The sequence below is a fragment of the Lutra lutra genome, chromosome 15 (assembly GCF_902655055.1).
Source record: "Lutra lutra chromosome 15, mLutLut1.2, whole genome shotgun sequence".
Classification (NCBI taxonomy): Eukaryota; Metazoa; Chordata; class Mammalia; order Carnivora; family Mustelidae; genus Lutra; species Lutra lutra.
Window position 1 is genome coordinate 13,063,799 of NC_062292.1, and position 288,358 is coordinate 13,352,156.

The 288,358-nt window shown below is 44.8% G+C and overlaps 3 protein-coding genes, 2 long non-coding RNA genes and 1 pseudogene across 9 annotated transcripts; 4 read left to right on the top strand and 2 right to left on the bottom strand.

Annotated features, from left to right (window-relative positions):
* The first annotated feature begins 21,726 nt into the window (after nucleotides 1-21,726).
* On the top strand, nucleotides 21,727-83,162 carry PPP2R5A (protein phosphatase 2 regulatory subunit B'alpha). The gene is made up of 13 exons (XM_047705123.1): nucleotides 21,727-22,665; nucleotides 51,387-51,583; nucleotides 54,690-54,791; nucleotides 68,423-68,515; nucleotides 72,242-72,372; nucleotides 73,410-73,469; nucleotides 74,342-74,450; nucleotides 74,975-75,028; nucleotides 78,801-78,851; nucleotides 79,358-79,477; nucleotides 79,559-79,686; nucleotides 80,354-80,455; nucleotides 81,956-83,162. The coding sequence occupies exons 1-13, from the start codon at nucleotides 22,485-22,487 to the stop codon at nucleotides 82,086-82,088; spliced, it is 1,461 nt and encodes a 486-aa protein (XP_047561079.1). The 5' UTR covers nucleotides 21,727-22,484; the 3' UTR covers nucleotides 82,089-83,162.
* Nucleotides 83,163-84,729: 1,567 nt separating this feature from the next.
* Nucleotides 84,730-153,269, bottom strand: PACC1 (proton activated chloride channel 1). 4 transcript variants are annotated; one of them, XM_047705125.1, is made up of 9 exons: nucleotides 152,937-153,269; nucleotides 130,715-130,869; nucleotides 118,233-118,329; nucleotides 97,205-97,414; nucleotides 95,612-95,763; nucleotides 90,727-90,869; nucleotides 89,687-89,831; nucleotides 87,314-87,421; nucleotides 84,730-85,686 (listed from the first exon to the last, which is right to left on the bottom strand). In XM_047705125.1, the coding sequence occupies exons 4-9, from the start codon at nucleotides 97,314-97,316 to the stop codon at nucleotides 85,525-85,527; spliced, it is 822 nt and encodes a 273-aa protein (XP_047561081.1). In that variant the 5' UTR covers nucleotides 97,317-97,414; nucleotides 118,233-118,329; nucleotides 130,715-130,869; nucleotides 152,937-153,269; the 3' UTR covers nucleotides 84,730-85,524. The 4 variants fall into 4 exon arrangements, with proteins under 4 accessions (XP_047561081.1, XP_047561082.1, XP_047561083.1 ...); XM_047705126.1 differs by lacking the exon at nucleotides 152,937-153,269 and adding an exon at nucleotides 135,722-137,521; XM_047705127.1 differs by lacking the exon at nucleotides 152,937-153,269 and having other exon boundaries at nucleotides 130,715-130,885.
* LOC125086069 (40S ribosomal protein S27-like) lies at nucleotides 108,219-108,801 on the top strand (annotated as a pseudogene).
* On the top strand, nucleotides 128,537-138,776 carry NENF (neudesin neurotrophic factor). The gene is made up of 4 exons (XM_047705128.1): nucleotides 128,537-128,786; nucleotides 136,707-136,767; nucleotides 137,518-137,621; nucleotides 138,492-138,776. Exons 1-4 carry the CDS (start codon nucleotides 128,610-128,612, stop codon nucleotides 138,666-138,668), a joined length of 519 nt encoding a protein of 172 aa, XP_047561084.1. The 5' UTR covers nucleotides 128,537-128,609; the 3' UTR covers nucleotides 138,669-138,776.
* A 9,838-nt stretch (nucleotides 153,270-163,107) lies between the features above and the next one.
* On the top strand, nucleotides 163,108-167,544 carry LOC125086070 (uncharacterized). Its single transcript, XR_007123087.1, has 3 exons — nucleotides 163,108-163,212; nucleotides 166,745-166,915; nucleotides 167,026-167,544. It is a non-coding gene; the product is annotated as an uncharacterized LOC125086070 (long non-coding RNA).
* A 36,816-nt stretch (nucleotides 167,545-204,360) lies between these two features.
* LOC125086071 (uncharacterized) lies at nucleotides 204,361-251,082 on the bottom strand. Of its 2 annotated transcripts, none has more exons than XR_007123088.1 (3): nucleotides 250,959-251,082; nucleotides 240,938-241,039; nucleotides 204,361-205,011 (listed from the first exon to the last, which is right to left on the bottom strand). It is a non-coding gene; the product is annotated as an uncharacterized LOC125086071 (long non-coding RNA). The 2 variants fall into 2 exon arrangements; XR_007123089.1 differs by lacking the exon at nucleotides 204,361-205,011 and adding an exon at nucleotides 229,082-229,136.
* Between the last annotated feature and the right edge of the window lie 37,276 nt (nucleotides 251,083-288,358).

Consider the following 288,358-nt stretch of genomic DNA (forward strand, 5'->3'; position numbering starts at 1 on the left):
ATGAAGAGCTAGAGGGAAAGGTGTACAAATTGGCCTCTTGCAGTGATGGCGACAGACCTCAGGGTTTGTGAATTGTCCCAGGTGTTGGACCAGTGAAGGAGGCAACTTGCACTCTGCACACAGCATTGCAGAGGGCTTGGTGGAGAGCCATGGTCATCTGTCAAACTTTGACCTGAGTGGATGAGGCAGGGAACATACGTATGCAAGCAGAAGCAGACTCAGAAACATGCACCCCAAATACAGCACACGTAATGATAAAGGGGGCAAAGAGATGAGGGGAAAGAACCAAGTGGGTTTAAGCAGGAAACAGATCTCCAAAAGAGGGAGAGCATGGCCCTCAGAGTTGATAAGTCCAAGTCTAGGTGGAGAAAAGAGTGTGAGTATGTGTGGACAGAGGGCCCAGGTCAGAGAGTGCCCAAGGAGCTTAAGGTTGTGCCAAGGAGAGAACTGGAGACAAAACCAACTGAATTCTATGGCACCATGCTTGTGCTGGTTGGTTGGGATAGTTCTGTCCCCAGTTGATACCTAATCAACTAGTTGAACATGTACTGATCTTCTGTAAATGAATGGAATTGGGCAAGACACCAGAAATACAATGATGGTTCATACATAGTCTTCCCTTCAAAGAGCTTATCATCCAATCTAGTCAGGGACATGGTAAAGTGAAGAAGTAATTACAGAACACTGTAATGAAGACCATGATGGAGATTTCCCTGGGTGCTCAGAGCTAACAGAGGAGGAGGACCAAGCTCAAGGGGGTATCCAGAATGGGGACACCTGACTTCTCTTTAAGAACAAGCATTAGATGGAAGGCAAAGGAGGTGGGAAAGAGCATCCTGAGAGGGAATTCAGCATGGCAGAAGCATTGAAAGGAGAGAACACACAAGGTGGGGCAGGGAGTGTTGAGAAATGAGCTTAAAGACGCAGGCAGGATGGACTTTGAACTGGCAAGTCAAGGATACAGCGGTGAATGACCTGGGGATGAAAGATTTTAAGTAGGGAAGTAATAGTGTTAGAGTTTAATCCTTCAGTGGTTGGTAGTCACGGATCTAGGGTGAGAAAACAGAAGAGCTTGTGGAGAATAACTACAACACCCTCGCAAATGTCCACCATTTTTCCCAACACCCTTACTCTTACAAACTTTCTCTCTCTTTTCCTTGTGTACTCTTCAGTGTGCACACCGAGAAGACTGGGAAGGGCAGCCTGATTCTACTTCCACCAAGGAACATGAGTGGGCCTGGTGTAGAGCTTGAAGGCCTCTACATGAATTTCTAGAATTCATCCCAAGGTGGTCTCCAAAGGTACTCAGGAGACTGAGAAGTGATTTGTTGGGAAATTGCCTTCAAAGTTCTTACAGTTATCTCTTATGTGCCACTCCAAAATCCCATGAAAAAAGCAGGCTCTGAGAGTCACCATATCCATGATCTTTTTGGCATTAACCTAGAACAATCCAAGAATAGGAAGGATAGACTAGAGAGTGAGAGAGACAGACAGACCAGTACTAGTTTTTTTTTTTCCATCACAATGCTATCCTGCTACCAGCATTTCTGTTTTTAACAGCTACTGTCTCTTTTGTGAGAACTTTAACCTATTTACATATGATTATTTTTACTCTAAACCGATGGTTAAAATGCCTATTTGGTTTCTAAGAAGCAGTGGGTATTGGGGGCACAGACTAGCTTTTTAAATGGGTTTGTGTCTTTCAAAACAGGAAGCAGAACTGGCCAACTTCATTAAAAATCAGCATTGGAGAACACTTACTGAGTGCTTAATTATGTAATCAGATTTCAGCTTGGGGGCTGGGAATAGTTAGAAAGAAAGAGAGGGAAAGAGACTGGTTGTATCTGGGTGGATGGAGAAAGCATGAAGAAGTGATGAAGACAGTTTGGTGCCTCCTCCTGTGAGCTGGCCTCTGTTAGTCATGAGTCCCTGAGCCTGGTAGCCAGGTCTGAGATGTTCTACTTCCCCAAGTCCAGTGACTACTGGCCCTTTTCCCCAGGAAGGGTCCATCCCCTTCTAGGTATGATTGTCATTAATGCATCATACCTAATGACAACAGTATAACCCTAGAATAACAGAATTTTGACATGGGACAGCACCTCTGTATTTTACAAACCCAAATGAGTTGGTACCCAAACTCACACTGAAGTTAGTGTTAAGGCCTGAATCATACCTTTTCTGACTCCCACCATGCTGCCTCCCTTTCTCCTTTCCAGTTCACCCTCACCTTGGAGCAACAAGAATGCAAAATAAACTTGAACCTTGTGTTGAGAGTTAAACCATGAGTCATGGTTGAACAACAGCTTTTTTCTCTCTGCATTAACGGTGTTTTTCCTCCACAGTGGCCCAAACAGGAATCAATCATGTGACATTAGTTCATCCCATGGTTATGGGCCACCTGCTAACAGACACTGTATTTGGACTCTACAATGACCCAGGCAGAAGGGTGTCTTCTCCTGACAGAGTGCCCCAGGGGAATTGTGAGTGCGGAGGATAGGAGAGGAGGGCACGTGAACTCATTCACTTTCAGGTGGTCAGCAAAACTCTTGCAGAGGGAAGGATTTCCAAACATCTTAAATACCCGGCTGTGGGGAACGGTCCCGGGGCAAGAGGAAGGAAGCTCTGGGAATAAACCATCTAAATCGGCAAGAGAACTGATTGGGATGAGACCTTGTATCACTTTCTAAATTTGGATGTGGTTAGAAATAGCTTTCCGAGGGACTGTGGGAAGAAGGAGCTGTGTCCTGAGTTCTAGGACTGTCCTTCAGGGTGGAGGTCCACTTTGCTCCCTGACCTTTGCTGTGTCCTACCCCCTCTGCCCTTCTCACTTCCCATATCAGCTCTGTCTGGCTCTTTCATGCTTATCTCAAAGTTTTGCTTTAAACTTCCTCTCTTCATTGTACTCTTTGTACAGGATACGGGGATCTCTCTCCCGTCAGAACTCTTTATTCCCCATAATTTTTCCAATAGTTCCCACTCACTGACCAAATATTTCTTGAAAAATTATCATGTGCTATTGGGGGAATTCACAAATTATAAAACGTACACTCTAACCTGATCAGAGACACATACCCATGATTACTTTAAACAACAATACAAGGTAGGATATGATTAAATGCCAAATGTACTCAATGGGTGGGAAATATTTCAGGAATTTAGAGGAGAGAGAGATCATAATGGGACTGGAGTCCACCTTAAGGGCCTCATGGAGGAACAGGCCTTTAATCTAGATGATAAAGGGCAGAATTAAGGAGGCCCCAAGAAAGGCTAATATAGGGAACAAATACTCACAAAAGGAGTTTCATGGTAAAGAATAATAAAAATAATGTTTTATTTTTTATTTTTTTAAAAGATTTTATTTATTTATTTGCTAGAGATCACAAGCAGGAGGAGCGGGAGAAGCAGGCTTCTCACTGAGCAGGGAGCCCAACGTGGGGCTTGATCCTAGGACTCTGGGAATCATGACCTGAGCTGAAGGCAGAGGCTTAACCAACTAAGCCACCCAGACACCCCAATAAAAATAATGTTTAACAACTCAAGGGCACCTGATGGTTTGCACCTGCTTTCACACCCACTATTGAATTTAAGAATGGTGAGCTGAGCCAGATTACAGAGCTTTCTGAATGCCAGCTAAGATCTAGAAGATTCCAGCAAGCACTCGGTGGTCACCTACCTCCTGTCAAGCAATTTTGCATATGTTATCTCATTAGTTCAGGAAGATATGTTGTGATGCAGATCCTGTGGTCACTATTTTAGATATAGCTAAGGAACTTTCAAGGTCACAGAGTTAATAGATAATCATAACGACAACAGCAGCTGCTATTCCACATGGGCCAGACACAGTTTAAGTATTCTTGTAACCACCCCCACGAGGTAAGAACTCTTATTATCCTCATTTTTGGTAAGATTTTATTTATTTGTTTGAGAGAGAGAGAGTACTCAAGGGCACAGGTGGAGGGAGCAGCAGAGGCAGAGGGAGAAGCAGGCTCCCCTGCTCAGCAGGGAGCCCGATGTGGGACTCAATCCCAGGACTCTGGGATCATACCTGAGCTGAAGGCAGAGGCTTAACTGACTGAGCCACCCAGGCAGCCCATTATCCTCATTTTAGATGGAAAAAACCGAAGTGTGGAGCTGTTAGACAACTTGCCCAAGGTACACAACCAGTATTGCCAGCGACTAGACTGAAATTCAGGCTGCCTGGTTTCAGAGCACAGGTTGTAAAGCCTCTACTCTAATGCAGAGATGCCCATAAAAATATAATGATCTAAGGGCTCCTGGGGGGCTCAGTGGGTTAAAGCCTCTGCCTTCGGCTCAGGTCATGATCTCAGGGTCCTGGATCGAGCCCCGCATCGGGCTCTCTGCTCAGTGGGAAGCCTGCTTCCCTTCCTCTCTCTCTCTGCCTGCCTCTCTGCCTACTTGTGATCTCTCTCTCTGTCAAATAAATAAATAAAAATCTTTAAATAAAAAATTTAAAAATATGACCCAAAGTTGTTCATGAACTTTATCTCAATAAAACTGGAAAGTAAAAAATTACATACAATGCACACCACAGATGTGAGCCATATGCATAAGTTTAAATGTTCTCGTAGTCACGCGAAAAGGTAAAAAGAAAGAGGTAAAATTAAGTTTAATAATGCATCTATTTAACCAAATACCTCTAAAATATTAGTGTTTCAACAGTGTGATCAATAGCAGTTAATTATATGTTTCACATTTTTATGTGAAATCCTTAAATCTAGCACGTATTTTTCAATTCAGAGCACATTTCAGTTCAAATGCTAAATTTGCATCAGAAATGTTTGATCTGTATTTGTATTTCACATAACTTATAGCTGAAAAAGTAGGCTGACATCACCAAGTTTTTCCAAACAAACTTAAAAGTTTTCTGATAACTGAGTCAAGTTCCAAAAATCATTCTTTAATATTTGTACCCATATTGTCAAAACTGGTTCCTGTATTTTAGAAGAAATGATCTGGCTTTGAAGCAAATTCTGTGTTTCAAAATTGTCCATGTTAAATAATTCACTAGCTCTGTGTCAACTCAGTTGTATTAACACTGAAATCAAAGGAGTAGTGCATAAATTAAGAGTAACTATAAATTCATCAATATCAATGAAAGGTTCACAATACTTTAGTTTTTACAACTAATTTACATAATCCTCTTGCTTACAATGAAAACCTTCTGTATATTCATTCACGTTAGAAAAATGGGTTAAATTGTTATTATTATTATGAAAAATTTCCATTTCATCATAAATTCTTGTACATTCTAACAAATACATTTTCCTTCCTTGGAACTTCAAATTTAGCTCATTCAAATGCAACGTGATATTCAGAAATGAAATATAAATCACGCTACTATCTTTTTGTCTTTGACTATTGAATTTTTAGCAGGTATTCCTTTCATTTCAAGAAAATCTTCAATTTGAGTTAAGAGTATGATAAATCTTTGTAAAAGTCCTCCCCTACTCAACCAATGGGCTTTGGAAAAGAACAAGATCATTACATTCATTTTCTATTTCTACAATTCCACAAGTTGATAATTCATAGCATTTGTACATTAAGAATAATTTTAACTACTATATCCATGACACTGTCCAGAAAACTGGACACAAATGTCTCCAATATTTATCAGATGAAAAGAATGAAGCAATAGAAGAAAGATCAGTTTCTTATTTTAACATTTCAGTAAATCCAGACTTTTGACCTTACATAGTTAGAGGACCCTTTGCTGAGATAGAAAATATGTTTTCATATCTCGATGAAGTTTTTCTTTGACAGATGTTAATAACTCAACCACATCTACACCAACATGTTCAGTTTTTAAGATGTGAAATAAGACTTTTTTTCCCCAAGTAAATTGGAAAACCTTTTAAGATGAAACACATCCCAAGTATTAAGAGGACAGGATCTCTTGTTTTGCATGATTTCTCCAACACCGAAGAAAGCTCTTGCCATGCTTCACACTTTGAATCAATTAGAGTTTGATATAGTTAGAAAGATTTTATATCCAGTGGGCAGTGGTTTATAGGATTAATTGATGAGCTTTTATTTTTTTGAAAAGTGTCTTTTTAAGCTTTTTTCCTCATACTTTTCTAACTAAATTTTCTTAACTGAAATAACAATTTCTTTTATTATCTCCTCATGTAAAAAGGATTTTCTTTTGTGCACAAGAATCTAAGTCACCTGATAGCTACAAAGTTAGAAGTTCTAACTAACTAACTAAAAGTAGTTTTAAAAATATCTGTTGGACATTGAATTCTAATTTCAGGCAACTAATATTGATTCTCTTTTGACTATTAAAAGGAAACTTCTTGGGGCGCCTGGGTAGCTCAGTGGGTTAAAGCCTCTGCCTTCGGCTCAGGTCTCCCAGCGTCCAGGGATCGAGCCCGCATCAGCCCTGCATCGGCTCTCTGCTCAGCAGGGAACCTGCTTCCCTTCCTCTCTCTATGCCTGCCTTTCTGCCTACTTGTGATCTCTGTCTTTCAAATAAGTAAATAAAAATCTTAAAAAAAAAAAAAGGAAACTTCTTAGCAAATTCACTATGTGTTGGCTGAAACTATCTCCTAATATTGTCCACTTTATTATCTTTACAAACAAACAGCTTTTTCATTTTGCTTTGCTGCAGCAAATTGCAATTGCTGTTAATTTTGGAAATTTACGATATGCCTTCTTCCGGTTTCTTTTGTCTTTACTGATTTAGAGTACCCACTAACTCTTGCATCTCTATTCAATTCTGCATCAGTAGTATGCCTGTACTTTAAGTACTAAAATTTTTCCGTACTTATTTGTTTAAACTAGAAACATAATTTATTATAATTAAAATTAAGTATTTCAATTTTATTACCAATTATGATTTATACAGGGATCACTATAACTTGCATTGTCTCCATAAAATATTCAAAAAACATATTATAATAGTACACTGGTGTGTAAAAAAAATTCATTCAAACCATTTAATCCACTGATATCAGTTAGATCAGAGGTGTGTTTATATGTATGCACACACCTGACACAAACACAACAATATAACAATATTTTCCACAATGTGTTTAATGGCAAAATGATTTGGAGTGTTTCAGGTTTTGGATTAAAATTAAATTAAATTAAAATTTAAATTCAGTTCCTCAGTCACACTGAGTTCAAGAGCCACTTGTGGCTAGTGGCTACCATATTGGACAACATAGTCTTGACTCTCTCTTAGCACAACCGGAACTAAAATTCAAACCCTGATTCTAAGTCCAGTATGCTTTTTTCAACCCCTCCTTGCCAGGAGCTCTGGCTCCAGAGAGATATCCTGGTGTCCTCCCAGTGTCAAGGCCTACAAACTGGGATTAAGAGTGTCAACATACGTCTTGAACAACTCCAGGCATGGAAGAGGCTAAAAGGACAGGTATGGGTCCACTTAGAAGGAAAAGAAGAGAAATGAAGCATAAAGCACTTCTAATAGTTATAGTCTATAAACTCACAGAGACTTTGGCTCAATAAAAGCAAGACAAAGCAGAGAACAAAGTGAAGCCCTAAAGACAGGAACTTTGGAAAACTGAGGGCCAAATCGTATCTGTTTAATTGAAGGGGGACAATGATCTATCCCTGTGGCAGTCTTAGACAAGAACTACTGAAGGTACCACTTTCTCTAAAGATTTCTGGCAGAGGAATGATATAATTCCTTAGGTTAAGAAGGCCACCCTGGGGCGCCTGGGTGGCTCAGTGGGTTAAGCCGCTGCCTTCGGCTCAGGTCATGATCTCAGGGTCCTGGGATCGAGCCCCGCATCAGGCTCTCTGCTCAGCAGGGAGCCTGCTTCCTCCTCTCTCTCTGCCTGCCTCTCTGCCTGCTTGTGATCTCTCTCTCTCTGTCAAATAAATAAATAAAATCTTTAAAAAAAAAAAAAAAAAAAGAAGGCCACCCTGCAGTGAACTGCAGGATAGACTGGATAGGGAAAAGAATGGAGCTTCAAATCTAGTTCTAAGATAACTATGGTCCAGAAATAAAGGAGACCGAAAGGAAGGAAGGAAGGAAGGAAGAGAGGAAGGAAGGAAGGAAGGAAGGAAGGAAGGAAGGAAGGAAGGAAAAGAAAGAAAAGAAAAGAAAAAGGGAGGAAACCTAGAGATCCCATTCCACCCTCCTTAGTTCTCCTGAGTTTTTCTCCTGGCTCTGCAATGTGTTGGCGCCACCCATATTTGATTTCTCCAGATTGCCCACCTCTTTATTATCCTTCCGTGTTTGTATCTTCTAGTCTGGTTTCTACTTTCCCACATCATAAGTTGTACAGTTACCTCCAGTTTACAGATCTTTCCCTCACCTCCCTGAACCAGCACCTTTAATTTGGTCCATTCAGAAAATCACTCCATTGTTGAAAAATTCAGAGTAAAATTTCTACCTATATTGATTTTTATCCTAGTTGGGATTTGTTGGAGTTCTTAAATTGATGGGTTTATGGGTTTTACCAAATTTGGAAAATGTTCTGCTGCTATTTCTTCAAATATTACTTCTTGCTCTCCCCACCCTTCTTTGGGATTTCAATTACACTATTTTTTTTAAAGATTTTATTTATTTATTTGACAGAGATCACAAGTAGGCAGAGAGGCAGGCAGAGAGAGAGGAGGAAGCAGGCTTCCTGCTGAGCAGAGAGCCCGATGCGGGGCTCGATCCCAGGACCCCGGGATCATGACTTGAGCCGAAGGCAGAGGCTTTAACCCACTGAGCCACCCAGGCGCCCCTCAATTACACTATTTTTGATGATTTTCTAATATCTCATCAAGGGTCTATTCCTATTTCCCTCCTGGCCCTCTTCTTTTCTGTAGTGTGAATAGTTTCTGTTGCTATATTTTCAAGTCCACTGATACTTTCTTTGGCATGATTTAAGCTGCTGTTAAGCCCATTTAATGGATTTTTCATTTCAGATATTGTACTTTTCAACTCTAGAAGTTCCACTAGATTCCTTTTTATAGTTTCCATTTCACTCCTCATTATTTTCATGTTTTTCTTTAAATTCCTGAGCATATTTATAATAACTCTTTTATAGTTCTTGCCACCTAATTGCATAATTTCCATCACTTCTGGATCTGTTTCTATTGTTTTTTTTTTTTTCTTGTTTATGAACCACAGTTTCCTGCTTATTTGCATGTCTAGTAATTTTTTATTGGATATTGGGCATGGTATTGCTACAAGGTCGAGTGTCTGGACAGTTAAGTTACCTGCAGATAAGTTTAATCTTTTTGAGGAATTTTGTAAGCATTGTTAGGGAAAGTTTACTTCCTTTCTACCCAGGGATATAAAGAATTGCATTTCCTTTTCCTTTTCTTTTCTTTCTTTTTTAAGGGTTAGCAGTTTATTTGCTGGCTGGTTCAAATGCAAGTTGCAAAGGATTACCTCCTTATCTAGGTTTCTTCTTTTGTAAGTGTCCCTGTACCAGCTCAAACTCACCATTTCTAACATAGGGAGACCCTACTTCTTCACTCCAAAATTTTTAAAAATTCCAATTTTCATGTATATAAATATATTATTTATACACAAACTGTGTAGAGAATAATGTAATAAACACCCAATCTAATATCTAGTGTATATGTGTATGTTTGTGTGTATAGATATATATATTACAGATACACTTAAAGCCCTCAGTGTACTGCTCCCAATTGTATTCCTCTTCCTACCCTCCTCCTAGGAAGTAACAAGATCTCTGAATTTGGTGTTTTTAATTCCTATGAATTTTTCATATATAAAATATTACCTATTATTTAGGAATATATATATGTATATATATATATATATATATATATATATATATATATAAAGTTTTGGGTGCATGTGCGTGTACATATATAACTCTATATAAATATACTCTCAATTAAAAGCCTCCAGGACAAACAAAAACTAGAAGAATTTGCAAACACTAAACCAGCCCTACAGGAAATATTTCTCTTTCTATTTTCTTTTTTTTTTTAAAGATTTTATTTATTTATTTGACAGAGAGAGATCACAAGCAGGCAGAGAGGCAGGCAGAGAGACAGGAGGAAGCAGGCTCCCTGCTGAGCAGAGAGCCCGATGCGGGACTCAATCCCAGGACTCCGAGATCATGACCTGAGCCGAAGGCAGCGGCTTAACCCGCTGAGCCACCCAGGCGCCCCTCTCTTTCTATTTTCAATGACAGCCTAGCTGGATATAGTATTCTTGGCTGCAAATATACTCTCTAGATATCCTTAAATAATAAATACTGTTTTCCATGTTTTTAAGCTTCATTCATTCATTCATTCATCCATCCAGAATTCTAGTTTTTTCTGAGCTTCTCTCTCTAGATACAGCAGACAAAACAAAGAGACCCTCAATAGAAGGCTATTTACCAGGGGCTGAGAGGTCTCCTAGAATTACCTTAAGGGACCAAGGAGACAATACAACTGCTTGACCCAATATACAACCTTGGTCATCTTGGAAAAGGAGCAATTCTGGCTGAAGCAAGGGTTTGCTCTTTGGTTCTATTTCCTGAACACATAGCAGAATCTTGGGGAGAAAAGAAGCTTAAAAGGAAGAACTAACTGTACAACAACTACTGAGGTGACTTCCACCACAATTGCCATCATCAGATCTGCCCCACATGCCATTATCAGCTCTGTGGTGTTTTTTACCGCATTCTTTCTCAAAGTAAACATACTTGTTCCTGATTTTTAGATGAAGAAACCAAGGCTACAAAGACCTTAACCATGCCTTTCTCCTGAACACTGACCCACATTCCAAGTGTTAATGAGCATCTTCACTTGGAGAGTCCACAGTCATGTTAAACCCAACAAGTCTGATACTTCTCTTTGCTTACAGCCTCTCCTCCCTTCATTCCTCTGAGTTGACAAGTGGGCATTAAACATATTATATCCAGGTCTGGCCAATCACTCCCCTACTCCAAAATCTTTCCACAGCTTCTCACTACCTAAAGAATTAAATACAAATGCCTTACCCTTCCAGTCAAAGTCTCCTATAATGGGACCCCAAACTATGTTCCACTTTATTTCCTGTTACTTTGCTATACCCCAGCCAAATTAATCTGTTTTCTGTTCTTCAAATATGCCACACATATTCCCATCTTAGCAGCCTTGTTCATGCTGACCCCCACTGGAATGTTCTCCACTTTTCCTCTACATATCTACCCATTGAAATTCTATGCATTCTTCAAGGTTAATTTTAAATGGCCCATTTCTCCTTCTTACCTGTTCTTCATTCCCTATCAGAATATTATCTTTCCTCCTTTAGTTCTTTTTTTTTTTTTTAAGATTTATTTATTTATTTTAGAGAGAGTGTGAGAGCCAGTGTGGGGGGCAAAGGGAAAGAATCATCTTCTTGTAGACTCCTCACTGAGTGTGGAGTCCTCTGTGGGGCTCGATCCCTTGTCCATGAGATCATGATTTGAGCCAAAACCAAGAGTTGGACACTTAACCGACTGTGGAACCCATGGTTCCTTCCCTCTTTTAGTTCTAATTGAATTTTGTTGTACATTTCTTAACATATACTGTGACTCTCTGTGTGTGTAACTTTTCTTCTTCCTGAAACTGTAAATCCCAAGAGAACAAAAGCTTTGCCTTCCTCACCTTAATTTTTCTATCACATGGCATATACTTCTTAGCATCTAGAAGGAAACAGTACTATAAATAATTGAATTGATGTAGTACTTTCTCTCTTTTGAAGATTAATACTCAAATAATTCATGTTGAAATATGGAGTCCAACATGGGCAAGGACTAGAATTGTATCTTACATAGGTTATGGTTATTCTCCAGTCCTATTCCATATCCTTGGTCCAAAGTAAACTGGGAAATACAATCAGTATAATTCAGTGTGAGGGAGTTAGTCTTAGCTATGGAGGGCAAGAAAAGTCCTTAGCCAGTCAGGAAGTGGGGAAAGCTGGAAATCTTACATAGGCCTTGCTTGAAACTGGGAAGAAATCCTCAGTCAGTTGATAGATTTTTGCTTCCTCCATAAAGGCACTGTGAAGAGATTATGTCACAGTTTCTGTGAAAGATGGTTAGGATTAAGGACACAGGTGAGCAGGTGAGTGTGTGTAGGGGAGGGCATGTGTGTGCACATATGGTATGTTCAGAGGGGGTCATTGAGCCCAATTTGTGAATAGTGAGAGATGCCTTGTTCCTGATCTTGGGCCCACTGTCGCAGCAGTTACAAGAGGCTGCACTGGGCCCTGTTCGCTCCTGTTCAGTCCTACTGACCATTTGGCACTGGAATCTAGAGACAATTGATGGCGATACATCTTTTACCCATTCGTTTCTGTCATTAAATTTTTTTCTTACAGAGGAAAAAGAAGCTCATGTTGTTTGTGTAATTTCTTTCTTTGCTCTGGCCTACTCCAGGATGTCAGCCCAGGCTAATCTTCATCTTTTCCTAAATTAATATACAACATGTCATCACCTCTTTTAAAAAATAAAGATCCAGCTCTCTAGCCTCGATGACATGAAAAAACTCCATTAATTCAACATATGTAGCTGCAGATTCATCTTCATTTCCTCTTTCCTGACTTCCTCTGACACTCTTTTCTTCCCCTTCCCACAAAAGAAAACTGGCTCAGTCTTTGGACTTTTTGTTTAAGGTCCCCAGTTTCTCTGGCGACCCAATTCAAAACTTTGCCATCATTCATAATTCTTCCCTTTGACTTGTCAACTCCCTTTAATCAACTCTTTCTAATGTTTCTTTTGTAATGTCTCTCACATCTATTCCCAAGGCCATTTTTAGTCTAAGCCAGTGATCATCAGGGAATGGAAGATAGGTAAGAACATGGTTGGGGGAGGGTTGTATTGGGAATTTGGGGGGAATTTTTTTCAAAATTCAGTATAGTTTGAGTAAGCTTCCCAGGTGATGTTGACAGATTGCTTAGTACCAACCAGGCAAGTCTTTATCACCTGGACACCTGTTCTTACCTCCAACCGATCTCTTTGGCTTCCACTCCCCCCACCCAGTGTTCTGGGTGAAACACTATTTTCAACATGACATCTATTCTTCAACCATTCTTCATTTTCCCCACTGACCTCAGGATCAAGTCCAGACTTGTTGATATGCCATCATCAGATGCCACCTTCTTTCTCTGCAGCTTTCTCAAATATGGGTACCTTGGGGTGTTTTTCATCTTCTTTCCTTCTCATTCTACACACTCTGCCCAGAACAAGATTATTACTGATGACTCTCAGATCTCTATGTTCAGCTAGATCTCTTTCCTTCCAGACGGCACTAACTGCTCACTATAGGTCTCTCAAAATCAAAGTCCAACTTATTATGTCCATTATATTCCTCCCCTCTTTGTCTCACTAAATGGCATGAGTGTCTGTGAGTCACTCAATCTAGATACCCATGAGGCATTTTTTTTCTCTTCTGTCCCTTACCTTCCCACACCCCCCCAAATAGATCACCATGTCCTTTTCTTTATTTATAATATCTCCCAAGTCTGAGCTTTCCATTCTACCTCAGAAGCCTTCTTCAGGTTCTCATTATTCCTCTTCTGGCCCACTGGTCTACCTATCTCTGGCCTTGCCTTCTGTAATCAGTTCATCTCCACACTGCCAAAAATGTAATTTTACTAGAGTGCAAATGTGATCATTTCACTAACCTTTTAAATGCCCTTTAGTGTATCTCTACTGACTTGAGAACAGACCCCAATAACTGCATGCAAAGCCCTTCACGACCTGCCCTGCCCCCATCTTCTGCCTACTGTATAAGGCTCATACCAAATTCTCTTCAGCTTCCTGATGCATTCCCTTCTCTCAGGGCTTTGCACTTTATATATTCTATTCCCATTTTTTGTAACGGGTTCCCCTTTGTTTCTTTTCCTAACTAACTCCTTATAGTTCTTCAGTTCTCAAATCTAGAACTTCATACTCTAGAAAGCTTTCTTGCTCCCAATCCCATATATTCTGCACTTCTCTATGCTTACCTCTGTCACAATATTTATTATATTATCTATGCTAATTTGTGTTTTATTTTTATTTTTTTGTTTGTTTTTGGTTTTGGTTCTGGTTCGCTTTCCAGAATCTCTGAAGAAAAAAAGCCTGTATTGTGTTTTTTTCCCTTTCTATTCCCATAACCTAGACCAGAAAATAGTCCAAAATAAGTGCTGAGTGTGTGTCAAGTGTGTGAATCAGTGTAGCTTTTCCAGCATTCTCTCCCACCACACCTCCAGAAATCAGCTTCTCCAGCCAACACATCTAACCTCCCGTGTACCTGCCTGTGCTCCTCCCTGCCTGCCTTCATACCATTCCTCCCTTGGGCACTGGTGGACGGTGATACCGAGTAGTGACAGAGAGGGGAGGCGAGCTGGAAAATGTCCAATGGAGGTTGGACATTTTGAGTTGAGAGACATGTACTAAGCAGTTGAATAGTACTCTACTTTCCTACTTCCCTGTTTATTTAAGTAATTATGCCCAATCTTTCAGGTCCAGCTTAAATCCCAACTCCTCAACCTCAACACAAATACCACCTGGGAGCTCCTTTGAGTTTCTTCTCAGCTTTCATCAAATATTGTCCTCAATGAGAAGTCACTCTTCCTGGACAGATGCCTCATCTTGTCCTCCAAGAGCTCATGCTCCCTTAGGGGTGAGAGCACAATATTTAGCTATGGGCACTGTTCATAATAGGCCTGATAAATAGATGTCATTTCTTATTTGGTTTACAGGGTGACCAACTGTCCTGGTTTACCCAGAACCTAGGGGGTTCCTAGGGCAAGGGATTTTCAGCTATAGAACTTGGAAAGTCCCTAGTAAACCAGGACCAGTTGGTCACCCTGTTCGTTAGCTAAACAGCTGTGTACTTCTGTGTGTGCAATTCCATGGTGTTTCTTCTGCTGCATTTTCCCTGCTTTGTTTTCATCATTGAACATTAATTAGTATGAGTTTTCCCCACCGACAGTGAGCTTCATGCAGGCAGACTTTGTCTCATTCACGGCTATTCTCTAAGCACCTGGAACAGACACACATTATAGGAAGTTAATGGGTATTATTTGAATGAATGAATAGGAAATATTAAGCACCATTATATCTCTTAATAATCCCATTTTCGTTCTTGGTAATGGGATTTCGTAGTTCCATAGATACTAAATTGTTACAGTGCTTGGCAATCTTACGGTAGTGACAGTCCAATCCATTTGGTATAATTTGTGTGTGTGTGTGAATGGCTTTGTATAGAGTGAATAAAAAGAGCTTGAATTTCCAGTGATTTTTACAAAAGAATAGAGGCCCCCAGAGATGGTAGAATACAAAAAGTTGTTCCTGAACATGACAAGAGCCACTAGGACCAAATTCTCAGGGGATCAGAGAGGAGTGTCACACAGATAAGAGAGACTTTAAGAGAGGATCTTGTTTGATCTCTTTCTGCTGAGTTCTTCAAATGAATAGTGCCTACTACATAGTAGGTGTTAAATTTAAGGTGGTGATTACATTAATACACAGCTACAGACATTCATATGTTTTTTTAAAAGCAATATCCTTTGGTGTAGAACTCAAAGCTTAGGATCTGAAAACATTGGAGCATTTTCAGTTTGATAGTAACTGAAAATCCCATACTACTCATATTGCTTCTTCAAATCATAGATACCACCTGACATTGAAGAAATAATTGGTTGTTCAATTTTTTTCAGATTGGTTGTTTTTGCAAGTGGGAGCCCAAACAGCAAGCCAATAAGAGAAAACACATTGCTAACATGTAGGAGCTAGATAAGGACTTTTATTTTAAGATAGGGACCGCCTCAACACCTTGATGCTTCTTTCAGGTAGAAAGGGAAGACCACTTAGAGATTTATATGAGTGGAACATTAAGAAAACTTACAGTATTTTTATAAGCACTGCTTTGTGAAATACATCCAGAGGAAAGTCATATGTTGAATTTAATATCTGCTTTTTCTTTAACTATCCACCTCCAGGTCAAATTCTGACACAATGTGTGGGATAGTTGATTCTGTAGCAATGGAATGTTTTCTTGGTAACATATTGTTTTAAATAAGTAAATTCATTAACTGAGATATGAAAAACTTCTTAGTGATACATGTGGGGAAACTAATTTCTTGAATGGCAAGGATTCTTTTTTGTTTGTTTTTGGTCTTATCCATGAAAACTGTTTTGTTTCAAGACTCACTTTAAGCATGACTTTTTCTGTTCAATTTTCTCTGGTTTCCCCCTCCCAAACCAAACTCTGATCTTCATTCCACTGTTTTCATACAAAACCATGAAGAACATATATGATGTAGTCTTTGATCGTTTGTTTATGTTGCCCCTCCTCACTAAATTGTAAGGTCCATGCTTTATTTATCTTTCCATTCCTAGTGTCTGGCATATTGCCTGGTACCTAGCAGGCACTTGAAAAATGAATTCAGGGTTGAAATAGAGTGTGGAGAGCTTGCCAATGTCAGGCTTTCTAGTCCCACTCCGCAAGGACAAGAGGATATGGCATGAGCTGAGCCTCTTGAAATTATATCCTGGTTCCTTATCCAGGTAAAGGATTGGGTACACAGGGGGTTTTCAGACACTTATAATTATACCCTGCTTAAATAAAGCAAAAGACCTTGCAGCTATAGAAGAGAGAGTCCATGGTAATCATAACATGTAAGTATACCAGCAGGTTTTGTGGGATTTATAATACCTTCTGCAAATCCTATATACTCCTCTAAGATAAATCTCCAATCTAACCCATCTCTACTGACACTGACCTTGTCTAAGCTCCTGGTTGACCAACACAGTAGCTGGTACAATAGACTACAGTGAGCTGATTTAAAAATGATAAGATCAACCAGAAACAATTTATAATTAAAAAGCAAAAGTGGTGGCAATAGAAAACCGCAACAACTGATCTTGCCCTGTGAACAAAGGACCCTCCCTGACAACTGCAGGAATTCCAATCATCTTAATGAGCACTTGTGCCTGCACAAGGGCCACAAAGAGAACACAGAGTTATTAGAGTCCTTGAAAACATCTAGGAAAGGGGCGCCTGAGTGGCTCAGTGGGTTAAGCCTCTGCCTTCGGCTCAGGTCATGATCTCAGGGTCCTGGGATCGAGCCCCGCAACGGGCTCTCCGCTCAGCGGAGAGGCTGCTTCCCCTCTCTCTATGCCTGTCTCTCTGCCTACTTGTGATCTCTCTCGGCCAAATAAATGAATAAAATCTTAAAAAAAAAAAAAATCTAGGAAAGTGCTAAGTTTAGTTTATGAAAACCAAATTTCAATAAACTTTGACAACTTGCATAGTAAGTTAGAAGTCAGAAGTTCTCATTGTACATGGAAACAGAAATCTCCTGTAAAATGTATTTTAAAAAGGACTTTCCAGTTTGAACCAGTTTGAGGCACATGAGAAGGTCCTTCTTGGTCTACCTAGAGTCAGGTACCAACTTGACCAAACCTGTACTGGTCAGCTGTTGAGATTCCTTCAACTTTCTAGTTCTATTGCTGCAGAGTATGCAAATATAAGTATGTCACGTGAGTGAGTGAATTAATGAATAAAAGAATGAATGAATGAATGGATATGCACAAACCTCTAAGAACTCTAGAAGGTTCATTTAAGTCTGGAGCAATGTGAAATACCTAAAAATCATTAGCATCTGGTGGAGCTTCTTAAAATGTGAGTTTATGAAATCTTAAGGAAGTAAACATATTATCTCTCTGGAAGAAGCACATGTAAGGATCTGGTAGCATTGGTTGCCTCTGAGGAGGGGAACTGGGTATTGGGAGACAGGGATGGGAGTGAGACTTTTTCCTGACCCTTTTACTCCTTTTAAACTTTACATAATGAGTGCATTTTTATAAAAAGGGGAGAGGTCTTAAAAATAAACATTTTATGACAAATCAGATACTATCTTGATTTAGGTTCTAATAAAGAGGTAGTGAGAGTCAAATTTTTAAGAAAAATATATAGGACAAATTTTACTTTTGTAAATTTGGGAATATACCACCACTATTTGATTCTGCAGATAAAGCACATTTGTCTGGGGCTCTGTTAGATCACAGTCTGGGAATCATGGCTCCTAAGAAAAGAGAATGTTGACAGCCAAAACCTCGCTTGGATATGTTCTAGAGAATTTCACAGTGATTTGGAAAGAACACTCTCTTTGATGCACTCTTTAAAACTATTAAAGAACCATGATTTTGGTATTGTGGATGTTGTTGTTTCATGAATTGCTCATTTTCCTCAGCAAGCTAGGCATTATGAATAAAAGAATGAGATCAGTAAGTGTACTTCTGTTTATGAACTAAGGAAATCAAGTCATGTGAGGACAAACCAATCCAAAGAATTTGCCAATGATGAAGGCTTGGCCTCTGAGTCACTGTACAGCAAGGGTCTTCACAGATGGAAAGAGGCAGGAGATCTATGACATGGAATCATCAACAGTCTTCCTGCATCGGAGGCACAAATAGATTTGTACTGCAACTTGTCTTCTGATATAGATGATTCTTAGTGACCAAGTCTGTTTAGGACACAGATACCTTATTTACTTAAGACAGTGCATAAAAAATCATATATGTATAAAATTATCATGTGTATAGCTTCCGCTTTCCCAACCTTTTTCTTTCATGTTTCACATTTAAAACTCATGCTAACCCCGTAAGGAAGGATGTTCACTTTTTTCCCGATGTACACATGTAGAAACCAAGACTCTTGAGAGTGTGAGTGACTTGGCAGGATCACACTGCTGGTGAGTAATAAAGTCAGGCCTTTTATTCTTGGGCTATTGTTCTTCCCACCTCCCCCAAGATGTTTGGAAACTTGAATCTGGAATGTCATCCTTTTCTCTTTTCATCTCTTTTCTCTTTTCAGGTTTGACTTACGCTTTCTTTAAAATTATGCTCAAAATTCTTCCCCAAGGGGCCATTTCAGAAAGCCTAAGTAGCTTTCCTTTGCCACGTCTCTCAACAACTTGTTTCTGGTATCTATTTTCTAGTATCCATTATCATATTCTAGTACGAATTTTAGCTTTATTCCATTGGTTTGCTTTCTGCTATTTATTTCCCCTTCTTAGTCCATTAAATCCTCTTTATTATTAATTATAGTACCTCTGATTTCTAGTTATTTACAATCTTTTAAAGTAATATCCAGAGAATAGTAGTTTCAAATATTTGTGTTCATAAGAATGATCTGGGGAGCTTATTAAAGATGGATTTCTCACTGCTTTTCCCATAGGTTCTCATTCTGTATGTCTGGGATCAGATCCAGGAATCTGTATGTTATTTTATACGATTTTATTTGTGAGAGTGAGAGAGCACACATGTGCAGGGGGAGGGACAAAGATAGATCACAGAGAGGGAAAGAGGGAGAAGAGAAGCAGACTCCTTGCTGAGTGAAGAGCCCAACAAGGAGCCTAAGATCATGACCTGAGCCAAAAGCAAGAGTTGGTTGGGATGCTTGACAAACTGAGCCACCCAACCATCCCAGAATCTGCATTTTAAATAAGCACCTCAGAGGATTCTGATGCAGGTGACCACACTTTCAGACACCTTGCTCTGGAGAACTAAAAACTAGGTTATATACTCTATGTCTATCCTGTGCTCTGTAGGAGATACGGAGGTATAGAAAGACTAACATCTTAATCTCTTGGTGTTTATAAACTTTCGGGGGGAGGGGAAGAGCATCGTGTCATCTCCAGTGGTGTGTGATGACAGGCCATATGGGTGATGTAGACAATAAATGCTTTGGCAATGTAAAGAAGGGAGATATCGCTTCTAGCCAGATTATCATAAATGGCTTCATAAAAGATAGTGATTGAGTTGGGGCTTGAAGAAAAGATAGGTTTCAACTGGATGGAGAAAAAGGATTATTTCAAAATGTTGGAAGAGTAAAGACAGAGGGTTAAGGGAGTACAACTACTTCTAGGGGATCAGTATGTGGAATGATGTGTCTGACCTGAAAAAAGGTTACTTAGGGACATGGTGAGATTTATGCCTTGAAAGGTAGGTAGGAGTTAGCTTGAGGAAGAGTCTTGAATTTAGACTCTACTTGCAGGTACTGGGTAGTTATTCAAACATGTGAATAATATACAAATGGAGTTTTTAAAAGACTAATCTGGTAGTGAAGTTCAAAGCCCTGAAGTATGTCTAGGGTCAACTGTGCAAATTGTGAGAGGGTCTGGCCTGAACATTTTCGAAACTAGATTCCATATGGTCTAGAGTTTGACTGGATTGTCAAAGCTGCTGTTGAGATTTGAACCTTCCTGAGTGGGAGAACTGTATACAGCTTCACCACTTTTGAATTTGAGGAAGGAGATGTTTTGAGGTAATTGGTTTGGTTCTGGATCTAGAATCCAACTTCCTACCCAAAGTTGGAATCTTCTGTACATATGCACAGGTACTTTTGCATAAACATATGGCACCTATTTTTATCAAGTGGAAAGGAAAATGTCTGGAGTTCCTGGGAGAAGGGATGGAGATTTGGGCCCACCCACGCAAAACCCACTAAGCCAAAGGGAAACACCGTTGTGCTTATTCAATTTTTAAATTTTTCTAGGCTTAAATTTAGGCTTAAATTTTTTTTATGCTGCTACTCTGCAAAGGTTTATCAATTTTAATGAAAGTGACAAATCAATTTATGAATTTCGCTTAGCACTAATACTCTGGGTAGTGAGAGTCTTATAATACTTTGAAGAGAGAACATTTGGTTCCTTTTGCGTACTCCTCATACAACTCACTTATTTTTATTAAACATGATACGCAAAGCCTGCGCGCGCGCACCCACACCCACACGATAGCCAGTCCTTGTCCTTCATCAGCTTGTAATCTCCGAGGAAGAGATCACTGTGCGAGTAAACGGCAACCCCCGAATCCACAAGCCACTGATCAGCGAATCTGTACTCGTTCTGTTGGAGAAGCGAAGGCCTCTGGCTGAAGAAAGGGTGAAAATTAGTGGGATGCTAACTTGGGCTCGAGAAACCTCTTCCAGCATGGTGCGGCTACGGAGAACTCTTTGAAGCAGTACGTGCTCGACTGCCCACACTAGGCGCGAGAGGTTCTCGGAACCACGGTGCCTGAACCACTCAAGAACTACAAACTCATTCCGCAACTACTAATTACGCGGTTTAGCACCGGTGGAGGTGCCAAGGCCCGCCCAGGAATCCAGCGCCCAACTCCAAACCAACGGACTCCCTTCCTCGCCTTCCCCAGGGTCCCTTCGCCCGTCAATCTAACCGCTCTTTTCCCAACCCCGACTCCTGCTCCACCCATTTTAGTGATGTAACACCTGGCGCTCTTTCCCGCCCCAGACCTTCAGCCCCATCAGTCGCTGCAGTTCCTCATTGGCCAGGAGATGGGACAAGAACGGGAAAGGGTCCTCGCTTTGCTCTCTAACTGTCCCCTCTAGTCTTTAGCTCTTCTCATAGTAGTCAGGAGAGCAAACACAGCCTGCCCCACCGCGCAGGCGTGCAAGTGCGATTCCTGGAGGCGGGACACTTCCCTTCTCTACCAGAAGAATTCATCACGCTGTTGTGACGTAGCGGCGCACCGCTCGCCGTCCTCACTCACGATTGGCTGTGGCAGAAGTCCATCACACAACCTCGCCCCGTTTCTCAGCCTAACCTCTCCCCTTAACATACCGTGAAGGAGGCCACGCCTCACCCCGTTCCTGCCGCTTAGCCCTGCGATTGGCTGAGAGAATAGGCATGTTTTCCCACCTCTTACTCCCTCCCGAACGTCCGAGAGGCTGGCGGGACCCTGCGGAAGTTGTCAGTCAATCTCCTCTTTCCCCACCCCTCACGCGGCCCCTCCCCTGGGCCGCGCGCTCTAGCGCGCGCGCACACGCGCACACACACACACTATCCCCCCTCCCTGCGTGCACCCTCCACCTTCTCAAGTTGTAGCGGTCGCCCGCTGGGGGTTCTCCGTGGGCGGCGGAAGGGCGCGCGGGGGAGGGGGCTCGGACAGCTCCGCGGAGTGAGGAGCGAGGGTTTGCGCGCCCAGAGCCGGGGCGGCGGGTTACCGGGATATGAGGGTCCGGCGCTGACAGGGAAGAGCGGGCACCGCGGCGGCGGCTCGGAAGGGACCCGCGATGGCAGCGCCTCGGGAGGAGGCTCCAAGCAGGGCGGGTTGTGCTGGCAGCGGACAGTGAAGGGCCGGCCGGCCGGCTCGCGAACTGGGCTGAAGAGAAGAGAGGCGCGCTCGGCGTCCGCACCCCCGCGCCCTCGCCTCAGTTGTCCAAACTTCAGGCTCTCTTCCACCCGCCCTCCGCGCCCGAAGTCAACAACTTCTTCACCCCCCTCCGCCCCCGCCCTTGCCTCCGTCAGCCCCGGGAGGTGGCCGCGCGGCGGGGACCAGGAACCCCCGGCACTGAGATGTGGCCGTGAGGCGGCGGCGGGCGGCGAGGAGAAGCTGGGCGGCGAGGAGAAGCTCGGCGGCTCCCGGGAGCCGGAGGGCGGCGCGGCCGGGAGGACGGGGCGAAGGGGCGCGAGCTCTCCGCGCCTCTCCCCCCACCTCCTCCTCCTGCGGCTGCCCGTTCCGTGCACGCAGCAGCCGGAGCTGCCAAGCGCCAGGGCCGCGGCGATGTCGTCGTCGTCGCCGCCGGTGGGGGCTGCCAGCGCCGCCATCTCGGCCTCGGAGAAAGTGGACGGCTTCACCCGGAAATCGGTGCGCAAGGCGCAGAGGCAGAAGCGCTCCCAGGGCTCGTCGCAGTTCCGCAGCCAGGGCAGCCAGGCGGAGCTGCACCCCTTGCCCCAGCTCAAAGGTAACCTCCGAGGGTGCGGCCCCGGGAGGGAGCGCAGGGGCTCGCCCCCGCGCCTCCAGAGCCTTTTCCTCCAGGGGTTTCCTTCAGCCGCGCTGGGGCTTGCAGTGTGAGTCGTGTTTCCCACGTTGCTTCCCCCCGCCCCCGCCCGAATCAAACAGGTTTGCTCTTCGGAGTTTCGCTGCTTTTCTTTTCCCCGATTCACCTGAACTCTTCCCAGCCTAGAAGATGCCAGCACTCCTCTCCACCTGCGCGCTCGCTCACCTGCCCCTGGTGATGGCAGCTCTCCTCCTGCTCCCCGCCAGGTAGTTCTTCCGTCCTGCTCCGGGCTGGTCTTTCCCGGTTTGGCTTGAACAGCCTGCCCTGCCTTCCGACCTGTACTTGCCCGAGACCCTCTTCCACTTTGCACACACTTCGAACTCTTCCTTTACTTTCCCAGTTATCCAGCGTCTGCTCTCGCCCTCTCCTCGCCTCCCCTTCCCCCGGATTGTTCCCAGATGTCACACAGACCGGGATCTGTTTGCAAGCCTCACGCAAACAGTGCTTAGGAGTTAGCTTGTCTTCAGATTTATTTATAAAGGAACAAGCGTAGCTTACTTACTGGGTCGTTAGGCTTAAATGGCGTAGTTGACTTAAAGAATAGGAAGACTTAAAATACTTTATTGCCTGAGCAAATACACAGGGTAAATTTGGAGGAGCGTAAGAGAGTTAGTATTGCTTTGCAGTGGCCTGGGAACTTCGTTCGCGAAGCAGGGGTTCCGGGGGCTGTGTAGGTTGTACAGTAATTCATATTCGTCTCCGTGCCTAATGCTGTGCGGGAGAACTTGGCTCACTTACTTTTCCCACAAGGTTTCGAGGATTTTTAATAAAATGTTGCCCGGTGGTCTAGTTTATTCTTTGTGCATTACTCTTTTAATTTTACAATTTTCATGTCTTCGCTTTTGATGAGATAGAAATCGTCTTAGAGCAAGGTGATAATGCTTCCAGACATTTAAAACAATTCTTACACCAAAGAAACCTGATGGAAATCAGATCATCTGTTTTACAAGGCATGGAAATTAAAAGATCCCGTACTAAAATAGATAAATGTTGAGATTTTTTCAATCCATTTCATCTCCTTCAAGGATAATCTGGTTCCTGTTTGTCTTTGGACCTATGCATCCAGCCTTAGTTAGGCTAGGAGTCTAAAGAAAACCCCAGATCGAATTACAGTTGACCTACAATGGATCTGGAACCCCATTCAGACCCTATACAGTCCTGCCTCTTGGGGTGCTTCTAAATCAAGGACATCCCACAGCCCGAATCCAGCTCGCTTTTGAAAGGTTTTAAGATATGTGTAGCTTGTGTTGCTGCATTTATCATTTGTTGTTCAGCCTGCAGAAACGGTTAAAATTTACATATCAGGGTCAATGGTAAGCCACAGTGGTAGGCATTGCCAAGATTTGAATTCTTGAGTGATTCATAGCTATAAAAGAATATCATCTTACCTGTTAGGATGTTGGATTGCTATTCATGGATTTCAAAGTGTAAATTTAATTAAAAACGTTTTTATGTCATTGATTTTTTTCCATTAAATTGTGAAATTGTTTATAATTGAAGGTTTGCTGCTAGCATTTTTCATATTTGCTTTTTAGTAGGGTATCGTGGATCCTTAGTACTGTTTTCCTCATTAATATATTTACTTTTATTTAATAAAAATAATTGCATATTAAACATGGTTAGTAGATCAAGCTAGGAGATGCAGCTTTAACACAGTTTTTAAAAGCTTGACAAAAATATGCCGAGTCAGTAATCCTCTAAATTATATGGTGCATAGTTCAACAAGTTGAAGGTGCCATTGAATGTTTTATTTGTAATATTTGGTCACTAGTACAGAAAAAATAAAACTGGAACTTTAGATTCATTCTGTATATTTAACATTAAAATACAGTATTCTTTAAAAGGAAGATTAGGTATTCAAGATAATTTATGCAAATTGGTAAGACCCTTACTTGGATTGCCCACTAATAAGAGCTACTTTTACTGCAAATGCCAAAGTGCTTGAAAAGTGCTTTTTTAAAAAATTCAGTTGCTTCACGTGGTACTTTGGCAGTGTACTTGATACCACAGAGTTGTGTGCTTCTTCTGTCTGTAGTAGTTTTTTCCATTTGTAGTCTTAACAAAAACCAGTGGAAAGCCCTTTAGTGTGTGTATGAAAGAGAATTTTTCTTCCTGCTCTGAAATAGAATCCTCCTGTGGAGAGATTCAGATATTTGTGGGCAACCAAGATCTTTCAAGTGTTTATACTAACCTGCTTATGTTACACTTTGTCCACACGGATCTAAACTGGAAAGGTGCCAGCTATTTTCCTCAAAGCATAGTATGGGTAGGGATTAACAAAATAATCCAACTTTTTCATCTGTAAGAAGTTTATTTGTGCAAAATCGTTTAGTAAGTAGGTTGCAGGATTTTAATAGGGAAAATGTTCAGAGAAAACTATTTTGTTATAGAAAGTATTTAATTAAAAAAAAGACTTGTTAAAAGATTTTTTTAAAAACAAACATATCATGTGGGTCCTGAAAATTAAACTGCCTCATTGTATAGCTTAAAAATTTTTTTTCAAAGCACTTTTAAATTTTCTTGTTATGTTAATTTTATAAGCTCCCCCTGAGAGTGAGGTACTAGAAAATAAAAGTAGAAGCATTTGATCAACCATTTTTTTCTGTTTTTAAATTTAAGTTAGTATAGGACTTAATTTTTCTACCTTAAATTTTTCCTCTAGTATCCAACAGTTAGGAAATGTCCAACATTAAAAAAAAATCTGTTATTCACAGTAGAAGTTTTTCAGCCTGTTTTAACCTATTTTGTTTAAGTCTCTGGAAGGATTTATTTGGTAAAGTAGTAGATGCCTTACATTTATATAATTCTTAGCATTTACAAATTGGTTCATACTTTCTTTAATTATAAAACAGTATTGTGTATAATAAGTGAAATAGTCCAAAGAGGTGTAACTCCTAACCCCGATATCCCTTGCTTTTTCACACCCACTAAAGTAATGCTGCTGCATGACATGCCATAGCTTGGTGCGTTTTTACAGACATTATATTTCATTGGGGCATCCCAGCAACTTTGCAAAACCAGTATCATTCCTATTTTATTGATGAGAAAGTTGAGGCTTAAACAATTTTGTTTCAGGGGCGCCTGGGTGGCTCAGTGGGTTAAGCCTCTGCCTTCCGCTCAGGTCATGATCCCGGGGTCCTGGGATCGAGCCCCGCAGGGGGCTCTCTGCTCAGCAGGGAGCCTGCTTCCCTTCCTCTCTCTCCGCCTGCCTCTCTGCCTATTTGTGATCTCTCTCTGTCAAATAAATAAATAAAAATCTTTATTAAAAAAAAAAAACAAACAATTTAGTTTCAGACCTGTGGTTATTTATCTGGTGTTGCAACTGTTACGGGTACTCAGGTCAACTGATTTCAGTATTTTTGCTGTTAACCTATTTTATAAAAATTTGAATCAGTATGATAGAGTTGGGTCATTGGGGTCAGTCCTGGGTCAAAGGTAAATTTTTACTCTTTTCTGGCTTCTCCTTATCTGTAAAATGGGGATAATACCTTCTATCTCCCTAGGATTGTGGGGATTAAGTGAAATAATGTAATTAAAGTATCTAAAAATAGGCAAAGAATGTTAGCTTCCATTCTCTTTGATATTTGAGAGTCCGAATTAAAAATATTTTTTTAATGAAGGATTCACATAAATGGTAAACTTTCCTAGTGTACTTAAAGATTTTATTTATAACCAGTTTTAAGATTTGATTTATGTGAAATAAGGTGAAGCTATATCATTTTTCAGCCTAAGTGTGGAAGTGGAAATAGGGTAGAGTTAAGAATGTTTAAAATATTAAAAGCTGTAGTTAGACGATTTTTTACCAAGCAAAGTAATTGAGTTAACCAGTAGAAATGTATAGTTGTGCATTTTTCCTGAGAAACAGCTGGTAAATAGCAAAAAAACAGAATGAAATCCGCTTTGAGATGAAGTGAAGAAACTCCTGCTAAGTATCACTCAGATTCTTTGTTGGTATATTCTTAGAAACTGGGTCCCACTGGAGGAATCCAGGCCAGTAACAGAGATGCTGATTTGAAGTGCCTTGCTTACCTTTAGGAAAAAAATGTTTTTCCCTTGAGATACGTGGTCTTTTAGGGTAACTGGAACAGGAGCACTGACATGATCTGAAGTTTCTTAACTATCTTAACTTTCTTGTGGTGGGGGAAACACTGACTCAACTTTTAAGGTTTATGGGTCTTCTCAAAGTTAATACCATTTTCTCTAAATCCCAGATCCCTATTTGTAGTTGGATTGGCACTAAAGGAGAGTTGAAATTCCTCTGAATATATCAAGAAAAATGTTCGCAAAGGGATATAACACATTTTTGTCATTTTAGGACTACTTTCTGAAAGTAATGCCAAATTTCTTCTGGAAGATTATTTTTTAATAGAAAAATTTTTTAGGATATACTTTCTAGAGAAATTGATAACATAATATTCATTGCTGGCCTCTACATGAAGGAAAAATTTTCTAATTAAGTTTAACATCTTCAGAATTCCTATTTAGGGTCAGATTTCTTTTTCCCCCAATTTTATTACCTCCTCTGATCCTTAATTGAATTTTGGATTAGTTTATGAAGTGTCTAATTGAATAAAGTGATATTGCAGTAAAATGTATTTAGTTAAAATAGTGTGATCTTTGGAGTAGAGTGCTATCCTATAAGTAGTAAACTTGAATTGTTTTTCTACATCAGCTTAATCATTTTTATTTGTAAGAGTCACATTTTGTCTTGATAAAATCACAAAGATGAATTAGTTCTTAATGAGTTTTTGTCCCTCTTTGGATGATGAAGGCAAGTTTATCAACAAAAATAATATATTTGGGAAATAGATTTTTGTGCTTTGTTTTTGAAATTTAACTTTTTAAACTGTAAGAAGCTGGTAATGGAGACTAGCTTATTTTTATTTTTAACACTCAGGTTCTCAGTTGTGGCTGTACACTTGGAGAACTTTAAAAAATATCAGTGCCAAGGCCCACCCTCAAGAGAGTCTAAATTAATTGGCCTAAGATAGGATACAGGCATTTGTATTTTTAAAAGCTCCCAGGGTGATTCTAACGTGCAGCCAGGGTTGAGAATCACTAATTTAGCATTATCTGTCTATTGATTTAATTCATTAATTGAGACTTTGTCCTTTTCTCTCTGATACTCATGGCTCATTACCCAGCCTATTAACATTTCCTGCCCTCACTTCACCTCCTGCTATTTACTTTTCACTCTCTTAACTTTGCTGCCCCCTATGGCTAATCAGATGCTTTCCTAAAGGGAGTTTTAGGTATGATGAGATGATGATTCTATAGGATTTTTCTGTAGTTACCATAATTAAAACTCAACTGTTAATCATTTTCTACTAGGTCTGTTTTTCTTTTCTCTGATTTTAGAGCTGGGGCTGAGTAAAATGAAAGTGAGAACATATCATAGAGGGTTTTTAATTCCATCATTCAGGGTAACATGATTCCAGCCATTTTGGAGTACAGCACTGGTATTTGCTATACACTAAAGGCATTGTTATGCTTCTTTAAGATTTAGAACTAATATTACTAGTGTATACGTTGAATATTAGGTATTAAATAAATGAACTATTCTTGAATTTAACTGTTTTTTTGGTCATGCCTTGTCCTTGCTTGGCAACAAGAAATTTTTTTGCACAGTATTTTTACTTCTATCATCTTAATCTTGATTATAGCTTTTTGTTGAAGGTAAAGCATCAAGCACCTGGTACCACTTATATTTCATGTTCCTATTTTGTTTTTGGTCTTTCTGCTATCCAATTTGAATAAGACTGGTATTTATTGATGTATTGTTTTGAGTCTGTGTTCAGTTGTTATGGAGTAATGTTCTCTGTCCAGAATGAAAGACTTTGGAAGCAGAAGTCATCTGTGTTTTCATATCTCATTGTGGTACCAGATACAGTATTTTGTGCATAGTAAATGTAGTTATGTAGTTAAAATAACTGTTTTGTCGGAGAGAGATTACCTGTTAGCTGTCATTCGACTGTCTTCCCTTAACACCCCTTCCCCCACCCAGTTACTGATGGTGCTTCTTTCAGCAACGTTTGTTCAGTGATGTTTGATGCTGTCTCTCAGCAGATTGGTTCTCTTCTATTTTGTTTTTTTATTTTAATGTATTTGTGCCTAAGTCTAGTTCAGGTTTTTAAGTAAATAAATTCTGGGCTTTTGATACCACGACAGTAAGTAGTAAATGTAGGATTAAAATGAAGGATTGTTTGCTCTTGTATTTTACGGTTTGCAAATGACTGGTTTGTGATATGTAATGTTATTGATAGGTTTTTGCTAGGAAACGTGTTGTGTGAGGTTTGTGTGGAAAAGCAGTACTAGGTTGACTCACAACCTGGACATGTGTATACAAACATTAAATGAACTCAAATAATTAGTTTGCAGTAATTTCTAAAATTGAGTTGCAGTCTTTATAAGGATGTCCTTGAAGGAGATGAAGGGAACAGATTTTAAATATGTAATTACTTGTAATGCATTATTGTGTAACAAGGAACCTAAATGCTTTGCTGAAAGACTTTTACATGACAGAGTAGGTTTATGCAAAATAAACTCTACTTGTCTGAGCAGGATATTGACTAATAAGCAGTTTCAGACTTACTTTTTAATGTATATATTTGAAGTCTTCCCTGAAGGAGTTTGTTTATGTGGGCTTTTTGAATGAGTATTGGTGAATTTTAGAAATCCTGCAATCTTGATCAGAAATTCTAAAGAAATATATTGTGATTCTTGGAGGAGTAATTTGCTGAATATGATAGGCTCACATGAAAAAATTCAGAGAACCTGTTTCTAACTTGGACACTGAAGGCAAGGGATTTCTTGGGAACACACTCCTCCTACTGGAATGGTGATGCTAATTGCAGCTACTATAACCTTACCATGATGTTATATCTAGTCGAGCCTTCTAGTGGTGAATGGGACCACAGAAGTTATTGTAGTTTAAGCCTCCACTGGGAATCAGTTTCACTCTTGTTCAAAATAAATAGCTTGTCATTTCATCAGAGAAACTTTCTTTAATGTAGGGAGAAAATACAGGGTTTTTAAGCTCCTAGATGTTTTCTCAGGTTTTGCTTTGTTAATGAATAAACTGTATGGACATGTCGTACCTAAAAAAGGTTAAATGTCTGAAACAGGAATTTTTTAATGACTGGACTTAAAACTTATAGTTCAGAAGTGTCAAGTTTTAAATATGGCTTCAAAAATTATACATTTTTTCTTTTAAGTGGTTTTGCCTTTGTTTCACACTCATTGGTAAAAGTTAATCTAGAATAACAGCTGTTATCACAAGTTAGTGATTATTTGAACACATTGTTAATCCCATGCCTTTAAATTAATAAAGTGAAAAAGATGAAACAGTTTTTATTGTAAACTCTGAATTTTGATTTGGCAAAACAGAGTGCTTCAGACAGATTTTTCTAATGATAAACATCTGCTAGAGCCATAAGTAATGTATAATTTCTGTAGGAATATGTATCTGCCTTTTTGAAAATATTATTTACTTGAGAGAGAGAGAGACAGACAGAGGGAGAGAGAATTCCAAGCAGACTCCCTGCTGAGTGGGGAGCCTGACGCAGGGCTTGATCCCACCACCCAAGACCATGACCTGAGCCAAAACCAGGAGTCACGTTTAACCAACTGAGCTATCCAGGCACCCGTGTATCTGCTTTAAAAACAACAACAACAAAAAAGTTACACATTCATTCTTTTAATTGGCCAGAGGGAAAATTTTGTTTGCTGTTAAAACTAGATACATACTTTGCCTTCAAAATCTGGTGCAGAAATATTTTTCCTCTCTTTGGTGTTCATAGTGCTTAAAATTTAGAGATTAAAGCTTTACTTAATATAGTGAATAAAATGACTTTTTGAAATTAAATGTCTCTAGGAACTTGTAGTTTGGTGGGGAATATAGACATGTAGGGCAGTTTTAATTACTGCCATGTTTTGTGATAAGAGTTAGCAGTAGGCGGCTAGGGTAGAATATGGGGTACCTGATCCGGTTTTGGTATGTAAGGAGAGAGATCAGGGAAAGTTTCCTGGAGAAAGCAACAGGTACACTGGGACCTAAACAAGATGTTCAGCTAAGACAGATGGGGTCTGAGAGGTCCACCTAATGGGCAATATGAGTGTAGTATATTGGGGAAGTGCCAACAGTCTTCGTGGCTGTAATAAAGGATACTGTAATAGAGAACTGATAAGAGAAGAGACTGAAGCAACAATTAGGGTCTATACCATAGTCTTGATACCATGTGCTGTGTTTACTCCTGATGGGAGCATGAAGAGTGTACTGGGAGATGCAAGTAAGGAACACTAGTTAGGATGCTGGCACAGTAATTCAGACAAGAGATGAAGGTGGCCTTGTCTAAGGCAGGACTTGGTGAGAGGGAGAAACCAATGATGATACATTTCTAACTAGGGCAACTAGAGGCATGATGGCAATTTACTGAAAGGGAAAAAGAGAGGAAGATCAGATTTGGGGGAAAATGTTTTTTGTTTTTTTTTTAAGATTTTATTTATTTTATTTGACAGATAGAGATCACAAGTAGGCAGAGAGGCAGGCAGAGAGAGAGAGAGGAGGAAGCAGGCTCCCTGCCAAGCAGAGAGCCCGATGCAGTGCTCGATCCCAGGACCCTGGGATCGACCGAAGGCAGAGGCTTTAACCCACTGAGCCACCCAGGCGCCCTGAAAATTTTTTTTTTGTTGTTGGACAGGTTGAAGTGGGAAATCAAAGTGCAGCTGTCTAGTAGGAAGTTAGATATTTGAGTCTGGAACTAAATAGACCTATGCTAAGGAGAACAATTTAGGAGTCTTTAGATTAAAGAGGGCATTTGAAATGATTCAAGTAGAAGCAACCACTGAAAATGTGTGGAAAGGGAAGAGGCCAAGGAAGGCCATCATTTAGATGATGATCAAAGGAAAGGGGGTAATCTCAAGGCAAGAGACAGAGCTTGAGCGGAAGCCAAAGGAAGACAGGTAAGAGGAGAGACAAGGCAGTCATGGGAAGAGCACCTTTAAAAATGGGGGAGGGGCACTTGGGTGGCTCAGTTGGTTAAGTGTCTGCCTTCAGCTTAGGTCATGATCCCAGGGTCCTAGGTTTAAGTACCTCATCAGGCTCCCTGTTCAGCAGGGAATCTGCTTCTTTCTCTGCCCCCCGCCCCCACTCCTGCTTGTGTATGCACACGCACTCTCTCACAAAAAAATAAAATCTTTTTAAAAATTGGGGGAGGGGGACTAGTAACGTTGAAAAGAGCTGTTGACAGTCATACAAGAGCTTAAAAGTTCCATGGGATTGGTAGTCTAAGTAACATTGGTGACTTAAGAGGCATTCCAGAGGATTGATAGACCTGAAATTTTTGTAAAATAAGGAATGTATGGAAATTGTTAAAAAGTCAAGTCAGTAAGTATGGACATCTCTTTCAGGAAACTTGGCAATTAGAAAAAAAATTCATCATTAGCTGTGAGGTGCAGAATGGATTGTATTTGGGATCTATCCTAGATTGGACTTGTTAATTATTTGAGGAAAGGTAGGAATCAAGGGTGACTTCCAGGTGTTCTAGCTTGGACCACTGAGTGAGTAGGTCTACCACCACTGAGAAGGAACACATTAAAGAAGCAACCAGATTTAGAGGGAAAATCCAGAATTGAATTTTGGAAATTTGAAGTTTGAGGTATCTTTTGGAGACCCAAGTAAGAATATCAAATAGATTTTTGGAAGCATGAATCATGGAGTGTCCATTTGGTAATTTCTGTGACTTCTAAAAATTAATTAGAAGATTTTCAAGTTTGCCTGTTAGAAAATGATCATAGTTTGTGACATTGGCTACTTGGTCTTCTGGGCAGATTGGTATTATCTGTTCACTATTCAGTGGAATGTTTGTGTACACCACATGGTGTATGTGCGAGGTAGATCACAAAATATGTTGGGACAAGTGCAAGTGCAAGTAAGGTTAGAGTTACTTATTTCCTGTTTTCTGCCTTTAGAGTGTAAGTTAAGTGCTCCAAGACCTGAGATCTATATCTTCTTCCCCAGCATTTAAGTAGTCAGTTCTTGGTCTTACTATTTATTGGATGAAATAATGAAGCAAAACCTATTAAATTGACTTAAAGAAAAACACCATTTTGTGTCATGCAGTGATTCATGATTTTATACTGACTTATAACTGAGTCACATAATGTTTGCATACAACCCTAAATTTAGCATTTTGTTGATAAAGAAACCAAAAGAGGTAGGTTATGTGTTTGTGCAAGTTATATATAGCTCAGTATCTTTTCAGTTGGTTTTTGATTCTTCTTCTATAATATCAAACTGAAGATGTATATTGCCTGCACTAAAGCAATAATAATACCGAATTTCTAACAGTACAAAGGAGAATTAATAGTAATTGAACCTTGTCAAGATATGGGTTTCTTTTAGGTCCTGGGCAAGTAGACCACTATTGAACATTTTTCTAAGAATCTTCAGTGCAGAGGATTTTTATTTCTTAAATTGGGCTGATATAAAAATACTTCATTGATCTTCTTTGGTGTCTCCCTTTTAGCACAGTTCCTCCCTTTTTTAAGTAATGTAAAATTTTCATTGGAGAACATTTAACATTTGTTTTATGAATGAGTACTGAGACAGAAGATGAAGTAAACTTTTCATCACTCAGCACTTTTGTCAGAGCTAGATTTATATTTTGGAGTTAAAATTATAATCTATAATTAGCAGTTTTAATGAGTTATGGAATATCAAGAACTGATCAGACTGTCTACTTATTTCTGCCTCTCTTTTGGAAATGCTGTGTATATTTCAGTCTCTCTTTACATAAGCTCTGTACACACAGTTTCGGAAAACGTATTTGTGGCCACATTAGCGTAGTCTTTGTGATCATTATTTCCCAATTTGAGGGAGGAAATAAATTGAGGCAAAATAACTGAGACTTGGATATAAGAGTCAGTTGGACTGATTCATCAATCACTTTACTGATTTTTATTCTGCTGTAAAATCTCCAGAAAAACAAATTGGACGATGTCATCTCTTTAAGTAGTTTTCCACATACATTTGTCCTTCCAGTGAATGAACCAGCCTAAATTTGAATCCAAAATGAAAACAAAACAGTAAATCTAACAGTGCACCTTTTAAGGGGCATTTAGTTTTAATAGTCATATTTCCTTCATAGGAAATTTCTATCATACACTTAGGAAACTTAAAAATAACCCAGCTTTTATCTAGCTACCAAATACCCAGGCACTGATTTCGGTATTTCATATATTTTGAAATTGGACCAACATGGATGACCTTAGACATAACATTTTGATATTTTGAGAATTGCTTCTTCTTCTTCTTCTTCTTTTTTTTTTTAAAGATCTAGAAAAGTTAGCTTCTCCTGTGGAATAGGAATGACTATTTTAGGATACAATACTTGCTGTGAGTCATGAGTGAGTTTCAGTTTTCATGGTTTTCTAAAATAAACTCACTTAAAGACTATGCCATAAGAAATGTCATATTCTTAACTACCCTATTTCCTTTATAATGGCTTTATTATTTTTATAAAAACTTACAGACTTCACTGTTAAAATCAAGTCAAAAAAGAATCCTACAAGGATAGAAAATAAAAACTCCCAGAGGAAACTTTTCTTAAATTTTGAGAATCTTTCTATATTTTCCCATAAGTGGGATCATATAATGTATGCCATTCTGCATGTAACCCATTACTTTAACTGAATATTATAAATAGCATACTTCTGAGAGGAAAAAATTAAAATTGATTTAGATTTGTTTTTGAGTGAAGTTTTTATTTCTGGAAGTACTAAATCAGATTATTTTAAACCTTGATTAGAAAAATTCCTTATGTTAGGAGGGGGGTAGGGAAAGCGTGGTTGGGTTATGGACATTGGGGAAGGTATGTGCTATGGTGAGTGCTGTGAAGTGTGTACCCCTGTACACACACAGACCTGTACCTCTGGGGCTAATAATATGTTATATGTTAATAAAAAATAAAAAAAATTTTAAAAATTCCTTATAGTAAAAGGAGAGGAAATAATTTCTAAGAACACTGCTGTTTGATTTTAGGGAGGTTATACATGGATCATTTAGAAAACCTGATTAAAGAAATTGCATCATCTTCTCAGAAAATATTGTATACAATATTGTGTATATAATTTTAGAGTTATTGGATTCACCACCACCACCACCACCACCACCACCACCACCCTGAAGCCCATCTGTGGTCTGATGGTGGAAGGAAGTCAGAGTGTTTGTAGACCTTGAGGCCTGTTCTAGAGACTTTTGAACAACGTTGTTAAGTTGTTAATCCCTTCCCTTAACACAGTAGCAGGTGTTTCTACAGGGAAGAGTAGTTGCCAGATGGATCCTCATCACAGTCATCAAAACTGAAAATAGCTATAGAGGCATTGATCTGTAAAGATTTGCTTAATACTTCTTGTTCCCCAAAAATTCCAAATGAGAAACAAAATGCTTCTAAAAGCCTGTTTAATTTAATGAATAACAGGCTTTATATTCAAAGTGAATTAAGCAAAAAACAAAAAAGCAAAAAAACAGTCTTTCATAATTTATCACATAGGAATAAAAAACAGAAACCAAAAAAAACAAATTGAATTAATCAGATGACACAGATATTCCTTTTATAGGCATATCTGAAAGATATTGCCTGCTTGGTTCCAGATTCCTGCCACAATCAAGCAAATATCACAATAAAGTGAGTCAAAGGAATTTTTTTATTTCCCAGTGCATAAAAAAGTTATATTAACACTGTACTATAGTCTTTAAAGTGTGCAGTAGCATTATGTAAAAAAAAAAAAAGTACTTACCTTAATTTAAAAATACTTATTGCTTAAAAATGCTAGTCATCAGCCTTCAGAAAGTCGTAGTCACTGAGTGCAGGTCACCGTAACAAATAAAATAATGAAAAAGTTTGAAATATTCCAAGAATTACCGAAATATTGACATAGAGACACGAAGTGAGCAAATGCTGTCAGAAAAATGGTGCCAGTAGACTTATTCAGTGCAGCATTGCCACAAAGCTTCAATTAGTAAAAAAAAAAAAAAAAAAAAAATTCAGTATCTGCGAAGTGCAATGAAATGAGTTAATATGCCTGTACTCTCTCAAGAGCCTGTTTTTCTGTATTCTCCTTCCAAAAGTCCAAGTTTCTACATTCCAAGGAATTCATATAATAAGCCCCATTAGCTCATCTTCATTTCTTGTTCTTTTCTACTTTATCAGAAGTTGTTTTCAAAGACAAAAGATAACAAAGTTAATTTTTTTGAGATTAAAAAAAATTTTTTTTGAGATTAAAAAATTTTTTTGAGATAAAAAAAATTTATCCTTCTAAAATATAATAGTTGTGGATGTATTCACATTTGAATAGTGATGGAGTAAAGCATAGAAATATTCTTTAAAGTTTGGGTAGTATTTTAGCAGTTTTCTTGAAACAATATTTGTATATTAGGATTCACTATCAAATTGGTAGGGTGCATGTATTCAAATTTCCTAAAAGGTTATCCCTCCAGTTTTTTTCCAACCATTTTTCAATTTTAATGAAATCATAAATCCTTAACAAAGTTCTGTTTGCATTGCTGTGAATCATTTGATAATAAATGTTTCTATTGTTCCTTTATAATAGTTTGATCCTCTAAAGTTTCAAATAAAAGCTGATTTTAGAGTCTTAGTTATTAATGTTCTAGGAGTATTGCCAAAAAAAGCTACATGTCCTATATTCTGTGCCAGTTTCTTAAATTAGAATCTTGGATTGCATCCTCAGCGTGTCACTGTAGTGGTATTGCTGGGTTGCTATGATACAGTGCTTGTTCTATAATTTGTAGCATGAATCCTATATGAGATCCTACTTTAGATTTCAAAAATGTGAGTACCAGTAATTGGAAATATGACACGTTTTTCCTTTAAGGAAAATTATACCTATAAAATTTATTTCTGTTACAAATTATACTTGATACTTTATTCTTAGATCTAAAATAGAGGTTTAACAATGAACATTTTGAAATAATTTGGTTATCCTTTAGTTTATCACATTGACTTTTATGAAAATGGGCAAGAAAAGAAAGGTTTTATGATAATGAATGTATTAAAATTTCATTCTTTTTCTATATGATATTTGAGGTCTTAAGAGAAATGAATAGATTTTCTGGTACCATGAATTTGAGACTATACCAGCAAAACTACATTACAAAGGAAAACTTCAAATTATCTTACTTTATGGAATTTTTTCTTTTTTATTCAGTGAACTGTTCTTAAAACCAACCCTATGTAGCCCTATTGATAAAATATTATTCTTTCTCCTTTTATGTGGTGGTTTTTGTGTTTTCATTTATATGTTCCATAGAAATTAGTATAGATGGCATAAAGACAAAACGGGTATCCTAGGCATGTGTTGTGTATACATTTGTGGTAGAATGAAGTTTTTATAATTATTGGTTAGTGGCATTTGACCTTTAAATCATAACTGATCTTTAAACTTTTACTTGCTTTTAATGCTTTAAACTTTTAATGTTTTGCATATTTGATATGAAAGTGTTTTAGAGACCAGGATTGAACTACAGTTTGTTAAAAGCTTTATTGAGATATAATTCATATACCATATGATTCACCCATTTAAAGTGTACAATTCCGTGGCTTTTAGTGTATATACAGATATGTACAACCATCACTATAGTCAATTTTAGAACATTTTCATAATCTCAAAAAGAAATGCCATACCATTTAAGTATTACTCCTCATCTCATCCATCCCCTTCCCTAAGCAATCATTAATCTACTTTCTGTCTCTATAGAGTTCCCTGTTCTGGACATTTTATATGAATGGAATCATATATAGTCTTTTATAAGTCTTTTATACCACTGGCTTCTTTTCACCTAGCATAATATTTTCAGGGTTTGTTCATGTGGTAGATGTTTCAGTACTTCATTCCCGTTATGACTAAATGATCCATTGTATGGCTTTAGCACCACGTTTTATTTGTTCATTCATCAGTTGATGGACACTTGAGTTTCCAAACCTTTTGGTTATTATGAATAATGTTACTATAAACATTTGTGTACAAGTTTTTATGTGGGCATATGTTTTAATTTCTCTTGAGTACATACCTAGGATTAGAATTGCTGGGTCATATGTAATTCTTTGTTTGTTCGTTTGTTTGTTTAAGATTTGATTTACCTGACGGGGCGCCTGGGTGGCTCAGTGGGTTAAGCCGCTGCCTTCGGCTCAGGTCATGATCTCAGGGTCCTGGGATCGAGTCCCACATCGGGCTCTCTGCTCAGCAGGGAGCCTGCTTCCCTCTCTCTCTCTGCCTGCCTCTCTGTCTGCTTGTGATCTCTGTCTGTCAGATAAATAAATAAAATCTTTATAAAAAAAAAAAAGATTTGATTTACTTGAGAGAGAGAGAATGCCGTGAGCAAGGGGGAGGGATAGAGGAGAGGGAGAACTAGAGTCCTCACTGAACGAGGAGCAGAGTCCCCACTGAACGAGGATGCAGGACTTGTTGCCAGAACCCTAGGATCATGACCTGAGCTGAAGACAGATACTTAACCAACTGAGCCACCTCGGTACCCTGTAATTCTGTGTTTAATTGCTTGAGAACTGCCACACTGTTTTCCACCATAGCCGCAGCATTTACATTTCTAACACCAGTTTATGATCTCTGCATACCCCCGCAACACTTGTTATTCTGACTTTTTTATTACAGTTATCTTAATGAATATGAAGTATGATCTTTTTGTGGTTATGATTTGCATTTCTCTAATGACTAACGATGTCAAGCATCTTTTAGTGCTTTTTGGTCTTTGGTGTATCTTCCTTGTAGAAATGGCACTTCAGATCCTTTGCCCATTTTAAATCGAATTGTCTTTTTTCAAGTTGTAATAATTTTTAATATATTTTAATACAATATATTAAGTCCCTTTGTCTTTTCATTTTCTTAATGGTATTCTTTGAAGTGCATGTTTTTAGTTGTTTTTTTTTTTCCTCATGTGAACGTTTTTAGTTTTGATAAAAAGTCCAAATTATCTTTTTTTCTTATTCCTCATGCTTTTGTTTTCATATCTAAGAATCTTTTCCAAATCTGAGATCATTAAGGTTTACTTTTATGTTTTCTTCTAAGAATTACATAGGTTAGCCCTTGCATTTTTAGTTCATTTTGAGTTCACTTTGAGTTCATTTTTGTATGGGATATGATGTAACAGTTCAATTGTATTCTTTTGCATGTAGCTATTCAGATGTCCTAGCACATTTGTTTAAAAGCCTGTGCTTTCTCCATTAAATGGTCTTGATGCCCTTGTTGAAATCAGTTGGCACATGGTTTTATTTCTGGGCTCCCAATTCTGTCCCACTGATCTATATTCTCTTGTTTCATCGGTACCACACTGTTTTGAATACTATTGCTTTGTAGTACATTTTGAAATGGAGAAGTATGAGTCTTCTTACTTTGTTCTTCTTTTTCAAGATTGTTTTGGCTATTCTGGATCACTTGAAAATGCAGAAGTTAGGTTATTTATTTGATGTCTTTATTTGTTCTTCTGTAGGTATTTACAGCTACAAATTCCCTTCTAATCTGCTTTAGCTACATCCCATTTGTTTTGGTATGTTGTGTCTTCATTTTCATTTGTCCCAAAGTATTTCCTGATTTTCCTTTGATACCTTCTTTGATACATTATTTAGGAGTGTCTGTGGTTTAATTTCTACATATTTGTGAGTTTCCCAGTTTGTTTTCTGTTACTGATTTATAATTTCATTCTACCATGGTCAGAGGACATAATTTGTAGTATTTATGTTTTTAAATTTTTTGAGGTTGATTTTATGACCTGGCATATGGTCTGTCCTGGAGACTTCCATGTGCCCTTGAGAATATATATTCTGCTGATGTTGGGTGGGGTATTCTATAGTAAATATAAGTTCTATGGTGTTCTATAGAATTGTGTTAGGTCTAGTTGATTTATAGTGTTAAATCTTATATTTCCTTGATCTTCTGTCTAGTTGTTCTATCCACTATTAAAAATGAGATATTGGGACTCCAGGAGACCCTTCCCCGCCCGCTAGTAGCGAGGGACTGCGCGGCCCCGGGCGGGCGCCGCGGCGGAGGTATGGCCGCGGGGGCCGCGGTGCGCAAGGCGGCGCCGGTGCTGGAGGCGCCTCCGCAGCACGAGCAGATATCTCACACAAAGCTTTCTGCGGATGATGAGTGGAACCTGCAGCAGGAGAGGATACACAAGACGCACCGGGGCCATGAGTCCATGCACGTGGAGATGATCTTGATCTTCCTCTGCACCCTGGTCATCGCCCAGATAGTGCTGGTACAGTGGAGACAAAGGCATGGCCGGTCCTACAACGATGAGTTCCTTAAATATCTCTGAACCATGGTTTCCTAATCTGCAAAATGGAACTACTGAAGAAAGGAACTTGTCTCCAAAGTTATTGTGATTCAGAAACATTTTCCTGTGAGAACTTCTAGCTTGGTGACTGATATATAATGAATGTTCAGTACCATTAGTTGACTCTGAGTGCATTCAAGAGAAATTGATGTATATAAAACAGTTTCACAAATTTAGCCATACATTGTAAAAGCAGTTGACTAATAAAAGAATCCTTTTCCAAAAAAAAAAAAAAAGATATTGAAGTCTCCAACTGTTATTGTTGAAGTATGCATTTCTTTCTTCACTTTTGTTTTTGCTTCATATATTTTGGAACTCTTGGTGCACAAATTTTTTTAATTGTCACATCTTATTCATGAATTGACCCTTTTATCATAAAATGATTATCTCTAATAAATTTTTTGTTGTTGTTTTAAAATCTGTTTATCTGATAGAGGTATACCACTCTAGACTTGTGTTTGTTTGCATGATATATCACTTCCCATCATTTTACTTTCAGTCTATTTGTGTCTTTGAATCTATGGCTTATATTTTAGAGACAGCATGTAGTTAGGTCTCTTTAAATTCAGTCTGAAGTATCTGCCTTTTGATTGGATTGTTTAACCCATTTATATTTAATGTTATTTGTTGATATAGTGGGATGTATGCCTGCCATTTTACTTTCTTTTTTCTATGTCTCATGTCTTTGGGCTATATTTTTCCTTTTCTGCTTTCTTTAGTATTAGGTGAATATTTTTCAAAGCAGCATTTAAGTTTGTTTAATGATTTTTTTTTTAAACTACATCTTTTTGAGTTTATTTTTAATGGTTGTTTTTGGGCTTATCATATACATATTAATAGAATCGACTTCAGATTTATATTAGCTTAGTGCTGGTGAGATACAGAAACATTGCTTTTATATTCCTTTATTTCCTTTTCTCCCTTTTTAAGGCATTATTGTTATTTAGTTATATTTATTAATGTTCTAGACCCAACAGTACATTGTTGTAGTTAATACTTTACCATCAGTAGTTATTTCTTTAACCTAGTACAGTTTTGCTCCCACCCACCTCCTTTGTGCTGTTATTGGCAAATGTATTACGTTTCTATATGGTAATGACCTAACATCATTTTATATTTATATTTATGCATACCTATAATGTGTATATATATATAAGTCTGTGTATATATATATATCTGTAAGTATATGTGTAACATATCAATATCCATATCTATCTGTAAATATATTTAAAAATATATCTGTATATATATGTGTATCTGTACATGTATGTATATATTACTTTATATAGTAGGGTTTTTTAATTTTTTTATTATTTTTTAAAATTTTTTAATTTTTTAATTTTTTTAAGATTTTTTTTTTTTTTTTGACAGACAGAGATCACAAGTAGGCAGAGAGGCAGGCAGAGGGAGAGAGAGGAGAAAGCAGGCTCCCTGCTGAGCAGAGAGCCCGATGCGGGACTCGATCCCAGGACTCTGGGATCATGACCTGAGCCGAAGGCAGAGGCTTTAACCCACTGAGCCACCCAGGCGCCCCAGTAGGGTTTTTTTAAATCCCTTAAAAGAAAAAAGGAAATATATGCATTAATACTGCCTTTTATAATTACATAATTAACTTTAGTGGAGCTGTTTTTTGTGTATGGATTTGAATTACTTTCGGTGGTCACTTGCTTTCAACCTGATGGAATTCTTTTTTTTTTTTTTTTAAGATTTTATTTATTTATTTGACAGAGAGAGATCACAAGTAGGCAGAGAGGCAGGCAGAGAGAGAGGAAGGGAAGCAGGTTCCCTGCTGAGCAGAGAGCCCGATGTGGGATTCGATCCCAGGACCCTGAGATCATGACCTGAGCTGAAGGCAGCGGCTTAACCCACTGAGCCACCCAGGCTCCCAACCTGATGGAATTCTTTTAGTGTTTCTTATAAGGCAGACTGTGTAGCCTTTTAGTTTTTGTTTATTTGGGAATGTCTTTATTTCACCTTAATTTTTGAACGATAGTTTTGATGGATATAGGATTTTTTGGTGACATTTTTTTTGTTATATTGTGGGGTGTTTTTTTTTGTTTGTTTTGAGCAGTTTGAGTATGTTTTCTAGCTTCTGCTATTTCTGCTGAGAAGTCAGCTGTTAATCTTAGCTCTTGTAAGTAACTAGTTGTTTTTCTTTTCCTGCTTTCAAGATTTTCTCCTTGTCTTTTGACTTTCAGCACTTTTATTATGGTGTAGCTGGAAATCTCCTTGAATTTTTCTTTGTTAGAGTTTGTTGAGCTTTCTGGGCATGTAGATTAGTGTTACTCAGTAAATTTGGGAAGTTTTCAGTCATTATTTCTTCTCTTTTTTTTTTCCTTGTCCTTTGGTACTCCTCCTACATGCATGTGGTATGCTATATGGTGTTGCACAAATCTCAGAAGTTTTGTTCATTTTTATTCACCTTTTTTACTCTAATCAGATTTCATAATCTCTTTTAGTTTATCTTCAAACTTCCCTAATTTTTTCTTCTGACATTTCACATCTACTGTTGAATCCTAGAGAGTTTCTCATTTTGTTATTGTACTTTTTAATGCAGAATTTTCATGTTTCTCTCTGGTTTGTTGTTGTTGTAGTTAATTCAGTCTCTTTGTCTATATCCTCTATTTGATGTAACATTACCACATCTTCTTTACTTCATTAGTTATGGTTACCTTTAGTTCTTTGAATATATATAATGGCCATTTTGAAGTCGTTTTCTGTTAGTTGCTCTCACAGGCAGTTTCTGTTGCCTCCTTTTTTTTCCCCTTTGTATATGGGACATAGTTTCCTGTTTCTTTGTGTATCTTATAATATTTTTTGTTGTAAACTGAACATTTTAGATAATGTATTTTATTTTATTTTTTAAAAGATTTTATTTATTTATTTGACAGAGATCACAAGTAGGCAGAGAGGCAGACAGAGAGAGAAGGAAGCAGGCTCCCTGCCTAGCAGAGAGCCCGATGCGGGACTCCATCCTGGGACCCTGAGATCATGACCTGAGCGGAAGGCAGAGGCTTAACCCACTGAGCCACCCAGGCACCCTTAGATAATGTATTTTAATGTATTATAGCAACAGAGTACTGGGTACTGGTCCTACCTCTCAGAGGTGGTGTTATTTGTTTGTTTAGTGACTGGTTTAATGTTCTTCAGAGAGGTGCAGCTTTAGGCATGCTAGTAGGCACTCTGAAATGACAGATGCTTTGGACAGGGCTCTCTTTATGTTTTCCTAACTACACCCCCAACTTTAAACTCCAGTGACTTCCACCAGTGCTCTGGGACATAAATTGTTCTGATTTTTTTCTGACTAATCCAGTCAAATTCAGGCTCCTTTGAAGGAATAGTTCCTGAGGTCAGTGTCTGATACTTGTTCTGACACCAGGAGGGCTTCTCCAAGCTGTTTCTTTCCCTGGTAGTCTCCTGCAAACTAGCTGGCTAAAACCTGTTTCCTCATTGAATCTACATATTTTCCGATTGCCTTTCACCACAACTCCCACTTTTTTTTGAGAGCACCCTTAACTTTGAACTTCTCTATGCTCTGTTAAAAAAAAAAAGTCAGTTCCTTTGGGAAGAGACTTAATAGCTGTTTTATGGCTTGCTCCTCACCCCAGGCAAAATTTCTGAGTTAGGGCTCCAGAGTTGGGTGATGATAGGGATAATGGCATGTTTCTCCCTGGGTGACACCCTGCTTCAGGAGCTGAGCAGGAGATGGAAAGGCAGCGATAGCTTGAGATCTTTTTGGATCTTTTGGCTTACCTCTTCCATCATGGAACCACCACCTTTATAGATCAGGACTAAGGTAATGGCAGCCCCAGTATTCTCAGTGGTGCTGTACCAATTAGAGCCTCTGTCCCATGAGTTGGGCAAAAGAAGGGAGTCCCTCTTAACTCCACTGACCCAGAACTTAGTCTCAGTAATAGATAGCTGTGGGCAGGGTGAGAAATGCCAAAATCATGTTCCTTACTTGAAGAATGCTATCTGACAGGGAGCTAGTGGTAGAGGGATCTTTGTGTTCTTGGCTAGTGGAGTGGAGTTTCTGCTTAGCTAAGCTGGGAGGAGAGAGGCAGGTAGCTTTGTTCAAAAACACACATTCTTATTGCTCTTAACAAATTTTCATAAGTATTCTTAGATGTTTCCTCATTTGCTGTTTGTCTTAGGACCATTTCTAGAGGCTTTCAAAGTTTGTGTTAAAAATAATTTTCATCTGGGGTGCCTGGGTGGCTCAGTGGGTTAAAGCCTCTGCCTTCGGCTCAGGTCATGATCCCAGGGACCTGGGATTGAGCCCCGCATCGGGCTCTCTGCTCAGCAGGGAGTCTGCTTCCCTTCCTCTCTCTGCCTGCCTCTCTGCCTACTTGTGATCTCTCTCAAATAAATAAAATCTTTAAAAAATAATAATAATAATTTTCATCTGTTTCCCTGGGCAGCAGTTCTGGTGGAGCTTTTTACCTTGTCTTGCTAGAAGTTGTACTTCCTGTGGTTAAAATTTTAGCTTGTTTTGTAGTAATAATTAGTACCTACTCTTACCTAGGTATTTATAGCTTTCAAGTATATAATCATGCCAATAAATTTGAAAAAGGAATTAGGAAAATCCCTTGAAATAAATAGCTTTCTGAAACTGACACAGAAAGAAACAAAAATCTGGGCAATTCCTATACCTATTTAATTAAATTATTAAAAACCCTGTCAAGGACATTTTAAGAAAATGAAGTTAAAGACCAATATCCCTTATAAACTTAGATATAAAAATGTTATACAGAATAATAAATTGAATTTAGCCACATATAAATAGGCTAATACATCATGATTACAAAGGATTCATGCCAGAATCCAAGGTTGGTTTTATATTAAAAAAATGACTTTCTGGGTGCTGGGTGGCTCAGTCAGTTAAGCTTCTGACTCTTTATTTTGGTTCAGGTCATGATCTTGGGGTTCTGAGATTGAGCCTCAAATCAGACTCCACAGACAGCATGAAGTCTACTTGGAATTTTTCTGTCTCTGTCCCTCCCACCACCAATGCATGTGCGTGTGTCCTCACTCACTCTCGCTCACTCTTAAAAAATTTTTTTAAAAAGACTTGCTGTATAGCAGTTTTATCATCACTTAAATAGGAAAATAGAAATTCCTTCTCTATTAATTCCTTTCTCTCTAGTACTTTAATGTTTAAATTCCAGCCACCTGATTAACCCTGATCTCCACTTCTGGCTCAGTAAGGCTGCTTGCTATTATGAGGCTTCTCCTTATGGTACAGTCTGGAAAGTGCTAACAGAGAGCTGGTATGATTGCAGGCCTTCTCTGTTTTCCTCCTTTCAGGGATCACAGTCCCATATTGCCCATTTTCAAACATCTGAGAGTAGTTATTTCACATATTTTGTCCAGTTTTTAATAGTTTACAGGGGGAATACTTGTCTGGTGGAAGCATAAATGTTGCCCACACTTTCTGTCATTCTTCTGCAATAGGTATGATGTGATAGAATGGCATTTCATACATAAATTCGTATGTATGGTTTTTACATACTTTTCTGCTTTCCAGTGTGGTTGGATGTATTTTCATATTTATTGGTCATTTATGTTTCATGTCTCCTTTTCTATAGATTTGTCTTTTTCTTATTGACTTATAGATGTTCTTTTGTGCATTCTGGATGCCAGTCCAGAGTTGATTATAAAATGAAATATTTTATAGTTTTCCTATTCACATTTGGTCTTTTAGTTCTCTGGTTGGAATTAATTTTTATAAATGGTGTGAGGGAGGGATCTAATTTTTTTTCCCTATGAATTATCAGTGGTCCTAGCATAATTTTTTGAATGAAAATTCACTACTGACATTTTTAAAAACCCAACTCTATTATGTATTAACCTTCTGTATATGCACACTAGGATGTCGCAAGTTACCTTATTTTTTTCTTTTCCAATGGTCTTTTTGTTTTGTTTTGTTTTAATCTGAAAGCTTTTAGTCTATTCCCGGGCATCTGAAATTTCAAAGTGATATGCTAAATTAATCCTTTGGGGTCTTTTTTTTTTTTTTTTCCTGTTTATTTAGCTTTCTTTCATGTTTCGAGGTCTTCCTTTAATGCCTGTGATCCTTTACTTTCTATTAATATTAGTGAACATTCTCTTTGTTATTTTAGTGTTACACACACACACACCTATATTCTTTCTGTTTAGTCTTATTTAGAGTGAAGGGGAAGAGATAAATTTGTCATTTCTAATATGCATTGTGAATCTCTACGTGGGTAAGGATTTAGAATACAGCTATTAGAGGAACAGTTGATATTTCAAAGACTATAGTCTTATACTTGTTCTTGCATTCTAAGTGATTTGAATCCCATTTTCATTACAGATTTGTATTGTGATATTGGACATACATAGTGTGGGCTCTAATAGTACTTATTGTAAAGCAGTGGCTGTCAGGCTTTTTGACTGCAAACTATAATAAATGCATTTCATAAACACATTGTACTCATATAGATGCAACACATTAATTTTGTTAAAGATTTATTTGAGAAAGAGAGAGAAGAGTACACATGTGGGAGTGGAGGGAGGGGCAGTGAGAGAGAATCTTCAAGCATATTCCCCCTGCACAGGAGCCTGGAGGTGGGGATGAGGTGCTTGATCTCAGGGACCCATGAGATCCTGATCTGAGCCAAACCAAGAGTCAGATATTTAACTAACTGAGCCACCCAGGAGCCCCGCAACATGTTGATATTTTATATATATTTTAAAATTCTGGTCATGACACACTAAAATGACTTACTACCCACCAGTGGGTTGCAATTCCCACCTTGAGAAACAGTTCTATAGAGCAGTTCCTTAAAATGTGAGCCAGATACATATTCACACTGCGTAATGAAAAACAAATTAGTGGTAAGTAGGGAAACCTAACAGGACTTTTGTGAGGTTTCTGTGGGGTTTTGTTTGTTTGTTTGTTTTAAGATTTGTTTATTTTAGAGAGCAAGTGTGAGGGAGCATGTACAGGCTGGAGGGGCGGAGGAAGGGAAAGCATCTCAAGTAAACTCCCCACACAGGGTCTAACAACTCTGAGATCATGACCTGAGCCGAAACCAAGAGATGAAACCAAGACTTGGGTGCTCAACCAGCTGCACCACCCAGGCGCCCCACGGCTTTTGTGAGTTTAAAAGGTTGTGTTAATCTTCAAAGATGAAATGTCTCACTTTCCTGTCTTGATATTCCTTCTGCCTAAGAAAATGCAGGGATTCCTACAGTAGTGAGAATTTTTTAGTGGTATCAAATTTTAGTCTTGAAAAAATAGAAGACAGTTAAGATACATTTGAAAAACTCATCTTCAGGGGCGCCTGGGTGGCTCAGTGGGTTAAGCCGCTGCCTTCGGCTCAGGTCATGATCTCAGGGTCCTGGGATCGAGTCCCGCATCGGGCTCTCTGCTCAGCAGGGAGCCTGCTTCCCTTCCTCTCTCTCTGCCTGCCTCTCTGCCTCCTTGTGATCTCTGTCTGTCAAATAAATAAATAAAATCTTTAAAAAAAAAAAAAGAAAAACTCATCTTCAAGTTTAAATCAATTATGTATTTTGCAAAGCAATGCTGCACATCTGTTTTTTAGATAATTATTTGTGCAGTTTTTCTTGTATTTTCCATTGTTCCCATGTTGGGGATTTAGTAATGTTTTCTAGAAGAGCACTTTAATAAATTCTTAGCTCTGATGTCTTGAAGAGATAATGTAAATTCGTATTTCAGATCATAATATTTTTAAGTTGTAATCAAATTTCCTTGAGGAATTTTAAAGACTTAAGGCGTTTAAAATTGTTGAATATGATACACTGTGATAATAATTACTGGTAAAAATTGCTGGTCTAAATTGCTCTCAAGTAAATACTTAGGGAGGTCAAAATATACTTATAAGTTTATGACAGGACTGGGTTTTTCTCTTCATTTAAATGGCAGTCACTAGGATTTTAAATACTCATCCTTTATTTGTTCCTGATTTATTTATACATTTTAGAAGAAATTAACAATCCGTTTTATTTAGATACACATCATCATTTCAAGAAGACCTGATTTAAACTGCTCCAGCAAAAATTTGGGGTCTCTTCTGGTAATTAATTTTAAGGTGACTAAGCAAATACTGTGTTGTACTCAGGGGATGATGCAAAAACAGTTACACTGTGTGTATCCACCATTCCACTTGCTGTATGATAAGGTACTATAAGGTGTTCTTATTTTTTCTTGTGAACTTACATGTTTCCATGGGTGATTTTATTTTTAAACCACTAAGTGAACTTCTGGTAGAAAACACCAGTGGATATTTCAGATAGAGAATCCCTGGCAAAGAAGCTATCACCATAGGAACTGGAACGGACAGTATCCACATTGAAAATGGCAAATGGGGGACACCTGGGTGGCTCAGTGGGGTAAGCCTCTGCCTTTGGCTCAGGTCATGATCTTAGGGTCCTGGGATCAAGCCCCGCATCAGGCTCTCTGCTCAGCAGGGAGCCTGCTTCCCCCCCACCCCCGCCTGCCTCTCTGCCTGCTTGTGATCTCTCTCTGTCAAATAAATAAATAAAATCTTAAAAAAAAAATGGCAAACGGATAATTAATATTAGCCCACTAAAAATGACCAAGTCAGAACAATATGTGACATTACTGCGTAAATATTAGACATTGCCAAACTGAAATATCATTGAGAAAACAGACTTCATTTGCAAGTATTCTTATAATGGTGAAGTATGAAGTGGCCAATGTAGATTTTGTCAGTCCTTTCTGTATTTAACAAAGAGAATTATTATGCCTTCTTTTTCTCACAAGTTGTTATTCATATATATGAAATATAGCCAGAATATAGTCTGATCTTTTTTCAAATGTATTTTTTGTATTTTTGCAAAAAAAAAAAAAAAATGTATTTTTTGCTTTTCTTTTTTTCTTATGAGAAAATTCAGAATAAATTGTGTTTCAGATTTCAGTTTCAACAAATTGTGTGTCCCAACCCTAAGAGTTGGGACATAATAAACATCTACAAGTGCAAAATAGTTAATAACTTCTTGATGAAAACCGTAATTGTCTTTTAATTGTCTTTAAAACTACCATCAATAAAAATGGTTTTAAAAATGGTCATTGATAAAAATAGTCATTGTTCTACATTCTTAAGCATGGATATGATGTAATAATTTACTATCCCTGCCACTTTCGATATCCAACCCAATTTGAACTTATTCTATAGCCTGTTTTTTAGTGCATAATCTTTATTCCTCAAATTTAAAAGTTTTTTCAAACATCAAATGTATATTTCTTGACTCTTTATATACCCTACACTAGATGTAAAAGAAATAAGAAGGAACCTTGTTCAGTGAATGATCCTTGCCTTTGAGGAACCTGAAATCTTTTGGTGTGTAAAAAAAGAAATATTTGTTAAATACAAGCTTGAAGATAATGCATACTCAGCAGTATGTTTGAGACTGTGAGTCTCAAACATCTGTAGATGTTCAGAGAAGGGAGGGATCACTGTATCCTGACTTACTACTTAAGGGAAATTTTGTGGAGAATGTGAGATTTTTTTATTCTTAGAGGGTGAGTAGGATTTGGAAACATAGGGGAAGAAATCTGGTAAGGTATTTCACGTAGGGAAAAGAATTTGAGCAAACGCATGGCCTTTGGAGAACAAGAAAAGCAGTGATTTCATGTTGAGTGGGTAGCAGGAGGAAGAAGAGAATTAGGTCTAAAACGGACTCTTGTATGAGTTTGTATTGCTTTTAGCATAAGGAAAAAATAGCTTAAAAATGTTTTAAAACTGTTAGAACTGAGTTAGCTTGTAAAGGTATGGCACTTATTTCCCCTATATTCTCCATCACTATAATGGAATTTAATTATGTATGAAAATCTAATATATGTTATAATAAAGATATAAGATTATATAATGAGGATATAGATATCTTTATAAACAGAAAAAGGTATCACTAACTGAGAAAACTTGTGGGGATTTTCTGTACAGTATGAGTTGAGAAGGATTCTTATAACTCAAATAATCATCCCTTCTGTAGTTATAACACATACCCAATCTAATAAATTTAGCATAATTGGGAAGCTTACAAAAAGCAGAGGTATTCATCTTATGCTTCTTCAAACTAAGTATCAGTGTAGTAGACATCTACATGACTTTTTAAAATTTAATTTCAATTGTCAGTAAATTTAAATAATTGGGCTAATTGAAGGTCCTTGTTTATAGACGTGAAAGTTCAAAATTGAAGTTGTTTTTCAGGTGTTGGAAACAAAAGGATTTAATACATTTGTTAGAATCAAATCAATATAGTGTGCCCATATTTTTGTAATAAGTAGAGGGTAAAACAATAAACATTTACTGAATGTCTGTTATGTGCCAGGCACTGTGCTAGATGTGAGGTGGTGGGGAGGGAGAGAGAGACCCAGAGATAGTTATAAAGATCACACTTGTTTCTTGTCTGTAGAGGCCTCATAGTTTAGGAGTGTTGTACTTGTAAAACAATAATTGCCATATAATGTAGCACAATAAATGTTATCGTAGAGATACACACCTAAGGTACACTTAGATAAAAGTGGATTAACCAATTAGCCTTAGTGTCTTAGAGTTTCTGAGGGGAATATGTTTCTGCTGAAATGTAATAAATGGGTAGAGTTCCCAGGGTAGGAATGTGGGGGGAAAGGGCATTCTAGGCAGAAGAAACTGTAAAATATTCACAAGTTGCAGGGAATATTGTTTAACCAAAGTGAGGGTACGTGCTGGAAAGTGTTAAGAGATGATTGTTGACAGTAGACAGCTGAATTTTGTATACAATCCTGAGAGTTTGAGCTTCAATTTGTAATTTTTGGAGGATCATTATTGTGACCAGATTGATTTCTCCTTTTAGCAAGATTTAGCTTTTAAGATTGTTTAGAAGATAAATCAGGAGTTGTAGTAGTTATGGAAACAGGCAAGAGGAGCAGTTAGGGTATCACTTTTGTATTCTAGATGATGACGAAGGGCATTAAAAGGGCAGTGGGAATGACAAGAAAAGGATAGAGTCCAGATATGTTAAACAGAATCAGTAACATTTAATTGTTGATTATGGGTAGTGAGAAAGGAGTAAAAGTCCATTATGTTTTCTGGTTTCTGGCATGAATGATGAGATTAGATGGATGAATTTTTCAGTAGATTTTTATTTTCCCCACTAGATTTTTGAGAGAAGCTTTATGTGTATGAACAGCTTCTAATAAATTAATAAACATATTAAAGGTAGTTTCTGAGTAGGTTATTTCTAAGTTTTTCTTTGTTTTTATTTATAGATGCTACTTCCAATGAACAACAAGAGCTTTTCTGTCAGAAGTTGCAGCAGTGTTGTATACTGTTTGATTTCATGGACTCTGTTTCAGACTTGAAGAGCAAAGAAATTAAAAGAGCAACACTGAATGAGCTGGTTGAGTATGTTTCAACTAATCGTGGTGTAATTGTTGAATCAGCATATTCTGATATAGTAAAAATGGTAAGATTTATATAAATTCAAGTAAGATCTAAGGTGTAATTATGAATTACTGAGACTGATTTTTAATAAATGTGCAATAATCAATGTACTCAAAATGTTTTTAAAATAGTCCATTTGAAAGATTATCCATTCATTCCAAAGATGCTGTCATTGCTTATAATAGTTTGAAAATTCAGTAGCCACGGTGGCTGGTGGCTGCCATATTGTATAGTGCAGATCCAGGGCTTAGGAGAAAGATGTAGGCTTAAGATTATACAGACTGATAGATAATTAATGTATAGGGCTGAATTGTCACTAAGGGAGAATGTCTAAAGTGGAAAGAGAAGAACAATGAAAAGCTATGGAATTCTCTACATTCCAGCTGTTGGGTAAAGGAGTCAGATCTAAAAAATTATATTTAGAATATTTTAATATACTTATAATGTCTATAACACTTGAATTTCAATAAAAACTAAGGACCTTCAAAAAGTTAAATAACAGGGACGCCTGGGTGGCTCAGTTGGTTAAGCCGCTGCCTTCGGCTCAGGTCATGATCCCAGCGTCCTGGGATCGAGTCCCACATCAGGCTCCTTGTTCTGTGGGGAGCCTGCTTCTCCCTCTGCCTCTGCCTGCCACTCTGTCTGCCTGTGCTCGCTCTCTCTCTGTGCTCTCTCTCTCTGACAAATAAATAAATAAAATCTTAAAAAAAAAAAGTTGGGTGCCTGGGTGGCTCAGTGGGTTAAGCCGCTGCCTTCGGCTCAGGTCATGATCTCAGGGTCCTGGGATCGAGTCCCGCGTCGGGCTCTCTGCCCAGCAGGGAGCCTGCTTCCCTCTCTCTCTCTCTCTGCCTGCCTCTCTGTCTACTTGTGATCTCTCTCTCTGTCAAATAAATAAATAAATAAAATCTTTAAAAAAAAAAAGTTAAATAACATAAATAAGTATGAAATCTCTGAAAAATAAAATACTGCTAACTTTATTAAAGTAAGGTTGTTTAGGATATTGTTTATTAATAATTCAACCTTATTCTCCATCAAATGGCAGAAGTTTGTTTAGGATGTGATGTTTGTATTTTGGTGCATAGTAACAAAATACAAAAAATTTAGTTGGAGTAATTAGAGAGTCACTGAGTACATAATTAAAGCTTAAATGTTACCCGAGTATAGAAGGTTATAGCAAGTATAATTTGTACTTGTCTTCATTTCCTTCCCCTTGACTAATATATGTTCTGGGGGAAGAACAAAATGTAGTTAAATTTGGCCCTATTATACTCGTTAAGTTTTCTTTCATCTTCCTGAACTAGAAAATATTGTTTTTTTTTTTAAATTGAAAATAAAAGCCTTAAAGAAATTTTAAAAGATCAGCTGTACAGAGAACATTGATCAAAATAAAATCGGCTTCTGAAACTCTCATAGACCGTGAAAAGTGACAGTTTGAAAACGGAAATATTGAATACTGATAAACTTGGTTTTTGTTTTGTGTTTATCATTAAAATGTGTTCAGGGGGAAACAGTATTTCCATTTTACTGATTTCAAATGGTTTATGTTCATGAATTTTGAAAATACAGGAAAAAGGTACTTTTACTTTTATCTCTGTAGAAGTACTGACTTGAGGGGGCGCCTGGCTGGCTCAGTTGGTAGTGCATGCAACTCTTGATTCTGGAGTTGTGAGTTCAAGCCCCATGTTTGGTGTAGAGATTACTTAAAGTTATTGACTTGGATATTAAAATGACTTAAATATTTGCATATTGAAAATGCTCAAATATTTGACTCAAATTATTCTGTAATTTACTATGTAATAATAAATTTTGGGATTTAATTTCTATCCCCAAGAAAAAAGATGTGTATGTTTTGTCTTTTTTTTTTTTTTTTTTTTTTTTTTTTTTTTTAAACTTCTGGGTACTTAATTTCTAGGTAAGTGTGAAGTCAACTCACCCTGTTGGCCCTGTAAAGCTCTTAGCTATATTTGTTACATATAGTTACTTTTGTTGGTGGCTACAAGGTTATTTTTTTTTCTTTTACTACCAATAATAAGTATGCTCTCAAAGGCAAATTATGCCCTCTTATGGGATATATCTCCTTTTCAAGTTTTATCTATGACTTTCTGCCATCTTTGTGAAATTCCTATCCATCAAACTCTCGGTTCTGCCTTCATGTTGAGTTCTAGGAGATCAAATTCTAGGTCTTATGGTTGTACTAATTGACTATTAGCAGTTCTTTGGCTGACCGTAGGTGCACTTCATAAGAATAGTTGGAAATTTGCTTGCACCACCAAACAGCTCTTATCTTATCCTTTATTCCCTAAATCATTTATTTCAGGTGACCAACTCCTTAATAATATGGCCTTAAAGGTTTACTAAACCAAGTGGTCTCTCAGTCTGTTCATCATTCTTCAAAGACTTTTGAGTTGGCACCACAGTCTAACCTTTGCTGGTGAAAAAAGATGTGAAGTTTATGTTGGTGCTGAGACAGTGTGAATGATGAAATTGTAAATATTGTATTTCATTGAATCTGAAATGAAGAATCTCACATCCTGACTTCAAAAGGATAAGCCTTGGGGGAAAAAAAAAAAGAGTAGATGAACTATGTTAAATTAAATCCCCAGTGGGGTATTATAAACCTTGTCTGTAATAGCAGTGAAAGTATTCTGCCCTCCCATCCCTCTCCTTAGTGTGGTGTGTATTTATAGGAATATAGATCTTTTATCAAACTTTTAGATTGTAAGGTAAGTAAATGGCTGGATTAGAATATGGAGGGAGTTGCAGAAAGATGAAAAGGATCAAGTTAGAGAAAGGTAGAGTTAGGAATTTTATGCTTTTTCCTCCATAATCCCCTCCCTTCCTTTTTTTTTTTTTTTCCTGTTAAGCAAAACTTGGAAAGAACAACTTGTAATTTAAGGAAGGAGGAATCCAGAGGAAATCTTTAAATCTCTAGTAGGTTGACATCTGAAGAAGTCCTAGTTATGGGATAGAGAAAAAAGAAATGCCTACCTTCTTCATGTCTTGATGAGGTTTCTAGGTTTTGAACTAGGCTTATAGTCACAACTCTTAAAGTTATCTTTAAAATATTTCATTTACATTGTTTAATTATACAATGAAGAATATAAATCTAAATTTCTTTTTCTTCACAGATCAGTGCTAACATCTTTCGTACTCTTCCTCCAAGTGATAATCCAGATTTTGATCCAGAAGAGGATGAACCCACACTTGAGGCCTCTTGGCCTCACATACAAGTATGAAACATATTATATATTGACAATTTTTACATTTATGATATTCTGCTGAAATCATGGTGGTTCTCTTTTAGATATATTTAAAATACTTGACTTTTAGTATGTGTTCTTAACCATTTTTTTTCCAAAATGTTTTTACTTTTTTTATTGTGATAAAGTACACTTTTACCATTTAAACCATTTTAAAGTGTACTATTCAGTGGCATTGAGTACATTCACAATGCTATGCAACCATCACCACTTCTAGTTCTAGAATTTTTTCATCACCCCAAGTGGAAACCCCCTTCACATTAGCAGTCACTTTCCATTCCCCCAACCCCACAGTCCTTGACAACTACTAATCTACTTTCTTTCCCTATGGATGTGCCTGTTATGAATATTTAATGTAAGTAAAATCATATAGTATGTGGCCTTTTGTGTCTGGGTTCTTTTATTTAACATAATATTTTCAAGGTTCAACAATGTTGTTGCATGTGTCCATACCTCATTCCTTTTAATGGATGAATTATAGTTCATTTTCTGAATATACCACATTTTGTTTATCCATTAATCATTTGATGGATGTTTTGGGTTCTTGTAACAAGAGCTATTATAACATTCACGTACCAGTCATGCACCAATTTTTGTTTTAACGTGTTCCCCATAAATTTTGATATGTTGTGTTTTTATTTTCATTCACCTGAAATACTTTCTAATTTTCCCGTGATTTCTTCTTTATTTTTTAGGAATATGTTTAATTTCTACATATTTGTGTCTACCACATTCTTTCTGTTACTGATTTCTAATTATTTCAGTGTAGTCAGAGAATATACTTTGAATGTTTTCAATCCTTTAAGTTCATTGAGGATTGTATTAGGGCCTCACAAACAGTATATTTTAGAGAATGTTTCATGTGTGCTTGAGAAGAATGCGTGTTCCGTGGTTGTTTGGTGGAATGTTCTATAGAAAACTGTCAAGTCTAATTGGTTCATAATGTTGTTCAAGTCTTCCATTTCCTTGTTGATCTATTATTGAAAGTGAGATATTGAAATTTCCAGCTATTGTTGTTGAATTATATATTTCTTTCCAATTCTGTCAGGTTTTTCTTCATGTATTTTGGGACCCTGTTGTTAGCTGCTTATGTTTATAATTGTTATATTATCTATCTGGATGGTCCTTATCATTGTAACTCCATAAAGTTTCTCAGGTTTATTTGTCTGATATTAGTATAGGCAATTCACCTCTCTTTTGGTTACCGTTTGCATAATATATATTTTTCATCTTTTTACTTTTAATCTGTTTCTTCGAATCTAAATTGTGTCTTGTAAAAGTTGGATCATTTTTTTTAATCAGTTTCAACAATCTCTGCCTTTTGGAGTGTTTAATCCATTTACATTTAATGTAATTACAGATAAGGTAGGATTTACATCTGCCATTTTGTTATTTTCTGTATGTTTTATGCCTTTTTATTTCTCTATTCTCTGTTACTGCTTTTTGTATTAAACAGGTATTTTCTAAGGTACCATTTTAACCATTTTAATTTTTTTTTTTTTAAAGATCTCAGGATTCTGGGATCATGACCTGAGCAAAAGGCAGATGCTTAACCGACTGAGCCACCCAGGCATTCCTACCTTTGTTTTTTTTTTAACTTTATTTTTTATTTTTTTAGTAGTTAACCCAGGGATTACAGTTAGCATCTTAAAACAATCTTGTGTGGTTAATACTAACTTAATTTCAGTAATCTACATAATTTTGATCCTATATACCTCCATTGCCTCCCCTACTTCCTTTGTAGTATTATTTGTGGTTTTATTGTCATACAAATTAGATCTTCCTTTTTTAAGATTTATTTATTTGAGAGAGAGAGAGACCGAGTGGAGGGTGGGGGCAGATGGAAAGGGGAAGCAGATTCCCCACTGAGTAGGGGTCCAGATACAGGGCTCAGTTTCACAACTCCGAGATCATGACCTGAGCTGAAACCAAGAGTCAGATGCTTAACTGACTAAGCCATACAGGTGCCCCACAAAGTAGATCTTTATACGTGTCCACCATGTACCATTTTGTAATTATTGCTTTATGTGGTGTCTTGTAGAGCAGTAGAATAAATGAGTTATAAATAAAATACATTTATAGTGTCTATTCATGTATAGTTGACCCTTGCACAACACATAACACCAGTTTAAACTGTATGGGTCTACTTAAATGCAGATTTTATTTGATAAATACAGTACAGTACTATAAGTGTATTTTCTCTTTATGATTTTTTAAAAAATTTTAACTCCAGTATAGTTAATATACAGTGTTATATTAGTTTCAGGTATATAGTATAGTGATTCAACAATTCTATACATTCCTCAATGATCACTGTGATAAGTATACTCTTAGTCCCCTTCATCTGTTTTCACCCATTCCACCCACCCACCTGCCCTGTGGTAACTATGGGTTTGTTCTCTATAATTAAGAGTCTGTTTTTTGGTTTGTCTCGTTTCTGCTTTGTTCTATTTTCTTTTTTTAGATTCTACATATGAGTGAAGTTATATGGTATTTGTCTTCCTCTGACTTATTTCATTTAGTACTATACTCTCTAGATTCATTCATATTGTTGCAAATGGCAATAGTTCATTCTTCCTTATGGCTGAGTAATATTCCATTTTGTATGTGGGGGGTGGATATATAATATTCCATTGTGTGTTTATATATGCACATACCACATCTCTTTTATCCATATTCATTTATCAGTGGACACTTGGGTTATTCCATAATTTGGCTCTTGTAAATTATGCTGCAGTAAACATAGGGGTGCATATATCTTTTTGAATTAGTGTTTTTGTATTCTTTGGATAAATACCCAGTAGTGTAATTACTGGATTGTGGAGTGGTTCTGTTTTTAATTTTTTGAGGAATCTCCATACTGCGTTCCACAGTTTCTGCACTAGTTTGCATTCCCCCTTATGATGTATTTTTTTTTAAGATTTTATTTATTTATTTGACAGAGATCACAAGTAGGCAGAGAGGCAGGCAGAGAAAGAGGAGGAAGCAGGCTCCCCACTGAGCAGAGAACCTGATGTGGGGCTCCATCCCATGATGTATTTTTTTAATGAATTTTTTTTCAGATTTTTATTTATTTGAAAAAGAGAGCACAAGTGGCGGTCGGGACAGAGGAAGAGGGAGAAGCAGGGACCCCTCCCTCCACCCCCCACATGGGGCTCATTCCCAGGGTCCTGGGATCATGACCTGAGCCGAAAGCAGACTCTTGAGCAACTGAGTCCCACCCCCCCCGCCCCCAGGCGCTCCTGGATAATCTCTATTGATCTACCTTTACATTCACTTATTCTTTCTTATGCCAGCTTACATTGTTTTGGGTGGTTTTTGTGGGTCTGTAGGTCACTGAAGTCCTCACTGTGCCATTCATTAGTGTATATCTGGAGCACTTCTATTTAGTTGAGACTGAGGGAGGGATAGTCTTTCTGACTTAATGCCATTGTGTGACAGACAGTTCACACTTCAGATGTAATTGGAAAATTGGTAATAAAAACTTATTACAGGGACACCTGGGTGGCTCAGTGGGTTAAAGCCTCTGCCTTCGGCTCAGGTCATGATCCCAGGGTCCTGGGATCAAGCCCCTCGTTGGGCTCTCTGCTTGGCGGGGAGCCTGCTTCTTTTCCTCTCTTTCTGCCTGCCTCTCTGCCTACTTGTGATCTCTGTCAAATAAATAAACAAAATCTTAAAAAAAAACAACTTATTACATAGGTAGGACCAATTCTTCCATTAAGCCTCCCCCCTCCCCTATTTCTGTCTGGCTCTAATTGCGTCATTCAAACTTACCCTCAAATATGTGGCTTCAATATAATGTCATTTAGGGTTCACTCAGTAGAATCACACTGGCACTACTTTAGTTTATGCTTTAGTAACTAGAACTCTTCAGGCAGAATTCAGGGTAGATCATCTTATACTACTTAGAAACTGTTACAAAGATTCCATTATAGCCATAAACTATTATACTCACCTGTGTATAGTGTTTCTTTTGCACATGTTTTTATAAATCTAGTCTTTATGATCATTGATTTTTGTTCTCCAGTTGTCTAGTTAAAATATACTCTGAGAATATCCAAATGACACTTACTTTTAAGCAAGGCTCTGAGGGAGAAAGTAAAAGTTCAAAGGACTCTTGCTTTTAATGCTTCAAATAAATTTTATATTTTAAAAATAATGTTAATGACCTGAAATCTGCAGGCAAGCACAGTATGTTTTTCTAGAGAATTTAATGAAGGTTACACATAACCAATGGTACTCATTTGTAAGACTGCTGATCATGATTAGCTAATTATATTATAGCAATACCAATAACTATTGAGCACTTACATGTTTCAGAGATAGTGACAACTGCTTTATATACATTATCTCATTTAATCCTTTTGGTGACACCATAATACTCACCTTTTAGGGTAGGGTGGTTGGTGAAGGGCAGTAAGGAAGGCACTTGATGTAATGAGCACTGGATGTTATATGCAGATGATGAATCCTAAATTCTACCCCTGAAACTAATAAGACACTGTATGTTAACTAAATTGAATTTAAATAAAAATTTTTAAAAATATTTTTCATATTTTATAGAAAAGCTTATATGAAGCTAAAAGAGATTAAGAATCCTGCCCAAGATTATGTAAGTAATAAAGAGCCAAATTAGGTTTACAACTCAAGTATTACTCCAGAGTACTTGCTCTTGATTTTTTTTTTTAAATTTATTTATTTGAGAGAGAGAGAGAGAGAGAGATCATAAGTAGGCAGGGAGGCAGGCAGAGAGAGAGGGGGAAGCAGGCTCCCTGCTGAGCAGAGAGCCCAAATGCAGGGCTCGATCCCAGGACCCTGAGATCATGACCCGGGCCCGAAGGCAGAGGCTTAAGCCACTGAGCCACCCAGGCGCCCCCTTGCTCTTGATTTTTAAAAGCTTTAGTGCCTCTGTTATAGTCTGTGGCCCTAAAGTAATTACACACCAATTCTTAATGAGGCTTAGTTCATACCTTTTTAGCTTCATTGTAGCACCAGTAAATTAGATCTTCCAAATAATTCAGCTAGCCATACTTTTTCTTTTTTAGCCTTCATAAGTGAGTTTTTAATGGTATGCCTTAGTTAAGTGTAACAAAAATTTATATATATAAATTCTAACAAGTATTATTACAAAGAGAATTATTACAAAGCATGGTGAAATAGAAATTATTCTGGTGATAGACCTCTACTTAAATCCCAGTTTTTATACTTTTCTACCTGTGTGACCTGGTTAAGCTGCTTAACTTCTCTGCATCTTCCTTTATAAAACTGGAATAAAACAGGATTGTATAAGGATTGAATGGGAAAATGTATGCACAGAAACTAGCACAGTTTTTTAAACTATACTGTTTGTTTTCTGTTCTGTTTTCTTAAAAGATAAGTACTTTTGGTGTGTGGGAAGAAGTGTATTTTTTTTTGTTTTGAAGTGTGTTTTTATTGTTACCTTTATGCTGATACCTTTATATGATACCCTTGGTTCTTTCTCTTATTGTTAATTTATTGGTTCCCTAGCATGGACAATACTGAAATTATCAAGTAGTCTCTTCTTCCACTTCCTACTTACCTAATCTCTAATGTAAAGTAATAATCCATTTACTCTCACAGTAAATACTTTTATAGCAATTCAAAGCTTCTACTTTCCATTCACTCTTCTTCATCCCCTTCCTCAACTTTATATTTGTATTATTGTATAATACTTTACATGGTTAGAACATGTAATTCTTGTATACTACTATTCTGTTACCTTTATGCCCATTGCTTTTGATTAGTTCTAGAGGTAATATATTTAATTTTACCATCAATCCTTATGTCAGAATTCCTCTAATCATTTTTTGGTAATTTGGAGTTCATTATTTTTTTAAAAGTTTTTATTTATTTAAGTAATCTCTACACCCAGTGTGGGGGTCAAACTCACAAACCCTGAGATCAAGAGTAACATGCTCTTCCAGCTTAGCCATCCAGGCACCCCTGGAGCGCATTCTTTAGTAGAGGAACTCGTGAAAATACTATTCCCTGAGTTTGTGCGTGTACAACAGCAGTTTGTGTGTAGCTTTAATTTTTAAAGATCAACCTGATTTGATATAAAATTGTTGATTCATATTTCCTTAGGTACCTTAAATATCTTATTCCATTGTCTCCTGATTTCAGTCTGATTTTCTCTTATATAAAGACGGGGTTTTGTTTTTTTTTTTGCTTAGATGCCTAAAGAATATTTTTCCTTTAATGGCCAAGTGCTTTACTGGCCATACATAAGTGTCGATTTTTCTAGATAAATTTTCTCAGTTGAGTAGTACTCTTTTACTATAAAAACCCACTTTAAAAAAAATTTTTTTTAAGATTTTATTTATTTATTTGATAGGCAGCGATGCGGGGCTTGATCCCAGAGCCCTGGGATCATGACCTGAGATGAAGGCAGAGGCTTTAACCCACTGAGCCACCCAGGTACCCCTAAAAACCCACTTTTATTTTTATTTTTATTTCTGAAAAGTTTTCTTCAGTAATAGCTTTTAATATTTCTTTTGCTGCACTGCTTTGTTCTTCTTCTTTGGGGGCGGCAGCTGTTCACGTGTGGCTCTTCTTCGGCTCTCTGTGTCTTTTACTCTCTCTAAAAGTCTTATTTCTTTTTTAATTTTTTTTTTTCCCTTTTGGACTGTTGTTCATCTTATTTCCATTCCCTTTTTTCTTTTTCGGTTACTCTAGTTGTAAAGCACACTGAGAGACAGGTGAGAGGAAGGGAACGGGTATTATATTAGTCAACCAACAATGCCTGCCGCAGGCTAGAATCATTGGAGGGAAGAGTCTGTCTTGAGTAAAATGAGAAAATGATTTTACTGACATGATTTTAATGACAACAGGATGGATAACAACCAACATCAGCTCTTTTCTATATAGTTCCTGGGAGGTAGAGAGAAACCCTGCTTTATATGTGGGTGCTAGCTGTTGCTTCCAATTACATTGTTGATTTTTATTTTGCCAGGACTTGTATTTTTAGTGGTCATTGCATTTTATTTATTTATTTTTTAAAGATATTTATTTATTCACTTGACAGAGGTCACAAGTAGGCAGAGAAGCAGGCTCCCTGCTGAGCAGAGCGCCCAATGCGGGGCTTGATCCTAGGACCCTGAGATCATGACCTGAGCCGAAGTCAGAGGCTTTAACCCGCTGAGCCACCCGAGTGCCCCTCCATTTTATTTTAAAAGACAAAGAAATGTATATTCTACACTCTTTGGGACACTTTAAGCAATAGCCTACCTCTTTTATTTATTCTGTCTAGCATATATATGTCTAAATAAAGTGAAAGAGGAATCCTGGATTAGCAAAAGCTGATAAAATTTTTAAGATTTATCAGCACATTAGAGCTTATAGAACTAGAAAATCTGAATTGGAAACCTTTTTTAATAGCATCATACACTAGTTCATGTAAAATTTGAGACAATAGTTGGTATAAAATTAATGATACTATATTTAATAATGCAAAGGTTTTAAAAACATGAAATTCTCATGAGCTGATTATATCTTTTTTAATCACATGTAGTTGGATAATCTGAAAAAGTTTCCTCAGTCTTTGAATTTCTAAAATTAGTATCTCCATTAAGATATTTTTATATGCTCATGGAAATTAACAGTGAAAATTTAGCCAAATAAACAATATGCTTTCTATTTTTCACTGGTATGATTTGAACTTTCATTTGAATTCCCTGAAACTAGCAGTTTAACATTTTAGGAGGTAGGTGGTCAGTTGCTTTCAAAATACGATTTTTAAAAAAATGGTTTTCTCCCAAGACAGAATACACAGAGACACACAAATTTTCATATATCCATGACCCCAATGAAAAGACTCTGCCCTAGGTATATATGTTTACAGTTAATCTTTCTCATAACTAAAATTTGGTGTATAGTTTTAAAATTTGGCAATTAAATGGTCTAGGGGCATCAGAAACTATTGAATCCTGAGTGAGCTGATTTATAGAATCTGTCAGAATATAGTTGCTACATCATTATTTAATCATCTTTTTTTAGAGTGGAATATTAAAGCTTCTCTGATAAATGAGATTATAGACAGTTGTAGCACTGAGGAAATTTGCTCAATGAAAGTTTTTCTTTGGTTAATGTACTTTAAATCCCTTCACCCAAATTTTTTGTTCTATATTAAAAGTTTACTTTTTACATTTAGCTTGTCAGATACTTGATTTTAGAAATTGATTTGATGGGATGAAAAACAAACATTAAATTAATAAGGGGAATAATAAGCAATTTCAAAACATCTCAAAATTTTGTTTTCTCAGCACTGTTCATGAGTTTCCTAAAAATGTGCTAATTTATAGTTTTTCTTTTTACTTTTTTTCCACTCTGTAATGGAAATACTAATGAGCAATGGAAAAATGGAATAAATGAAATAAAGAAACAAAGAAAAAAGGAACAAAAGAAAAACTGTTCTAGTAGTAGGTGACTGGCCATCTTTTAATTTACAAAATGTATTAATATATGGTAATTACTAATTAAGAGTTATAAATTATTTTTTAATTTCTTTCCTAAGCATTATTGCTTTGTATTTATTGAGGACAAACAAGATTGTAATTCTCTGTATACTGACTTTTAGATAATTAGGGAGGCTTGGCCTCTGTATTAGTCTGGAATACAGGCAGATTATGTAGTATTTTAATTTTCTTTTATTAGTTATTTTCTTTAGTGGCACAGATACTTAAGATGTAATTATTTTATGTAGTGTACTGACTAAAACATAGACCTTTCTTTTTTTAGGAATAACCCGTATTATAGGGACTAGAAACTTCTTTGTGACCTCTGCAATTAGAAATTTATACTGGGAACATAAACATTTTACAGTGTACACCTCTTCACATTCACATAGCCCTCCAGATTCAGTGTTCAGGCACTTAATATGAAATATCTCATTTAGTTCAGTGTATGTTAAGTCTTACATGAATTGTTTCATATATTAAATCAGTTTTAAAGCCTATTTAAATTGGGATGCATGGGTGGCTCAGTGGATTAATAAGCCTCTGCTTTAGGCTCAGGTCATGCATGATCCCAGAGTCCTGGGATCGAGCCTGCATCAGGCTCCTTGCTCAGCAGGGAGCCTGCTTCTCCCTCTGCCTGCTGCTCCCTGGCTTGTGCTCTTTCTCTTTGACAAATAAATAAAATCTTTTAAAAAAATTTTAATTAGTTTTCTCTTAATAGAGTTTGTAAAATGTTGGGCCACCATTTTCCTTGAAGAGAGAGCCTTTTGTTTCTAACAGTTTATTAAAGTTTCTTCTTAGAAAACTTTTTGCCTCTCTGGGCCAAACATTTCCAGTTCCTTTAGCTTTTTTGTATAGATCTTATTTTCAAATACTTAAATCATCTATGTTGTTTTTGCTGTACCTTCTTCTAAAATCTTTTTTATTGGTGAAGATTAGAATTTTATATATTCTAACTACCTAGGAAGACATGGTCATTATGGAGTACAATGGTAAGATTACCCACCTTTAGTTATCTTTTTACATTTTGTACTTACCTTTTATCTTTTAGGGTATTTTTTTGGTTCACAGAAGTAGGAGGACCAGCCGTACATTGAACATATATGAAATTTGCCAGTTTACTAAAGAAATGAATCCATTGCTGAAAGTATCTATTGTTCTGTGAAGCACTGTTTCTTAGATTCTTAGAGCAAAGTATTTCTTCATATAGAAGAATATAGAGAAACTTTAGTAATTACACAGAAGCAGTCCTCCACAACTATGATTTATTCATACAATTGAATATTGTATTCAAGGCATTGTTCTAAATATTGGGAGTAAACTAATAAGCAAAATCTTTTATATCCTAGTGGAAAAAAATAAATAATAATACTATGTCAGGGTATGATAAATACAAGAAAAAAAGTAATGCAGGGTAGAGTATAGAGAGAGTGACACTGGGGACACAGGGTGCCATTTTATAGAAGCATAGTCTTAATTGTGCCATCTTGAAGATTTTCAGCTCCGTAGATCACTAGTGTTTACTTCTGTTTGACATTACTCAACCTGTGTTTATTAGATAACCTTTTGTTATCTCTTCATTGGTGCTAAGTTGGCTGCATAAAAGCGATTTGCTGCTAATCTTGACTGGTCACTTAATGTTCATTGTGTTAGGTAAATGATGAGATGAGAATTACATAAGAAATAATAATGTGGTATCTGTGATGGGCATATGTTTCAACTGAGTATGTGGTTTAGAGGATTCAGCTTGATGATGTGCAAGTCTCCCAAAAGGCATGTGATTGCTCTTAATAGTATTAAGCCTTAAGCCGTATATATCTGATGCAGATCTTCAGAGGTAGAGTATATAGGCTAATGCATGCCATACTTGACTCATGTTTAACCTGGTCCCACCTTACCACAAATCTTAACTTCCACTCAACTAGGCATCTGCATGAAGATTCTGAGCCTCTGATTCCATACCCACCAACCCATAACCTACACCATCTGCTTCTCAAGACTACCTTTCTTTAATAAGCCCTTTTTCTTCTTGGCTTATGCACAATCAAATCAAATATAGGGCTCAAGTTGCTGTCCTCCTTAAAACTTTTCTTACTGACTTTATTCCACAATGATAAAACCTTTTTCTAAAGGTCTCCTCCACTCAGTCTGTGCCATACATTTTTAAAGAATTAATTAACACAAACTGTGCAGAGGGACAGAGGGGGAGACAATCTCAGGCAGACTCCCTGTTGAGTGCAGAGCCCAACACGGGAATTGATCTCATGATCCTGAGATCATGACCTGAGCTGATATCAAGAGTGAGATGCCCAACTGCCTGAGTCACCCAGGTGCCCCTGTGCCATAACAATTTTTGTGTATATACCATTTTATATATTTCTAGTTTTGTCTTCTTTCCCTAACAAGTGAATGAGCTTTTTCAGAGCTGTACAGTGTCCAGTATCTCTTCACACAACGTAGCTATAGGGAAAACTTCTGACACCAAATGTGTCGATTTCCCACACCAAGAAATTTATCACTTCTCTGAACACCAACTGGGTGTTTTATAGTTTATTCATTTATGACACTGATGACCCAGAGTTACCACAGAGGCACAAGTTAAGGGCTCAGTCCCATGAGACCACGCTCTACTTCACATGGTAGTCACGAGTCTTGGTCTCTTGTACTTCTGCCGAGCTGGCTCTAAGTCTGGGGTTCCCAGAGCCCACTCCTCCGGTTTGATAATTTGCCATAGCCCACAGAACACAGGGAAACACTTCACTTATTGTTACTTGCGAGTTTATTATAAAGGATACAACTCAGGAACAGCCAAATGAAAGAGATGCAGAGATTAAGGTATGAAAAGGGGGCTCTATGTACCACCCTCCCATCACCTTGGTGTGTTCCCCAACCAGGAGTTCTCCAAAACCCTTTGTTGAGGAATTTGATGGTGGTTCCATTAGGTGAACATGATTCATTAAGTAACTGGCCAGTGGTGATTGCACTCAATTTCCAGCTTCTCTCCCCTCCCTGGAGGATGGGGAGTTGGGGCTGAAAGTTTGAACCCTCTCATCATCACATTGTTTCCTGTGCTAACCAGACTTTCATCCTCCTGGAATTATCACATTAACCTAAACTCCAGCATGTTTGAGAGGGGTTTCTTATTAAACAACAAAAAACTGTATCTCTTACTCCTACTCAGGAAATTTCAAGGTTTTAGGAGCTCTGTGGCAATAACCACAGATGAAGACCAAGTATATATTTTCTCCTATCACAATATCACAGTAGGCCAGGATTGGACATGAAAAAGAGGCCCTGAGTATGTTGTGCCAGTGAAACTCTGTAGCAGCCTGTGGCACTCTACTGACTCTTCAGAGGACTCTGATCATTTTCTGTATCTTTTTGCGTGTGTGCAACCCAAAGCAAAATTATTTGTGTAGTTGGTTGATTAGAAGATTATTTATAAATAAAAACTGGTATCAATTTCTGTTTTCATATTACAGTGTCATACCGAACAGCTAAAAGATAATAATTAGACCAGATAAGCATCACTCCTTTGGATAGTTGGTCAAAGATGCACTGGACAAAAACAACATTTATTCAACTCCCAAAACTGTTGTTAGGCTTAGAATATTATTGAATTCAATAGTAAAATTTGTTATTCTATGGTGAATGATAGGCCCCGATCTGGTAGTGCTTTTTTTGTGTGTTGTAATGTCTGTAAATTTATTTCTCCCTTCTGTATGTGGCCTGATGTTCATCATTTTGTGATCAAAATGTTTACTGAATGTTTCTACTTTAGGATGTAGTCTTCCTTTTTTATTTTTAGGGCACTAGATTAATGTGTTGTTTGATAGCTAATAAATTAAGGTACATTTTGGGGAGCTATACTCCTATTTTATAGCTGTTAGGTTACAATAAAAGAAAAACTTTAGTGTGTTTTCCTTTCTTCTTAAAAGACAGATGCAGCTGTGATGGAGGCAAGTTGAACTAAACCTTACTTCTTGTGGTTTTTAAGATTTTATTTACTTAAGAGAAGAGAGAGAGACATCACTAGAGGGCGGGGTCAGGAGGAGGGACAGAGGGAGAGAGAGATGCAGGCTCCCTGTTGAGCAGGGAGCCCAATGCAGGACTCAGTTCCAGGACCCAGAGATCATGACCTGAGCCAAAGGTAGAACCAACTGAGCCACCCATGTGCCCTAAATCTTACTTTTAATTCTCACTTGTGACCACAAATGAACATTACCTATTACTTTTAAATGCCTGACACTCATATATATATGTGTGTGTGTGTATTTATATATATTTACATATATTTAAATGTGTGTGTATATGTGTGTGTGTGTGTGTGTGTGTGTGTGTGTGTGTGTGTGTATATATATATTTTTTTAAGATAAGGGAGGTGGGGGAGGTTAACAGGCTCCACACCCAGCATAGAGCTCAGTGAGGGGCTCAGTCTCACAACCCTGTGTTCATAACCTGAGCTGAAACTAAGAGTCGGATGCTTAACTTTAGCCACCCTGGTACCCCAAGATGCTGGTGCTTAAGTAGACATCCTGCTGTGACTTCTAGTATATTCACTGTGATAAACAAACATTCCTTCCTGAACCTTGAACTTAAGTAATTTAGTTCATTACTTCCTAAATGTAATTATGGTGTGCTGGTTTTGATTTAATTTTTTCCTACTATAGTTTTATAGAAAGATCTGAAGTTTTTTGCTTTTTATTTTTATTGATACACTTCCCCTTACAATTCAGTTTATTCTTATCCTGTATTTAAAGAACTCTGGATATTAAATTGAGGTGGGTTGGGAGTCCAGTGGAGAAAGAACACATTCCCAGTGAGTATGGACTACAAAATAGTCTTTCCTAGTTAAATATTTTATAGGTGTCATTTTTATTTTCTAGCTCCTATAATTTCAGTTTCAACAAGTGATATAAAGCAGTAAATCCCCAAATGTACTAGCTTAGGAGGCCAAATTGTGAATATACATTTAGTTTTTAAAAATCTTACCAACTCATCACATTTTCCAATGAGGTTGAAAATCTCCCTCCTAGGGTGTAGGGGAGGTATGTTTGGTATGAAGGGATAAATTAGGGTAAATTTTTATAGTTATCATCTTAGCTTCTATTTGACTTTCTTTCATAGTTGGTGTATGAATTCTTCTTAAGATTTTTGGAGAGCCCTGATTTCCAGCCTAGCATTGCAAAGCGATACATTGATCAGAAATTTGTCCAACAGGTGAGGAATTCTTAATGTCTTAAATTTTCTTATGTTCATCTTAGCAATGATTTATTAATTTGTGATTAAAATAGTCTTTCAGAACTTAAATGGTTTATTTCACTTTAACAGCATTTAATACTCTTGCCAGACAATTAGGGTAAAGGTGAAGTAGCTTTGACAATATCAATGTATTTTAATCAAGAGTGAGCTTCTAATGAAGTCAGTTGAATGATCTTATCCAATACTGAATTCTCATAGTTACTTTTAAAGACCAGAAAGCGAGCCTTTCTGCACAATCTGAAAAAAATTGGTACGACCATTCAATCTAAAGGCAAGAAGCCTTCTTTTAAATTTTTAAGTCTTTGAACTTGAACTTTGACATATGTTTTAAGCATTGTGACTTTGAAATGACAGAGGAAAAGTGGAAATGGAATCATTGTTGGGAGTTTGGGGTTAGGCTCCTTTCCTGTTATTAATTACCAGTGACCTTTCCTTTTTCCTTTTCCCTTCCCACCTTAGGCATTCTAGCCACCTAGTTCCTAAGCCACAGATAAATGGGATCTTTAAGAAGAAAAGGAGATAGTGAAACATAGTGTGATACCTTCTTTTATTCTTTTTTTTTTTTTTTTAAAAGATTTATTTGAGAGAGAGAGCACGCACACACAAGTAGGGGAGAGGAGCAGGAGAGGGAGGCTCAGACAGACTCCCTGATGATCACTGAGCCTGACACAGGGCTCAATCCCCTGAGATCATGGATCAGGACCTGAGCTGAAGTCAAGAATTGGCTGCTCAAATGACTGAACCACCCAGGCTCCCCCTTCTTTTATTTTATAAATTGGTTACTAGCTATTATTTTTTGGAACCTACATACTGAAAATTAATTTCTCAGAATGTGTTCGTTTTTATTTTCAAAATCTTTTCAACAATGTAAAAGCCTCTTTTTAATTATGGGGAATTGGCTAGACCTAGACAAAGTTGTGAAGGAGACCAGATCTTTCTAGGTTCATTTTTTTCCTCTGGAAATTTATCTCAGTACGTAAGGTCTCATTAGGAATTTGATACTCTCTTCTTCGAGAGTTACTTGCATTTTCAAGAAAGAGAAGATAAGTGAGAAGGTGGTGATGAACCCAGTGCTAAGGCTTTTAATATTTTAATAATCGGTAGGACCTCTCCTACCCTCTTAACCACCAGTGTATGATAAAGATTCTACAAACATGAGTCCCACATATTTGGAATTCACTTTTGATCATTTATAACTACCTCGGACCTCACATAAAGTATTCTTACTAGTTGCTGTGAGTGTACTGATTAATGGAGAATATTGTCAAGATATGTCCTTCACCCATTCAAGCAGCTCCTCATAAATTACGAACAAATATTAGGTGTGTGCTAACAGTAAAATTTCCATTTCAATCACAAGTAAAGGTAAGATTAGATGGAGTTTTGTTATTTTGGTAATTGCATATGAATACGTATGTATTTCCTTTTCTAGCTCTTGTGTGCTACAGAAGGAATACAGTATATTGAGGAACTCTATGATATATCATATGAAATTGTGTTTAAGATAGAAGGTTGAGAGGAACAATTGCCTTCGTGCTTCTTCAGTCTGGAGCTTGAGGTGTTTCTGCTGCTGGATTATTCCACGGGTTTGAGGGGGAACAGGAAGAAAACTGGTAGAGTGGGACCCATTTTCTACCTTCTCTAAATATCTGAATTACCTGAGAAGCTAAAGCCCAATAATTTGTTCTTAGCAGTTTAGATGACTGTGCTTTCATACATCACTTCCTTAGTCATTCTTATTATGTTACTTTTGTATATATCTCAGGTTTTATATTTTGAAATTATTTGATTACATGGTAATTTTAAGACTTAGAAGTACAGGAAAAAAAAACCTTAAGTATAAATGTGGATACTAATCATTTCAAGAGAAAAAACACTTGTGTAATTCCAAGTTATATTCAAGTCACAGGATTTCAGAAGAAAAAAGGAAGCTAAGAATTATTGAGGGCATATTTTATGTGCCAGGCACTGCCCTTATATGCTTTTATATAAAGAACTAGACCATGTCTAATTCCACACAGCCAGTAGCTGGGAGAATTAGATTAGAACTAGACTATGATATTACCTTCATTTAAATAAAAACAAGACTAGTTTTTTTTTTTTTAGATTTATTGATTTATTTATTTGATAGAGAGCACAAGTAGGCAGAGAGGCAGGCGGGGGCGGGGGGAGCAGACTCCCTGCTGAGCTGAGAGCCCAGTGTGGGGCTCGATCACGGGATCCTGAGGCCATGACCCAAGCTAAAGACAGAGGCTTAACCCACTGAGCCACCCAGGCGCCCCAACAAGATTAGTTTTAACCTTCCTCATTTTATCAATGATGAAAAAGCTCAGAGGTTATTAATTACCCTTAAAAGCAGTTAGATATAACAGCCAGAATGAGAAACAATTTATTGAGGACTAGGTTTGTGTGTTAAGTTTTATTACATGAATTTATATTTATATCTATTTATATTTCTAAATAGATTATTTCATTTAAATTAATACTTCAGAATAGGTTTCTTTAAATAGATTTGAAACTCAGCCATCAGCTATTCTCTAGTTTTTTTTTCCTGAGGATCAACTTATACTAGATTAGATTTGTTCTTGAATTAAACATGTCAGCCTTGACAATGAAGGGCCCCTTTTATTAATTTGAAAGATTATCTTCTAAGTAAACCCAATATCAGAAACTTGGATCTGAGTGTCTCAAGTGAGTAGGTTAGCCATTTTTAATTAGAATAATTTGAACTGAAATTATTAGGTATATAAACATAAATTCTTACACTCTGGATAGTTTTGGCTGGAGCCTCATTCAGGATTTTAATAACCTAGTGAACAAAGAATACAAACTATAAACCAGACATTTGTTTAGGGGTATATAAATACGACTAAAGTTATCACCACCCTCAAAAAATACTCACTCTAGTAGAAGAGATGCATATGTAAACAATTACATATAATTCAAGACAGAATGGGAAAAAAACTTTGATGAGGTTCAGAGCTTGCCATCTTGACTATAATTATCAGTATCAGAGTACAGAACACAGAATTTCTTGATGACTTCATATATGAAATTACATTCTATAGTTAGGGAGTATTTTAAAATTTTTCCTAAGAAAATCCAGTGTTTTATTTAAAATATAGTGATACCACTTTTTGATCTGCAGGCTTGATTTTTAGTGTAAAAGCTTTGGTTTGTTCAAAAAGAGCTTTGGTTTGTTCTTTCTGGTAAACCATAAATACTCATGTGCACATATGTATTTTTTTAAACTTCATTTATTTATAATGACTTGTAGTTTGCAAGCTTAAGATCTTTGTATGTAGTTTTAAATTATTAGCATGAAAAATCTCAAATTTCAACACTCTAAAATTATGAGCCGTTAGTCGTCAAGAATAGGATAAATTTTAAGAATTTTATTTAAAATTAAGAATTTTAAGATGAGTGGCAAGGCAAAAAAAAAAATCCCACTTTCTTGAAGAGTTTAATATTATGTTGTTTTTTGAAATGAAGTGAAAAGAAATACTCCTTAGATTTCTTTGGCCTCAATATTTATCAAGAATAAAATCAACCTAAGGCAGAATCTTTAAGAATCTTTAAAAAATTTTTTTAAGATTTCATGGGTTATCTCTAAATCAAATTAGAATAAAGTGAAGTTTTAGCTCAATTATTTTTAAAAAGTAATTTCTCAGATTTTTTTTAAAGCTCCTGGAGCTTTTTGATAGTGAAGATCCCAGAGAACGTGACTTCCTGAAGACTGTTCTGCACCGAATTTATGGGAAATTTCTTGGATTAAGAGCATTCATCAGAAAACAAATTAACAACATTTTCCTCAGGTAAACTGGTCCTATATTCATATATAGCACTTTTTTCCCCCCTCCATGTGTTTTTATTCCAATTCCTTTAGATTAACTTTTAGTATCTGAACTCTCTTAACCTTATTAGTATTTGAGTCATTTTGTGGGTATCATTTGATTGCATGTAACAAACTTGCAATCTACTTCTCATGTAATGAAGACTGTTTTTAATACCTAATACCAATGTTCATATTTAAAATTTATTGAATTTGTCTAGTTACCTGTTTGAGCTTTTTGAGCTTTTTGTTTAAAAAATAAGTATAAATACTGTTAAAATCATTTGATCTTGAAAGTACTTTGATTTGTTTTTCTGACAAAGCTAAATTTATATGGAGCCTGTATTTTGACTCCTTTATAAATGATACTGTGTTAAGTAGTTGCTTCCGATGAGATTTAGCTTTAATATATCCACATTTCAGGTTTGGTTTGTTTGTGTTAATTGGAAATCTGGCAGAATTAGGCTGGCATTCCCGTGTTGTAACAATTAGAAACCAGTAACAGCTGTCTCCTCTGGAGAGAGCATCTTTCTGCAGGTCTCTGTCCTCCTCTCCTAGTCTACCTGACTCACTTAACACCTCCCCTGTCCTGTAGTCATTTGAGTCTTTTACTTCCTGCTTTAACAGCAAGCCTACTCTTGGAAAGCCGGGAAGCCTGCATAGTTTAGGTTTTGCAAAGCTATGAATAAAAATGTTTTTATGATACATGGGTCCTTTTCTTTTGGATTTTCCTATGGGTGGAAGTTTTCTATTTTGAAAAGTATTTCCTTGAGAAAACCCATCTTTCTTTTAAATTTTTAAGCAAAATAAAATATTCCAGGTGAACTAATATTCCATTATCATTATGGCTAGTTTTAGCAAAAGAAGTTACTAATTTGGGACAAAATAGTTTTACAAAGAATGCTTGTATGTTTCTTATAGTTGCCCTTACGACTGATTTCTTGACCTTCCTGCCTCTTCTCTTAGTTTAGTTTACTAATACTTGAGTTTTTATTATATCTATCTATATTTTAAATTCAGGTTTATATATGAAACAGAACATTTCAATGGTGTTGCTGAACTCCTTGAAATATTAGGAAGGTAAGTCAGGTTTTTTGTTTTTAAAGAGATAACTTTGAATGTTTTATGTATTAGAATCCTAGCTGGGGTTGGAGAAATTATTTCGTATTTTAGAGTTTAAATATAGAGCACAAGACAGTTTCTCAACTGAATTCTTTTTATAGCTTTTAAGCGGTCAGCATATTAAAGTACTTGCCATGCAAGACATCTGTTTTAGAATAGGCTGCCTGCTTTTGAAGCTGTGGCATGTTTTATGCCTGATCTTACCAGACTGCCTCAGAAATTTATAGGATCTGATTGGGAAGAAATGAAGTAAACTATAATGAATCTTTGATAAACTTATAAGAATTCTTGTTGAGACATTAATAAGCCATTCCTAATCTATCTGTTCTTTTCAGAGCCTTTTAGTTTACGTGAACATTTTGCCTTCCTTATTCATCACACAGCAGTATTAACTTGAGAAGATGAGGCCCTCTCTATTAATAGTTAGAGAATGATTATGAAGAAAATACTTAATTTCAGATTTTTCAGCAAAGTAGGGAAACTTCAGAGTTCAGAAAGTATTTTTTGCTTCAGAAAATATTGGAAGTTTTACCAGCATTGTGATACTGATCTCCCTGGGGCTTTATGTAGGAGAATAAAGGCAATAATGTATGAAGTGATGGGCTTTATAGGAAATAAAGACAAATTATTTAGTGGGACTTTAATTGGCAGTCCCAGTTCTCTTCTGGGATCATTGAATGACTTAGAGGAGCCAGACTAGTTTGAAGATGGGTAAGTCATTCAATACCAGGATTGAAGCAGAACATTGTTCCTTATATACTCATGGATATAATTTTTGGAAATAAAGTAGTAACTACTTAACCCTTCCCCCTGCCTTTTTTTCCCTCCAGTATTATCAATGGCTTTGCATTGCCCCTGAAAGCAGAACATAAACAATTTCTAATGAAGGTTCTTATTCCTATGCATACTGCAAAAGGATTAGCTTTGTTTCATGCTCAGGTAAGTTTCAGACATTTCAAATCAAATGAATATTGTTTCAGACGCTGATATAAAGGCAGAGAAATGGAGAAATATTGAGGAAGGAATTGCAGGTATAATTAAGCAATTTGCTTTATAAATTGCTCAGGGCAAATTTTCATTATAACTTAAAAGTATTATGATATTTAGCTTTATTAAATAAGCTCAGTACACTTTAAGTATAAATATAGGAGAGATAATACCAAGTTTTCCTCTTTTCTGGTCTGGGCCCTGACTTTGAGACTAAAATGTTAGCTTTAGTCCTATGTTTCACTTAACTTTACATTCAGAAGGTAACTACTGAAAAAAGAACATCTTTTTTTTTTACCTAAAAGTTTCTTTCAAGGTTAAACATCACACAGTTGTGAGCATATACATGTTTATGTATTGAGATACAGAGTGAACTTTATTAAAATGAGGTAGTCATTTTTGTTAACTAAATATAAAAATCCTGTATCACTGTTGTTTCATTCAGTAGTATTTATTAACTGTCCCTTACATTTTAGCTAGCCTACTGTGTTGTACAGTTCCTGGAGAAAGATACTACACTAACAGAACCAGTAAGTGGTCTATTTCTTTCTTTCTTTCTTTCTTTCTTTCTTTTTTTTTTTTTTTGAAGATTTTATTTATTTATTTGACAGAGATCACAAGTATGCAGAGAATCAGGCAGAGAGAGAGGAGGAAGCAGGTTCCCTGCTGAGCAGAGAGCCTGATGCGATGGGGGCGGGGGGCCTAGGACCCCCTAGGGTCCCAGGACCCTAGGACCATGACCCTAGCCGAAGGCAGAGGCTTTAACCCACTGAGCCACCCAGGCGCCCCTGGTCTATTTCTTTTTATATCTCTAATCTACATTGTAGTATTTTGTTACAGCTTTCTTTATGCCCTTGTAAAGTTGTCAAACAGTAGTAGTACTAACTTTAGAGTCATTTAGAAGGAATGTTAAGTTAATCTGCATTCAAAGAACAGTGTTGGGAGGGGGAATTTCACGAGTTAGAAGTGGTGTGTTGAATAACTTAAATATAGATTAATATTAAAATGTCATAGTTGAAATGTGTGATGACATGATCCAATGACTACAGTGAAATTTTATATGTATATTATCTTCACTGATAATCTTTTTATTCTTCATTCACTTTTTTAAGATTTATTTTTAGAGAGAAGAGTACACATATGAGCTGGGGGAGGGGCAGAGAGAGAGGGAGAGAATCCCAAGCAGATTCCCCACTGAGCACAGAGCCCTAAGTGGGGCTCAGTCCCGTGCAAGAGTTGGATGCCCAACCAACTGAGCCACCCAGGCACCCCTTCATTCACCTTTTAAAATTAAAACATACTGTGAGGGTCCTTGGAGTTTTGTTTTGTTTTTAGAAATAGGATTTTCCCTCTTAACAATGATAAACCATATGATAGGGGTTGAAAACATTTCCTTGCCTTTGGCGATCAAGATGTAATCTTGGGATAAAGGTTGTTTATGAATCAACATAGCAATTCAGTCTTTGAATTCTGCTATTTGCCTGCAATGAGAAGATTCAGGAGAGAATAAAAATGTTATTATGAACACTGAAGATCCAAGAAAAAAAAAGGTAGGGAGAAAATAGAAAAGTATGAAGCAGACAAAACAATCTTTTAACATTGATGAAGTATTTTGAGTGAATATTTTCAAGGCATCCTAAATCTAAATATTTAAACTAAGAGTTCTTGAAGAATAGCAAAGGATTTGAAGGATTTAAATAAGGTTTTCTTTATTATAAAGTTACTTAGGCTATCCCTAGGCATGCTTGAAAAGATTATGAACTTAGTATTCTTCCTCTGACTTGAACTCCATGTAAAGGAACATATTTCTTCACTCCCTAATACTTAGAGTTTTTGAACTTTTAGACTTGCAGATCTTTCTGGAAACAGCTAAAAAAAAACCGGTTTCTAAAGACAAATCAGGAGAATTAGAAGCCTAGTACTTACATGAAACCACATAAACCTCTAAAGTGAATTAAAACTTGAATTCACTAAATTAATTCAGCTGAATTAAAACTTGAATTCACTAAAGTGAATTAAGTCCATGGTGCCTCTCCTTAGAATTAAGACAAAACCCATAACATAATAAGTCATGGTTCAAAACTGAATTGTAGATAGATGTAATTTAAATATAAATTAATATGGGGTGGATAGGGGAGAAAATAGGTGATTTCTTTTTAAAGAGTAGATTGGGGAGAAGGGATAATGGCTAGATAATGGTCTCTCTTAGGTGAGCTGTGTTAACAACAGAAACAGAAACAGGATGAGAAGGTAGGAAGGTAAATGTCCAAGTTGACAAAGGAAAAGTTTTCAATTCATAAAACCTGTAGATATACAGATCTCTGCAGTTTCTACCATAGACCATTCAGCACCCAAATTATGGCCATATTTGTTTCAGCCTTCATACTCATTCTCTAGAAACCTGGTATTCATATCAAAGAGTCTTACAAATTATAAATAAGATATAGTTACCTATATCTTGTGTACCTATATCTTCAATTGAAATTATTTTCTAAAATGGAAAAGACTATTATTACTTCTGTTTATGAAAATAATTTGTGTTAATTTGGTTCACACAATATAAAATCATAAAGTGCAAGTTGGAGGAAATTCCTTAAAATCTTGTCCCCTAAAAGATAACCATCTTTGGTGAATATATTCCTAGAAATTTTTTGTATGCATGTATATGTATGTGTAGGTTAAACAGTGGGACAGTGCTAATGAGGTTTTTCCACAATGTGGCTACCTTTCCATATTAATCTGTTTCATTGTTTTCACTGGTAACATCAAATTCCATTATATGGATTACCATAACACTGAATATTTATTAATGAACACATGAGGGCGCCTGGGTGGCTCAGTGGGTTAAGCCTCTGCCTTTGGCTCAGGTCATGATCTCGGGGTCCTGGGATCGGGTCCCACGTCGGGCTCTCTGCTCAGCAGGGAGCCTGCTTCCCCCCACTCTCTCTGCCTGCCTCTCTGCCTACTTGTGATCTCTCTCTGTCAAATAAATAAATAAAATCTTAAATAAATAAAATTTTAAAAACCCCTTTATTAATGAACACATGAGTAGTTAAAACATATTGCTGGGTGAGGGGATGTTTAGGATGTTGGAATTTTTCTGTGTCCTATCTGTGGTGCTGGTAACCAAAAAAAAAAAAATCTATGTGTGTATAAAAGCCCTCAGGATAACACACCAAAAAAAAAAAAAAAAAAAAAAAATTACTGTATATGGATTTTTTTAAGTATTTAATTTTTAAAAACTTTTAGGTGATCTGAAACTCATGACCCCAAGGTTAAGAGTTGGATGCTGTACCAACTGAGCCAGCCAGGTGTCCCATGTATATAAATGTTTAAAAATCATTAAAATTAAAACCATGTTGCTGGGTCGAAAGTACATTGAAATTTTTACATATTCCAACCTGTCTTCCAAAAAGTTTGAACAATCTAATATTCCAGTCCAGATTCTGAAGATGTCTTTTCCCTCACCCAGGCCAATGCTCAATATTAAGCTTTAACATTTTTGCTAGTCAAGTAGGTGTGAAATTTTTAAAGATTTTAAAATTTTCCCTTTTAACTTAAAACTGTAATGAGTTGAACTGGAATTTCTGGAATAAGGTATAAGGGGACAAGTAGTAGTGTTCTGTTAATATATACTTAACACTTGGTTTAATATAAAGTTTTGCAACTGTGTTCACTTAAATTTATGATCCCTTCCTTGTATTTTGGTTATCAAGATGGTACTAGCTATGAAATAAATTGGGAAGCTCTCTGATGGTTCAGATGGTTTTAAGTAACAGGAATTCTTTGTTCCTTAGTTTCTCCCTAAAATAACTTATCTCCCCCACTCATTATCGTGTTTTTCTTTATTTTCTTACTAATATAAGTAGCACTTACTATTAAAATTACTTCTATGTTTAATGGATAATCTGAGTTTAATGGAAAATCAGGGATCTCATCTGTCTTGTTCATCATTGTATTTCTAGCATCTAGAACAGTATCTGGTACAAAGGTATTTAATAAATATGTTGGATTATTAAAAAGTATAAAGCTGAGCAGGAATTCTGGATATTAGATATTAGATATTAAATAATATTTAATATATAACATAAGTTATAAATATACTTATATATATAAATATATAACTATATATAAATATATAACTATATATAAATATAATAAGTATAATATTAAATACACTTAGATATTAAATAATATTGATCTACTTCAGACTGAATATTGATATAATCACAATTACTAAAAATTCCCTGGGGTTAACCAACTTCACTGCTTAATTTGTGCTGAACTTTTCCCTTTTTGCAGGTGATCAGAGGGTTGCTGAAATTTTGGCCAAAAACATGCAGTCAGAAAGAGGTAGGTTGTTCAAAAAAAAAAAAAAGGCACAATTTTATTAAAATTTTTAATCTTAGGGCTAAATTATAAATCATGCTTCTTGGGGTGCCTGGGTGGCTCAGTCGGTTAAGCATCTGTCTTGGGTTTAGGTCATGATCCCAGGTTCCGGGATTGAGCCCACATCAGGCTCCCTGTTCAGCAGGGAGCCTGCTTCTCTCTCACTCTGCTGCTCCTCCCTCTCCCTCCTCCCCACACTGGCTTCTCTCTGTCAAATACATAAAATCCTTAAAACAAACAAAAAACATGCTTCTATGGGCTGGCTATATTGTCATGCCACCAAGCAAGAGGTGGTGGTCTTTTGGGTATTAGACTTGGTGGGAAAGCTGAACATTATAGTAAATTGTATATATAATCAAGACCTTAATTTTGTCCACTGCGTAATTTGTAGGTTAACCTTCTTATTTGTAGTTTTCTATGTTAACATCATGTAATTTATGTTTCTTAAAAGAAAAATTTTTTTAACCTAGGTGATGTTTTTAGGAGAAATTGAAGAAATCTTAGATGTCATTGAACCCACACAGTTCAAAAAAATTGAAGAACCCCTTTTTAAGCAGATATCCAAGTGTGTATCCAGTTCTCATTTTCAGGTATGATATTTTCAGTGAAGCCATTTTTATACTATTATTACTTTTTTCTCTGAGTTTTGACATTTGTAAATGTCTTCTTAGGTTGCAGAAAGGGCATTGTACTTCTGGAATAATGAATATATTCTTAGTTTGATTGAGGAGAACATTGATAAAATTCTGCCAATTATGTTTGGCAGTTTGTACAAAATTTCCAAAGAACACTGGAATCCGTAAGTGTCTTTTGTGTTGATGGTATTATTCTTGTGTTTATGCTTTTTTTTCTTTCGATCTAACTCATACATGAAACCTATACAGACTTGGAACTTATTCCAAGGTTAACATCACAATGCTGTTCTATTGTGTACTTGATATACATACAGTTAATTATTAAGTTCTTGGTTTCAATTTAATCTCGCACTACTGTGTGGTCAAACCCAGGTGGGGAGACCAAGCCAGCTTCTGCAGAGGCGGCACAAACCTCTGGGGTTAGCACTCCCAGGGAGAGGCTGGAGCGCTTAAGGTCACATCAGCAATGTTCAGATTGTGCATGTATTCTAACCTCTGTAAAACCCTTATCCTACTTTCTATTTTTCTTACAAGTTAGCCTTTTTTTCTTACAAGTTATATTCTCATATTTTAATACTGTTAGCTTGAGACAGTAGACTAGAGAGCAGACATGAAAGTGACATTTTAAGAGTTTAAGCGTAATATATAAGGCAGACATGAATTTTGAAATCAGACCATCTCTGTCACCACTGGCTGTGTGACCTTGAGCAAATTATTAAACCTCTTGCACTTTAGTTTATCATCTCTAAAATGGATTAAGTGAACCAGCCACCATTTAGGGATAATAATGTTACATTTCCTGTGACCCAACACTGCTGATTTTCATTTTAGGACCATCGTAGCACTGGTATACAATGTGCTGAAAACCCTAATGGAAATGAATGGCAAGCTTTTTGATGACCTTACTAGTTCATACAAAGCTGAAAGACAAAGGTATTTGGTATTTTTAATTACCAGGTTATCTATACATTTTAGATTAGTTGAATGTGATTCAATCCAATAAGGTATCTTGCCCAAGTTAAAATTATAGTGTTTGAGTCAGTTATATCTAGACTTTCAAATTGTAATGCTCAAACTCTTTTAAGTCCTTTCCAAATAAAGAAGTTTCCCTGCTGGTTGGATTACAGTTTTAATGTGGATTATAAATCCTGTTTCTCATTCCGAGCCTTAGAGTTCATCAGTCTGGTAGCACCTGCATTGTGAAATACAATTCATGCCAAATTTAAACAATTTGACCTAGTATTTATGAAAATCGCTTCTCCAGATGGGCTTCCGCAGTGAGCTTGACTCTTCAGAGGCTCTTTGCACAATGTTTGATAGGGCTAAGTTGCCCATTTTAACAAAATGGTATCTTAAAAGTTCAGCATTACTTCTTTTTTGGTCAGAGGGAGCTCACATAGTCTGCTTCTGGCTCAACTGTGACTATTTTGTTCCTTGCAACAGTCAATATTTTAGAGATGGTAACACATAGCAGCATTGACAAACCTGCCTAAGTGATCACCTCTTTTGGAGAACCTCATATATGAAATAAATGAGAAGAAAGTGATTGTTTCAAACATGAGGCAGGCAATAACCACTCTGCCTCCACCCACCCATCATTGGAGGATAATAGCTACCGTTTACTTCTAAGAAGTTTATTACCTATTGTTTGGAAAAGCTGATCTCTTTTGACTATAAATTCCTAATCAGGGTTTTCCTGTGTGGCGGGTAGAACAAGGATAGCTCTTCTTCAGGGCCATCCTAGTGTCCCTCAGTAACTCTTTTTAAAAAAAAAAAAACACCTTTCAGGCAGGAAAAGAAATTAGGTATATAGTTTCAACTTCAGGAAGCAATGGGGAAAAAGAAAGATGATTAGAATCACATGAAACTTGTATATTTCACATAACTAAGAATCATCATCCTATCTACAAAACCATCTTTAGGATGTTCATATAGTCCTTCAGAATAATTTGGCCCAAGTTATTCAGAAGTGTTTCTTAGATTTGAAATTAAACAGTTGAAACAAAAAATATTTTGAATTTTGTTTTCTTGACTGATTAGTGGCTAGAGAGAGGATTCCACCCAGAAGTGGCTGCGGCCTGACCTCACAGCCACCCTTCAGTCTCCGGAAAAGGATGACCATCGCGGCTCCAAAGGTTGTAAGAGGGTTAGGTGAGAAAGTGAATGTAATAAGGCACAAATGACAGTAGCAGTCGTGGATGTGAGAACATGCAGGGAAAGCAAGGAGTAACTCTGAGCTGGTACGGGAGCTGCATAGAGGTGTTAGTCACACAGGACAGTGACAGAATAATTAGGTGCTCCAGGTAATTGGCCTCAAATGCTTCAGTAAAGGGATTTAAGTGAAATGTGGGTGAATAATATGTTCCCCAGCAAACTGCCAAACAGCAAGTTCCTTAAAGGCTTCTGACTATAAAAATTTTGGTTTATCTACAGAGAGAAAAAGAAGGAATTGGAACGTGAAGAATTATGGAAGAAATTAGAGGAGCTAAAGCTAAAGAAAGCTCTGGAAAAGCAGAACAGTGCTTACAACATGCACAGTATTCTCAGCAATACAAGTGACGAATAAAAAAAGCCCACCACCACTGTTGGAGAGGCAGTTTTTTACACTTTTTTGAAATATGTAAAAATTATGAAACAAACCTCTCAGTATAACATAATTAAAAGGCCAACTTTTTTTCTGGCAACTGTAAATGAAAAATATGGACTAAACATAGCCCTGTGCTGTTACCATGGCCGCAGTATATTGTAACCTCTGTCTAATCATGGATTTATTGTGTCACTTCTCAAGTTTCACAGAAATGAATGAACTTTATCATCTATGATATGAGTGAGATAATTATGGGAGTGGTAAGAATTATGACTTGAATTCTTTTTTTGATTGTGTTGCACATAGAGATAGTAGTCTGCTCTATATATTTTTCCCTTTTATAATGTGCTTTTCACATTGCTGCAGACCTTAGTTACGTCCTGGGAAAAAGACTATTTCCTAAAACAAAACTAAGGTGTAATCCTTACCCTTCTCTTTGTTGCTCCCAGAAATATGATGGGGGGAGTTACCTGCCCTAAGCCTTCCTTCATTAGAGCGATTACTGCACTCTGGAATTTGAGCAGAAACTTAAATCTCCAGACTTTTTAAAGCACAAAATATAAATAAAAGCTGGGAAAGTAAACCAAATTCTTCAGGTTCTTCCTCATGAATATCCCCCTTCATCTGCAACTCCCCAGGGTGATGAGCCCAGATTCACGGAGGCGCCGCAGGGGAGCACCGAGCCTGCCTCTCAGTTCATTCCTCCTCTTCCTCCCAAAGGCTGAAGGCAGGACCTTTCCAGTCCTCACACCCTGCCCTTCCTCCAGTCCCTCCTGCCCCCGGGAAGGAGGCTTTGAGTCCCACAATGTGGTGACGCAGAGCGCTCACTGTCACTGCCTGGCTTTATTTAAAGGAAATGCAGTAGGCTTCCCCTGTAGAGTTCTTGACTATAGAAAGGTCTTGTATGTTTTCACTTGGTCAACTATTTCTCACACCTTTTGTTATGAGTACCATTCCAATCTCTACTTGCAGTTGTGTGGAGAACTGTTTTGTAATGAAAGATCTTCACTGGGGGATTGAGCAGCATTTAATAAAGTCTATGTTTGTATTTTGCCTATGTTGTTTTTGCTTTTCCCAGCTCCGAGCTGAGGCATCCAGAAGCAGCCTGCTGCCCTTACGGTCATACGACACACACGACCGCGGCAGCAACCCACCAAACTACATCGGTTTTCCAGAATACCTGCATAAAATTCTAAGTTTTAGGACATCCTTTCATCTTTCATGTCTGTGTTCAGAGAATAGGTTCAAATTACCTTAAATGTCATTTCAATTAAAACAAGACCACAAGGATAAATCTCAAAATTTATCATGAACACTTCCCTGGGTGAGGTTCAGAGAAATCGTGGCCAGAGTCGGAAATGAGACATTAGTGTAAACTTTCCACTCTTTTGCATTCATGAAAAATTCTAGCCTGGGTCCTGCACACAATTCCAAGGTCACTGTGAAAGCAACTCCTTTCACTCGCTGAGGCGCCCAGAGAAACTCTTCCTTTCGGTACATGGCTGTGTGCGAGCGTCTCACGTAGCCGCCTTCTCCCGGCTGCCCGAGCAGCGCGCTCGCACCGAAACGGCCGCGCTAGCCCGAGCCAGCAGTGCTGCTGGCCGCCGGGGGCAGCCCAGGAAGGCAGGGGTGAGCCTCCCACATACAGAACACAGACGGAAAGGCTAGCCCCTGCCTCTCCAGAAACTGAAGGTTAGGTCTAAGTGTTAGCGGCAGGTTTCTATATTTCTTTCACTGGAGAGCAGCCACAGTGCGTTCGGGCAGGCTGGTTTTCTCTTTGACGAGCTAAAAATGCTCACTTCCTAACTATCTGCTTATTCTAAAGCACATGTAAGCGGTCTCTCAACTTTCCACAATACAGGAAATGCAGTTTCAAGTTTTAGTATGTTCGTTTGAGCAAATTTTATTAAATACTAAAGTGGTGCGTCATCTTTAGAGATACTGTAACACACACACACACGTTTTCCAGTATTAATGTAAGCTACGCCTGCCTCTGCACTTGTAAGAAAGACTTTACGGAGAGACAAGATCTAGGCTCACGTTTGAATGTGCACACTTGTGTGGCACAGAGTACTAGCGAATATTTCTTTGCACAAGTTTATCTTTAATAATTCAATCAAATAACAGTGTCTTCCTGAGTGAGACACGAGTGCCCCACTTCTACATTTGAGTTTTCCCTCTTTAAATTACTTAAAGCCGGGTTATAAAATACAGGAAGTGTTACCAAGTCCTCTTTAGAAGCAAAGGGCATGGAAATAATTTGAAACTCTGGAGGCAATTTCCATAACCTTAAATCACCCCATGGCTACCGTGTGAAAAATACGGAGTACTCACCTCTGTCAAAAGCTAGGCTGAAGGCTTTGAAGGTCACGCTGAGTGCCCCTTTCTCAGATGGGTGCTTTGGTAGGGCAGGAACAGAGCACAGCTTATTCACGGGAGTACATCTGTCACTCTTCCCCACTGGGCCACCTGCCTTTCCTTGGACACAGTCATGACGTAACTCGGGAGTCCAGATCGTCCATCTGGGGAGTCCGAGCTCACGAGGCCACTCACTTGGAGGTCACAGAATGAAAGCGTACTGGTGCCTACCGATCGAGCAGACTCATACTGGCACACTGACTCCTTTTGCATTAACCTAACTTTTATTTACCTGTTAATAAAATCATCAAAATACACTGAGTAGGCACCTCCTCTGTACACATGTCCCAGGGCTTCTGCATGTTAATCACTGCGCGCTCATACCCGCATCAACAGATACTGGAGCCAGACACGTAGGTGGCTAGTCAATCCTCGAGATATCTTAGCACTACTTTCTAGAAGCTTTACAAAAGTCCCATTTAAAATTTAACAAATGAGAGCGCATGTCAGAGGCTGGATGATGGAACTGGCGGGTGACGCCGGAGACAATGGATTCTGCCCTTGGGTACGCGGTGCAGAGGGCTCAACGCAGAACCTGCACATCTGCAGCCTCAGGATTTGGGGGAAAAAAAATCACTCTTCTGTCCACTTTATAAAAACCTCGGGGGTGGGGGGGACTAAGGTGAAATGTAGAGCCTGGATTATCCCGTTAGAGCTTAACTATACACCAAACCAAGTAAGAAAGGCAGCTTCACAAACCTTCAGAAAACCTGAGACATAGCTAATTCCAACTTCCACAATCCCTATTCATATGTCCAAAAATGTTCATTAATAATTTAAGTATTTAAATAGGTTGTAGGTTATCCACCGGATCTGTTCCATTAGGCTCTAAACATCCTCTTTCGGGGCCAGGTTAGAAGCTGCAGTCTGGCAGGCTGGTCCTCCCAGCGAGGCCGTGGCAGGTGAGCACAGGGCCGCTGGCCACTCCGTTTACCAAAACAGAAATGACGAGAACTTCCATCGCCGGGGGCAGTTCTACCAATACCACGAGGCCACCTCAGCTTATGTGGTTTGCTGCCTGACCTCTTTTTTTAAGGTATCTCTTCCTAATTTTGATCATCCACTTCACACTCAGTTTGGCAAACTCTGCTGCTTTAAACAACGCCAGGAAGGCCCCACAGAGAAGGGCGATTGTGTTCCAAGGATTGGCGGTGATTATCTGGAAAAGAGCGACACACACAAGCTTACCGGCGTGCTTCCCCTCTGCTTCCGAGGTCATACCAGCGTCATCGTCAGAGCCTCCCACCCCACACGGCGGGAGGGGCAGGAAAAACGCCTGCGTCCCAAAGCTGCCGTGGCTGTACTTCCTTCTGACTAAACCGTGCAGAGCTCAAGTTTGAGAAGAAAAACACTAATCCCTTCCTCCCCTAAATGGATCCTGAAAAAAAAAAATGTTTCTTAAAAAAGCTCTGCACAAATTAGATACTCAGTACTGAGGTTTAAATTTCTGGCCTCATCCACAGTAAGTGAACTTGCTCTGAGACCAGTTTCCCCCAGAACTGTACCCCCTCCCGTCAGGTCAGTTCCTCCTGTTTTCTTCCCATCTCAGTTACGCCAGCTTCCCTCCGTCTGGTCCAGGCGCAGTCCCCTGTCCTGGACTCCTACCTCCAGGCTGTGCCCTCTGACGCCCCCGGCCTGTGGGGCTTTCCTGCTCCCCAGCTGTGCGGACCGCTCCCAGCTCCCTGGAGCTCCGCGCTCTGACCACGAAGCCAAAACCGAGACCTTCATCCCACAAAAACCCTGGCGGCCACTTCCTGTCTGCGACGAGTCCCTCCAGAGCTACTCAATGCCGAAACCCTTCCAGGCTCACGTCTCCTCTTGCACTTCTGAGTCCCCAGCACGGGAACCACAGCCACCCCAGGTCAGCTGAGCAGGGTGACCTTGGACAAGGGGAGCCTCAGGGCTCCCGGGTACAAAACAGTTCCCCCAGTGCCACTGCTCAGGGCTGGCCCCTCTCAGGTGTGGCCTTTCCTCCTCCAATGGGCGCCTCCGACTGAGTAATGGCCTAAGTGGAAAACGGCTCACCACGCAACTGACGCGCAGAGCTGAAGGCGTTCGCTCCTCCACCCCGAACCCGCATTCCCGGAGCTGCATGCGCCCCTGCACACGTGGCTCTGGCAGCCCACGATGCCCGGCAGGGTGGGACACTAGGAGCAGCTATGGTCACAGAGACCCTCCACGCTCGGGTCTCAGCCACAGAAGGCACTTCCCTGAAGCCACGACCACATCAGGACATTTGGGGAATTATCTAGCATTAGACTGGGGACTGGCTCTGGTGATGGGGTCTCCCTGGACTGTTCCTTTAGCAAAACTGTCCCATCATTCCTCCCCTCCAAGATGGAGTCTGAGAATCTGGCATCAATTGACACACTGTTAATTTTTCTTTGTACCTTTCTCCTCTGACAACAAATAATAAGGATCATTACCCAATAGAGACCCATTAAAAAAAAAAAAAAGAAAAAAAGAAGGGATTCCAAAAGCTGTAATCTAGACATTATCTTAACACAATCCATGCTTTCTACTCAGTTCATTCACTTAACATTACTACCAAGCAAGGACTCTGCACTAAGCACCCCACCGGATGGTAACAGCGCCCATGAATGAAAGAAGAAGCCCCGCCCTCACAGGGTCAACTGGCTAGTGACGGCCACTGAAACACAACACAGAACATGAATGTCATAAATGATAAACGAATTTGTGCGACGAAAGGAGACGAGGACAGCCTGCAAGGAGTCAGAGTACCCTGGCGCAGGGAACCCGCTTTTGCGACCCGAAGTAATACTCACGTCTTGGACTTTCTGGATGAAAGGATCTTTCCATTCAAAGACCACAAAAAACAACTGAGCGCTCCTTTCGGCGGCTGGCCTCTGGTCAATGTAGTTGACCACGCTGGTCTGGGCACGGAGGAGAGAAAGCAGGATTACCTCCTCCGCGCCCCTCCCTAGCCCGCGTCGCAGGGAAGGAGAGGGCGGTGAGGGGATCTTGGACCGGGGCTCCCTTCACACCACCTTCCGGACGGACAAAGCCAGAAATCTCATAAACAACATCCCGAGACTGGTACCAGAGCCGAGACCACCCTGGCTTCCGGAAGCCCCCTGGGGAAATGAACAGGATCTGGGACGCATAGTGGGTGTTCTGGGTCATCACCAAACGGCCACTGGGCATCGGACTCAGAGCTAAACCATACTCGAAGGACCACGTTAGGCATAATTAGAAGCCACAGAGCCTCAAATTTCAAAACACTTGATCTTAAAAGTGGAGTATTTCGACCCTTCAGGTCTCTAGGGACAGAGTGTAACCTCCCAGACCTACGCGGCTGTGCGTAGTGGGCGGCTAAGATCTGGTGCATGATCACTAAACACTCCGCCTGCTGTCACGGGGAGCAAACAGGTCCCGGGGAAGCCGCCAGGTCCAGTTGTAGGGCTGTGTCCACCCTGACCTCGCCCCTCGCCCCACTGTGGGCAAAGTGCTGACATCACCGAGGTGTGGGAGGGACCAAAGGAGACAATACATAGGTTAAGTATTTTAAACTTTAAAACACTTCATAAAAAAAACTTTGTTTCTCTGATTCAACAGAGTTCAGGTCACCCACCAAAAGACTTCCAGTTTAGACAATAACGAAAAGCACAGACATTCTGAGATGTACAGGTTCGCTGGGACTTTGGTCCCCTTGGGCTCCTCCTCCTGCGGGGGAGCTGGGCAGACAGGCGGCACCACACTGCAAGGGAAGGTACTGGACACCCTTTTCTCAGCCGCTGTGGGGCCAGATGAGGAAGGTCCTAGGGGCTCTTGGAGAAAAGTGTGCACTAAAAATCTAGGATGTGGTGGTTAGCTGAAAACTAGGAATACTTTAAGGACCCATTGCCAGGCGAGTTGCCACATCCTGGGACAGGAAAAAAGCCTGTCCTTTTTTTTTTTTTTTTTAAGATTTTATTTATTTGACAGACAGAGATCACAAGCAGGCAGAGAGGCAGGCAGCGGGGGATGTGGCGGAGGGCGGCGGGGGGAAGCAGGCTCCCTGCTGAGTAGAGAGCCTGATGCGGGGGCTCGATCCCAGCACCCTGAGATCATAACCTGAGCCGAAGGCAGAGGCTTAACCCACTGAGCCACCCAGGCTCCCCAAACCTGTCCTCTTGAGGAAAATCGGCTTTAAGCCCTTCCCAAAGGTCTCATCCGGAGCAGCCTGAGGTCCCACGGACAGGGAAGGGGCGTTGGCTTCTGACAGCTGCGTCGGTGGAGTCGGTCCTTCTAGTCCAACCCAGGCCCTTCCCGATGCTGCCCCATGGAGTCCAACCCAGTGGAACATCTCCAAGGAGGAAGAGAGTTTTCTAGAACAGACCCATCTCCTCGCTGCCTCTGCAAGCACCCAGCCACTGATACACAGGATGGTGGGCTCTGGGTGTGGATGTGGGCAGGGGGCAGCCACAGCCAAGGCGGAGGTCCCAAAGGTAGGGGTGCGGGCTTGCTCTCAATGGTGACTGACAAACAGCCCTGCTGTGGCAACCAAAATGCTCTCTCCCTCCATCCCTACGGCCAGGCCTCTTCCCCGGGTCTTCTCCCATCTACCGCCGGGACTGCGGCCAGAAACTCCGGGGGCACCTCCAGACTCCAGGCCAGCGGGCGGAAAGCTTTCAGTCACACTTCCCACTAGGATCATGTTCTGAGCAAATACCTTCCACATATACGACTCTTCCAAAGTGATGTAACATTGCTATTGCTGTTCTAACGTGACACGCCTTTCAAAATATTCAGAAATAGCAAAAAGGATGATAAATTAATACAAGGAGAAAGCTAGGATTTCTCCCCATGCATCCCGACGGATCATCATGTGCACAACCTTCAGAGGCCTCCGCATCTCGTCTCCTCCCTGCAAGTCGCCCGTCTCCCATGCGGCCAGCAGCCTCCGAGGGCCGAGAACCCAGGCTGTGTGGGCCGAGTCACCGGCTCTGCGAAACGCAGGCATCTGTGCTTGGCCCACATGTTTGGCGGGGACCGACGGTGGCCTAGGGAAGGGCCCGGGGAGCACGTCTCCTCCCTGGCACGGGGTCCCTTCTACTCTGAAGACTGCCCAGAGGTCATCTCTTCTGCAAAGCTCCTCTGCAACCCCGAATCGAGGGAGGCGGCGGCCGGCAGGGGAAAGCAAAGCCAGGGCCACCTACCTCCTGCCGGAACTCCACCGCCTCCCGCCCGTCCTCTTCCTTCGTCTTCACCAGGGACATCTTGACCCACGTGCGGAAGCCCCCGGAAAACTTCCAGCTGGAATAGGCGCTCTCACAGGCCTGCATGAAGCCCACCCTGTCTGGGCTGGGAAGACACAGAAGAGAGGGTCCAGTTAGGCCCGACAGCCAGACTCGAACTCCAGCCCCTGCTTCCCGCGGGCTCCTTGGCTGGCACCACCGGGGGGCTGCCCAATTCCTGCTTCCTTTCCAAGCTCTGTGTCTGGGTTTGCACACGCAGGGAGAGCTGTCATCCGGCTCGAGGTGGCCTCTCATGGTGGGGGGGGGTCCCTCCTCCTTCCCACCTGCTCCCAGAGCACCGGCCCCAAGTCTGCAGCGGCACCCGCTGGCCTCCCCTCCCCAGACAGGACCCCATGGCATCTGCCCGGCAGCAGCTCCAGCAGGGAGACCCGAGGGAACAGCGGCAGCAGACGGGGTGAAGATGCCACAGCAGAGGCTCCAGAAGGATGGAGCAGGGGTGTGTGAGCAGGGAAGATGGCCCGCAGCCTCAGCCAGGGGAGCGGCCTCTCCTCCGCGGTGACTGCCACCCCACTTCCCTTCAGGGGCGCCCTGGGCTCTGCAGGGCCTGGAGGCCAGAGTCAGGCACGTGAAGAAAACACTTGCAATCCCAGTGCCCACTCTGGGCCCCAGAGAGGGCACGGCCAGGCGCCCCCAGCAGACAGGAACTCTCATGCCCGTATTAAACACACACCGAGGGCTAGACATGCTGCCCTGACAGCGCAGGGGACACCTGGCCCGGCACCAGGGACTCGGGAGCGCACAAGGTCCCAGCAGTGACAGGACCTTGCTCTCGGCCCGCGGGTCCGAACACGCGCCACACCAGACCTGCCGCACTCTGTAAGCACAGGTCTCCCGGGGCCTCCGGGCTCCAGGTCAGGCCCCTGGGCCGCGGGGTCATGGCCGCCCCGCATGCCCGCCCCCGCCCCCGGATGGGCCAGCCCGCTGCGGACTGGAAAGGCCACCTGCGCAGGAACTCCTGGAAGGACGAGAAGAGGAGGTAATCGATGGCGCTGAAGTCCTCGCTGCTCTCGTTCAGGCGGAACTGGAGGAAGACCAGCTCGCGCTTCTTCACCTCGCGGGGCCCCTGCACGATCAGGGCGGATTTCTGCAGAGACACAAAGGCCAGAATCAGCCCTGGGGGAGCCGCGGCTGCTCTGCTCTGGACACGTGTGACCGGAAAGCTCCTCGCCCGGTGGACCCCAGAGGACCCCAGGCCACCCGGGCCACCCGGACCGCTGTCAGTGCTCACTCTCCTTCAGCCCTGCGGGGCGGCTCTCTGGGCACCGCTGGACCAGAGCCAAGAGCAACTGTCCTCTGTCCACTTTTCTCAGCTGCTGCCTGAGCTAGGGGAGCCCTTCACTTAGGAAGGACGCTCGTGGGGCACCTGGGTGGTTCCGTCTGCTGAGCGTCTGACTCTTGACGTCGGCTCTGGTCATGGTCTCAGGGTTGTGAGATCGAGCCTGAGTCAGTCTCCCTGCTGAGCGGGGAGTCTGCTGGAGAGTCTCTCTCTCTGCCTCTGCCCCTCCCCCTGCTGATGCGTGGTCTAATTAATTAATTAATAAAAAGGATGCTAGCTTACATCCATTTCATGTACAAATGTTTTCTTCCAGTCTGTCACTTTTCCATCAACTTTGTTTCTAATGTCATTTTTTACATTAAGCTTTAAATCTGATACAGTGATATCTGTAAATCTTTCTCTTTATGGCTTCTGGGTTTTGCTGGTCAAGGAAAACCAAAATTACATCAATGGTCTATATTTTTCTTACTCTCTCTTAAAAAAAAAAAAAAGAAAAGAAAAGAAGTGTGAGAGAGAGAGAACATGGTAGCGGGGGTTGGGGGGGGGAGGGGAGAGGAGGGGCAGAGGGAGAGAATCCCAAGCAGACCCCCACTGAGCACAGAACCTGACGTGGGGCTCGAGCTCATGACCCTGAGATCCTGACCTGAGCTGAAATCAAGAGTCAGATGCTTAACCGACTGGGCCACCCAAGCACCCTCTCCTATATTTCTTTAGAACACTTTTTTTTTTTTAAAGATTTTGTTTATTTATTTGAGAGAGAGAGAAATCACAAACAGGCAAAGAGTCAGGCAGAGAGAGAGAGGGGGGAAGCAGGCCCCCTGCCGAGCAGAAAGCCCCATGCAGGGCTCGATCCCAGGACCCTGAGATCATGACCCGAGCCGAAGGCAGAGGCTTAACCCACTGAGCCACCCAGGTGCCCCTAGAACACTTTTTAAAGGTTCTACATTCAGATGCTTTATGTGCCCGGCTTTCAGTTTTGTATCTGGTATGAAACAGGGACCTGCGTCCCATTCCCCAGACAACGGGCAGATGTGGGCTTGCTCCCCGGGTTTACACGGTTCTGTCATCTGACCAGGCAGGTCCCCTCCACGGCGCTGCTACCTGTCCCCAAATCCAGTGGGGTGATTGCTGTACACGTGCTCTTCTAAGAGGACATTTTAAAACTAGATTGTTAAATTCCATGGAAACATCAACTGGGACTTTTAACGGACAACCTGGATTTGCAGGTTAACTTGGGGAAAACCATCTTAACGTCAGTCACTGTTATCAACGCTCTACAGACACCTGGAGAGTGAGCGATGTCAGGCACAAAGTGTCACGCACACACTCACTCTAAACTGATGAATTGCGCTGTTCAATTCTTATCTTCACTCCTTTTGTCTATTTGATCGGTGAACGTGAGAGAGAAAAGTACGGATTTAGTCACCCTTTAAGGCAATGGCTATTTCTTATTTCTAACAGGTTTTGCCTAAAATACACAAACGGAATGCTGTCCGGCACATACAGATTTCTGACGGTTGCATCCTAGCGGACAGTCCTTTATTTTTCCATCTGAATTAAACACCCCTCTTGGAGCCCTTTGCTCCTGGCGTTCCAGGTCGACCGACAGGAACGCCGCCCTCACTCTGCCGGCCTCTTGCTGCATCTTCCCAAGAGATCTTGGTCCTTTCCATTCCCAGCCCTTCCGCGACATGTCGGGGCAGGAGAGAACGCGAACTGTTCCATTAGCCCTTTCCCCAGTTCCCCGGTCTCAGCGGCCCGGCCGCGGCCGTTTGATCAAGTTCCTGGAACATGTACAGAAGAGACTCAGGGGACGCCGCACGTGCCCGTCACTGTGAGCCAGGACTGCCCACGAGGCCCGAGAGCCTGTCCTGTGGATGGCAGAGTGACGGACAGAAGCCATCGCTGGCCGCCCCTGGCGCCCCCCGCCCACATGCCCAACGGGTTCCCGAGAAGCAGACTCCTCTGTGGCCGCAGCCACGGTGTCCATTAGGGGTGCATGGTTTTGCCCAGGAGCTCGGGCTAGTGTCGGCCCAACACACAGGGAATGCTCTGGGAGCAAAGCGAAGGAGGCAAGGGCTTGCCATCTGGACCCGGGGACACGGCAGGTGGTGAGGAGAGGAACGGGTCCTACAGCCTGGAGCCCGGCGGCTCTAACCGAGGTAAACGTCACTGAACGGAAGGCACCAGGGAGACTAGGAAACACGGGGATCGTGAGCCTGACGAAGCGGGTCAGGGGAGGCCCCCAGTGGGCCACATGCACACAGACCGGCCAGGACGCAAATGGCCTGAAGCTGACCCACTTCTCAGACGCTGTGCTGCAAACAAAGGGGGCGGGGGTGGGAGAAGGATGCGAGCCAACCTCCAAGGCGGGGGTGGGGGGGAGGCGGGGGCACACTTTCTGATGTCTACGCCAGGCACAGCCACTGGGGACCTCCAGCAAGGCCCAATCTGCCGGGAAGCCACGGCCAGGGGCTGCGGTGGGGCACAGATGCCTCCAACCATGGAGCTCCCTGGGGGCCTGCAGAGACACCACAGCTGCCCTGGGCTCCCACGGCCCCTGCCCCACGGGCTCTCTCCTGTGCCCGCCTGGCCCTCCCTCCCCGCCTCACGGCCCAGAGAGGCCAGAAGCCCTCCCAGCTCTCGGCTGTGGACAGCAACGAGCCACATCCAGCCCCGCTGGAGACGAACCATCACCCGGAGCCAAACGCGCGCACGGCCTTCAGCGTCATCTCTGTGCCAACAACTCTCCTTGGGCGCCCTCACTTCGGGGGTGCTCATAGCGGGTCGTTAAATTGCGTAACGAGTGCGAATGGTGCCGCTGGCACCGCCAGGTCTGGGGACGAGCACGAGGGGCTCCTCGGCGGTGCTGCTCAGCCGGGGGACGGCCACAGGGGGGTGGGGGGGGGGACAGCCACCCCAAGACCCCCGCGCAGCCCAGCTGTCCAGCGGAGTTTCCCAGAGTGGGCAGTGGGGGTGGGGGTCCACACAGCGTTCCTGGGGTATATCCTGCTCCTCTTAACGTTCCTAAAAACTATGCTTCCCTTCATCTAAATTAGCATCCATTCCCCACCCTACGGAGTCCAATCCGTCGGTCCCTCCTGGTCCTCTTCCATGCCACTGGTTTCCCGAAAACGTCTAACAAGTCGAACCTCTCCACTCCCACCTGAAGGACGGGCCAGGGCGACGAGCACAGGTCCGGGGCACAGGTGTCCCCCCGGGGTTCGCTCATGCCCGCGCTGGCCTGCGGCTGGCGCTCCGGGGCCGCGGGCAGGCAAGGCCAGCAGGCCGAGTACGCGGCGGATTTCCCTCCTGGGAACAGAGTCCTCTCCGGTACCTGGTGCCCCGTCGGCCCTGGAGGCCCGTCTCGAGTTCGGCTCCAGTTCTCCCGGCTGCCCCGGCGCCCAGCGGAGAAGCTCCCCGAGCCTCCACAGAGAATGTTCTTACCCAGAAGCAAAAATCATGCCCCGCAGCTCCCCGTGCCCTGGGAGGGCAGGAGGCCCCACCAACAGGCGGTGCCACGATGACCGTCCCGCCCGCTGCCCCTGAGCCCTGCCCTCCGAGCGGGCGGGTGCGGAGCTGGGAGCCGGACGGAAGGCTTTCCCCTCGCCGACTTCAGGGTGGGGGCAGTTTGCTGGGTCCAGAGACCCAATCCGTATTTCACACCCCAAAATGTCTTGTCCACTGGTGATACCTGCTCTGGGTCTGTGGGACTGTCGTGGAAACGTTATTTTACTCCAGTTTCTGCCAGAGAGGGAATCATTTCAGCCGGATCTTAGGAGGAAGCCCAGGACGAACGTGAACAGACCGTCCCGGCCGGGCTCTCCACCTCAGACCACGGAGCCACAGGCGAGCCCTTGTCATCAGGCCTTTCCTCAGCTCAGCCTCCCGCCGCGGGGGGTGGGGGGCACCTGCCGCTCCAGACACCCACAGCTTCTGCCTCCACCTTAAAGCCCCTTTCCTTTCTTTGATCTGGAAAACCTTTACTCGGCCCCGTTCGGTCCTCTCTGAAACAAGGACATGGGATGCAATAGAGAAGATTTACATAAATACGAAATTCCTTCCCTGCCTTCCAAACCCTGTGTGATTGCCACCAGGGGCGGGGGTCCTCGTTCCCAGACCGGCGTCTTCCCGCTGGCCTGTTTACTTCAGAATACGGCTTCCCAGGCCCCATCCCCAGGAATGAATGATTCCGTTGGCCCCACGTGGCAATTGTGTTGGGCACTCAGGTACAGGACTCACTCCACAACACCACACTGGCCTCACCCCGCAGCCCTACATCCTCCCACCAAGGACAGGCTCTTACCACGCTGTCAGGAACCCCCGAGGAGCACCCGGAGAACGATGAAGCCCCCACAGCCCCTGCTGACTCAGGCCAGCCAGGCATGGCCATGACTCCACCTGGGACAGCCTCATGGTCCCCAGGGGCCAAGGGCCTGCACAAAGGGAGTAGGAGTGGCCTCGTGGCAGACAGAAGGCAGGGGGCCGCGGGGTGCCAGGCTGATGACCGAGCGGCCTGCCCAGGCCTGGCGTGGGGGGATAGGCGTTACCAGGGTCTGGTTGGAGAAAGGGTCCGTGTAGTTGATCCTCTGGGTGGTGCAGTCCATGTCACCCGGCTGGCCGGGGCTCCTCAGAGGCGGAATGACCTCGTAATAGTGCTTGCAGCTGAGCAGCTGGGCCTGACCCGGGTACAGAGCAATCCCTAGAGGGCACAAACAGGAAAAAGGGACTGTCAGAAGTCACAGCCCTTCCAACACCCCTAAAACTAAGTCACACACATTTTTTCATTCCTACCAACAACCCCAGTTCAAGACTCCTCAAGTGACAGCAGAGGAGGGAGAAGAAGAGGTTTTGGAAGGAGGGGAGCCACCTCTGCTGCCCTCAGAAAGCCCTACTCTAAAGGAAGACAATCCCCTTCCCAGAAAGCCCCTCTCCTGGCCTGGGGTGCAGGCTTCTTGGCGCCTACACCAAAACCCACCCTATTTCATGGCCCGTTCAACGCACCCCAAGGGGGCCTCCATGCCGGACCCTGGCCATGCAGCCCCCCACACCACCAGCCGCCTGCACATTGCCTGGGAGGCTCCCCGCTGTGGGACTCCCCACGGCTCACTTTGCCTCTCACCTCCTGCTCTGATGGCGGGGGGGGGGGTCCAGGTGTGATTCACACCTCAACGGTCCTCCCTCCCCACAGCCAGAGCACCCCATTCCAGGCTCTCCTGACAGCAGCCATCCGACCTCAGTGACAGAACACCCGAGAGCGGTGTGCGGCACCAGATGCAGGCCGAGCTCAGAAAGAAACACCCGCAGATCAAGGGACCAAGGCAGACCCACAGAGAAGAGGCACCGACACAAGACAGGCAAAGATGGGCGAAGACGCTGCGAGCCGCACACTTTCCAGAAGCGCAGGCAAAGGCCCCTGAGACTCTGGCTTTGCCCTGCGGCCAGGCCATCCAGAGGGTGAGTCAGGCATCCTGTGGGCAGAGCAGGTGCACACGGCCTGTGCGCACAGCCAGAGCCCTCTGAGCTCCTGCCTCCCGATTCCTGCCCACACTTCCAGAGCCCAGGGCCAGGCTCACGGCCCTGAGGCAGACACTACCCTCTATGGCAGAGATGGCTCCTCCTCAGGGACTGCCCCCCCGACTGGGACAGGAAAGACAGGGACCTCCCTCCCCAGGCAGGGCCCCAGCCACGTCTGGGTGGCTTTACCTCCCCTGCCACCCTTCACCCCCACTGCTCTTCATCACCAGCCTCGAGCTGGGGCCAGGCTAGACCCATCCTCTCCAGGGAAGCCCTCCGCCTCCCTATACTCACCCCTGCTCCTGCTCATCCCCCTCCCAGAAAAACTCTCTTCTCCTCTGTCAAGGCCGGGCTCAAATCCGGCTCCGTGCGAAGCCTTCCTTGCCCACCCCAGTTACGCAGTGACCGCACCCGGCCCCGTCCACCCCTCGGCTCCGCACAGGACACGCTCTGCTGGGTACTGACAGCAGCTCCCTGGGCGCGTCCTCTACACCCAGACCGTGCCCGGGTCCGGCTGCCCGCTGTCCCCTGGCTGTCCAGCACGGTGGGGGAGGGCATCGGGGGCTCCTCCATAAGCTGGCACCCCAGACCTGGGCCCCGCTGCCCGTCCAGGGCAGGCTGTCTACCTGGGGCGTCATAGCGATCCACCTCCTTGTAAGACACCGACATGACGGGGTGCTTGAGCTTCTCTCGGAAGTCTGTGATGGTCTGGTAGACCAGGAAGACGGCCACGGCCATGAGCAGCAGGTAGATGAGGATGAGCAGGACGGAGAAGACGTTCTTCAGGCAGGCCTTGCTGAAGCGGATGCTGCTGGAGGCGGACTCGCTGTCCAGGGCTGAACAGCAACACCACACGCGTGACCTGGAGCCCGGCGGCAGGTGCAGCCAGAGGCGGTCGGCGACCTCCCGGCCCTTTCCCTGCTTTACCAAGGAGGCAAGTCATCCGCACCCCCAACCCTCCAACCACCTCAGCCCCCTCCCCCAAACCATAACACGTGGCACCTGTCAACATTCACCGGGCACTTACTGTGGCAGAAAGGGGCCTCCGAGCAGGAGACTGCTACTCTAACACTTCCTTCCCAACTGGGGACAGAGTCACAATCCAACACGGAAGCCAGCCCCAGCCGATCTTTCTGGCCTTCTCCCTCACCGCTCTGCTCCTCCAGTGCCTCTGGCTCCCGCCATGCTAAATGACTTTCTGTTCCTCCGGGGTGCAGAGCCCCTCCTCGACCCTGGCCCCCCGCCCCGGGCCATCTGCCCATCCCTGTGCTTGGCCTGAAGCCCTTTTCCTCCATGACTGACTCCTAACTCACACTTCAGGTTCTGGTTTAGAAACGCATCTCCTGGAGGAAGCCTTCCCCAACCCATACACTGGATGGAGGACCCCTTTGTCAGTGCTCCCAAGGCACCAGATGTCTTCTCTCATCACTCTGTGACCTCACTGTCCATCTGCACGTCTTCCCACCTTCCTCGTCTGTGAACTCCATAAGGGCAGAGCCAGTCCTGCCCACGCTGAACCACAAGCCCCTCACAACGTGCCTGGGAGAGAGCAGCAGCAGACATGGCTATGATAAGTGACTCGACAGCTGAAGAGATGCGTCCCGACGCCATCCCCACAGCACGGCTCAGCCGCTCCTGCCTGCTCCCAGACCATCCCCAGCCTTGATCATGCTCTGCTACAGACTAAATTATGTGTCTGCCAACAACCTTATACACTGAGGCCCTAATCCTCAGTGTGCTTTCACTTGGAAATAGGGCCTTTAAGGAGATAATGAGGGCATAATGGTGGGGACTGGATCCAACAGGACTAGTGTCCTCATAAGAGAGATGAAGGGACACCAGGGACATAGACACACAGAGATAAAGCCCCACGAGAACATAGGGAAAAGATGACCATGTGTGAGCCAAGGAGAGGGGCCTCATGAGAAACCAAAACTTGGCCAGCACCTTGATCTTTGATTTCCAATCTCCAGAACTGAGAAAAAAAAAAATGTTGTGTAAGCCACCCAGCCTGGGGTTCTTCGGCACAGCACCCCAAGCTGACTGAGACATTCCCATGGTGTTCTCTCTGCATCATCTCTACTCCTCGGCTGAAACTGGAGCTCCCAGGGGAAAAAGCCCGAGTCCCTCCACAGCGGCTGAGCCCAAGGCTGAGGAAAAGTGTGAACATAAGTCCAAAAAGGTATGTGCGTGGCTTCTGGCTTCCACCAATGACAGAGCAGCTTGGTCACACCACTCTCCTACAGACAGCAGTTACAAAATTTGGACAAAATACTTAAAAATTATGTGAGGGCACTGGAGAATGATCAAAAGCAGGCAGAAATGAGAAAAGTCGACCCTGGAAGACAAGAAAATGAACCTGAGCACATTTATAAATTCACTTTTTCTGCCAGGTGGCAGTGGACAGAGTTCAGGGCGGGCAGAGCAGGCAGAAAGTTAAGGGGAACTTTGAAAAGGATGGGGAGGGTGAACCCCCAAATCTGCAATAAAATATGTTCAAATTCTTGGCTGGAGACCCCAAGAGGCCCAAGAGGAAAAGCAGCAGGTGGAAACATAAAAAAGTGAGTGGAGATTTCAGTGGCTGCTCGGAGAGGGGAGCCAGGAATCTGGAACTTGAGTCTCATGACATTAACTGCCTGCTAAGACAAAAGTTCCTCGAGGGCTGTAACAGAATCCAGAACCTCCATACTGCACCGTTATCATGTTTTCTGTTGAATCAGAAATCAATAGACATGCAAAGAAACAAGAAAATGTGACCGAAACTCAATGGAAAAAGTAGTCTATAGAAATCAAAGCCAACTTGGCAAGGGTTGCTGGAGGGGAGAGGGGTGGAAGGGATGGGGTGGCTGAGTGATGGACACTGGGGAGGGTATGTGCTATGGTGAGTGCTGTGAATTGTGTAAGACTGATGACTCACAGACCTGTACCCCTGGGACAAATAATATATGTTAATTTAAAAAAAAAGAAAAGAAAAAAAAAATCATGTAAAAAAAACAAGAAAAAAGAAAGAGAAATCAAGGCCATGATGACCCAGATGTTGCCATCAGCAGACAGGAACTTTACAGCACTTGAAGGAATTAAAGGAAAATATATAGATAAGGAATGGACGAAGAGGAAATAGAGAAACAGAAACTATAAAAAAGAATCAGGGGCACCTGGGTGGCTCAGTCACTTAAGCATCTGCCTTCAGCTCAGGTCATGATCTCAGGGTCCTGGGATCACAACCCACAGGGACTTCCTGCTCAACAGGGAGCCTGTTTCTCCATCTCCCTCTGTCCCTGCCCCTGCCTCATGCTCTCTCTCTCTCTCTCAAATAAATTAAAAAAAAAAAAGAACCAAATAGAAATTCTAAAGCTGGAAAGTAATGAAATGAAATGAAAAATTCCCTGCACTGTCTTAATAGCAAAGAAGGCAGAAAAAAAAGAGCGCAGTTGAAGTTAAATGAACAAAAGTTAACCAAGTTTAAAAAAAAAAGACTGAAGGAAACACTGTACAGAGACTATCTAGATAACTGTGGGACAATATTCCACAGTCTAACAACATCTACTGAAGAGAGAAAAATGGGTTACAAAGAGTATGTGAAAAAATAATGGCCTGAGAAAAAAACATCAATTTGCAGATCCTAGAAGCTCCATATATGTCAAACAGAATAAATATGTTATTCTGTGACTTCCTAGGCAAGTCACAGTCAAACTACAAATGCAAAGAGAAAAATCTTGAAAATAGCTAGAAAAAAAAAAAAGACAAATTACATACAGGATATTATATCTAATGACAAGTAACTTTTGATCACAAATAAGGGAGGCCAAAGACAACGGAACACCTTTAAAGGGCGGGAAGAAAAAAAAATTCTGTCAACCCTGAATTAAATTCTGGCAAAACTTTCAAAAAATGAAGGTAAAATAAAGATATTTTCAAACATAAAAGCTGAAAGAATTCATTGCCAACACATCTGCACCACGATGCATATTAAAGAAATTCTGAGAGCCAAAGGGAACTAACACTAAATAAATTTCAAACATACAGGAAGGAATAAAGATCACTGAAATGCTAAACACGTAGGTAAAAATAAAAAGCTGCTTATGTATTTTTAAAGCATAAGACTACTAGAGCAAAAATTATACAACATCATAAAGTTTATAAATTGCAAGAGGGCAACGCCTTCAGGTCCCCTCCCTCCTTGGGAGCTTTGTACTATCACTTTTGCAATTGCTCAAGAAATCACTCAATAAGCAAACTTTGCTTTGCTACCCCCCCACCCCGCAAAAAAAGGCTGCATGAAAGAATTATGGAGAAACAAAAAAATACATGAAACAAACAGAAAACAGTAAACTGGTAGAACCAAATCAAACCATATGAATAGTTACGTTAAATGTAAACAGACTAGGGGAGGATCCAAGATGGCAACATAGGAAGACCTTGAACTCATGTCCTCCCATGGTCACGTCAATTCTACAACCAGATATAGAATAATTCCTCCTGAAGAACAGACAGCTGATCAAACAGCTTCTGCACAACCAAAGACAGAGTCGCTGGCACCCCTCCCTGACACAGCAGACTGGAGTAGAGGAGGAGAGCACTGAAGGACCCTCAAGCAGATTCACCTATCCTGGGGCACAGAAAAAAAGCTGTGGTTTAAAAGGCTTAAATGACTAAAGGTGAAGGAAACCCATTCAATAACCCGAGAGCCTCTGACAAACCAGGGTGGGAGTCCGGGGGATTCCAAGAATTTTCTCTGGGGTCAGAGGTGCTGGGGAGCACCACCGTTTATGTTGCCCCTCCACTTTGGTAGCACAGATGGGAGCAGAGGCTAGATGCTCGAGCCCACCTATTGCCTCAGTGAGCTTCAGGCTCCCAGCCCAAACCAGCTCTAGCCATACTCCCAAGGTGCCCCCCAACCCATGCCTGCTCAAGCGCCATGTGGCCCCAGCATGGCACACCCCAGACCCCCATCCCATCCTCACCACCAACTTCAGTGTTCCCTGCCAGGATGCTTCCTGCAGAGAACACCCAAGGACCCCTAGTTGGCACCCAATACAGCTCCGGTCAGCCAAACAAAGCTACACACAGGCAGGCACACACAGTCTGTGCAGGTAAGTCCCTACATGACGTCTACTCTTTCAAAAGAGGGAGAGGTAGCTGTTTCACCCAATTCATGAAAACACTGAAGATCAAACAAAATGAGTAGACATATAAACATGCTCCAAACAAAAGAACAAGACGAATCTTCAGAAAAAGAACTAAACAAAACAGAGATAAGCAAAATACCTAGTAACAGTCATAAAGATGCTCACAAGACATAAGAGTGGATGAGCTGAGTGAGAAATTCAACAGAGACAGAAAATGTAAAAAAGAACCAACCAAAAACAAAAACAAAAAACCAACTAGAGTTGAAGAATACAGTAACTGAGATGAAAAATACAGAAGAGGACATCAACAGCATTTTAGCAGATGCAGAAGGGATCAGCAATCCAGAAGAAAAGATAATGGAAAGTACCCACTGAACAGCAAAAAGAAAAAAAGAATTTTAAAATTTTAAAAATTGAGGATGGGTTATCAATAGATGAATGGACAAAGAAGATGTGGTGTATACACACACACACACACACACACACACACACACACACACACAATGGAATACTACTCAGCCATCAAAAAATGAAATCTTGACATTTGGAATGACATGGATGGAACTAGAGAGTATTATGCTAAAAGAAATAGTCAATCAGAGAAAGACAATTATCACATGATCTCACTCTTATGTGGAATTTAAGAAACATAACAGGATCACTGGGGAAAGGAAGGAAAAATAAAACAAGACAAAATCAGGAAGACAAACTATGGGACTCTTAATCATAGGAAAGAAACTGAGGGTTGCTGGAGGGGAAGGGAGTGAGAAGATGGGGTAATTGGGTGATGGACATTAAGGAGGGCATGTGATATAATGAGCACTGGATATTATGTAAAACTGATGAGTCATTAAACTCTACCTCTGAAACTAACAACACGCTATATATTAATTGATTTAAATTTTAAAAGTGGGATATAGCTGTCAAAGTATTAAAAATCTTAATTTTGAAAATATTAAAAATCTTAAGTGAAAAAAAAATTGAGGATAGGTTATAGGACCTCTGAGAAAACTTCAAGTGTACTAACATTTGCATTATGGAGGTCCCAGAAGAAAACAGAGAAAAGGGGCAGAAAACTTATTTGAAGAAATAATAGCTGAAAAGTTATCTAACCTGGATAAAGAAAGAGATATCCAGAGAGTCCTAAATAAGATGAATTCAATGAAGTCCACAAAGACATAGTAATTAAAATGTCAAGGATTAAAGATAGAGAGAGGGGCACCTGGGTTGCCAGTGGGTTAAGCCTCTGCCTTCAGCTCAGGTCATGATCTCAGGGTCCTGGGATCAAGCAACATGGGGCTCTCTGCTAAGCTGGGAACCTGCTTCCCCCCTCCTCCCCACTTGCCTCTCTGCCCACTTGTGATCTCTGTCAAATAAATAAATAAAATCTTTTTTAAAAAAAAGATCAAGAGAGAATCTTACTTTTTTGAAAGATTTTATTTACTTATTTGATAGCGATAGAGAGAGCACAAGCAGGAAGGTGGGGGACAGGGAGAAGCAAGACTCAATCCCAGGACCCCAGGATCATGACCCAAGCTGAAGGCAGACACATAACCAGCTGAGTCACTCAGGTGCCCCAAAGAGAGAATCTTAAAAGCAGCAAGAAAAAAGCAAAAAATTACTAACAAGGGAAATCCCATTAGGCTACCAGCTGATTTTTCAGCAGAAACATTGCAGTGCCGTGATATATTCAAAGTGCTGAAAGAAAAAACCTGCTACCAAGAAAACTCTACTGAACAAGGTTATTATTCAGAATTGCAGGAGAGAGAGTTTCCCAGACAAACAAAATTTAAAGTTCGTCACCACTAACCTGGCCATTAAAAGGACTTCTTTAAGCAGAACAGAACATAATCAGATTATGAAAGGAAAAAATGTCGTGGGTTAAATTAAATATATAGTAAAGATAGTAGATTAATCACATAGAAAGCTAGTATAAAGGTTAAAAGACAAAAGTAGTAAAATCAATTATATCTAAGACATTAGTGAAGAAAGCCACAAAATAGAAAGATGTAAACTATGATATCATATACATAAAAACAGGGGGAGTAAAAACTTAATGCTTTTAGAATGTGTTCAAACTTAAGCAATCATCAACTTAATATAGGTTTCTATATACTTAGGATATTATATATGAACCTCATGGTTACCACAAACGAAAAATCTGAAATAAAAACACAAAAAATAAGAGAAAGGAATGCAAACGTAACACCAAAGAAAGTCATCAATCACAAGAGAAGAGAGCAAGAGAAGAAGGAACAGAAAAAAACTACAACAACAACCAGAAAACAATAAATAAGATGGCAGTAAGTACATGGCTATCAAAACTTCAAATGTAAGCAGTCTAAATTCTCCAATCAAAAGACTGAATGGATAAAGAAACAAGACCCATCTAAATGCTGCCTACAATAGACTCATCTGAGACCTAAAGACACATAGACTGAAAGTGAATGGATGGTAAAAACATTTACTGTGCAAATGAAAGAAGAAAAAAACAAAAACAAAAACCAAAAAAGCCCCCCAAACTGGAGTACCAATATTTACATCAGACAAAAGTCAGAACTTTAAAACAGAGACTGTGGGGGCACCTGGGTGGCTCGGTGGGTTGAGCCGCTGCCTTCGGCTCAGGTCATGATCTCAGGGTCCTGGGATCGAGTCCCGCATTGGGTTCTCTGCTCGGCGGAGATCCTGCTTCCCTCTCTCTCTCTGCCTGCCTCTCCATCTACTTGTGATCTCTCTCTGTCAAATAAATAAATAAAATCTTAAAAAAAAAAAAAAAAACAGAGACTGTGGCAAGAGACAAAGAAGGGCATTACATAATGATAAAGTAATCCAACAAGAAGATATAATAATTGTAAATATCTATGCCCAACACTGGAGTATCTAAATGCATGAAGCAAATATTTACAAACAAAAAGAGAGAAATTGATGGTAATAGAATGATAGCAGGGCATCTTAACACCCCACTTAAACCAATGGATAGATCATCTAGGCAGAAAATCAATAAGGAAAGTGTCTTCAAACAACACATTAGACCAGATAGACTTAACATATATATATAGAACATTCCATCTGAAATCAACAGCATACACATTCTTTTCAAGCACACACAGAACATTATCTAGAAAGGATCACATTCAGTCACAAAATAGGTCTCAATAAATTTAAGAAGACTGGAATCAAATCAAATATCTTTTCTGACCACAAACTGTATGAAACTAGAGATTGATTACAAGGAAAAAAAAAAAACTAGAAAAAAGCAGAAACACATGTAGGCTAAACAACATGCTACTAAACAACAAATCAGTGAATGAAAAAAATCAAAGGAATATTAAAAAAAAATACCTGGAAACAAATGAAAATGGAAATACAACAGTTCAAAATCTTTGGGATGCAGCAAAGGCAGTTTTAAGAGAGAAATTTATAGCAATACAGGTCTACCTCAAGAAACAAGAAAAATCTCAATCTAACCCTACACCTAAAGAAACTAGAAAAGGAGGAACAAATGAAGCCCAAAGTTAATAAAAGGAAGGAAATAATAAAGATCAGAGTAGATATAAATAAAATAGAAACTAAAAAAATAAAAATAAAAATAGAAAAGAATCATGAAACCAAGAGCTGGTTCTTTAAAGGATAAACAAAGTTGACAAAACTTTGGCCAGACTTATCAAGAAAAAAATGAGTGAGAACTAAAAGAATAAAATCAGAAATGAAAGAGAAATTAAAACTAATACATAAATAAAAACGGTTATAAAAGACTACTACAAAAAATTATACACCAACAAGTTAGACAACCTAGAAGAAATAAATTCCTAGAAATATACAATCTTCTAAGACTGAATTAGGAAGAAATAAAAAATCTGAACAGATTTCTGTTCAGATTACCCTGACACAAAAACAAAAGACCAAAAAAAGAAAATGACAGGCCAATATTCTTGATGAACATAGATATAAAAATACTCAACAAAATATTAGCAAATCAAATTCAACAATACATTAAAAAGTTCATTGATCAAGATCAAGTGGAATTTATTCTAGAGGGATTTATGCAAGGATGGTTCAATATCTGCAAAGAAATCAATGGGATACACCACATTAACAAAATGAAAGCTAAAAACCATATGATCGTCCCAGTAGACACAGCAAAAGCATTTGACAAAATTCAACATCCATTCATGATAAAAAAAAAAAAAAAGAAGTCTCAGCAAAGGGTCAGAGGGAATATACCTCAACATAATAAAGACTATATATGACAAACCCACAACTAACATCATACTCAAGAATGAAAAACTAAAAGCTCTTCGTCTGAGATCAGAAACAACACAAGATGACCATTCTTGCCATTTTTATTCAACACAGAAATAGAAGTCCTAGACGCAGCAATCAGACAAGAACTAAAAACCATACAAATTAGAAAGGAAGAAGTGAAACTGTCACTTTTTGCAGATAACATGATACTATATATGGAAACCTTAAAGACACCACTAAAAACCATTAGAACTAAGAAATGAATTCAGTAAATTTGTACGATACAAAGTTAATATACAGAAACCTGTTGCATTTCTATACACTATACACAAAGTAGCAGAAAGTGAAATTAAGAAAACAATCCCATTTATGATTGCATCAAAAAGAATACCCAGCAATAAATTTAACCAAGGAAGTGAAAGACAAGAAAGTGAAAGACAAGAAAACTATAAGACTGTTGAAAGAAACTGAAGGTAACACCAAAAAATGAAAAGATACCACACTCATGGATTGGAGGAATGAATATCGTTAAGATGTCCATATTATCCAAAGCAATCTACAGATACAATGAATCCCTCTTAAAATACCAATAGTATTTTTCATAGAGCTAGAACAAATAATACTAAAATCTTTATGGAACCAAGAAAGACTGTGAATAGCCAAAGCAATCTTGAGAAAAAAACAAAACTAGAAGTATCATAATCCCAGATTCCAAGCTATACTATAAAACTATAGTAATCAGGGATGCCTGGGTGGCTCAGTTGGTTGGACGACTGCCTTCGGCTCAGGTCATGATCCCGGAATCCCGCGATCGAGTCCCACATCGGGCTCCCAGCTCCATGGGGAGTCTGCTTCTCCCTCTGACCTTCTCCTAGCTCATGCTCTCTCTCACTGTCTCTCTCTCTCAAATAAATAAATAAAATCTTTAAAAAAAAAACTTTTTTTAATAAAACTATAGTAATCAAAACAGTAAGGCACTGGCACAAAACAGACAACAGGTCAACAGAACAGAGTAGATAGCCCAGAAATGAACCCATGTTTACATATGGTCAATTAATCTATAACAAAGGAAGGAAGAATATATAATGGGGAAAAAACAGTCTCTTCAATAAATGGTGTCGAAGAAACTGGACATCTACGTGCAAAAAATAAAACTGGACCACTTTCTTATACCATACAACTTACACTGTACACAAAAGTACACTCAAAATGAAATAAAGACCTAAATGTAAGACCGGAAACTATAAAACTCCTAAAGGAAAACACTGTCAGTAATCTCTTGGACACTGGCCTTAGCAAACATTTTTCTGGACCGGTCTCCTTATGCAAGGGAAACAAAAGCAAAAGCAAACTATTGGGACTACATCAAACTAAAAAGCATTCACATAGCAAAGGAAACCATCAACAAAATGAAAAGGCAACCTAATAAATAATATATCATTTGCAAATGATATATCCAACAAAGGGTTAATATCCAAAATATATAAAGAATGCATTCGACTCATGTGTATCACCCCCCAAAAATCAGACTTAAAAAATGGCAGAAGATCTGAAAAACAAATTTCTAAAGAAGACACCCAGATGGCCAACAGACACATGAAAAGATGCTCAACATCACTAATCATCAGGGAAATGCAAATCAAAACCACAATAAGATGGCTAGTATCAACAAGACAAGAAATAACTGTTGGCAAGGATGTGGAGAAAAAGGAACCCTCATGTACTGTTGGTGGGAAAGTAAGCTGATGCAGCCACTATGGAAAACAGTATGGTGGGTCCTCAAAAAATGAAAACTGGAACTACCATTCCACTACTGGGTACTTACACAAAGAAAACAAAAACACTAATTCAGAAAGATATGTGCACTCTGATGTCTACTGCAGCACTATTTACAATAGTCAAGATACAAAAACAAGCCAAGTATCCAGCAATAGAGGAATGGATAAAGAAGATGTGGACTATTACTCAGTCATAAAAAAAAAAAGAATGAAATCTTGCCATTCACAACAACATGGATGGACCCTATTATGCTAAGTGAAATTAAGTCAGACAGAAAAAGACAAATACCAGATGATTTCACTTATATGCAGAATCTAAAAAACAAAACAAACAGAAACAGACTCACAAATACAGAGAACAAGGTGGAGGTTGTCAGAGGAGAGAAGGGTGAGGGGTGATAGGTAAAAGAGAAATAAAAAGACAAAACAGAACAAAAAAGGAACTAAGAGATTCAAACTTCAAGCCTTCCTGGCAGCAAGCTTCCCACAAGAACATGCTCCTTGCAGAGGACCTCCTCTATGCCTCCCTGGAGAAAGAGAAAAGGAAGCATAAGCACCAATGCCTGGTGCAGAGCTCTAATTCCTACTTCACGGATGGGAAATGCCCAGGATGCCATAAAATCACTGCCATCTGTAACCATGCACAAACACAGCAGTTTCATGTGTTGGCTGCCCTGTGCCAACCTATAAGGAAGAAAAGCAAAGCTTCTAGAAGGATGCTCCTTCAGACAGAAGCAGCACTAAAAGCAACCTGAATCAAAATGAGTGGAAAACCATACACATATTTTAAATTAAAAAAAAAAAAAAAGAAAGATACAAACTTCCAGTTTTAAAGTAAGTTCTGGGGGATGAAAAGTACAGCATAGAGAATATGCCAATAATTTTATACTGATTTTGTGTGGTGACGAATGGCAATTTATTGTGGTGAGTACTGTGTACTACATACAATTCTTGAATCACCATGTTGTAATCTGGAACTAATGTATTGGTCTATAAGTAAACTATACTTCAACTTAAAAAACATAAATGGACTAAACATTCCAATTAAAAGGCAGTGACTTTCAGCCTGGGTTAAAAACAGGACCTAACAATATGCTCCCTATAAAAAATGGACTGTAAATCCAAAGATATAAGAGTATTTGCTTATAATTATTTCATTTTCTTTTATTTAAAAGCACAAAACCACAGGGGCACCTGGGTGGCTCAGTTAGTTAAGTGTCTGCCTTTGGCTCAGGTCATGATCACAGGGTCCTGAAATCAAGCCCCAAGTTGGGATCCCTGGTCAGTGGAGAGCCTGCTTCTCCCTCTGCCGCCACTCCCCCTACTTGTGCTCTCTCTCTGACAAAGAAATAAAATCTTAAAAAAAATACCCACCACCATCAGCACAGAACTATCAAAGGGTCTTAGGTTAGAGAAAAGTCCTTCATTCTATTCTTCTACAAACATGAATCGAACACCAAATCTATGTGCAAGACTCTGTACTAGGGGCTTCAGGGAGATGCCAAGAGAGGACGACTGACAATCTGTGCTAAAAGTGCCACAGAACTCAGAAGGATAAGAGGATATAAACTGCGAGATTTCCTTTGCTTAATGTGAAGTACAGGTGTGGGGAGAAGGGCAGAGATCAGCAAAGGCTCTGTGGAGGTCACACAGCCCTGTGCCCAAAGCACCAGAAGGACTCTGATGAAGAAATAATTTGGAGTTCATTATTCATTTATTTTCTAAACTGCAAGTCCAGACATCCAGCCGAGGGGTCACAAGCACAAGCTTTAGTGTCGGAGATTTGGGCTCCAGCTCTGCTCCTGACGACCCCAAGACCCAAGAGAACTTACTTAGGTCTCCTGTGCCTCACCTTCTTCATGTGAAAAGGAAATAATCATTTCAATTTTATAGGATGTCTAAAAGGAATGAGAACGTTGCAAAATGCTTTACAGAGTGCCCGCTTAATGCATTCATGTTACCAGAGAAATGGAATGTGCCCTCTACTCCTTAAAAAACAAAGCCTTCACTGATAAAGATAGCAAAAATGAAGACCACAGCACTACCATTTCTTAATAATGATAAATTAGGGGAGAAATGCCAAAAATAAAATTTCCATGCCTGTTAGATGGTTGAATGACCTGAATGACAGAGGAACGAAGTCTTGCAGGGCTAGCTAGCTACCTTCCACCTGCAGGAGAAGAGCCGTGCACCCCAGGCTCATGAAACTCTAAAGCAAATGGGAGTCCCTTGCTATTCGTGGCCAACTATTTCAGAAAGTTTCTACATTACATGGAAGTCTAACTCCATGGAAGTGTAAGTTCCCAGAAGGGTCTATGAGGGTCTTCAGGCAGTAAAGAACAGGGTACAGGAGGCAATGGATGTTGACAGCCACAAAGAGAAGTGAGGAACCAGGAAGCCCGAAGGAAGCCCCTGGGGCACCGAGCGGGAGCCACCATGGACGGTGGCAGCTCTAGTTCTCCAAGAGGAATTACAGCAAGACTCTTTTTCAATCTGTGTCTCTGATTCAACTTTTACTGCTTATTGTTATTAGGGACAGTGTCAATTTCTGCTTCCTGGTGGCTCTGCCACCTGCTCGCTCTCCATGCTTCTCTAGGACTGCACTCCACTGTACCAGCAAAGTCCCCCTCTCAGAGAGTATCCGGGATAAGGGAAACTGTCACACACATCAAGGGACCCTGTTATCCTTCATCCCCCGCCTAGAGGTGGCTTCCCTTAGCTCAGGCACTGATTCCTGATCAGCCCCACATAGCTGGGCTGCAGGGTCACGAGACCCAAAGTGTAGTGGTCTATGTACACACGGACCTACCCACAGCTCTTCTGCCTGGAAAGCACCCCCACCTCTCGTGGCCCATGTGGGACCACAGGTTCACTTTTCAGATTTTTTTTTTTAAGTAACCGCCACACCCGACACGGCTTGAACTCATGACCCTGAGGATCAGGAGTCGCATGCTCTACTGCTGAGCCAGCCAGGTGCCTCCCACAGGTTCACCTCAAAACATTATAAAGAACATTTCTTTGCACCAGGGCCTGCGAATTATAGTAGCAACAGGGACCAGCTTTCGACATCCGAACGAGGTTTGAAAAAAAATCCCAAGACAAAACTGAAGGAACTCTAAGTATAACATCTGAATAGACTTTTTAAGATTTGGCAGGGACCTAAAGGGCCACGTGGTCCAAACCCACCCTCTATGCAGTGATCCAGGTCCCAGCGTCTACAACTGGCAGAGAATGAGAGCCCCGAGGTCCCGACTCCTAGCACAGCAGCGAACAGGAGTACTCCATTCCAGTCACTAACAAGGACTCCATTCCAGTCATTAACAAGGACAAAACAAGGACAAAATTATATTCTGATAGAAAGAATATAATTTCTTGACAGGTAGAAGCTCAAGACATTTCCTCCTGGCTAAGCCACAAATCAAGAGGAACAGTAACGGGCATCTGCGGGCAGCGATTCCCCCTAGGAGAAGCCACATAAACATGATTTGAAATGTTGCATTTTTGATGCCTTTGGTTAGGGAAAGAGGTGACCCCCCCCCCCCCCGCAACTTCTTGAAAATTCTAAAAAAAATGAACTTAAGACACAAAAAGATCACATGACAATTTGCATCACTTGGATTTCTTTGGTAGAGCTATTTGGACAAATTACTCTTGTGGGAATACTGTCCAAGAGGCTCCTCTGTTTCAAAGAAGCCGAGGTGAGCTCCTCTCCTGGCCTTTTCTTGATCCAAGAACTGGCATGAAGCTAAATAAAAACTGTGAAACTATTTATCATCCACACACGCCATGGCACTCCAATTCTGCAATGCATTTGCATTTTAAACTGGTAAGATTAAAAAAAATCTTACCATCTTACCAGTTTAAAAAAAAAAAAAAAGGTGCTGGGCATTTGCCAAAATGTCCTATGCATTTTGTGGTTGGAAAAACCAAACATTGGCTTTTCTGGGCAAGCTGGATGAAGGGGTTTTAAAAGTATACATCTTTTTTTTTTTTAAGATTTATTTGACAGAGAGAGATATCACAAGGAGGCAGAGAGGCAGGCAGAGAGAGAAGGGGAAGCAGGCTCCCTGCTGAGCAGAGAGCCGGACTTGGGCTCGATCCCAGGACCCTGGGATCATGACCTGAGCCGAAGGCAGAGGCTTAACCCACTAAGCCACCCAGGTGCCCCAAAAGTATACACCTTTTATATGAATGCAAACTCATGACAGTAGACAGTCAAAAATAATGCACAAGACTTTCTTGGGAAAGGTAATCTAGGAGTTTTACAAAACCCACGACAGCACTGCTTCCAAAACCCAGACTTGCCCCAGAATGTAAGGGGATATGTGGTGAGTAATTCAACTTCTGAAAACACAGTGGGACTCTTATTCCCAGGAAGGGGGAACTGGTTGCCCACCGTAATCCTGCAAAACTCTACCTTGCAAACAGCATGGGGCCAAGATGCATTCTAAATGCAAAGAAGGAATGAGCGGTCTCCTTTTTTTTTTTTTTCCCCTTTTTAGTGATGTGGTAGGTTTGCTGTTTTGGTGGGGTTTCTGAGATATGATTTACATACCATAAAATTTACCCCTTTAAAGTGAATATATTTAGTGTTTAGTATACTCTCAAGGTGTGCAATCATCACCACTGTGTAATCAGCAGAATGTTTTCATTACCTGAACAGAAACTCCATACCCATTAGGAGTCACTCCTCCATTCCTCCTTGTCCCTGGAGACCAACAACCTGCTTCCTGTCTCTATGGACTTGCCTATTCTGGATAATTCAATGGAATCACTCAACATGGGACCTTTTGTGTCTGACTTCTCTCACCTAATGTAGATCTTCAAAATTTATCCATGACATAGCACATATTGGTTCTTCATTCCTTTTTATTGCCAAATAATATTCCATTGTGTGAATATACCATTTTATTTAACCATTCATCATTTGAAGGACCTGTGGGTTGTTGCTTCCATCTTTTGGCTCTTATGAGTAGTGTTGCTATGAGCATTCGTGTGCGGGTTTATGTGCGGACATGAGTTTTCACTTCCCCTGGATATATACCTAGAAGTGGAATTGCTGGGTCACATGGTAACTCTGTATTTCAACTTTCAGGAACTGCCAGGCTGTTTTCCCCACAGCACATGCCATGGCACTCCAATTCCCAAACAAGACACCAATACATCTTACCATTAAAAAAATCTTCACCATTTTACATTTGCACCAACAATCTATGGGGGTCCTAATTTCCCTACTTCTCCACCAAAACTTGTCCATCTGACTGTAGCCATCCTCACAGGCCTGAAGGTTACACAACCAAACACCTCTCCCTGTAGTGTAGATCTGCATTTCCCTGATGACAGATGACACTGAGTGTCTTTTCATGTGCTTATCAGTCCTCTGTGTCGGAAAAACATTATTCCGATTCTCTGCCCATTTTTTTTTTGGGTTGTCCTTTTATTATTGGATCATAAATTTCTTTCTCTAGTCTAAATACAGGTCCCTTATCAGACATGTGATCTGAAAAGTTCTCTCATCCTGCGGGCTGTCTTTTCACTTTCTTGGCAGTGTCTTTTGATGCACTTAAGGTTTTCATTTTGAGGAGATCCAATATAATTTTTCCTTTGGCTGCTGATTTTTGTCAATTCTATTAATATACAGTTGTTTCCATGGAGAACTGACTATAATGACTAACTAGCCAAGTGTCTTCCTCAATTTTATTTCAACTGTGATATAATAAACTGTTTATTCAGTTAACATGTCTGCTCTCATTTCTCCCTTTGGAGAGAGTAAGTGGTTGGGATTCCCCTGACGGAGAGGAAACAGATTGAGACTCTCAGATTATGGATTGGAGTTACTTATCTTGGAGAGTAAAACTGGGAATATAATCCTGAACGTTTGATGCTTAGCCTGAACCTGTGCTGCCCAGGGCCAGCAGTCTCAGCATCCCAGTACCAGCCTCCTGTCCTGTGGCTCCCACCTCTAGGCCCTCCATCAGGCTCCAGCTCCCCCTCCTCTTCTGGTCCCCAAACGTGGCCATTCCTCGAGGCCCAGTCTCCAGAGCTCCCTCTATACATGGTCCCAGGCTTTCTTCAAGGCTCCCACCTTCACTGTGCCAGTGCTCAGCTCTGCCTCGGGGCCGTCAGCCCAGGCACACCGCGCCCGCTGGGGCTTCATGTGTCTGCAGCACAAGAGCACCTTCTCTTCGAGTTACTCACCCCTCCAGACTGAAATAGGTCTACATTTGCCCACTCACCCGGCCTCAGAGTCTTCTTTGAGTCTCCCTTCTCCCGCTCCTCGCAGCAGCCTGCCACACCAGCCTTTGACCCAGCTCAGTGGCGCTGCTTACCCCACTTACCGGTCTGCTCCAATCCCATTAAATATGCCCCACTCTGTAAAGGCTAAACCCTGCCACACAAAGCCCTCCCTAATCGGACTCAATCTGTCCTTCCGCCTCATCTGCTTCTAGTTCTCTCGCCAACCTACCACTCCAAACACACCCCGCTACCCAGCTTCCAATGCACCCTGTTTTTATCCCGAGCTCTCCATGGTTGCAGGTGCCATCCCTCCTCCCTGGCCAGCCCCTTCTTTTCCACCTAAGGAGGATAGTAGCCACCAGCCATTGGGTGCTTCCGTGGGCTAGGCTGCGCAGGGCAATCGCCCTTCCTCCGGTTAATCCCACTTCCTTCACTAAGGAAGCCCCTTTTGTTCATTTCTGAAGCCCCATTTCTGTCCCTACTATTTCCTTGACCCTCAATCATTCATTCCAATTGCTCAAATGACATACATTCCTGTTCCAAACCCCCGCGTCCCCCTCTGAAGTACAAATACTGAGCGCCCACAATGGACCAGGTGCTCTGCAAAGTAAGCATCAGAGATACAATGAAGGGGGGAAAGACGAAGTTCTGGGAGTGCCTCACAGAAGCACTCCCGGGGGCAGGTCCAGGGGGTTGGTAACAACTCGTTAAAGAATTATATTCAAGGGGTGCCCGGGTGGCTTAGTCCGTTAAGAGTCTGACTCTTGATTTTGGCTCAGGTCGTGATCTCAGGGTCGTGAGATTGGCCGTGCATCTGGCTCTGTGATTAGCAAGGAGTCTGCTTGAGGGTTCTCGCTCTCCCTCTCCCTCTGCCCTGCCCCTGGCTTGTGCTCACTCACTCTAAAATAAATAAATCTTAAAAGGAAAAAAAAAATTATATTCAATAAGTATGTCCTTTCGGCTGTGCTAAATTTAAATTCTACAAAGAAAAAGTACCAAGTGCCAGGAAAGCACCTAACAGGGAGAAAAGGCCCTCATTAGGTTGCTCAGGGCAGGCTCTATACAAGGACGGATAAGTTTGTCTGCAGGGAACCTGCCTTCTCTCTCTACATGTCCTGAGTCCCTGAAGGTGGATCCTGCCTCATTTGCCCTCTTTGTAGTTTTAGCACATGGAGTAACAGGTGAAGGAGTCCAGGAGTCACTCTGGTCGAGGAAGGGGAGAATCTGGGAGCAGAAAAGCAGCTCATCTAGAAACTAAGCCAGAGTCAGGACACTCCGGGAGGCAGCCCTGGGTTCAAATCCCAGCCCTGCCACTCAGAAGCTCTGAGAATATTACTTAACCTCTCCATGCCTCCAGACTAACCAGCTCCTCCGCAGAGTGGCCGTGATGGCTCTGTGTAAGCACAGACACAAAGCCCTATGCAGGCCCAGTATGTGAAAGCACCCAGGAAATAAATGGTGGCTACTGTCCTCATTACCATTAGTTGAACTATTATTCAAGGGCTCAAAGGCTGGAAATGAGCTCTGATAATTGTGTATCAGGTCATCAAGTTCATCAAGCTCAGGCCGACTCACTACTGAGACTTTGGAGTCTGGATCCTCTATGGTCTACAAAGGAGATGCACCCAGAAGGGTCTGCCAAAAGCACGGGAGGCTCCTGCCAGGCCCTGGAACTACCCAAAATTTACTCTGCTTGAGGTCCACCTTCCTGCTCGGGCTGACCTCAGGATTTAAGGCCCCAGGAATCAGAGGCAAAAGAGAAGCCAAGGCCAAAGGTCATCACGAACACTTCCCAGTCTGCAGGGCACTTATCTCTAAGAGGAAACACAAAAGAACTCTTCATCTTTCCAAGTCTGGCCTGTCTCCTCTTGTCTGGCCATCTCCATCCATCCTCTTCCGGCTGGGGGCCAGAGGGCAGAGAGCAGGGTGTGCAGCAGGAAGAATGAGTCCAAGGCCTCATTCTTGGCACTATCAACAGCTCAAGTGACATGGCAAAGAGAAGCTGAGGCAGCAGGTGGGCTTAAAGCTGCCCCTCACCTGACTTTAAGACAAGGAGATTTTCCTCGGTTATCTGGGTGAGCCCAACACCGCCACAGGGCTCTTAAACAGGGAGGAAGTGGCAGGAGTCAGTGTCAGACGATAAGATATGAGAAAGCCTCAACTGGCCACGGAAGGCTTTGAAGATGGAAAAAGGGCCATGAGCCAAGAAATGTGAGCAGCCCCTAGAAGCTCGAAAAGGCACCGAAATGGATTTTCCCTTAGAGCTTCCAGAAAAGAACGCAGTCCTGCTAAAACCTTAATTTTAGCCCAGTGAGACCCATTTTGGACTTCTGCCCTCCAGAGTTGTAAGATAATAAATCTGTGTTGCTTTAAGCCACTAACTTTGTGGTACTTCATTATAGAGACAACAGAAACTAATATACAGAGCTAATGCAGATAAATATGGATGTACTGTTCTCTCCCTGGGGCTTGAGGGCTTCAGAGGCAGTGCCGAGAGCCAGAGTGGGGGCAGACATGCTACTACCTTTTACGCAAGAGGCTTTAACAAAAGATGTTTAAAATACTTCTTAAGAGGCACTGGTGTGGTAGAAAGAGTCTGAGGTCAGACAGAGCTGGATCCAGTCTGTTTATCAGCCCAGATCTTTCCATACTTTCCTTAACTCCCCTGGGCCTCGGGTCCTCATCCATGAAAATCAGGTTGACCACCACCCTGGAAGTGAAAGCTATGAGAATTCAATGGGGCAACCGGGAGGACAGAGCTTGGCTCGGAGAAAGCAGTCAGGAAAGAGCTCCTCCTCCGGTCTCATCCCCTCTACAGCCTTGTGGGGATTAAGCACCATCACAGAAGATCCCAGCTCCGTCCTCTCCCCCATAAATGCAAGCATCACGAGGAGCAGAAGTCCACCTCCTTTAATCCACCCGAGAAGCTGGGAGTTAGGCAGAGGCTCCATTCACTCATTCACTGGTTCAACAATGAACCTGGCATGGCCAGGGCCAAGGTGGGGAGGGAAACGGAGCGGCGTCTACCTTCACGGAGCTCACGTGCTGGCAGCACCGACGCTCATCAAGTGCCCGGCAGACGAAACACACCCCCCCCCAGTCCATCAGGGACAGCGCCAACAGAGAGGTGTGCAGGCCGCAAGGGACAGGGCTGGAGGGGGCAAGCAATCCAGCCAGGAGGTCAGAAAGGCTTTGTAGAGAACAGGGATGCGCTGAGAGCTGAAGAACGATTAGCATTAACTAGACGACAGACCGAAGACCCTTCCCGGCAGAGGACTAAAACTACGGAAACGCCGGAGGGTGGAAGGGAGGGAGGCCTAAGTAAAAGAAGGCCAGCGTGGCGGAGCGGCCGAGGAAAAGGGGAAGAAAGGAAGGAAGGGGAAGAAAAGGACTCTGATTCAGCTGGATGGGTGGCGGGTTCCATTCCCCGAAACAGGAAATACCGGAAGAGGGCCACGCTGGGAGGGGGGAGACCATGAGGTCAGTTTGGGGTTTAGGGTACCTTTGGGACAGTCAAGCAGAGCTACCAGGGGGCATCTGGATATACCGGATATGCAAGTCTGGAGCTCTGGGCTAGTACGCTCTGGGCTAGGAGTGTGAACGTGTGCGAGCAAAGCAGGGATGGAAGCAGGGAGGTTGGCCCGGGTGAGCCTGCCCTCCACAGCAACATGGGGGCCTCTGACCAACATTTAACACCCAAGAGCTAGAAGGAGACTGAGAAGGCGGCTGGAGGGAGCAAGCGGTCTGGGAAGTCAAGTGTTACACAGGATGTCACATAAGGGAGCAGAGTGTATCCAGGAGGGAGTCCGTTAAGACTCCCTAGGATGCGGCCTGACAAATGGGACCCTGCTTGCCCGGCTGGGTGACAATCGTGGGGAGACCTGATGTTCAGGAGGTGAGGCCTATATTCTCCTAGAGAGCCCTGGGAAGTGACTCCGGTATTAAGAGGCTCCACTGCTAACTGCCTCCTAGGGAAAAACAGAAGAGCAGAGATCCAATGGCCTGGCCTCAGGAAGTGGCTCACACCAGAGCACAGAAAAGAACAGACACTGGCCTGGACACATCCTCCGTCCCCAGGCTGGTTAAATATGGAGAGCTTTCAAACTGGGGCAATACTGGAGACCTGACACCGGGGCACGGGGCAGGGGGGCTCCTCCTCTTCCGCAGGTACCCAGCTGGCAAGGCGCCCGGGCTGGGGCCTCTGGCTGCGGCAACGGCAGATCACCACTTTCCAGCCCTTCCACCCCAGCGCTGAACCCACTGACCTGGCAAGACTCCTGGACCTTGGACTCCGTCTGTCTCCTTTTCCTGCTCGTCCGTCCGCTCTGAGTTCTCAACCACCTGATCCAACTCCTCACTCAGCTGGAGGGGGAACAAAGAGGGCAAATCAGTCAGCTGCATCAACCCTGCTAGGGAAGACTAGAATGAGAAAGCAGAAAGTGCCTCTTGATGGTCTCTCTCTCTCTCACACACACACACACAATTTTATCACATGATGCAGGGTGTGCTATACCAGTTCTACAGATGAGGACACCGAGGCCCGGGAAAGTCATGTAACTTCCCGTGTGTCGGTTTCCCGGGGCTGCTCTTAACAAAGCACCAGAGACCACGTGGCTCAAAAGAACAGAAGTTGAGTCCCTCAAAGTCCCAGAAACTAGAAATCTGAAATCAAGGTGTTGGCAGGCTGATTCCTTCTGAGCGCTGTGAGGAAGAATCTTTTCCATGGCGCTCTCCAAGCTTCTGGTAATGGTGGGCAAGCCTCGGTGTTCTTGGCCTGTAAGGCATCTCATCTCCAATCTCCACCTTCATCTTCACATGGAGTCTCTGTGTCTCCACATGGTCATCTTCTTATAAAGACGCCATATTGGATGAGGGCCCACCCTACTTCAGGACAACCTCCTCTTAACTAATTACATTTGCAACGACCCTATTTCCAAATAAGGTCAGTTTCTGAGGTACTAGGGGTTCACACTCTCCACACATCTTTTTGGAGGGGCATAATTCAACCACAACACTTTCCATGGCCACAGAGCCAAAAGTCAAATCCAAGTTGGTCTAGTTCCAAAGCCTATAATCTTAACAGCTTCCCAGAGAAGGAGGAGGAAATGCAGCTAAGAGTCTGCTAAGAGGCAGGAGGAAACAGTGAAGTTGGTGTCGGAACTCTCCAGGACTCTGGCTCATGTCTACCCACTCCAACTGCAAATGGCAGAACGAAATGGAGAGGGCAGTCCATCCCAGAAACAGATGCTGATTAACAGCCTGGTAGCTGGTAACTTCAATCTCCCCTCATTGTGTTCTCATCTGGCAAATGGGGGAAGTGCCACTGAGAGGGATAAGGGGCAAAAGGATACAATGATAACCAACAATTCTGGTAGCAACGAGGAGGAAGAGGGCAAGAGAGATCAAGACCAGAATTTAGAGGACTTATCACTGAATTAGGAGGGAGGGGAAGGGGACAGCTTTCCTAAGTATTTTCTTAGGTTCACAGTGTCAACACTTAAGGTCTCAAAACATTTTCACTAAAAATTAATCTCCAGGAGACTTGGGTTAAAATAAAACTCTCATGTATCTACTGGTCTTCAATCTCTCTCTTTTTAAATTATAGTTTTAAGTAGCCTCTACACCCAACATGCAGCTTGAACTTACAACCCCAGTATCAAGAGTCAAATGATCTACCCACTGAGCCAGCCAAGTGCCTCTATCGTCCTTTCTATGCCTCCACTCCTGCCCCTTAGAATCAGATAAAACCTTCAGTTTGAAGACCTCCAAGCTCACAAGAAAATCAACATATGGGAGAGGAGTAGGAGGCTGGAGGAAACACTATGAGATACGGGTCGTGGGAGCACAGAGCAAGAGGTCCCAAGACCCTTGCTGGCCAAAGAGAAAGAAGGATGTTAGTTCTGAGAAGGCCCAGAGTTCTGTGTTCCAGGCCTTACCCAGGTTCAGCCCAACCCAGTTCCCTTCTTGACTACCTGCAGCCCTAATAACTCCTTGCCTACCCCATCCCCAAAGCCAAAATCCCCCCTTCAGCAAAGCAGTTTAACTCAGAGCTAGGTCTGCTCTCAGAATGACCTAGGCAGGACTAGTGCAGGCCACTCTCTGGGAGGCCTCCTTCTGAACAAAGCAAGAGACAGGGACTTCAAAATGAGCCACTGAAGAAGCGGAAGGGTCCTTTCGATGTCTTCCATCTTGGGGTGCCCCCAAAAGGAAAGTGACTCTACCTTTGGCCTTGCCCCTAAAAGCAGGATAACTGCCTATATTTTAATAACCATTTTAGGAGCCCTGCTGGGAAAGGTGATACTGCAGATTATGTACAGACAGTGAGGGACATGGTCCTACAAACCAGGATCCCAAAGCACCCTAGAAGCAGGAGCTGCCCACGCTCTATTAACAAGAGCCATCATTCACTGAGGGGTCTCTCTCTGCCAAGCGCTGAGCTAAGCACATTCCCCATACCAACTCATTGGTATAGGAGATAAGGCCTATCGCTACCCTCCTTTGCAAATGAAGAAACCCGAAGCTCAGAGAAGTTAAGTGACTTGACAAATGGCCAGAAGCAGAGCCAGGTTAGGAACACAGGCTTTCTGACTTGAAAGTAGTATTTATCCACTATGCTCCTCTCCCTATAAACCTGAAAACTTTCAGAGGAAAGACACAACTCATTCCTGAGAATTCCCTCACTGTCTAGAGTATAGAATCTAGAGACCACAGAATCCACAGCACTGGGTTAAAATTCATCTGGCTCCTTTTGGATAAAGGAGATGGCAGGAGAAATACAGAAATTTATCCCAAAGTCAGATTCCAGACCAGGTCTTATACTAAAAAAATAGCAAGCCTTAGGCAAATCTCATCGACTTTCAACTCCGCTTCCCCTTGCACTCTAGGGCTAAGCCATCTGCTTGATCCACACAGGATCATTTACAAAGCGAGGAATGTACACCAAAAGTGGTCAGTATTGATCAAGACAACAGGAAGTACATAGGAGAAGGACAGGCAGAATGCTAGACTGATCTGGGAAGTCAGTCTCCATGGAGCACGTGGGACTAAAGATCCCTCCTTGAATAATGGGGGGATGGTGGAATTTTAACCAATGGAGTTTCAGAGACAGTTAAAGAAAAAGAAACTGTGTGAGAAAGCGGAAAAGGGACAGGAAAGCAGGTGCACCTTTGTAAAGAGTGAGTTTCCAGTGTGGTTAGAATATAGGTGGGTGAGATGAAAACTGAAGATATGACTCTGAGCAGTGCTTTGAAAGCTGCTAAGAAGTTTGGACTTGGGTAGTTCAAGAGCAGCATCAGGTTGTTTGTAAAAAGGGATGTTGTGGGATCAAGGCAGGGCCTCAAAAGAAACCTGCACAGCATGGGAGACACCAAAGGGAGAGCTGGTAACACAGCATCTCACGCAGTTGGCCAGAGGAGACACAGGGACACAAACTTGAGGACTGAAGATGTGGAACTGACTGAACGCACAAGTGAGGGGACCACTGTGCGGGGCACAGGGGAGGATGATTCCCAGAGATGACCAGGATATAGGACCTGAGAGGGGGAGGAGAGCAGTTCACTAGCTCCGGGGAGTCGGGAGGTGTGAGGGAAAGCTGGAACCGCAGCCTGTAGCTCAGGACAAACAAGAAAGAGACAAAGAGCTGGAAAGTGATAGTTAAAGTAGTGGGAGGAGATGAGACAGTTAAGAAAAACCGAGCTCGGCGAGAAGCACCTTTGCAAAGTTAGGCGGGCCTCCAAACAAGGCATAATTATCGCTGTCACTTACACCTGCAAGGGGCCACGAGGCCTTGGGCTTGCAGAGAGGCTAATGCCTCCCGCACATCCGTTCTAGCTGGCAGAAGGGCGCCCGCGCCGCCACTTGTTGCAAAGATCAGCCTAGGTCAAGGCCCGCCCGCGCGCAGCTGCCTGGGTCGGACTCCGCTTTAATCATTCACCTGCCGGCTACCGGTCGCCGCTCCTCCGGGGCCCCTGCTCCATCCCGCGCCGGCGGCATCCGGAGGAGGCTCAGCCTGCCGCTTCCTTCCTGCCCCGCCGCTCCTCCACACGCGGGGACCCCCTCCCCCGCCGTACTCCTCGAAAAGGGCACTCGAGCCACTGGGACGCCCCCCCGCACCCCATCCGCCCGGACGCGGGGACCCCGCTCGGATGCCCCACGGGAAACTTTGCTTCCGCCCCCGCCCCCAGCTGCCATGTACCTCCTGGTAGGATGTGGAGAGCTCCTGCCGGATCATGGCACTGAGCCGAGCTGAGGTACACCTGAGACCGCGACGGCTCGGGAGCAGCGGCGGGCGAGGACCGCAGCCGCCGCACTTTAAGCTGCCGGCTCCGCGGGGCGAAACCGGTTCGGAGGTGCGGCCCCGAGACCAGGCGGGGCGGCACTCGGCGCATGCGCCTCGCTGCCGCTGGTGCCGCGGGAGGATTGCTGGGAAATGTAGTTCTGGGCAAGAGCCATCTCTCACAACTCTGGAATGGCAAAACCTGAGCGCTACCCAAAGCCACGTTTAAGCCAGGCGTTAGACGCACGTGCTCTTTTCACCTCCCACTTCCTCTGTATGTTAGAAGAGGAGGGACGGAGAAAATGAGTGGAAAGTGGAATAAAGAGGTCAGGTCAGATGAGTGGGAGAGCCTAATCTATAAATGCAAGAGGCAGTCTGGTGGTTTCTAACCATTAATACATGTCTGTTGAACACTGTATATTACAAAGCACTTTCATTCATATTATGCCCTTGATCCTGCAAGGAACCCTGTAAGCTGGACATTTTGCTCCCTCTTTTATAAGGAAACTGAGGTACCTTGTTTCGGAAAGGATTTGGGCAAGGTAGTCATAAAGTATTTTTTTGTTGTTGTTTTGAAATGAATATTATTTAATCCAGGAACAGACTACAGAATCCAAACACTTTCCATTATTCCTAGGGCAGACAGTTGGAGTCAGGACGTCTAGGTTTTTGTCCTGGCTCTGCCCCTCTCCCACAGGTTTTTGTTTGTTTTGTTTTTAAGATTTTATTTATTTGAGAGAGAGAGCAGAAGCGGGGAGGATGGGCAGAGGGAGAAGCAGGCTCTCCTCAGGCAGGAGGCCCAAAGCAGGGCTCAATCCTAAAGCCCCAGGATCATGACTTGAGCTGAAGGCAGGTGCTTGACCAACTGAGCCCTGAGGTGCACCTCCCGAAGATCTGGTTAATACCCTGGGCCCTCTATCTATGCCTAAACCCTGCCCTGCTCACAGGGCCTTACTGAGAGCCTACAGATCATGCAGCAAAAAATAAAAGTGCTGCTCCCCTGCAGCAGAAGCCTCCTGCCCTGGATGTGGTGGGGAATACGGTGTCTGGCTTGTAGTACGGTGGATCTGTGGACTGCATCTTCCCCTCCTCCCACTGCCTGAACTGCCATTCTCTGTGGCCACCCCGGGCTAATTAGTCGTGAGGCAAATAGAGGTCACTTATGCTTTGGTGAATGCTGCTCTGTGTCCTGGGCAGCTGCAGCTCTGTGAGGCCCTACACACAGGCCACTCGGGGCCTCTTCCATCTTCAGCAGCAACCACAGTAGCACCAACCACATCAAAGCCCCCTGGACCTCTAGAGTATTAGTAGAGGGAGGCCTCCCTCACCTCTTCTGACCATCCTCCCCCACCCTGGGTTCCCTGGTCTTGCATCTTTAATGGGACCATATACATAGCAAATATACCATATGTATTGTAGGTACTCAACAATGTTCAGTTTATGAATGGAACACTTATTCCAGCCATTTAACAGTTGCTTGCAATACAAACGACAACAAACAACTCTTTAGATTCCTAGCTGCGTTAATGCGGGGCTGGTGGATAGAACAGGTCACACAATCATAGAATTTTAGAGCTTGAAAGACCAGAAAAATCTAGTCCAGCCCTATCGATCCTCTCTACTCTTTGTTGATCGGACCAAACTGGAAAATTACAGAGTCCCACATCTGAAGGAGATACTAGTTTTAACAAATACGGCACTGGGCCCTGGGATACAGAAACAAATGGGATACTCCCAGGTCCTTGCCCTCTGGCTCTTCCATGCTAGTGTGGAGAAACCATGAACACATAAATAGAATTTTCTGTACTAGCTGTTCCCAAGTCCTCTCCTCCCATCCTCTCATGAGCACACACGAATAAGGCTTTCATCCTCTCTGCTCCACTGAAATTTGGTGGTCAAGGTCACAAATGACCTCAGAGTTGTCAAATCAGATGTCCATTTCCCCATCCTCCTCTTTTTTTCATGAGGGTTTTTTTTTTTTTTTTTGGTATAGTTGTAACAAAACATTACATTATTTTTAGCTGCACAACATAGTGATTCAACAAGTTTATAGGTTATGCTGTGCTTACGACAAGTGTAGCTGCCATCTGTCACCATTCAGTGTGATTACAAGATCATTGATTATATTCTCTCTCCTGTGCCTTTTATTCTGGTGGCTCATTCATTCCATAACTGCATCTCCCACTCCTCTTCCCCCATTTTGTCCACCCTCTCTGGCAACTATCATTTCGTTCTCTGTACTTATAGGTATGATTCTGTTTTTTGTTTATTCATTTGTTTTGTTATTTATCCTCTTTCTTGATCCGTCAGCTGCCTTGGCCTCAGCTGATACTCTCCTCCCTACTTTCCTCCTCTGGCCTCCAGGACCCCACATGCCTCCCCTTTGGCTCTCGTCTCACTCAAAGCTCTTTCTCAGCCTCCTTTGCTGGATTCTCCTCATCCCCTCAATTCTCCAAGATGGCATTCCCAAGCTAGGGCTCTAGATCTCCCTTCAACTCCCTCCCTAGGGGCTAGGGAAATGGGTTCTTCTTTAGTCTCACGGTTTGAATTACCATCTAGATCCCAAAAGATCCTTGTTATGGGTTGTATTGTGCCCTTCAAAAAGGTATGTTGAAGTCCTAACTTGGTACCTCAGGATGGGACCGCATTTGGAAATAGATGGCTACAGAGGTATTAGATAAAATGAGGTCATACTAAGTATGGTGATCCCTTCACCTATTATGACTCAAGTCCTTACAACAGATGGAAGACGATGTGAAGAGAGACACACAGGGAGAGTGCCCTGTTATGGCAGCAGCAGAGATCCCAGTGATGCTGCTGCCATCCAAGGTGGCTTTAATCATTGCACCTGCTGCTTACAGGTAAAAAACAAAACAAAACAACTTTTCACATAGGGCAGACAGGCCTGTAGCTGGGTTTCCACTGAATTTAGTCGAGAGGAAGCACTGCTGGGATATTAGAGGGGGTCAGGGCAGGGGAGAAGGCAAGGTTTTTCTTTTCTTTGCTCCCTGTTCCTGGCAGTGTCCCTTCCATGGCTCCAGCCCCTGACGCAAAGTCTTTTTGTGGTTCTAGCTTCAGCTAGGGGACCCAGGCCCCCAGACTTGAATACCACCTCCTCCTCCCTACTAAGGCTAGGATGTTGTTACTCTCCTGCTGTTTCTAATCTTCTCATTACCTCGGGATTCTTCTCAGCCTCCTTCATCCCCCGTGCAACCAATTATCTTATTAAAAGTAATTCTGTTTCTCTTTGAATAATTTGTATTCTCCTTGCAGGTGATTGATTCATTGGGGAAAATGAATCTGGGTTCAAGTAGGGAAGGGCAATCAGAGGAATGCCTAGAAAAATTCAAGGGCATGTGAGCATGCCATTACACCACAGATTTATACTCGGTGTCTCAGGGAGAGGAAGGCAGATCTGATGAGTAGAAATTGTAGGGAGTATCTTTGGGCTCAAAGAAGTTACTAACAAATGGAACTGTAGAGAGAGAAAGGGCTCAGAGAAGCAGCACACTATAGGTCAGGGATGTTATTAAGGAACGTGCTGCATCTGATGGGGATGATATTCTATTCAAGGGCTTAGAAGGGCCTCTCCTAACCTGGAGATCCTGCGACCCACGAAACACAGATTCTGCACAGAACAACTTACACAGACTCTCACATCCGTGATCATTTTTGGTTTTGGCACAATTCCATCAAGGAGGCGGCCTGGTGTGTTACTAACACAGAAACTAGGATTCGGAGGGCTGGTGATGGATCCTGTTCAGGTCGCTCTGTATTAGAAGTTCATTCTGTTGCATGGATGAAATGTATGAGCATTTGATATGGTCACTGAGGGAAGGTGTAGCCCGTGGGCCTAAGGGGAGATGCTGGGAGGGGGCCTGGACTTGAATCTTGGCTATACCAACCCCCTGTGACCTTGAGCAAGGTATTTAAGGTCTCTGCACTTCAGTTTCATTATCTGTAAAGACGGGCGGTGACACTGTGTCTTACTTCACAGAGTGAAAGCAAGGACTAAATGAGTTAATACATGTGAAAGTGCTGAGTCAGGGCTTGCACATGGTTTGGTTTCTTTTGCCAGTACTCGCACCCACAAAATGTTGGCAGGACCCAAGAACTCAGTCCTTGGTCCCTCCACCTTCCTATCCACGTGCATGTCCCTGATGATCTCGACTATTCTGTGGCTTTATTATTTTTTTAAAGTTTTTTCTTTTTTTTTAAGATTTTACTTATTTCAGGGGCACCTGGGTGGCTCAGTGGGTTAAAGCCTCTGCCTTCAGCTCGGGTCGTGATCCCAGGGTCCTGGGATCAAGCCCGGCATCAGGCTCTCTGCTCAGCGGGAGCACCCCCACCTGCCTCTCTGCCTACTTGTGATCTCTGTCTGTCAAATAAATAAATAAAATCTTAAAAAAAAAAAGATTTTACTTATTTCAGAGACAGAGCAGAGTGAGAGAGCGAAAGAACACATGAACAGGGGCGGAGGGCCAGAGGGAGGAGAAGCAGACTCCCTGAGGAGCAGAGAGACTGATGCTGGGCCCAATGTGGGGCTCGATCCCAGGACCCTGGGATTATGACCTGAGCCGAAGGTAGATGCTTAAACGACTGAGCCATCCATGTGGCCCCATTCTGTGGCTTTAAATACAACCTACATGTCAAGGATTCCATGATTTATATCTCTCCCTTGGAACTAACTCTTCCTTCAAATCCAGACTCCTATGGCCAACTGTCAATCTGATACCACTTTGATATCTATGTGTTCTCGAACCGACCAAGCCTGGTCTTGCCTCTCCCCCCAGACCTGCTCTTCTCACCATCTCTCCTTATCTTAGCAAGTGGCAACTCCATCCTTATGGTTACCAAGGCCAAAACCCTCTGGGTCATCCTTGACTCTGTTCAATCTCCCTGACCCCACATCTCTTCTCAGTGGTCAGCAAATCCTGCCAGTCTCACCTTCGAAACACATCTGAGACCACCCCCTTGTTCATCACCTGCATGGCTAGCACTCCGGTGCAAGCCACCATCACCTCTCGCCAGGATTACTGGATTACCGCAGGGGCTCCCTGCTTTAGTCTGTCCTCAACACCACAGAGTCATTCCACTAACATTTTAACTCGTTCCTCTCCTCCATTCAGTAAGTGTAAAAGGCAAAATCCTTTCAAAGTGAGCTGTGAGGCCCCACGAGACCTCCCCCCCACCTCCTTTCCCTTTACCCCCTGACCTCCCAGACCTCGTCTCCCACACCTCTTCCTTCCCACTGTTTCTCCAGCAAGCAGAACACTGCCTTTCCTCAACATGTATGCGCCTGTCTTCCCCTTTGCAAAGAATGTCCTCCCCTCCTGGCTACCTCCCTTACCCCCTTTATACAAATACCTTCTCAGTGGGACCTTCCCTGGTCACCCTGTTTGTTTCTTTGTTTTGTAAGATTTATTTATTTTTTCCAGGGAGAGGGAAAGAGAAAGCACAAGCAGGGGGAAGGACAGAGGGAGGGAGTCTCAAGCAGAATGCCTACCAAGACCCAACTGCGGCTCTCAGAGGACCCAGGAGATCGCGACCCGAACTGACTCTGAGTCCGACTCTCAACCCATGGAGCCGCCCAGGAGCCCCTGGTCAGCCCATTTAAAACTGCAGCCCCCTCTAACGCTACCTGTCCTTCGCCCTGCTTTGTCTTTCTGCCAACAGCAACGTATGTATCTCACTTTTGTCCATTTCATCCATACAAGCCCATGGGACGTAAACTCCATGTGGATACTGATGCCTTGTTCAGCGATGTCTTCCCAGTAACCTGATACAGGGAGGACCTCAAAAAGTATTTGTTTTATGAATTAATGAAGGAGTCTTTGCACAAATGCCAGCCCTTATTATTTCAGTGCAAATCTGCGCCACGCTCTACCCTTTGCAAAGATCCCTTTGGGGACATAACTGGAAAGGAAGAGAAATCAGCCAGAATTTTGTAAAAGGGAACTTTTAAAAAGATTTTTGAGTAACCCTCTACACCCCAATGCGGGGCTGGAACAAACTTACACTCCCCGCCTCAACCCCCCATCAAGAGTGGCATGCTCCACGACTGAGCCAGCCCCACTGAATAAAGCTGGGGTCCTAGTGTGTAAATACATCCTCCTAGGTGCTGGAGTGTGGGGCTGTGTCACCCACGAACCTACTCAACAACTACTGTCACGTGGGTCGCTCTCCGCACAGCTTCCAGTCCCGGGCCGCGGAGTCTGAGCTCCAGCGGCGCGATCCCGAGGGCGCAGGGGCGGGGAGGGCGGCGCGCGGGAGCGCGGAGGGGGGCGGGGTTCCGGGGCCACGGGGCGGGAGCGCGCTCAAGCCACCCAGCCGCCCAGGCCACCCGGCCCTGCTCGGCGAGCGCACCATGGCGGGCCCCGCGTCCCGGCGGCGGTTGCGGCGGCTGGCAGCGCTGGCCCTGCTCCTGGCGCTGGCCCCGGGGCCCCCGGCAGCCTGGGCCGGGCAGGTGCCGCGCCCCGCCGAGCGGGGGCCCCCGGTGAGGCTCTTCACGGAGGAGGAGCTGGCCCGCTACGGCGGGGAGGAGGTGAGCGGACGGGGGGCCGCGGGGGAGGCGCGGGCTCCGAGCTGGACGCCCCGCCTGCGGGCTTCCTCCCTCCGGACGGAAGGCCGCGCGGGGACCCGGGGAGTCCGTCCGAGTCGGGGCTGCGCAGACTTGGCCCCGGCCCCGAGCCCGCACGCCCCGTGCCCGCGCTGCCCCCTGCCTGCCTTCCGGCGAGCTGCTCCCCTGAAATGCGTTTCGGCTGGTGATCGGCCCCGGGAACCTCGGAACTTTGGGGGGGTTAATGTTAGCATCAGCTGGGGGCAGACCCTTCCTCCTCCTCGGTGGAGTGAGTGGCGGGGGAGGGAGAAGGGAAGTAAAACCTGTGGGGCAGACCCAGGGATGATCCAGGCTTCCCTGCACTTCCTGCCCCGACCTCAAACCCACTTATACTGCCTGTGCTCTCGGCTCAGAAAGAGCTGGGGAGAGGGCAGAGGGGGAGACCGAGGTTAAAGACAAAGACACCCTCCGCTCCAACACACCCACATCACTCAATAGTCTGGAGGCATCTAGGAAACTCCTCACAGTCCCCCGTGCCTTTGGACTGCTGGGGTCCAGTGTGATGCCTGAGGAGCCTAGGAAGATGCTGCACTCCCCGGTAGAAGGGCCATAGTGGGGCCAATCCGGGAAGAGAGGGGGAAAGTTTGATGGGGAGATCACCGAACCATAGCATGTCAGCGTTGATAAGAACCAACCTCCTGCTTTTACACACGGGGAAACTGAGGCATGCGCCAGTTAGGGGCAGAACAAGGAAGGGACTAGTGTCCTCTTGTTAAAACCCTCCAGCTGGGATCCCTAACCCCAAGTTAGCTAGCTTTAAATAGACCAGGTTTGAAAGGGGAACAGGGGGAGGGTGGTCAGAAACTTGGCCCTTAGGCATTAATGGCTGGTTTGAATATCACTGTATAAAGACATTGGTTAGAAGCCTGAGTGGAAGAGAACACAGAAGGAGGGAGACAGGGATGTGACTAGATGTTAAGGGAAGCAGAGAACCAGATGATACAGGATCCAGGAATCGTTGCAGAAAAGAGTTAACGTAACGGGCCTACTCTCCTTAGGAAGGCCCGCTGGGAAGAGTGGCTGCTGGCTGATGTCGGGAATTCCAGGGTGTTCCACACTTCCCTAGCAGATGAGGGTGGCTCACTCCAGGCTCTTTATACCGTGTATTTGCTGGGCAGAGAGGGCCTACATGGCCAGCTGCCAGTAAAAACCTTGGCCTCTGAGTCTCTAATGGGTAGAGACTAACGTTCTGAGCAGAAACATCGTGCACGTGGTGCGCATAGTGTTGCTGGTGGAAGAGCTCTGTGTGTGACCCCTCATGGGAAAGACTGAGCATGGGGAAATCCACCCCTGCATTCCTCTAGACTCTGCCTGTGTCCTTTTCTCTTACGATCTCGTATCCTTCTGTACAGTTGTAATACATCTGAGCTCTGAGTACGACTGTATGCTGAGTTCTGTGAGTCCTCAAAGTCAATCTTGAAACATGGGGGCGAATTTGGAGACCCCTGGCACAGAACCCAAGAGAAGAGAGAGTTCACGGTTGAGGGTACTTGTAGCCACAGCTCCAGGGGCTACAGGATGAGGACAGAGAAGAGACCCTGTTTTTTTTGTTTTTTTTTTTTTTATGCTGACATTACGGATACTTAACTAAGGGAAGGAAAGAGGGAAGCCTGAGGTGGGAACAGGTTAAGGAGAGAAATGTTTTGGGCGTCTATAGGCAGAGGGAGGAAGAAAGGTAGGAGAGGGGCCGATGAATACGGCTGAGTAGAGCCGTGCTGTTCCCTGAGCCACCCTGGAAGGTTCTGGTTTATGCCTGTTGTCTGGGAAGAATTACTAATGGCACCCCCCCTTCACTCTCAGGAGTGTCACTGTTGTGTGAGACATTATACGGTACCCGAGTTAGAACTTTGTACCTTTGGATCATGCCTGGCTACGACTCCCTGTTCTTCGGGCCGCGAGCTCTTTGGAGTCTTCCCAGCTGTAAGATGCTTTGATCAGTCAGGCCGGCACCAGCCACCATCACCTCTCACCTGGATTACTGGATTACTGCGAGGGTTCCCTGGTCCACCTGAAACAGAAACAGTAGAAAATAACATATTTGGCTTATCGCAAGGAATTGGTTTATGTGATCGTGGGCACCGGTCAGGCAAGTCTGAAGTCCATAGAGCAGGCCAGAAACCCCTGGGCAGTTGCTGATGCCCCAGCCCACCCGAGGAATTTCTTCTTCTACACGGAAACCTTAATTTGTTCCTAAGGCCTTTCAACTGATGCAGTTAGGCCCACCCCGATTGTTCAGGATCATCTCCTTTACATGGAGTCAGCTAATTATAGATGCTAATCACAACCACACAGTATCTTCATAGCGACACCCAGATACTGTAATTGATCAAAGTTGGCATGTAAAACTGACCATGACAATGGCCATCACTAGAGTGCCTACTCTATGTAGGGATTGTGTGAGGATTAAATGAGATGGTGATACGCAAAGGAGGATAGGCCTGCAGTAATCTTAGCATAGTAAGCCGTTATAAATCTTAGCTGCTACTTTTGTTAACTTATTATTTAAAGTTATAAGCAAGAGGCAGTATAACAGGTCCATAATCCTCTTATGCAATTCAAAAATCAAGCTCTGAACCCAGAAGAGGTGTTTTTTTTTTTTTTAAAGATCTTATTTTTAAGTAATCTCTATGCCCAACGTGGGGTTTGAATTTACAAACCCAAGATCAAGAGTTGCATGCTCTACCAACAGAGCCAGCCAAGTGCCCCACAAGGTTTTTGTTTGTTTGTTTTGTTTTTAAATAAGTCATTTAATAACCCAACCTGCTCTGAATTCCTTTGGTGACAGAACCTTGCCAGCGCTGACACGAGTCTGTTTATAATGGTCATGTGTTGTCCTTAGTGTGAATACTCATGTTCATGCTTTCCTGTGGAAATGTTCATAGAGTTGGTTACGGGGTGCTGCCTCGGACCCCTGAGGGAAGACGAGTGAAGTTGAGGATTCTCCCTCGTTCAGAGCGGATGTCATCCTCCACCCTCCAAGTGCAACACGATTTTTGCCATCCTCAGAAAATGTGTTTTCCACCTTCACTGCATGGGAGGATACCAAGGGCAGAGAGGGTCACCCTGCCTGCCCCCAGCCCCACCTGATTTCTGGGCCTGGGACCAGATGGTGCCAGCTCTGTCAGGCACTATCCTAACTACTTTATTTATTTATTTTTAAGATTTTATTTATTGATCGATAAGAGATCACAAGTAGCAGAGAGGCAGGCAGAGGATGGGGGGTGAGGAAGCAGGCTCCCCGCTGAGCAGAGAGCCCGATGCGGGGCTCAATCCCAGGACCCTGAGATCATGACCTGAGCCCAAGGCAGAGGCTTAACCTACTGAGCCACCCAGACGCCCCTATCCTAACCACTTTAAAGCACCAGCTCATTTAATGACCATCACAGCCTCACGAGGGAGGGGCTGTTATCTCATTTGTCAGTGGAGGAAGGAGGCATGGGGAGTTTAAAGGAACTTGCCCAAGGTTACACAGCTAGGAGTCCTCGAGGTGAACCAGGCACAGCTCCCTCGGGCCTGAACAAGGAAAAGCAACTACCAAGGGCGCCCCTTTCCGTCCTTGCACAGTCCTAGAATCATGCCAGGCAGTGACCTGCCCCACGGGGGTACCGGTTCTAAGAAAATACCAGCGTGCCAGCATGCTGGGAAATGTAGTTTGGCTGCGGGAGTTTATTTCATGTGACTCTGACCCTGAGCTGGCCAAGGCCCTCTGGGCTTCACGGTTATTCTTCGTAGATGGAATTTGTCTGTTCTCAGCACCAGCTGTCCTCGGAAATCCGTGCTAAGGTCAGGAGGTGACAGGGTGACATTTGTTTTCTGCTTTTCTAAAACTGAATGATAGTGAGGAGTAAAACTGTACTTCTTCCAGAAAGATCATTCTGAACAGACATGAAGAAGATACAGTGAAGGCGGTGGCGTGAAGGCTGGAGAATAAAGAGGGGAAACTGCCTAATTGTGCAGTCGAGTGACGGCTTGTAGATGGCTGTGTCAGGGCCTACTTTCTGCACCGTCCCCCAGGACACACACACACCACAAAAGTTCTGTCAAACAATGCTTCTTCTTACTACGTGTGATGCACCCCAACATTTTCTATTTTCTGTTCCATTTTAAACTTTTCCTTTTCTACTTCATTAAAAAAATTGGTTAGTAAGCACTAAGTGAATCCACAATCCATTAATAGGTTACCGATGCCATGGCGGTCAGAAAGAAACCCGGCCTCGGATCCTCGGGGTGCCCCGTTATTTCTGCAGAAGAAGACATCCGCAGCAGTTTTCCTCTTTACCAATGAGGGCCTTTGGCTCTGTCCTTGGCCCCCGGTTCAAGGGCGAGGTTGAAGGCTCAGGGGCCCGCTGTCCTGTGTGTACCCAGGCTCCAGGCCTCTCCCTCCCTCTCGTCGCCCTGCTGCCTTGTCTGCTCTTCTGTGGTCATTCTCGTGGCCCTCTCTTGGCCCTGCTTGACAGCAGGCGGGGAGGAAGGCCAGTGAGGCAAGTCCAGACCCTGAGGAGAAAGGCGAGGCCTCATTCATGCAGGGGTTCCCCTGGTTCCTGTCCATCTGGGTGCTTCTGACCCACTCCGTGCCTCACTGGTGGTCCTGAGTCTTGTGGATGAATTGCCCAGGCCCCCCTCACCCTGTCCTGGTCCCAGGCAAGTGCGCTATCTTCATGCTGTGTGGCCCCCGGTGGGGCAGGCCAGGGAGTGGAATGAGCTTGGCTTCTAAGGCTCCAGAGACTGCTCTGATTCCCGCTGGGATTCAGGGCAAGTCTCCCAACTCCCCGGCCTGTAGGGCTGCATCTGGAAAATGAAGGTGTTGGATAATCTTCAAGGCCCTTTCAGTTTTAACTTAAAATGCCTCTAGAATCCTTATCTGTCACTTGGGAAGTACATTTTTTGTCTGTCAAGATCTAGATTAAGGATCCAGGTAACTAACAAACTGCTAAGGGCTTCATATCTCTTGCCTTGTTAATCCTCACAACAGCCTGGTAAGTGGATACTCACAGAGGGGGAAACTGCGGCACAGAGAGGCTAAGTAATTTGCCCAAGGCAGCACAGCTTATAAGCCGTGGCTCAAACCCAGGTCTGTTCGACTTGAGGTGACTCCTCCTGTGGGGTCTTGGAAAAAGGCAGACCTCCTGCTGTTTCTGCAGACCTGCTGTACAGATGAAAAAAACGAAGCATCCTTCCAGGTGGATGAGAGGGTGGGGAGCCCAGTGGGAAGCTGGTGATAAGCATGTGTGTCTTTATCTGTCTGCAGGGACATTTGTATTTCCGAGTCTGCATTTCTGCAAGACTTCCACTCACCCTCTGTCTTCTCAGTTGCCTGAGTTACCCCCGGGGCCCGGAAACCATGCCCACCGCTCTGCTGCCAGTGGACTCCCAGCTCCACAGGCCCGGAACGACCCCACAGCCCCACTCCCAGTGCACTTGACGTTTAACTGATAAGGCCATTCCTCTCTCTGGAATGTCTGTAACAACATTCCTTTCTGCCCCTTTGCTGGGACTTCTTCTTTGCCCCAACACCTTCAATGTATGGTTTCACGAGGAGACAAATATTTAACTGTTGGAGTTGAGGGTGTTAGTGATAAGATGCATGTGGTTCTAGTTTATATACGTGAATGTCATGTTTCTGTGCCTCTTTGCACACAAGGAAGGAGTAACATAGTCAAGGAAAAGCATCAGGTTGGAAAATATGACCAAATGCCATGGGTAAAATTATAACTGTTAAAATAGTGCTTAAATTGAAATAATATGTAACCCCACTTGATAAGCTATTGAAGTCAAGAAATACACAACCAGTGAAAGAAAGGCCGTTAAAAAAAAAAAAAAAAAGCAGGCTTCTGGCTGGTTAAGCCATGCCTTTTTTTTTTTTTTTATAAAGATTTTATTTATTTATTTGACAGAGAGAGAGATCACAAGTAGGCAGAGAAACAGGCAGAGAGAGAGGGGGAAGCAGGCTCCCCGCTGAGCAGAGAGCCCGATGTGGGGCTCGATCCCAGGACCCTGGGATCATGACCTGAGCCGAAGGCAGAGGCTTTAACCCACTGAGCCACCCAGGCACCCTAAACCATGCCTTTTAAAATGACCCGTATTGGAGTGCCGGGCTGACTCAGTGGGTAGAGCGTGCAACTCTTGATCTTGGGGGTGAGTTGGAGCCCCGCATGGGTGTCGAGATCATTTTTTAAAAATCTTAAAAAAAAATTTAAAATAGGGGCACCTGGATGGCTCAGTTGATTAAGCCTCTGCTTCTGGCTCGGGTCGTGATCCCAGGGTCTTGGGATTGAGCCCCGAGTAGGGCTCTCTGCTCAGCGGGGAGTCTGCTTCTCCCTCTCTCTCTCTGCCTGCAGCTCCCCCTGCTTGTGCACGCGCTCTCTCTCCCCCACTGTGTCAAATAAATAAAATTAGAATTAAATAACTCTTGGTTGAGGTGGAGCACATGTCCACCAAGTCAACAGAAGTTCTGGAGACTGTCTGTCCGGAGGTGATAGAGAATGTAATAACCAACCACTCACTGAGCTCCTGCGCTGGGCCTACTGCGTGCTCACCTATGCTGTGTCCTTCAGCGTGCCTGCAAGGTCATTGGGTGTTATCTATACCTAACGGTCAGAGAAACTGAGGCCTGTGAAGTTATGTGATGGTGAGATACATTTCCTCGGCCGAGTCGCTTACCTTCCCAGAGCCCCAGCTCCTCTCTCTGTGAAACGTAGTCATGAAAACTTGACCTTAAGCCCCACGAGGGCAAGAAGCTCAAGGCCCGTGCCTAGAGGAGAACAAGCAGTGTGCTCTCGGAAATCGAGAGATTCCTGTGTACCCGGCTGCAGCAGCCCCCTTCACCCCGGCCTAGGAGCTGACGGTTGGTGTCCCCGTACCTACAATGGGGCTGAGACAAAGGAGGCCTGGTCTTGCGTGTCCTAGAACGTGCCAGTTGCCCCAGCCCGAGTCCACCCTGATGGTAGTTAGGAAATTCATGCCATCTGTTTTTGCGTTGTTCTCTTCGGTGGTGGTGGGAGGAGATAGGGATTTGAAGATAACATTTTATCCCTATAAATATAGCAAAAAATATACTATGAGACTGTGAGCACTTTGGGGAGACAGCATTGCTTGTATATTTCTAGCACTGTAAATGGTTTTTTGAAGAACAGACTGCTTACATTTTTAATAAGTGATGATGTTGTTCATGTACTTTGGTCCAGGAATATAACTCACCAAATTATAAAGTAGCTAATAGAAAGATATTCATAATCCTGCCATTTATGGTTTTAAAGAATTGGAAAGAGCCCAAATACCCAAAATAGAAGAAGAGCCAAACCAACAGGTACACAGTATCACTAATATAAAATAGCGCTGTGTTAGTGACAACCATTTTGGTTATTTCAATACATGGGAATGTTTATATGAAGCAATATTACCTGTAAGAAGCAAAATATAAAATCGATCATTTATACTGATTGCATCCATGTCAGTACATTAACCAAGATGAAAGGAGATTTGGGTTGATTTTAAAAATTCACTATTTAACATACTTTGAATTCTTATCTATGTAGATTTGCTTCAGTCCCTGGGATTTTCTTTTCTTTTTTTTTTTTTTTTTTTTTTTTTCCACAGAAAGGTATTGCCCTGGGCTTGTCATGATACTTTGTCACTTTTCCTAAGTTTGTGAGTGGACGTGACATTGGGCAGGCAGGGGCAAGCTCCTGATGGGACGAGCTGGCTGAGGACTGGCTCAGGGATGGCCTCTTTGTACCTTCGGCCGCTGCTGTCTGCACAGCCTGTGGTGGGAAGAGATGTCACCAGCTTGGGCTGGAGGAGCGGAGATCTTGGGCTGCCTCCAACAGCTTCTCTCCTGCTTTCTAGGAGGATCAGCCCATCTACATGGCAGTGAAAGGAGTGGTGTTTGATGTCACTTCTGGAAAGGGTAAGTGGCTCGGCTTTATGAATCCTTACTTCTGGGGAGCTCGGCAGCCAGAGTGGGCACTGGATGTGTGAACAAAGTGAGGGGACACTGGCCAGGGCCTTTTCCCTCAGATGGAGATAACATTCTTCGTCACTGTTGTACTTCCACAGTGGTTTTCTAATGATGTCATGCTCCTGCTCAAAAGCCCCCCATGGCTCCCTGCTGCCTATGTCATCAAATTCCAACTTGATGTTTTTACCATCTCACCAGCAGTGAGAGGAAAAGAGTTGCTTTGCAAGGTGTTGGGATCACAGAACATGACAGAACATTTTAATGTCACTTCATGGTTTCTCTAGTGGTAATTACCGATGATATCATGGCAGTTTTGTTATGGTTCATTGTTACCTGATTCCAAACAAAAGATGTTGAACCGGGTAGACTTGGCTTCCACCAACATTTAAGAAGACTGAACATTCTTCCTGTTTGCATTTTAAATATTTTAAGAGATTGTTTTCACTCTGTATTTTTTAAAAATCACCTTTCAGTCCAGCATGTGTGACTTATTCCAAAGTCTGCATTAGTGGAACCCAGACTGATGGCAGGGGCTGGCTTATTGGGCTTCATGTCTTCTCTGCTTCCCCTCTCTTTGGGCCTAGAGGCTTCTGCAGCACCGGATTGGGCTCAGAAGCCCCCTCCCCCACCACAGACCATCTCCTTGCTGCTTGGCGTGCATGTCCACACTCACGACTTCTTCCTTCTTCTCCACTGCAGAGTTTTATGGACGAGGAGCCCCCTACAATGCCTTGACTGGGAAGGACTCCACCAGAGGGGTGGCCAAGATGTCTCTCGACCCCGCAGACCTCACCCATGACACTGTGAGCCAGATTATGAGCCTTTGTCAAAATGTCCCACCTGCCTTGGCCATGGCCTTTTTCACCTAGGCAATAGCAAAGCTTCCTAATTAGCCTGTTGATCTTCCGTCCACTCAGTGTGGCCAACTGTTTTCTTGAAGTAGAGATCTTACTATGCCACTCCTACTTAGAAACCTCCCAGACTCCCCAGTACCTGCAGAGTCACGCCCAAGCTCCCGTGAACTTGGGACCTTCACAGTTTGGCTTCAACCTGCCAGGCAGTCCCATCCCCCTTACAGTCTGCACCTGCCACCCCCAGGCTCATAGGTTTGCTGTTGGGCTCGGACACTCATTCCCCAGGCTGCTCTGGGCACGAACAGGGCTGAGAAGCAGAGTATCCCCATGTTCATATTCCTGTGAAAGAGAAAACAGCATTGACAGAAGCCATTTGAGGGCCTCAGAAATCCCAGCAGAGGGGCCGGCATTCACCCAGCTGTGCTCCGATGACTCAGACTCATAAACCACAACATTACAGAAAGATTCAGGAGCCAAGGAAGGGGAAGGGTGTATGAATCTGTCAGGGGAGAGGGATAGAGGGCCATGAAAAGAAGGTGGGTGCAGACTGGGTATCACGTACCCTACCCTGCCCCAGACTGGGTGTTCTCTGGAGTCTTGAATTCCCACATCAGTCAAACAGCAAATGGCTCCCTCCCCACCATCCCCCTACACACAGGGTTGGTTCTTGAAAAGTCGGTTGGTTGTTGAGATATGTTTTCGCCAGCATTAGGGGTGTGGGGGCAGGGGGGCGGGTTGGTGAGAGTCCAGTGCAAGGCATGACTCACTCATCCCACCCCCCCACCTCTCCCCCGTGTCACTTGGGCTTTTCTCCCCAAGACGGGCCTCACGGCCGAGGAGCTAAAATCCCTAGACGACGTCTTCACCAAAGTGTACAAAGCCAAGTACCCCATCGTGGGCTACACGGCCCGGAGGATTCTCAACGAGGACGGCAGCCCCAACCTGGACTTCGAGCCCGAAGACCAGCCCCATTTTGACACAAAAGACGAGTTTTGATATTCCATCCTGGGATCATGTTCCTGATGGGGGGCGGGGCAGGGAGACCCTCAGCTGCCCGAGCCTCTGGGCACCCAGACCCAAATAAACCAGATGTTGAACCGGGAACCCTGAATGCCTGTTATTGTCCTTGGTCGAGTGTTCTGTCCCCGTGACACCCCCCCATTCCCGCACACTGGCCAGGCTGGTCAGGACGGTGGAGCCAGGAGCCCCCTCGGTATCACCGTGGAAGTGACTGACTTCTTCAGATTTCTGTTTTCTTGTACTTGAACTAGATTCACTGTGACCATGTTTACTTTAGAATAAGCACGAAAATAAACTTCGTATTTCTCACAAGAGAAGATTCTTCCCCACACGCCCTCTCCTTGAGGCCTCATCTGCTCCATGGGCAGCGGCAGCCTTGTGCGTGGGCCGCGCCTTCACAGTCCTGCCTGCAGTGTCCCCACCCCTGAGGGGCCGTCCTCACCATCCTCATCAGGGCAGGAACAGGGAGGATGTGTGGGAGTGGGAGCGGCAGGGGTGGTGAGGGGGCACTAGAGGGGCTGGCTCGGCACTTCCACCAGGACAGAGTGACCCCCCCGACTGGACTGGCTTCAGCCCCATCTGGGCTGGAAAGTGGTGGCCAGGGCCTTGTGGCCAGAGCCCGGCCTGGACGTCACCCCAAACTTGGTAAGGTCCACGCAACACACGGGACTCAGATTAGATTCCATAAGGATTTCATTCCTTTTGAGGGGGGATTTTTTCCCCTCTAAGGGACACTGGCCCTGTCTGAAGACATTTTTATATGTTTGTTGTCACAGCTGTAGGATTCTACCAGTAGCTCACGTTGAACAGCCTACAATGCACAGGACAGCCCTCCCTCCCCAGACCAAGAACCTCTGGCCCAAAGGGTCTCATGTGTTGAGGCTAAGAAGCGCCATGTTAAACTCATCCTGGAAATTTTATAGTAGAGATTAATTTCTTTGACAGAAACTAAATAGCATCTCTTCCCAAGAGAGAATTTTTACATTAAGCGGAAGACGCTCCTAAGGGGACTGACTGTTCAAAATGCTGATGCTGGGGCCCACCCCAGGGCCCCAGATTCCGGATTTCTAGAATATGGCCCAGGAGCTGCATTTTTAATGAGCACCCTCCCGCCCCTCCTCCCCCAGGAGACTGTGACATGGATGGGCTCGGATAGACTTTGAGAAACATTACCTTCTGTCTCACCTGTCACCTCAGGGAGAACCTGCCAAAGCCTTTCTGAGGACCAGGCTTGACCTCTGCCTTGTTCTTCCGTGTGTCCAGACTAGAGATTCTCCCAGTGAACTCTGGCGTCCCACTCAGAAGCTGGGAGCTTGGTGACCACCCACCCAAGAGTAAAGGGCCTGGAACTTATCAGACAGGACTCCTTGGCCTGGAATTCAGAAAGTCCTTCGTGTGGCCAAGGTAGTCTGTACCCGGACATGTGGCCCCAAAAACGAACGACGTGTGAGTGCACACAGATGGTTACAAGTTTCTGGAAACACCTGAGTGAGGACTTCTCTTACCTAACACCTGCTACCCACTTCCTGCCTTATGGGCAGTGATGGGGGAAGAGTCCCTGCCTTAAAGCCTGGGCTGCAGGCTGGGGACTTTCCAGGACCACTGTCCTCTCCACTCCCCTCTCTCCTTGATGACCCCCTGCCCACATCAAAGCACGGTTTCCCTCAAGGCTTCAGGCTCCCCACTCCTGGGGCAGTTCTGCCCACTTTGCTGCCCTACACCCCAGCAAGGGGCTTCTCTGAATCAGAATGTGTCTCATTCAGAGATTCTAGGACAGAGCACACAGAAACCCAGGCGGCCCGGAGAGGCCCCACACAGGTGAGCGCAGCTCAGGGAAGGGAAACCCGGCTGGCTTGGGGATCGGTGTCATGGTGTGTCTGCAGGACCCAAAGCCCGCTGCCCCATTTACCCCTGCTCCCCTACTCCCACACTGGCTTGTCATGTTTTCTTTGCTTTCAAGGCTTCTATCCTTACAAGACTGTTCCGACCCGCCTCTGGGATTCCCTATAGCTTAGCACTCACCTGCTTGGCTATAACTGCCTCCTTATGAGCCTGTCTCCCCCAAACAGGAGAACCTTGAGGGCCCAGCACAGACCCTCACTGACGTGGCCAACCTTGCTGGACTTGCCAGCTTTGGCACTGAAAACCCTGCACCGCAGGAAACCCCACAGTCAGGAGCAAAGCTGGGGGACCAAACTGTGCCAACCACTGAGGCCAGGCCTCCTCCCAGCGGAGAGACTGCAGACATCATGGGAGGCCTGTGCCAGCTTGGGATGAGGAAGGAAGAGAGGAGCTATGATTCCTTACCCGGGAGAAGAGGAGGCTGAAGGAAAGGCAATGGGAGAATGGACAGGGCTTGTGTTCTTAACCAGACCCCACATAAGTTCAAGTTCAAGCTCTCAGAGGGGACGCTCCACGCCCAGTCTACCTACAGTCACAACAGAGTGTCATTGATACTGACGGGATTGGTTAACTCCTTTCCTAAATCTAAGTTCCTTCCAGGAGGAGCAGCTCCTCCGTGGCCTCTCTCGGGGGCCACGGAGCTCCCCCTGCTTCATGTTCCCTTGTACCCTGGGGTGCTGCTCAGTTCCCGCCCTCTGTGCTCCCGGCCTGCCGCCACACAGACCTTCTTCCCAGGCAGGCAGCACAAGCCAGCTCCCTTGCATAACAGAGAAGAAGGGGCTTAGAGGCAGGAAACGGGGCCCTGAAGCCAGGAGCCCTGTTCTCTGTTTAGAAAATAAGACCACCAGGCACTGAACGTTCCAGAGGGGTGAGTGCTGGAGCCAACCAGCAACCCAGTCCTAGAGGCGAGCTCATGCAGAGGGCATCCGGCGCAGGTCCCAGCCTGACCCCGGACAGGAAGGCCTCCAGACTCAGACCCCTCGGTCCTTCTCGACACGTCTACCATCTACTCCATCATTAGCTTCTAGGGGAAAAGCTAGGGTCTGAATATAGCGACCTCCTCCTCCGCATTGGCTTCCTTCAAAAGGCTGCTTCTCAAAGCCCCAGTCTCCAAAAACCATGGCCTGCTGGGGGCACTGTCCATTCCCGAGGTGCTTCTGCAACAGGCCGAAGCTGGAAATCCATGCCTAGAACCCAGTCTCCACCAGGCGGAGAGTGCCCTGTCCCTGTCCCTCTCCAGGGATCGCTGTGATTCCTAGAGACCACCTACAGGGCCCGACTCTGAAGGAGGGCAGCTCGAGGGCACAAAGGCTGCACAGGCTTTTCCAGAAAGGGCAGGCAGGCTGCCTCAGGGTGGCAGGGAATCTGGCCAGGCAGGGGTTGGCCCTGCAGACGTGCGCCCAGGACATCCCACGTAAGCACTTAATACCACGATGTGTCGGTCACCTCTCATTCTCTCATTCGCAGCCTGTCGGCCCCCGACGTGTGGTGGTATCTCTCAGTGCCATGTTCAGCCGTTTTCCCCTGGACTTCTCTGCCAAGCGAGCCATCTAAGCCATTCTAGGGCACTCCAGCCGGCAAGGGCAAGGAGCTAACGTCCCTCCCCCCGGAACGCCCCTCCACCAACAGGGGCTAGAGTCTGCAGACCCCTCCCGCCACCGAGGCTCGTTCTTTGGGCTCCTGAGAGGGTCTCAGGTGGGACTGAGCCCCAGCGGCACACAGAGGTGATCCGCTCAGTAACGCCCTCTGTAACTGGGAAAGCGTCCTTCCCTGTGTTACTCCCCTCAGTCCCCTGGGCCTCAGCCCAAGGATCATTTCCCAAATGTCCGTCCCTGCACACCAGCCCCTACCCAGCAGGGGCACAACCCAGGGTAAGACACAATTGACTTCCTCAGACACCAATGGATCGCATTATGCCAAACCCGGGTTTACTAGTAACACCTCACACCTGTGCACACTTAACAGTTTCCAAAGTCTTGTTCCTGCGACCACAGCTGTGTAAGTAATGACCCCCAGAACTTACCGGTGTGCAATGGCTCCTCCTCGTGCTCAGAGGTGCAGTGGCCAGTGACTCTGGGAGGGCGCCGTTGGGGATGCTGGTCCATCCCGGCTGTCTGGGGCCTCCGCCAGAATGAAGAAGCCAGGCTCGGTCACATTTCCCGGGTGTGGAGCCGGTCCTGGGCAGGAAGTTCCATTCCTCTCCACGCATGACTTCTCACGCAACTGGGCTGTGCCTCCTTTTATGACCTGACCTCTAGCGTCAGACAATGTCACCTCCACACCTCATGGCAGCCACGAAGCCTACCCAGGGTCAAGGCACACCAGGCCTATTTGGGAAAATATGACCTGCCACAGGCCCCTTGCCCCTGATCTCATGAGATTCTTACAAAAGAAAATACTCTTGTTTTCAGGTTTCCTGTGTTTAGCTTGATTGCCCAGCATGTGGCAGGTGTGCAGTCCGTTGCTTTCGTCTTGTGGGGAGAGACAGGTTTCAGGGTCAGACTGACGGGTACGAGTCCCGATGTGATCGCTAATCCCAGGTGAGTTATTTAGCTTCCTAGAGCCTCAGTTTCCTAATGTTTAAAATGAGAGCCCAAACTCCCACTTCACTAGGCTGCTGCTAGCACCGGATGTGCGGTGTCCTAATGCCCCGAGCAGATTCCCAACACCTGCCCGGTGCCACTTCCTCTTTCCTCTTCCCCTCCCATTCCACTCAGGACTGAATGCTTCTCAGACTTCCCAGAAGGTTCACAAACCGACGTGAGAAGAAATCGTTAGTTATGCGTCCAGGGTCTGGGCGATGGGCTGGGTGGGAGAAATCAGGGTGCCCAGCTTCAGCCCATTCTCGTCCCCTCCCCAGATACTTGCTGCTCAGCCCAGAACTTTGAACAGTAACCCAGCTCTGCTGATGGCATCTCCCTCCCACAGTTCAGGCTCTTTGGTTTCTCAGAAGCCCTGGAGATTCTCCCAGAGTCCCAAGGGCCGTGGGGAAACACCTGCCCACCTCCCCCAAGAGTACCGCCGTTTTGCTGCCGGAGGCCTAATGTCAGGTGTGCCTGGGTGTGCCCCCTGTGGTGGAGCTCCCCACCACACCCAATGGTTTGGGTGCCTGCCGACCATTCACTTCCCCTGGGGTTGGGCCCTACCTCACACTCTAGAAGTTAGGTGACTTCCATTCCAGAAGATGCCTCACTCACAATCTCCCCGGGCCCTCGCACATGCTGTTCCCTCTGCCTGGAAGGCTCTTCCAACTAACTTCCTACTCTGTCACTTCCCTCTTCCCCGCATCACCTGCAATACCTTGTCCTGGCTTAGATACCATCTCATCAAGGAAGCTTTCCCAGACCCCTCCCTGCCAAGATGGTGCCCGCATCAGCACCGATTCTGCTGCCCCATGACAGTGTTTTCATTCGTCATTCTTGCCACCAGCCCTGTTCTCAGCTGCCTCACCACCACCTAGTGCAATGAATGCCCAGCACCTTCTGTGCTTGATAGGTGAACAAGAGAATGCATTGGTTTTCCCACACGTGGGTTACCCCTCGCCTCAGTGACCCCCCCCCACCCTTCACTCGGGGATGTAGGTCTGAATTCTGGGCCCCATCCTGGGCCAGGACCACAATGCCCACCCCCTGACCAAGGTCTCCAACAGAGCCCACTGGGCATCACCTCCTCCTGGACCAACCATGCCTGAGCCTTCCCAAGACCCCGTCACGTGGGCAATATACAAAAATAGTCAGTGGTTCCCCTGGCAACCACCACGGCAGATGGTAACCGGCACGGACAGTCTTGGAAAGCCTGGAGGCCGGGAGGAAAAGGAAGCCTGCTCCGACTGGTAGCTCTCCTGTCTGGGCCGGGCAGGGGGCCATCCAAGCTGCCTCTCCTCCCCTCTTGGCTTCCTGGGGACCACCTGTTCTGAAGCCCAAAGGGGAAAAAATGGGCTAGGGGAGTTGCCCATCTGCCCATATCATATGCATCCCTGGCAGTCCCTGTGTTGTGCCTCTGTCCCCTCCCGGTGGGGCCAGTGAGTCCTCCTCTGGCTGCCCTGCCTTATCCAGATGAGGTCACCAGCAGGAGACTCAGTCTTGCTGCCAGAGGCCTCATTTCAGGTGTGGCCATTGTGCCAAGCTGTCCCAGGCCTCTCCTGGAGCTTCTGGGTCTCTGCCCAAGTCTTGGGCTCCCTGGCTCTGGGCCCTACTGGCCCCCTCTCCAGCCAGGCCCACAACCTTGTTCTTGCCAGCCCTCCCCCATGGCTCAATCTCAGCCCCGCCTGAGCCCTGCTCCTGTCACCACCGAGCTCCCCTCCAGGATGAGTGCAGGGCCTGAGGCTGTGTGGGCTGAGGTCCCAGAGGCCCTGGGGGATGGGATTCAGGGGTGCCAGGAGAGGAGAACAGAAGAGTATGGCTGAAGGGTGAGGCCAGAGGGAGCTGCTGACCCTCTGCAGGCCGCTGGGCTCTAGCAGAAGCCCCCAGAGGGAGAACCAGCAGCTGAGAGAGGAAAGGGGGAGGCAGGACTCGGAGTGAGCCGCTGAGGCGTCCGCAAAGGGAAGCCCAAGGTTTCCAGGGAGCGGGTGGTGGATGTGGCCCTACTGGGCGCTGGCCTGGCCTGCCATGCTCTCTTCCCTGTTTGTGCGAGAGACAGCCTTGGCCTCCCCCACTCACACCCCTCGTCCTGGGACAGTGACCTTGCCTCATCTTCCTGGCTGTGTCAGCCCGACTCGGCCCAGCCCACTCCGGAACTCACCCCTCGTGGCTGCCTCTGCCTCCTCCGCCCACTCACCCCGCTACTTCATGGGGCTGCAGGCCTCTTGCCTGAGTCCCCTGCCCTGTCAGTGGCATGGCAAGCATGGCACTTAATGGCATCACCCCAAGGGAGGCGGTGGGGCCTGGGTCCACCTGTGGGAGCTCACAGCTGAGGGTGGCAGCCACAACCACCCCAGAGACAGGAGAGGCTAATAATGGCCTTGGGACCAGCGATGTCCACGTGGAGGGCAGCTGAGCCATGGCTAGGGGCTGCTGGGGCTCACGTCTCCACATTCCTGGTGCCGCTGCTCAGGGCTCCCAGGTAAGGGTTTGACCTCCTCACTGAGCAGCTTCTTCCCAGCTAGATCCCAGAAACACATCTGTTCCCTTCCTGCCCGAGCCCACTCAGCCTCTTCTTCCCATCTAGTCATGACCTTCCCCTTAACCATCAACCATAATCCTCTCTCTGGTCTACACCACCACATCCTGTCCCACCATCCCCTTAACCATCAACCATAATCCTCTCTCTGGTCTACACCACCACATCCTGTCTCACCATCCCCTTAAAGCTCAGGCAGTCTCTTTTCCACAGCATATTAATTTCACCAGATTTCACATATCCATTCACCCACCAAGCGTCTGTGGACTTCATGCCCACTACGTGCCCAGCACTAGGCGAGGTCTTGGGGCTGGGGTACGGTATGAAGCCAGGAAAATAAATGCAAGGACTGTCCTTGCTCTTAAGGGCCTCCAAGGAGAGCGGTGGACTGAGCTGCAAAGAGGTTTCCCTAGCCCCAGGTGCTGCTGATCTGCGGGGACCCCAGCTACAGGGTCCTGGGCGTGACAAGGTGGGTGCATGAGGCTGCGGAGGGACATTGGGATTTTCATGGAAACTTCGACCCACAGTGACCACTTGCATGGGACGACAGTGCCTCCTGGTGGTTGAGACTCATGGAACTCTCCAGCAGCTGTTCTGTAAAGCCCAAAGGATTAAGCTCCCAAGAACTTCTATTTTTGGTTCCCAATATTTCCATAATGAAATGCTAACAGGAGCAGCCAGAGGGCTTCTCAAAGGGCCCAAGAGCTGCACGGCTGAACTCCCATGATCTGCAGCTATCTGCTCTCCAGGGGTCAGACCGGCACCTTGCTCTCAGGTGTGGGTCTCTTTTCCTTGGGGTTTGACCCAAGGGTCTCAGGACAGTGGCCGTCTGTTCTCCGTGACGAGTCTGGCCTCAGAGGGAATGCCATGTGCACATTCAGCGTGACGTGTTGGAAAGAACACTGGGTCCAGGGTCAGGAGGCTTGGGTGCTCACCCCACGCCAACCGCTAACTCAGAGCGAGAAAATAATCACTGTGAGAGCTGTGTTGATTTACTGAACCAGCCATTGCAACAGGAGCTTTAGGCACGCTGGTCCTCACAACACACCTCTGAGGTTGGGGCTATTATTTCCATGTTAGAGGGGAAGAAATCAAGACACGGAGAGGTTAAGTAAGCTCACAGTGCATGGCAGTCAGGACTCGGGCTCACGGTTCTGGAGACCAGCTATGCTCCACTGAATTATGGACCTAAAAGAATGAGAAACCAGAGGCAGGATCCACAGAACGCTGCTTTCAGATGTTCCCCGGATGGCGGTGATGTGGAGCCACCTCCAGAATCGATGGGGCCCCCCAGCTCTAGGCTTCACTGAGCCCAGGGCCATCGGGGGTTCAGGATGTGAAGTTATGAGGAGGAAGGGTTGGGCCCTAATCCCCACAGGTGTACAGCAGAGCACAGGCACAGCCGAAACCACACCGAGGGCAGAGAGATGCTCCTGCCTGCCAGCCCACCCACCTGGAAGTGGAGAGCAACTGCCTTCTACAACATTCTCCTCCGTGCTATGCCACATATCCCACAAATTCATAGACCCACCATTTTCCACAACTCATGGAGAACCACTTTTGGGGGGGGGGGCACGCCAGCGGTGGGGAGAGGGGCAGAGGGCGAGCAAGAGAGAATCCCAAGCAGACGCAAGGCTGAGTGTGGAACCCGACACGGGGCTCAGTCTCACGACCCTGAGATCACGACCTGAGCCGAAGTCGGGTGTTTAACCCGCTGAGCCACCCAGGCGCCGCACCCCTCCCCCCTTTAGAACATTTTATATTTTTAAGTTGGTGCATTTGGCAAACTCTTATTGAGACCTACTGTGTGCCTGGCACTGGGTTAGGTCCGGAGTCCGTGGTGGTGAAGGAAGCCAGCATGGCCCTGCCCTTGGGAGTCTGCTATCCAGAGGAGACAGGCGATAAACACACGATTCTAAAAAGTAGAATCACACACCATGACACGGGCTGACAGAAATGACAACACGGGGGGGATGGAGAGCAACAGGGTGGCAGGGGCCCTAATTAGACCGCATGGGCTGGGAGAATCTGCCCGAAGAGGTGACATTTAATGGAGACCAGAACTGCATTTTTAGCTTGTACTTTCCTTTGGTAAAGGAGTTCCCCGTGTTCACCACGTGCTGAGCGATACGGCACAGAGCCTGCTTCTCTCTGAGCTCCTGGGATCCTCCCGCTGGACAGGGGAGCAGGCATTGTAACCTTTTCTCTGCCGGATCGCCGGATGTCCCTCCAGGGATGGAGAATTTTGAGCTTCCTTTTGAGAGAAGACCTCAAAGCAGGGGCTGTTTTGGGGGTGGGGAGGTAATGGGGCCCAGGGCCCGGCAGTTCAGAAATCAGAGAAGTCCTGGGCAGTTGGAGCCTTGAACTCGGTGACACGAAGAGCGGAAGTCAGCTCTGACAGGCATGGGGCAGGACTCACAGTCCAGTCTGCAGGGAAGGAGCTTGGGGTCTGTGCCTGCCACCCCCCACTGCACGCGTGCGCGCGCACACACACACACACACACACACACACACGTGCATGAGAGCAGACTCCAGCTCCAGCTCACGACTGTGCTGATCTTCTCATCCCCCTTCCGTGGTGCTGGAGCTGACACTGGGCGGCCGCCTGTTAGCAATCCGAATCTCAGAGCAAATCTCAGAGCAAATCCCTCCGTGCGAATTTCAAGAGCACCTTTAGGGCTTTCTTAAGAAATGTGAGTACTTTGGCTTTCATTATTACATCAGATGAAAAAAACAATTCAAAGAACAGTTTTCATTTCCTGCTATGATGAACAATAAAACCAAGTAGAAAAATAAGAGTGTATTAAAAAAAAGATACTCAAGTACTTTTCAGAGGACTTATGCCCATTTTCTTCACTACATGCACACTCCTACAAATTACTCCGTAATCTACTATGAGAAGTGGTTCTTCACCTATGTAAGGAACTTCAGTAAATTTTTGTTGAATGAGTGAACAATATGGAAATGGATCTATGACTTTAATTTGTGCTTTTTCTTTAAATTTTTTTTCAAGTAAGAGCAACAGTAAACATACTGAAGTTCCTGTTTGTCCAGATCCTAAGCCTACAGAACAGTAATCATTACAAACACTACCCGTCATAGTTAATAATCAAATTAATGTGCATTTATCAACCTAGTAAGAAAAACTCTATCATGTGGCAGAATTAATTCTAATCTGATAATTGATTGGACTTCAATCACCTGCAACATGGTCAAGAGAAGGAAACTGGGACTGCTAGGTTTGTAATGACCTCACTTACTGATGAACCACCTTTGAGCCATCACTCCCACCCCCCGCCACATTGAAACACTGCTAAAAATAGCAGCTGCAGTGTATCTTCCCCCTCCTGTTAATCTGGCTCTGGAAATGTATTTAGGCTCCAAGTTCAGATGAGAGAACTTGCAAGCAGGAAAGAGTTCACTAGGACGTGCCTGCAAATAGAGGGCGCTGGAAAGCTGGGGGGCACTTGCCACTCCCTGCCTCCCTGTTTACCTCTGGTTCCTCTGGAGGCTCCGGAAGTATTTCTTCACCCCAGCAGCACCCCAGAGATGTCAACACCAGCGGGCACGTGTCCCCACTCTGATGCCTCCGTCTCCACCCAGGCAGGGAGCTTCCCCGTTTCCCTTTGTTGCCTCTGCCTGGGATGGCAGTGCTTCCCGCAGTTGCCACCTCCATGACACATTTTTGGCATTCTCTGCCATTAGTGTCAGGTGACCCGAGCCATTTTCTGGCCTCCGGGGGCCTTTTGTGCCAGAGCCGACTCAGGGAAGAAGAGCAGACCCAGTTTTGTGAACCCTGCAGGTGGTCAGTAGCTGGTGGCCCCTGGGAACAAAGGGAGACCTCCGCTCCCCCCCTGGGCAGGCTTCTGCCTCTCCAGGAGAAGGGACAGTGAGGAGAAAGGGGACAAGTGCCATCTCAAGTCCAGGTGTGTCTGGCCCACCTCACCCCACCCCTGCCTCCTTGCTGAGCTGCCCCTTACCTCAGCCTGGCCCGGCCACACAGCGCTCCCAGGAGACCATGGGCTCCTCTATGGCTCGCAGTGTCCCTGGGAGGGTTTGGGGAAGGGGTGGTCATTCTGGATGTCTCTTTGTGAGTGCGGTCTGGCCATGCCTCAAGCCCAGGCCAGAGCAGAGGTCTCTGGAAGACCCTCGGCACAACTAAGGCACAGCCCCGCGGCCACCCGCCCCAGCAGCAGCCCCACAGGGCTGGCTGGCCAGCAAACATGCCCTGGAAAGGAGAACCATGCAGTTCCTGTCCAGCGGATCATAGACACTGAGCTAGCTGAGGACACCCAGGTGAGAGCTCTCGAGCAAGGTGACCAATGTGAGCAGAGCTTGGTGGGGAGGGCAGGAAGCTGGGCAGAGTTGGGAGATAGATGGCAGGAGACTTTATTCATTTATTTGACAGACAGAGCGCACAATCAGGGGGAGGGGCAGAGGCAGAGGGAGAAGCAGACTCCCCACTGAGCAAGGAGCCGATGCAGGACTGATCCCAGGACCCTGAGATCATGACCTGAGCCCCAGGCAGACCTTAACCGACTGAGCCAGCCAGGTACCCCTCTTAAAAATCTTTCATAGCTACTGGCTCAGTTGATTCTCAAACATCTGGGACCCCCATCTCCCTCGCAACACAAGTCTGGTATAAACAAAAAATGGTCACATGAACGGGAACTAACAGTCTTTCTCGGGCTTTGTGTCTCCCTCAGCCCCTGTATAGGGCCTCTGAGCTCAGGAGCTGGTCCTTCCCTTCCAGCTCCAACTTTCTGAGGTGACATTTGCAACAACTACCCTCAGTGTCCCCAAAGCTCAGGAAGGTGCTACCTCAGGGGGTGAGAGGAGCGTTGGGGTGGATGGGGCACTGCCCATGTGGGTACCGGCTCCCACAGGCTGAGCCAGGCAGCCATGGTGCACGGCACCCTTCCTTGAGGGGAGACATCCTGCCTCTGCCCGGGGCCATATGTCAGGTCTGATGCTGGTGGCCTTGGACTCACTGGGTCTCACCAAGGTTCTTAGGCAATCAGCCTGCCCTGTCGTCCCCTCAGGTGCAAGTTCTTAGGGGCCAGGCTAGAAGCTGACCTGAGTGACCACCACCAAGTGGTTCCCCAAGTTTTCCTTCCTCCTTTCCCTCCCCAAGAATGTGCTCATCACTCTTGGCTAAGACCATCTGCCCTTTCTTTCGGGATGAATGCTTTCTCTAAAGACACCTGTGGACTCCTGGCGTCCTAACTCACAAGACATGTCTGAATCTCAGAGCAAATCCCTCCATGCGTCAGTGTTATTATCTTCATGTTATGGGTGGGGAAACTGAGTCCCTGAACATCAGAGGATTTGTCTGAGGTCACACAGGGCTTCAGAGCCCTAATACCTGGTCAGTCCCATGTTCCCCTCCCCATGTCGTGGTACACATCACCTCCCAGCTGGACAGAGGCCATTTCAAGATGGCCGCCCTGACGGTCCAAACCCAGCGGGTCTAACATGGTGCCTTGAGGTATCATAGCAGCGACTCCCTGCCCCAGACCCTGTGGCAGAGTCACTTCCAGTGCTTCCAAAACACGGATGCCAGGAAATCCTGCCACGCTAGGTCTGGGTGAGCCCAGGCAGAGCAACCCTATGGCTGATTCTCCTCATTCAAGGTCATTATAGTCTATCAAGTCTCTGGCAACAGTGAATGAGCCAATTCCGAACCTTTGCCCTTGGGGGAAATACAGGATTAGGTTCCTGGGAGCCTCTGGACACAACTTTTCATCAACTGAACCATCAATAACCTTGTTTTATGTGTGTTTCTGTTTAAAGACTGTGTAATACAAGAGGAGATTCATTAATGTGGAACTCACACCCGCACGAAGCCTGGCGAATACCCCTCTTTTCTCCTCAGCGCCCACCACAGCCTTCCTGGGCTTGGCAGCCCCACACGGCCCTGCAGGGTGGCCTCGAGAAATCACCAACAAAATCACCCCCCCACCCCCACACACAGCGATGGCCCCACTTAGACAGTGAAAAGGACACTTCCTTCTGGCGGGGGAGGTGAACCGCGTGACCTCAGCGGGGAGGGTCCAGATGGCCAGCTCGGATTTTCCCTCTGCATGTCAACCCGGCACAGCCACAAAAGAGCCCTGGGCATTGACACATTTTAGCCAGTAGGTAAATTTGCAAATGAAATCCACAAAAAGTGAGCATCCTTTGTGTCTGCAAAGCTCTGTTTGCCCCGCCATGTGCTGTGTCTTAGGCACCTGGCAGGGGAAGTTGGGCGCAGGTGCTAGAAGGTGCAGCAGACAGACTGAGGGGTGAGCGCGCTGCTCGGGAGGGTTGGGAGAGTGTCCACAGGGGGCCTCGAAGCCCACCGAGCAGCCCCTGTGGGTTCTAGGCTGTGACTCTGCCCTCCCCTCACACCCAAATTCCCACAAACCCTGGACCTCCACTCCCCTCTGCAAGTTGGTGGCTCAGGATTCAGAATCTGGTTTCTCTACAGAAATCAGGTCTGGAGGGCTGGTCCTCAGCCCGGGTCACAGAGGCCCACCCGACCTACTGAGACAAAGCAGTGGCACCGTGGGGGCGCGGGCCCAAGCTCTCACCACAGCTCCCCACTCCCACCCACCAGCCTCCTCACCGGGCTCAGGGCCTCCGGCTGGGGCCCCAAAACGCAACGAAGGGGAAGGGTCCTCACACACAGTCTCAGGAGGAGGTTGAGGACAGGTGTGCTGGGCAGGCAGTGGGCGAGGTCTGTCTTTTGTCAGGTGTGGTGACAGCCAGGGTGAGTGTTTCTAGCATGGAGGGGGCCACAGGCATCAGGGATGGGAAAGGGAGTGCAGAGGAAGCTTCCCTCCACTTGCCGCCCGATGGGTCCCAGACATCCTCTCAGGTCATAGGCCTGGGCCTGAGGAGTCCCCAGCAGCTCTGCAGACATTTCCAAGAGGGGGTGTACAGCTGGCCCATGTTAGAGCAGAAGCCGAGGCCTGACCTTGTGCGGCCTTGTTAGCGCTCACCTCCAGAGCGGGACCTGGGGGAGTTGGGACGCCCTCGTCCACCTAGAACGGACGCATGACTGAGCACCCCACCCCTGCCTCAGACCCTCTTGTTTGCCCTGTTCCCCCCCCACCCCGGGACCAGCTGAAGCAGGGGTGTGGGTGGGTGGGAGGAGCCGTGGGCACAAGCTAGGGGGTGGACCCCTGAAGACGCGGCCACCAATACACACACGACCTTGCCGTCTGCGAGAACGCGGCTTACCTTCTACTCAGATTTCTTCCGCAAGGCACCCCACGGCCTTCTCAGGCTTCAGAACACCCCTGGTTTGACCCGACTCCTCGCTTGCCACCAGACAGAAAAGGGTGGAGGCCTGACCCAGCCTGTTCCCCAAGCAGGTTAAACAGAGTTCACAGTTAGATCTTGTTCAGGAAGCTCTGAGGCCCGGGCTCTGAGGAGGACTTGGATCCTGGTCAGGGAGGGCTGGGGAGTGGCCTCAAGGGACGGATGGCCGATGCCTGCTCCCAGGGGGATGAGGGCTCTCCCGGCATTGAGGAGGGACGAGGTGTGAGGGTCAGAAGGCTCCAGAGCTGAGCTGGGGAAGGGGAATCTGAGATTCGCAGGTTTTGCACGCCTGGCCTTAGCAACAGCGCCCGCCTTCCCTGAGCCCAGCTTAGGCAGGAAACTTGGCCTCCTGCCCGCCTCTACTCTCATTCACTGGGCTCCCAGCGCTGTGTGCAGGAAGGGAGGTGGCCCTTCTGGGGGGCCCCTGTCCCGGTTATTGTAGAGGAGGACTGGGGTCAAGAACCTATGGGGAACTGTGACACAGGACAGCAAGCTCCTTGAACCCCTATTGCCAGAAATCTTCTTTTTTCCCCTTTAAGATTAATTAATGAGAGAAAGCGAGAGAGAGAGAGAGAGAGAGAGCGCACGCACACAAGCAGGGGGACAGGCAGAGGGAGACGGAGAATCTACAAGCAGACTCAGTGCTGAGCACAGAGCCCAGACATGGGGTTTGATCTTACGACCCTGAGATCATGACCTGAGCTGAAGCCAAGAGTCAGACGCTTAACTGGCAGCCACCCAGGTGCCCCACCACTGTCTGTTTTTAAAGGGTTTCATGTTTACAAGCTTTAAACAATATATTTTTTAAAAGATTTTATTTGTCAGAGAGAGAGAGGGAGAGAGAGCGAGCACAGGCAGACAGAATGGCAGGTAGAGGCAGAGGGAGAAGCAGGCTCCCTGATGAGCAAGGAGCCCGATGTGGGACTCGATCCCAGGACGTTGGGATCATGACCTGAGCCGAAGGCAGCTGCCCAACCAACTGAGCCACCCAGGCGTCCCAGCTTTAAACAATTTATTCAGTAAAAAAAAAGACAAAAAAAAAAAAAAAACCCTAAGTGATGACTGTCTTATTTCTTTTCCTCCCTCAATGTCGAGAATTAACCAAATGGGGCCAGGCCCGCCCTCTCCTCCTTTTGCTTCTTTCCTTCCTCATTCAAACATCATTTTTAAACATTTCCTATAGACCAGGGGCTGAGGACGAGCTGGTTCCTCCCCTAAACTGATACCTTTGCCCTGGGCCCCTCTGGCTGGCTGCCCAGGTCCCACTGCACGTCTCCCTCACCTCGACCGAAACCGCCACTTCTGGGAAGTCCTGGGAGGTTGAGCCCCCATACCAGATGCCGCGCACAGCCCGCCAAGTATCTGGCATGCCTCTAGACCCTGTCTGGCCCCGGCTGAGGACTGTGCCCTGCCTTCCTGGGAGCAGGGACAGTTTCTGGACTCTTCCTTTCTCACTCTGTCTCTCCCCAAAGAGCAGGAATCCCTTCTCTTCTTCCCTCTGGATACTTGGTCAATGGTCCTGACCCTGGGGCCCGAGGCAGGATTTCCAGGGGAGAAGACTCAGAGCTGTCCCTTGCCCCTTCCTCTCTGTCACCCTCGCACCTCAGCCTGGCATGCACAGGGAGGCCACCCCAAGCGGGCTTTCCAGGATTCTGGCTGACAGAGAGGGGTTGCTGGGCGAGGACACGTAAGGCACCTCCAAGGCAGGGAGAGCCCAACCAAGAGCACTCTGGGATGGCTTTTAAAAGCGGAGCAATGATGTGAACCTCGGGAGTTTTTTGCAGGTGGCCCAGGGCCCAGGGAGTGAGGGGCTGTGTGGGCCAGTGGAGGAGGCAGGGCCCAGCCTGATCCTCCTGTCAGTTAAGTAACTTGTGTTGTTTAGTTTTTTTTTTTTTTTAAGATTTTATTTATTTATTTGATAGAGGGAGGGAGATCACAAGTAGGCAGAGTAGCAGGCAGAGAGAGGAGGGAAAGCAGGCTCCCCTGCTGAGCAGAGAGCCTGATGTGGGGCTCGATCTCAGGACCCCAAGACCATGACCTGGGCTAAAGGCAGAGGCTTAACCACTGAGCCACCCAGGTGCCGCGTAACCTGTGTTTTTATCAGGCTGCTGTGTCTGCTTGCATTTAGAAAACGGGTTTCTGTAGCCTCAAAGATTAGCAAACTATCAGCTTATGGAAAGCCCACAGTTCTCCTCTGCTCAAATGAGCCTCTCATCCCCAGTCAGGGGCTGTGGCCCTGTGACCTCAGACTGCAGCCCCAGCCCTCTGCATGCTGTGAGCTAGAGAAGGCAGGCCCAGGGCTAGCTCAGGGCCGCGCGCGTAGGAAGTGCTGATGAAAATCAGATGAGGCCGGCGGAGAGAGATGGGGACTGAGTGCTTCTGCTGCCCTTGGACTGGGGGAGGGGGTGCTGGCATCCCAGATGAAGGAAGAGAGCCCTTGCCGAGGAGTCCAAAGACATGGGTTTCGGTTCTGGCTACCATTCACCATCATGGGGCCCCAGGGACCCAAAGCAGATGACTCAATTTCTTTATCTGGGCGATGGAGGTGGCACTCTCCACCCGCACTTGCGGGTTACACCGAGGAGCTCAGTGTCCTTCGAAAACTGTCAAGTTTTGCTGTTCCCGTGCAGGGTACTGCTACGGCTCTGGGTACTGTCCCCCAGTGACGGTCAGGGCCGGGGCTGTCCTGGGGCATTTGGAGCAGTTCCTGGACTGGCGCTTCTGAGCTGAGCTTTACGGAAATCGGAGGGTCACCGGCTCAGTGGTGGGCAGGGGCTCATTCGGGAGGTCATGGCCACAACCACCATCCTTGGTACCATGTGGGCTTTTGGAGGTTTTGTTAAAAAATGGAGTGGGTGTCCCCAGGCACCCTGAGATGGCTTCAGGGCCTTTAGGAACAACAGAGCTTTTCTGTTAGGCACAACATGAGGCCTTTGGCATCAGCCCCAAGACACAAATTTCCTTTTCCACCCTTCAAGCAACTGAACAAACCTGCCTGCCTTCAGGCCAGGGGAAGCAGGGCATGCTGCAGCCTGCCTCGTCCCCCACGTGACAAACAACCAGGGGTCAGGAGGACAGTGAGTCCCAGGATGCACACGCACCTAGGCCTGCCCTGCCCACAGGCACCTTGGGAACATCTTTGTGTTACAGTAGTTGCTCATGCTTGTGGGAAAGAACAATGGGAGCAAGAAATATACAATGAGAAGGAAATTCCTTCCCACTAATGGCCTCTGGCCACTCTTAAGCTGGGCCCAACGATCCCTAACTTGGGAAGACCAAGGATGTGAACTGATGTGCCCTTCAACCTGTGGGTGTGTCAGCTGATGTGTGTCTTCTTGTGACAGCCCCCGCTCTAACCCCAGACCTGCGAGACAATGAGCTCAGGGCTTGGTTTCGGCGAGAGTGGGCATCAGTGATGGAGATGACCCGAAGCAAATGGTAATCTGAAGCCAGTTCCCTTTGACATGGGTTTTTCTAAGTTATTTTCTAAGTTATCGTTTGCTTCAGAGTTAGCTTTACAGATGTGCCCGGTGACTGTTACTTGACGGGGCCTCAGGGTCCTCATTTTGGTCTAGGAGGCACAAATTTTTTTTTTTTCGTGTGAAATACTGACACTAAATTACTTACATCTTCAGGGCCTCAAACTCCAGTGTTATCAGCAGCTCCAGTGACACCGTAATTTGTCGAAGTGAATATGAGGGTATCAGGCAGTGGGGACTAGCGGGGCCTGTGGCAAACGGAGAGGAAACACCTTGCTTAAAGACACCAACTGTAAGGAACAACAAAAGCAAGAGCATCTATATGTGATATATCTCCATGGCTTGTGGCCTGGGAGATTCACATCCCACATGAACCTGCTAGGCCCTGGCTGACCCCACAGAGAGTTGCTCCACGAGGTGAAGAGTAGCAGTAGATGTGATGAACACTTCTCAGCCCTGGCTGCCCCTTGGAGTCACCCCCACACCCCCACGCTCCCACACCCCCACCCAGATCTCTATCATTCTTAGCCCATGTCTTCTAAAGGGGGATTTTGAGGGACACCTGGGTGTCTCAGTTGGTTAAGCATCTGCCTTCAGCTCAGGTCATGATTCCAGGTTTGGGCTCCCTGTTCAGCAAGGAGTCTGCTCTCCCTCTCCGGATCTCCCTGCTTGTGCTTGCTCTTGCTCTCTCTCTCTCTCAAATAATAAACAAAATCTTTAAAAATAAATAAATAAATAAATAAATAAATAAATAAATAAATAAATAGGGATTTGGATACAGAGCCAGGGACCTGCTGGCTGATACTGGACCTGCTGGCCAGTGAGCTCTGCCTTTCTTCCCTCATCGGTCCCCACCTGCACAAAACCCTCCAAGTCCACCTGGGGACACTGTCCCTTTAGCTCTGGGACATCACCTCTCTCCTCCCTCTCCAATAAGGGAGGCCCTTGTGTGGAACAACCAAGAGGTTCCTACTACTGAGTCAAGACTTAGCCAATATGAACGATGGGTGGACAGGCCGAGGACTCAGAAAAGAGTGACACTGTCCCAAAAGATAAGGAGAACACAGGCGTCATGAAACAGATCCTGGGCTTTGGAATCAGGCAGACATGGGTGAGCCCCACTTCATCACTTACCAGCTGTGTGACTTTGGGCAACACACTTAACTTCTCTGAGCCTCAGTTTTCCCATTTTAAAAAATGGGAACAGAACCTTCTTTGTATTGTTGCTGTGCAGATAAAATCCGATCGTGTATGGGAAGGGCATGTCAGGCCAACAACAGGAGCTGTGCACACAGACTCAGGACAGGATACCGGAGGTGAGACTTCTCCTTAGCAGTGGCATGACCTCGGGCAAGCTGTTTCATGTTTCTGTGCAGAATTTCCTCATCTGCAAAATGGGTTCACTGCTGTTCTCAGAGGGCTACTAGAAGGATAAAGTGCGATAGCACATGTCAAGGACTTTGACCGTGCCCGGACTCCGCCACGAGCATATTATTGATTATTATTATTGATTATTGATTAACTCCATTCCGGCATGGGGAGCACTGTCTCCCGGACCCTCCTGGGCTGTGTTTCTGGGATATGGAATGGAGAAGTCGGAGCCTGTTTCCTGGTTTACAGGCGAGGCTGATCATATTCTCCCCACATCTGTCTGCCTGGTTCCTTTCTCTGATTCCTCTAACCTGGACAGTCCGTCATTTTCACCTTCTATCCTATTGTCTGTGACCTTCCCAGACACCTGCCGACCAACACACCCTGGGGCCCTGGTGTGCCTGGGAGACACCTGGAGCTGCCCTCTGGCTGAGAAACCCCATTAGTCCCCACAGAAGACGAGCACTGAGCCACACTCCCTCCGCTGGCCAGCACACAGGCCTGGCGGGCTGGGATGAATCACTTCCCACGCTGTGCTGTCATCCAGGCTCCACACAGAGGTCCTGTGTGCAGCTTCTGTGTATAGTGTTTCTTTCCATTCCGTGATTCAGAAAATGCCACTCACTCAGCCATGTGATCCCGTAATCTTCTGCCAAGGAACTGAGTGCAGAGGGTTGCTGGAAAACCCTTGAAGGATGGGGGGGGGGGGGCAGCTGTGTTTGCAAGAAAGCAATCTGAGCCAAGAAAACTGCAAGGTGGAACTCCTGTAACCATCACTGGGAGAAGAGTACTGGGGGGCTCAGGTGGCATGAGACAAGAGACCGGCCCATGAGAGCATCTGTTGGTGTGCACAGGTCCCCAGCGTGGCTGTGTACAGATCTCCAACCGTCCCACCCCCAGAAAAATAATGTGATTCTTTTGTCTGACCGCAAATGTAAAACTTGCTTAGGCAAAAATTCTGATCAATACAGAAAACTCTAAAAAGGAAAGGACCTATCACCTGTATGCTATGACCAGATGCTGTTTTTATCCATTGAGACATTGTCCATATGTCCTCAGGCTCAGAACTGACAGTTTCTGGTCCTTAGAGCTGCTGGACATAGCCCAGCTCTGCTCCTGGCTCCCTCCCCAGTCCTGGGACACTGTGCCTGCAAATGCCACGGGGACGCTGGCCGGCTGGACCCCAGCATTTGGGGTCTAGGCTCAACCTGGCCATGAGTTTGCTGGGTGCCCTTAGACAAATCACTGTGAGTCCTGTTTCTCTATTCATTTAAAAAAGGGATAATAATTGGACTGATTTGTTGAGAGGATGAAAGGCCTGAGTGTGAGTGAAAACTGCAAAACCCCCAATGTCTTCAAATATCCAGAAGTGCTAGCCCGATGCCTGCCCCCCTGCTACGGCTTATTCAACCCCAGGATGGGGCTGAACCAGCCCCTGCTCCACCACGGAGCTGACTCTGCCCACGCTGACCAAAGGCCTTCTCCAGACACCCTCAGGACTGGCTCAGAGAGGGGCCGTCTCAGGCTGGGGTCCCCAGTCACGCCGGCACCACGCCTGAACACGGGTCCTGCACTGAGGTGGGCAGGCACCTAGCTCAGAAACATCCAGAGCCCTGTTTTGTCACCAGGTTTGTCCCAAGACCGCTCTCTTCCCTGGCCTCCCACACAGATGTTCACTCTTGCCCAGGCCGGGCTCCTCCTCAGTGCCACTCCTGTTCAGAAGCACTCTCTGACCTCAGGAACTCTGTGGCTTCCCCAGCTTGTACCATTTTTACGTCGTAAATGAATTTTAGTGAAGTCCCTAGCACGAGAAGAGGCTGTAACTTAGACTCGGACAGTGACGACAACGTAAGGACATGAGTTCAGCTGCTCCAAAATACCTCACATATTCGTCTCACCAGGTCTCACTACACATGCAAGAACTCGCTTGCTGGGGATCGTCCCCTTTCCTATGTCATAGAAGAGTTAAAGGAGGCTCAGGGCTCATAGGCTCATGGCTCTAACTAGCACAGCTCCCCAGACCCCATTTCCTGTGCCCCGGCCTCCCAGGCTTCCTTCCAGCAGAGCCAGCTGGGACATTGTTCTGCTTGGATCCTTCTAGTCTGGAGGCAGGAAGCCCTGGGGGACCAGCAGCCCGTCCTGACTTAGCTCCACTGGGAGAGTGAATCCGAGCTGACCGGGCAGCCAGTGGATCCCTGTACCCTATCTGTGGGCGCGAGCTCGCGGGCTGCCCCATGTGGACTCCAGAGAAGGCAATGCTTCAGTCATCACCTTTTTCTATGAAAACAAGACCTGCCCAGTTCCTATGTCTGGGTGTTGACCTCAGGTCCCCTGAGCTGAGGCCCTGCTCCCGCTGTGTGTCCTGTGGCACCTCCAGGCGCCCCTGAGCCCCGCAGGAGGTGGGCCTGGTTGTCTGCCTCCGTCCCTCCCCGCCCCACCTCCCGCTCAAGTTCCTTCTGCCTGCCCCTCTGCCTCTCTGCCTCTCTCCAGGCATGTGCCCTGTCACTTGCCTCAGGCCCTGGGCCTGGCCTGCCTGCCAGGAGCCCCCCTCCTGCCCGTCCTAATTTACTCAGAGCAAACAGCGCCTCCTGACAGAGTCCTCACAAGCTGTACCACACGCTCCCATGCTCCACTGCAGCAAGGACAGAGGATCCAGCGTCCCTCAAAGCCAGCCTCGGACAGAGGAAGGGAAGCTGAGAGGCAGGTAGTAGCCATGAAGAGGTGAGACAGCGGGCAGGACAAGGGGCCCCATGGGAAGCAAGAGGCCTGATGGTGGGGGAAGGCAGCGAAGTGATGGAGAAATGGACGTTGGGGTTAACCAGGAGGGGCCCTCTGGCCACTCACGGGCTGCCCAGAGTGTTGTAATCATAAATAATATGTTGTAATGATCATAACCACCTTGACAATGGCTGGTGATACATAGCGAGCACTTACTGTATGCTCGGTATGGGCCTAACGTGCCCTACCTGGACCCCTTCATTTGCTGCTGGGAGTCACCTGCCTACGCAGGTGTCCTTGTCATCCTCCATGTCACCGATGAGGCGGCTGCAGCTTGAGTCGGTTCAACAACTTGCCCAAAGGCATTATTTCATAAGCAGAAGATGTGGGATGAGAAGCTAGGCTGTCCGAGTTCACATTCCACTCTCCCTAACTTCTGTAAGAGCTGCTTCTAGAAAAAAACAAGAACAAAGATATAATCCCCTGTGCCCAGAAGGTGGCTCAGGAGTATCAGGTTTGTTGAGGAAAGAGGAATGTGTTACAGACGTGTCAGGGTATATCCGGCTTCAGTATGAGGACCCCCTGTGATCCCAGGGTCTGGGAGGCTCGCCAGGGTCTTGCTAATGGTGGGGGCAGGGGGTGGCAGTGGGAGGGGCCTCCTGGGAGCAGCTAAACCAGGCCACACCACCCTCCCATCCACACACCCGTGCATTCGTACCTGGGATGCGAGGAGGAAGCCCAGTAAATCATGCCAGAACTGGCTGGTGCGGAGCAGGGATGAGTAAATGTCAAATTCATAAACTGGGTTTTTAAAATATATATTTTATAGTAGGATTTTAATGACGAATGTCCACTAGGGAAATATAGCTTAGTTTGGCTTCCAATAACGTATGTTAAATCAAACAATTTAATTCACGGACAGGACTCAGGGTTTAAGTGCTTAAGTTAAGCAGGTCACTGGAGTGTGAGCGGGGTCATTGTCTGTGTGGCTCCATCACAGACAGTGTAGACGAGCTTATTGAAACTCACTTTCTTGGGGCGCCTGGGTGGCTCAGTGGGTTGGGCCGCTGCCTTCGGCTCAGGTCATGATCCCAGGTCCTGGGTTCGAGCCCCACATCGGGCTCTCTGCTCAGCAGGGAGCCTGCTTCCTCCTCTCTCTCTGCCTGCCTCTCTGCCTACTTGTGATTTCTCTCTGTCAAATAAATAAATAAAATCTTAAAAAAAAAAAAAAAGAAACTCACTTTCTTGTCATCTTGTGCAAAATACAGGTTGCAAAACGCCTGCAAATAAGTGTTGCAAACGCAGAAGAGGAAACATTTAGATGTGTGGTTCTTTAATCTTTCTGACTGGACTCATGATAAGAAACATATTTCGGGTCATAGCCAAGTGCCCCCACATACCCACAGGTGCACCCAAAGAAGACACATATCCCTGAAACAAGTTTTAGTCATACTACATGAGATGCACCTGGTATTTTTTATTTTATTCAATTTCATTTAAATAAAATGTGATCTGAGATGTACGAAATTGTTTTCATGACCTCTAATGTGTGGCAACTCACAATTAAAAAACAAAAAAACAAAAAAACTAGCTGACTATACTGATAGCAAGAAAAAAGAACAGACCCGAGAGGTTGTCTTGAGTCCCCTTGGGGTAGCAATGTCCCCAGATTGGAGGCTATGCCCTCGAGTTAGTGCTAGTGGGGACTCTGCACCCTCTGATCTTTGGGAAACAGACACTGTGGCAAACACTGGGACTCGGAGCAGACCGGAAAGGAGTTTCCAGGGAAGAAGGCAGAGGTGCCCCTCCAGAGTCAATATTTAATTGGGATTCATTTAGCCATAAAATGACCTTCAGGGAGGGGGGAAATGGGCCAAATGAGGGTGGTGAACGGGATAGAAGGCAGTTAAAGGCAACCTGCTCCCCAAAGTAGTTTTGGGTACTGCTGTGTGATCAGCACAAAGAGGGAAGGAAATAGCCAGTGGTTGCGAACAGAGACTCAGCCTTCTAATCCTGCGAATGGGGCTGGGCTCTATTCCTCAATTTCCTCATCTAGAAAATGGGGACATAATACTATTCAGTCCTTAAGGCTGTGACCTATCAAGAATGAGGCGGACCTGCACACACAAATTAGGCTCCAACTCCTGCCAAGAAGGTCGGCATAAGGCTCAGAACAGCTCATGCTGAGTGGTGTATAATGGGTGATGAGTGAACCCCAAAGCTGCTCTATGGCCACAGAGGCGGCTGCTTCAGGGGAAGTCAAAGGTGGGATTCCAGACACTTCCTCCCAATGTTGGGGTTGCGGGTGGGGGTCCTCAGCCTCAATGGCACTCAATGAATTCATTCTGAGAGCCATCATTACATAAATCCCCCTGCTTGCTGGCTGCCTGTTGCTGTGTCTACCTGTGCAACCTGAGGTCACTGCCTGCCATCCACACCCCCACTCCGCTCGGGCAGCTCTCCAGCTCCCCAGGGTTTGGAGCCCCGGGGGGAGCCAGTGCAGGGGTGGGGCCAGACTACGTGAAAGGCCTGGGAGTCCTGCAGAATCTTTGCTTAGCCTGGAGGTAAAGATCCCTTGAATGCTGTAGGTCTCCTGTCAAGATTCTCCGGCTCAAAATGTGGGGCAGGTGGGTGGCTTCCTTCTACTCCGCATAAGTTGTGGGTGTGTGGAGCGGGGGAGGATGTGGGTGCCTGGGGGCTCAGGTGCCTCTTGGTAACCCCAACATCACACAGTGTCCCTGGCACAATGTCTGGAATGAACGAGTAAAGGAAAGGACGGAGGCGTTTCCTTCTCTCCAGCCCCCCTGGCAAGGCTTAGTCAGGTCCTCTCTCGGCACTAACTGGGCTCCCGCTCACCGGCACGATCCACATTCCATATTCCACACTTTTGCTAGAATGATCTTTTTATTTATTTATTTATTTTAAAGATTTTATTTATTTATTTGACAGAGAGAAATCACAAGTAAGCAGAGAGGCAGGCAGAGAGAGAGAGGAAGAAGCAGGCTCCCCGCTGAGCAGAGAGCCCGATGTGGGGCTCGAACCCAGGACCCGGGATCATGACCTGAGCCGAAGGCAGCGGCTTTAACCCACTGAGCCACCCAGGCGCCCTAGAATGATCTTTTTAAAGTGCAAATGTGATCGTGTTACCTTCCTTTCTCCCTATAGGACACCCCTGTTTAACCCTTGTCCGCAGTCCCGCTGCCTAGGATGCATTTCCAAGTCCCTCCGCGGAGTAGCCTCTTAGCCCCGCCTTTCCCCGCCCTTACGAAACCCGCGCTCCCGCGGCGGGTCCCACCTAACGCCGGGCCTCCCCTGATTGCGCAATACAGCCTCACGCCTCCGGGCTTTTGTCCGCACAGTGCTCGGTGCCCGGCCGGTCACGGTCCTGCCCGCGGGCTGGCACCACTTTGGAGAGCTGCCATGCTCGGTGGAAGCACCGACTGCCCTGGGAGGTCTTCCCCAGCTCTGGAGTCCCAGGGGCTCCTTCTCCTGGCTCCCACAATTGTCTCCCCTGGATCGTTCCTGGGAGCACCCCCAAGGGCTTAACGACTTCCCGGCTCTGGCCACTAGAGGGCAGTGCGGTGCAGACGAGCGTGGGGCCGGGCCGCGGTCCAAGGGAGGCCGCTGAGCGCTGGGGTCTCCCGAGGCGGACCCTGCTTCCTTCTGTCCTTACACACCGCAGTGCTTGGGGCTTGCCCTGCCTCCTGCAACGTCACACAGCCCCTGTGCGGCTCCCGGCCTCTGCCGCTCCGCCTTCGCTCCTTCATGCCCAGGGCTGCCCCAGCTTCCTTCGCGACTGGTATTTTTCATCGCCTTATCTTTCCTCCGCCTCACCCCACCCTTCCTCAAGAACTTTCAGTAGCTCCTTATTTTTTCCGTATTAACTCTACACATCTCATTTGGGGTTTCTTTTGTTAATTAATTTTGTTAATTAAAATACTGCCACTTCAGGGGCGCCTGGGTGGCTCAGTGGGTTAAAGCCTCTGCCTTCGGCTCAGGTCATGATCTTAGGGTCTTGGGATGGAGCCCGGCATCTGGCTTTCTGCTCGGCGGGGAGCCTGCTTCCTCCCCTCTCTCTCTCTCTGCCTGCCTCTCTGCCTGCTTGTGATCTCTGTCAAATAAAATATTTTAAAAAATAAAATAAAATACTGCCACTTCAATAACAATGAAAAATGAAAGAAAAATAATTCCTAAGTCCATTCCATGATTTTATGTTTCGCTCTCTTATTCTGTGTGTGTGTGCGTGTGCGTGTGCATGTGTGTGTGTGTGTGTGTGTATTTGTGGTTGTGGTCAAAGCATTGATACAAACTTGAGTTTAACCATTTTGGCTTATTTTGAGATAGTAGACAATCTTTTTTTTTTAAGATTTTATTTATTTGACAGGCAGAGATTATAAGTAGGCAGAGAGGCAGGCAGAGAGAAAGAGGAGGAAGCAGGCTCCCTGCTGGGCAGAGAGCCGGATGTGGGGCTCCATGTGGGGCTCAATCCCAGGACCCTGGGATCATGACCTGAGCCGGAGGCAGAGGCTTTAACCCACTGAGCCACCCAGGCACCCCAGTAGACAATCTTTCAAATTACCATTTGGCTTTATAATATGCATCACTATGAGGGAACGTGAGGCCGTGCTCTCCATCCCACCATTCAACCCACAGCATCTCCATTTTGAGGCTGCTCAGAGCCAGCCCTCAGAATTTGTGTGGAACAAATTGGGGGGAGGTTCCAAACCCAGCTCATCACCAAAATCACCAGGGTGTCAGTGGGACTTGGAAAATGCCTCTGTCCCGGGCCCATGGTGATTCAGATCGAGGGGGTCTAGGACAGGGCCTGCATATCAGTCAGGATCCGATAGGTTCTGCTACAGTAACAACCCCAACCTCCCCTGACTTGACAGAAGGACAGTTTCTTCCTCCTTACTCATTTCAAATGATCACCTTGGGTTAGTTAAGAATTCCCGAATGACTTGTCCTCATCACAGGCCCCAGGCTGACAGAGTGGCCACCCTCTGGAGTGGGTCTGAGCTCTGGGATGGGGGCAGGGAGGAGGAACATGGTGAGTTATGAGCTGGCTTGTCACACCAGTTCCGTCCCAAAGTGACACTCATAGCTGCTTGTCTTGCTTTGGCCACCGACTCCCCCCTGATGGGGAGTGCGGTCCAGCACGAGGTCCCTGGAAGGCCTCGTACCTCGATGTTTTAGAAAAGCTACAGTTTGGGGAAGCATGGGACCAGGGAGCTCCAGAGGAAGATCCTGGTGACATCCTTGAGCACGGAATCAGCGTATCTCTGACTGGGTGTCCACACTCGCCAGGGCACCGAGGAAGGGAGCGGTGAGGGTGAGGCCCGATGACCTACCTGAGAGTGCTCTTGTGCAAACAGCAGGAGCTCAGCCTGCTTAATGAGCTGAAGGGAAAGAACACTGGATGATTCAGAGAACTGACTAAAGGCCTGGCAAACCAGGTTCAGGGCAGTGGGCAGGCCACCGCCAGGGGAGGTCCGGCAGCAGAGAACAAGGTCACAGACACTCAGGCTGGTCAGGACACCTATGTAGGTGCCGCGACCAGTGCTGTGGATGGCTGACTCTGGACCACACCACCACGGCTACACATCGCCTCTAGCCGTCTGTCCCTTGAGGGTCAAAGCCCAGAGCCTGAGTATCCCATGGGCCGAGACTGGGTCACACACAGGCCTAGAGGACTGTCTGTCCCTTCCTGAGACCATACAGCAGTGGACACCCCGACTCGGAAGGGAGCTCTAATGTGGGCAGGCAAACATCAACAGACATTGTCTACTGAGAATCACCTGCTCCCTCACCAAAATGAACTCATCTGGGGGCGCCTGGGGACCTCAGTCATGAAGCATCTGCCTTTGGCTCAGGTCATGATCCCAGGATCCTGGGATAGAGCCCTGCATCCGGCTCCCCGTTCAGTGGGGAGCCTGCTTCTCCCTCTGCCTCTGTCTTTCCCCCTGCTCGTGCTCTCTGTCTCTGACAAATAAATAAAATCTTAAAAAACAAGATAAAAAAAAAACAACAAAGTGAATTAATCTGGAAGGCATTTAGGGGTTGACTTGATTCTCTAAGGAGCCCCTTCACTGTATTTCTCAGGGGGTGTAAAGAGAGAGGGGTATGCATGTGCTTACCGTCTCCACATTGGTTCCACAGAAACCACCAGCAGAACCATGCCAGCCAACTGGCTTGGAAGAGGGTGCTCCTGTGTGGGCCCCAGAAGGATGGAGCTGGGAAGCAGGAAGGAGGAAGCACAACAGCGCGGCTCTGTCACACGCCTTCGCACAACAGTCTGTCAGCAAGAGCCAAGGTTTCAGTGAAAACAAGGTGTGAAGTAACCCGTGTTGGACTTAAAATGGGGTGGGGGGGAGCAGGCATAGCTCTTTGTCGTAAATGAGGCTGCTAATCGAGTTATTTTGACCCATTTTTAGCAACAGCCTTTCCTCACTGCCTGCGGCCCACATGGACACCCAGGATCCAGGCACGGTTGCTGGGGGAAGAGGACTCGGCCCTGCTTCAGGGAGCAGCACCAGAGATGGGAGAAGGAAAATAATATGGGTGTCATGGCTTTTCCTAAAACAGAGGTTCCTAAACAGGACTGCACAGCTCCAAGTAGCCCCGGGTCCCCTATGGGCGCAGGCCTAGGCAGAGAGTCACCAGTCAAAATATAAGACACTCAGTTAAATCTGGATATCAGACAAACAAAAAAATTTTTAGTATGTCCCATGCAGTTTTGGGATCTACTTATACCTTAAAAATTACTTTTCTGAAATTCAAACTTAACCGTATTTTTAATTACTAACCTGGCAAACTTACTTAGGTGTGCTGCTTTTCTTTTATTTACCTTGGGGCTTAGGTTAAATTTTTTTGGAATCAAGATTTTTGCTGCCAAAAGCACGAGAGTTTTGAAAGTCATGCCTAGATCTTCGTGTGTTTTTTTTTACATTGAAAAACTTAGGTTTGGGCGCCTGGGTGGGTCAGTCGGTTAAGCGTCTGCCTTCCGCTCAGGTCAGGATCCCGGGATCCTGAGATTGAGTCCTGCTTCGAGCTCCCTGCTCGGGGAATCTGCTTCTCCCGTGGCCCCTCCTCCCATTTGTTCTCTCAATCTCTAATAATAAACGGATAAAATCTTGCAAAAAGAAAAAGTTAGTTGCAGTGAACGTTCCAGTCATTCTTTCGCCCTGTGTCCATGTGCCTCTGACAGCGCAGGTACCGTTGCAGACGACAGGGCTAAAACAAGACAGGGCCACCGCCTCCAGGAAGTCTGCCAAGTCACCAAAGGAGATAGTAGGCCAGCCACACGACCTCACGTCGCTGAAAGTGCAAGGTGCAGAGAGGGCATTGACACCACGCAGGTCTTGGCAGAGCAGTCAAGAGGAAAGCAGAGTGGTAGTGAGATGTTAACCAGGCGTTGCCGCCGGCACTGTGGCCTCCACGGGAGCAGGAGCTTAAGTTGACGAGCATGGAGTGTGGGGAGACACTGCCCCTCTTGGACTTTCATTTTCCTCTACCTTATAGTTTAATAATGACTCAGTTAGGACTGATGCAATAGTAAAGCAACCATTTTGTGTTTGGTTGGCTTAAAAAAACCTGATCCCTGTGCGCCGGGGTGGCTCAGTGGGTTAAAGCCTCTGCCTTTGGCTCAGGTCATGATCCCAGGGTCTTGGGATCGAGCCCGGCATCGGCATCGGCATCGGGCTCTCTGCTCAGCAGGGAGCCTGCTTCCCTTCCTCTCTCTCTCTTCGTAGTACCCTTCTGCCTACTTGTAATCTCTATCAAATAAATAAATAAAAATCTTTAAAAAAAATGACCCCAGCAAGATATTTCCTAGGGACATCTTTAGGATGGAACAGCAGAGTCCATCCTTGGGCTGGCGAGGACGTGATCCAGGAGCCACCTTTAGCCATGTCCTTGAGACTCTGTCCCAGCTCTTACTGGCAACAAGAACGTGGCCAAGAGAAATGAAGGGATTCCAAAGGAAAAGAAACATCCAAAGGACAAAACCGCTCTTCACCTTATTAACTCCTAAGCAAACACCTCGGTCCGGAGTGTAGGTGAGTAAGCCAGAAGGAACCCACGTCTGTGGGGGGCAGAGCTGCTCTCTATCACCCAAGGAAACAGCAAGGGCAGAACGAGAGTTCTGTTACTATGAATACTGCTCGTTGTCTTTTCTTTTAATCGTTAGGGAAAATTATTTCCTTTCCAGAAGAGTCTCTTTTCTGGGAACTGGGCCTGGCTTTCAGTGAGTGTGGCAGTCTTTCAGCCCCCAGTTCTGGATTGTGGGTGCCCGAGGGGCTTACGGTGGACAAGGCCTGAGGCTCGGGAAACTCAGCCCTGGAGCTCGGTCACACTCGGCCGGGAAGGCATGAGCTCTCCCGCATGTGACTGGGCCAGCCTGGGCTCAGCCGCCGTGTGGGCTGTGGAAACAAGGCCCAGAGACGGTGCTGTGTGAGCCCAGCACAAGCCCACGTAGCCCAGCGACGCGTGAGCCAACCGCAGGCCTGTGGAAAGAAGGCTGCCTTCTCCTGCTCCCACGGGGAGCTAGAAATAGCGCTCTGCCCTTTGTCCCTGACCAGCTGGGGCAACTGCCTGGCGTGGGTGTCATCGACCACAGGCCCCTTTGTTCCTCTCTCCCACATTGTCCCTCTCCGTGCCTTCCTCCCTGACCTTAGCTCCCCGCCCCTGGACAGGGAGGAAGCAGTGCGAGCCCACAGTCTGGCATGGGGGCAAAGGTGGCTTCTCACACACGTTTCCACACCCTGGAATGTGCTGCTGACGACCGCAGCAAAAGTGTCTCCTCCCTGGCCTTGGCACGGCCACCCTGAGCCTTCCTCGCAGGCGCTGACCCTTAGCCTCCCTCGTGGGCGCTGACCCTGACCTGGGGCCATGTGGAAACATCTGGCTTCTTGCCAGCAGCAACCTCGGTGCCAGACACATGCCTCCAGGGCTCTGAAAACCTCCTCCACGGACCCTGGAGGTGAGGAATACGGCGCATCTCACCCGCCTCCCCTGCGCATGTTAGGCACCGGGCGGTTCCCACGCAAGGCCCCGGTCTGTGACTCCCGCTTCCGCAGGGCTCAGCTAATGGGAAGCCCCTGGCAGGAGATGGAAGGTGGGAGAGGAGTGGAAGGAAGCATTGATTTCTCTGGAGGTCAGCACAGCCTGCCTGGTGACCCCTTTGGCTGAAGATCACAGGGCCCGTCGGTACCCGCTCTACATCGCTCCGTCTGCAAGTTCCAGAAGGGCCTTCCTCCTTCAAGCCTCCAGCCTCAGGGTGATCGCGAACCTTGGTACTTCCTGCACCTGGCTCTGCACGGCCTCCCGTGACCTCCTACAGCCCGCCCGCATCTCTGTAAATGGTCCCTCCTATAAGTGCCCTTTAAGTCACCCGCTTCGAAACTGCCATCTATTGCCGTAACCACGTGGTGTGAGTGTGTGTGTACATACACATGACACACACATACACACAACACACAGGCATGACTGCAAAAGTCTTGGGAAGTAACATTCACCCTTACTCCCCACAACACACTCACATTAATGTGTGTGACTCTAATTGTTACAAATGCTCATCTAACCCAGGAAGCTGGTTCTGTGGTCCACTTCTGGGTCTCCATTCCTCAGTCTGAAAGCAGTGCTGAGGACCAGCCCAGGGGAGACAGACAGCTCTTGGCTGGCCGGGGTGCAGCGCCTAGCAGAGGCCAGCATGAAACACACCATGGGGACCATCAGGTGACTGCAGAATGGGTGTCATGTGCGACTCCCCTTGGCAAAGGCTAGACTCCCCTTTGGGGGGGTAGTTCCTTTCTGTGGTCATCACATTCCGGCGCTGGGTTTCCACTTTGCAGGCTGGAAACCCGAGTTGGTCAGAAGCCTGTGGGATGGATGTGTTCAGGGGTGACTCACGACAACACGAGTATGAACACCAGTGCTGACTCAGCCACTCACGGTGAGGATACGACCACGAGTGGGCCGAGGAGCCACGTTCCCCCATCAGCACCCTTTCCTGGGGGGGGAGTCTCTCTGGAAGGCCAGGCTGTCATCAGAAGGGGCTTGGCCCTAGAGCAAGGGAGGGCTCAGGCGTGGGAGCACACCTGGGCGGCCTGAACACCTTCTCCCTGGGATGCCCATCTCACTGCCTCTCCTCTGTCCCCACACTCCGGCTGACCCAGCCCCTCTGGCCGACCCACTAACTTTCTTGTTCCGCTCCCTTCTATGTCCAACAGTCGAAGCTTCTTACTTCAGTCCTCAGTGGCCGCGGCTGGGGGTGGCTGTGTCCACCAGGGCCCCCCACGTCGCTCAACAGGTAGCCAGCACGTGTGTTGAGGGGAGAGCAGGAGCTCCCTCTGCTTCATCTTCTGGGTGGTCCAGAGGTGTGGACTCAGTGTCCAGCTAATGGCCGATAATCATAAATGCATATCTGTTTGAGTGATTTGTAGAAAGGGAGGTACAATGCTGGGCACCTTACTGGCAAATCTCATTCCTGTCCTATAACAAGCTGATGAGACAGTACCAGTTTCCCCATTTTCTACAAAAGGAGACTGAGGCCCAGACAGGACAGGTGACTTGGCCAAGGTCATAGCATAAGCCAGCGGCTGAGTGGTCCTAGAAGCTGTTAGGAATATGCATGTGTGCTCTGGAAGGACAGAGAAGGTTCCCCCTCCCCATAAGCTCTCACTCCCTAAAGGCAGGCCGGTGGCTCCCTTCAGGAACTTCCCTCCCCACCCTGCAAGCCACCTGCAGTGCTGAGGGAGGGGTGTCCTGCCACCTGTGCCTGCTGACAGACATGGTCTGGGGCCAGCCTCTTGTCAGAAGGAAGGCTGGTGGGAGCCTCAGACCACAGGGAAGTTGAATCCATGAACCGTGGCCGATGACTCAGCTGCCTGCCTGATGGACGGTGGATGGACGTCAGTCCTCACTCTATGGCCCTTCCCTTTTCCCCCAAGTAATGACAAATCCTAGCTCTGTGATCCGGTTGGTTACCATAGAAACTGGAAAACATTTGATAATGTGGGGCCTCTGGGACAGGTGGCCCGAGTAGGTCTAGATAAAAACAACCCTTTCCTGCCCCTTCACCCCGAATCCCAGGTGTCTCACCTACTTGGAACAGATCAGGTAAATGGTCCAGGGCAATTACACCACTGTCTGGCTCCAATGATCTTGTCTGAACCAGGAAGTCTGGGGAGGTCACAAGTCTGTGTTCCTGTGGGATCTGGGCCAAATTCCTGCTAGAAGCAACTGGATCCCAAGCACCCCTGTCCACTTGGCAGACTTTCCCTTGGTGTGCCCCATGCCACATGCCCGGGCCCCATCCCAGACTGTGGGACATCTGAAGAAGGGAGACACCAGCCACGTGCTCAGTGAGCTCCTGGTCCACTAGGCACACCTAACAGGGGTGTCAGGTCCCAGGGCACATCAGGAATCACCAGGGAACAGTGAGGAAGGGGGCTGGGGGAGTGGGCTTCTGGGAGGGGAGGGGTTTCAGTGGAATGAACCCCAGAACTTCACATTCCCAACAAACCCCAAGTCTGGGGCCACACTGAGTCACCTGTACATGAGGGGTCATGGATGACCACTGGGGCCAGGAGACTTGATTCTTGTCCAGGCTCAGGCACCTGTGCCTTCTTGGGCTGTGGCTTTTCCATCTTCCCATCCTCCCCATCGCTGGTTCAAGGCTCCCTGGGCCCCCTCCATCTAGGGGGCTCGGCTCAGACAGCTTCACAATGATGTCCCACCCTCCCCTAAGATTAAACAGGTTCACATTCAAACTCACCCCCCCCTGCCCAACCCCTTGCCCAAAACTGCCTCTTCCCTAAAACACCAACATTATCCCATTATTTAGCCATTCTGCATATCCAGATCCACTCAAGTCTCTCCCACAGGGTCCTCCCTCTCCTCCCCACGGCGGCCCCACCGGGCCACCTTGCATGTGACCACTATAGCCACCTCCTAGATGTCCTCTTAGTTCCATTCACACTTTCTTCCCCAGTTTTATTTATTTATTTATTTTTTGATTTTATTTATTTATTTGACAGACAGAGATCACAAGTAGGCAGAGAGGCAGACAGATAGAGGAGGAAGCAGGCTCCCCGCCGAGCAGAGAGCCCGATGCGGGGCTCGATCCCAGGACCCTGTCTTCCCCAGTTTTAAAACCTACTCTTCAAGGATCAGTATTCCTGGGGATCTTGACGTCTGCCCTAATTTCTAGCATCTTCAATTTCTTGTTGGCATCGCCCCGAGCATTCAGACTCAAATGTTTGGGACAGGACTCACATCCTGCCCCCACAGACCTTCTATTTTCTCTCTTGGTTCATGGCCCAACCTAGCCATAGACCCAGGAAACCTTGCTGCCGCCCTCCTGTCCTCCTTCTTTGCCCTCCCACCCACTGCAGAGCAAACCTGTTGACACGGCCCGGGTGCTCTCACCCAGTCAACTTCCCTTGGTGCTCTTATGGATGCCCGTCCCCATCTCCTGGCTGGTTCCTGCCTCACGGCTCTGTCACCTTCAAGTTCCTCCATGCAGGGGTCAGAATCCACTTTCTGACACACAGGTCTGGTCATGGTGCTCCCGCTCAGAATCCCTCGATCACCTCGCCGCATCACAGTGACATCCAGGCCCCTCGGGAGGGCAGGTGAAGGCTTCCCAGTCTGGCCCTCAGTCCTTCTTTCTAGCCTCACCTCCCAATGTGTACTCTCTCTCTTTCTCTCTCTCTCACACACACACATACACAACACACATGCCACACCAGCCTGCTAGTTTCTGTTTCTTGGCCTTTAGTAGCATTTAGTAGCATTCTTTGTGGTGACGCCTCTGCCCGAGACCCCCTCTCCCTGCTACTCAGGGACACCCACCCTTCCCCAAGACCCCAATCCCCCTCAGATGTCTTCCCAGCCCTGGCCCACACCCTAGGTCCAGGGCAGAGTTCCTCACTCCCTCCTCTGTGCACCCACAGGACTCGAGTACTTGCCATACTGAGCAGAAAGTCTTGTTTCCGGCCTCCTCTGCTGGCCTGTGACCTGCTGGTGCTAATGCTGTCTGATTCCTCTTGATGGCTTGAGTCCCCCTAGCTCAAGTTAGGTGCTCTGGGAATACAGCCCAAGCCCAGGACCCACCCTCCAAGCCTTCCTCCTCCTGACCTCTTCCTACCTGGCGCTCAGCATCTGCCTCAGCCTCCCCACCTCTACCCCCAGCCTCAGTCTGGGAGAGCAACCGGCGCTTGGGCTTTTGACCTGCTCAGGGAAGGGCCAGGTGTCCCAGGGCACCACCATCGGTGCCGTCCTTCCAGCTGGTTTCTTCCTCTACACAGTGGGTCCCACCATCTTTCCATTTCCCCATGCTGCTTTGTACCTGTGCAGAGCCCTGAGGTGGCTCCTGGGGACTGTGAGAGGCTGGGACCACAGGAACACAGGGGGGCGGTGGGCCCTGTGTTCACTCTCTGATCGTGGGGCTCATGGAGTTTATGTGGCTGCAGAGGGGCACAGGACCCACAGGGTCCCCTCAGCTCTCAGGTCAGCCACTCCATAAGGAAACCCAGCTTCCTGTGCCTGCTGGTGACCACCAATTGCTAGAAACTTCCTCAGCTCCCTCCTCACCAGCCCTCGGTTCCTTCCTCCTCCTTTGCCATCCTTCCTTTCATCCTTTCCATCATCCCAAAGGCAGAGACTTCGCAAAGGGCCCGCCTCCCCCTCCCCAGACTCCCCTCCCTCTCTCCAATCCACATCTTCCTGCCTTTACCACAGCCAGGTTCGTCCAGCCCCACCTGACCTGCATACCCTCAGGGCAATCACTCGTGCAATTCTCCTTCCCCGGAACCCCTCCCTGCTTTTCTCCACTGATCCAAGTCTGTGGCTCTGGTCTCCCCCTTCTCGGGAATTCTCTGACGCAGAACTGACTCCCTTACAGTCCTGTTGCAACCGGCGAGCATCACATCATTTAATATTTAATTATTCTCTGCGCTTGAAAAACCACACATTAATTTTCTTTCCCCACCTCGATAATAAGCTTCTTAGGGATAAAACTGTTTTTTTATATGGTTGGGGAAGGCCCTAGAATATAGGCTCTCTTTGAACTCTTTTAGCTTCTTGTTTGGCACACAGTTTCCATGGGGTCAGCTTTCCTGGGCGACTCTGAAAATCTGGCACAGGTTACCGGAGGCCTCAGGCCACAGGCTTCCTGGACTGAAAATGGATGGACCAGAAGCCCAATGAACTCGTTCCGTCTGGCTCGCTGAGAGGGTTCTCTGAGGCTTACAGAAACTAGGACGGTCACAATATGGGAAGAACTGTAGCCCTACTAAGTGGTAACTGAGGCATGACATCCACGAGCTGGAGCTCTCCTGTGATGCTTTCATGACCCAGGTGCCTGTGCCCAGGGGAGGTGAACCACGTGTTCCTCTGCTTGGCCTCACAGGGCAGCCTCCCTGAAGCTGTGGCAAAGGGGGAGAGAAACCAGACAATCCGAGGGCCTTGTCATGTCCCGCTTGGCACTGGGCACCGTGACTGCTCCCTCCCCAGGGCCTCCAAGCATGGGGGGCTTTGGAGAGGGGCTTTAGCAATCTGATTGCAGTAAGAGAAACCCTGGAGAATTTTATTTGAGTTAATCTTGCCAAACAGCTTCCTTTAGGTCAGGCATGTTCATGAGCAGGTCCATGAGCACCTGGAGCCCTGTGCCTCCTGGGAACAGGCATGGCAGGAACCCAGAGGGCAGGAAGGGCTCAGGGTCAATGCCGAGGGCTCCTTTTTCTCTTTCACTCCCTTACATCCCCTCCGGATTCCGCACCTTCATCCTGGGCCCCTCACACGACCTTTTTTCCTGCCAAACCCCCCATTCCTTCACGCCCCACCTTCTCCTCTGCTGCAGCTCCCCGTCCAATCGCCCGGGCACTGACTCACCAATAACCTCTCCCTGACCATCTGGGAGCTGCTTCCCCCTTCCTCTCCCTTTCCTCCCTCTAGGAAATAGGCCATGGCTATGGCCCCTGGAGCCAGTGAGTGGCGGGGTCCTCTGGAGCCCACTTTCCTTGGGCCACAGCCTGTACGGAACCATCCACGGAGCATGTACGGCATGGGCTCTGGGGAAACAAGGGGGGCAGACACGTGGTGCGTGGGCCTCGGGGTCTGGTGATGCAGCAGAGGAAGTGGTAAGCAGGCAGGCCACTGCGATGGGCTGCGGTAGCTGGAGATGTGCTGGCTGCCGGGCCCATCGGGCACCCAGGCCCGTGCCAGGGAAGGCGAGCCAGGGAAGACACTGTCCAAGGGGAGGGAGGCCTGGAGAAAGGTTGCTGGTGGGCTATAGGCTTGGGGAAAATTCTATTCTACACACAGAGAAGCCAGACAGAACAGGGGTTTTGGGGGGAACTGCCAGGAGGTGGACATGGCTCTGATATAAATGAAAGAGAAGAGGAAAGAGGCAGGGGGAGACTCGGGCAGCAACCCCAGTCCAGGAGAGGAGACCGGGCTCCGTCCAAGAGCCGTGGGAAGTTGCGGAAGGGCCTTCCACAGGGAGTGATGATAATGTTGAGATATTCATTTCTATTCACATAGTGGGGAAAATTCATAGGGTGGCCCACTCTTGCCCAAATTCATGTTCAGTGGATGCACTGAAGAAGAGAGGCCTAGAGGTCCCCCCAGGCCCACAGTGAGCAGGGCCAAGCTGCACTGGGACCCACTGGGGGAAATAAGGTGGTGGGGTGTCCACAGAGGGCAGGAAGCAGATAAGCTGAGGCTCTTAGGTTGTGACTAATGGAAGTAACCCACCCGATGTTACTTAAGCAGAAAGGGACATTGGTTGTGAGGATGTGGGTCCAGGATGGGATAACAAGAGGCCCTTAAGAGGAGTCCTGATTCGGAAGTGGGCCGTTTGCAGGCTCTTCCCTCTCAGGGACTCTGAGAGCCCCAGAGCATCTAGTGTGAGCTGCTAGGGCCAGGGGTGTGCCAGGTACAAACCCAGGGGCTGGGGCTCATGACGGGTGCTGGGTAACCCCCAGCATTCTCTGTAGGAGCAGACACCCCCAAAGCTCTGAGTCAGTATGCCATGCTCTCCGCCCCTCCTGGCTATACAGTTCTAGAAATACACAGATTCCTATAATCCAAAGGATTTTAATGACAATAGCTAATCTCTCTGAGCACTTACCCTATGCTGGCTACTTCGAGAAGTGCTAAGTGATTCACATGTATTCTCTTACGCAATTCTTGTGGCCCAGGGAGGTCGATGCTATTATTGTTTCTAATTTATAGACAAGAAAATGAAGGGGCAGAGAATTCTGGTTGAGCTTTCCAGCTTGTGAGGCATAACACCTGTCTTAGGGTACAAAGGAAGAGGAAGGCTGCCCTCTTAACCAGTGGGGCCTGGGTGGCTCACTGGGTGAAATGTCTGACTTGATTTTGATTCACATCCTGATCTCAGGGTCGTGAGGTCAAGGCCAGGCAGCTGGCAGTCTGCTTGAGAACCTCCTTCTCTGTACCCCCCCCCAGTCTCAAATAAATAACAAAACAAAGCAACAGCAATCTGGGGAAAAGGCTCTGTTTTGTAGCACTTGCTGCTTTCCAAGGTGTAAATACTCCCACCATGGCTGATTTCAAACCACCAGCTTCCCTGAACAAGTCTGAGCTGACTTCTGCACACAGTGACTCTCGCCCCTTCTGGGGGACAGCTGGGATGGTGTCCAGGAGCTGTGTGATTTAGAGCAGTGGTTCTCAAAGTGCGGTCCCTGGACCAGCTCATCCGCATCACCTGAAAACTTGTGAGAAAGGCGAACTCTTTGCACCCACCCTAGCCTGAGTGAATGGGACAGCCCCAGGTGGGGGCAGGGGAGGGGCGCCCTGTGTCTTCGCTGCGTCCGGCGGGGCTTGGATGCTTGGTCAAGTGTGGGACTGCTGGGGCCAGGGGGTGATGCACCCTCTTGCAAACCCAGCTTGTCCTAGTTTTTATCCTGCAGCTGGGGGAATGGGGTTCATTTCCCACTCCTTGGCAGATGGGCAAACTGAGGCCCGAGAGGTGAAGGTGTACTGGAAAGTGATGGGTGACTGAAGTGGGTTAAGACGTCACCCTGCCAGCTCAGTCTTCTTTCCCATAAGGGAACCGTGGGGGGAATCTTGGCGGAGTCCCTCAGCCCTGGCCCTCCACGGGTCTGTAAAGCGATGTGCCATGGACCCAAGGATGGGAAGGCTGAGCTCTGACTCCAGGCAAAGAGCCCGGGCAGAAGGAAGGTAGGGAATCCGGAGAAACAAGGAATCCTGAGAAACAAGGAATCCCGAGAAACAAGGAAAGAGGCCCATGAAAGCCATGAAGGCCCATGAAAGCCAGCAGCGCCCAGCCCTGGCCCTTGGAGTCTGGTCCGGATCTGAGGTAAGTCCTGGGACTGAGGCAGGAGGGGTTGGACCTGTAATCTCCAGTTTCAGGCCTCAGCAAGAAGACCCGAGAGGACTCCTGGGGCCGGGGTCCACAGCCCAGCAAGCTCTCTGTGGGACAGACAGGTCTGCTGTCTGCTCGTCTGAACAACTTCCCTCAACCCCAATCCAGATTAACTATTAACCAAAGACAAACAAATCGAGAGCCAAGTATCAGAAATGATGCAAATACCGGATCAGCCCCGGGAGGCCTTGAAACACCTGGGCAATCAGCAAGGGTGAGAAAGGCTTGGCTCATGGGGTGGGGACAGTGGTCACGTGATGCCTCCTGTGCCCTCTGGTCACATGGGGGGAGGGGGTTCCCCACTGAGCTCCGCGTTTCTGAAGGAGAACCAAAACACAAACAGAAACTGTCCTGTCACACTGAAATCTGTAAGTCATGTGAGTTTCTCTCCCCAGAGCTTTAGTCACAGAGCAAAGATTCAGAGCCGGCATTACTCAGCAGAACCTGGGGTGCTGGCCCACTTTTGCTCTGGCTGGAAAGTCAGAAATCCAGTTACTCTCCTGTCAGGAAAGCAGCTGTGTAAGAAAGTTTCCTCAAAGGCATCTGCTCTAGAATTTCTTTAGCAAAACCCCCAGACCCAACGCTAGCCTTCCCCTCCTGGGCTACTGTGTCTCTGTGGTGTCTCCGCTGGGCTTGGCCTCCGTGTGGGTCCCCAGGGAGAGGCAGGCTGCAGGGCCACCGCTCCTTCCTTCCAACCCCCAGTGGCCCATGTGCGAGAGCTTCGGATATTTCTGGTTTAAACGCTAAGGGGAGTTTTGGGGTTTCTGCAGATAAAGCATTCTGCTCGGCCAATGCCGAGCAAATGCCTGGTAGGGAGTTGAAGGCTTTAGATAGCAGGGAGGTCTGAGGTATCAGGAAAGAGGGGGCCATGGCCTACTCCATTCTCTTGCCCCCACTCTTCTAGGCTCTCATCCTTTGCAAAGCAATGGTTGATCACCTGGACTCCTGCCACTGGGCCATGGTGTGGGCAACACCTAAGTGGGCAGCCAGGTGACTGTCTTCAAGGGGCTTACATTCTATTTAGGAAGATGAAGATACCACAAGCCAGCACAGTAGCCACAAGAGGGAACAGCAGGCCGTTTACCACAAATGCAAAGCACCGAAAAGCCTGGATGGTCCCTGCACTAAACACACTGCATCTGGATTCTAGTGCTGCACTCCCTAGCAGCTGTGTGACCTTAGGTAAGTTGCTTAAACTCTCTGAGCCCCAGTCTACACATCTATAAAGTGGAGATTAAAATTCCCAACTCAAAGGGCTATTATGAAAAACAAAATAATGGTTACCAAGCAGCTGGTAGGGGCGCCTGGGTGGCTCAGTGGGTTAAGCCTCTGCCTTCAGCTCGGGTCATGATCTCAGGGTCCTGGGATCGAGCCCCGCATCGGGATCTCTGCTCGGCAGGGAGCCTGCTTCCTCCTCTCTCTCTCTCTTTCTCTGCCTGCCTCTCTGCCTACTGTGATCTCTCTCTGTCAAATAAATAAATAAAATCTTTAAAAAAAAAAAAAAAAACAACAAAGCAGCTGGTAAAACGCGCTGCATTCCCAGCAAAAGTGCAAGAGGGTTCCCCTTTCCCCACACCCTGTCCAACATTTGTTGTTTCCTGCCATGTCAATCTTTGCCAGTCTAACTGCTGTAAGGTGGTCTCTCCGTGTGGTTTTGATTTGAATCTCCCTGATGGCTAGTGATGTTGAACAACAGCCACACTGTTGAAGGAGCCCCTCAACAGATGAAGGGACGACGGTGTGGTCCATATATACCACAGAATCTCACTAGCCATCAGAAAGGACGAATACCCAACTTTTGCATCAACATGGAGGGACTGGAGGAGATTATGTGGAATGAAATAAATCAAGCAGAGAGAGTCAATTATCATATGGTTTCACTTACTTGTGGAGCATAAGGAATAACATGGAGGACATTAGGAGAAGGAAGGGAAAAACGAAGAGGGGGAAATCAGAGGAGGAGACGAATCATGAGAGACTATGGACCCCAAGAATCAAGCTGAGGGCTTCAGAGGGGAGGGGGCTGGGGGGACGGATGAGCCTGGTGATGGGTAATAAGGAAGGCACGGACTGTGTGGACTACTGGGTGTTATATGCAAATAATGAATCGTGGAACACTACATCAAAAACCAATGAAGTACTGTATGGGGACTAACATAACATAATAAAATAAAAACTTTAATTTTACTAAATAAAAAAAAATGCACTGTACACAGTAGGTACCCGATACATTCTAACAGTCCCCTTAATTCCATTTTGGACCAAGGTGGGCTATAAAAAATGAATCGTTTATGTCTGGTCTCTAAACTCGGAACAGATTAGAGGCAATAAAGTGAAAGGAGGCTTCAAAAGAACAGGGGGAAATGAACACTTGAAGGCCTAACAGTGGGGAAATACCCTAGAAAGAGTATAAGAGCAGATGAATAAATAAAATAGTACCTGGGGACCATATAGTGTGGGAGCCAACAGCTGTCTCCACCCCACAGCCTCCAGGGCCACCCTGTCCTAGGACAGACAGCGGAGTAGATGGCGTTCACAAGGAAACCATGTTCGGTAGCTTCTAAGAAGCCAGGGATGAGGGGCACCTGGGTGGCTCAGCTGGTTGGGTGTCTCTCTTTGGCTCAGGTCATGATCCCAGGGTCCTGGGATCAGAGGGGGTCTGCTTCTCGCTCTCCCGCTCCCACTCTCTCTCTCTATGTGTGTGTGTCAAATAAATAAATAAATAAATAAATCTTTAAAAAAAAAAAAAAGCCAGGGATGAGCATAATGTGTTCTAAAAATATTTTCATCCAAAATATTTAACATTAAAAAAAAAAAAGTATGGGGCTGGTACATTTTCAGGTGTCCAGAAAAGCGACAATTTCCCACGGCTGGATTAGCTGAGTTTGCACTCTACTTTTCATATATTTGTTACAGATCTCAGAATCATGCGGAGCACGTTATGGGGTCTTACAAGGCTCCTGTTTACTGATAAACCCATGTAGTGTTGGAATGTGGTTTGCTCTGTTTGCCATTTTTTAGCCATTTTATGCATTAACTGACTGAGATCAGGGACAAGCTCCATCTTCTCTTTGAAAAGACGATAACCATCTCCCATCTCTCCTGACACTCCCACCAACCTGTCTCTCCTCTTATATTCCAGATTTTGGTTAAGGGCACCATCATCTACCAAACAACAGCAGGAAGAACTCCGGTCGTGGAATTAGCAGGTAACTGCAGTCCCAGGTCCTGCCTAAAGGCGGCGCTCAGCCATAGCCTCTGCGCTGCCGCCCAGGTGCGCTCTAACCCCTGAGCTTCGAAACTGCAGGGGAAACCCGAGGCCCTAGGATTTCTCTGGTTTCTGGATACCCCTTTAGGAGTGGGGAGTCAAGTTCCTTACCGCTTGAACCACGCAGAAGACTTGGAGGACCGGAACGTGGCCCCAAGCAGAGGGTACCCAGAACTTCACTACTGGTCACTTCGTCCCAGGCAGGAATGTTCCCAGGACCCTGAGCTGCCTGGTTTTGCTCCTCACACGTCCAGCAGCTGCCCAGCTCCTGACAGGTGGCAGAACTCTGCTGGCTGCTGTCCAGGACAGGAAGGACTTGGTCGTGTGCACAGGGAGGGACCCACCTGCTCCCCTGCCCTGCTGGTCCTCCCAGCCTGGAGTCGACCTCCCACCTTGTCCTTTGCCTTGTCTCTGGGGGCCCCCACAAAAGATGCTCTCATCCCAGTTTTCCATGTGATTTTTTTTTTACTTTTATTTTATGCTAATGCTTTTTTAAAGTGTAAAACAGGTGACATTCTTCTGGGAATTAGCCATAAGTAAATAAGATATCTTTATGTTCAAAAATTGTCACTTGGAGCAAGCTGGGAATCTCTATTCCCTACTCCTTCTAAACGCAGTCAGGGTCCAGGTCTGGATACACACTGTCTGGCAGTTTACCACAAACTTCCTTTCCTTCTCTGCAGAGGCACGCTGAGACCCGGAAAGTGAGCCCAGATGGGCGAAGGGCTTGGGGTGGATTCTGGAGTTTGAACCTAGATGCCATTTACTAGCTGTGTGACCCTGAGTAGGTTACTGAGCCTTAGGTTTTGTTAGCCTTATCTCTAATGGGCACTGGAACTGCTCTTTCAAGTGTGAGGGTGACACTTGTACTTACCCCCCTGTACTTAGCAAAGTACCGGGCACATGGTAAGTTATCTGATTCCACTGTGGTTCGTTTCTTCTGTGAAGTCTTCCTTGATTATCCCAGCTGGGATAGAGACAGCGAACTACCCGCTCCAACAATACTCCCTGCTTTTCTTCACTAACAGTATCCCAGTTTATTTATGGGTAGCAATGTACCCAGCTAAGAAACTACATTTCCCAGACTCCTTTGCAGTTAGGGTGTGCACAGGTCCTAGGCAAGCCCAATGACGTGTAAATGACTGTCACTGGGAGGGGATTCTGAGAAAGCCCTTTAAAATAGGTGGACTCAACGGTGCTCTTGTCTCCCCTTGTCTGGAATGCAAATGTGATATTTGAAGTCACAGGGGCTTTGTCACATGACCACATGGCAACATGACCACACAGCAGCACTGAAGATGGAAGTCACAGCCCAAGTATGGCAGAGAAAGAAAGTAGAAGGAGCCTGGGACACTGAAGGCATGGTCCACCAGACTTCAGGGCTTACGTCACGTGAAGGAAGAAAAACCCAGTTCTCTGAGATTCCTATTACACGCAGCCAGTGTAGTCCCTATGGATATGTGGGCTCGGAGGGCTTGCCCTCTTCCCTGAGCGCCAGTCGCATGTACGGTCACCATAGCATTTGGGGAGATTTGGGTCATAAGCAAAGCAGCCTAACAATCTAGGCTTTTAGGGACCCCAAGTGTGAGGAACAGAAAGTTTTAGATTCCCAAAGGGTCTCTGCACCCCACAGCTGATGAGGTGGTGCTCTCGAGTCCTCCATCACCTGGTTCTTAAGGGAGGAATGCAAGGCTGATGAGTGCAGACGGCAAAGCCACACTCTTGGCAGTCCTGTGGGATTTGTGACCTCATAGGCAGTGTGATGGGGGAATGGACCAGCAGAGGCTGGTGGACCTCCAGCCCACCTCCGAGGTTTGGGAAAACTCAGTCCATTTTGTTTATAAGCGCATGGGTTCTAGACCCTGTAGAGGTACAGAGCCCCACGGCAGGCAATGTACTTATTTCTTCACATGTCCACATCCGGTATCCCCAGAGCTCAAGCCTGCAGGTACCTCTAAAGGCATTCACTGTACACCTCCCCCATGCAGGTGTCTGGGCTAAGTGCTGGGGGGAGCTCAGGGATGAGAAAGACCCAGGGCTTGCCCTCAGGGAGGGAGTCAACAATCTCCCCGGGGGAGGGCATAAGCATATGCAATTCTCCTGAGAGTAGATATGGAAAGGCAATCATGGAAGTAGAGAGGGAGGGGGAAATTAAAAGGAGGTGGGGCCTGGGGCCTCGAAGGGGAGCTGCCTCTGAGCCGGGCTTTGGAAAACCAGTGGTGTTTTGATGGTGGGCAAGATGGGGAGGGCTCATCCAGCCTGAAGAAACAGAGGGAACAGGTCACAGCGAGGTCACCAGCATGGAGTGATTCCAAAATGGTCACAGCCTAGCGAGGCTATGGTGGTGGGAGCCATAGACAGTGAACCGTGGGAGGTAAAGCGATGATTGAGTTTGAAAATAAAAATAACGGTGGCCAGCCTGCTCTGGGTGGGTATGAGGCACCAGCCACCTCCTAAGTACTTAATGTGAATTAACTCACAATAATCCAAGAAGGTGAGGGCTGCTGTTCTGCCCATTTTACAGGCCAGGAAACTAAGTTCTCACCAAGGAAAGGTGAGACATTTGCCCAATGTCAAACCTCTGAGGACAGCCCAGTTTGGCACCAGCATCTACTCGTAGTGATTAAGCTATAGTGGGAAGGGGTCGGACTATGGTGGGGTGGGGGTCTTAAACACCACCCTAAGGAGTGTGGTTTTCCCTGCACAGATCTGTGAACTATGGGGCCTTCAGAATTACATTTGTGACTTTGATGCATCCCTCTGGGGGAGGAAGGATCGGTGGAGGGAGAGTGAAGGTAGAGGACCCATTAGGAGGCTGGAGTCCAGGAAATACTTGGAAAAAGGTGGCCTGGGGCAGGGCCAAGGGGACAGACAGGTGGGGTCAGAGCCTCTCTGCAGAGAAAAGCCAGGGCCAGCGCTTGTGAAGCTCTCCATACATGACACATTAACTATTACTGAGGGAACAGGATGAAGGCTTTAAACGGATGTCAAGGGAGGCAGAGGAGCCTGGGGGAAGGAAGGCTGTTCAGAGTTTTGCTTTGTTTTGTTTTAGAGAAAGAGAAGGCAGGCACGGGTGGAGGTGGGGAGGGGCAGATGGCAGAAGGAGAGAGAATCTGAAGCTGGCTCCACGCTCAGGGCAGAGCCCAAGGCGGGGACTGATCTCACAACGCTGAGATCAGGACCTGAGCCAAAATCAAGAACTAGATGCTTAACTGACTACACGAGAATAATATCTTGTGATATGTGAAAATCACATGAAATCCAAATTTCAGTGTCCATAAGTCAACTTTCTGTGGGACACAGACACATGTATTCATGTACGTATCACCTGCTTTCCCACAACAGCAGTTGAGTTATGCGAAAGAGGACTGTGGACCTGCAAAGCCAAAAACATTCACTATCTGGTCCTGCACAGCAAAAGTTTGCTGGTCTGACACAGACTCCTTCTGTAAAGCGGCATAAGAAACAAAACCACAGCAATTGCCCCGGGGTAGGGGTGGAGTTGGAAAGGAGACTTCCTATGGTGGAAATTTTGTACTTCTTGAATTTTAATCATGTGGATATTTAACCTATCTTGAAGCTTAATTTGAAAGTTGAAAGAGAAAAAGAGTAGACCCTGTTTCTAATCCTGTCCTGAAGGACGAATAAATGAAGGCAGAAAAGGTGGCCAGACTCTAGCCCTTCAGTGCTAGTCTGGGGGAGGTCACAGGCCTCCAGCCAGGAGAGGTCCCAAGGTAAGCCTGGACCCGACCTCAGCCTTGCCCATGCTGAACAACCCAGGACAGCTCTCCTTCCCTGTGGGCGAGGGATCCATGTTGCTCCTGTGCCTAGAGGCTCCGCCCTGGAAAAGGGCCAGAAGACTAGCCTCTGTCTCTCTTCCTGCTGGGGTACGAGGGAAATGGACAAGTGTACCCAGACCATGGCCTCATCAGTAGCTGAGAAACAAGGAGGAGAACAGACAGGGAAGGTGAAGGACACGAGGAGTCCTAACAGTGGGTCCTACTCTTCCCTAGCCATCGGCTGTCCCTGTGACATCAGATAAGGCATTCTGCCTTTGGGGCCCAGCTCCATCCCTGCAGGCAGGCCCCTGGATCAGACTCATAGTTATCCACCTGCCACTTTCCTGGCCCCTTTGCCCACTAGGTAAACTACTGGGTATTCCCTTAAGATGTCACAGAGGCCCTAGATGAAAAAATGACTACAAACCAGTCAAAACAATAGTCAGTCTCACCTAGATGGCCTCTAGGACATGCGGTTCTGTCACTCCATAACTCCAAAAGCCACACCACCTTCCCCTGAGACCAGCCCTTCAGGCAGGGAAGTCAGGAGAAGAGCCTTCAGTCATTGGCCAAGCTGTGGGGACACCACAGCCCTGAGTGACGGCCAGTCTGGCAGGACCGTGGCGGGCAGGAAGCGGCTGGAAGGGTCGGTGGGCTGGGCAGAGGGCCCCTCTTGAGCAAATCCAGGCAGATGCACTAATGGCCCAGTGCTGGAAAGAGCTGTGGTATTTGCATCCCCAGAGGGCTGGTCCCTAGGACGTTCCTGGGGGGCTAGAGGGGGGAGGAGATGGTCAGTGGAGGTGTCTCCCCCTGAGGAAGGCACACGGTGGCATCGTCCTGGCCCTCGTGGTCAGGAATAGTGAGCCCAGAGGCCGAGCAGCATCCTCAGAGAGCACGGGGTGTAGATGGTCCATGGTTGCCCTCAGGGTCATCTCAAGGCTGGAAGCTTCTGTTCTCCCTCCTCTGGACCAGCCTCTATGCCTCGTTTAGGACCCAACTCAAAACTTTCCTTTTGAACACAGGAGTCAATCTGATGGGGCTCAAGGTGGCCAAATTTGAGGCAATTTCAGTAGCAAAATAAATAATCAAAATGGACTATAACATAAATTAAAGGCAAAATAAGAAATAATGGGTCCATCCCGATATAGACAAGTATTTCTAAAAAGATTTTATGTATTTATTTATTTATTTGAGAGAGAGAGATTGTGTTCTCTCATGAGAGAGCATGAGCAGTGGGTGGTGGGGGTCAGGGGAAGCAGAGAAAGAAAGAGAAGCAGACTCCCCACTGAGTAGGGAGTCCAGGATCCCAAGACCATGACCTGAGCTAAAGGCAGATGCCTAACCCACTGAGCCACTAGACAGGTCCCTAGACAAGTATCTGAATAAATAAAAGGGAGAAGGGAAGCTCTTTTTTACAGCAAATTTCCAATGAACAGATGTTAGAAGGAACCGTGGAAATAGAAAGCTACCATTTGGCAAACACCCACAGTAATGATTGTTTTAAGCAGGAATCATCAGTGGAAACAAACATTCATGGGTGAAAAATGTAATGAGAAGCAGGATGTTTACGTATCTCAGAGTATTTCCCCACAAGATGCTTGTTAATTGCAAAGATGAAAATGGTATCTTGACGGTGGAAAACCTAAAAGACACTGCCCTACCCAGGGCATCAGAGCCAGAGTAAGGAGTCATACGACATACCAGCCTCAGGCACCACCCAATGCAACGTGCTGGGAAGGGTACTGCATTGCTTCTGTGGTGCTCCTTCTTGTTGTTGTTGTTGTTGTTTTTAAGATTTTATTTATTTACTTGAAAGACCGAGAAAGAGCACATGTGCATGAGCAGGGGGAGGGGCAAAGAGAGAGGGAGAAGCAGGCTCCCCACTGAGCAAGGAGCCCGACGTGGGGCTCAATTCCAGGACCCCGAGATCGTGACCTGAGCCGAAGGCTGAGGCTTAACCGACTGAGCCACCTGGGCACCCACTTCTGTAGCATTGTTGTCAAAACACACGACCTGAGGAAACACCAGTCAAACCCAAACTGAGAGACGTCCGACAGCATCACCAGCTAGTCCCGCTGTCCCAGGCTGGAGGAGCCTAAGGACAGACGGCAGCCACGTGCCGTGAGTGGGCCTGGATTGGCTCCTGGACCCACAAAGGACATTAGTGAGGCAACTGATAAAATCTGAATGAGGTTTGGAGCTCATGTTGATTCCCGTTTTGAGGACAGTGCTGTAAATCTGTGGGATGTCAACATTTGGGGAAGCTAGATGAAAGATCTTCGGGAATTCTTTGTACTATTTTTACAACATTTATGTAAGTCAAGTTATTTTGGAAAAAAAAACAAAACACAAACCTTTCCTCTTTTCTCCAACTTCCTCAGAGTAATTTCCTCAGCTGTGGGCAACCAGCTACTTGGTATGTGGTATTTCTAGTGTTTGCTTACATGTCTGTCTCCCTCCAGCTAGGAGTCCTAGCACGGCGACGATGCCTCTAATTAGAGACACTGTGACTTAGCATTACAGTGTCTCTAATTTTCCTTTTGTCCTCATCTTACAAATCTTATTTGGATGGAAGCTGGCTGTCGGTCTTCCCCCTCAAGGAGGCCCCTCCTCTGCCCCCCTTCCTTCTCCCACTGTAAAAATTAAGCACTGCTTCTATTTCAGTCGCTTGGATCAAAATCCCAGGGGTCCTCCTCGATGCCTCGATTTCCTCTCATTCCAGGACTGCTAAGTCCTGTTGGGTTTCTCCAGAGTTACCACCACCCAGACCATCCCTCCCTCGCACTTCTCTGTGGAACGTGAGCCTCACTTGCTAACTGATCTCCACCCACCCAACCCCTGAGTGCCTTTTCCACGAAGCAGCCAGGGGATCTTTTGAAGGGGAAAGTCGGATCGCACATCATTCCCTCCACTGGCTTCCCACTGCAGTCCGTGTGAAACCCACATGCCCAGCATGTCCCATGTCCCACGGCCCTCCCTCCTTTGACCCCTGCCTTCCATCTCACCTCACCTTGACCCTCTCCACCCTCACTCCCACTGCTCCAGCTACCTGGCCCTGCCGTCCACCCCCCACCCCCCACTTAGAAATGCCGAAGTCCGTTTCCATCTCTGGGGCGTGGATCTTCCGCAGATCTCCCAGGACAGCCTTCTTCTCCATGTGCAGGACTCAGCCCGTGTGTCCCCTCCTCAGATGGGCCTTGTCCCCTGTGTTACCTGAAGTAACCCTGTTCTCCACACATGCTCCGTCCCTCTGTCAGTTCAGTTTTGCGTAACCAAGCACCACCAACCGGGTGGCTTAAACCACAGAGATTTATTTTCTCACAGTCCCTGAGGCTAGAAGCCCACGATAAAGATGTAGGACAGGCTGGTCCCTTCTGAGCGCAGGGAGGAGAATCTGTTCCAGGCCTCTCTCCCAGCTTCTGGTGGTTTGTGGCAATCTTGGCTGTTCCTCGGCTTGTAGGTGGATCACTGTGATCTCTGGCTTCATCTTCTAGGGCATTCTGTGTATGTGTCTCCAAATTTCCCCCTTTTCTATGGACATCAGTCATACTGGATTGGAGCCCACCCTGGTCTCATTTTAACTTGATTACTGCAGGAAAGATCCTTTCTCCAAATAAGGCCACATTCAGCAGGACCTCAACGTGTACCTTTTTGGGGGAACACAGTTCATCCTATAACAACCTCTCACCCTTTTTTGTTTAGATCCCTTATAACCATCTTAATTATCTCATTTATTTGTGGTCACTGTCTGTGTCTCCCCACCTATAACATAATCTACTTGACGGGAGGATCTGCTCTGACTCCAGTGCTAGGGCCTTTTCCTGCCCTGCAGATGGACACTCGCTCCTGGTTCCACAGCGTGAATCAGGATGCCTCCCTCAGGCTGCCCCAGGTAGGAGGAAAGGCCTGGAAAGGCCTGCCATCATGCACCTTCCTCAGATAGCCAATGTGCTCGCTCCACACCCATCACCTAGCTCAACGTCCAGCCGAAGATTTGTGGCATCTGGCCCTGGGCCCAGCCACGCATCTCAGAGCCCAGGAATTCTCTACACATAGTCAACACTCAGTAAACACTTGTCAAATGAATGAAGGCCACACAGTTTGGGCTTTGACCCAGGCTCCCTGCCCTCCAGCCAGGGCGGCATAACCTGGTGGTTGAGGGCAGGAATGGTGTGGCTAGACTGCTTGGATCTGCCCCTTAAGCTGAGACCCAGGCACATTACTTACCCACTGTGCCTCAGTTTCACCAACTGTAAAATGCAGATAATTATAAAAGTACTTCCCTGGTAAATTGTATGAAATGAGATCACAAGTGGTGAACAGTGTCTTGCTAACAGGAAGTGCCCCCAAGCTGACCCAGGCCTCAGATTTTAAGCCTGGTCTGAGGTCTGGGAAAATTCCTGGTGGCCAAAGGGACCAGAGCCCAGGGAAGTGACTCTGGTCAGCTGGGGACAGGGGCTCTAGGTTTCTGCTCAGTGACCCTCTTTAGAATCCCCATGAGGCTTTTGACTCTAAAATGGGGAGATTTTGACTCTAAAAGCCTTAGCCAGTTACTGGGTTGGGTGGGCCTTGGAATTTCACGGGTGCTTCTGGCTGACTGAGGAGAAGGACAGGGAGGCTGTAAGTCCTCAGACTCTTTCTGAACCTCTCACATGAGGCGTGCAGCTTCCAGCTGACTCAGCAGGCCAGTTTCCTTGGAATCGGCCACTCTGGTTCAAAGCTGTTCGTGTCGCAACAGGCTCACAGTCACCCCCGGAGAAGCTGACCCACCCCTCAACTTGCTTCTTGGTTTAATACCTATATATAGCCATAGTTACAGACCTTTCTATATATGTATGTACTTAAAAACCCACAAAGCTAAAAATACCCCCTCCCATGTGCCATTTCTCAGTTTTTTGTAGTTCCTTATTCTTATTTTCAGCTCAGGAGGTTGGAAATTGCTGTCAGGATGGGGTGACCTCCAGCCGTGGGTGGCAGGGAGACCAGAGCGTGAGCTCTGCTTGGGAGATGGAGGCACCCAGTCCCAGCGCCAGCTCTAAAGTCAGTGTGCTGTGATTTGGGGGGATATCCTCTCCCTCCCTAGGCCTCAACTTCTCTCAGCGGAAGGGGGAATTGGACTTGATCTAAGGTGTTTTCTTGTTCTTCCTGTCATCGGCTAAGCGCAACGGTCCTCAGGAACGGCGGACACGGACACACCAGAGCCACTGACTGCTGTTCTTTCCTGCGTTTACCAAATATTTGTTGAGCACTTACTGTGTGTCTGATGAAAAACCTCCACCCTTAGGGAACTTACATTCCATTTAGGAGAGAAAAATAATAAGCAAAATAAATAATGTATACAGTATGTTTGGCGGGCAGTGTCACGGAGAAAAATAAAGTAAAAAGGGGTGACAGAAAATGGGGGTGAGCAATTTGAATGAAAGAGGTTAGGGAAGACGTCACTGAAAAGCTGCTGTTTGTGTACGGACGGGGAGTGAGGCTAGTTCCAAGAGGCAGGGGAGCAGGCGTGAAGACACCTGGGGTGGGGGCAAGTGTCCCAGCAAAGTTGCAAATGCCAAGGCGTCCGGGTGGGAGTGTACCTGGTGTACTGGGGGCCACTGCAGCTGGAGTGGAGTGAGCAGGGCGTGGGGGCTAGGACCTCAATGGAAAGGTAACAAGGACCACCTATGGATGGGGTTTGAGCTGAGGAGGGAACTCAGCTGACTTTTATCTTCCCAGGATAGCCTGGCTGCCGAGTTAGTTCACAAAACACTGCAGGGCCCAGGGGTGGAAGTAGAAAGAGCATGAAGGAGACTACAGCAAACCAAACAAGGGCCCTTGGTGGCTCACGGCAGGCTGGTTGGGGTGGAGGTGGGAAGAGGTGGCCAAAAGTCGTAGGTATGTGGTTCTGCTGATGGCTTGGGAATGAGCCTGTTAGAAACAGAAGCCAAGAGTGACTCCAAGGGTATTGGCATGAGCAATGATGGAATTGCCATGAACTCACATGGAGCACAGTGTGGGAGGAGGAAAGACCAGGAACTCAGTTTGGACCCACGCTAAGAGTGATGGTCATGAGACATCCCAGAGGGGCCACCGAGTGGGCAGTTGGATGTATGTCTGAAGTTCTGCAGGGAGTCCGGGCTGCAGAGCCACAGAGTTGAGAGTGGTCCCCACATGTATGGCACACAAAGCCACAGGCCTGGGTGACAGTGTGGGAGGTCCACACGCTGAGCTCTGGAGCATGACAACACTTAGAGACTGGGAAGTGAGAAGGAAGGACAAAGAGGACAGAGAAGAATCAGCCAGGGAAGCGCGGCTAACCCCTCCCCTGGCTTCAGTTCTTTATCCGTAAAGGGCGGGGGGGGGGGGCCCTCTGGCTTCCCCTTCCGCTCTGATACCTCTGCTTTTAAGATCGTAGCAGAAAGCCCTTGCTAGGTCTTGTGTGGGATGCGTGTGGGACCCGGGTTCCTGACTGAGCTCCCTGGTGCAGGAGCATCTGTGGATGGCCTCATGCTGCCGCTCACTGGGAGGGATGAGGAGCTGGCAGCCCTGCCCCAGCAAGCCTCCTAAAGGCCCCCCCTGTGCAGCAGGGTGGGCCAGTGCCAACGGTGTCTCACCTGGGCTGGAGTGTTAGGGGCCAGCTTTTTTTTTTTTTTTTTTTTTAAGATTTTACTTATTTAAGAGTGGGGGGTGGGTTGCACGAATGGGGGAAGGGGCAGAGAGAGAGGGAGAGAGAGAAGCAGACTCCCTGCTGAGTGTGGAGCCCAATATGGGGACTGGATCCCAGGACCCTGAGATCGTGGCCTGAGCCGGAGGCAGACGCTTAACCAACTGAGCCACCCAGGCACCCCAGGAGCTGGTTTTATTCAGACACTGCTTTCCCCCGTGGGCAAAAAGAAGCTTAACTTTTCTCCCATGATAGAGACCAACAGAGAAATAATCATGCACACGATTCTGAGCATTTTTATAGAAAATGAGGAGGGTTGTCTCTGACATGTCTTCCTGCTGTCCTCTTGGGAACATGAAAAATAGTTCTTTCTTGGCTCACTCACAGGTGTTGCCCAGGTCAGGTTTTTTTTTTTTTTTCCCCTTGGGATTTCTAGATCCAACCATGGGCTGAGCAAAGTGGCCCGGAAGCAGAGTGGAGTCGGGCTGGCGGGATTCCAGGCCCGGGACAGCGTGGGCTCAGCCCTGCCAGAGTCCCTCGCTGACATGTCCCGCCAGCCCACGGAGCGGTCCTCGGCGAGCCCACGCTTCAGCCCGGCCAGGAAGCTCTTGGTTTCCTGCCACCAGTCAGTCACTCCCATTGTGCACGCGCCGTGCTAGCATTTTACACGTGTTCACTTATCTACACAGAGAGAGAATATACGTGCGTGTGCATGCGCGCGCGTGTGTGTGTAAACACACTGAATCCACAGAAACCCTGCTGTAACACCTCGTCATAGCTGGATTCACACGCGCCACGAGAAGCTCCAATCTCCGTGGCTTCTCGTTAGCCTCACCATAATGACACTCCCAAGTTTTGTGCTGCTGAGTTCTTGGGATGCCACCTCTGCTGTTCTGATTAGGTTCCGCAGTACTGTTGTTCCCTTCAGCGCAGAACCCGGAGGCTTAGAGAGATTAATTTACTTACCGGAAGCCCCTCGGGCAGTTGGAGATCGAGACCCGGGGTCCCAACGCTGTAGCTCATGGGCTTCGCCTTCTGGCCAATGGTGTCCCTTGAGCCCTTGCGATCAACCCACTTGACAGGAGGGGACAAAAGGCCTGGAGGAGAGAAGTGCCTTGCGTCAGGTCACACGGGCTCCGGGACAGTTGAGACCAGGCCCAGCGGCCTTTCAGAGGCTGCCATCACTCATTTAATAGATATTCTGAGTATACACCATGGGCATTCTAGGAACACGGGAGTGGGTACGTTTTTCCCAGCACCCCCAGCCTGGTGCCCCTGACGCTCAGTGGCCCTGTGACACTCACCACGGGCAACATGGACACTCACCACGGGCTAGCAGAAACTGTCCTGTGGCTGGGAATGGCTGGGGGAGACAAAAATGTGCCAGCAGGAATGCCATCCTTAAGGGTTATGAGCCGCATTCCTGAATCGCATGCTCCATAGGGCCACCTGCCTCCCGCGGGGGGGCCCTCCCTCTCCCTCTCCGCCTGCTGGTATCCCTGGCAACTTTCAAGGCCATGTCTGGTTCACTTGACCTCTGCTGGGAAGCCTCTCCGCAGAATCCAGGCCTGTTTCTTCTCCTTAGCACTCAGTTTCCAGGCATTTCTCTGTGGCTGGGTACTTGTTTGTATTAGTGGCTGTCCCCCCAGGCAGTCAGAAAGCCCCTCAAGGGCCAGGACCATGTCTGGCTGAGTCTTGTCCTGCGTGCCGCCCCGAGCACCCAGGCCCATGTGCTGCAACTCAATTTGCAGCGTGCATAGGAGCAGGACCGTGTTTCCAAGTGGGAAAGACAAGAATTCAGAAGGGGCGGAGGATCCTGGATGAAAGAGTTGGGGTCCCACTCCTCTGTGCAACACAGGGAGAGATGATGTACAAGGAAACCCAAGAGGCATTTAGGAAGAACGAACTCAAAGGCACACGAACTCAAAGAGACGAATTCTGAAGAAGGGGACACAAGGACCACTCATGGGAGAGAGCGAGTCTTCTGTCTCGCTGGACCCATCAAGGGAAAATGTGGAACCTGAGTTGGATCCGGACTGTAGAAGGTAGGGACTGTCTGGGCAGTCACCCCTGCAGGCTGCAGGAGGCCTGGGCATGTGGATGGGGGTGCCCTCCCCAGAGGGGGAGCAGTGGGAGCAGGGGCACTGTGTGGTGCTTTGCGGTTTCCAAAGGGCATTTTACCTGAATTTTTGGCTCACACAATTTTTACTATGTGTCTTTTGGATACTACTATTATCTTCATTTTATGGACGGGGAAACAGGCTTAAAGCCACTTGCTCAAACTCACCGTGCTAATAATCAGCACCAGGCTGGGCTCAAAGGTGAGCCCATGTCCCTCCGTCCCTGCACACAGAGCCCCAGCGGGGAGCACACAGGAACATCCCTTCCTACCAGGGACCTTGTGGAGACATAAGGAGTGTGTTTTTGTGGCAGAAACTACTCTGAGTTCACGAAGTCTGTTTGCCTTTCTTCCTGGGCTCACAGCTACCTTCACTTCCAGCTCTTGACCCTCTGCATGGCCACTGAGCTCTGGTCTGTGGCCAGTGGGCAGAGGGAAGTGGTCACTCCTGGTCTGGCTCGTGATTGCTTCCCATGTGATTCTTTGCCTTTCCTTTCCTCTGCCAGTAGGATGTCATCGCCAAGGGTAACACGGAAGCTCCGTGTCAAGGGGGGAGCACCGTCTCGGCCTGGGCTCCTGCATGACAGAGTTCCCTTCCCTCCAGAAAGGGTCACCGGCCCTGCACAGTTAACTAAGACTTTATTATGGCAAGACACTGAAAATCTGAACATTATCTCACCTAGAGGAGCGTGGAGATGTTTTTTGAGAACCACAAGATGTTGCAGGATTGTAAACTACTTTGTCCTGTTTGTATTTTAAAATCCAAGGCTTTCTAGCCTGGGGAAAGCCATGCGGAAGGGCCAGTTTGGGGTGCTCTAGGACCAAGGAGAGTTCCCCTCACAGCAGGGCCCAGGCCCCCCTGCTTCTACGGCACTGCCTCTCTGAAATCAACTTTTTCTCAGCACAGCTGAGAAGCTGAGGCAAGGGACCACCCAGGAAAAAGCCCCTCCCTCGTTGTGCAGATGAGGTCACGGAGAGAAAGAGACCTGCCCAAGGTCACACACCCGTCCCCTGGTGCCGTGTGCCCACGGGCAACACTCATCATTGTCACAGTGGACAAGTGCCTGTGGTCACCATTACCATGATTGCTCCAGACCAGTGTGCCTCCGCTCCCACGCCCCGGTGCAGCCCCTGCTCAGCCTGGCTCTGGGCTTGACCATATGGTCTGCTCTGGCCAATGGAACATCAGCCAGTGTGATACCAGAGAAGGCACAGGAGCACTGGGACGTGCGCTCTCTTGCTGCTGGGGCCGCCCTCCATCCCCCGCCACGCCTACTGTCAGGAAGTCTGGGCTGCTGGAAGGGGAGACCAGTCGTCCTCAGCCAGAGGGCACTTCCATCCCCCAGAAAACAATGGCCCATGTCTGGAGATCTTCTTAGTTGTCCTAATTGTATATAGGTGTTGGTGGCCTGGGGGGGCTGCTGGAATTGAGTGGGTAGAAGCCCAGGGTGCTGCAAACTTCTCACAGCGCACATAGCGTACCCAAAATGAAGTCCTATCTGGTCCCAAACATCGACAGTGCCTGTCCTCAACCAACCCACCTCCGCTGCCGGCCTCGTGGGCTGCAGCCCCATCCGTGAGACCAGCGGGACGGCCCCACCGATCGCAGCCTCAATCACTAACCCACAGCACCGTAAGCAAAAAGACAGTGGTTGTTTCAAGTCATTACATTTGGGGGTAAGTTTTCACACAACCAGGGTGGCTACAGGACACTGGTTAACGGTGGTCCCTTGCTAGGGATTTGCACATACTCTCCATGTGACACAGAACGTGGAAGTGGCTGGGTCCTCACGCAAGGATATTTACCTAGTTTGGTGCCGTTTCTCCCACCCCCACCACACGCACACGCACACCCCCACACACTCACACACCGCTGTCATGGGCTCGCTGCTGTATTAAGTATTGTGTATCTATTCATTTAATCTTTGTCACGACTCCTTGAGATACTGCCTTCATTTGAGGCTTTAACCTGCCTGGGGTCCCATGACCACCACTCCGTGCTCTCTCCTGTCAGTGACTCTGTTTCTTGGCTTCGCCGCGTCCTCAGTCCTCCTGCGGCCCAGCTGTGTCCTCCCCTGTCCCTAGACCGCAGCCCACTGGGATGGTTGGCCGCTGCAGTTCCCAGATGGCCACAGGTGTGTCTCTCGTGACACACTTTGCCTTGAGACAGGACTCTCCAAGGAGGTGAGTGTGAGTCACAGTTCCCAGGGTCAGAATCTGATTTCAAAACCTAGCTCCAATATTTATCCGCTGTGGGATCTTGAGTGCTTTCCTTAACTTCTCTGAGTCTCCGTGTCCTCACTGACCAAACAGGGCCACATCATCGGTACACAACAGTTTGGGGACACAGGGCGAGATGCTGATGGTACCGAGTCCACCAGCCAAGTGTATGAGGTGCCTGGTCTCCAGGAACTCGGTATAATGCGGAGGGAAACACTGACAGACACAGTGAGAAGGGAAATCAACAGATGACTGTTGAGTGCATTTGAAACGTTTGTCTGGCGGAGGAGATGCTTGGTAGATACAAGTGGAACCTCAGTTTCAACCGGAAAATGGTGATTTCTCTTCCTTTTTCTTTTTTCTTCTCCTTCCTTCCTTCCTCTCTCCCTCCCTCTTTCCTTCCTTCTTCCCCCCCTTTCTTTTTCTTTCTCCTTCCTTCCTTCCTTCCCTCTTTTTTAAGTGTGACAGAGAGACATGTCAGCAGGGAAGGAGCCCAGAGAGAGGGAGAGAGACTCTTAAGCAGGCTCCACACTGAGCGCGGAGCCCTACAGGGGGCTCAACCTCTCGATCCTGAAATCATGACCTGATGTCAAGGGTCAGATGCTTAACTGACTGAGCGACCCAGATGCCCCTGAAAGTGGTGGATTTCTAAGTTCATGGCTGTGAAATTGCTCTCCCGCTGGGAAGACCTCGGGGGAAATAAAGAGGAGCTTTTCTTCAGGAAGAGAATGGGACTCTCTGGCACATAAGCATTTCCGTCGCGCTCTCTGGCTCGTGTTCCTTCGGCTGCTGCACTGTGGAGGTTGCCGGCCCAGCACCCACAGCTGGATGCTGGGACGCAAGAGCCAGCCGGCCCCTCCCAGTCCCCCATCTGTCCGGTGCGAATGACGACTGAGCCTTCGTCACAAGGTCATGGTAAGGACTGAGTGAGAGAGCAGCACCTAGCAGGTGCTAGGTGGTGGGGAAGCACGAGCCCGTTATTCTCATCCTGCCTCGACAACCCTCCTGCGCCCCGCCCCAAGCCGGCTCTCAGAATTCTAGAAATCCTGGCAGCCAGAGGACTCACATGTTCCCAGCTGTTACTGAACCTCTCAAGCTGAAGGTCACCTACCGCACCCACTCCCCTTTCACGGACTCGTCACCTTGCTCTTTCTGATTGTTATTAATTGAGAACAAAGAGAATGTATGATTACTGTACAAAAATTGAAATATACAGAGAAGCAAGAAGAAGTGAAAAGCATTTCAAATCCCACCACTCGGAAGTGTGGTTAACGTTTTAGGGTCTCTCTCTCCAGCCTTTTCCTCATTCAATATATTTAAATGAATACGTGTGTATAGTGAGGCCAGGGGTCAGTGTCCTCAGCCTCAGGCCCTCCTCCGAGGCCCCCGTGGGTGGATGGGACACCAGGGCCCTGTGGGTAGCTCTAGCCCAGGACCCAGGCAGATGGGGGGGGCAGGACCCCTCTGCTTGAGGCCAGCATGCTCCCGCCTTCTCCCAGCTCCGCGCGGAATGCCCAATCTTCCACGGTGGCAACTTTCTGTGTGGGACAATTGTGTCAGAAGGGAACCCGCCCACCAGTAGTCCCCTGGGAATGAATCAGGCCTTTATGCGAAAAAGCTGCTCCCGGCACCCCCAAAGCTCCTCTAACCCGCTCTGGAAGCCGACCGTGCCGCTGCTAGTAACTGAGATACTGAGCGGATGGGGTGGGGGCCTGCTGGAGGTCTGCAGGCTTAGTAGCAGCTGGACAACTTCCTGGAAGACACGAGCATGACATTTCTCCAGGCTTTCTCGACTCCTCCCAAACCCCGGGGAGTGGATTTTGCTTTCACTCTCTACCATGGAATTTCTCAGGAGTCTTAAAATCCACAATGGCTATCATTGACTGAGTACGTACTCTGTGCTGGGCCTCATACAGAAATTATGTCGGGTCCTCACCTCAGTTCTGCGAGGGAGATAGGGAAACTGAGGCTGAGGCTTGACCCGGGTCCTGCCACCAGCAAGGGTCCAGAGAGATTTAAACACGGTGATCAAACTCTTGAGCCCACGCTCTTGATTTCCACATAAAAATTAATATTGGTCTTATTCACGTGACCAGCGTCCATCGTGGAAAATCCAACAGGGCTGAGAGACACAGCAGGAGCCAGCCCGACCCTCTCTGCTCCCCAGAGACGACCACTTCCAACTCAGCGGCAGCTTTTTTTTCCTGCTCTTAACTCCAGATTTCAAAATAGTCACCTAAATTCTATTGCTTAGATAACAGGAGAATAAGTCACCCCCACACCTCTTTCCTGTTTCCTAGTTTCTTTTTAAAGCAATTTCCCCCAATTCCTTTAACGGATCTGCCAGAGGCTCAGTGATCATTTTCCCATCACTCACCCAGGTCAAGTGTCAGTCCCCCCACTGCCCCAACCCCCATCTCCATGGCCCCAAAAACCTCTCCTCCCCAGGCTGGCTCCTCGCTCTTGGCCCCTGAGATTTCCCTCCGACTTTCCTTCACAGAAGCCCCTGTTCCTGGAGGCCGTGGCTTCTCGTCCCGACGAGCACAGTCTTGGAGGCCCTCATGCCCACTGTGAGGTCCATGCAAACCCACCACAGGGCACAGGGCACCATCTTTCTCTAAGGTGGAAGGCTGTCTCCCCAGCCCATGCCCCACCCACCCTCGTCACCAGTCTGTGCTGACGCTCTAGTGGGGGTCTGGGGAGGTAGCCAGGCCCAGGGCTGCTGGGGCCCAGGTCCCCAAGTTAGCTTGTCTCAGCAGAGGGCCCCTTCACCACAGGGATTCGGTGACTCACTCTGAATAAGGCATCATAAATTTCTTCTTAATAACACACTTGTCACTGAACCATTCCAACAATTTGGCATGGCAACAGATCTGGCTCCAGGCAGCAACTGCTTATAAAGTGTTTCCCGCTGAAGGCTGGAGAGGGGCAAGGACCACCCAGTCTAGGTCACATGTGTCCTGCGGAGCTGGAATGACGACGCCCACGTTACAGTGAGGGATGTAGAGACTCGCTCCTCAGGCCCAGCAAGACCCCGCACCTCACCCACAGCAGGCAGCACCGTGGAGGGGCTGTGATGGTAGACGGCTCCGGTTTGGATCCTGGCTCTGCCACTTCTAAACCAGACCACCTTTGGCAGGTTCCCTGATCGCTCCAGCCTCTGCTTTCCTCATCTGTGAAATGGGGATAATCCCTAGTTCATGAGGATTTTGCAAGATTCAGCAAGGTACGTCAGGAAGAGAACCTTCCACATGGTGCCAGCTCACAGCGAGTGCTCTAAGTGTAGCTGCTGGTATCACAGACTCCCGTCTAGGGTCACCTGCCTCCCTCTGGCTCAGGACCACCTCCCTCAGCTTCCTGTTGGCCTCCTTTGGCTCTCCGTCCCCTCATGCTTTATTGCAAGTAAAGAAAGGTAGCCACTCCTACCTTGTATTACTTAATGATCTCGACTAGTATTTGAGGGAGGTGGTACTATCCACAGTTGACAGGGGGCAAACTGAGGCTGGGCGAGTTTGGGTGACGTCCCCAAGGCCTCCACTAGGGGCACGGCAGAGCCAGGATTTGGGTTCATTCTCCCACAGAGCAGCTCCTAGGGGAAGCCCCCGGTCAAGGACCAGCCGCTCCAGGGACGTTCCGGATGTGGTCGAGTGTTTTTGTCACTGCGTCCGTCCCGGGTGGTTCACTCTCTGGACTCTAGCCAGTGGCCGAGAAGGTGTGAATGAGAAGGCAGAAGGAGGCCCTCCTCTGTAAGGTGCTATGAGCCAACCGAGCTGTCATTTACTGAGCCCTTGCCATGTGCCCTCCATGCTGTCAGCTGTATGTCTCCCTTAATCCACTCTCACTCCCGTGAAGCAGGCCTAACGCGGCTCCTACCATACAGGGGAAAATGAGGCACAGAGTGGTCGGGTCACTGGCCCTAGCCGGCACCTAGATGTCCACCTGTGTTGTTCAGCTCTCCACCTACTGCCTCCCATCAGGGTGGCCTGAAGTTGGGCCACAGCACTCAGTTTTGGGAACCACATCCAGGCTAAAGGACTGTCACCACCACCATGGGCAGAGCTGACAGACCCTGCGTCCCTTCAGGAGCCTCCTGGGTCTCTCACTAAGCATCCCGGAGTTTCCGTGTGCTGGCGGAGGAAGGGGATCCGTGAGGGGCATCTCCTGCTGCTTCCGTGCATGGGTTGGGGACAGAGGTGGCATCAGCCCTGGCAGCAGCCTCCACTGGACTCTCGACCTCAGAGCTGCCTTTGGAGAGTCTGCAGCGAGGCCAGACTTCATTAAACAGCAAGGCAGGTCCTAGGGCGCACAGGGTCCTCTGTCTCTCCCCCGACTACACTTGTCCCACCCCTGCTCCCCGAGGTGGGGGCGGTGTCCCTGAGAGCAGGAGCTCGGCCTCGTCCTGCTCTGCACCTCCATCACCCAGAACTGTGCCCGGCCCTCAACAGACATTTGCTGACTGGCAAACACCAGCCAGCCCCAGTGACAAACAGAACCAGCGTGGCAGGACTTTGCTGGGTTGTTGAAGGGTGAGGGGTCTGGATGGCGCCCGAGACAGCTGCTGTGTGGAGAGCGGAGGCGCGGCGGCACAGGCAGGCTGGACGGAAGGAACGTGTGACAGAACCTGACATCACTAGCTCAAGTGGTTTGAGGGCAGCTGCCAACCAGAGAGCAACAGGCTGGCCAGCTGCGTCCTGGGCCCTGGCCGTACAGCACCAGGGCTGCTAAAGGGCCTCTGGCCCCAGCACTGCCTCCTCGGCCATCACTGCTCCCAAGTGTCCACCATGAGGAGGGGCTGTGAGACAAGGGAATCCATCCGGACTGGCAGTGACACGGTCTAGGTTGGAACGATGACCCCCTCTCTGCTGTGTTTTCCCCTTAGGCAGGTGACCTTGGGACTGTCCCTCCACCTGTGGACTGTTCCCTCACACCTCAACACCTATAAAACGGAGATGTGTCTCCCTCACAGGTCATGCTGTGAATGAAAGAGCCCAGAACGTGTGCAGGCCCCCTTCATAGCTAAGAGCTTAACTCTGTGGAGACGCCACATCCCTCCAGTGTCTCCCCAGTGCAGACTCTCCACACCCCAGCTCAGAGCCCAGGCCTTCGTCCTCCACATTCCTCGCCCCTTCCCTGCCCACCCTCCTGGTCCCAGACATGGGCTCCCTGGGGAGCAGTCCCTGACACAGAAAAGGAAATAATTAGCATAATCACCAATTCAATTCTCTCCACTCTCTTCTATGTGAAAATAATTTGCTCCTCTAGCAGCCACCAGGCCAGGGGGAGGGTAAGGCTCAGGGAATTGTGGAATCTCAGGCTAATTAAGTGGAAGGGCTCGAGGGAGACAGGCCGTGCGCTCCTGCTGCTCCACACAAAGCACAAAAGCAGCCTCTGGAAAAGGAGAAGGCACGGAAGGATGTGAATGACGAAGATGTTCAATCAGAGGGCGGGAAAAGGAGACGGATGTGAGATTAAAGGTTAAAGCAATGGACGCATTTAGCCCAAAGGAGAAAGAAACAAGGCAGGCAGTTTCGCCATCCCTTTCTGAGTTGTAAAAAGAATATTCCTCCTGGGTCTTTCCCTCCTCAAGCCTGTGTTCTCTTGTCCTCACTCCCTTTGTCACACCCATCTTTGTTTTCTATTTACTTGTCGATTCATGGTGATCTTGACTGAGAACGTGCTCTGTGCCGGACAATTTGTCAGCTTCTAGAGAGGAAAAGACGAGAGTCTCTGCATTGCAGGTCCAGTGGGAGAGATGGACTGCCTCACTCCCTACACAAGGGGACCCCAGCCACCCACACTGCAGGACGGAGGTACTCTGGGGCCTGTCTCAGGCCTCGGCAGTAGGAAAGACCAAGGCCAGGTGCTCTGGGAGCTGAGGAGCAAAGTGGGCCTCTCTGCCCTGTCTGGGCTTCAGGGGCGGTTTTCCTCAGGAGATGAAGCCCAAGGGGAACCCTGAAGAATGAACCTGTGGACCAGGGGAGGCAGGGTGGGAAGGGCACTGCGGGTGGCAGGAGCAGCCAAGAGAAGGCCCAGGACACGTAATGCAGAGTGTGTACAGGCAATGACAAACTGTCAGTCTTTGTGAGGCAAAAGGTAGAAACAGATGTGGTAGGAGCCACAGCTCGAACACCAGGCCCAGAGCCCAAGGCCCTGGACCCTGTGGCAGGGAACTGGCTTCGTCCAGAAGCAGTGCTACCCTGAGTGTCTAGGACGGCACAGGGTACATGCCATATTGAGAGACACACACACCTCCCCCCGCCCCCCAGCTAAAGGTGCTTCTTGGTCAAAAAAGTTGAATGATGTTGAGTTCAACCAGTGGTTCTCAACTGAAGGGCACTGTGCAAAAGGGGACACCTGGCAGTGTGTGCAGATGGTTTTGTCATCAATTCAGGGCAGGGTGCTGGGGGCAACCGGTGGGTAGAGGCCTGGAAGGCCATTCACCATCCTCTGGTGCACAGGACAGCCCCCTGCAAAGACCCTGTCCCCCTCGGGGTTTCCACAGCTCACACACAGGCCCTGCCGGGTCACTGATCTCGGCCATGCTACGGTCAGTTGGCTAGTCTGTCTCCCCCAGCCTGGGCTGAACAAGGGCTGGACGGCTGCCAAGTCAGTGTGTGTGGGTGGGAGGAGGGAAAAATAGAGGAGAAGAGGAGGCTTGGGCAGGCTTGGGTGGGGCCGCACAGGGTGGAGTCCAGCGGGTGGGATATACCCCTGCTGGCAGGGTTGGTGGGTAACCGGAGGGGTCCTTCCATCCTAGCAGCTCTAGCGCCCGCAGCTGGGCACCTGGGAATCAGACCCAGCTCTGAGGACCCCGCCAGATCGGAGGCGGGGGTCTACTCTGTGCTGGGCACTGGAGGGCGCTCTGATCGGCATCCCCTGCTGTCAGCTTTTCCTTCACTGTTCTGTTTTTCTCCATTGCATCTTTTAACCTATTTTTCATTTCTTCTTGCTCCCTTCCCCGCCTCAGAATGTGGCTCCATAGAGCAGGGGCTTTTCGTCTTTATCACTCACCACTTTATTGCAATATTGCCTGGAACAGGGCCTGGCACGCAGTAGGTGCTCAGTTAAACTGTGTGGAAGCACTGAATGTCTGAATGCAGCCCCACTCTGCAGCCGGGAGAGCCTGTCTACCACGCGCGATTCCTCCTCCTCTGCCCCCGCCGGGGTGAGGCTGGGGGGTCCCAGGAAGCCCGCCCCCCGGACCACGCAGGACGTGTTCATGGTCCACAACGTGAATTCAAAGCTGCTCCAGGGAAGACGCGGGAGCTTCGCACGCACACCCTGGATATTGCCTGAAAAATCCAGGATGACGGACTGACCATGACCCGAGGGAGGAGAGAGCAGGTAGGATGATGCAAAAGGCCAAGGCAGCTGGCAGCCAAACAAAGTTACGGCCACTTGACAGGACAATGGTGCGAACAAAGGCCTCCCTGCCTCCGGGAACTGCTGCCAAGCGCGGTGACACGCGGGGCGTGACACGCGGGGCTAATCGCATCTGAGGGCGCGGCGCTGCCCGGGAGCGGCCCGTGGTGCTGGCAGGGCTTCAGTCACTGCCGGCTTGCCGGGAGGAGCTCATTCATCACCGTGCGGGGCCAGCACGGGTGCCCCGATTACACACAGGGAGCGAGGACCACGGTGGGGAGGGCACGTCCCTGCTGGTCCCCTTGGAGACACATGCAAGGAAATAAAAAGCCATGGGTAGAAAGAGATGTTGGGGTCTAGCCAGGCCTGCCAGGGAACGCTGTGTCTGTGGGGGGCCGTTAACCTCACGGACTGGGGCCCATAGGGCTTTGGTTAAGCCCTTATGGCTCATGGGCTCATGGCCTGGTCTATAGGCAAAGGTTTTTAAAAACCTGGGCTCAAATCCCAGCTCACCCTCCAAGCTGGGGTTCCAGGCACTGTCATTTTGAGCTCTGTGGCCTCAGGCCAGTCATCCGGAGGTGTATGTGGGTGAAGACAGAGTTTATATCTGCTCAGCTCGCCTAACAGGTTTGCTGGGAAAATTAAAAAGATGAGGCAGAAGGAAGCGCCTTGGGAACCACCCAGTCTGGAGTGCAGGAAGGCATGCGAGCGCTGCAGCCAGGTCCCCCACCATGTCCCTGGGCCAGGGGGTTGTGGGGGGCCACACAGCAGCCCCGAAACAGCAGCCACCCACTGTAGTCAGCCATCGAAACCAACTGGCTTTCAGGGCACACCCTTCATCTGCAGGAGACGCCTTTTCAGATCTTTGGGTGGTTCTTAGAATCCCACTTAAGGCCCCCTGGTGGCAAGCTTATGGACACCCCCCCACACACACACAGTTCATGTGGTTTGTTCTCAATGCCTACTTTAGGCAGATACATTTACAATCCGCTCCATAATCACAAGGCATTTTCCATTTTGTGAAACTCATACGAATGTAATCCTTAATCCCAGAAGATTGGCATCATTATGCTTATTTTACAAAGCACAATTTTGGAGAATCAGAGAGGTTGGGTGAGCTCCCCAAAGCCACACAGCCAGTCTGTATCAGAGACAAGCTTTGACTCCAGGCTTCTGATTGGAGGTGAGATTGGTGCCTGCTGGGTAGACAGAATTGCCTCTCCTTCCAGTGTCTTCTTCTCCTTCTTTTTTAGGGTCTTTGGTTTGGGGCTCATTTTTGTTGTTTGCATTGCTTAACGACTTTCCCTGACAAATCTAAGCAGACCTTCTTTCAGAAGGGGATCCCCTGGACCACAGATTCTCCCTGGGAGAAGAGGAGCCTGGCAGTTTTCTGAGCAGGTGCCTTTCTACTAAGATACCGAGCAAAGCAGGGCACCTTACCTCACGGGCACCGTGCTGCCCTGGAGGACTGCAGACATGACTCTTCCAACATCTAAGTCGTGGACATGGTGGTTACGGTAGATCTCCTGGGTGTGAGATGATGGACACTCTCTCCCCTTAAAGTAAGCACAGTGCATGTACTCCCCCGTGGAGAACTTGTGTCTGGATTCTGAATGCTGGGAATAAAACAGAGGGAAGAAAACTTTCGCTTATGCTAAAAATGAATATGCTCTCTGATTTTCAAATGACAGTTCACATATTACCAATCCCGTTCACATCATTACCACATCTAATTCTTACCATAGCCCTGTGAGAGTAGTTACAACCCTGTGAAGCATTATAATTCCCATTTTAAAGACTGGGGACACTGAGGTTTAAAAGGGCATAGATGACTTGTCCAAAGTCACACTGCTCATACATGGTAGAGACAGACCAAAGACCTGCTTCTTCTGTCTACAAGTTCAGGGCTTTTCACAGATGCAACATTTTCTACTTTCCATGGGTGAGAAGTTTACTAACAGTAAATTCCAAGGTTGACTAGAGCTAGGCACTTCTAATGGGGATTGCTTTAAATTCCTTTTAACATGATTAATTTTCTCTTCTCTAGGAATCCTGAAATCAGGCTAATGGCATCTAGTCTACCCTTATCACAGACCCATGACACTACGTCTTAGCAGATGTTGTGTGAGGACAAAGTCACGTATGAAGAGACTCACCGGTCACCTCCTGAGGTTAGATGACTGGGTGCTGCCTGGGACTCTGCCTTTAGAGATCCCAGGCTGGGCTAGTGTGGCTTCAACAAGCACTCAGGGAGCAGCACAAGCTTTCTCGAAGGATCCCACACATTTGAGAGTACGTGTGTGTCATAGTCCCTATCTTCGAGGAGTTTACACTTTGGTGGGAAGGTGAGATTTCTTATAAATTTTGAATGGCAATGTATAAAACGGAATGGAGTGAAGCGCCCATCTGTTTGTCACATAGCCCGGAAAGGCTTCCTGAAGGAAGGAGGTCTCGAGTGCGTCTCGAGAATGGGTAGGACTTGGAGGGGGCGGTTTTCCATTCTGGTGGAGGATGAATGAAATGCCAACAGCTGGTGGAGTGTGGGGGGACGTGTGGCTCCGAGCTCTCTGGCCACGGTGTACACATTCCCCGAGTCCTGGCAGAGACAGGTTTTAATCTCTGAGCCTTTGTTCCCTCTTCTGGAAAGAACCTCTCTCTCTTGCTTCCTGGTCTCCCTCTCTCTCACGCCCCATCTGCCTGTCAACATGGGTCGGGTCAACCTCCCTTCTGTTAGACCACCTGTGCCCTCCTGCGGTGCTTTGCCTTCCTTTGCATGGCACTGACCGTGTGGCATGAAGATGTGTTCGTAAGTCTGTGAGCCTTGAGAACAGGGATTCCCTGCTGTTGATTTTTGTACAGCTATTTGTTGAATAAATACAGATGAAAGACAGCAATGCAGACAGCATTAATAACCCTGCAAGAAGAATCCTGCTACAGGATCGTGTGGGCTGACACCTAGAAGCAGTGTGGTCCTGGGCCACTGCATGTACGATGCCTAATAAATCTGAATTACTGTTTCTTTGATGAATGAGTGGTTGATGGTCTGACCGAGTTACACACACATCACGATGAAAACCCATCCTCACTATTCAGCTAAAACTTGATTGACGTTTTAGTTTTCCTTCAAATCCACAAGGCTTAAACCAAGGGAGAGTCAAAACGTGCAGGGCAGCTGAGCAAAGTCCGGGGGAGTGGGACTGGGGCTGGAGCTGAGGGCTTAGCATCAGCCGGCAGGCGACGGGCAGAGTCTGGAAAGGCAAGAGAGGCGCTGGAGATGCGAGCAGGAGCCAGGGAATCCAGTGCTTTCCTGACGACAACAGGGCACGAGTAGAACTCAAAGCAGGGTGTGTTATAGATTATTTTTTTCTCCTTTTAAAGATAATTTATTTGTTTATTTATTTGTCAGAGGAAGACAGAGCGAGTGAGTGCGTGCGCACAAGCAGGCAGAGGCAGAGAGAGAAGCAGGCTCCCTGCCAAGCAGACAGCCCGATGCGGAACTCGATCCCAGGGCCCCAGGATCATGACCTGAGCCGAAGGCAGAGGCCCAACCGACTGAGCCACCCAGGTGTCCCTATTTTTTTCTCCTTTTAAAGACAGAAGCCCCTGACTGAAATGGAGAGAATGCACCTGAGCAGAGCAAGACTTCAGACCCAGAAGACATTACATTTTTTTCTGGTTCTGAGGACATTACAGAAGCTGGGAATGCAGGCTGGTGCAGCCACTCTAGAAACAGTATGGCGGTTCCTCAAAAAGTTGAAAATACAGCTACTCCACAACCCCAAAATGGCATTACTGGGTATTTACCCCGAAGATACAAATGTATTGATCTGAAGAGGCACATGCACCGAATGTTTCTAGCAGCAATGTCCATAATACCCAAACCATGGAAAGAGCCCAGATGTCTATCAGCAGATGAATGGATAAAGAAGATGTGGTCTATATCTGCAATGGAATATTACTCAGCCATCAAAAATGAAATCTTGCCATTTGCAATGACATGGATGGAACTAGAGGGTATTATGGTAAGAAAAATAAGTCAATCAGAGAAAGACAAGTATCATATGCTCTCACTGACATGCGGAACTTAAGAAACAAAACAGAAGATCACAGGGGAAGAAAGGAAAAAGTGGAAACAAGACGAAACAAGAGAGGGAGACAAACCATAAGAGACTCTTAATCTTAGGAAACTAACTGAGGGTTGCTGGAGGGGAGGGGGAAGAGGGGAAGGGGTGGCTGAGTGATGGACACTGGGGAGGGTAGGTGTTGAGGGGAGTACTGGGTGTTGTGTAAGACTGATGAGTCACAGATCTGTACCCCCGAAACAAGTAATACATCATATGTTAATTAAAAAAAAGAAAGAAAGAAAGAAAGAAAAGATGTTCCAGAAGCTTGGGTGTGAGCTGGCGGAGGCTGCGCTAGTGGGTCGGCTATGGGGACAGAAAACAGCAGAGTGGTTCGTGAGCAGGCAGGAGCTAGCATGGACAGGACTAGTGACAGCCTGGCCTGGCAGGGGGCCGGGGTGCTGGTGATGCCTGTACAGGAAAAGGAGCTGAGACTGATCTGGCTCAGGAAGCTGGGTGGATCCTCGTTCAGTTGAGGGCAACTGGAGGAAGAGGTGCAGTCAAGCTGAGAGGCAAGAAAGAGTGAGTTATTTTTCTACACGTAGGCTTTATTCTGAGTCTAAATTATATGATTTTCAGAGACGTAGCTACGGGTAGATACTGATACATTATGCTTTCTCAATTAACATAATACTTTCCCACATAAATTACAGATGCTTCATAAACATTATTTTTAATAAGGGGTAGACTGGGAATAAATACGTAACTTGTCAGAGCCAGGCGTGCTGATGGAAGAGGGTTTCCCATGCTGCAGAGGACAAGAGGCCAGCTGGCCCGCCCTCCTGGAGGACCTGTTCTCAGCCTGGTGAGTGATACAAGGAACCCATGGACAGCCTACAGATATACTCAGAGGGCCCTGGGGGGTGCACACCAGCTGCGGTGAGGTCTTGGTCACAGTCGCATCGCCTGCCAAAGGTATGAGGGACCAGAGAGCAGTCCAGGCCTCAGCTGATGGAGGGGGGTGGGCTGGGGGAGCCTTTGTGACTATGAAGGAGGGTCTGAAGAAAACATCCCCAACAAGCTGGGAGGAGAAAATGAGACTGTCCTTGAGAGTAATTGGTAACCTCAAAAGCTGAAAACAAATACTATCATTATTATCCACATTCAAAACCATTAATTCAAAACTGATGAAGTTTTCCTAGTATTCATCTATAAGGCAACAGGGGTAGAAAGGAGACTCTGTGCTACACTCCCCTTCGTATCTTTTGAATAATTCAGCTGTAATTAAAAAAAAGTTAAATCTGGGCAAACCAATTCTCTCTTGTTCATTGACAGTAGTGATGGAGAAAAAAGTCAGATCACAGGGGGTTTTTGACTTGTCCAGAAAGAAAGGGAATGACTGCATCTCACAGTGACTTTATTCATTTGAAAAGCATGATGTCCATTCCTAGAATAACACTACATGTTCACCTACTGAATTAAGAGGAAATGAGCCAGAATGGCTTTAGGGGAAAAGGACATGACATTAACGTCTAGGACTTAAATTCCAGTTGGGTTAACCTTCTTGGTGACTCAGTTTTTTAACCTGTAAAATGGGTATAGCAAAACCTACCATGAAGAATCATTGAGACTTAACTGGGAGAAATTCTGAGAAGGCAGCTACCACCAATGACCTCCAACTCTATCCATGTCTATTCATTGAATCTTAGAATACCAACTTTCTGCAATTATTTTTTTTTTATTATATAATAAGTTGTCTCTGGAAATAAGAACTCCTGGCTAGGATGGGGTGACTAACTGTAGGCTAGGATTCAGGTTTGCCCATGACTGTTCCCATTTTAGTATCCAAAATCCTCCATCTCAGAAAATCCCTCAGTCCCAAGCAAACCAAGAGGTTAGCCAACTTAGCAATGGTCGTCAATGATGCCATCAAGAACCAAGTTACTTTTTTTTTTTTTAACTTGGCCCTTCTGACTGTTGCTTTTTGTATCATCCTGCAAGATGGCTAATGCACTTCCAGCCATCACGTCTGCATTCCAGGTAGGAAGGACAAGGAATGGCAAAAGGATCAAAGTCCTTCTCTTAGAAAGGTCCGCCTCTTACTCTGGAAAGAAAGCTTTCCTTGAAGATCTGCGCTTACACTTCACTGGCCAGAACCATTTCACATGGCCACCTCTAGCTGTAAGAGCAGCTGGGAAAACTGAGGACAGTTGACCTTTGAACAATGTGGGGATCAGGGGTACCAACTCCCTGTGCAGTGGAAAATCCATGTATAACTTCTGACACCCTAAAAACTTACCTACTAATAGCCTACTGTTGACCAGAACCTTGACCTTGAACCAAAACAATCAAGACATAGTTTGTATGTTTTAGGTATTCCATGCTGTATCCTTACAATAAAGTGAGCTAGAGAAAAGAAACTGTTATTAAGAAAAAGAGAAAATAGATGTAGTGTGCCATAAAAATTCCATGCTGAATTGGACCCGTGCAGTTCAAAGCCGTGTTGTTGAAGGATCAACTGTATTTTGTTTCCAAGCCCGCCACAGAGGAGGCAGGAGAGAAAGTAATGAGCGGCTCTGGGTGGTCAGTCTGCAGTGTCTGCTACATCCCCTCCCTCTTTATGACCCCCGGCCAATGCCGAGCCCCTGCGATGAGGCAGGCAGTGTGCTAGGATTTGCAAAGGGCAGAAAGATGAACACCATACAACCCTCATACCAAGTAAGCTCACAGTCTGGCACAGTCTGACAGAAGGCACAGGGGAGCACGTCTGAAGGCAGCCGGGAGAGAGTAGGAAGCATGCTGGCAAATCTTGCCCAAGATGCGGGTGGGAATGACAGGGCTGGTGGGTTAGCCAGGTAGCAATGAACATGATGCCTCTTCCAAGTAAGGATAAACCCAAAGATGTGAGGACAGCACTTGGCAACAAGAAAGCTCCAGGAGGAAGAGCCAGCGGATGTGAGAAGAAGGAATGGGTGTGTAGGGTAAGTACCTCTCATCTCTGAAAATGACCCGGCTTTGGGGGCTTTGGTTGTTGCTATGGTTTTAGGGAGCCATTTCGAAAAGAGAGGTGCACAGGTCTGAGTGACCTCGAAGCCCACCCACCAAAGGGCTGTAAGAACTCATGGAGACAAGTCACCAGAGTAAATGAGATTCCAAACCCACCCTTGAGAAAGAGAAAGGCAAACCCGTATCATCTGAAGATCCTGCTGGGTCCCCAAGCCCTCATCCTACCCGTTTCCCAGCCTTTCAGCCCCTGAACCCAGCCCCCTCCTCTCTTCCAGCCTCTCTGCTCCCCCAGCTCTGCTGTTGGATCCACCTCCAGGCTGGCCTGGCCAGCCCTCAGGCCAGCCTGTGCAGAGTCAGTGGCCCCAGTGGCCGACCAGCACCACGCCTGACGCCAGCGACTGCCCAGGTTTCTAGGCGAGCAGCAGCGTGGCCCACCTCACCTGGGCAGGGTGCTGGCCCAGACCACAGTACAGCTCCCTCCCTCCCTGCTCTCAGGCTGCAGCAGTCTGTAACCATCCTTCACAAGCCTTACTATCTCACGGAAGCAGCAGAAAACCCCGCAAGGTGGGGACAGGTATCCCCAGTGGCTCAGGAGGAAATGAGTTCCAGTGAAGTCGGGTACACTGCCCCAGATGACCCAGCTACTTACTGGAAGAGGTGGGACTTAAACCTGGGTTGGATTCAAAGGCCTCTGCTTCTCCCACTGCTGTGCACCATTTCTCTGTACACAGCTGAGCCCTCTCTCCCTGGTCCCCTTGGCTGCAAGCTTGTCTTCACCCAGACCCCTGGCCCTGATGGCATCCTCTCGGGGAGGGGCTTGATCGCTGGAGCCTTTATTACTCCATCCAACAAATATTTATTGAGTACCCCCTGTTTGCCAGGCACTGTGCTGGGCTGCTGTGTGGTTTTCTGGCTGCCTGAATTTGCCCACAGCTGGGCCTGCCAACCTCATGGGACCATCAGATGCCAGAGCTTTGCTCTGTCCTTGGGGCACCTTGGCAGAGCAGCTTGTGGCCAGGCGCGGCCAGGCCCAGTGGCACAGCTGGACCCCTGTTCATCAACCCCGTGCATCCATGGCCCACCCTGGCTCTACTTCTTGCCCTCTGTTGCCACACCAGTTTGCAGTCTGGGCCTGGCTTGGTTACCTCTGAGGCCGTCCCAGTAACGGCAATGCAGCTAGCCACTGCTGTCATCAAAGTCGGGGCTTCTGAGGATGGGAAAGAGTTGAAACAACCACCAGATCCACCTGATTCTTGATAAACAACATGATGAAGGTGGAGATTACAAGAGAACATAATGAAGCGGGGAGAACAGTCACTCTCCTCACTGTGGAGGGTCCTAGAGGGGAGCCATGGAAGCACAAGAAATGGGGACTTGGGAGGGGAGGGGCAAAAGGAGTAAAACCCAAGTTTACTCAAGTAACTGCATTTTTTTTTCTATTTGTAGAAGTAATACATGGGCATTGTGGAAAACTGGAAAGTACTAAAAAGCATAAAGAAAAAAAAGAAAGTAAAAAAAAATGGTAATTACTAAAAGTATAAAGAAAAAACTAAAACCACTGTGTGATTCCATTACTCAGAGATGATAACCACTGTTACCATTTTGTGTGTCTACCTCTAGATTTCGGTCTATGCACGTATGTGGATTTATTCTGTACATACTATTTTGTACCAATATTGTCTCACTTAACACTATATTGATACCCACCAGACCAAGTGTTTTAGGAAAACGTCCTTTCCACTGGCTCTACGGAATTCCATTCTATGGGTGCGCCGTAATTTATTCGGGCTGTTCCCCTCCACTCCCATTTTGTCCTAAATAAGTGACGTTGAGATGAACACCTTTGAACGTAAGTGTTTGTGCACGCATCGCATTTTTCTCTTGGGCTGAACTCTGAGGGACACGGTGTGACAAACCACTTCGGCATGATCAGTCTCTCTGCCCAGAGAGGAAGGCTGGGGGAGGCACCCGTCACCACCAGGCTTTCTGAGCAGGAACTGTAGGGATACCCAAAGGGGGACAGGCCGAAGCAGGGGACACCCCAACGCTTCACTTCTCTTGCAGATTTTCTTTGAAGGCCCCTCGCTTTACTACTCAGAACTCTTCAGCTTCGAAATCTGCTGAAACCAGCTCAAGCAGACAAAAGAAACGGAGACAAGAATGTCAGGCGGCAGCCTTGCCAGTCCCTCCAGAAGAAAACCAAACGTCCTCGCCTCTCCCTCTCCTCTCCCCATGGCTTCTCATGGACCGTGCATCTCCAACTTGAGAGTGCATCAGAATTAAAACGCCAAGTGCTGGGAAGCCGATCCCCAGGTTTCTGACCAAGCATGTCCGGGGCAGGACTGAAAATCTGCGTTTCTAATACATTCCCAGGTGCTGCTGGTGCTGCTGACCCAAGACCACGCTTGCAGAACCAAAGCTAGAGCACAACATGGCTGCGGGTGCCAGGCACACACCCTCCAAGATTGCTACCATGCCCTGGTCTCTTAGTGAATGCCGCCCTCTCACCGTGATCCTGCCGCGTGGCACCCAAGCCAGGATGTTACCACCTTCCATCAGAAAAAGACCTCCCTGCCGAGAGGATGAGGCCCAAGAGGGGGTTGAGGTCGCTAAGGCCTTTTTCTGAGAAATGATTCCATCTCTGCTCAGGTGGTTTCTCACATTTTAACTTGCTTTCCTCAGGCCTGACGTCTGGATGCCACACAGGGTTTGGGGAGTATCTCCCTGGCTCAGAACACTGGCTCCAAAGGGCCCCTCCAGTCCAGGCAGCCATCAAGCAGGGCTTGCAGGGGAATCTGGGTGACCCTCCACAGTATACAGCCGCAAGCAAGGAAGGGCCCTTCCCTGGGTCGTGGATTGTTTGAAGCCTCACCAGACAGTGACTCCGAGAGGCAGCCAACAGTGGAGAACTAACCACCACCGAGAGGCCACAGAGGAGCTCTGGTGAAAACAATATGACCTCATGACAGGTCCTGAAAGATTGTAAAAGAAGAACCAACATTTACTGCGCTCCTCCTTATGCCAGGCGCCAAGAAGCGTACGTTGATCATCTGATTTAATCTTCCCTACAAACCTGTGAGTGCAGAGGTGGGAAAACGCGTATTATCAGCCCCATGGAACAGATGAAGACATTAAGGCAGAAAGGCCAGGGTACTTGTCCAAGCTCACTCGAGCTCTTACAACCACTGTACAGCTGCTCTTGGGAGGATCCAGAAAACTAAAAAAGGGCAAAGGGGAGGAAACACACACACGGAGTCCTCAATTCAATCATGCTATCAACACTCCAAGGAGGGGAGAACGATCCCCATTTTCTAGGCAAGGAAACTGAGACTTAGTGAAGAACCTTTCCAAGGTCACACGGCTGGTGAGAGCTGCCCCAATCGTGGAGCACAGGCTTTGAGCCCCCAAAGCCCATCTGCCCCCACATCTACCACTGCGCTTCTCAGGGGCCATTCCTTGATTGGGGGGGGGGGGAACGGGCGGGCTTCGGTGTAGGGGGCACCAGTGAGCTATGAGTTGTTCAGTGGGTAAGGACAGCAGGGCCACGTGCCTGTGAGGAATAAATGCTTGGGGCGAGGAATGGCACATAATGGCACGTTCTTGAGTAGACTTCCAGGTGGACAGTCAACAAAATCACATCTGAATATGGTGACAAGCAAAAGTGATTACAAAATTAGCACACATTAAAAACTCAGGATATAGGGGCGCCTGGGGGGCTCAGTGGGTTAAACCGCTGCCTTCAGCTCAGGTCATGATCTCAGGGTCCTGGGATCGAGCCCCACATCAGGCTCTCTGCTCAGCAGGGAGCCTGCTTCCTCCTCTCTCTCTGCCTGCTTCTCTGCCTGCTTGTGATCTCTCTCTGTCAAATAAATAAATAAAATCTTTAAAAAAAAAACCAAAACTCAGGATATAAAACTATCTACTATTACTGTTTAAGATTCCAATTTATCAAGTTTATGTAGGCATGTACCACATATACACACATATGCCACATGTATGTTGTAGTTGTAACAGCCTGGAAGAAAGTACACTACCTAGTTAAGCAGACTTCCCAGGACAGAAGGCTTATGAAAGACTTTTGTTTTCTTTCTTACTTTCCTTTCTGTATTTCCCAAACACAATGATCTTGCATTACTTTTACAGCCACGAAAAGAAGTCAGGTTTGTTGACAAAGAAGCAAGAGCAGAGCTTCTGTCCTGACCCCTTCTATCAGGGAGAAGATGAAATCCCTCATCCTGCCCCGACCCTCTTCCTTTCCTGCCTTCCTGCTTCACAAGTTGATCTTCCAAGACTTTTCATTTGTGAGTTGCTGATGTTTACTTTATCTGTTCAAAAATAATTTTGTGGGGGTGGGAGAGATGGCCTTCCATGGTTTGACGGGGTCTACAGTTTAGCCATGCTGGAACACACACAGGAGCCCTGGTCTCCTCCATGTCCTGCCCCCACCCCTCCGCCCCAGGGGACCAGGCTGATGTGGGCGTCCCTCCTCCCCAATCCTCGGCAGACTTCTGAGCACATAACCCCTGAGGCTCATTTTTGCTCTCTCTACACCTCTCTCTGCTCTTCCATGATTGCCTCCTTAGAAAGCAAACCCTCAGACTCAAGTTGAAGTTTCTACAGTCTTTAAGAGCTTTTGGGACGCCTGGGTGGCTCAGTTGGTTGAGCGGCTGCCTTCGGCTCAGGTCATGATCCCAGCGTCCTGGGATCGAGTCCCACATCGGGCTCCTTGCTCATCAGGGAGCCTGCTTCTCCCTCTGCCTCTGCCTGCCATTCTGTCTGCCTGTGCTTGCTCTCTCTCCCTCTCTCTCTCTGACAAATAAATAAATAAAATTAAAAAAAAAATTATAAAAAAAAAAAGAGCTTTAAAAAAAATCAAGCCAACCTGGAACTTAGTGATTAATAATTATAAAGTCGACTCCATTTTTTAATTTTTTATGATTCTGCTCTCATACATTTTCATTTGTATTTGGAGGATTTTGACACAGATGCTAACGTATTATTTTTTTAAAATTCTGGAGCTACATAAAAAGAAACCAGGTACAAAGAATGACCACTAAAAATTGAAACAAAAAAGGAGCTTTGACTTAAAAACTAGTCCTTAAGTTGACTTGACGAAAGAATTCCAAAATCTCCCCCGCCCTCTCCCTACCTAGATTTGAAAAGGACCCTTCCTCCTCCACTCTGTGTCATATTTTTAAAAGTCTTGGGCTCGATTTTCAAAGTAAGTTCTACATTTTCAAGGGTGACACAGGCCAAGTAACCAGAAGTTGGCCTCGGCTTGGAAACCCTCCCGGTTCTTGTAAACATGCCATCACTAGCTCCTTTCAGGATGATGAATTCTATTGATTGGCTCAGATCAGCTTGTGACCCAGCAGTGGTATTAGACATTGGCCATAAAGCATCTCCTTATGAATTTTTCATTGGCTTGAGTGTCTGGAGAGCCGGGCAGCTGCCTCCCCGAGTGCTCACTCTCCCTCCTCGCCCTCCCTCCTCCTCTCTGTGGCTCAGGGCTGATGATGCCACTCTGCAGGACCTCGTTATTGGATCAGAACGATTAGCTTGACAGTCTGATTTTCTGAGTCGAATCCAATTTCTTCTGCAGGTGCAGCAGGCGTACGAGTAGTCATGTGCTTTCTGTTTCGCGATGGCATCACAGGGTTACCAGCAGATGCAGTAAACTGAAGTCATTTCCCATTAACCGTATTCCCCGTGATACTAAGACAACGTGTCACTCTGCAGTTGCATTCCCGAGCATTCTTTGGGAGATAGAGTGCTTCCAGCGGCTCAAGTAAAAGCTGACAAGGACGCAAACTCTTGAGAAGCACTGTGTCAGGCACTTTCATAAAACACCCTAGCTCACGATTCTCCTAACAATCCGGAGAGGGGAGGAACGTAATCCTCCCTTTTCCGCTGGTAGAAAGTGTACGGCACTGAGAAATTCGGTAGTCTCTCCAAGTTCATACTGTGGATTTATCGAGCTCACACTGAAGGAGGTGGGAGGATGAAACCTCCAGACTTGATCAGGTGGCCAGAGCTAATCCAAGAGTCACCTTCTTTTGATAGAACAGGGAAAACTTCACTCAGAGCAAACCTGTGTCCTGATACACCCCCGCGAGCTCTTATACTCTAGATCTGGACTGCATGAAAAATTCAAGTTTCCATATCTAGAAATAGAGTTTGTTCCTATTAGCATCTGTAGCCAAGCGAAACTGAGTTAAAGTAAACTTCAAGGGCCAATTTAGGGGCAAAAATAACACAAGGTCAGTAGGGTCAGCAGTAGTTGGAGAAGGGTGGAGGGGGGAAGGATTAACCGGGAGTGTGGATGAGCCTTCTCTCTCATGTGGGGCCTCTCTCTGGTCCTGCTTCCTTTGTAAACACGGAGGCCCTTTGAGAAACCTTTAACACACGGTGAGTGAGCGCTGAGTCCCTGTTCTATGGCTGAGTCACTATCTACGGCTGAGTCACTATTCTAGGGTTGACTATTGCCAAGTATTTTGTTGTACACAAAAAGAAGGAAGGAAAAGAGTAATGGAATCGGGCAGTGCCGTGCTGTAAGTGAAAGCCAGAATTCCTCCCGGTTTCAGTCTCTGCTAAGGGAATCTAGACTGTACTCAGGAATAGTGGCTGATTTTAAAAAAATATATAATTTATTAATTTATTTGACCGAGAGCGAGAGATTACAAGTAGGCAGAGAGGCAGGGGGAAGCAGGCTCCCCGCCAAGCAGAGAGCCTGATGCGGGGCTCGATCCCAGGACCCTGAGATCATGACCTGAGCCGAAGACAGAAGCTTTAACCCACTGAGCCACCCAGGTGCCCCAATAGTGGCTGATCTTAACAAAGTGTATTGTTCACCTCACTCGAAGCAACCTGCATAGCTGAGCTATGAGCCTCTAACTGCCAAAACCACTGAGGCCAAAGGAAATCTTTGTATCCATCTCTGTGTGCTTATTAGAACAGCACAACTGTGCCACGTGTTCTTGATTTCTTTGATATAAGTCGTTAGGTAAGACTGAAGAACAGACATTAACACATACCTAACAGGTCCCTTCTCTAGAGGACAGCTGAAAGGATTACATTGAGATGTCTAAGACTATGCTGTTTTTGCTCCTAGACATGCGGCCTTTTCCTACACCTACCCCCTTGATTTTAAACACTCAAAATCCCAAAAGACTCCCAAGGAATTCCAAAAGCTGGTTACTTGAGCCAGACTGAATAGAAAAGTCAGGTTGTGGATTCTTCAAAACTCACTGAATGGGAAATTTTGTTGGGATGATCAAGGTTTTCTAGACAGTGGCTGTTAGTTAGCACATCGACTTTGTGGATACTAAAGATTTGTAGGACAGGATTGCTACTCTTCACTGAGTATCTCTACCAACTCCCCAGTTCCCATGCCCTCAGGACTGAGCTGAAATGTACATCTCTTGGTAAATTTTTAATCAAAGGAGGTAGACAAAGTATTGCATTTAACTCAAGGATAGCCATTCTGGAATATCACACCTGAAAGGAACTCCCACCTGTCCTCTTAATTACTATCTAGATCCGCAGTCCTCAGTGGACATCTTCTCTGCTTCCTGATGTTTTATCCTGATGTTATGGGAGAACACCATAACCTCACTTTCTTATAACCATGCTCTTCTAAATCTTTGGAAGTTCTCATTTCCTTGTAATCTAGACTTTTCTTAGTAAACAGCTAATAATAGTCCCCCCAACTCAAGATAGTCACTAGTTAAACTACGTGGTATTAAGAAGGATAAAGTTCAACCAAATTCGTTGAAGCTTAGCTGCGCCTGGGTGGCTCAGGGAGTTAAGTGTCTGCCTTCGGCTTAGGTCATGATCCCAGGTCCTGGGATGGAGCCCCGCATCACATGGGGCTCCCTGCTTGGCGGGAAGCCTGCTTCTTCCTCTCCTACTCCCTCTGTTTGTGCACTCACTCTCTCTCCTTCTCTGCAAATAAATAAATAAAATCTTAAAGAAAGGGAAACTTAACTGTGACGATGGAGGCTAAAAGGCAAGAGAGCATCTTGGAGTCACGTAAGTCTTCAAGGGCCACAGTCCTGGTCTCATGACAAAGATGACACAAGATGACAGGGCATCTGGGGAGGATGTCTGCATCTGCCTTGCAGTTTAGGGCTGAAAAAGTGGGTTGATTCTGATGACTATGGTGAGCTCTTCCTTCCTCCTAGTCCAAAAAGGTGAGTGGTAAAGCATATCCTGGTCTCGACGTGGGTCTTCACATGAGTATCATAGATGGTGAGCCTGGTTTATTTTCTATTTTGGTGGAAAATGTTTTTCCTAACTAGTGTGGTGATCGTGACGCAGAAGAATGTTTCTGCTTCCAGCTCAGAGAAACAGTGGGAGAGAAAAACAAACAAACAAACAAAAGAAAATCTTTTCATTCAGGCTTTAGGGAGAGGTTGCTACCTCCAAGTTAGCGAAGTTAGCGAATAGCTTTCAGGATCACCTATGTAACCTCATTCACCCCTAAGACCTCCACATCTGCCATGGTTAGGAGGGCATTTCACTGGCCCATAGGAAGGCAGTCCTCATACTTGTGTTGTCTACAGGTCTGTCCCACAGGCTGGAAGTTGCCTTCTCTTCCCCTCTCTAATTAAAGCCAACCTTCAAATTCAACTTAGGAAGAAGGCCCTTTCTGCTATTTCAGCCCCTCATTATTCTAGCTTTGAAGCCATTAGTAGACTCATCTCACCATTAAGCAGAGACCATAGTCAACCCCCAGATCACCCTTTAACCAGATCCCAGTGCCTAGCACAGACCAGGGATCCACAATGTCAGTGACCCAAGTTAATTACTCTGGCTCTGTTTATTGTGCGGTTCCTTGCTGGCTCACATGTAGTTTCTTCTGACATGCTGTCTCTTGCTTTCCCTTGTATTTCCACATCTTTATCTTCTTGCACAGAATCCAGTCTATACTGCTCCTCTAGGAGGTCGTCAGCAACTGTCTGTTGACTGGCCATTGGCAATGGAATATATGGTGGGATGCTATGTAGCAGAAAGACATGAAAGTGGACTGGTGTGTAGTTTGAAAATTTGGGGCAAATTAATCACTTAATGGTGGAGCATCTACAAAGAAACCAGTCAAACACCTGTATCTTTTCCCTGTCCTCCAGCCTGTTTCCAGCAATTTTTTTAAAAAGATTTTACTTATTTATTTGACAGAGATCACAAGTAGGCAGAGAGGCAGGCAGAGAGAGAGGGAAGCAGGCTCCCCACTGAGCAGAGAGCCTGATGTGGGCCTCAATCCCAGGACCCTGAGATCATGACCTGAGCCGAAGGCAGATGCTTAACCTACTGAGCCACCTAGGTGTCCTCCAGCAAATTTCTTAAAAGATCAATCTGTGTCTATTCCTTCGTCTCATACCTTGTCCATTTAATCTGATTTTATTTCCCACGCTCCACACAGATGCACACTCTCTGAAATGTTCCCACTAACATCCAGATGTAACAGCTTTTCTTAAACTCTATCCTCACGAATCTTCCCAATGAATTTGATGTGGCTGTTAACTATCTTCTTGAAAAATCTCCTTCCCTCGTCTTCAGACTGACTGGAATACAGTTTGCCTTCCATCTCTGACTAACTTTGTATCTGTTTCCTTTGTTGGCTCCTCTTGTGCCTCACTTAAAACACGGTGTGTCCTAAGACGTGTCCTCAACTGAATGTCTCTTCCTTGTCTATACCTACTTCCAGGTGATCTCAACTACTCCTATGCTTTCAATTAACACCTCTGTGCAGATGCTCCCCGATCTTCACCGCTCAATGGATCTACAGAGTTCATCCATATTTCAAATGTCTGCTGGACCTCACTGTCTAGATAATCCTTTTAGTCTCTCAAATGCAGCCATTAAAAGTGAACAAACTATCTTCTCTTCAAACTGGCCCCTCCTAACTTCCCTATGAACACTTATGAAAGAATATGTGCCGCTGACATTTAAATACATCCAGAACTGAATAATCGTCCAGTCCCTTGTTTCTCTCAATCCCGTATCTAAGGAGGTGACATTCATTCATTGACATATGCAATGAGCTGGCATTTATTGACTGCCTACCAATGCCAGACTCTAGGGATGTGGTGTGGAAAAAATAAGAGGGGTGAGGGGACAGGGAGAGGGAGGTCTTATCCCAGAGACCTTATTATAAGGGAAGGACAGAAAATTATTCCTTCATTTAATAAATGTTTCTTGAATAACTACTAAAAGCCAGGCACTGTTCTGGGTACAAAGTCCTTCAATCCCACCTTTGCAGTGTCTTTTTCTCCTGAGTTTAGGTCTGGTTAGAACTTCCAGATCAATATTTTTAAATGGGAAGAATGGGCTTGTTGCCTTAGTATTTTATTTTTTCTACTAGTAATTATCATGTTAGCTACTGGCTTAAAATAGATACTTTTTTAAAAAAAAATATTTATTGGGGCGCCTGGGTGGCTCAGTGGGTTAAAGCCTCTGCCTTCGGCTCGGGTCATGGTCCCGGGGTCCTGGGATCGAGCCCCGCATGGGGCTCTCTGCTCGGCAGGGAGCCTGCTTCCCTTCCTCTCTGCCTCTCTCTCTGCCTCTCTCTCTGCCTACTTGTGATCTCTGTCAAATAAATAAATATTTTTTTATTTGTTTTTCCTAAATTTGTATTTGTTTATCCTAAATCACATCTTTCCTTTTTATATTAAAAATTTTTTTCTTTACCTTCCAAAGTTTACTAACTTTGATTCTCTATCCGCTGTCTCTTTTGTGCTTCAACTCGGCCCAGATGCCACCATTAGACAACTACTCCTACAACAGAACTCTAATTGCTTCCTTGCTTTGAAATGTTTGAAGGCTCAGCAAATACAATCTCGATTCTGCAGTCAGGAATTCAAGCCCCCCATTCTGTGACCGAACCTTGCTCTAATCTTTCATTCTGGTCTTACCAATCAGTTCCCTTTCATGTATACCTGCCTTCTATTCAGATAGGATTACTCAGTGTTCATAAACATAACCCACACTTTCTTGTCTCACCCAAAGTTGTGCCCTCCAAGTGGAATGTCATCTGGTCCACCACTACTCTCTTAAGTTCTTCACTTCTTATTTTTTTTAAAGTTTTTTTTTAAAAGATTTTATTTTAGAGAGAGAGGAGAGAGCGAGCATGAGTTGGGGGGAGGGCAGAGGGAGAGAGAGAATCTCGAGCAGACTCCATGACAAGTGGGGAGCCCAGCTCGAGGCGTGGTCTCATGACCCTCAGATCATGACCTGAGCCAAAACCAAGAGTCAGAAGCTTAACTAACCAAGACACCCAAGGGCCCCAAGATTGATTTATTTGAGAGAGAGAGAGATGTGTGTGTCAGTGAGCATTGGAGGGGAGTGGCCAAGGAAGAGAGAGTCTTAAGCAGACTCTGTGCTAAACATGGAGCCCAATGCAGGACTCAATCTCAGGACCCTGAGATCAGGACCTGAGCAGAAACCAAGAGTCGGAGGCTTAACCTGACTGAGCCACCCAGGCACCTCTCAAATTTTTCTCTTCTAAGTTACAGCTCACTTGCTTTATCATTATAAAGATGTGTGCCTTATTCTCCCTAACAGCTTGCTAATACGTGGAGGACTGATTCTAATCACATTTATGACCAGTCTACCCCACATACAACTTGCAAAGGGGCTTTCTCATTATGATTGCTAAATAAGTATTTACTAAATAAATATTATCAGAAACAATTTTCTAACGGTTTCAAGTTTGTACATTATTTCTTTCCATCATAATTATAAAGCCTACAAGAGCAGGGACCATGTTCCCTCCTTTCCCTTTGTTTTCTACATGGTTCTCGTATAGAACTACACACAGAGAATAAGTATAAACGTTAGCAGAATGAACAACTGATAAGTTATGTGTTTTCATAGAAAAACACAGTATTATGTTAAAATCTGTAGTCCTATTCTACAGTCTAAGATTAACCCCATGTTTGGACACTAGGAAAAGAAAAACAAAACTGGGGGCACCTGGGTGGCTCAGTGGGTTAAGCCTCTGCCTTAGGCTCAGGTCATGATCTCAGGGTCCTGGGATCGAGCCCCACATCAGGCTCTCTGCTCAGCAGGGAGCCCTCTTCCCCCTCTCTTTTTCTGCCTGCCCCTCTGCCTACTTGTGATCTCTCTCTGTCAAATAAATAAATAAAATCTTAAAAAAAAGAAAGAAAGAAAAACAAACCTGTAGCTTGTATATTAACATCCATAACATTCTTTGGCTTTTTCTAAGATTTTATTTATTTATTTGTTTGTTTGTTTGCAAGAGGGAGCAGGAACAACAGCATGCGTACATACAAGAGGCGTGAGGAGCAGAGGGAGAGGGAGGGAAAGACTCTCAAGCAGACTCCCTGCTAACCCCAGAGCCCGATGCAGGGTTTGATCTCATGACCCTGAGAGCACGATCTGAGCTGAAATCAAGAGCTGGACACTTAACTGACTAAGCCAGCCAGGTGCCCCTCTTTTTTTGTGTTTCCTAAAGAGCTATTGCTTCTCTGTAACAAAATCTATCACTTTTTATGTGCTTATTTTATAACTCTACTTTACTGAACTTCACTTTTAGTCCTTTAAAAAAAATTATCTTAAGTTTTCTTGGTAGATAATCATTATTTGTAAAGATAATTTTGTCTCTAAAATAGTTACATCATTTTCTTCTTTTTCTTATCTTATTGCATTAGTTAAAATTTCTAGATCAATATTTTTTAAATGGGAAGAAAAGGCCTTTCCCTTTTACTGTTTTTTTTTTTTTTTCCTACGAAAAATGATCATGTTAGCTGTTGGTTTCAATTAGATATTTGAGAAGTATTTGGGTATCCTAAACCACTGTATTTAACCTTTCCTTTTGATATTAAACTTTTATTTGTACTCTTACCTAATTGCTCTTTTAGACTGGGCTGTATAACTTAAGTGAAGAGGAGATTGGGAACTGTTCAGTGATATGATCAATGACAGAAAGTGAAGCCAGATCACTTGTACCATGAGTCATTTGGCCTGCCTTCACTGCAAAATAATCAAGAAAATTAATGAATATGGGGTAGCCTTTGTACCATTAGATGTGAACTTTCTGGGATAAAGGTGACAAGATATGAAAATGCTAGTGAACTCTTCCATTCGACAAACATTTATTGAGTGCTGCTGTGTGCCAGACATTATTCCAGTGCCGGGCTATAGGAATGAACATGACTAAGTCCTTGCTTTCATAGGGCTTTCATGCCAGAGAAGGCAAATGATAAATTAGCAAATAAGTAAGATATTTTAATATTTATAAGTGCTATAAAGATAATAAAATAAAGTATTAGAAAGGGCCTGACAGGATGGGTTACTCCAGCCGAGGTGGTCAGAGAAGGCTTGTCCAAGAAATGGTATTTGAAGAGAGACCTAAGTGATAAGAAACAGCCAGCTATGTGACGATGATAGGGAGACCACTGCAGGTAGAAGAAATAGCTAATGCAAAGGCTCCAGGGTTGATCTTGGCATTTTTCAAGAACAAAGAGAAGGCTGAGGAGCAGCACTTGGAAGGAAAACAGCAGGATATGGGTTTGGAGTGGTAAGAGGACCAAATGATGGTGAAAATCTAGGTTACATGTACCATAGAAATCATTTTTAAGGCTGAGGATAGTAATACGTTTGTTAAGATGAAGAGTATTTACAATGCAAATTATAAACATTTATAGAATTAACTCAAATCTTAAGTAGGAAATAGGCCTAGATAAGGCACACAAACTTTCTCCTACATTCTCTACATTCCATCCCACATCAACATTCTCATTTACTTGTGTTTTGTCACCTTGAGTGGCAACAAAGATCTTAGGACGATAGCTGCGTTCCCAGGAGCAAACTTTTCTTATGCAATAGACTGTGAGCCACTATCTTCTTGCTGATTTAGGTGATTCAGAGAGATAGATCATCCCAACCAATTAGCCATGGGTTTTACAGAGCTGAGGAATCACATCATCTCTACTAGCTGCAACCTTCATGGTAAGTTAAACAAAACCACATGACTTAGTTCCTTTCTTTGTAATCTTATTTGGAGAGAAGAACCAGCAAACGAAACACTTTCGGTCCCTACTAAAATTCTCCAAAAATAAAGTATGTAACAAATGGGTCTGCGTGACTCAGGGTGGTCACTGGCCATGTGTCTTGATTTAGACTCTGGGGCTATTTTTGATTTGTCATCACTGGCTGGCTGTTTGGTCTCAGACCAGCCCAGTACACTGGTCAAAGCAGGGCTTTGTCACAGCACAGAAGCTTGTGGCAAAAAACCTGGCAACTTTCTGTCCCTTTGTGAAAGGAGAACATTGTATCCCAGTTGTGGCTAGATTCTGCTGCCTCCAAAGGGCTAGTCAAGCTATTGTTATGTTATAGCTTCAACTGTTCATATGATGATCATGTTTTTGGAAAGAGTGGCTCACCATTGAGATCTCTGGGGTCCTAGTGGCTTTCAGGGTGATGACAACCAGAAAAAAAAGCAGGGGCAGTCTCCTCTCTTCAAACATCACCAGGAGGTCCTCATCCTTCAGGCAAGCCACGTGCTCAGCGCAGGCCTGGAATAGAGTAACCGCCCCAATAAGAGTCACCGGGTTATTTCTGTATTTTGTATTTATCTGGCCCCCAAAAGGATTCTTTGGAAGTCTCTGGAGGAGCTCTCAAAGATCAGTCCATGAATTAGGCCAGTCTTTTTCCACTGGTCTCCAGCAAAATGAGAAAAAACTTTAAAATTCAGAAAACACACACATGCATGAGACTGTTCATTACTTATCACTTCTTAATTGCCTGCACACTGACATTTTTGTCCCTTCATGGTAGGTTTTTCTTTTCTTTTTCTTAGAGAGAGAGAGTATGTGTGCACACAGCAGTGGAGAACAAATCAGGTGCAGAGGGGCAGAGAGAGAGGGAGAGAGAATCTTAAGCAGGTTGTATGCCCACCACGGAGTGTGACTGTAGGCTCCAACTCACAACCCTGTGCTCATGACCTGAGCCAAAATCAAGATCAGCCGTTCAGTCAACTTCGCCACCCAGGTGTCCTCCTAGTAGGTCTTTCATAAAGTTCACATGGTCTTTCTTTCAGTAAAGAATGTTGTTAGTATATGGTAGTAGCTGTTGTTTAAATGTCTACTTGGCAACATTAAAATGCCAATCTCCCCAACTTTTTGGAAATTCACTGAGGTCAAAACCCTAAATCTGGGACCCCTTATCTAGATGTTTATAGCCTCTATGGCCTTTCTGGTCCCTACTATAACATTTAGGATGAAGAATGCTCACCCCGTAATCTCTTTATCAATTTACATCCTTCTTCTATGTAACTTCTTATAACCGAAAACTAGAGACCTGAGAGGTAGGGAAGGTGTGGGAAAATCTCAGGAATATTGGTTATTCACATTAATATCACTAGTATTTATATTAGTCTTGAAGAGGGACAGAAAATAAGGCCAAAAAAATAAAACAGAAACTTTTCATGTGACAAGAGTAGAAGATCAGGAGGTTTTCTAATCAGACATCAACCTGTGAGTGACTTGCTTTGCCGTAATATGAGCATAAATTAAATGTTAAATGCTTCCATCTCTGCAATGTTTGCCATCCCTACTTTGCAAATATACATGGTGCTTTAGGTATTCCTTTCAAGAAATATTTAATACCACATGGAAAATGTAGATTTTCTGTAATTGAATCAGTCCAAATCATCGCTTAGATTGTGCTTCATGATGTAGCTCATAAATAAGAATGTACAATAACTAATTGGCTATTTTTATCCTAGTGGGACATTCTAGCTAGAGTACAGGACTCTAAGATTCAGATCTCGTATTCAGCTAAGTCACCGACTTACTGTATCATGTTGGGAAAATTGCTTAAGCTGACTCTATTCTACTCTTTTTAGTTGAGACAGTAAAATTTGTAACTAATGACCCATCATTGAGGATGTTCACAAAAACAGATTATTATAAACGATGGCCTCATCTACTCAAAGGGTAGTTACCTGTGTATTTGAAGGTCATAAAACTACCATCCTATATCTGTAATAAATAATTATTAGCATAAGGAAAGAATACAAATTTGGTTTAATAAGTTCATAATGACATTAATAACAGCTACCATGTACCCAGCATTATTAGGGACCAGGCGTTACGCTAAATGCTTTATCAACATTATCTGGTTTACCCTTTTAGGAAGGCACTGTTACTACCAACTTACAGTTCAGGAAATTGGGGCTTTTGGAGATAATTCCCCATGAGTAACACATGCGGGGCTGTGAGGCCTCTTGGGAGACAGGGAGAGCACGGACTCCCTCAGAATCTGTGTGTGGGCTGAGTGGGCTCAGTGGTATGGACTTCCCTCCCCAACACCTAATAAGGTAATATTTTCCTTTTTATTCCTCTAGTTCCTTCTATAAAGAATTCTTAATTTCCCTTTGTCTTTTGTCATTTGACTTTCATTTCCTGTTTTGGGTTTTCTTCAGTTAACACCCCGAGCCTTCAGTCCTGCCCTCTCTCACTCCTCTTCTAAGTTAGATGTGACCCAAGTTCCAGTTTTGATGCCTTTTCCTTCGTGTTTCAGTTCCTTTCACGGTCTGTGTTTAGCAAGTGAAGTTGCCTTTTATGGTTTCCATCTCTTTTTCTCACTTTTTTTTTCTAGTTTTCCTATATTCTTTTGCCATATATACAAGTGCCTTAAGGGAGTTTCCTCTGGAGCCCTCTGAACTTCAGAAAGAATTTTCTGATTTACATTCTGCAGCACAACATTTTTTAAATTTTTATTTATTTATTTTTTAATATTTTATTTATTTATTTGACAGACAGAGATCACAAGTAGGCAGAGAGGCAGGCAGAGAGAGAGGAGGAAGCAGGCTCCCCGCTGAGCAGAGAGCCCGATGCGGGGCTCGATCCCAGAACCCTGGAATCATGACCTGAACTGAAGGCAGAGGCTTTGACCCACTGAGCCACCCAGGTGCCCCGTGTGTAACATTTTATCGAGAAAGACTATAAATACCTACAGGTTTTGTGTTTGTTTTTGCTTTTATAAAGGATAAACAGTGACAGAAAGAAGGATGGCAGGATCTGAATGTCATTCACTGAGATGGAGAGAAAGAGAGAGAGAGTATAATGGCCTCCACTGACTCTAGTTTGGAAATTCTGGACTATCTGTATGATTTCAATACTTAGAATAATAGAGCTCAGACACGGAAACTGTCATCACAACCTCAGATATGTTGTTAGGTAAATTCTGTTTTGTTTTGTTTGTGAACAAGAACATTGTTCTACCTAATGCGCTTTAGATCCTTACTATTAGGAATCCAGCTTCTAAATGGTTTAATAAACCGGCATGGCCCCGGAGTGTATGGAAACAAATACCGTACTAGAAGCAGAAGAGACGTTGGTCTCCTGGTTTTACTAGAACTAGCTGTGTCACTTTAGGCAAGTTGTCTATCTCCTCTGAGGAGAGGAGAAGTCCTCTACTAGTACAATGAGTTTTAAGGATTAGGTGACCTACCACTAAGGTCTATTCCTGCTTTACTATTCTCAGTACAAGACATTTGTTCCCTTTCCTATAAAAACGTACAGTTTTCATCAGCAAAAGAAAGCTCTGGGGTAAGGAAGACCATCAGTAACTCCAGCTTCTTCATAGCTAGATCTTGGTGAATAAAACTTTCAAGCTCTCCAGACACTTATTTTCTAGAGTATGTCAAATCTGTTGTAATATCCCTTTATGATTGTGATTATATATGAAGCAAATACCTTGTTTAGAAATTATCTGAACTACACTTACAGAAAGCAATGCATTTTTGGTTTGGGATTTTGTTTTTGTTTTCTCATTAAATAGGAGTTTCACTGCTTAACCTGAAATATCCCAAAAGTCTTCCTGTCTTTGAAAGCATACACAACTCAAAAACAGCTTTTGTGGCTTAAAAGATTATATAGATACTAATCAAAACATTCAGAAGAAACTAAGTGCCCTAGGAAAATTTCTCGGACTCCAGCATTTAGAAAGCTGGCATTGTTCTAGAAGATATAAGTAAGGAGGAAGACCTGACTGCCTCTATTTCTAGATAATGAGGCTTTCATAGGATTTTAAAATTGGGAAGGGTCTTAATGATCACCTAATTCAGCACGGGCATATCTCTCAACAACTCTGCCATTTGATCAACCATCCTCTGCTTTCACATGTCCTATGACAAAGAACTTACCGCCTCGTGCTATAGATCATTCCACTGAAAGACAGCCTTACTCTTTGACAAATATCTTCTGTAAAGACGCCTTGAGCTAGTGTTGCTGGAAGCCACTCTGACCCACAAACTGTGCCAAATACTTACTCTTTGTTAGAGGCCTGCCCCTCATATTTGTGGGGTCCAGGGCGAGAATACAAACGGAGGACCAACACCGTACGTCTAAATATGTAAAAGTTATAAATCAAGCCGTCAAACTGTTGGGTAAACTTATTCTATAGATATACTTTGACAAAAACACCTTCCATAGACTGAATTGTGTCATTCCCCCTCAAATTCATACATTGAAGCCCTAACCCTCCGAAAACACTCACCAGAAACTCATCAGCAAACAACCTTGTGGTCCCTGGGTCTTGGACATCCAGCCTCCAGAACTGTGAGAAAAAGAAGTATCTGTTGTTTAAGCCACCCAGGCCGTGGCATCTTGCTATGGCAGCCCAAGCTGACTAATACAACACCCAAGCTGAAAAATCGGAGAAAGCTGTGGTTTTTTTACATGAGCAAAATAAGAAAGGCAACAGAATTTCCTTATTATTTCATACGTCTGGGTTTTCTGTTGATGAGCTGTATTGGCTGAGTAATAAAATCAAGACATACTTAATTCATAAATGCTATATAATTACCTTCATTTTATTTTTTTTTAAAGATTTTATTTATTTATTTGACAGATCACAAGCAGGCAGAGAGGCAGGCAGAGAGAGAGGAGGAAGCAGGCTCCCTGCTGAGCAGAGAGCCCGATGCGGGGCTCGATCCCAGGACTCTGAGATCATGACCTGAGCCGATCCCAGGACTCTGAGATCATGACCTGAGCCGAAGGCAGCGGCTTAACCCACTGAGCCACCCAGGCGCCCCTAATTACCTTCATTTTAGTAAAATCACTCGGTATGTGGTTATAACCCAGATCTTCACAGAATTTATGTTCTGTTGGACCTGAACTGTGTCAGTCACTGAAGCAGATGTTCAGGGCTGCAGGCTTGTACCATGTTAGGGCTGAGCACCGGATCCCAAGAGGTCCCCGTGTATTCTTGAGTACAGTGTGTGTGTGTGTGTCTGTGTGTGAATTTACAGGGCCCTCTGAAGCCCACCACCCAGGACAGAAAGCCTCTCTTGCCTGAGACTGAGGGTGGGATACCGTTTTATTTGAACCCAAACCTGTAAACATCACATACCACACCTTTCCGCCAACTCTGTATTTGGATATCTTTGAGGTGCAGAGTTGTCTTAGGGTATGAATACCAGGTAGAGTTTCAGAATTTTTTCCGGTACTTGAGGGCATTTTATTCAAATGCAAAACACACTTTATACACCAAAGTGCAGAAGAATAAAGAAATGAGCAAATCTGACTCCGGGCAACCAGAACTAAATCCTGTGATCACATCATCCTATATACACGCAGGTCTTTATCTCACCCCACATCCATCCATCTCTGAGCCACATTTGCCAATAAGCTGAAAGTTAGATTCTGATAGCAGAACAAAGACAAGTTAGGATCTCCCCTCTGAATCCCCAAAAATCCCCCCACCAAAAAAACCCTTATGCATTTATCTATACTTAGGCAACCTATCTTTTCTTTTACTTAAAATATCATTTTCTTCACATGAACAGAACAATAAAATAAGGTGCACAACAGATACTGATTCTCTTAGCTATTCAAAGTCTTCTCTTACTTCCTTTCTCCTAAAGGGGATATAAGAACTAGGTTAATACCCGCTCTTGGTTTTTCTTAAAAAGTGCAAAAAGATATAAAAATGAAAGTAAAAATCTTTCTCTTTATTCTTAACTGCCAGTAACATTTACCAGAGTTAACCATGGCCAACATTTTCTTGTGGAACTTTCCAGAATTTTTCTAGGCATATACAGGATCTTTTTTTTTTTTTTTTAATCAATGGGATCATGCCATACATGCTCATCTGAATTTTACCTTTTTTTTTTTTTTTACCATTACAATTTATCCTGAAGATATTTCCATTTTATCACACAGAGAAAAAGCTTATCTCCTAAAGCTCTGAAAACAAAATGAAATAGTTACCTGTCATTAACACCAGATCTGGGGTATATTGGGCTCTCAAAAAATGTTAGTTTCTTTCTTCCCTTTCAAATTTTCCTTTTCCTCCTACACAAATTTGTGATTGTGATCATGGAAGATTTGGTCACGTATATATAGATGTAGGTACAGAAAGTCACAGAATTTCAGAATTTAGAGTAGATGGCTCTTACAAATTACTTGATTTACAGGGTGGAGCCTGTACCCAAACCAAATCTTTGCTTTCAGTTTGGTATTCCTTTAATCCTTTTTCACTGCTAATATAATTTGGATTTTTATCTATTTTTCATCTTAAATATTAAAGTACAGCATGCAAAGGTGTTAAACAATGATAATAAATCAACTTGTGTATGCAGCTTAAAAGCAACAAGACAGTAATTTTCATTTAGAGAAGGTAACTCAAACCAAAGATAATATATGGTTTAATTGAAAAAATATTAATTGTGGCAGAAAACTCGGAAGTATTACTTCTGGGAAAGACTCAGGGTCTGCAGTGTGAAAAAGACTTACCTCTTCCGCTGTCTGAATCTGTTTGCATATACATTTGTTTTTCTGCCTGAAAAACTAGAATTAATATGCTCCGAGAGTCGGGCAATGTGTGGTAGCCTTGTGTTTTGCCTGAGGATAAATTCCTCAAAGCCTTTAAAATGCTAATGAAGGAGTAGAGATCCGGAGTTCAGGATGGAAAAGAGGTAGGTTAACACCAAGAATCCCGGAGAGTGCTATTAACATTGGAAAGGGAACAACACTTGGGAGTTCCCGGTGGAGGATAAAGGGAATTATGATAAGAGCTTACACCCGGCAACTTGGCCAGTGAATTTACTTTGCCCTTATTCTAAAAAAATACAGGTTTGTTTGAGAGTAAGAGAGAGGCTTGGGCAGGGGGGAGGGGGGAGGTAAAAAGTGAAATTACTCCATTTAATCTGGCTGAAAATTTTAGAGAATAATTTATCAGACCAACATAATAGTGATGTCAAGTAAACTCTTTTTTGTTCTGAAGAGACTGGCTTGTTTTTCTCCTAAACATACGATGATCTAAGGAAGCTGCTAGAATGAGGTTAGGCAGTCTATCACATGACCCAAATCCCCCAGCTCAGACTCCCACTGGAAAAAATTCTGAAAGACTCATGTTTACATCACAACGATAGAGTGAAGGCACAACAGAACGAAGCAAAAAAAAAAAAAAAAAAAAAAGGCTAAGGCTGAAGTTTTGGCAAGTCAAGTACTCTCTTATTTAAAAGTCCTTTAAAGCACAGAACCACAGAAGTGGAAGGAGTCCTAAAGGTCACTGGGCCCCCACATTTTCCAGATGAGGAAACAAACAGGGGCCCAGGGACTCATCCAGGTCTCACAGACAGTCAGAGAGGCCCCAGTCGTGGAATCCACAGCTCCCCAGTCAGTGCTCTGGTTATGACTGGCCCCTCCTCCCATAGGCTGTTTATTTCCAGGGGCCTGATGTGCACTCATCCTATGCCTACCCTGCTTTTAAAAATGATTTTATGTTTTTCTTTTCCCTCTACTAATCGTATGAAATTATAAATCTAATACAAGGAGATCGTATATCTTCACTTGAAGACAGTGTTTAGTGGACACCTCAGCTATGTAAAGACACTTCCCTTATGAAAGGTGTGGGAAAATAACGACCGTCCCTCAAATCGTTCTGATCCTAGGGTACAGAGATGGAAGAGAAAGTGGGTGTGGAGAGGCAGGCACCTTATTGAAACATTCATACTACACCCAAATACACACACACACAAACCAAGCATACTAAGCACACCAAGCATATAGACAAAAACAGACCATGCCCATTCAAAGGTATGAAATAGAGACAGCAAGAAAAAGAGGAAGAGATCCTTGATTCATTCCAAAGATCTATGCCTTCAACAAAAATTTACATGTACATTATTGTTGATTATAGGTATAACATTGTACAGCAGAGCCTTGAAGATTATTCATCTTGCTTAACAAACTTTATGCTGGGATTAGTAAATTCCCAATCCCTGACAACCACCATTCCACTCTTTGATTCTCTGAACTTGACTATTTTAGAGACATCATATTAGTGGAATTGTGCAGTATTTATCTTTCTGTAACTGACTTCTCTTAGTATAATGTTCTCAGGATTCATCCATGTTACCACATATCACAGAATTCCCTTCTTTAAGGCTGAATAGTAACCCGTTGCGTGTATAGACCACACTCTATCCATTCATCTGTTGATGGACAAGTTTACACTCTTTCCATACTCTAGCTATTGTGACTAGTGCTACAATGAACATAGCAGTGCTAATATTTCTTTGACATCCTGATTTCAATTCTTTCGGATACTCAGAGGTGGGCTTGCTGGATCATATTTTACTTTTATTGAGAATATTTTGAGGAAACTCCATTCTGTTTTCCAAAGCAGCGGCACCATTTCGCATTCCCACCAAAAGTATGCAAAAGTTCCAATTTCTCCACATTCTCACCAACACTTGTCTTTTGTTTTGTGATACTAGCCACTCTGAAAGGCGTGGGGTGGTAACTCATTGTGATTTTCATTTGTTTTTCCCTAATGATCAGTGACATTGGGCATTTTTTCATATAGTTGGTGATCTTTATGTCTTTTTTGGAGAAATGTCTTCAAGTCCTTAATGTATTTTCTTTTTTTTTTTTTTCTTAATGTATTTTCTAATCAGATTATTAGGTTATTGTTGTTGGTCTTTTAATTTTTTTACTACTGAGTTGTAGGACTTCCTTATATGTTGTATCAGTCAGGATTCTCCAGAAAAACAGCATCAATTTTATACATATACACACACACACACACACACACATATATTATATACACACACATATACATATATATTTGTACAAGAAAAAATTCATTATAGGAATTGGCTCACACGATTATGGAGGGGCTGAGAAGTCCTACAACCTGCCATTGGCAATCTGGAGAAACAGTCAAACCAGTGATATAATTCAGTAGGTGTTCAAAGGCTTTAGAACCAGGGAACCTATGGTATAAGGCTTAGAGTCTCAAGGCCCAAGAACCACAAGATCTGATGTCCAAAGGCAGGAAAAATAGATGTCCCAGAACAAAAGAGAGAGAGAATTCACCAGTCCTCCGCCTTTTTGCTCTGTTCAGGCCCTCTATGGATTGGCTGATGCCTCCCGCTTTGGTCAAAGTGATCTTCTTTACTCAGTCTACTGATTCAAACACTTAGCTCTTCCAGAAACGCCTTCACAAACATACCCAGAAATGTTTTACCAGATATCTGGGCATCCTTGAGCCCAGTCAAGCTGAAACATAAACTAGCCATCTCATCGATTCTGGAGATTAACCTCTTATCAGTCAAATGGTTTGCAAATATTTTCTCCCATTCCATAGGATGCCTTTTCACTGTTGATTATTTCCTTTGTTGTCCAGAAACTTTTTAGTTCAATGTAGCCTGGCTTCTTTATTTTTTATTTTTGATGCCAGTGCTTTTAGTGTCACTTTCATGAAATCACTGCCAAGGCCAATGTGATGAAACTTTCCCCTTCTTTCTTCTACGTGTTTTACAATTTGGGGTTTTATGTTTAAGTATTTAATCTATTTTGAGTGGATTCTGTGTATGGTGTAAGGAAAGGGTCCACTTTCAATCTTTTTTGCATGTGCATATCCAGTTTTTTCAGCACCATCTGTTAAAGACATTATCTTTGCCCCACCACGTATTCTTGGCCCCTCTGTCAAAGACCAGTTCATAATATATGTGTGGATTTACTTCCATGCTGCTGCATTTGGCTTGCTAGTATTTTGTTGATGATTTTTGCATCTATATTCATTAGAAGTCTTGGCATGTAGTTTCCTTTTCTTGTGGTATCTTCATCTGGCTTTGGTACCAGGGTGACACTGGCTTCATAAAATCGGTTTGGAAGTATTCCCTCCTCTTCAGGTTTTTGGAAGAGTTCGAGAAGGATTGGTGTTAACTCTTCTTTAAATGTTGGAGAATTTACTAGTGAAAACATCTTGTCCTGGTCTTTTGTTAGGAAGTTTTGGATTACTGATTCAATACCCACACTGGTAGTAAGCCTGTTCAGACTGTCTACTTCTTCATGATGTAGTCTGATAGGCCGTATGATTCTACAAATTTATCCATGTCCTCTAGGTTATCCAGTTTGTTGGTTTATAATGGTTCACAGTATAATTTTTCTTTTTTTTTTTAATTTTTTTTTTAAGATTTTATTTATTTATTTGACAGAGATCACAAGTAGGCAGAGAGGCAGGCAGAGAGAGAGAGAGAGAGAGAGAGGGAAGCAGGCTCCCTGCTGAGCAGAGAACCCAATGCGGGACTCGATCCCAGAACCCTGAGATCATGACCTGAGACGAAGGCAGCGGCTTAACCCACTGAGCCACCCAGGCGCCCTAATTTTTCTTAACATTATATGATGTGCTTTGTATCGTGACAAGTTTTGACTTAAAGTCTACTTTTTCTAATGTATGTATGGCCACCTCTATACTCTTTTGGTTACCATTTACATGAAATATCTTTTTCTTCCCTTTACTTTTAGCTTATGTGTGTCCTTAAATCTAAAGTGAGTTTCTTGCAGACAATATATTGTTGGGTCTTATTTTTTTGTTTTTTTTATCCATTCTATGCCTTTTGATAGGGAATTCAATTCACTTACAGTTAATTATTGATAGGAAAGAATTTATTTTTGCTATATGGTTGTTTCCTATTAGTCTTGTACTTGTCTATTTTTACATCTTGTTTTGTGTATGGATATACATACATACACACACACACACACACGGATATACATGTCTCTATGACTCTATATATCCATATATATCTCTACATATGTCTATCTATATCTATATATTGCATCGGTATGCTTTAATTTCTCTTTTTCTACTGTGTAACTACTATAGGAATTTTGTGTGCATGTATGGGGGGTTACCTTGGAACTTACATAAAATATTTTATAGCTATAACAGTCTATTTTTTTAAAAAGAGATCTTATTTTTAAGTTATCTCTACAACTAACATGGGGCTTGAACTTGCAGCCTTGAGATCAAGAATCGCACGTTCTTCCAACTAAGCCAGTCAGGTTTAGTCTATTTTAACTACGTAAGTTCAATTACATATAAAAACTCTACACTTCAACTTCTCCCCCAATACTTTTTTACTGTTGTCAGAATTTACATTCATTCATATTGTGTATCTTTTAACATTTTTTAAAAGATTTTATTTGACAGAGATCACAAGGAGGCAGAGAGGCAGGCAGAGAGAGAGAGGGGGAAGCAGGCTCCCTGCTGAGCAGAGAGCCCAATGCAGGGCCCCACCCCAGGACCCTGAGATCATGACCCGAGCCGAAGGCAGAGGCTTAACCCACTGAGCCACCCAGGACCCCCTCTTTTAACATATTTTTAAGGTATATTTTCTTTTAATACTTTTGTCTTTTTTTTTTTTTTTTTTTTTTTTTTTTTTTTTTTATTTTTAATTTTTTTTATTTTTTCAGCATAACAGTATTCATTATTTTTGCACCACACCCAGTGCTCCATGCAATCTGTGCCCTCCACAATACCCACCACCTGGTGCCCCAACCTCCCACCCCCCCACCCCTTCAAAATTCCCAGATCGTTTTTCAGAGTCCATAGTCTCTCATGGTTCACCTCCCCTTCCAATTTCCCTCAACTCCCCTCTCCATCTCCCCTTGTCCTCCATGCTATTTGTTATGCTCCACAAATAAGTGAAACCATATGATAATTGACTCTCTCTGCTTGACTTATTAATACTTTTGTCTTTTAACTTTTATACTAGAATTAAAATTAATTTACTCACTACTATTACAGGAATACAATATTCTGGTTTTGTCTATGTATTTACCTTTACCGAGGTTTCATACTTTCTTATGCTATTATGTTGTTATCTAGCATCCTTTCAACTTGAAGAATTCTCTTTAGCATTTCTCCTAAGGCAGGGCTAGCGGTGATGAACTCTCTGAGCTTTTGTTTGTCTGGGAAAGTCTATTTCCCCTCCCTTTTAATGACGAACATTTTTGCTAAGTACAGTAGTCTTGCTTTTTTTTTTCTTTCAACACTTTGAATACATCATTCTACCCTCTTCTGGCGTGCAAGGTTTCTGCTGAAAAATCCACTGATAGTCCTATGAAGGTTCTCTTGAACATGCCAAGTTTATTTTTACTTGTTACTTTCAAAATTCTCTTTTTCTTTGGCTTTTGACAGTTTGTGTGTCTCAGTGTGGATTTCTCTGCATCCATTCTTTCTTTGCATAAGCTTTCTGATCCTTTCTCTCTTCCTTTCTTCTCCTCTGGGGCTTTCGTAATGCATATAGTACTATGTTGGATAAGTCCCTTTTCTTCACTGTCTTTCATTCTTTTTCTTTTTGCTCCTCTGACTGAATTATTTCCAATGACTTGTTTTCAAGTTCACACTCTTTCTTCTCTTTGCTCTAGCCTGCTATTAAACCCCTCTAGTGAATTTTTCAGTTTAGTTATTATGTCCTTCATCTCCATGGTTTCTACTTGGTACTTTTTAAATATTGCCTATGCTTTTGCTGAAATTCCCACTTTGTTCATGCATTTTTCTCTTGACCTCAGAAAGCATCTTTATGACAGTTATTTTGAATTCTGTCAGATAAATCCTATAACTCCATTTCACTAGGGTCAGTTTCCAGAAATTTATTTTCTTTCTTTGTTTGGAACACCTTTGCCTGATCCATCATTTTCTTTGTCTGTGCTGGTGTTTGTACATTCTACAAAATAGGCACCTGCACCAGTGTTCACGGACTGACCTTGTATAAGAGAAGACTCCCACCGTTTGACCCTGCCCGGGATCTGGGGCGGGGTGGGGTGGGGGGTGTCTGTCAACTCTTTCCCTCCACAGGAAAAGCAGGAAGCTGTGGTTTTTGTGTGCTTGCTCCGTGCTAAGTCAGGGGTGGGGAAGCTGTTGTATCTATCATCCAAACCACAGTCCCTATTCTCCCTGAGGTGGTTAGATAGCATCAGACCCATCACAGCTCCAAGACTGACATCTGTTCACTTTGTGCTCAGCAGGAGGGAAGATCTATGACATTCACCAGCCAAAGCTGCTGTTTCCATTCTCCCTCAGATGGCTAGATTATGCTGGACTCATCAGAGTTCTAAGACTTACAGGACAGAAATCAGTCCTCTGGGAGCTCCGTGGGAAATTCCAGGGTGCTGGATGCATAAACCACACTCTCTTTTCCCTAGGAGAAGCTAGGAGTTAGGGTTCTCCTCCTGATTGTATGGCACTGTGCTGGAGGCAGGGACTCTGGTGAAAAGGGGTCCTGAATATTGGCTTTGGTGAGTCTGGTTTCATTTTCACCTAGGGTGCAAGAGCCTGACAATTAGTCTGTAGATTTTACATAAAGTGAATCTGTTTGTGAATTGTTGCTGACTTAGTATGTTTGTGAGGGAAGCAGGATCCAGGGCTTCTAACTTTGCCATCTTGCCAATATTGCTTCTGGAAATTCTTGTTGTATAGATTTTTCTAAAGTCAAAATATTTTGCCTAAATTTGGAAATCTTTTTTATTTACAAAATAAAGCTGCTCTTCAACATCTGTGATATTTTCTCACTTAACAAAACTGATTTCTAAATTTATGAAAGTTTTATTTATAAAAATACATCATTCAGTATTTCAGAAATCACTGTTTATAAATCATATAAATCATATCAAGTTCAATAAAAACATTTTTCTATTCTTATGAAGAGCCACAAATTACCAACAGTCATAAAAAAATAAAAGAACTGGTTAGATATATTTTTGCAGAAATAACAAATGTTGATTTAACAGAGAAGAAATATTACTTCACCAAATCTTTATTTAATATATGGAAATTTACTTCAGGTCAGAATAAAAATGTCACCATGGACTTTATTGGGATACCACAGTATATTCTAGTCTTCGGTTTCAAGCATTTCTAGATTCTATTAAAGACAACAGAAATGCTACCATAGTAATAACTGACCTATAAGTGGCAGTGAGGCAGTTTATTATTTTGAAGTATAATCCTATTAATAAGCTTCCTGGAAAAGAGCAGGTAATAATACTATACAAACAGAAGTCTACTTTTAAGGTTTCAAATCGTAGGGTATCAGAGAGATTTAGTTATGTGTAAATAAACATATTCTGCTAGACACAAAAGAGATTAATAGCAAAAACTTTTATCTTTCTAATGGTTAGTTCAAATGCTATTTAAAAAATACACCCCTGGGGCGTCTGGGTGGCTCAGTGGGTTAAAGCCTCTGCCTTCAGCTCAGGTCATGATCCCTGGGTCCTGGGATCAAGCCCCATACTGGGCTCCCTGCTCAGCGGAAAGCCTGCTTTTCCCACTCCTACTCCCCCTGCTTGTGTTCCTTCTCTCACTGTGTCTCTCTCTGTCAAATAAATACATAAAATCTTAAAAAAAAGAAAACCACTTCTTTCTAAGGTTTATTCAATAACCAGTGAACTATAGCTTAAATAATGGCAAACATTCAATGAGTTATAAAAATTATGCTTGATTTTCCATTAAGAATCATTATTTTTTATGATATTACTTATTTATTTGACAGAGAGAGATCGAAAGTAGGCAGAGAGGCAGGCAGAGAGAGAGAGGAAGGGAAGCAGGCTCCCTGCTAAGCAGAGAGCCCAATGCAGGGCTCGATCCCAGAACCCTGGGATCATGACCAGAGCCGAAGGCAGAGGCTTTAACCCACTGAGCCACCCAGGTGCCCCCATTAAGAATTATTATTAATGGAAAATATATCAGATGAAAGCCTAAGGGGTTGAATTTTTCAAAACTGACAACCGTACAGGTGGTGCAGTAAATTCGCATCCGCAGTTAGGGGGATGGTTAACTGAAAATTCTAGTTAGTTGTCCAAACTACAGCTTCTAACTAAATGCGATCTTAATTATTAATATAAATCTGATTATAGGAAATAAATGTTTATGAAAGATTGCTTGATGGACATGATATCCTAAATGTTACCTGTTGGAAGGAACAGGGCAATTAAAAAGTTTTCTATCCAAATTGAATTCAGAGTTAGATTAATGGGAGAGCCAGAAAACCTAGTCTAACTGTACTAAAACATTAGTGGAAACACAATGCATTAGAGAAAATTGCGTTTATCAAAATTTCTCTCAGAAACTGAGATAGATGGAGGTGACTGGGTGGTTCAGCTGGTTAAGCAACTGCCTTCAGCTCAGGTCATGATCCTAGAGTTCCAGGATCGAGACCCACTTCAGGCTCCCTGCTCAGCAGGAAGTCTGCTTCTCCCTCTGACCCTCCACTTCTTGTGCTTTTTTTTTTAAAAAAAGAAACGGAGATAGGACAGCATATCGTGATAAGACATTTGGGGTGGGGCATGAGACCCCCAGTGAACACGCTCCAACATCCAGAAAGTTGCTAAACTGCCTTTTACCGAGCACAAGCGCAGTTACAAGAACATGTTTTGCTTTAAGGGGGCTAGTTCAGGGAAAGAGCTAAATTATTCAGGATAACAGACTAACCTACCAACCTCCTCTAACCTCCTGTGAAGTTTAATGGGATGTCAATTAATAATATCCTGACCAGCCATTCACATGCTCTTGGTTCATCCTGGGGCGTACTCCTGAGTCCTTACAGAATTGTCTTTACTTAGTAATGCTTTGGGACCATAAGGTACACTCTTTTTTTTTTTTTTTTTAAGATTTTATTTATTTATTTGACAGACAGAGATCACAAGTAGACGGAGAGGCAGGCAGAGAGAGAGAGAGAGGGAAGCAGGCTCCCCGCCGAGCAGAGAGCCCGATGCGGGCCTCGATCCCAGGACCCTGAGATCATGACCCGAGCCGAAGGCAGCAGCTTAACCCACTGAGCCACCCAGGCGCCCCATAAGGTACACTCTTTAAGAAAGTCACATGAAACATAATATTCTATCATGGGGATAAAGTTAAGAGTGAAGGATCCCTTTCATAAGATCTACAATAAGTCTTTTTGGAAACAACCACTTTGTTTTTATCTTAAGGACATTATGGAATTTGCAAGTGAGGTTACCTTCCCTTTTGCTTTGGATGATAGGACACTTAAGGGACAGATTTGCCATCTCATTCTTGAAAGAGGTTCAGAGTATGTGTTTCTCTACCTCTTATTTCTTAGCTTCTATTTTCTTAACTAATTTTTTCTTTCACCTGTACTCCTTCAATTTTTTTTCCACTCTTCTATGTTAGTAATATTTTTGAAAGTTACCTTTATTCCTTTGCAACTAGCTGGAGCCCCTGATTCCAGGCTCTGAGGCCTTCCTCTTGGTTAATTCACTCATTTTGACAGAGCATCCCCTCTAGCAGCTGCCTGAGACAAGGGCAAATGAGAAATAATTTTTTTTTTGATATCTCACTTATTTGAAATTATCTTTCTTCTACCTTCACCCTTGATTTAGGCTGGCCATAGAAAAGTCTCTTTTTCTGTGCTTATTGGGCATTTAAAAAGTAGCGTTGTTTCATTATGTTTATAATTTAGCTGTTCTAATACCATTGTACTGATCAAATTATTTAAAACCGTAGGAAATCAGAGCAGGCAAATAATTGAGCCACTGTTTTCTGAACCTTAATACTATATATTATATACAAAGTTAACACCGTGTAAGGGAAACTCTTGGGTTCTATTTTTCAAAATATTAAGAACCTATTTTTTCCTATGTTGTTTGTATAGCCTTACTCCTTTCTCTTTTTTATTGTAGATGCCATATGCCAAGCTGGCTTATATGGGATAAGATCACTGACCCCTTTTGGGGCCTGGCTCTGTTTGCTCATTCATTCATCATTCACTCCATCAATCTCTCTCCCTTTCTCAACCTCCCCATCTGGTTTCCTTTCTCTTCACCATTGCCACTCTTCTTTCTTTCCTCCGGGAAAACCCCATAAATGAAAATCTGTAACTAACCAAAACACAGATTGGGAGAGTAATTACGCTGCTTGAGCCCAAGGCTCGGATTCAGCCACCTCCCTCTGCATTCTGAAAGCAAATTCTCTCCACCACCACAGACGGACAGCTGTGGTACCTGATTTAAAATACCTTAAGATTTCAAGTTGAAAGAACTGGGCTATGAGCAAGACACTGTGCCAGGTGCTTTAATCTCAAATTCCTCCTCATAGCAGTTCTAATAGAATTCTGTGGGTTTGTTTACTGTGATTTTATAGGTAAGAAAGATGATGCTCATAGAAATGAATTTGCCTAAAGTTCTACAGCTAAATAAATGATCAATCAGTATTCAAATGTAGATCCACATGAAAAGATGCTCAGCATCACTAATTATCAGGGGACTGCAAATCAAAACCACGGTGAGATATCACTTTAGGCCTGTCAGAATGGCTAGCATCGAAAGGACAAGAAATAACGAGTGTTGGTGAAGATGCAGAGAAAAGGGAACCCCCATGCACAGTTGGTGGGAATGTAAATTGGTACAACCACTATGGAGAACAGTATGGATGGTCCTCGAAAAATTAAAAACAGAAATACGATATGATCCACTGGATTATTTACCCAAAGAAAACAAAACAATGAATTTGAAAAAATATATGCACCGCTATGTTTGTTGCAGCATTATTTATAATAGCCAAGTTATGGAAGCAACCTAAAAGTCCGCCAACAGATGAATGGATAAAGATGTGATGTACACACACACACACACACACACACACACAGAGGAATATCACTCAGGTATAAAAAAGAAGGAGCTCTTGACATTCACAACATTGCTAGAACTAGAGGGTATTATGCTAAGTGATATAAGCAAGACAGAGAAAGACAAATACCATATGATTGTACTTCTATGTGGAATCTAAAAAAACAAAAGAACAAGCAAACAACAACAACAACAAACCAGACACAGACTCATAAATGTAGAGAACACACTGGTGGTTGCTGGAGCAGAGGGGATTTGGGGGATGGTAAAATAGGTGAAGGGAATTAAGAGATACAAAATTCCAGTTATAAAATAAGTTGAGGAGATAAAAAATACAGCCTAGGAAATATAGTTACTGACACTGTGATAGCATTGTATGGTGACAGATGGCAGTTACACTTATGGTGGTAAGCACAGGATAGTGTATAGAAGTGTCAAGTCACTAGTGAGTTGTAGAGCTAAAACTAGTATAACATCATATGTCAAATATACTTCAATTAAAAAAAGGATGAAAGAAATTTAGATCCAACTCTAAAACCTAGGTTTTTAACTGAGTTTTAAGTTTTGCTTTGTTTTTAAAGATTTTATTTATTTGAAGACAGAGATCACAAGTAGGCAGAGAGGCAGGCAGAGACAGAGGGAGAAGCAGGCTCCCCGCTGAGCAGAGAGCCCTATGTAGGGCTCGATCCCAGGACCCTGAGATCATGACCTGAACTGAAGGCAGAGGCTTAACCCATTGAGCCACCCAGGTGCCCCTAAAGTTTATTTTTAATGGGAAAAAGTTTTGCTTGCAGGGAGGACAGGTTTTTTTCAGGAATGTCGTTGATAGTATAACTGTAATATTGCCCTTTGGGCACTCAGGATATCTTAACTCGATTTGAGGAAGAAAGCAACTTTAAAGTTGAAAGATCATCTTTTAATCATTAATGTTTACATTAAATTGCATTATAGCTGGAGTTTTAAAATTTATAAGGTTAATTTTCACCATGGCTGTAACAGTAAATGAAAAATTCAAATGTTGTGATCTCTAGATCACAAAGTTTTCAAAGGCGTGTAGGTGGAAGACTGTTTTGGTAGAGACTGCCTTCATAGATGAACTGTCCATACATTTAATTTACCTTCAGATAATGAAAAAAATATTCTCTTGGTAGCATATAAAGTATTCTGACATGCCAAATCTCCTCATGGTTGGTTTTTATGTTTCAGTTAGGGAGTGACATTTTTGCTGTGTATAGACTACTGAAAAAGGACGAGTTATCCCTATACTATTTCAGCAGTTTAAAAAAGCTTTAAAAGAAATCTGCAGTTGACCCCTGAACAACATGGGTTTGAACTGCACACGTCCATTTATACATAAATTTTTTACAGTACTGTAAAAGTACAGTATTTTCTCTTCCTTATGACTTTTTAAGATTTTATTTATTTATTTGACACAGAGAGAGATCACAAGTAGGCAGAGAGGCAGGCAGAGAGAGAAGGAGAAGCAGGCTCCCTGCTGAGCAGAGAGCCCAATGCGGGGCTCGATCCCAGGACCCTGAGATCATGACCTGAGCTGAAGGCAGCGGCTTAACCCACTGAGCCACCCGGGTGCCCCTGAGTTTTAAGTTTTAACCTAGTACTACCAATACTCTCAACGTTTACTTGAGAAAATCTTAGTCATTCTCAAAGCCCTTTCTCCTCAGCTTGAAACAAACAAACAAAAAATTTCATCATTTAATAACTATTAGGCTTTTTCTGTGTGGAAGAGATGGGATAAACAATAAAGATGGCACTGCCTTGCTCTTAACTCGTTTATCTCACAAGGGCAGAGACAATATTCACTTGTAACATTCAATGAAAACACTAAAATACAAACTAGCAAAACAAAATGCCTTAAGGATTAGTTACATCAAGATATCTGAGATGGAGGGGCACCTGGGTGGCTCTGTCGGTTAAGGGTCTACCTTCAGCTCGGGTCATGATCCCAGGGTCCTGGGATTCAGTCCCCCATTGGGGTCCTTGCTAAGCAGGGAGCCTGCTTCCCTCTGCCTACTGCTGCCCCTGCTGTGCTCTCTCCACGCTCTCTCTCTGACAAACAAAATCTTAAAAAAAAAAAAAAAGATACTTGAGATGGATGTGGGGTGAAAAAAGGTAAACATAGATCATTGGAGATGGAATAAAACAATAAAATCAATCCACTTTATTTTGTTTTTAACACTTCTATCCAATCCTTTTAGAGTGATGTACTCAAAACTTAGGTTTGCCTCAGTTACATGTGCCTTCCCATTAACGTCATGACCTGGTTTACAACAACAATGGCCTAAGGCCTTTCGCTAATTTTATTTAAGATTTTATTTCCAGGATAAGAAATTAACTAAAAGGGGACACAAGTGAACTTTCTGGGACGGTAGAAATGTTCTCTCTTGATTGTGGTAATGCTTATATGGCTGTGTTTGTCAGAATTCATAGAACTTCACACCTAAAAGAATACATTTTACTGCATGTAAATCAGCTCAGTAAACTTGACTTAAAAAAAAAAAAAAAAAGCCTGAACTCTTAACCACTCAGCTAAAAATAAAACTTAAAATACAGTTTATAATTTAGGTGTAAAACAAATCTTATTTATATGAGTGAAGCAGATCTAGTAATTTTTTGTATTTATTTATAACACTAATAATCCAACTGGATTTATATAATTCAATATAATAATATCAACATTTTAAAATAGGATATAAAAAAATGTTTTGAATTTTTTTTTTTACAAAGTAAGGATTTGCACTGCAAAATCTTCCTTATAACCGTAATGTTGCTAAGGCAATGCTCTCTATTTTTTAAAAATCCCAAACAAAATAATCTAAGCCTATTAAAAGTTTCAATGATTTAAACTGCCAGAATATCACCATAAAAGCTGCTTACATAATATGCTGGGAATTCTACATTTAATAGTTAAAGACAAAGAATTACCTGCTAGCTTTATTAACTGATAGATTCCACTATGTCCTAAAACACAATCGTAGCTCTGCTTCTAAAAAAGGCAAAGAAAAAAAACATGATTGTTTTCAACAAACCTGGATTGAAAAAGACAACAACAACACTATTAAGAACACAGGAAGGGGTAATTAAGTTATGTCTCCCCTTTATTAAGGTTTCAATAGACAAAAAAGCACCCAAGAAACCATTTACAAAGGTCCCAGCCTCGTAATTGTTTTAGAGACCAAAGTCACTGGACTCTGTCTGGGAAAACAGTCCCAAGTTACACATCAAACTTCTCAACTTAGATTTGTAGGATCTCGATTTGAATACCCTCTGTTTTTATTCTGTCAGATATACCGAAGCCAACCACGTCAGTGTGAATTAAGAGGGCTAATGTAATTCCAAGCCCTGGAGACTCTGGAACAAAGGTACTTGTGTAACAGAAAGAACTTTTTCATTTTGATCAAATGAGTATAATTATGGCAGATGTCATTGATCAATCAAAAAATACACACCTGATTTTTTTTCTAATATGGAAGCAAAGTGTATTTTTATTTATGACTGTGATAAAAATGCCCTTTAAGTTCACTGGGTTTGGTAAATTAACTTTTAGAAGAATGAAAAATACCTTACGTGCTACTATCTATAACATCTAGAATAATTGCTGTCTCCCAATATCTGTCTTAACATTCTCAATTTTTTGTTTTGTTTTGTGTTTTTAAGAAGGGAGAGGGAGTTCGAGGAGGGGCAGGAGAGAGAGAGAGAGACTCTTAAGCAGGCTCCACACCCAGGATGGAGCCCAGCACAGGGCTCGATCTCATGACCCTGAGATCACAATCTGAGCAGAAATCAAGAGCGGGGTGCTTAACCGACTGAGCCACCCAGGCACCCCAACATTTTGTTTTAAAAGCTAGACAGGCTTAACCATATCTTTATAGCAATAAAGTCTGATTTTGTTCATGTGCTTATGTGTTCTCTAATGTGTTTCACTTTAATAATACATAACGATGAAAAACCGCATAAAAATCTGAGAAAATATTCAAAGCCTTACTTCACTGGGAATGACTACATTCTAGATATTAAAGGACAATTAACTTACTAAGAACAAATGCTCTGAGGCTGTTTGTGAAAAAGTGTTGGAGTGGTATCAGGACATCCATGATACCTACACAAGGTGCCCTAGGAGGTAACAGAACACTGCCAACTAGGCAAAAAAAATTACTCTAAGAATTTTATTCTTTCCAAAATTGTAATCAAGTAAATAAACTGAGTAATCAGTATTTATTAAAAGTACATAGATCATGGAAGTATTTTTATATCTGCTATCTCTGGGAGGTAGGTTCACCAGTCTGAAACTCAGCCAAGTGAAGTCCTTGTAGTGACAGTTGCTTGTGTTGGGGGGAGAGGGTTGAAAGGTCAGACCTTTAAAATGACAGTGACAATGAAGGCAGGAGTGAGTCAAGAGCAAGCAATAGCAAAAGTTGGTCCTAAAGTGGCAGCTGAGAGAAGAGAAAGTCGTGGGCTCACTGGCTTGGTGCCTTTCGATGAGGACACGAAAGGGACTGAACAAGGAGTCAGGTAAGATTTGCTAGTGTGGAGGGAATTAAAGGGTTCTGTGAATAGAAAATCAGAAAGCTTGGAATAGAATTAGAAAGCTGGAGAGTTCTTCTAAGGAAGGAAGCGGCTATGTTGTATGTGCTACTGGGGGAGGGGATTCAGAGCGGTTACTAGTATTTAAACACCTGCCCTAATTAGATGTGTTCATCAGATGTCAGTGCGATGAACTGTGACAGACATTCCAGGTAAGGGGGAAAGGCCCAGGGTTAAAGTTACTTTGTAAATCCTAGAGTGAGAGGGAGACTCTGTGGCGTAACATTATGGGATATGGGTTCTCATCCCTCGAGCTCTGGAAATGAAATAGATCTGTGATGGTTGACAAATGTATTAATTTGACTGGGCCACAGGGTGGTCAGATGTTTGGTCAAACATTATTCTGGGTGTTTCTGTGAGGGTGTTTTTGGATGAGATTAATATTTCCATTGGCAGATTAAGTAGTTGCCCTCCATAACGTTGGTGGGCCTCATCCAGTCGGCTGAAGGTATATAAAAACAGACTGACAGACTCCCCTGACTCGCCAACCCCAGTGAGGGTAAATTCTTCCAGCCTTTGGACTTGGAAAGGAACCACACCGTTGGCTCTCCCAGGTCTCCAGCTTGCCGACTCACGCTGCAGATCTTAGGACGTGCCAACCTCCATACACATGGGAACCAATTCTTTACAATAAATCTCTTACATACACATATGTAATATTAACTGAAATAATTTCATACAGGATTGAGCTCAGAGCCTGGCACATAGTGCTCAATAAATGGAAGTCGTTATTTTTATTATTATAGAAGGCTCCATTTTGAGAAAAAAATCCAAGTGAAACAGTGCCTAAAAATGGTGAGGAGGGTGGTATGAAAGTGAGTAGGAGCTGTCAAAGCTCAACCTAGCCAACAGCAAAGTGTCCCTTAGGTCTTTCCTTCTAGCTTTCTTTCTTCTGTTGTCATTAAAGTTACTGTTTTTCATCACACTCATGGAACTCTTTGTCTGGGAAAACATAGCTGAACCGCTTTCTAAAACCCTAATTAAAATCTTGTTAAAAATCTTCCAAATACGGGGCGCCTGCGTGGCTCAGTAATTGTCTGCCTTCGGCTCAGGTCATGATCCCAGGGTCCTGGAATCAAGTTCCATACTGGGCTTCCTGCTCAGCGGGAAGCCTGCTTCTCCCTCTCCCACTCCCTCTGCTTGTGTTCCCTCTCTCCCTGTGTCTCTGTCAAATAATAAATAAAATCTTAAAAAAAAAAAATTTCCAAATACATATCACTCTTTCTTGACTTAATTAAACATAGTGCATATTACAATGCGGACCTTCTGATTTGGGATTTTGCAGAGCTATTAGATTATTATTGAAAACATCAGTAACCACTGTAACATACTATATATGTATTTTCAAAATTAGATCTCTGATAGCAACTTATTTTTTCATCGGTCTTTTGTAAAATCGAGTGTGGCATCAATTCCAGCTTGCTGAGTTTTGGCTAAAGTTTGACGGTAAAAATCCCCCTCTCTTTGACAGTGGTAACTTATAAGGTAGAGAATAAATTAAATCTCTTCATTTTATATCCTTAAATCTTCTCTCAGGGTAGGTAGGAAGTATTGTGCAGAAACCAAATCTACTTCAGTGTAAACATTCCATTTAGCAACCAGTTGTAACTATCCCCAGAAGAAGGAGAGTTTCTGAAATTCCTAATTTGGGAGTGGGGAGGGGCAGAGAGGGAGAGAGAGAATCCCAAGCAGGCTCCAAGTCCAGGGCAAAGACTGACATGGGGCTCAATCCCACAATGCTGAGATAATGACCTGAGCCAAAATCATGAGTCAGACACTCAACCGACAAAGCCACCCAGACACCTCACCTATTTAAAACAAAAAAATAATAATAACTACTTCCTTGTGATGAGGACCTAAGTAACCCAGTGTGTGGATTACAGTTATGGCCTGGAGAACAGGACAAAGTTCTACCATCTCCAATCTAAAGGCACACCACACTGCTTAGATCCCAAAATAATTTCGGGTTGGACTGTTTTGTCTACTTTCTCATGGGTGGTGGTGGTGGTGGGAGTGGGGAAGAGTGGGCTTGGAAAAGAAGGAAGCTGTGTCCCTTACTGCAACAACGAAGGTTTGCAGCTCAATCCCCTTAATTATTACAAAAACTCTCCCTTCCCAAAATTTGCAATCTGCTTTGGGAAACCCAACATTTATTCAATGAAACAAAACACTATGAAAAATATAGCTCTTATTACATGCTAGCACTGTTCTAGATGCCAAAGATACAAAGACAGACACTAGTCCATAGTCCGAAGAGCTTGGTCTAGTGGGAGAAACAAACATGTAAGCAAACAATCACAACACTGTGAACAATTAGTGAGTAACAGATGTCGCTCTAAGAAAACAGGTACAACTTGGGGGCAAGGAAGACTACAGAAATGCTAACAGGCTGCCTACAGGATGCAGGTGGCCTGTCCCAAGAATAAGTATTTTTAAAGCACAAACTCAATTTCCGGACTAAAACAACTTAATTTCTGAACGTGAGAACATTTATGTTAAGGTTCTTATACATTATATACCCACAGAACAATAACCTACACAAAGGGAAATTAGCTCAGTTTGAGAACATGATTCATCATCATTCACACCTGCTCCAGTCAAGTCCCTCCCCAAATAGGCATTACATTGAGGAAAATGTGGTAGCAACGGTAAGGTATTAGGACAAAGAGACTCCTGTTGCTATACCAACAATATAAAACAGTATGCATATTTCCGGACAGATTTGTTAGATCCTGAACTGTCCCCCCTTTTTAAACTGTATTAAGTTGGATACTGAATGGGGAGTAAGGCCCTCAACGCTTGCAGTTTCCATATTTATTATCTGAAAATCTCCAATGTACAAAGGCCAATGTGGTTATTTTTGGAAAACAAATGAAAATCACACATTTGGATTCGGGGTTTCTGTCATTCATTCAAGTCATGATCTGCAAAGCTACCTTTATACCACAACTAACTTTCCACCGCTTCTAAGAAAAGAGCACATGAAAAACTCCAAATTACAGCCTTCCAAAACTTGAAATATAAAGATTTAACGGCCCAACTGTTAACGTTCCCTTATTACCATTTGACATTTCCCGCTTTATCATTATATTTAGTACTCTTCTGTAATATCCAACCCTCTTCATCTAGCAAGGTCAAAAGCTTCGTGAGCAGTGTTTTATAAGCTGCCTACAGTGACAAACCCTGTGAAACCTGAGGATGCCACACCAACAACAGAATGCAGGTCACCGTGACACGGCCGACCACTCTGCAAAGTCAAAATCTCAGTTCATTTTACGCTGACAGCGCTTCTTTCCAGAACTTTCCCCTCCCCCAACAAAATAACAGGGGAGTGTCTATTTCACAAGGTGTCTGGCGCTACTTTCTTTATAAGGAGGCTTTTATCTGTTTCCTAGGTCACCTTGGTAAGCCGAGGCTCGGGAAGGAGAGCCTGGGGTTTGCGGCATCAGGTCCTCATCCGGCGACCTCCAAGCCCCTGAGCCTGGGCTGAACCTAGAACGACCACCGCCCCTCCCACCACGTAGGGAACATTCCCTCGCACTGCCACGCCCAGTCCCAGGAGGAACCCCCCACCAAGCGCTGATGGTGACACCGGCCACGCCCGGGTCCCCCGAGTTCGGAAACGCTGAGTGATGACCCCACGTGGGCACCGAGGGCTGGGCCCCGACGGCCTCAGGCCCCCGCCTGTTCTGACCAGCCCGCACCGCACCCTGTCCACCGGGGAACTTTCCAGAACCCTGGACTCTCCGGGAAGTCCCGAGTCGCAGAGCAGAAGGGAACTTTGGCTCAATTACTGAGCACCTACTCTGGGCAGGGCGAGCGCGGGGCCGGGCTTGCGCGCAGAGACCCTTGAGGCGCTGCGTCGGGAGGCGCCCGCGCTCCACCCTCCGGCCCGGCCCTCATCCTCCAGGAGGACCGCCAGCGGGGCGAGCAGGGACGGGGACAGCCGCCCCCAGCCCGCCTAGTCCCCTCGGCCGCCTTTACCTCGCCCGACCCCACCGAAGCCGCCGAGCTAAACTTAGAAAACAGCGCGACGCGCGCTCACGTGCGCTCGTCCGCGGGCGGGGGGCGCGGTTCGGGTGAGTCATGGCCCCGCCCCTAGTCGCCGAGGACGCGCTGACGTCAGCCGTTTCCCCGAAGGGTGACGTCAGCGCGCCTCGCGGAGGCCGCGAGGCCTCCCGTAGAACGTTCACTGAGTTTCGATGCCTTAAAGGGACCAGGCGTCGGATCGTGAAAGGTCTGAAGAGGTGACTCCAGTCACCCAACCGTGGGGTCAGAGCCCATCTTCTATCCTTTGTACTGAGAACTTTTGACTGCTGAGATGGTGATGAAAAAAAGGAGAGCGACTGAGCCTTATTGGAGGCTGCTGAATGCCCCAGAACCTCCTCCTGGAAGCCCTCCTTGATTAACCAGAATCTGATCTTGACCCGAAAGTCAGAGAGTTTTCCATGGCCCTTGACTCCCTACCCCTTCACTTACAAGCCCTCCTCATATGCTTATATGTCTGATGGTGGGGAAAAGCTGTGGTTTGAATGTTTATATAATCCATCAGTTTGGGCCAGCTTGTCCCACTTATCACTGTTTTTTACTGTATCCTAAAGTGTTCTTAGTCATGCGATCTGTAACAAGTTACATAACTCTGGATGTGACACTGGCGAACTGGTCTCCAGACCCTCCTCTGATGCTAATGTTGCCTGTGGAAGCTTCCGCAACAAGAGCCCTGTCTGACACTGGGCCACACAACGCTGTCACAGACAACCTCACAGAGAGGTTTGCGATGCTGAGGTTTACCGTTAGACAGCTATTTTCATTACCCTCCTTGTGGCCCTAGTTTAATCCCCATGCTTTCTCTCTGAGGTAGGTGTTATTGTCCCTATTTTAATATGGATGACGAAGGAAATCGAGGCACAGCAAGATTAAGTATGTTTCCTTAGGTTACACAGCTAAAGAATGGCAAGCAAAAAACCATCCCCAGATCAGGGGGACTCCCAAGTCCAGGTTTTTAGGGATAAAGGTGGGCTGTGAAATATGTCTTATTTTGTATGTTGAGTCCCCTACAACCAGTTTTCCCCTTATAACCCAAACCCAGGGCCTCTGCACAAGTAACGACTGCATACCAGAAAGTGCCCAGAGGACGCCCGGCCCCGGGGCCTGTACAAGGCTACAGCGAGTGGGGAGGTGCCCGTCCTTCGCTTGCAGGACACTGAGAGTGAGTGCCTCCTTGAGGTTTGCACCCAAGGCACCTCACCCCCCTCACTCTAGTCCCAGCCCTACCAGGCCTACCCTGGACTATGTGTTTCCTCTTCTGAAACTAGAGAGGCCGTCCTGCCTACAGTGTCCTCCCCACACACCAGCAGCCAGCTCCTCCCTAGTGCGTTTCTCCCGCCATAATCCCCTCCCCATAAAACCACCAAAATTTCCCATTGGAACGGCATGTTTGTGCCAAAAACAAATTAAGAGTCAACAAGAGCTTCTCAAAGTTTTGAGCAAAATGCAGGTGCCTGTGTGGGTGAGCTGCTGTCACTCTTCTCTTCTGACAGTCATGACTGGTCCTTGGCTGAGTGTCACTCCCATATCCTCAGAGTCCATGGGCCAGGTCTAGCAGAAGCACCTACTTTCCTGCAGCTCACCCCTCAGAAACATTAGAAACTGACCCTTCTTCCCTTGGACCCAGTGTCCAGGCACTACAGAGCTCTCCTCTGTGTGTCCCCTGCTCTTGTCCTCTGGGTCATACTGATGGATCAATCCCTGTTTGCTGCTCTTTTTGCTCTGTCGGGTTCTCTGGAGCCTGTGACTGAACATGTCCTGTGTGCTTCGGGCAAAGCCTCAGGAGGAGATGGAGGAAACCACAAGTGGCCTTAGCTTTAGGGGGTGGGATTGGGGGTTGGGGGACTGTGGGGGCAGCTTCTTCCTCTGTGGGGCTGGACACACAGACATGGCACATTAGAGCAGTAGGGTACCTTCAGGCCAACCAGTCTAGCCCTGTTCTCTACCTAAGGGAACTAAGGTCCAGGTGGGGTGACCCACTTGGACTCGCATGGCCTGTGAAGTAGAGAGTCTTAGTCAACTGACCTTGTGCCCACTGCTCTTTCCACGGATCACAGCTCTGTGACGAGTCGCCAGTGGGACAATGGGCATTACATGTGCATGATAAACTGTGACATGTCACATACGTGCTGAAACAGAAAACAAACGGTGACATGAGGTAAATACAGAGATGAAATCCTAGGGGCAAATCGCAGAACGCAGTTCCCGAGGACCCCTGGCTCTTCCCTCCTCCCCTTTCCTTCTCTGTCCCATCCCATCTCAAGTCGGGTGAGGGAGTGATTCCTCAGACCTAGGAGCCATCGCTCATTGGAAGGGCACACTGAGTGGGATTGCCATTTTTAAACCTTCAGTAATTTAGGATCTGGTGTGTCATTTCAGATTTTTATTATTTTTTAATCTCCCAGCCTTCCCTTCCCATTATTTTCCTATCCCATAAGCCCCATTAAATGTCATTAAGGACCATAAATGCGACTGGCCACTCATGTGAGAGGATTGTCATCTCTAGCAAACAGCCCCAGCGAAGAAAGGAGCAGGAATCCTGGGTCTGTTCCCACCCGTGCTTCTGACTCACTGGATGACACACAGCAAAGTGTTGCTTTTGTTGGGGGAGACATGCGGGGCATCCCACACGGCTGCTCCACTCACAGAGAGGAAGGATCAGGCAGAAGCCCCAACCACAGCTGCTCCCACCACAGGGGAAGCAGGGGTTCCTGAGTGAATCCAGCTCCACGGTGACTGCTTAGCAATGGCCCGCGGGGTCAGCCTGGAACGCTGTCCCCCGTGAGCACCTGCCCCTGATGGGGCCAGTAAAATGGCTTGGACTGGATTATGGCACTTACCCTTCAGACCATATTCTCACTGGTCAGGAATGCACCCTAGTGATTCCTAACTCCACTCTAATGACTTGTTGTAGATCTGCCCTCCAGGAATTTGTTTGAAATTTTCTTTATTTCTGTTTCAGCCTATACACTCTTCTCAGGCAACAAGTAAGTTTACCATTTATGTGAAAGCACTTCAGTCCTAAAAACCAGAAAGTGCTATATAAGAGTTTTTTTTAAAAAACAACAATAATAATTTAATAATTATCATATAATATTTATATTTAATAAATGTAAGTATATTATAATTTGATGATAATAATAATTAATTCAGATGGTTTCACAGACTGACTTTCAGTCACTCACCATGTTTGACTTTATTTCCGTGCACACACACCCTTCCCATCAAACAGTATTTCTCAAGGGAATGGGGCGCTGTGGTGGGTAACTCCTGTCCCTTGCAAACTTAGGTAAATACATTGAGTGTCCTCTGTGGACTGGCCATCTAGGACCAACATCTAGTACGTGCTCAATAAATGCTTGTTGGGTGGATGGGGGAAGAGATGGAATAGGAAAAAGAGAAACAAACCCATGTGGTAAGTGGTGGGACATAGTAGGAATGACCATACTGGAGGCTGGAGAGCAAACATGAGTATACTTGGCATGGAGGGGAAAGGGGACGTTCTGATTTTATGGTACGTGTGCATGTGACAGCCCTCCTCAGATCGGCCCTAGAGCTCATCCTGGAGGAATAGCTGTTTCCCAGGCTGCTGAAATGATTCATAGATAAGAGACACCAAGGTCCCCCTCCCCGGCAGAGGCTGTGTGGGTAGCAAGAGTGAGGAGGCAGGGATGGGGTCCAAAAGAGGAAGGCCAGTGAACCACACCGGAATAAAGTTTTCAAAGCCAGGGGATTCTGTGGGTGAGTGGACAATTAAGCTGTGGTACACAGAGACAACAGAATATTATTCAGTGCTAAAAAGAATGGAGCCATCAAACTACGAAAAGACATGGAGGAAACTTAAATGCCTATTACTAAGTGAAGCAAACCAGCCAGAAAAGGCTCCATACTGTGTGATTCCAACTATGTGACATTCCGGAAAAGGCAAAACTATGGAGACAATAAAAAAGATCAATGGTTATTGGGGGTTAGGAGGGAAGGGATGAATAGGGAGAGCCCAGAGGATTTTCAGGGCAGTGAAAATAGTCTGCATGATATCGTAATGATGGATCCCTGTTGTTATGCCTTTATCCGTGCCTGTAGGATGCTCAGCACCAAGAGTGAACCATATTGTAAACTATGGACTTTGGGAGGTGATAATGTATCAACGTAGGTTTATCTGTTATTAACAGAAGCTCCGCCCTGGTTGATAGCGCGGGCACTGGGACTACGGGAAGTCTCTATAGTTTCCTGTGAACCTATAACTGGTTTACAAAATGAAGTCTATTTTTATTTTGTTTAAGATTTTTATTTATTTATTTGACAGATAGAGATCACAAGCAGACAGAGAGGCAGGCAGAGAGAAAGAGGAGAAAGCAGGCTCCCTGCTGAGCAGAGAGCCTGATGAGGGGCTCAATCCCAGGACCCTGAGATCATGACCTGAGCCGAAGGCAGAGGCTTTAACCCTCTGAGCCACCCAGGCGCCCCCAAAATGAAGTCTATTTTTTAAAAATCCAGGTGAAGTGATTACACCTTTCTGTTAGAGTCTGGTCCACTGTGGAGTCAGAGACTTGAACTGGAATCTGAACCCCACCATGACCAGCTCTGTAACTTTAGGCAAGTTACTTAACCCCTCTGATCTCAGTTCCTCTAAGTCTGCAGGACTGTAATGCCTTCCTCAGAGCATTTTGAGTATTGCATTAAAAATTTTATGTAAGGTATCTAACCCAGCACCCTGTATATGCACCAGGATAAATATATACAGTGCCCCCCAACTCTTCTCTAATGTCTGTGATTATTAAACATAACAAGTTCAAAGTCAGGCCAGTGGAAGAAAGCTGTCTGGATGAAAGTGACCTTCCACTAGGAAGGGAATCTGTGTGTTGGTGGTAGGGGGTGGCCCTGTGTGATCTCACATGCTCAGTCAGAAATGCTGGCCACAGAAGGTCAGCCATGAACTTGAGCCCTGGGAGGCAATATCAAGCCCCTCACTCAGCTTTCTCCCATGAAAAGGTCAGGGTGATGGAAGGCTGTCATATTTAGATGATGGCTCGTAGGGAAGCCTCGGTGAGTTAGTCACCTATGATATGACATCATATTGCCACTCAATATAGTAACAGCTGTTGATTGCTTTGGGGGGCAGGGGCGGGGTCAGCTATTGTCGGCCAACCGTACCTCCAGGATAAATTGGACGGAACCAGCCAGAAAGACATACCAAGAGGAGAAATCCTCCTCTAAACAGGGTGCTCCACAGTTGCCTCAGGATTTCCTGCACCTCACCCCCAAATGTGAGTTTTGACTTTTCTTTGTCTTTGGGGCCAAGCCAGGAAAATGTCCTAGGAGAAAGTTGTGTGGTGAGGACGCCTTCAGCTGGGGGATTACCCACCATGGCCAGGGTCAGCGCCGCCCTGTGGAAGGGTGGGAAAGTTCTGTACACCAGGTGCATGATGGCTATGTGGCGCTCAAAGTCGTGGTCCCAGGGAGGGGGTTGAAAAGGCCTGGAGTCAGGGTGCTGCAGAGTCTCGAGGTTGGACGGGGCGTTTTGCCTCTCGCAGGTTACCTGACAACGGTGGGGTCAGGTCAGCACCCTGCTGAGCAAAGAAGTCCTCCCAGTCTTTGAAATGAGCCTGCGTGAAGCCATAGTTTGAAGGTATCACCGACCAGTGCTGTAGTTAATCTGAGATATTAATTAGTCATATCATAATGGTAAGTTGCAGGACCTGGTTAACCCCTTCCTTCCCATGTATTCTCCTCCTGGACATCTCTGGCTCTTGTGGGGTCTTGTGCTTTGGGAATAGAATGCTTTGTGCCCACTGGGTAAGATGTGTGTTAACCGGGGGGGGGGGGGGGGGGAGCAGACTGTCTCTGTCTAAACTGAAGTAAGTCCAGAGTGAGGAAGTAAGGAGGTTCGAGAGGAAAAGCCCTTGGACCAAAGGCCAGGAGACCTTGTTTGCAGGTGGTTCTGTGACTTTTGGAGCTGTGTGACCTTGGGCAAATCACTGCCTTTTTTCAGATTTTGGTTACTTGTCTAATCTGCAAAAAATGTGTTCTTGGGAATCTTCCAACCCTGAACGACACACTCTCATCCCCTAAGTGTGGATTCACCGTTCTGTTGTTGGCAGAGTAGAAAGGGCCTTGAATCCAGGGGTCTGGCTCTGGCAATCATTGTGTGACCTTGCACAAGGACACCCCTTCTGTGAACCTCAGTTTTCCCACCTGTAAAATATGGGTTATTATGAGACATGGGTACAAAAATGAACCCAAAAGGCTTCTCAGAGGATGTCCTTCATTCGGAAGGGCAAGAGGGGTGTGAGGCTAGCTGAGAAGGGCACAGTCAGATTACTGGCAGTTTGGACCAGAGCTAGGAGCATGAGGAGGTAAGGGTTGTGGTCAACCAGGGAAACTTCCAACCCTGTGCTGCTTGGTTCCTCTTCATTTCCCAGCAGCCAGGGGAGGGGGAACAACTGAGAGGTTGTAAATGATGCTGAAAACAGCCCAAGAAAGTGGTTACAAATTCTTGTCTAAAGAGTCATGGCTGTCCAAGGGGGCACAGCGCCAAAGCCTGGGGTCGCCGGGAGCCCAGCAAGGGTCTGGCCTCCCCCTTCCTATGGATGTGTGAGGGTCACAGTCCAGCACCTCCCCACCCAGCATCACCTCCCATGGGTGTGAAAACACCTCTGAGGGGAGCCCTGGAAATAACAAATCGTGACTGTATATTGACCGGAGTGACCCATCTCAACTTATCTTGTCAGGAAAATCACAGATCTTCTAGAGAAACTCTCCAAATTCCTGTTTATTTTTTATGTAAATGGATTAACCTAGGGTTAGCTATTTTACTTCGACTTTCCTTTTCACATGGCTGCGAAAATGAAATTGACACTCCTGGGAAGCCATGTCCTGAGCCATAAGTGTAAGTTCTCTTCCCTCCCACCAAAAGGGGGTTTCTCTTTTACTTTTTATTTTTTGCAGCCTCCGGTTCTGGGGTCGAGAGGCCCTCAGGAGGTTTGGCTACCATAGGAATGGCCATCCTCCTGCTGACTCATCTGACATTAACATAATTATGTTTCGGGAGTCAAAGTGATTTTCAAACTATGAGTAATGCATGGTATTAGAGAGTATGTTTACAAGGCAGCGGGCATTTCAGCACTAAAAAAAACCCAGCTGCTGCGAACAGCTGAAATGAGCAAAGGAATAAGAAAATGCTCTCAGGAAAAACCACGTTTTCCTCTGGGCTCCTCGTCTTTGGGAAGGATTCCAATATGAAAAGCAGGTGAACTCAGAGGTCCTCAAGAAGGGATCCAGATCTAGCATCGCTATCTGAACACCCAGAGGACTGATCATTTTATATGAAAAAAAAAAAAAAAAAAAAACCTTTTTTTATACTCTTAATTTTTATATACCCAACTCTAGGGAAAGACAGGTTTAAAGACTTGAGCAGATTTCTTAAAGCCAATGCATTTTCCGGTATTATAATAATTGTCTAAACTTGTGTGAAGAAATGTTCTGCCTCTGAGGCAGGAGCAGGGACGGAAATCATTTCCCCAGTTTTAAAGATGGGGAGTAGAAGCCCGTGGGGGACAAGGTTGGAGTCAGTGAATGCCTTCTTTTGTCAAACTCATAAGACGAAAGTTTGAGAGCCATTGAGTACGGTTAGTCAAGGATTTAGACCCAGGAGAGAAGAGCTTAGACTCCAGTCCTGTTCCAGAGCTGTGTCTGTCCCTTGCCTCTGTTTTCCAGACTCTTAATGGGCATATTAATAACACTTGTTCTGGCCACCCCGGAGAAAGACTCTTGGACTCTGGGAAGGCAAGGATAGTGTCTCTCCATCACTGTAGTCCCACTACCCAACTTGGAGCCTGCAGAGTTTAAGTGTTTGTAAATACTGGCAGAATTAATGAATGAATAAGAGCTTTGAACACCAGAACTCTGCTTTTCTGTTTCGTTGATCTTGCATTTAGTTCCCCCTGACCAAAGCCAGAGGGTGTGGGGGATGGCGTTCAGCAAGTGGGGCCATGCTGGGAGACGAGTCTACTGACGGCACTAACACTGATAAGGAAAAAGAACTGCTCTTATTCTTAGGGACCCAATGCTAAAATCAGATGAAAGTAGAACACTCAGGGGCGCCTGGGTGGCTCAGTGGGTTAAGCCGCTGCCTTCGGCTCAGGTCATGATCCCAGGTCCTGAGTTCGAGCCCCGCGTCGGGCTCTCTGCTCAGCAGGGAGCCTGCTTCCTCCTCTCTCTCTGCCTGCCTCTCTGCCTACTTGTGATCTCTGTCTGTCAAATAAATAAATAAAAAAAATCTAAAAAAAAAAAAAAAAAAAAGAAAGTAGAACACTCAACTCAGCAACTTGCTTCGAGAAGGTTCATTTAAAAGCATGACAGTGATTTAATTTGCTTATATGTTGGGGGTAGATCAGGAGATCATCGGGCTTAATTCCACCTGCTGATTCTCGAACTGCTATCAGCGCAAGTCCAATAGCTATAACGTGGGCTTGGGGTCCGAGCATTGTGATAGCAGGGGACAGATGAGCATTTGGGCTGGAAAAGCCCTTAAAAACAACAGTGCCACTCTCAGACAGGTTTTTCAAGGTATAAAAGAAAAGGAGAAATTGTGAAAAACCTACTGTGCCATTTTTTCCCCCACGAGAAAAACATCCACTTGATTTCATATGTGAGGACAGATTTCTAAATTTTGATATGGGCTTACAAGTGTGGTTATAGCTTTTTATGACATCTGCATCAGATGACTCTACTCTTGTTCTTTCCATTCCTGCTTTGGCTTCTCTGCCTTTTTCTCCTTCTTTTTCCTCTCCCTTCTGTCCCTCAGTTAACTCCTTCCTTCCCTTCCTGTTCCCATTTTGCTTTCCGCCTCCAGCACTCCTTCTCCTTGTGTACACTTTCTTAAAGCTTCTCCAAAGGAGTCACTCGCATGGTGAATGGTCAATAGCATTTAAAAATACATAGATAAAGAAAAGGCCCTGAACGAATAATAAACTGTTCATAAATAAATAGATTATTTTTAAGCTACCAAGCTTAATCCCACCCAAAAATATTCCTGTTCACTTAGGAATGTCTTTGATGAAGCAATAAGAAGTAATTAAATATTGTCCCTTGAGTATACACCCTTTTGAATGTTCTACATTTGCACTGCAGGAAAAAAGAGGGGACCCCCCACAGAAAGACACCCACAGAGAACCTCCCGCCTGCTCTTAACTGAGAGGCCCAGGTTTGTTCGAGTAGCTTCGCTGGATGGCCTGATCTCTCCTCCCCCACTTGTTAATATAATATTGTCAGGCTTCCTTTAGGCAGTAAATAGAAGTTGGTCCATTCCTGGCTAATCAGTGTCCAAAGTGGTTGTTAGAAAGAACTGGGATCTGTTGTTTTATCCCAAACATCTGAGGACCATGCCGGGAGAGAAAACGTATGCGCTCCCAGAGGCCATCACTTAGTGCTTCTAGGCTAGACACCCTTTCTGGTGGGTAAGGTTCCGAACCTCACTAGTCTCTTCATATCAGAGCCACTGTCCGGGGCAGTCCTGATTTCACAGCCCCGGTCCCGTCATCCCGACAGGTACACTGATGCTTGGCAGGCTGAGAACTCTAATTTGGGTTTGAATGACATGGTCACTGTTCCCTAAGATGTCTCAAGTAAAGAGCTCCTTACTCTTGATCCTGATTTATTTATTTTATAAATATTTGCAAATAGTTTAGTGTTCATTTAACAGCAACAGGTTGCTGAACATTTGAGATACAAATGTTTAACATATATTCTAAAAAAGAAATGTTGGCTCTTTAAGCCCCTTAAAAAAAAAAAAAAGCTTATTCTGAATTTCCCCCCGTATCGTCCCTTTCTTGATTTCTTCCCATCTTCCTTCCTTCTCTGTATCCTTCTCTCTCCCTTCATCTCCCTTCCTCCCTTTCTTCTTTCTTCTTTTTTTGTTTTCTTGTGTTTTGCTTGTTTGGTACTTATGGTAGATGTCTTTCTGAAAAATATATCTAGGAGTTAAGAAAAACTGATTAAGGCACCTAGGACTGATAGAGACTTTGCATCATACATGTCTCTTTTACTGTTCCAATTTTTTTTTCAATTTTTTCAATTTTTTCCAATTTCATGCACACCTATGATTTTTCCCAATTAAAAAAATAGTGAGTGAGGCAGTGTTTCATACCCTTCCTGTTTTGAAGTGTTTTCTTTCCCAATTTTAATGCCAGTCTATTTCCTCCTCACCCGAAGTGAAAGACAGAAATAGCTTCCAAAGGGAAATGGGGAAGAAGGGAAGAGAGAAAGATAACAGAAGCTAAATGTTTCTGTGTCCACAGCAGGGAGGTAGGGGAACAGGTTAGCCCAACAGGATCAAAGAAGGTTTTTTGTTTTTTTTTTTAACTCAAGATGTAAACATCTTCCCAAACCATTAAGTATTTTCCTACAACATAATTTTTAATGGCTATAAAAGATTCCTAAGTTAATTTATTGCCTTTGTGCTGTAATTTATTTAATTAATACTCTATGTTAAACATTTGGGTAATATCTGATTTGTCATTATTGCAAGGAGTGCTACAATCAACATTCTTGTACTAAAATCTCTGTGCAAAGCTATTCCCTTTTACTTTAAATATGTCTTCTCAAGGAGAATAAATATATTTCTCAAAGGAAAATACATCAGAGTATACAAATCCTAGACCTTTGATATATGTCACTCCTGAATTGTGTAAGCTTCTGTAAACATAAAAGAAATTTCCCCCATGTTTGTTAACAAGTTTTATTCCTATTTATGAATTTCCTGTTCAGAACTTTGGGTCCTATATCGGTTGATATCTTAATACTTGCAATATCTTAGATTGTTTCCACACATATCAAATACACAGACAAAGACCCCCTTGTCTAATATTTTTAAATAATAACCATCCTCTGGCTTGATACGTGCACTTGAATGTTAATTATATTTATATATTTTTGACATATGAAGGTATTTAGATTGAAAGTGACCAAATCTATCAATGTTTTCCTTTCTGAAGAAACAGCTTTTCCATATAGAACTTTCAAAATTATTTCCTATTTTCTTCCAATCAAAAAGCTTTAAAAATCTTTTTTATTTTCATTCCAGTGTAGTTAACATAGCATGCTATGTAAGTTACAGGTGTACAATACAGTGATCCGGGGGTCCCATACATTATTCAGAGATCATCAGGACAAGTTCTCTCCTGACCCCCTTCACCTATTTCACCCATCCCCCTGCCTCAACATTCCCCCTGGTAACCGTAAGTTTGAAGTTCATATGCTTTACATATTTACAGAGAAATGCACAAATCCTAAGTGGACATATTTACAGAGAAATGCACAAATCTTAAGTGGACATATTTACAGAGAAATGCACAAATCTTAAGTTGAAATTCACTGAATTTCAACAAATGCCAAATGCATATACCTATAAAGGTTTAGAAGTTCAAAGGGCATGGGTTGTGTTTTTTTTAAGCTGATTATTGCACAGATGTAGATATTAGAAATCATTGAATTGTATGTACACTTTAAATGGGTGAATTATATGGTGTATGAATTATATCTAAATAAAGCTGCTAAAATACAGAGAGAAATTAACATCATTCATCCCAGACACTCCACAGCATCCCTTTCCGGTAGACCCTCACTCATGTTCTACCTCAAAGGCAGCCACCGGTTTTAATTTTTTCATCATAGATTGTATCTGCCTGTTTTAGAACTTCGTATAAATGGAAACACACAGGATGAACTCTTTGGGGTAAATTTTCTTTCACTCAACAGGTTTTAAAAGCTCATCTGTGTTGGTGTGTATCAGGAGTTTGTTTTGTTGTTGTTGCTAAGAGTAATATTTCAGGATGTGGCTATGTGACAGTTTGTTTCTCCATTTTGCTATCAGTGGACCCCCCGGGGCAGTGCCCAGTTTGGGACCCTTATGAACATTCTTGCCCTTGTCCTCTCATGGACACATGCTTTTACTTCTCTTGGGGAAATACCTTCGGATAGAATTGCTGGATCATAGAATAGGTGTACGTTTAGATTAACAAGAAACTGCCAAACTTGTTTCCAAAGCGATTGTACCATTTAACACACCCAGCGACAACGCGTGAGAGTTCCAGCTGCTCCTTTTCCATGCCAACATCTGATACTGTCAGTCTTTTCAAATATTAGCCATTCTGCTGGGCGTCCGATGGTGGCTTATTGTAGTTTTAATTTGCATCTCCTTGATGACTAAAGTTTTTGAAACTTTTTTAATGTGTTTCTACTTTTCTTTTAGTTTTATTTGAATAGTTTTGTATTTTATACATAATTACATGTTTATCCACCTAAAGTTATTTCAGTCATGATCTGGAGTAAATCTTTAAATTTATTTTTTCTAAATAATCCATGAAAACAGAATAGTTTATTAAATAATAATTTTACTCCTATTGACTTATCATGCTTTCTTCATTAGAGATGAGGTTGTTATACCTAATAACATGGTCTCAAAATACCTTCTCGGTTAGAAAATATAATGAAAAATTGATTTGCACATTTGTATGTTTTTCCTTTTGTCAACTGCACACTATTTTATTGATGCTTCCTTTTTAATGTGGTTTAATATCTGGTAGGGCCTCTTCATTATCATTCTTTTTCATGCTCAATATTTTCTTTGCCATTCATACCTAATTATTCTTTCAGTAAGTATTTGAATGATAATGTCAAATTCTAAAGTGAGTCTTATGGAGATTTTTATTGAGAGCATATTGAGCACACAAATGGATTTGAAAAACCCTGCATCGTGGCCAAGGAATTTAGCATTTAAATTTTCTTCTACATTTCTCAGTAACATTTTGGAGTTTTAATTACATGACTCTTTCACTTTCTTATGAAAGCTATTCCAGGGCATTTAATAGAGATTTTCAATATTGTCATTGTTGCTTTTTGCTATTATAACTTGATTATTTTTCATTGTGTTTTCTGAGTAATATTTCTATAGAGAAAGGCTATGTAGAAAATTTCTATGTATAAAAGCTACTGGCTTTTGTGTCTCTTTATTTAGCAGTTTTCTTGAACTCTTATACTACTAAAGATTTTTAGTTGAATTATTTTTTTTTGTTTTCAGGTATAATTATATCAGCTACAAAAAAAATTATAAATCCGTTTCCTCCCTTGTAATACTTGTGCATCTTATTTTTATATATGTACTATTTAGTTGGTCAGAACTTACTTTTATTTTTATGCATCTTATTTTTATTATGCATCTTATCTTTATACATGTGTTATTTAGATGGTCAGAACTTCCAGATCAAAATTAAATAAAAATGCCAATAAATTCTATCCCTATTTTGTTCCTGATAACTGGGGTCACTCTTTATACGTAGAGAGAAATACCATGTTCATTGATTATTCAGTAATAATCACTCTTTGTGTGACTGTTATATCTCGCTTCACTGTTATCTGTATTTAGATTTTCTTCTCTAAGTTCATTATTTAGATTTCTTTCTTTCTCTTTCTTTCGTTCTTTATTTCAGCTATCTTTTTTTTCCTTCCTCCCTCTTTCCCTTCCTCCCTTTCTTTCTTTCCTTCCTTTCTTCCTTTCTTCTTTCTTTCAGCTATCTTTTCTTTCTTTCTTCCTTTCCTTCCTCACTCCCTCTCCCTCTCTCTCTTTCTTCTTTTCCAGGTGTTGACATCAGGGTTATCTCTGTAAATTAGGTACTTTTTCTATTTTTCAGTGTTTGGAAGTAATTATTGAAGCATAATAAAATACCCATTCCTTAAGAGTTGAAAGATTATTCCCTATAAATGCTTCTAGGCCTAGACAATTTTTTTTTTTTTTTTTCTGGAGAGAGTTCTTTCCTTCTTTTCTCTTCTAGTTTCTCTAGCTTGTATACTTAGGTTTTATATTCCTAATTTTGGTAACGTATATATTTCCCAAAGAAATAGTTTTCAAATTTAACTTAAAATTTTATAAAGTATTGTCTTATGTTTAAAATATCTCCTTTTCTGATGCTAGATCCTTCTTTTTATTTCTAATTTTTTTATCCACAGCAGTTATTTTCCTTCTTTACCCTCTCTAAAGGTTTGTCTATTTTATTTTAAGAAGCTCTTAAATTAAGTCTATAAATTTTCCTATATTCTAATTCATGTAGTTTTGGTTTTGCCTTTATTAGTATTTCTCAGAAATTTTTGTCATCATTTTTGCAAATACTTACATTGAATATTTCATTTTCCCTTTCCTTGAACATAATGAAAGCATAAAGATTATAATTTCACCTTTCAATATACTTTGATAAAATTTCATAACTTTGGATATAGTGTGTTCTTATTTTAATTATCTTCTAAGTGCCATGCTCCTGTACTTCAATTTTTGTTTTAATTTTTATTCTGTCCTTATACTTTGTTATTTTAATTTTAATTGCTAGTATTAATAGCTTGTTTTATTATCCTGAATTCAAAGAATTAAGCTTGTATAATTTCTTTTCCTTAAAATATATCCCCTTTTTGGTTATATGCATTGTAAATACTTTCTGCCATTCCATAATTTCTTTCCATTTTGTTAATGGTGTCTTTGTGTGTGTGTGTGTGTGTGTGCATCAGGGTTTTTTTGTCTTACTGTGATCAAATAGATCTCTCTGATTTTATTGTTTGTGTGTTTGTGTCTTATAGGAGAAATCTTCCCTTACTCGGTGATAGTAAAATGTATTTTCCTATGGTTTTTTCTAAAAGTTGCAAACATTTGCTTTTTGCATTTAGGTCTTCAATCTTTGTGGCTGGTGTGAGTAGGACTCAAGTTTCTCTTTCCTCCCTTGATATGTTGTGATGACACGTTAGCCTTAGGTAGAGGGTTCCCTCCTGTGTACAGGTTATTTCTGGGCTTTTATTCTGATCCACTCATCTGTATGTCTGACTCCTGTGCCAATACACCACAGTCTTACTACCTCTTCTTCTTCAAACTTGTCTTGACTCTTCTTGTCCCTTTCACATGCATTTCAGAATTAGCTTGTTAAGAATCACACACAAAAACACACATACACACACATTTTGGAGATTTTTTTAATCAAAATCGCATCAAGCCTATTGGTCAATATGGAGAAAAATGACATTTTTACATTACTGAATAATCAACGAACATGGTATTTCTCTCTATGTAGTTAGGTCTTTATATTGTTCAATAATAACTTTCCTAGTTTTCTCCATAAAGGTCTCTTACATTTTTTAATGAATTTATCCCGAGGTGGCACATAATTTCTACCACTACTGTGAATGGGATTCTTTTTTTTTCTGTTCTATTTTCTAATTAGTTATTATTGGGTAGGAATGCTGTTGATTTTTGTGTGACTGTTATATCTCGCACCCTTGCTGAACACTTTTTACCTCTATGAGTTTCTCTGTGAATTTTCTGTAACTCTTTATGCAGGCAATAACCTTTTCTGCAAACAGAACTATTCTCTTTCGTTTTCCAATCCCTCTCTGTACCTTCCTGTCCCTCTGTCCCTCCCTGCTGCTCTCTGTCCCTCCCTGTCTCTCTCTGCCCTCTCCTTTCTGTTACATCCGTGAAGACACTCAGTACAATGCTCAATAAAGACTTAGAACTGGTATCCTTATGTTATTCCTGACTTTTTTGAAGCTGTCTCTAACGTATCACAAGTTAATGTAATATGTGCTTGTAGAATTTTGATATATGGCCTTAGGTAAAGAAATTACCTTCTATACATAGTTTGCAAAGATTTTTTTTTAAACTGTGAATAAATACTTCGTTCTATAAGATATCTTTTCTACATTTATCAAGATATACTAAAAGATTTTTTAAAAAGCTTTCTCTTTTAGTATATTAACTTTAATAGGTTTCCTAGTCTTGAATTATGCTTTCAGTTTGAGATTAAATCCTGTCTGGTCACAGTATGTTTTTAAAGATTTTATGTCTACGTGAAAAGTGAGATTAAGTTATACTTTACTCACACTTGTCTAGCTTTAGTTTCTTAAAAAGTAAATTATGTCGTCTTCCTCCCTTTTACCCCCATCCTTTCAAACAGATTTTTAAAATGACATTTTATCTGTTTTTTGAAGTTCTGATGAAACCGTTAGGGCTTAATGTCTTTGGACATGGGAGAAATTCTGGTTACCAGTTTAATTTCTTTAATGGCTAAGGCTTTGTTCTGGTTCATCTGAATACATTACCAAACTTTTTCTTTTCCTTAAAAATTATCTTTCTCTTCTAAGTTTCCATGTTTATAACCATGACGTTGTTAATAGTATTTTCCAAGTATTTCCACATCTCCATTCTATTTCTAACCTCTTTTTATTCCTATTTTCTGTTTGTGAAGGTTTTTTCTTTCTTTTTTCTTGATAACTTCGGTCAAGTTTTATCTATTTCCATAAGTTGTTTCAAAAAAACAAGCTTTTGCTCTTAGTCATCTTCCCTAAATACTATTTCTTTAATTTTTTCTCTCATATCAATTATTTTCTTATTTCTAGTTTAGGTTTCTCTGGTGTTCTTAGTTTCCTAAGTTGATCACTTATTTATTTATTATCCTGTTTTTGTCTGTTTTTTTTTTTTTACTTTGTTTTTTAAATACAATATATTTTTTAAGGTATTAAATATTCATTATTCTCTTGGCCAAAACAAGGGTCCTGGCACTTTTTAGTGATCTGTTGAACCCTTCTCCCTCTCTTATTTTTGTTCCAGAATTGTAGTTTCATCCTAGTATTTTTTACGATGAGTAGTTAATTATGTTTACCAAAATATAATATCCTCCAGTAGTTGTTTTAGTGACAGACTGGTTGGGAAGCTATCTTGGTCTTTGTATGTCTGCAACGTCTTTGCTTGTCAAGGTATAGAATTCTAGATTGACCATGATTCTCCCTCTGCGTGTTGAGTACATCCTCATTATTGTCTTCTGGAATCTATTGTCTAGGAGAAGGCTGCCCTCCGAGAGGAATTTTCATTCCTCTGTGGGTAAGCCAGCTTTTGTCTCTGCTAACTTTCTGATTGTCCTTATCCTTAATGTTCTGCACTTTTGTGGCTGTGTGTTTAGGGATGGGTTTACTCATATTTCTACACTTGGTACTCAAATGTACTTTTGATTTGAAGTCTTTGATTCTGAAACAGTCTGAGTAATGATCTCTTTAAACATTGCTTGACTGGCATTCCCTCCTTTCTCTTCTTTCAGAATTTTCATTAGATGACGATCACTATCTGTCCTTCAATCCTCCATGCGCCTTAATGCTTTCTCCGCTCTGTCTAGATGCTGGGTGTGCTCCCCACACCCACGTCCCCTTCACGACTCTCTTCAACGTCCTTCGGTCCAGAAATGTTCCCATCCGGGGTACTTAAAATTTCAGTGATTTTATTATTCATTCCTGAGATGTTTAGTGAACTCCTTTTAAGAAAATTAACCTGGCATTATTTTTACCTAGTTTGTTTTCTAATGTTTAATTATTTCTTTTATCCATCTCTTTGACACCTCAATGTACTTATTCTAAAGTCTTTGTTAGGCTGATCTATTTTTAAAAATGTTTTGATGTAGAATGAAATCCTGTCCCGATTCCTGCCTCTGTTCCCAGTCCTTCTTAGCATTAGATGTCTTCGTGTATTTAGGAATTTGGGTTTGCAGGCTTATTTCAGATGGAAGTCATTTTGGTTTTGTTTTCTTTCTCTCTCTGTGCTCCCTCCTTCCTTTTCTCCCAGAGTTGCAATTGTCCCGGCCAGACTTTCCAGCTCCCAATCCCAAACCAGTGTTTCTGGTGTCGTTTCTGCTGCATGGTGATGATAGGGACACAGCAAATCCAGTCACTGACCCATTCCCTGTCGGCAAGCTGTGTCCATGTCCTCCGACACCCTTAGGCCTGCAACTTCTAGCAGCTGGAGCCCAGGCAACTCTCCAGAGCAATTTCTCAGCCTCTCTTCCCACATTTGGGAAACTCAATTCCATGTGCCTCCCCCACCATAAAAATCATTAGCTCCATAAAGAGAGGGACTCTATATATTTTGGTCATCACTGTATACCCAGTGCACAAAACAGTGCTAACACATAGTAAGCTGAATAAATGAAGGATGGCTAACCTGTCACCATGGAAGAAATACACCTGTGGAGCTGAACTTGCAGCTTTGTTGATTTGCAGCCCCCGCAGAGGGGTGTCAGCCTAACAGAGAGGATAACTTGTGTCTGTAGGAGGGACAAGACACAGGTCTAAGAGTTCAAAGAGCGTAACTTCAGGGTGGTTCCAGCCCTTACTTAGCTAAATCACCAAATCATCCTAAACCTAGAATTTGTCTTCTATAACATGAACATCCCTTGGTAGGATGGCAACAGCCTATCCAGAGGGTGGCTACTCTATTAGTCTAGGTTCTGCAGTCAGACTGAGATCTCTGGCTGGCTGGGGGCGATGGGGGGATATACGGTGTGACTGAGAAACAAATTCATGGTTTTAAAGGCATTGAGATTTTTAGAGTTGTTTGTTACTATAGTATATCCGAGGCTATCCTGATGAACACAGTTACTCACCTGTATCCCTCCTCTCACAGATTTTGAGTTCTGTTGGGGGAAGGATGCTCTTTTTTTCACTACTGTTGCCCAATTTCCAGTTTAGTATGTAAATATGATCATTGTTCTTTACTTTCACTACTAGGGACAAACATATTAAAAGTCAGTAATTATCTCATATTTGCACTATTCCAATTTTCTGAGAAAATTGTGACATTGTTTAGGACACTTAGCACCATAATATGGGACACCTGGGTGGTTCAGTTGGTAAGCGTCTGCTTTGCCTCAGTTCATGATCCCAGGGTCCTAGGATCAAGTTCCACATCAGGCTCCTTGCTTGGTGGGGAGCCTGCTTCTCCCTCTGCCTCTGCCTGCCACTCCCCTGCTTGTGCTCTCTCTCTCTGATAAATAAATAAATAAGATAATACTTTAAAAAGTGTCACAGTGCCCTTTCTGGAAATGGGAATACAAAACTTTTGACCTGAATATAGTTTAATTTTTGCATTATTACATGATGACATGCCTGAAAAACTCAGTGATGCCAACAGGGGCCAACATAATGTTTAGGTCTGCCAGCCCTGACAGGAAGTGCTCACCGACTTTGATGTCCTGTGAGTTCTTGGTCCTGTGTTTCAGGGAGGTGGGGGAGGGGCGGGGGGTTGCTTACACTACTTTCTGCCCTTAGTGCACCCACCTCTAGTGGAAGGTCCAGCTTCCTTCCTGGTCTGCTCTCCACTGCTCCCTCAAGGTAAAAAAAACATGAAAACTGAGAACTTGGAAGAACAATGACTAGAGCATTCACTTTTGAGCAGGTATCTCCAAAAAGTTGAACACTGCCCTAAGTAAAGTGCATAAGCCCCATGGCATCTCTGATAGGGGTTGAGAGTTTTGTGTCATTGTTTTTAATCCACAGAAGCATGTTTTATGGAATTAAAAATGCAGAAAATATTTGTGGTTTCATAGACATTTGCTGTGCTATAAATATTACACTTTATGGTATAATAATTGGTTTCAGAGAAATAAACAGCATAAATGAAATATGGCCAATAGTGTGAAAATACACACCATACAAACTAAAAGCACAAAACAATGCTCAGTATCCTGAGGAGTACTTAATATATACATGTGAAATATCTCACACATGTATACAATAAAAGTTTGGCAGTGGTTTAAAATTTGAAGTTGCTAGGTACATGGTCTCTGAATAAAGAATATAGTTACATATTCTTGGAAATGCAGTTTTATTCTTGTCAAGAACATAGACAATAGAACTCAACTAATAGAATGTTAGAGTCCTCTTTTAATGGATATAAAAAATCAGTTTATAAAAAGCACATTGGTCATTTCTGAGTAAAAGAGAGCTTCTAAAATATATGAACAGAGCCTGAAAACAATTTTCTCTGAGGCTAGTGAAACATCTCTTTGCCTACCATTTATGGGCCTTCCAGATTAAGCAGGTAAAAATATACAATGCTCTAAGAAATGGGAATTTGAAACAAAAACAAAGATTTTAGTATAAGTATATCCCATATGTTTTGTGGGACATACTTATGCTAAAAGTTATTTGTTGTTTATCTGAAATTCAAATTTATCTGGGCATCCTGTACTTTCTCTGGCAGTCTTAGACACCTCACTTTTTAAAACCCTTTTTTTGTACCATCCTCTAGAAGAACCTGGCCAGCTTTTGCCCCAAACTCCATAAATTCTGTATCAGTGAGTTTTCCTTAATGTGTTTTCACTTACACATTTTCAGGTTTATAAAGAAACTAGGTTCACCAGCCAGTGTCCCTCAAACCCACTGCACTGTTCTGAAGCAGCGTGGCCTCCAGAACTTCTGCAAGGGGAGGGTTATGTGGACTCTCCCCATAATGCCTATTTTAGTCACAGTCATTAGCACTGGAGAAAAAACACTCTGGTCATGAGATTCACCTTCTGCCGTATCACAAGAGTGTCAGTAAAACCAAATGCCTGAAAGAAAGTGTGGGAGAAAAGATCTCTCTCCTGAGCTGAAGATTCTGGAAGCCTTCTGGAACATGCCCACATGTTTTTAGTCAAAATCTCTGACATCTTTTCCTGCGCAGAGATTGAGCAACGCTTTTTTTTTTTTTTTTTTAATTAAGTACCAGCTCTATTTCTTTGTCTCTGGCATCCCCAGTTTTTCGTAATTAACATATAATGTATTATTTGTTTCAGGGGCACAGGTCTGTGATTCATCAGTCTTACATAATACCCAGGGCTCATTACAACACATACCCTCCCCAGTGTCCACCACCCAGTTACCCCCTCCCCGAACCCCCTCCCCTCCAGCAATTCTCAGTTTGTTTCCTATGACTAAGAATCTCCTGTGGTTTGTCTCCCTCTCTGGTTTCATCTTGTTTTGTTTTTTCCTCTCTTCCCCTATGATCCTCTGTTTTGTTTCTTAAATTCCACATATGAGTGAGATCATATGATAATTGTCTTTCTCTGATTGACTTATTTCGCTTAGCATGATACCCTCTAGCTCCATCCCCATAGTTGCAAATGGCAAGATTTCGTTCTTTGATGGCTGCATAATATTCCATTGTATATGCATACCACATCTGAGCAACACTTCAACCACAAAAGAGACTGAGTGATTTCAGTCAGATATTCATTCAGGCATAGCCATGAGACTTAGAAACTTAGGAGAACCGGGAGGAAACACCAAGGTTACCGAGCTTGTGATGCAAATACCTTGATTTATTTACTCCTCATTCCCACCTGCTCTAGCATGGCCCCACTTTACAAATGGGAGACAGAGGCTCAGAGAAGTCAAGCCATTTGCTCAGAGACACATAAATAGTGGCAGAGCCTGGATTCCAATTCAGGTCTCTGGGGCTACAGAAGGCAGAGCCCTATTTCCATGCTACCAATCTTCCTCTCTGGGAGGAGGCGGATGCTAAAGAATACTAGAGTTGTAGAATGTTCTAGAAGAAATTACAGGATGTTCGTGGGGTAGGTTCATTCCTAACCAATTTGTGAGAGAAGAGTGGAGGTCATGATGTATAACAAAATGCAAATAGACTTCAGAGCCAGACATACCTGGGTTTGAATTCTGCCTTTACCATCTTTTTAGCTGCAAGATTTTATTACCTAATTTCTCTTTGTCAGTCAGGATCCCAACAAGAAAATGATGGCACACACAAGTGATTTACCTGAGGAGAGTTTAATAAAGGGACCATTAACTGAGACTTTGGCAGCATTAAGGAATTTGGCAATAAGGGATGGTGAAGTACCGAGAAACTAGTGAGAGCAGGAAGCCATTACAATGCCAAGCCTGAAGGGCAAGGGTGGGGGAGGGAATATCTTATTGGATCCTGTTGAAAGCTGGAGCCATGAAAGGGGGGCCACCTGACAGGAGCCATGACCCTGGAGGAAGGCAGTCACTATCTCAGCACCACACCTAACAGTCCTAAATGTAGTCCTAACTTCGACCTCTCTTTTCCTGTCCAGGACTCCACTGTAGGTGTCTGTAGAGAGGGGTCAGCCTCCAGGGGCCCAGAGCAGGGCTGACAGGGAAGGAAGGGGGTGGGGCATTGTAATTAGAGAACAATAGCATTCAAACTGAACTTCCGTTTGCTTTTTTAAAATGGGAATCCCCGTATCTACCATTTGGTGCTATGGTGAGGATTAGCCATGGGTTGACTGTCTCCTTCAACAAGTGTTTGCCAAGCACCTACTATATGCCAGGCTCTCTCTCATAGATACAGTGGTGACCAAAACAGAGAGTATCTCTGCCGTCATGGAGATTATACTGACAGGAAAGCCAGGCGTCACATAAGTATTTACAAGGGGAGGACATAAGATATCACTGGAGGGCACTTAATAGCTATAATTATTTTTTAAAGTCTTCTAAAGAGGCCCACAGCACATAGCATTTGCTCATTTCATATGCCGATGTTTATGAACAACTTTTACCATCAGGATGGGGCTCCCCACCTTACTATAAATTTCTGAGCATCCTGCAAAGGAAAAAGCAGGTATTACTACTTCTTTGACTCAGGGTTCTCTGAAGACACAGAAACAACAGGAGATTAAATGGATGGATGGATGGATGGATGGATGGATGGATAGATAGAAAAGATAGGTAATAAGAATTGACTCACACGATTATGGAGACTGGTAAGTCCCAAGATGTGTAGTCAGCAAACCAGAGACCCAGGAGAGTTGGCCATCTAGTTCTAGTCAAAAGACTGTCAGACCGGAGGGCCAGGAAGAGCCAGTGTTTCAGTTCAAATCCTAACGCAGGAAGAAAATGATGTCCCTGCTCAAAAACAGTCAGGCAGGAGGAATTCTCTCTTACTGGAAAGAAGGTCAGCCCTTTTGTTCTCTTCAAGCCTTCAACTGATTAGATAAGGCCCATTTTATGGAGGTGATCTGCTTTACTCAGTCTACTGATTTAAAAGCTAACCTCATCTACAAACACCCGGAATAATGTTTGACCCAGTATCTGGTCACCCCATCAGCCAGTTAACTTGACATAAAATTAACTGTCACACTTAGACCCTGGAGTCAAAATTCTTCATTCAGTTGCACCACTCTTTTCCCTTCCTGCCTAAATATGGCCTCCCTCTTTACCTGAGTTTCTCAGAGTGTGACTCCCACCACACCTGCTTGAGACTCCTGTGGGAGTTTGTTCACCATGCAGAGAGCAGGCCCCACCCAGGCCTTCTGTGTGAGGGTGCCTGGTAGGAGACCTAAAAATCTATAATTTTTAAGCCCTTAATCACCTACTATGCCCCCTTCCAACCTGCCACACACCAAGAGGAGGAGGTGAAGAGGAACCCTCCAAGGGAAGGTCTGTTGGTCATTGATATCCATCCACCTGTCTGCCTCCTAAATGACCCAGGGCCTGTTGTGGCCTCTGAATCCCTCTGCTTCCTCTCTTTCCCAAACTTGATGGGGCCTCTGGCCTCCCTCACCTCTCCTGGTTCCTGCCTGTGAGCAGGAGAGGTCTTGGCTACTCTTTCTGTCATGCACACTGTGAGGCTGCCCCAGGCCATGCCCCTGGATGCCTCCGCACCATACTTCTTCTACTCTCACACACAGGCTTCTGTGGGAAGTTACCTGTGGATGTGGGATACAAGTCTCCTCTGCTCTGAGTTTCTCCAATTTTCCATGGAATTTCTTTTATCTTATGACCGCAGAACTAGCTGACAGCAGATAGTAGGAGACCCACACAGCCAGCTCCCTTATTTCTACATCTCCTGCTTCTCTTTCCTCTACCAAGCAGGTAGAACTTTATTTGGGACAAGGGGAAGATCATTTGGAGGGAATACTCTTCTTGGCCCACGATACTTTCTTCCTCTCTACTGCTCAAAGTGCAGTGTTGATGGTGTGAAGGTAGCTTCAGGAAGGTACCATCAGCCCTGCGCGTGGTGTATAGCACATAGTAAGCCTTCTGTGAGATTTGATGAATGAAGGAATGAATGAACAAATGATTGTTATCAGTATGTGTTTACCATCTTGGATGAGATTCTTGTCCAGAATAACCTTGGAGAAAGTGCCAAGGAACTTAGTTTGGTTAAGAGTTTCAAATGTCCACTGCAAGGTAGTTGCCCCCTCTCCTCATGAGTAAGAGCGTTTCTCTCTGTTAGCCAGAGGCAGCCCAGTGTACAAGAAAATAAACACATAAAGTTCTGCACTGGGAAGGTGAAAAATAGCCAATGGTTATGAGCAGTAAGCCTTAAGAAGTGCCTTTTGTTAGTGTCAGTGCTGTAGCCTGACTCTTTGGGAATCCCAAGATGTTAATAAAAAGCCAATTCCCAGTTTGACCCAAGTCATCATAGTGTGCTGGAGAGCAGGCTGAGTGACTTCCTAGGCTGTCCTCTCCCTGGGCAGAGGAGCCCTCTGTGCACTTCTCTCTTTGAGCATCACCAGGAATTTCCTGTCTCTGACAAATGAACATTTTCTTCTTTTTTTTTTTTTAAGATTTTATTTATTTATTCGACAGACAGAGATTACAAGCAGGCAGAGAGGCAGGCAAAGAGGGAGGAGGAAGCAGACTCCCCGCGGAGCAGAGAGCCCGATGTGGGGCTTGATCCCAGGACCTTGGCTGGGATCATGACCCGAGCCGAAGGCAGAGGCTTTAAGCCACTGAGCCACCCAGGCACCCCACAAATGAACATTTTCATTGACTCTGACATAAGTTTGCTTTTCTCTCTAAGGTGGGGCTGGTGAGTTGGGGCAGGGAGAGAAAAAAGACGTTGTGTTTGGAAAAGAGATGACCATTTGAAAGTTAAAAACAATAGAAGCTAAAAATTGAGCAAAGTGATGTATTTTTAAAACTGTTTGAAAGAATCATATGATAATAATATAATGTTCAAATTACACATATTGGTATTCAATAAATTTGAGGGATAAGTATATTAATAAATAAAAAATATTCATACCCAAGAGCTTTAAATAGACTCTCAAAAGCTGGCCTAGGAACTAAAATAGTCCTTTCTTATACTGCTTCCATAGGAAAATATGTTTTGCTTCCAAACAACTCACTTGTACTGAGACTTTTGCAGAAGCTTGGGTTGCTGCCATGGGGGTGGGTTACATGGCAGTTGCCATAGCCAGTAGCCTGGGCCTCCAGTGACCAACTCATACGTTTAGAAGCCCACAGGCTGGGCTCAGGGAAGCCGTCACTGGCCAAAGGGACAGAGTCTCGCTAATATGGAAATACCTCAGAATGTGAACCTACAGGACCTTGATGGTAGCAAGTCCAAGTTCTTGCCCTCCCAAGTCCAAGAGGGCAGGAAATGGTAAATAAAATCCAGCCTTTTTCTGTTTCTAAGTCAGCTGCAACTTCAGTTAAGATGGGGAACTAACCATTCATTCACTCACTCACTCACTCACTCACTCATTGAAAACACATGTATATTTCCATTCTCTCTTTCCATAAGCCTCCTGAAAATAACACCAAGGGATAAAAACAACAACAACAACAACAAAAACCATATTCACTTATAAGGACAGGAAGGACAGGGGGATAGAGAACAGCTAACAGATGTCAATAGGATTGCAGGGGATGGAAAGTAGGGGTGGGGTGGGGCATATGTGATTAGTTTAGGAAAGCAGAAGAGTCCAAGTGAGGTGCCTGACAGAGGGGTTGGGGGTCTCTCTACAGAACCCCACCGGCCTTAGTGTCTGGGGGCAAAAGTAACTGTGGGAGGTGAGGGTGAGGGTTGAGGCTGAAACTAGGGAGACTTATGAATCCGAATCAAGAGGGTGACCCATAAGTGGCTTCCCTTACCCCCGTAGCCAGGTGACTACTCCTCCCACCTTGAGAAGTTTCTAAGGAGAGATTAAAGCTGGAGAGGCTTAGGATATGAAGACTGTAGGCAGGGTGTGGACGTGGGGATTACGTGAGGCTACACATTCTGAATTTTGGGGCACTCAGCACACTTTCCAACCTGCTCACAGACAGCCCCCACCAGAGGGGAGTCAGAGAAAGAACTTGGACTTGCTACCATCAAGGTCCTCCAATGAAGAACCACATGTTATGCCCCACGGGCATCACCACCAGGCACAAGGCTCGCCCCATGCAAAAAGTCCCAGTCCTCTCTCTTTTTGGTGCCTTGTTATCAACTATTCGATTGGGTGGGCAGTGATCATTTGGGGAGCGAGATGAGAGGGACAGTTACTCTCTTTTTAAATTTAATTTTAATTTGGATCAAAGTAATACATGTACAAAGTTAGAAAGTCCAACTAGTCTGCAAGGCTCTGTAATGAAAAATACAACTGTCTCCTAACCCAGGCAACCCCACCCTTGATATCCATTTCCCAAAGGATATTGTTTCCCATTCTTTTAGCTGTTTTTTTTTTCCCTCCACACTTACTAATAATGTGCTTATTATTTATAATTGCTAATTTCCTGATTTCTCCATTTTGGATATTATCTATTAACTTCTCACTTTGGACATTTTGGATTTAGCTCTCTTCCCCATCGTCTTCGTAATCCCTCCTCAACTGCTCAAAATAATGCCACAATTTCATTGTCTTCATAGTTGGTCAAAAATCTTCTTTTCAGGGACGCCTGGGTGGCTCAGTGGGTTAAAGCCTCTGCCTTCGGCTCAGGTCATGATCCCAGGGTCCTGGGATTGAGCCCCACATCAGGCTCTCTGCTCTGCAGGGAGCCTGCTTTCTCCTCTTTCTCTCTGCCTGCCTCTCTGCCTACTTGTGATCTCTATCTGTCAAGTAAATAAATAAAATCTTAAAAAAAAAATCTTCTTTTCAAAAATACAGGTCATACAGGCACATGATTTTTTTTCTGTGACTAGGTAGACATAGTTATATTCTGAAAAAGAAAATTATTGTCCCAATTGAAAGCCAACTAAAACACAGCATCACTTTGAGCAGAAGAGAGAATCCATGTGACTGGCTTTATGAAGCATGTTCTCCTGTAAGTGGCAAGAGACAAGGTGACTTTGACCGGGCAGAGGAAATACAGTCCTAGCATACTCCTGGGTATCACAGTAATTCAGATTTACATGGTCATAATAATACGGACCCTGTCTATTGGCTTTCCACTCTTGAAATCAAACCGCCCACAAAGCAAGGAAGACTTGACTATGGTGACAGAACTGATTGTATAAGTTCCATTCTTGATGCACAAATAAGGGTGCAAATAACAGATAATGGGAAGTAGAGGAGAGAGACGGATAGAAGGGAACTATGTTTATACCCTCAGCTAACATAGTGGGCAGTCGAAATGTGCTGCATTGATAGAAGAAGAAAAAGGATTAAGTATGTCATACACATGTACAGAGGGAACCAAGAAAACTAAATTATAAACCGGAGAGCTGGGAGCAAGGAAGTAGGAAGTTAAATCCTCATATTTAATGGAGGTGAGTCAAGAGACAGTGTCTTTTTTTTTTTTTAATTTTTTTTTTTAAAGATTTTATTTATTTATTTGACAGAGAGAGAGAGATCACAAGCAGGCAGAGAGGCAGGCAGAGAGAGGGGAGGAAGCAGGCTCCCCGCAGAGCAGAGAGCCCGATGCAGGGCTCGATCCCAGGACCCTGAGATCATGACCTGAGCCGAAGGCAGCGGCTTAACCACTTAGCCACCCAGGCGCCCCAAGAGACAGTGTCTTAAACTGACCAAGAAATTGTTTTAAAAAACAATCTGAATATTTTTTAAGTAGTTTTTTAAAGAGGTGGGTGGAAGCCGTGGTCTCTGGAAAGTGGCATGTGTATGGGGTGAGCACTGTGGGTTTTCTCCCAAATGACTGGATTTTTTAAAGCTTTATTTTCTATTTTTTATTTATATTTGTATTTTATATTACTTTAATTTTTCAAATGGAAAAGAGGGAAATGCACATGTTTTGAAAAGTCAAATTCAATGTGAATACAAGAGCCATATAGTACATGAGTCCATTTTGGACTGGCAATCTGTATTATCATTCCTTCAAAATTGCACATTTTCCATACACTTCTTTTTTTTTTTAAGATTTTATTTATTTATTTGACAGAGAGATCACAAGCAGGCAGAGAGGCAGGCAGAGAGAGGAGGAAGCAGGCTCCCCGCCGAGCAGAGAGCCCGATGCGGGGCTCGATCCCAGGACTCAGAGATCATGACCTGAGCCGAAGGCAGCGGCTCAACCCACTGAGCCACCCAGGCGCCCCTCCATGCACTTCTTTAAATGGTAACGTAAGCTTAATGGGTCTCTTGTTGAGAGACTTATGAAGTTAGCATTGGATACCAGCAACATGAGAGCAGTAGACAATGTATTTTTATAGCTCTTAATGTTGGCTATGAGATAAGCGAGCCGACCACTCAGATAATGAGGACAGTCTGCCCAGAAATGGGAAATACCTCTTTGTGATGGAACTGGTTTCTTGTACCAAACCCAGTTTATCATCTGGAATCTTCTTTTATTACCTAAGCAGGGCTCTCTTATTTGCTCTAGTCCCACCCATTTCTGCAAAGCTGGAATTCAATTCCATAAATTCAATTCAATAAAGGAGATTCCATTCAAATAACTTTGGGCCCCATAGCTAGGTGTCTCACATTGTGCGTAGATAATGCATTTCCCTTCATCATCTCTCTTCTTGGTCAAAGTTTTGAGTCAGGAGGGAAAAGGACAGTGTTCATCTTTGCCAAGAACGTGCCTCTTAGGAGGCTCTCAATTTGTTAAAAGAATGAAATTCATAGCAAGACATATAAAAGCATCCACGATTTGACCCCAGCTGGCTTCTCTAGCCTCTTCTTCCCTTCCATGTCCTTGCATCAGGAGACATTACTTTGTGTTCCCTTGCCTTTGCATATCCTGATTCCTCCACCTGGAATGCTTTTTTTCCACGGTCCTAAGGCAATGTCTTCAGGACCCGCCATCTTTGAAGGAGCCTCTCCCCGCAGCCTCCTCAAGCTCCTTAGCAGACAGGAACCCCCTCAAGCATTTCCAGCAGACTGGAACTCAGTAGAGGTTTATCCTGTTGCTCAACTGACATTCCTTTACTCAACCATTGTCCCTAGGACCTTATTGAGAGGAAAATCTAAAGTGATAGCTTGGTTTATACCTACAGGAAAAAATATAATCCAGAAGCTCATCCAACTGGTTGAGAAAGACATGAGATGTTGCAGCAAGGGCAGAGGTCAGGAAAATGTTGTCACTGACTTCTGAAGAAGCAAGCAGTCTCTACACTCTGATGGTGTGTGGATCTGTCGGGGGAATGAAGGAGAAGGTCTTCATAGCCCTGCACCGGGTCCTTTGCATGCGTCCTCTCAGTCGGCTGGGCTCGGGTATGTTTGCCAACAGATTTCCCCTGAATTCGTTAACCCTTGAGAATCAAACAGTTTGCTGTCATTTAAAACCTTCTAATTGTGGAAATTTTCAAACATTATGTATCAATTCTCATATGCTCATAACCCAGTTTCAACAATGATGGCTATTTTGCCAATCTTATTTTATCTATCTTTCCCCACTCCTTTTTATGGTAGAAGGAGGTAGGAGTATTTTAAAGCAAAGCCCAGGCATGTTAGGATATATCTCTAACAGGTACTTTTTTAAAAATTACGGCAAAGTATACATAACCTAAAATGTACCATTTTTCCATTTCTAGTGTATAATTCAGTGGCGTGAAGCATGTTCACATTGTCACCACCACCGCCGGCCATCTCCAGAGCTTTATCAACATCCTAAACTGAAACTCTATACTCATTAAACACTACAGCCCCATTCTCCCTTCACCATGGTCCCTGGTAACGTCTATTCTATTGTTTGTCCCTATGGATGTACCTGTTCTAGATACCTCATACAAAGTAGAATTGTATAATGCTTGTCCTTCTACGTCTGGCTTATTTCACTTACCGTACGGTCTTCAAGGTTCACCCATGCTGTAACATGTATCAGGATTCCATTCCTTTTTAAGGCTCATAAGGACTTTGTAAGTAATAATCACACCAATAATCCTATTACACCACAGCAAGAGAGGTCCCTGGTGTCTGGGGGTCCCACATCTAGGGCTATTAAGATAGATCGACTGGTTCAAGGGCTGTCAGCCAGATCCACCCGCTGATGATGCGGCATTTTAAAATAATTGTTCTTAAGTCCTTGTAAGTGATCTTAAGCATACATATGTGTCTGCGTCTCTCAGTATATTTCTATCAGCTGCCGTGCTCAGCCCCACAACTATCTTCTGTTCGTTCTGTAGATCCTCAAAACTCCCCGCTGTTCCTGCTCAATCTCTGATACTGAATAGCCACTTCTAGGATTCATTCGAGCTGGCAGGTTTCATTCGATACAGCTCCCTATTTCCAGTTAACCCTTGAGTTGCCTACAAATGGGAACCCACCCAGAGCCACACAGATCCACCTAAAAGGAGCCCTCTCCCACCTGCCGTGAGTGCTTGTTCTAAAGGCTAAGCTTCACAGAGAGTCAGCCTGCCTTCTGCCCAGTCTGGGATGTGAATTCTGTTTCCTCTAAGTTTGGGGCTTGGTGGGGCTGAGGACCCCCTTGTAGACAGGCTCTGGGGAGATGATGCACGAGGCTAACACACATCCTAGATAGCCTACATGCTTCATGAACTTAACAAAAGATTGGCAAGGACTAGAATATGTTTTACTGTAACTTCCCAGCTTGGGTTTGTTATTTTTCTTTTAAGATTCAATACAGATAAGTTGTTTTTCAAAAGTCAATATTCAGAGAATATGAATTACAAAGGTCCTGACCATTTTCCAAAGTTTGGAATGGACATTTGCTTGTTTTGTGTCCATATAAATTAGCAGAGACCAACAGGTGCTGACTTAAAAAGTCAGTCTACCTCTTTCACATTCTGCCTTATTAGGAGGGAAGGGTGGAGCGACAAGGAGGGAGAAGACAGAGCAGAAACAGTGGGGCAGGAGAGCCTGAGATGAGGGTGGCAGGAGGGAAGAGGAGAGCTTGAGTCTATAGATAGAAACAGAGCACGAGCCAGGATGCTGGATGCTAGATCAGCTATCCAATGGAAATAAAATACCAGCCACAAATACGAGCCGCGCATACAATTTTCAATTTTCTAGTAGCCATATTAAAGAAAGTAAAATTAAACAAGTGATATTCATTGTAATAATATTTTATGCAACCCACTGTATTCAAAATAGCATTTTAACATGTAATTAATGTGGAAATTATTAACGTGCTATTTTATTTTCATTTTTTGTGTATTAAGTCTTAGATCCAATCGGTACGTTATACTCACAACACATCTTGACTTGGATTAGCCACAGTCAAGGCTCAATGGCCACATGCAGTGGGTACCTGTCATGTTGGACATTGCCCTAGATCTTGACCCAATAGCTCAGACTTTTCTCTCAACTTCTAGTCTGTAAAATGGAGACGAGTCTCCCTGTCCTGATTCCTTTTGAGGGTTATGTGAGATGCACGGAGCTAAGAGGTGTGAATGTGCTTTGTAGTCTAAAGCTGCTGGGCCCCTTGCAGGCTCCTACCTCAGGAAAACGAAGAGAGAGTGTTGCCAAAAGTAACCTATGAATCTACTGCCTGGTCCCTGGGACTTAGCATGTGTGGTACCAAAGAGAAGTGGGGCAGGAGCTCACAGACATCTCCATTTTACAGACCAGTTACATTTCACAACAAAAATCAGGATCATGCGGATGAGGTTGTCAAGTGTTGTTTTACCAACCAGTGTCACATCCATTTTGTTTGTTTAAAAAATGAAGGGATATTTTAATACTATCCCAAGCACCAGGGATGACAAGATGAGAAAAAGAAGCTGCTTGCTCCTGATGAGGTCACAGAATAGTGGGAGGAACACACAGGCAAAAATGTGTATAGAATGTATCCCCTAAAGACTCTTGTTTGCAGGTATCAAAAAACCTAGCTCAAAACGGCATAAGCTAAAAGGGGGAATTTACTGGCTCGGGTAACTGAAGACTGCATGGTAAATGTGGCTGCAAGCCCACCTTGACGCCTGTCGCCTCCTGGCTCAGTCCTCTTATCTCGGGCTCCGTGTGGCAACCTCAACAGTCCCTGGCTCACAGCCCCTCATTCAAGTCCAGCAGGAAAACCAGGGAACCTCCATCTCCAGCAGCCGCAATGGAAAGAGATCCCAACAGCTCATTGGCTCTGATTGAGTCCTCCCCCCATTCTTGGACAATTCAGGGTGGTCCCTGGCAGAGTTTGCTCTGCCTGGTCACCCAATGCGAGTGGACCAGGAATGCTAGGGGAATGGCTTTGCAGAGGCATCCTGGGAAACTGTTACTCGAACTGGGGTGGAGAGATGCTGAAGGGCTAAGAAGCAACAAAGTAGACAGAAAATTATGGGAATGCGACAAAGGTGTGACCAGGGCTGGCTGCGTGAGCCTTTGGTCTGTGCGGTCCTGCTTTTAAAAGGTCCCACACTTGGTTTAATGCTCTGCTGCCACCAGCTTGAAATTTTTAGGAATTTGGGTACAAGGAGATCCACATTGTCATTTAAATGACAATTTACATGCTCATCCTGGGTGCAACTAACCTTACATTACATACACGAAGAAGCGACTTTGGAACTGAATTTTCTTTCTTTCTTTCTATCTTTATTTCTTCCTTTCTTTCTTTTTTTAAGATTTTATTTGTTTATTTGACATAGAGAGATCACAAGTACGCAGAGAGGCAGGCAGAGAGAGAGAGAGGAGGAAGCAGGCTCCCTGAGGAGCAGAGAGCCCGATGTGGGGCTCGATTCCAGGACCCTGGGATCACGACCTGAGCCGAAGGCAGAGTTTTTAACCCACTGAGCCACCCAGGCGCCCCTGGAACTGAATTTTCAAAGATGAAATAGCAATTTTCCAAGTGGGAAGGGCTAAGAGGTAGAAAGGGGTGGGAGGAAGTTCCAGGAGAGGGATTAGCAGAGGCAACCATGTAGCTATGGGAGAAGTTCCCTGGGGGACTGAAACCACTAGCGTCTCAAGGCGTTGGGGATTACCGTTCCGGAGGGGAGGGACCCCAGAGGAGCTGGAAAGACGGGGTGGTGGTGGGGGGGCAGTTGCAGAGAAGGACCTGGTGTGTCAAGCCAGGAAGCTGGCACTCAACCACTATTTCTCGTATGAATTAATACATAGAAGTCAAGTGAGTTACACTAGAAAAGCTATTTCCTTTTTAAACCTGCTTTATTCCAAACGGCCATTATAAAGGAACCGCCCCCATTCTCCTCCTTGCTTTTCCAGGGCAGAGGAAGGCTAACTTATCTCCGTGCAATATTGGCGCTACTGATCTTTATCAGCCGCATGCAAACAAGGTTTGCGTGCCACCTCCGTGATTCACCGCCCAAATATTTATGAATCAGAGAGTTGTTTCTAAGAACGTGTTTTCCGACTGTTTATAACAATCGTAGTGCGCTGGAATTACAAAGATGACGTTCTAAAACCTAAATAGAACAAGCCTCAGTTGTGTGGGAGGGAGTTCATTGCTTTGGTAATAAAAGAGAAACACAGACGGTGACTCAGGTGGAACACTGTTTCATTTTCATTTTGTGTTTCCTTTGGTTCTACATGTCAGGACATGTTGCAGAACCCAGGCAGAATGCGAAAGTTAGAACCAAGGCTTTACATGCGAGAGGGAAGGCACAGCGTCCCCTTTTCAAGGCTAACATGAAAGGGAGGGATGACGTCCCTCTGGCACATGGCTGGTCATGGCCAATATTTTGCTCCCAGATTATTTGGAGGGGAAAAAAGGCTAAAGAGTCAACAGGGGTTCTTCTGAATTGAGTTTTGTTTGTTTGTTTTAGTTTCCCCCATAGCCTTAGTTCAATTTCAATGAATAATTAATGAAATTAATGTTCAGGTATTTGCTCAGTGCTGAGTGCGGAGCTTCTGTCTGCCTTGTGCATTCTTGTACTCCTAACACCTGAACAACACCTGGCATGTGGCAGGTGCTCAGTAACTAGGTGACAAATAAGTGAATAAATTTGTTCCTCACGGCAGTCCTAGGTGGCTGTGACAGCTTTCCAGATCAGAACCCAGAGACTGAGACTATGTGCTGGAAGTTGAGGGAAGGGGATGGTGTGTCCAGGCAGGTGTGTGCAAGGCAGACAGAGATAGTGTGAGGCTTCCTCCGTGACTCGCTTCTTTGTGACCAACTGTGGTTCTCTTCTGTAGAAGCCTTGCTCAATAGAGAATGACAACAGGAGCGAAGGGGCTCTTCAGCTATAACATCTCCATCACGATCATCACCTTCCTCATCATTACTGACTGTAGGCACAGAGCTTAAAATTATAGGATTGAAGAATTGTAAGGAATTTCAGAGTTTGCCATATTAGAAGATAGGTAGTTGGATGGAAAGATAGATAGATAGATGATAGATAGATAGATAGATGATAGATAGATAGATGATAGATAGATATGACCACCACCATCTCCTTATCAGCCCTTCGAGGTAAATCTTCCTATCTCCATTTTCAATGTCCCAAGTCAACAAGTATCCAAGCTGGGGCTCTTATAGTCTCCCAGAGCCATCCTGTTAGCACAGATTCCTTGATTAACACAGAAGGAATCTGACCTTCAGAAGATGCCACAAGGTTATTCGGTTAGTACAGAACCAGGACCTGAACCCCAAACCGGTGCCATTTCCACTTACCCGATGTTCTCAATTCAACATGAATACCCTTTGGATTTCTTCCTGTTTTGTTGATGTCAGTCAATGCCAGGGTTAGCAGAACAAAAACAATTGGAGTTTATTGAGAAGTGATAAGTCATTCCGTTTCCCATCTTAGAACTACTTTATTTTTTCCCGTGTGTTATCTCATTCCCTAGCACATGGTAGGCATTTAGGAAGTGCTTGATAATTAAGGCAGGATTTGATGTGGATAGAATCTCAGTCCTTGGTATCTTTCAGTGACAGGACTAGAAAACAGTAGGAAAATATACCTTTTGAAAAACAAGGGATGATATTAGCTTTTATCTTCATTATAATATAAAATTGATGCTTTTGTCTTTTAAGAATTAACATGCTCCACTGTAAGAAAGTTAAATAATTCAGAAATATATATATATATATATATATATATATATATATATAGAGAGAGAGAGAGAGAGAGAGAGAGAGAGAGAGGGAAAGAGAGAGGGGGGGAGAGAGAAGGGAAAAAACTACCCACCCGTATTTCCATCAAATCGAACAAAGCATTTGCAATATTTTATGGCAACTTATTCTTTTTTCTCTATTCATGTATTTTATTATTTATAGTTTTTATTGAGTTGTGACTGTTCTGTATTTACAATATATGTGTCTTGTCTTTTTAAACTTACATTATCCTTTTAGCCTTCCCTAAGTTTATAAGCTCTTTGTAAGCATCTTTATTTATTTATTTATTTATTTATTTATTTATTTATTTATTTGACAGACAGAAATCACAAGTAGGCAGAGAGGCAGGCAGAGAGAGAGAGAGGAAGAAGCAGGCTCCCCGCTGCGCAGAAAGCCCAATGTGGGGCTCGAACCCAGGATCCTGGGATCATGACCTGAGCCAAAGGCAGAGGCTTTAACCCACTGAGCCACCCAGGCGCCCTGTAAGCATCTTTTTAAACAGAAGCATAGCATTGAAAAAAGTAGACCTTTACTTAAATCAGCATCTACTTTATCAATTCTCAGTTATGCCTGGCTAAGAAGCACTGACTTCTCCTGGATCCTTTGCTAATTAACCACTCCATTGTTAATTAACCACTTTATCTGAAAGCTAGCTGGGGTCAACATTCTTATTTTCATATTAAGACTTAATTTTTTTTAGAGCAATTTTAAGTTCACAACAAAGTTGAGAGGAAGGTACACAGATTCCCCATATGCCCCTTGGCCTCACGCATACAAAGCCTCCCCCATTGTCAACATTCCCCATCAGAGTGATACATTTGCTATATTGAGGATTTCGCACTGACACACCATAATCACCCAATGTCCATAGTCTGCATTAGGGTTCACTCTTGGTGTCATACATTCTGTGGATTTGGACACACGTGTAATGACATGGGTCCTTTATCACAATATCATATGCACCATTTCATTGCCCTAAAAATTCTCTTCCTATCCATTTCCCGATTTCCTACACACACACACACACACACACACACACACACAGGCTCACCACCTCTAGCCACTACTTATCTGTTCACTTCCTCTGTAGTTTTGCCTTTTCTGGAATGTCATGTAGTTAGAATCATACCGCATGGAGTTCCTTCAGATTGGCTTCTTTCTCTTAGTAATATGTATGTAAGGTCAACCCTGGCTTTCCATGGCTTGATAGCTCATTTCATTTTACTTCTGAATAATATTCCATTGTCGGTCATATCCCAGGGTATCATATTTTTTATCAATTCACCTACTGAGGAACAGTTTGGTCAGTTCCAACTGACTAAGTCCAATAGTTTGGACAACTAGGAATATGCTATAAACATCTATGGGAGGAAATAAAACTATCCACAGGCAGGTTTTTGTGTTGACAGGTTTTCAACTTCTTTGGGTAAATACCAAGGAATGGAATTGCTGGACTGTATGGTAAGAGCACGTTTGTTTGGTTTTTTTAGAAAACACCAAACTATCTTCCAAAGTGGCTATAACATTTTGCTTTCCCATCAGCATTGAATGAGAAAGCCCGTTGACCCACATCTGCACCAGCATTTGGTGTTGTTAATGCACTGGGTTTTGGCCATTCTAATAGCTGTGTAATTGTATCTCATTAATGATTTAATTTACATTTCCCTGATGATATATGACACGGAATACCTTTTCATATACTTACTTGCCATCTGCATATCTTCTTTGGTGAGGTGGCTGCTAGGGGTCTTTCTCCCATTTTTTTTAAATTGGGCTGTTTGTTTTTTCATTATTGAGTTGGTGTCTGTATCATCGGCAAAAGCCTGAGGAAAAACAAAGGGAAGCTGTGGAACCAGTGGGGGCAGATTTGCATGGTACTTGGTAATTAATAGTAAGTTGCCAATAATCTAGAACATTCTACTTTGTACTCTACGTTAACCCCTACATTGAGCCCTAGGGCCCAGCCTGACTACCCTTCTTCCTTCTCTCCCCTAAGTCTTTCTGTCATTTTGATGTCCCCAACATGCTGATGCCAGGGCCCTCCCTTTGTAGACATCCTCCTGCTAAAAACCGTCCCCAAATGACCCCACTAGGCTCTTCTTGGCCCCTAGGACCTACAATACCAATAAGCCCCCTTCTCAGCCCCTCCCACCTCTCTGCCCTTCTCTGCCTGTCCTGGCGCCAAGCTGCTGCCAAAATCCAAAGGCCGCTACCTGGAGGTTTCCCCACATCGTCCTCCCCTGTTCACTGACCCCGCTTCAGTTCAGGCATCACCGTTTCACATCCAAGGCCTCCCAGGCACCTGCTTAGGACACTAGTAAAGTGGGCGGGGGCAGTCCCCCAACTGTGAGAAGTTCAGCTTTAATGAAAGAATCTTGCATTTTGCAATGAAAAGA

Excerpts from the sequence above, each read along its gene's own strand:
- NENF (XM_047705128.1), top strand. The coding sequence starts at position 128,610 with ATGGCGGGCCCCGCGTCCCGGCGGCGGTTGCGGCGGCTGGCAGCGCTG. Across the intron at positions 128,787-136,706 it reads CCCGCTACGGCGGGGAGGAG|GAGGATCAGCCCATCTACAT; the intron begins GTGAGCGGACGG and ends CCTGCTTTCTAG. Across the intron at positions 136,768-137,517 it reads TGATGTCACTTCTGGAAAGG|AGTTTTATGGACGAGGAGCC; the intron begins GTAAGTGGCTCG and ends TCTCCACTGCAG.
- PACC1 (XM_047705124.1), bottom strand. The coding sequence starts at position 122,197 with ATGATCCGGCAGGAGCTCTCCACATCCTACCAGGAG. Across the intron at positions 87,422-89,686 it reads CGGTGGAGTTCCGGCAGGAG|ACCAGCGTGGTCAACTACAT; the intron begins GTAGGTGGCCCT and ends CTCCGTGCCCAG. Across the intron at positions 85,687-87,313 it reads TCATCCAGAAAGTCCAAGAC|ATAATCACCGCCAATCCTTG; the intron begins GTGAGTATTACT and ends GCTCTTTTCCAG.
- PPP2R5A (XM_047705123.1), top strand. The coding sequence starts at position 22,485 with ATGTCGTCGTCGTCGCCGCCGGTGGGGGCTGCCAGCGCCGCCATCTCG. Across the intron at positions 22,666-51,386 it reads CCCCTTGCCCCAGCTCAAAG|ATGCTACTTCCAATGAACAA; the intron begins GTAACCTCCGAG and ends TTTTATTTATAG. Across the intron at positions 79,478-79,558 it reads TATCCAGTTCTCATTTTCAG|GTTGCAGAAAGGGCATTGTA; the intron begins GTATGATATTTT and ends ATGTCTTCTTAG.